This window comes from Periplaneta americana, unplaced genomic scaffold (genome assembly GCF_040183065.1).
Source record: "Periplaneta americana isolate PAMFEO1 unplaced genomic scaffold, P.americana_PAMFEO1_priV1 scaffold_21, whole genome shotgun sequence".
Taxonomy (NCBI): domain Eukaryota; kingdom Metazoa; phylum Arthropoda; class Insecta; order Blattodea; family Blattidae; genus Periplaneta; species Periplaneta americana.
In genome coordinates this window covers 3,499,423-3,753,348 of record NW_027185502.1, presented here as the reverse complement: position 1 = coordinate 3,753,348, position 253,926 = coordinate 3,499,423, and the positions used below count along the sequence as shown (strand labels likewise).

General features: G+C 36.5%; 1 protein-coding gene and 2 long non-coding RNA genes across 10 annotated transcripts; 2 read left to right on the top strand and 1 right to left on the bottom strand.

Annotated features, from left to right (window-relative positions):
• Positions 1-98,124: 98,124 nt before the first annotated feature.
• On the bottom strand, positions 98,125-240,356 carry LOC138693781 (DNA mismatch repair protein Mlh1-like). Of its 8 annotated transcripts, none has more exons than XR_011330436.1 (8): positions 227,870-227,981; positions 217,153-217,313; positions 209,651-209,856; positions 160,661-160,857; positions 156,219-156,375; positions 151,539-151,746; positions 148,833-148,988; positions 98,125-99,080 (listed from the first exon to the last, which is right to left on the bottom strand). XR_011330436.1 is itself a non-coding variant. In XM_069817584.1 (8 exons), the coding sequence occupies exons 2-4, from the start codon at positions 217,169-217,171 to the stop codon at positions 160,750-160,752; spliced, it is 333 nt and encodes a 110-aa protein (XP_069673685.1). In that variant the 5' UTR covers positions 217,172-217,313; positions 240,222-240,356; the 3' UTR covers positions 98,125-99,080; positions 148,833-148,988; positions 151,539-151,746; positions 156,219-156,375; positions 160,661-160,749. The 8 variants fall into 8 exon arrangements, 3 of the variants coding, with proteins under 3 accessions (XP_069673685.1, XP_069673686.1, XP_069673687.1); XM_069817584.1 differs by lacking the exon at positions 227,870-227,981 and adding an exon at positions 240,222-240,356; XM_069817585.1 differs by lacking the exons at positions 98,125-99,080; positions 227,870-227,981 and adding exons at positions 116,597-118,184; positions 240,222-240,356.
• Positions 195,376-210,932, top strand: LOC138693783 (uncharacterized). The gene is made up of 3 exons (XR_011330442.1): positions 195,376-195,414; positions 195,496-195,638; positions 210,611-210,932. It is a non-coding gene; the product is annotated as an uncharacterized lncRNA (long non-coding RNA).
• Positions 225,281-229,561, top strand: LOC138693782 (uncharacterized). The gene is made up of 4 exons (XR_011330441.1): positions 225,281-226,499; positions 226,624-226,718; positions 227,883-227,998; positions 228,663-229,561. It is a non-coding gene; the product is annotated as an uncharacterized lncRNA (long non-coding RNA).
• Positions 240,357-253,926: the final 13,570 nt, after the last annotated feature.

The following is a 253,926-nucleotide window of genomic DNA, read 5'->3' as shown; positions in this document are numbered from 1 at the left end:
GTCCTAGGCAGGATGCCTTAGACCACGACGCTACGGCGCGGGACAAATTCAGTTATTGGCATAATATAATTTCTGCTTTATGATGAATGAAGAATCCATCCATTTCATCCGAAGATTCGTATGACACTATTAACTCCTCCTTTCCTTCCTTCAATCGTTCATACGTGGACGTATACAAGCTAAATTTCCATCAAAGTAGACTTACCTTCTTCATATAAATATAAATGGAAAATTAATTTAATATAATATAATTGAAGAGCGTTATTAAAAACTCACTCATACCATTTGATCACCTTAAAGATTTATACATATTACACAGAGTGTAACAGAATAACTATTCCTAGATTTATTGTGTTATAGGGGGCATGAAATTAAACAGTTTTTTCTTAATAAAGTAGGCCTAATGTCCGGAAATGCTTCGTTTTCAAGTGATAGTGATATGAAGGAAAGAATGAAAGAATCTCAAATTGAAAAGTTATTTTATTTACTTTCTGTGGTTACATAGGAACATTTTTATCTAATAAGTTACAAGATATTAAGAAAATGGTATTGACAAACTGATGAACTGTTCAAAATTGCGACCGCCATTGTTGACACACAAAGTACGTACAACGCTATGTGATTAAACGACGAATTCTTCGAAATAACTGTGGTCGGTTACGAAGATCGTCAAAAGTATGAATATTTCTATCAACTAATTCTTCTGCTGTGTCGATGGCTGTTTCATGAACAATTAATTTAATATGGCCCCAAACACGAAAATCAATTGGAGCTATATCTGGGGAACGTGCCGGCCAAGATACGAACTTGCTCTCCCTGTCCAACGATTCGAAAAATGTACATTTAAATAATTTCGACAATTTAAACCGTCGTGTTGAAAGATCATGTTTTTTCGATTATTAATCGGGACATCTTCAAGTAGCTCCGGAAGCATATCCGCAAGAAAAATATTCTACCATAAACATGTCATTCATTCACGCAGGCATAAGATATGGACCACGATAAGTAGCTACCATAATAAGGATCGCGATATGGACCACGTTAAAAATTACGAAAAGTAGCTACCAAGACCACGGTAAGGACCATGACAAATATAAGGCTCATGATAAGGAACACGTCAAAAAAAAATCAAGATAAGGACCACCACAAAGAAAACAAGGACAACTATATGGATTAGCCCTATGACGTGGTCCATGACAAGCATCGAGATAATCATAGAGAGGCTATCACGATAAGATACATAACACAACTTATCGGCCTACCCCGATAAGGATCACAACCACGATAATTACTTACACGACATGGACCACGAGATACGGATCACGACATGCCCAAGATAAGGACCACTAGAAGAGCCACGATCGGGATAAGGGATAGGCCTAGCCTATGTGAAAGACGAGGACGACCAAGATAAGGACCACAAATAAATAAATAAATAAATAAATAAATAAATAAATAAATAAATAAATAAATAAATAAATAAATAAATAAATAAATAAATAAATAAATAAATAAATAAATAAATAAATAAATAAATAAATAAATAGGCCTAAATAAATAAATAAATAAATAGGCCTAAATAAGTAAATAAATAGGCCTAAATAAATAAATAACTCAAACGCTAGGCCTACTGAGAAAGTCATGTCCGTACATAATACTGACGTCGGCACATTCGGCGGAATAGAAAATTTCGTGTCTCTCCTAGCAGGAAGAAGTGTAAGTTCAAATCACAATCATTTATGCTTGATAGGCTATTAGATCTAATTATATAGGCTGTATACAATAATGTCTCAAACAAAAAGTGTGGGAATCTTGTCAAACAGTATTTTTCCAGTATTCTGGTACTTTCATCGTTCACTATTTCCACATATTTTATTAAGAAACACATATTTTATTGCACTGAACTAATAGCCTATAACTTATAGGCCCACTGTAACTATATTGGTAGGATTAGGCTAATGAATAGGCTGATTGTTATGAAAAAAATAATTAGCATTAGGAATCAATGAATTAGGGCCTACATACTCAGATCTATTCTACAAAATATTGTTATTTTACTTTTCGAAATCTTTATTTTACCTTATTAGGTCTACAATTTTGTATTTTGTATTAAGTTAGACATAAAAATTCTATATTAGGCTACTTTAAAAAAATAGCAGAAACCCCTTAAAACCAAACACGACAAAATTTGGATAAAGAATGTAAGAAAAGCTGGATTTTTTAAAATCAATCACACAATACAATAAGAACAAGCCGGCCGCCCCTTTCAACTACAGACGGCATCACGCCCAGCAGAGGCACTTCCAGCGTTCCCCGGTGTCACTCGACTGAGATAGGCCTATTCATCATCAGGGAAATCTTACGACAAAAATTATGACTAAACCGGATGCATCTGGCACATTCCACGTTTATCAGGCTACAAAGCACGGCACACAGGTAGGCCTACTATCGTTTGATGCAAAGAAACAGAAATTGACATTGTGACACTTTCATCGTTTACCATATTCAGTCCTCAATTACTCGACGATCAAGCCTGGAAATACATAGCCTATTAGTATTAGAGCCTTTAATCTCCGATCACAAACGTGTGTGTGTGTTTTTTTTAGAAACGTAATTAAAAAACATGTTCCATTACAGTTTTTTTAATAGTACTACATCTATATTGTCTGGGATGCATATTAAGTTGAATTCCAGTTGTGTTAAGTTGATGATTGATAAGCTACCATAGGCCTATACCTGATTGTTGACTAATTCCAATATAAGCTTGTATTATGGCGCTATTTGTATGGAATGCCTGAGTTTAGTAATGTTGTTTTTTGTACAATTTGGCTTTTACTTCTTAATAAATCCTATTCTGTCTTACCTAAATCTACGTTTATGTATTTACACTATGTACAGATATATGCTTATTACTACTCTGTGTTCTATTCTACTTGTAAAGTCAATTGAATTCACAAATTTGCAAAAGTCTTTTAAGAATCTTTTTGTTAGGTCTCTTCTATCTGGTGGTCATTATGTTTCTCCGCAGTGTTTGCCTTTCCATGTTGTATTTGGAGTATTCGAGCAGAAGATGGTCGACGGTTTGATCTCCACCTTTGCAGGGGCAAGTTGCATCTGGTGTTATCTGGAATCTATAGAAGTAGGCCCTTATTTTTCCGTGTCCTGTGACCATGGTTGTGAGTCCCGATGTAATTGGATTTTCGTAAGTAGTCCCTCTGCGATGCTTGGAAAGTACTTCTTTGTTTCGGCTCCGTTGCTTGCAGCTCGTTCCCAACTCCTCATGCTCTCTTCTCGTAGTGTCTTCAGCACTTCGGTCTTTGTGTGTGTGTGCGTGCGTGCATGCGCCCATGTGTGTGTGTGTGTGTAATTAGGGTTTTAACGTGGAAAAATTATCTTTCTTGATTTTTACCCTACAAAGACTTTTAGGGTGCTATTCATAGACATTTCGCTAGCCCGCGCTACGAGCGTGCTAAACTATCCCTGGCTATCGACTGGTTACTTGTACAGGATTCATATCATATCATATCGCTAACACTGGTTTATGAATACGAAAAACGTTAGTTCGCTGATCATCCACCGGAAGCCTGCTCTAAGAATGTCTATGAATACGGCCCTTAGGATTTTGTCTAAGTTTAACAAATTTAAGAGGCATGATGGGGCCGATAAGCTAATTACTATAAATGACAATTTATTACATGTGCCGTCTATGCTTATCCTTATTTAACAAATATATTGGTTATACAATATTTTGTTACATAATATATATTTATTTGAACGTTTTCGGCTCTATGGAGCCATCATCAGAAACAAGTAAGCCCATATGTATGGTGTGAGTACACTATATGTAGCCGTACAAGTAAACTCAATTAATGTTAAAATTAAAAGGCATGTTTCTATTTAAAATCAATAATTGTAAGGCAGAAATTACAATATAAATACAAGGCGGCTCTATGGGCCGTGATAAAATGTTACAATTGCTGATGATAAAATTAACTAAAATGCTTTAAAATTGTTAAGATCAGAATTAATAGTCGTCCAGTTTGATGGTTATGTAGCTTTCCATATTTGGTGGGAGCTGGGGCGACAGCTGTGGGGAAGAAAGTATCAAATGTAATATCTATACTCAAAAATTATTCAATGATGCTCGTTTCCAGAACAAAGTATATACATATCTCAATGCTATTAATGCCAAGATCTTAATAATTCACATGAATCTATTACAGAACATCTCGTGTAGAGATTATATGTACGTAAGCGCACGGAACAGTTGTTTATTAGTTAAAAGTTTGAACTATTGATTGTTAAAAGGGCAAATTTTTACAAAATTAATAAGAGAAACGTAAATGACTGTGTCTTAGATTGAGAACTGTATGAACTGTAACTTACTATGATGAGTGAGGATGTGTTCTTGAGTTCACTGAAGACGGAAAGCAACTGGTCGATGCGCTCCGTGTACAAAAATTACGTAAACTATGTCACAGCTGATGGTGGAAGGGGGGGGGGGGTATAGTGGTAGGTTGATAGCCCATCACGTGTACTGTGTGCGTTCAGATTGAATAACGGATTATATAAATTTGGAATGTGCTCATTTAAGAGAGGAATACCTAATTTTAATGCCCGGGCTATATGAAAATCTTCTGCTGCAGTGATATGCGCGCAATTATTTAAAGGGAGAATTACACGTAATGTTTCATTGATATTGGTTAATTCGTGGCCATTCTCAATAAGGTGGGTCGCGAATTTTGATTTCCTCCTGTTGTATTTGAAATCTGCGACATGTTCATTAAATCTGGTTTTAAAATTCCTACGAGTTTGTCCTATGTATTTGTGAGGGCAATTTTTGCACTGTAACATATATATCCCCCTGTTCTGATGCTTGTCGATTACGTTAATTTTATTGGGTAAAATATTATTGAGTTTATTACTTGTTCGGAACGCTAGTTCAATGCCATGTTTTTTGAAAAGGTTATTAAGTTGGTTGGAAACTTTACCAAAGTATGTCATAGGGACTCGTTTTTTAGGTGTAGGGGGTTCAATGGCTGAAAGTGTGGTGTGTTGGTTGTGTAGCAACTTATTTTTCCGTTTTTGAAACAGCTTATTTATTTCTTGTTTATTAAAGCCATTAGATCTTGCTAATTCTGTGATATAAGTGAGCTCTTTGTTGAATCGTCTTTTACTTAAAGGCACCATTAATAGTCTATCAATGAGGTATCTGAATTTGCTGAGTTTGTGTGTCTCGGGGTGATTAGATTCTTTATTTATGGTATGATTTGTGGAGGTAGGCTTTCTAAAAATATCAAAACTTATCTTGGAATTCATTACAAATATGTGCAAATGTAAAAAGTTTATAGATCGATTTATGGCTTGTTCGGAAGTGAAGTTTATGTTTGAGTGTAGGTGATTGAAAGCGTTGGTAATGCTGTCGCTAATATTTGTATCGTTCTCGTATATGAGTAACGTGTCGTCTACATATCTAACATAAGCTATAATATTAAACTTACTTGAAAGAGCAGGGACATTGTTGTTCTCCAAATTTTGCAAAAAAATTTCAGCTAATAAGCCAGAAAGTGGGTCGCCCATCGCTAGGCCTTTGTTCTGTGTATATATGGCATTGTTAAACTTAAAATAATTTTGTTTCAAAGAAGTCTTGAGAAGATGTATTACTTGGTCTATTATAACTGATTCCAATTGAACTTCGGCAAGTTTGGATTTAATGATATCTAGGGTCTCGTCAATGGGGATGTTTGTATACAGGTTAGAAACGTCTAAAGAAAGTAATTTAGTTTTATTTGTTGGTTTCAATTTAACAAGTTTTTTGATGAGGTGTTTTGTGTTTGTAATGTTATATTTATTATCTAAAATCAGATTACGTTTCAAAAAGCTATGTAAGAATTTGTTGATTTTTCTATTGGGTGCATTTTGACTGTTTACAATTGGTCTGATAGATAGCTCTGCTTTATGCGTTTTAGGTAATGCTTTCAAGAAGGGGGCCTGGGGATTAATTTGAATTAATTTATTGATAGAGTCCTTTGAAATGAGGTTTGGAGAATTCTTTAGAGCTGTTTTTAACTGTTTCTGATAAACATCAGTAGGATCAGTATTGATCTCAGATATGTGATTATTGGCAAAGAATTCTTTTGTTTTCTCAATGTATTGATCTTTAGACATGAGGACTACAGCATCATTCTTATCGGCTTTTGTATGGACTATCCCTTCTTGTTGCAGTTTTTTACGTATATCAGACATGTTTTTCATATTCTGTTTGGCTTTTTTAAATTCTATTGCGGTTTTGGGGTCGTTCATATGCTTGTTAATGATTTCGGCCGTACTGTGGTTAAGATTTAATGAACATGTCGTACTTACCTAATTGATGCGATATTGACGGAATCGTTTTCTTTACAATAAGGAATTACAATGTACAACGTAGATTGTCAAAGGAGAAACTTCAGAGTTTATCAGTTAGAATATGTTTGTACTGCGAAAAGCTTCTTTCGACATCGCATGAGATTAATGAAGCGTACGTGAAAAGGTTTACATTTTCATTTAAGTTTTTGTCCTGATTTTTCACCAAACTATTCAGCACTGCACAGCCGTTATTTTTTTATTTCACTACCTAATTTGTCATTTACCTTATCAGGATGCAGTTCTTGGTGTACCTTGTTAATTATTTCCGATACTTTCTCAGTTAATTTAATACATTTGTAGACCAGACGTTTCCAGTTGAGTTATAACTTGTGGCAAGTTTCCGTAATTGGTCTTTATGAATTGTAGATTTTGGTGCATATTTTCTGAAATCAGGGATTTTGCTGTTGTGATGGCAGCTGAATCTTTGCCATCTAAAGCATGAATAACTATTGTAATGTTCTGCGAAACATAAGGCAGCTTCAAGCGAGGTGCCCCATCCTGTAACTACGGATTAAGGTGGAAGGGAGAGATCTGGTGTAATTTCTTGAAATTTTAATATTCTTGAAGGGGCTTTGAGAATTTTTTTTCACATGCGCTATAAAACAGTCCACATCGCTATATAAAGCAGGAATAGCTCCAGCAACTCTGTGCAGTTTGTGCGCCAGACAAGTTGAATGCCCCGTGTTGGAATGCCGCTCTTTAAGTTGCTTTCTGCCTTAATAATGTATGAAGCTGCATCAATGACGAAAAGAAGTACATTATCATATTTAATCCTTTCCGTCTATAAAAGGCGCATAGTCTTATAAAAAATTGGACAATAGTTGCATGGTTTACCTTTTCCAATTTCTCTGAAGTTAGCACAAATTTTTTCCCTGCAGAGTTCTCGGAAAGTTTTCCGACCATCACAATTGCCACATATCTGACACTTACGTCTGTCAGCTGAATCCCATATATTTTCTAATCGTTCATTCTTTCTCGAATTTTGCCAATCGTATTCTGGTACGTGTCGGTAATTGGTAAATATTCTTTACGTATTTTTGCTTCTCCTGGAATATGTTGATTTGTGTATTTTTCCAGAAATGATCTAAAGTGGGATTGTCCAAAGTTCTGAATGGAATGTTTGTGTGTATCAACATGTCAAATAAACCCATATTGAATTGTGACCGATTATTTGGACTCGATTGGTCTTGTTTGAATTGCGTTCAATATTTTCCTTGTGTGCTTTACTATTACAGTGCCTTTCAAAACAGTACTTCTTAGTTCGCAATAATCTGAAAGTACACACGACACATACAACACTTTCTCCTTCTATAATAGCTTAAATATATCGCGTCCGAATTGTTCGGCTAAATTATTTAGTATTGCACTTCGTGAACGAGTTGTTTTAGGCATTGTAATATGGCATTTCATACACGCAACTCTTCAGTATGACAGCTAAACAAACTCTGAATGTTTCGAGTTCGATGTACGGAACAGTACGGCGAAAGGCGATAGAGACTTACGTCATACTCAATACCCGTCTGCATAGTCAACTGCAATCGCCCCCAATCCCGCGGTCTAATTATCACCGTATATTATGGTGCTGAATTTGTTTCAAGACTAGGAAGAGTTTTAAATTTCTTGAAGTAGTTACGTTGATGCTCTAGAATCAAGACCATCTCTTTTCAAGATTTCGTTTACCAGTATTAAGGCCTCCCCACACCGAAGCGAAATATTCGCACCGGTGGCGAATTTTTCACTTCGCAAATTTGCCACTGCCTCAGTGTACATTGCGGTATACGAGTGTGCCCACACCGACGCGAAAGTATCGCCGCACGTCTGCGAATCTGCAGCGTTGAAATTTAGATTCGCCGCCTGCGCGGTTTTTTTCGCTGGCGCCGCGAATTTTTGATAGTGTTCTGTGAGAAATTGTAAGGAAACATCCAGTTTTATACGATTTATTCTAGAGGATTACAAGTAAGTAAGGAAAAAGGGCAATATGAGATGCAATTGAATTAGAATTTAATGAAAGTGGTAAGTTGTTCACATCTTTAATATATTGTGACAGCGACGTGAGATTCGAACTCACGACCAGCGTTCCGCAAGAGAGCAGATCGCGCGGAGCACGGAGGGACGGCGCGCGGCGGAGAGAAGTGGGGAAAGGGCCTACACGCGAGGGGAGGCTGCGCGCGCAGCTACTACTTACGCAGTGAATGGGGAAGGGACCTTCCCGACTCTTCCAGAAGCCCGTCGAAGTGGAAAAATCGCGAATTCGAAGTTTCTCGGTTACGTTGCTGTGGTTATAAATTACGCGCGCAAGTGAACGCGAGGAGTTTTTCAGTTTATTCAGCCATTCAGTGAGTAAGACAGAGCAAGCAAGCAAGCCAGTCTTGTGTACCGGAGGTCGACTCGAGTGTGCGTCCGCGACTGTGTCAGCATCCAAAGGCCTGAGTTCGAGTGCAGTGTACCGCAGTTGGAGGGACCTGAGTTCGAGTGCAGTGGACCGCAGTTGGAGGGACCTGAGTTCGAATACAGTGAACTGTCTGTGAAGGTCTGTGGTTCGAGATACTGTGAACTCTAGTGACTGAGCTAGAAGAACTGTGAACTGAGAACTGACAGTTCTGATTTGTAAATAGTGCTTTGTAAATATTAGTTAAGATTAACAGTTCATTGTTGTTCGTAATAGTCCAAGTAAATTGTCATTGCCGTCAGTTGAGTGCTATAACGAATACTGTGTTGAGTGAAAATCCTATTGTTGACGAGAGCGTTTAAGGTGAATTGTAAAAAGGAATTATTGTTGGAAGAATAAAATCCTACTGTTGAGTTGAAAAAAATTCACAATATCTTAAGAGAAAAATTCTACCCTACATACGGCCTGTCTATAAGGAATGATTTCATATTCGCATCTTTGTTGACTTTAATCAGTCCCTCAGAATGTCATGGCATGCTTCGTACAGAAATATATTTCTAGAGAACCTGCCGATATGAACTTTGCGTCATTTGACATCTTACTAAGGTTTAATAGTTCAAAGTTAATTATTTTCTTAGTTTAGGGAAGGTTTCATTCTTGAAAGCAAACATATAAGCCTATATTTAATAGCAATTGTGTGACAAAGCTAATCTCATTCATATTTTATTCCTATGAAATACTCTAGGAACTTTTGTATTAGCTAGTACAGAAGAGTTGTTTCAATAAACATAAATAGGCCTATTATAACTGTTTTCATTAAACCTTACGGATTCGCGCTGTATCTCCTAACATTAGTACTCGCGTTTGGTAATGTTTTGGACTTAAGCTAATATTTTTATTTTATTATGCAATATTTGTCTACATAATGTTAAAATAACCGACTTGCAATTCATTTTTAAATATTAAATACAATATTATAGGATTGTTGTTTAGTCAATTTTCCGAAGAAAAGTCTGAACCTCACAAATTAAACCAAGAAGACACCATTTATGAGGCAACTAGGCCAGGAGATAATGAAGTAGGGTGGCTAGTTCCTTTCCCCCTCCATTACATACATCGCCGAAAAAATGAGCAAAAATCTATACCTAGCACATACTGCTTCACACTCACACTTACACATAAACAGGACAATTCTATTAATTATACGCGAGTATCACTACTTGCGGGACAAATATCGCCAGATTTTAGACTTCGCATCATCTCTTGTCTTCCTTCTCTTGAAGGACGCATTATAACAGAATCAAAGAAAAGTTAGAAAGACGAGACGAAGTAGAGTGTGTTACGCACTTAACACACGTGTATTGTAAACTATTTTTGCACGATCATATATTTAGAACTGCAAATACTGTATGAATTTTATGATACTTTCTACGTTGAGAGCGCATTTTAGTGAATGTAGCCATTATACATTCAAGAGAGTATTAGTTTGCTAAAAAGTTTAATGAAAGTCAGTATGGTTTTCTCTTTGCATCTAATGATGAAAAAAAAACATGAAAAATATGTTATTGAGGGGGTTTAGACGTATTATATTATATTATAACAGAAACGCGGACAATTAAAGTATAATAATTGTTTCCAAATGTGAACGTATTGATTTCACGGCACTAAAATGATTTATATCGTGTTAGAAGTTTGTTGAACGTACTCTCATCAATTCCTAGAAAATTGCTAAATGACCGAGAATCTTCCAATGTCATCTCTCTGAGTAGGATTAAAAATATATTACCAATAAAGGATCTTTCATTTCATTTCACTATTTTCAATTATTTATATGTGCAGGGATGGTAATTCATTTTATCAGGGATTCTCTGAATTTTGGTTTCATAGGTAATTTATGTTTTCAGATATCTTTAACATCTTGTTTCTGATGCACTTTTGTATTTTTCTACGTGGATTTCACTTTCTCACCCACACTTCTTTCTTTTTTCTATGTGTTCTCTCCTCCAGAGCTCTAAGTTCTTTGACAACGTTTGCAACCGCAAGCACAACATCTAATGCTACATTTACACTGCGACAGTTTAGAGAAGAGAGCTAGATATTATAGCTGAGTATCACCGTGTAAACGGTTGTGAGAGCAGGTATCTCGTTGACTCTAATAGCTAAATAGAGAGTCTTGAGCGGCCTTGAAAACTGCTCTCGCCGTGTAAACACCCTGAACAGAGAACTCACATATACTGTCAGCTCTCATTATAGCTACTCTAAATTAGTCAGCTAAGTTGAACTTTTTCATTAACTCTCGCGACTGTTGCGTACGAGATTATACAAGCTTGCGCATAACTCTTGAAATACAGTCTGAAGTAACAATCAGGCTACGTGTGCACGGGGACAGTTCAGAGCGAAGTTCTGAAGAATCAGGAGAGATATCTAACGGAGTGTTTACACGGTGACAGAATATAGTTTCTCTAAACCCATTAGCGAGCTCTCATGAGATTATATAATTCTAAACTCTAAGTTACTCTCCGGACCGTTTACATGGTGCAGACAGTTTAGAGTGAGAGAAAGTGTTGCGAGAGAGCATTTAGAGAAGAATAGGCTGGACAGTGCGTTTTTATGACATCATCACCCACCTAACTTCTGAGCAGTGTGTCAGCTGTTGTGTGACCTGACCGCGCATAGCACTTGCGTTACCAATATTGTTGGGTGAGTCATTATTTATATAGAATACTATAATTGCATGAAGGACGGAGTTGATAGTCTTGATGAAAAATGTGCAAATTATAGCTCAAGTCGGCACACATGTGATTTACATTCTATGAATCAGAGATGCATGAAAATAGTACCAATGGTAAGAGAAACTCAAAAAGTTTAGTTGTGTTAACATTGGTTCCCTACTTGATAACACGCCTCATAATAGTGCATATAAACAAATTTATTCATTGTTGAGGCGAAATGGCTGCTATAGACGACAGAACAGCTTAATTTTCATGTGAACCAGTCGGTTAATAATGTGCAAAAGCATTACTGAACAAAGTTTGGTGCAGATCCACCCAGTGGGCCTAAAATCCGTTAATGGTACACAGATTTAAAGGCACGATTCTTCGCAAGCGGTTGCGACTCCATCCATATCTACTACAGTTGCTGCAAGCCCTAATACCAGAGGACAAAGTGCTACGAAGAAATTTCTGCACAAGTATGTAGACTTTAATTGAAAACGACGATGAATTTATTCGTTCCGTAGTGTTTTCTGACGACGTCACTTTTCAACTTACTGGTAAGGTGAACAGACATAATCTCAGAATCCGAAGATCGGAAAATCCGCGTACCTACGTGGAACTTGACTATAGGCTTGATGTGTGCCGTGTTACTAAGGGGGGGGGGACACATTGAACATCTTTAAGTCAAGAAACTAAACGTTTGGAGTTTCTCTTTCCATTGGTACTATTTTCATCCACCTCAGATTCATAGCACGTAAATTAGGCCTACATGTGTTCGAAACCGGAAAGGTCTTTTGTAGGAACCCTGTATAAAGACAATTTTCAGGCTTCCTGATGAAAGAAAGGCAACGGATGCAGCTGAAGAAGTGGTTCTTGAGAAGAAGAAAAAGAAGAAGAAGAAGATATGCTTTGTGCACCCCAAAATTAAGGAGGAAAAAAATATTCTTGCTACAAGGGCCGAAGTTCAATTTACCTCCAATGTTAAACAAAAGTGTGCAGAATTTGCGATGAAAATGATTGATTGCGTTTAAGTTCCTTAAAAGAGACCGAGTGTTCAAAGAAAAAAAAAACTGTTTTTCACATAACATTGTTCATCTTCTTTCATTATAATATTGTGTTTATAATGGCTCTACTAATACAGTGTAATAGTTGTGGCTATTTCGTTTTGTTAAACTATAACTATATTCTTGTTAACAGATACCGGTACAGACCCCACTGTACCAGTTATGTGATTTGTTTATAATGCACTAGGTGAGCGTTATTATTATTAATATGATGCATTATCAACAATATTAAAGGAATATAGAAAATATTCCACATCAAGTGAATGGTGATAATGGCACAGCAGCAATAATAATAATAATAATAATAATAATAATAATAATAATAATAATAATAATAATAATAATAATATAATAATAATAATAATAAAACAATAGTGATAATAACATAATAGTGATGATGATAATAATAATATAATATTATTATTATCACTATTTTATTATTATTATTATTATTATTATTATTATTATTATTATTATTATTATTATTATTATTATTATTATTATTATTATTATTATTACAGTTCGCACATACTGGAGGTTATGGACCTTTCGCTGTACCTCCTCCAGCAAATAAATAAGCGAGAATAAAACCCACAAAATAATTAACAACTAAAACAATGGACCTTGCAAAAATTACGCCAAATTACAATGAATTAAAACTAAAAGCCAAATTCAGACGCCTCAACGGTCTCAGCTAATTATGACAATGCCTGATTTCTCAAGGTCCTTATTCTTGTAATTCTTGTTAAACACATTGCACAAACAACTTTCCCATTCATATGCTTCAATCAATCTTCTTGTCTTCGACACTCCTATGTTTTTGGCCTTCATTTATACTGCTTCTGTCGCTAGAGTATATGAAAAAGTTCAACTGAGTTGAATAATTTAGAATAACTATAATGAGAGTTGAGAGCATATGCGAGTTCTTTGTCCAGGGTATTTACACGGCGAGAGCAGTTTTCAAGGCCGCTCTATTTATTCTCTCTAATATCTAATTAGAGTCAACGAGATACCTACTCTCAAAACCGTTTACACGGTGATATATCTCGAAAGGAACCTGGTGAACCTTGATGGAGAAACCAGTTCTACGGGCGGTTAAGAGTGGAGGGGGTAACGCTTGTTCAGTCTCGCTTGCATCTCGTCACATAACATCGGTCGGTAGTCGAGCCCACACCACAATACTGTTCTCTCCCTCCAAGTTTCACCAGGTTCCGCACGAGCTATACTCAGTATAATCTCTAGCCCTCTCTTCTCTAAACTCTCGCCGTGTAAATGCAGAGACGCAATTCCGCCGCTCAGAGCGCCGTTCGGTTCTAGATATTTGTAGCAGAACACTTATTGACATTGACATTTGGGGCATTTAAAGGACTCATCGTTGCGTATTAAATGCTTCGTACAATATTTTATGGTCAATAGACGTAAGTTCAAAACTTCCACGTATCAATTGTATTAAAATAAATGGTTGTCATTTTTTATACGAAAAGATATTACATATTATAAACTCAGACACTGCCTTCCCGTTGTTCAATTCATACACCATGTGCTGTGTAAGTGAAACGTGTTCCTGTCAGTGAAGCTTTATAGGTTATAGTGGCAGTGCAAAGTATTTGAACAGTGAAATGTTTTTGAAGTGTTAGTGAAATCAGGATAGAATCAGTGAAATGTGTCGTAGTTCCAGTGCAGTGAGTGAGTTGACAGCGAAATGAGTGTAATGTTGAAAGGTACTTGTGCAGATATGAACATATACTCGTGGGTTTTAGTTCGATCTTAGTTTTAAGATACAAATTAGGATATTTCAAATGTTATTTTAAGTGATCGTTTCATTTAATTTAGTATATTCCCTGTTGTTGTTATTATTATTATTATTATTATTATTATTATTAATTATTAGTATTATCATTAATTGTATTTGTAATTAATAAGTTTATTATTGTCATTATTGAGTGTAATTAGTTACCACTGCCACCGGGTATATACCCATTGCAGTGTGAATAAATACATACATACATACAAGTAACATACCTTTTCGAACATAATGAAAGAAACTTAATACATTTTACATGAGCTATGTAATCTACCATTTTCATATGTTTATTTATTATTATTATTGTTATTATTATTATTATTATTATTATTCATAATTTATTCTGTTAAGAACAACAAAATAATGTGTTTAGGGTATAAACCTGTTGCTAGGAAGCGTAATGTGACCAACAGCCTTTCCTTTATACTAATGACCATCCTCATAGTTGTATCTTTTTCGCCAATTACAGGTCCGATGTGTAAGTTCCATGCGTGTTCCGACGAGATATCCAGGGTTTTTCCCACGTAGATCTATTTCTCCTTTCAATTCAGAAGAACTGCACACTACAGCGGCAGAAAAATGCTGTGTTTCTGCCATAGTTTTAAACGCACTGACCAGCCTGTTCTTTTCTATATGCTCGTAACACTTTCTCACACTCTAAACTGTCTGCACCATGTAAACGGTCCGGAGAGTAACATTAGAGTTTAGAGTTATATAAATCTCATGAGAGCTCGCTAATGGGTTTAGAGAAGCTATATTCTGTCACCGTGTAAACACTCCTTTAGAGAGCTCTCCTGATACTTTACATCTTCTCTCGCTCTGAACTGTCGCCTTGTAAACCTAGCATTATCTAGTAATTGCGTTTTCCCATGCGACGGAATAACAGTCATGCAATAATATTTTATGTGCTATTCATTGAATAGCTTCTTTTTATGTTATTTTACAACGCTTTATCGACATCTTAGGTTATTTAGCGTCTGAATGAAATGAAGGTGATAATGCTGGTGAAATGAGTCCGGGGTCCAGCAGCGAAAGTTACCCAGCATTTGCTAACATTGGGTTGAGGGAAAACTCCGGAAAAAACCTCAACTAGGTAACTTGCCTCGACCGAGAATCGAACCCGGCCCACCTGGTTTCGCGGCCAGACGCGCTAACCGTTACTCCACAGGTGTGGACTAGTTTTTTTAAGAAAGGTGTATTGAGACGACTATGAATGACGAATGCTACATGCGTCTTAAGGGTCAAATCTGCAGTAAGAATGTACAAAATATTGGTTTTGATTAAGTTATTTTATTCTCCGGGCTAGCCGTGGTGCACGCAGCAGCTAATGCTCGGTACTTCAAGCATGGAATAGAATTCGCTGACTTTCAGATCCCGCCTAGGCAAGGCTGTTTATCCCGTCCTAATGTCACGCGTTGTCTTAGATCAGCGGTGGCGAAAACGCAATCGTGCGCCGAGCCACTGCGTAACCTGCAACGTGCATAGCCACACCAGGACAGGATACAGCACTGTGACGTCACCTCTCTCCGCTCTGCCGTCTCGCATTCGACGTCTGTGCAGGGTCTGTGAAATGTGGACAGCAGTTTGCAGGGGGGTGGAGAGGGTATTTGGCGTGCAGGTAGCAGTGATTTAGGCGATAAATAAAAGTGATCTGCGTTAATATCACAGTTAAATGCCTGGATATCCCAATTGTAATGTTAACTCAATTGAACATCTTGTGTACCGATTATAAATAATTCATTTTCTGCTATATTATGCGAAAATCAATCTATAGCAAAGACAGTCTCATACGATGGACACTTTCCTGTATCTAATAGTCACGTAGTATTTCATTTCAGTTAATTTGGCGAAACAAATATATAGTAAAATAATACAGGTTTTTATTATGCACGTTCATTTTGTACGTCAAGCTAGCCTTTATTTACAATGACTGCAATCACACAACGCGTTTAAAAATAATTAGAAATAAATGAACCTTTGCTGTATTTTATGAAAAAATACATACAAACTACATTTCCTTTTCTCTGTAATTTGGAAAAAGGCACAGAACGATTAATTATGTTGACATTTTTCTGCATTTCTTGTTTCTTTTTTCTTTAACTAATTTATCAATATTGGGACATAATGACTGGGCAATATGTAATTAAGACTGCATGTTAGGGTGTGATCTGACAAGGTACTTCTTGATTTAGGTTTAGCAAGTTTCATAACAGAAAAAATTGTTCGCATACAACCATACGAACCAAACATACATAATACCTGTGCAGCAAATGCATACAATCTCGGGAATCTGGCTTGGTAGAAATTCCTGTTAAAGTCAACCAAGTCCTTGTTGTGTTTATATTTGTCCTTGAACAAATCGTCACTTTGTAAATTTAACAGTCCAATTGGTACCTGCTAGGAAGGGGTTGCAAAGAGCTGAAATATAGTAGAAACTGTTCTACATCTTGAAACTTCGACTCAACTGGCGAAGATCTTGTATAATTTGCACATATTCTTATGAGAGACATGTCCGGACCACGCACTTGCGATAACTTTGAAAAATGCACAGTTTCCAGCCAGCAGTTGATTTATCCATAGAGCCTAAGACAATTTTAACGCTTCAACTTTATAGTATATATCAGTTACGATGAGACCCTTGCCCTGAAGTGAGGTATTTAAATCGTTTAAGTGATCTGTTAAATCCGCATGGAAAGCCAAGTCACAAATTCAGGTTTTTTCTTAAAACTCGGGGACAGGCTGATTTAGACTAGTCATGAATAATGCTATTTCTTTTCTTAACTCAAAGAAACGCCGTTTATGTAGGCAACTTTGCATTACGTGCTCTCGCCTGACGTCACACGAAATGAGGGAAGTGCTCTTCCTCCACAAACGTCACACAGTCTGAAACTGTCTTCCGCTGACCTAGGCGGACACCCGAAGGGGAAGTGAAGTAACTGTTTGACTTATTAACGGATTTTCATTTTCCTTACGTCAACCACTTAAATATAATTTTATACAGTACAAGGCTACAAACTAATGTTTAGTACGTGTAACGAAGAAAGAAATGAACAATAAATGAACAATATCACAACTAAAATTAACTGTCTTTAGAATGTCTCTGCGACAAAGTTTCAAAATCAGGAATTATGTCACTTACTGCCAGTCGTAGTTGATCAAGAAGGTATTTGTCTGTCACTCGTAATCTAAATTTGGTTTTTACTATTTTCATTGTTGAAAATAATTTTTCACAAACGTAAGTTGTAGCGAACATGGCTTCAACAGAGCAAGCGAAAGAACGAAGCTTCGGATATTTATTTTTTGGCAAAGATTTGAAAGGTCAACATTTGTTAAGTCCTTACATCTAGCTTTCATTTGACATCACATTGTAAATCTGTGAGTTAAAATTGAAGAGCTAACCGCATTATTCGTACATCTGCTGAAAAAGGGTCGACGTACAGAGATGATGATGATGATGATGATTATTATTATTATTATTATTATTATTATTATTATTATTATTATATCAACAACAATAATAAGACAACCTTTTAATGTTTCATCAGTAACATGTAGTTATAATGCCGTTTTATGTTATACAACCGTTTTCCTCGTAATACTTGTGAACAAATCATACATTTAATATTCTCATCATATTGACAACAAAAAAATGCGTCCTCCCATCCTACCTGGAACTTTCGTACATGGTTTCGAGAGAGACATATGTCACTCGCAGGTCAGAGACAAATACAAATGGAAAGGAGTTTGACTCCAGTGAGTTTGAGGGTGGGGGTTGGTGGAGGTTAGAAGAAAGCGAAATGCACAAGCTATCACTGCGAGCCACAATGTCTCGCGAATCACGTTCTAGCCACGGCTGTCTTAGATGAAGGAAAAACGTAGTGTTGACGCTCGTCGCATGTGACCCATGGGTTATCCTTGCACCATAGAGTTGAGAAAATCTGCTGAGGGCTACGGTTGAGAATGCCATAAGGTTTTGAAAATTGTCTTTGCATATTGATGTTCGAGGAGGTCTATTGAACTCGAAGTAAGATAATGCAAAATCGAAGAAAAAATCGTGGCTTGGTTTTCATTGTTATTATAGGCCGTGCCACTTGCACTGTCGTTTTTCACAGGCTGAGTAGCAGAAAGCCTATGTTTTCAAGCCGCTCGTAGACGACAAGGCTGTCTGATTGGTTGAAGTGACCTGTGCTTCGTAACTCGAGAACGGCTGTATGGTATGGGAAAGTACAAGGCGGTGTTAAAACATTTATGTGAATTCTGAAGGCCAAAAACATGGAAATGCCAAAATTTAATGCAATCTTGTTAGTAATAATACTGTATAATAATAATAATAATAATAATAATAATAATAATAATAATAATAATAATAATAATAATAATAATAATAATAATTCCGATTGTGTTTGATGCCCAGAATATTAGCACAGTGTATTAAAGAACACATAAGAGCAGGATGATCTAAAATCTGATGGATGACAGAAAGTTGAAAAATGTATTGAAAGTGATTAACTATGTTGTTACTGTTGTCACACAGATTGTATTTTATCCTCGTATTATTATTATTATTTCCCTGTTGCAGAATAATGCTAGATGCTGCAGGCGAACTACGAGATTAGGAGCTTTAGTGTAAAGTCAGATTTCATCTTCAATTTTTTTAACATGAATATTATTGAAAGAAATTGCTTTCATTTGTCACTGCATATTAATTTATATGATCTCCACCCACAGAGTTCACATGGCTGCATTCCACTGTTTAGAACTGCAATGCCGCGTGTATGGCTACAGTACTACCGTGCTGGCCTTCTATCCTGTTCCGGTCTGGATGGAATTTGTGGTGGAAAAAAATACACATTCCACAGTATTTCTCGGAGTACTCCCATTTACCTCTTTCATTCCACCAACACTTTCCACTTCCTATCATTTCTTCTATCATCTTTAAGAGACTAATAGTAAAAAAAAAAGTCATTTTGGGTGGCGCAGTCGGTATATTGCTGTTCTCTTGTGCCCGAGTTTCCGGGTTGAATAATGTAACGGACGTGAGATGGAGTAACAAATCTGACAGGCATCAGACATGACGAAGCAAACATAAGCATGTCATAACCTGAAATTTTTTTGCTTAAAAATCTTCAAAATAGGAATTTTACTGCACACGTATGTTATTATGTCCTCTTGATATTGACTTTATATGTTGTTATTTGTGGAAAACACAACACAAACAGATTTGACAGAGTAAAAATGCACGCTTAGACTAAAACACAAAACAAAAGTATGGCACACAAAATCACCAAATTAAAATGGGTGAACATAGCAGTATAATCAGTCTAGAATATACAGTCACTGCGGGCTAAAGCAGAGAGATGCACTATCACCTTTACTTTTTAACTTCGCTCTAGAATATGCCATTAGGAAAGTTCAGGATAACAGGCAGGGTTTGGAATCGAACGGGTTACATCAGCTTCTTGTCTATGCGGATGACGTGAATATGTTAGGAGAAAATCCACAAACGATTAGGGAAAACACGGAAATTTTACTTGAAGCAAGTAAAGCGATCGGTTTGGAAGTAAATCCCGAAAAGACAAAGTATATGATTATGTCTCGTGACCAGAATATTGTACGAAATGGAAATATAAAAATTGGAGATTTATCCTTCGAAGGGGTGGAAAAATTCAAATATCTAGGAGCTACAGTAACAAATATAAATGACACTCGGGAGGAAATTAAACGCAGAATAAATATGGGAAATGCGTGTTATTATTCGGTTGAGAAGCTTTTATCTTCTAGTCTGCTGTCAAAAAATCTGAAAGTTAGAATTTATGTAACAGTTATATTACCGGTTCTTCTGTATGGTTGTGAAACTTGGACTCTCACTCTGAGAGAGGAACATAGGTTAAGGGTGTTTGAGAATAAGGTGCTTAGGAAAATATTTGGGGCTAAGCGGGATGAAGTTACAGGAGAATGGAGAAAGTTACACAACACAGAACTGCACGCATTGTATTCTTCACCTGACATAATTAGGAACATTAAATCCAGACGTTTGAGATGGGCAGGGCATGTAGCACGTATGGGCGAATCCAGAAATGCAGATAGAGTGTTAGTTGGGAGACCGGAGGGAAAAAGACCTTTAGGGAGGCCGAGACGTAGATGGGAGGATAATATTAAAATGGATTTGAGGGAGGTGGGATATGATGATAGAGACTGGATTAATCTTGCACAGGATAGGGACCGATGGCGGGCTTATGTGAGGGCGGCAATGAACCTTCGGGTTCCTTAAAAGCCATATGTAAGTAAGTAAGTTATGGGAAGTTGGATAGGTATGCCAATTTGACTTTTCCTAAAGCCGTCATACACCGACCATCAACTTCAAATACCTATGGATAAAGTCAATGAAAATAGAAGTAAACCATAATTTTGTTTTCAATTCTTACAATATCCTAATATATTTTATTACAGAATGAATTAGTAGAAATGATATAATAGTATATATTTTTTTAAGGTTGTCACTTTTTTATGGGAGGACACCTAGTTATACACTAAAGTAAAAGTAATACTATTGTACAAATATGCCTCTTATCAGAAAGTGGCTCTCAATCTGGACTCTGCACTCGATACACATAAAGTGATATCGCTTCCAAGTTCAGTGCGAGTTCTCGTTTTTGTTTTGATATCAATCGCAGACGAGAATTTTATTTTGCGTAAATAAAAAGTTATAAATATATATAATATTTTAGCCAATTGAACGCAATTGTCTAAAAATGGATTTACTATCCATCTGTGACTGTTGTATTTTTTAGTGTCTTCCGGAAAATATTAAAAATCTGTTTAGATTTTTGCGAATTTTATAGTTTGTTCTCAAAACAAACTCAGTATTATGCAAATCAAGCTTTCAGGTATAACTCCCTGTAAAGTTGATTTGAATAATTTCGAGGGAAAAAATTGTTCCGGGGCCGGGTATCGAACCCGGGACCTTTGGTTAAACGTACCAACGCTCTACCAACTGAGCTACCCGGGAACTCTACCAGACACCGATCCAGTTTTTCCCTCTATATCAACAGACCTCAAAGTGGGCAGACAACCGTCAAGCAACCAACATTGAGTGCACACAAACTCTGTGTGACTTAAATTGTGGTTTTCTGTTAACGAACAGTAACGTGTTTTATGCAAATCAAGCTTTCAGTTGATTTGAATAATTTCGAGGGAAAATATAATTTATATATTGCTACTGAACGCCCGGCGCTGTAGACAGTATGCGAAGCTCTTCCGTCTCGCGGAGTAGTCCAGTGTTCGGTTTAACGAATGTCCAAATGCTTCTCGGGTGGCCGGCTCTGGAACATGAAAGACAGATAATATTGAGTTCCAAGAATCGTTGGAAGGACGTGATTATCATCGTGTACCTTTCGATTGATATATCCTCCTCTCTCCCTGTCGGTTTGATTGATTGATTGGATTAATTAATTAATTCATTCATTTATTCATCATTCATTCATTTATTCAGCAGTCCAGGTATTGAACAGCACGCATCATGAAGCTGCAATCGTTAGAGCTTGAGGGTGCTTTTATTTTTCGCTAATAACTTTTTATGTCCTTAAAATTGATTTATTAGTGAAATAATAATTCATCCACTTGGATTAATTAAAAGACAGACTATATTAACAACTACTTTTTCAGAGGCAGCCAAAGCATTTTGAGTTTGAAGTATGAACGTTACAAAAGTTACAATAGTAGGCCTACTTATTTGCTCTTCTATTTCGTAAGTAATTATAATTTATTTTCTTCTTGTATTTGTTTACATGTCAGACTTCCCCTATGCATTACGCTTATTTCCTTTGTTGTTACCGGTATCCATTAGTTGAAGATAAATGTACCAAAGTGTCCAATCAAATATAATCCTATTTGAAGCTAACACATTTAAAAGTAAATTTCCTTCAATTGTTACTCCATTCTCGTAGTTACAAAATATCATCAGAGTTCCTGTATGATGAAGTGCACTTGGTGTTCTGTCCTATATATCTGTGGTTCTGTCTAGCCAGCAAGACATCAGACACAAGCGCTTGAAATCCGGATATTCGGTCGGATGCTCACCCTCGCCGGTTGTTCGAATACAAACCGATATAAGCGCTGTTCTGCAGCTCTCCAATTCAAATACAGCAGTGATGCCAACGTTCCTGCCACCCGCACGACTGTGTGGCGCAGAAGGCATGTCGGTAAACTTATATGATGTGCGCGGTTATCTATCCAACAGGGGTACTGTTGTCACTGTAGGCGAGAGCCGTGTTTTGACTGATCCTTTCTGTTCTTACACTTTTTTTTTGATTCGTTTTTATTTTACTATGCTCTTGAAGTCGGGATGAATATTATTAGCAACAGATATACACAAACTATTTCTCAGATTATTGTCACTCATTCTCCATCTTGTTGAATTTTTAGAAGTTTCGTAACAGAAAATGCCTGCTCACAGGCTTATAGTATGTACTTCCAAACATGGCTATTATTCTTGCAGCAATTTTCTTCAGCTTTGCGAATTGTGAGTCCGGAAGTGCTCTGTAACTTTCTATTAGATCAGTACTTGATGCATTGATGAACTTTTCAGGAAGCCTACAGTCGTATCTCAGGTCGGTTATTTCCATTTGCAATGTTGCGTCCTGAAAATTCATAAAATCTACTGTGAATGAGGTACCAAAAAAAGAGAACCAGATTCAACTTAGTATATATTCTTACGAAATTCAATCATTCTTCCAGCGTAATATCGAACCCTGAATCACAGACAATGATGATACTGAGTCGGTATGTTGCATCAGCTATTGATAGAACACTCTCGAAAGATCTCCACGAAACTTTTGAGATCATTTCATCAGAATTGTACTTTGATCTAATCCTTGGGTGACTTTGAGAGTTAGTCTATAAATATCCGTGTAAAGGGGAAAATAATGTCTTTCTGTATCATTGCTTGTGTGAGGTACAACTGTGATCCTGTGACAGACGTACCAGGATTATATACCAGAATAAACCATCTTACATTTATTTACTCAACTTAGAAATTCTACTCTACGTTATTTCGTCTCCTTGGGTCCAAGGACCCAACCACAATCCCGAAGATAGTAAAAGAATATCCACTACACCACAATTATTATTATTATTATTATTATTATTATTATTATTATTATTATTATTATTATTATTATTATTATTATTATTATTATTATTATTATTATTATTATTATTAGCAGTAGGAACAGCAGCAGCAGCAGCAGTAGAAGAAATGCTTCATTAATCCATTACTAACAAGAATTACTTTCAACCATTATATTAAAAAAATACCATTTTATAATTCATGCAGTTTCGGTATCTTTAAATTCGGTGAATAATTGTTCACGTATGCACTGAAACAACAGCTGTTTGAAGAAAATGAATGATATGGAGTGAATGAAGGATAATAACAGTGTGTAATAACGTAGTTTGAAAGGTAACAACTATTTTGAATGATTCATTGTAGAGTAGAAGTTCTATCTGCGGTTTGCACCTATCCACTTTCGGTTAATCTTTACTCAGAAGCAATGCACACGGATGTAAAGATAAAGAAGGAAGGACTGTTATATTTAACTGGTTAGTTAATCCATAATTTCTACGACGAATTTTTCTCCATATTATGTTACAGAAGACAAACTATTGTACTTTCCATGCGACTCTTCATGCTTCAAGTTTCCTCTGACAGAAAAATATATGGATATAATATGGAGAAAAATTCGTCGCAGAAATTATGGATTAACTAACCAGTAAAATATAACATTCCTTCCTTCTTTATCTTTACATCCGTGTGCATTGCTGTAATTAAAGTCAGCACACGAAAGAACCATACTTATTCAGCTCTACCAAACAAATGGCCACTCGTCGGCTGTTCAATTTGGGAGCATAACACTAGCGCCAGTGAGCGGGCTAGGGGTTATTTACTAAGTCTGTGTTAAAAATTTGATTGGTGGAAGATATGTTGGCTACATTGTATTCCCAGCAACAGATGTGCGGCGATTACAAATTTGCAAGGTATGTTGGCTACATTGTATTCCTAGCAACATTTGCGCGACGATTACAGATTTCCTTTCTAAATTTTCTATTAAAAAATTCTTTCACAATACCCTTTTATACTTTACAGGGCTTTAATTCCATACGTCCATAAACAGCAACACGATCGTCCTATATATTGTAACATTATTTACATCACTTTGGGAACTGCACCTGCATAAACTTGAAGATTGTCATACCTTCTTTCTTCGATATGTACACTTCTATGTTAATACAGTGTCATCAGCATATCCCACTATATCTAGGTTACATCATCCTGCTACACGTATTTTAATGGCATATTGCTCAGACTGCCTATTATACTATTTTTTAATGTTTAACGATTGTGTTTAACTGGATTATCTTAAGTGTCCATTTTATGTTAATATGTTTTTAATGTGACCTGAAGATGCCAAATTTATTGGTGAAAACGTTTGTCATAATTTGTAAATACTACTTCATGTAATAACATAAAGGTTCAATGCATGTAATATTCTTAAGTAATTGACTGTAAGAACTTACACTATTTCATTTTTTTATTTTTGCTTGAAGATTTTCTCGTGATATTATTATTATTATTTTTATTATTATTATTATTATTATTATTATTATTATTATTATTATTATTATTATTATTATTTTAAACATTACATGGTTTTTAATAGTACAATCTTTTAACATTTCATATGCATTATAAATGCATGTTCTGATATTTTGTTAGATAATGAAGTATTATTATTATTATTATTATTATTATTATTATTATTATTATTATTATTACCATTATTATTACGAAGTACCATTTATTTTAAATAGTATTGTTCTAGAGAACTGTTTATAGACCTAAGCAGAATGATAATGCATCGTATTCTCTCCAACATAATATTTATGCGAAAGTTTATTTTTTCCTCTTGGTGTCCTGTATTACGTATTGCACCAACTCCAGCTGACATGGTATGTATAGCTATTATGAGAGCAGATGACTGCCTTGCCAGTTGCTTTGCAAACACTGTTGTATCCTGTGTGCATAGGCCTATAACTTAAGAGATAATGTGTCTCAATTTGGAAGTCTACTTATTATATACTTAGCCTATATCTGTATTAAAATTAAAAAAATTGATCCTGCGCGCGACAGCCCATAAAGGACCAAGGCTGATCAGCAGATTGCTGACCTCACGTACACATATTTCAGCTTGATGAATGATCATGCAACCAGTACGGAGGTGTCGTGTGGTTACCTTAATGATCTCTCCAGCCGTTATAGCTAGTTTCCGCAACCGGATTTCGCTACCTATCATAGGTCCCCAAATTCACAGATTCCCTCAGCTGTTATAGTTGATTTCCGTAATCAGTTGGATTTCGCTACTTATCGTAGCTCCCAAAACACATCACGTTGCTGGGTAGCACCGGTCCCATACACTGGCCGAAATTTCATGACTCTACGCAGCGCTCATTCCGTAACGCGAGTTCAGGCATGATGCCTTAGAACAGCGTTGTCTGACACAGCCTAAACGGAGCGGAGCGCTCCACTATAACTCGTTGCGTGCTCCGGTGCTTCCACAGACATAAGCAAGTTCACGCTCCGACTGGACGTCTCTAGCTCCACTACCGGTTTCGGAGCTTACAACTCTGACACTACTGCCTTAGAACAAGCTTGCTTACTGGGGGCATTCAGCTCCCAGGGAATATAGAGAGATTCGTGATGTGGCGGACGTAGTACATTACGGACTTTCCCTCTTTTTGTAATATATAACTAAAAAAGTTGATTAAGTATTTTCCAACGTGTATGTTACTGTTGTTTTCTAATGCCAGCCATTTGACAATAAAGTCATTTGACCTCTTGCACTCCAATATTTTTCAAAGATATTATCATGGTCAGCCACTGAAGCACAGATTTTGAGGTGCTCCGAATCCATTTCTTGGTTTGAGTTGCACAATGGGCAGTTAGGGGACTGATATATTCCAATTCTATGCAGGTGTTTGGCCAAACAATCTTGGCCTGTTGCCAATCTAAATGCAGCTACGGACGATTTTCGTGGTAAATCGGGAATTAACTGTGGATTATGATGCAGAGAGTTCCATTTTTTCCCTTGACATTGTGTTGTCAAATTTTGTTTGTTGAAGTCTTAAGTATGTAGATTTAATAAATCTTTTCACAGAGTAATACGTAGATTTAGTAACAGGTCTGTAAGTAGCAGTGCTGCCCTTCTTTGGTAATGCATCTGCATTCTCGTTTCCCAGGATTCCACAATGGGATGGTATCCATTGGAATACAATTCTTTTATTGATTGATGTTAATTGAGAGATTTCTAACTTAAGTTATATAAAACAACAGAAGTAAACCTAATACATTCTGAGCATTGCTTCAAATATAAACGCTTTATAATGTTCATAAATATACGTGGGCCTATATGTTACTATATTTGTACTTCCGATAACCGAATGAATGAAACAGATTTACTTATGATATTTTATAACGTTAGAAAGTACGCAAATAACTTATTTAATTTATAGAAATATAGAAAAAGGCGGATGTTGGCTAAGAAAACGCCTAGAGTATATAATTACCTAATGGTGTTTTCTAAACACCGATCGCTCTAATAATATGGATTCGAACAATCCAGATTGGAGAGGAGACGCGCAAGTTCCTTTAACCAGGATATAGATTGGAAAAAAAAATCCTTTCTTAAAATAGATGAACGATCGAGATGCCTGATATGCGGTACTTCATGGCCAATATAATGTGGAGCGCCACTATAAAAATAAACATGCTAATATGTACGATTTGGTAGTAGAAGAGGGTGGTATAAAATGACTCAGGATCTGTTTATTTAATTGGTTTATTTTACAAGGCTTTATCACTGCTTTGATTATATAGGGTCTGAGTGAGATGAAGATGATAATACCAGCGAAAGGAGACCAGGGTTCAGCGCCCAAAGTTACCCAGCATTCGTTCTTAATGGGTTGAGAGAAAACTCTGGAAAAAATCTCATCCAGATACTTTTCTCAACCAGAATTTGAACTCGGGTTCGCTCGTTTCGCGGTCAGACATGCTAACAGTTACTCCACAGCAGTGGGCTTGAAGATCTTGGGACAGCCTCCTTAAACGAGGAAAGTTTAATTCTGAGTAATAATAATAATAATAATAATAATAATAATAATAATAATAATAATGATAATTTTAATAATAATTTTAATAATATGAGTAATAATAATAATAACAACAATAATACTGATATTATTTCGTTATTAATAGTTGCAATGTTAATAATGTTCAGCAAGTCAGACGACTGATGTTAGCCTTGGAGATGCCGGCGTACTGTAATCTTGTCGTGCTGCCATTGTTTACGTGCCTGCTATTTTTATTCTTTATTTTGTAAGTCTGCATGTCCAGTTACTTCGTGTCCCATAGCACAGACACACACGTAGACTAATCTCATGGAATTTTTTGTAGTCTAGAGAATTGGTCTTCATATGTTAAGTATTCGATAATCTCTGAATTGAACTAATCTTATTATTTTGTTTGTTTTGGTACAGTGAGTAACAAAAATATTCGGACATCCGTCAACTAACAATTCAATGACATATATTTACATATAAATATATAAAAATAAGCTTTTCTTATTTTTTTCCTAAAAGCATCGCATTTCATATAAACATTTTCAACACAATTCCAATTAACTAAATTTTCTTCTAATTATTAAAACATAAAGGAAAACATTTGATTTTTAATACTAACAAAAATATTCGGACACTTTTTGAAAACAAATAATATTATTCCAGCTCGTTATTATTAGTACATTGTAGGACCACCCTTCTGTTTAATAACCTCTTTCACTCGGCATGGCATGCTATGTAGTCTACTAATTTTTTTGTTATGTCTATAGGAATTTTCACCCATTCTTCTTTAGAAGAAATAGGCCTTGATCCAACCCTCCTGTCAAGTTCTTCCCATAAATGTTCAATAGAGTTCAAATCCGGCGATTGTGGAGGAGGATGAAGCACTTTAGGGCATATGTAGAGCAGAAATTCTTGTACGATATAGGAGTCATGCTTGGGATCGTTGTTCTGGTAAAATATAAATTCCTTTTCAATTTCAAGCTTTTCTGCACTTTTCACTAAATTATGTTGCAGGAGGTGTAGATAGTCTTCCTTCTTCATGATATCCTCGATGAACACCAATTCACCAACCCCAGACGCTGACATGCACCCCCATATCATCACATTTCCTCCACCGTGTTTAACAGTAGCTCGCAAATTCTTGGTTTTCATTTTCTCCTTAGGCTTTCTTCACACCATTTGTCTACCATCGCTGCCAAAAACATTGAATTTGCTCTCATCAGGAAAAAGAGCCTTTTCCCACCAATCTTCGCCTTTATTTTCATATTCCTTAGCAAACTGAAGTCGTTCACGTCTGTTCCTTTCACAAACATAAGGCTTTCTTCGTGCTATTCTTCCGTTGTAGCCCCGTTTATGTATTACCCTTCTAATTGTTTGGTCATGCACTTTTTTACCCGTAGCCGATTCAATTTCAGAAGCTAACTTCGGGGCACTTATACGAGGGTTCTTTTTAATCTGATAATAAGAGATTCTTCTCTGTCTGTGAGGACTTTTCGGCCACCTGTTTGCTTTCTCAACTCTATTCTGTTCTCGTTTTTATATCTGAGAATTATGTCAGACACTGTACTTCTCATTCATCTGAAGTAAATCTGCAATGTTTCGAATGGTTTTTCCTTTTTCGTGATGGAATATCACTAACTGCCTCTGATTAAATGTTGTTTACTTACCTTTACGCCCCATTTTGTGTTCCGTCTTGCTGAAACGACAGCACAAGTAAGACTAAGTACTCTCGCTTATTATTGAAACTCGGTACTCCACCTACTGTGTAATGTAAGTGATCAACAGGGGTGTACAGAATAGGACCAACAGGAATGTCCGAATATATTTGTTACTCAGTAAATTGTATATTTTTTTATTTTTATATAAATATATCAACATACCATTTCACTAGGAGGCTCTTTTTATGTCCATGTTATGCAAATTGGTTTATTTGACGTAACCGCAAGCGTAATTTCTGCGTTTTTGCAAATATGTTTAGTAACATACACATACAAATTTGGAATATTAAGTGTCAGAATAATTCTGTTATTCGCTGTATCTACGAAACAATTTTATTTTTAAACTTCTAAATGTAATGAATAAATGCCCAGCAAATACATTTTCATTTAAAAGTTGTGTATCTATAGGGTTAATCTGTTAATTATTTGCTAAAGCTTCACTTCTAATATTGCATTGTGTATGTTTTTACTGATTATTCGTAAGCAACGCGACGGTTTTTACTTGCAAGAAAAAGAACACAGAATGAGTATAAAGTTGCTCCTCATTGGTTGATGGAATGGAGTAGAGGGAGTGGAAAGATATGCCCAACTTAATGTATTTGAAAACAATTCAGGCACTTAGTAAATTTTCACGTTTTCTTGAATATTTAATAAGTAAAGGAATAGGAACAGACATAAATGGAATTAACTGCTCTAAATATACCAATTTGCTTCACATGGACGTACTAAGCGCATCGCAGTGCAATTTTATTGTTTTATTAGAAGCATGACACTATTGGTACTGCTGAATGATGATATACCGAACGCTCCTTATTTTAATTTCGAGTGGGGATCGCAGATGTGCAGTTCATCGTTGTTTTTAACCGGTGAACTGTTGAGTGCGTGGATTAATTTTTGTGTTGGATATTGGGAATACGGATAAATGTACAGCCTGATAATATCTTCACGAGTTGAAAGGTTAGTGACACACTTTTATTATAGCCTAGACTATATTTGACATTTTCTATAGATGATTATTTATCAAAATCTTGCGTTGGTAATTTTAAAGGTGAAACTAGGGTTGAGGTTGATCCCGTGATTTCGGAAGTGAAAATCGTTGAATTTAGAAGGGATTTTTGTGGATATTTGGTTGATGGTATATACTACATAACAAAAGCATAAACTAACCAAACGTAACTTGTCACAGATTGATATATGCAAAGTGTATAGGCCTAATCGAGAGTACGAAGAGAACTACTTCAGTGCTAGTTTAGCTATTTAAAACTATGATAAATGATAGAACAAGAATGTTAGTTCAGTATCATGTATGCATTTCTTTGCATGTAACACAACCGTTTAAAAATAGAGCTCTTTGAAGTTAAATAAAGAGGTATAATACAGTAAATTTTTTAAATTTATTTATCTTCGAATTTTTACTAGTTTCAGATTTTATGCATGGATACGTGTCTGCGTGTGCGTGCGTATGTATGGGTGTGTATGGTAAAATGCAACGTGGTATGACTGGGTTATTTCCAAAACCAAAGATAAGTAGGACTACATTGAGTGCGTACAGTTGCCTGGAAACTATATTCTGCAAAGCATAAAGTTGGGTTATAAGATCATAGCAGTCCATGTTTTCATAGTGTAGCTTTCACACCGCTTAAGTTACTGATACAAATGTGGCATTCATTCATGCATTCATATATGTATGTATGTATGTATGTAAGTATGTATGTATGTATATATATAATATTTCATAGATCTTACATTAGAAATGAACCTATAAGATGTGGAACAAGTCAAAATTTTACAAGATTACAATTATTTTTGGCGAGATGTGAGATGAGGCCGAGGATTCGCAAACAGGTTACCTGGCATTTGCCTTATGGTTGGGGAAAACCTCGGAAAAAACCAACCACGTAATCAGACCAAACGCTGATGAAGTGAGGTGAGGCTATAGATCACTCGGCATCCTCCCCACGTCTGAGGATATCTTCGGAAGAAACCAGTCAGACCAAACGTTTAAGAATTTTCGTTAACCCGTTCTGCGTTTGTGTAAGAGAGATAATATATTATGAAATACTAGTTAATTGGTCTGTTTGTTCCAGTTTGGCTTCCTCAGATAGATTGTGATGGAATCTTTTTGGATCACGAAAATAGAGGAGCCATAATAACATTAGGCCTGTATTTTGTACTCGTTTTCATCTTGTTCTATTTTTAAAAGATACCATTAATTCAAACGAGTTTATTACAATTTTTGTGGTATTGGCCTACTACTCGTGTATGAAGTTAACATTCCAGTTGTAAAATATACAATAGTTATTCGACATCCCAGGGTACCTCCAAGTTTAACGATATGTTAGTGAAGTACTTCGTTTAACCGTACTAAGCGTCATTCCTCGCAATGCAAGATCTATTTCAAATTGAACTCTTTCATTCATTCAGTGTTCTGCTCAAGGGCAGGTCTTTCACTGAAAACCCAGCTATCTCCAATCCTTCCTGTTTTCTGCCTTCCTCTTTATCTCCTCATAATATGATCTATATCTTAACATCGTCTATCATCTGATATCTTCTTCTGCTCCGAACTCTTTTCCTCTTCACCATTCCTTTCAGTGAATCATTTAGTAGGCAGTTTCTTCTCAGCCAATGACACATCCAATTCCTTTTCCTCTTCCTGATCAGTTTCAGCACATTCTTTCTTCACCCACTCTTTCCAACACAGCTTCTCTCTCGTAGTACACCCCAATTATTTGAAGTTATCCATTTGCTCTACTGCCTCATTTAGAATTCGCAGGTTTACCTTCTTTATTTTTATTCCTACGACCATGGTCTTTGTCTTATTTGCATTTGTATGCATCTCGTACTGCTCACAGCTATCTATTAGCTATTGAACTGTTTATTCATTATTTATTTACAAAAGGGGATGGCCTATTTAAATATTTAAATTTTATCTTTTGGTTAGTATTTTATACAAATTATGAAGTATAAATATTTAGATTCCATGCTCCAGTGTTTGTTACGAGATAGTTACCCTTAATAAAACTTCATGCGATCCGTAGGAAAGTAGGACAGTGTTCATAAAAACTTTCGTTGGTACAGAGAAGTGTTTCGAACCCCATTTTAAACCTCAAGTTTTTGTGAATAGAAACCAGGTTTTTGTACATACAGTATAGGACTACTGCAACAGCTTCAAGTCGTCACCATGGCAACCGCTGAAACAGCCACCCAGAGTCCATCCTGACAAGTCGCGACTTTTGCACGTTATGTGGTAGGCGGCTGTTTTGTTCGGAATCATCGTTACTGTGGTACACCAATTATTGGTGTTCTGTCATGGCTATTCTTTTCGTAGTTATTTTGTTTTGATGGAGGTAGCGTTATTTTGGGTTTAGTTTTAAATTTAATGTAGCTGTGTGAGTATTTCTAACGCGATTTAGTGTTCGTGCATTTATAAAATGTCGCAAGACTGCAAGTTCTTACTCCCTCAGTTAACGGCAGTTTCACAGGACAAACTTTACTTAATTACACCTCGGAAAATGAATATATTACCTGGTCAGAATTACTTAAACAAATTATCACGCTTTCAGACAGAACGAGCATTGCAGTGGTGTTCCCAGTTCGGTATAGAGCTCACGGCAAGCACTTACAAAATACACGGAAATACAATTTAAGAATATTATACTACCATTGAATACAACCCACACAGGACGTACAGCAAATCAGTGAGTTAGCAGACGGCAGAGTTCACGCATGCGCAGAATGAGAATATGTCCAATCGTATTCTCCGCGAACGAAACTTGAGACTACACAGGTATGGCCAGACGTCGCACTCGGTTCGAATCTTGAAAACTATCCCCTCCCTACGGGATGACTGACATGCTGTATTGATCGTATTCTCAGTATCGTTTCGTACGAGGATAGGTATCCTTTAACGCAACAAATATGTCTCTTTCTAAGGAGCATTTTTTTTTTTTTTTTTTTTTTTTTTTTTTGTGGACAGGAGGACCACATTCAATGTTTGATACGCTCTGAAGTGTTAAGGGCGGTAAAATTAAGCAATTTAATCATCGTAAACACAGTGAAATTAAAGTTACGAATAGTGTTCTACATTTTACAAGTACCGTAGTATCCTCTAACTATAGTCCACATTTTTCTTTGTATATTCATTACTATTGTTCAGGATTAAGTGAAATTTTGGCTTCGGACTCTTGTAAGTGTGTATTAAATAAGTAGACTACTGATACACGTGTTTCAAATTATTTAATTACAAGTGTTAAAGAAATAATAAGCATTGGTATATAGTTGTATTCTGAGTTGCCCAATTATGGTCCAATCATATAGTCATGATTGAAAGCACGAATGGACTATAGCTAGAGGTGTAATTATTCGTTAATCAATAGCATACATTGAGTTTCTAATTTGAGGGTAGAAACATAATCTAGCACAGAAATATTAAAAATTTAATGAAAAGAAGACTACATGGATTCTTTTTATTAGTACACACTGCATAAAAAACACAAACAAGTGAAATCTGAAAGTCATTTTCCTGCAATAATGAACAACAACACTCTCCGGGGGGGGGGGGGGGGGAGGAACGGGCCACCGAAAGTTTCTCAATTTTTTTTCTTTGTTTTATGTGATGAGAATCAGAAAACTCATTATGAAAAGAAGAAAACATTGCTTCCCAGAAAACAAACTCATTTTTATTATGACGTGTTATTTTCAACATCAAACAAGGGATATATTTGATGCTGTCCACTTGCAGTGCTGTCTCATCTAGAATTCACAAGTTTATCTTCTTTATTTTTCTTCCTATGACCATGATCTTCGTCTTATTTGCATTTATCTTCATCCCATATTGCTCACAGCTGTCACTTAGCTCCAGTCGCATATCCCTTTGTATCATCTCCTTTTCAGCTAACAACGCCAAATCAGCAGCAAGTCTTATACACTTTATTCTTCTGCCTCTTACTATCACTCCTCCCATGTTTTGAAAACCGTTCTTCACTAAATCATTCAAATAGATGTTGAACAGAGTAGTTGATAAAGTGCATCTTCGTTGTACTCCTCTCCCAATTTCACTTCCTTCTGACATTTCATAGGTGCTCCAGCAGTGCTCACATGCACATCATCATTTGCCGATTGCGGTCTTCCAGCTCCAGGTTTGTGATGAACATCTTCTCTCCCGTTGCGAAATGCGTAAGCCCACTAGAGCTGTGCATGCAGCAACATTCAGCCTGCCTGACCTGCTGGGACTGGTGAACAGGCAAGAGCGTTCAAAGGGGACAGGATGGTATTTTGTGGTGAAAAATGAGTAAATTTTCAAAAACAATTTCTTTAAATTACTCTGTGATATGTGTGGAATGCATAGGATAATATTTTGTGGGTATTTGTGCCCTTATCGGATGTTGAGTCGCCATTTTTAAACTTCCTGCGTTATGGATTTTTAAATTACTTGCCCACTTTTATTGTTGTTTCTGGTAAATTAAATAAAAAAAAATGTTTCTTTAAAATACTCTTTGATGTGTGTGAAATGCATTGCATAACATTTCGTGGGTATTTTTGCCCATATCGGATGTTGAGAAGTCATTTTTAAACTTCCTGCGCTAAGGATTTTTAAATCACACGCCTCCTTTTATCGGTTACCAGGAACTTCATTTTTTTGCTACGTTGCCAGACAAAAATGGATATAATTTCTGAACTATTAAAGATACATGCATGAAATTTAGAACACACATTCTTTAGACTATTAGGAAACTTTTCTCTGTAACAGAATTTTGTTAATTGATTTCATTTAAAAAATACGCCCGTTTCTTTGCAAGAAAGGAAATCAGAAAAGTGTTATTAAATTTTAATTGTTTATTTTACAAACGCAGGGACTAATATTAAAATTCTGTTACAGACAGATTGTAGAACATGCTTTTGCCAAATACATTGCAAAAAACTGTTTGAATATACCTTTAAAGACGGTTTAGATATATCGGTTTTAGTGCAATTCTGCATTGGGTATATTTTTTTCAAATTGAGCCACCAAATATATATATATATATATATATATATATTTTTTTTTTTTCTTCAAAATATTTATATTTGGTTGAGTTGCAACAGCTATGAGCTCTCTACATGAAAAAATTAATATTTTACACCAAATAGGAAAAACGTTTTAAAAATACCATGCTCTCCCCTTAACCCAACAGTAGAAGCAAGTTTGTGTGTTGCGTTGTATGTACTGTAAGTCGGGCTCAACGTGAGCTTGCTCCTAGGATGGCAGGCTCTTATCATGCCTCTTCTGTTTTGGTTCACGTGTAGTTAGCTTTCATAGTTAGTACTAGTAAAAGTAAAGTCAAATTAAATTCATGGTGCTACAGCCCATGAAGGGCCAAGACGGACCAGCCGGCTGCTGGCCTCACGTCCGCATGCCGAAGCAGAGGTGGACGATCATTCAACCTTACAGTCAGTATTGGATTCAATAAATATAAAAGTTAAACTTATTTTATTGTTAATTGCAAAGTTTATTTCTCTTAAAACTTCAATTATTGAAATAGGTCTAAATAAATGCTGTTTTCAAGGAGAAAAAAATATATCCAATGGGGCCTGTCCTAACGTTAAGAATCCTTCCCCTTCCACAGTAGAAAATGATCTCAAGTCTTTCACGCACATTTCCACACACCTTTCCACTAAAAAATCGTTACCAGTTTTCAAAATTTTTTTATCCATCTTGAACATTTCTTTCCACTTTACGTAATATATGACGCAACATGCCTGAGGTACCTGTTTTCACTTTTAAAATCTTTCCATACGTATTGCGTTTCGCAGACCCCTCTGGTTTTAGTGTTTTTTTTTTTTTTTTTTTTTTTTTTTTTTTTCATTTACACAAGAGAATTTTTTCCAGGTTTCAGATCCATTCCTATTTTCATTAACCAAAACATAGTCTCCGCATTTTAACTTGTCTTGCACTTGTTGAGAATCCATGGCGTACCGTTAAACTACACACAGGCGTCGTAACAACCCACTGGGCTCTCTATTACTGGAAAAAATAACGGTACTTGCTGGTCAGTGACACAGCTAATGGATTAAGCTTGACAAAAGAAAAAGGTACACAAAAGATTTAGAGAAAGAAAGCAATGGTTAAAGAATGTCAGGGGTATACAATTTGCCTGGTATCGAAAGAGACCCCACAACTCCGTTTGAGGGATGAATACAATTGCAATTATAATTACAATTTATGGAAACAAAGGAGTGGGAAGAGATGAAAAGATTTATTGAAGCTTATGAATTGGAAAGTTGGTTGTGGAATATGTTTGACAGTAATTATTACAAGAATAAGGACCTGAGAATTCGGGCATTGTCAAAACTAGCTGCGACAGTCATTTGGGGCTTCATTGCGAGAAGGATTTGGAATGTCTACCGCTTCCACATCCTCTTCGTCAAGTCCTCACTGACAATGCGATCCAAAACTGCCAGCGAGAAGGACAGGCTCTGAATGCAGTAGTATTGCAGGTACTCAAGAGTCGCATTCCATCCTATTGTATTCACTACACAAAGACTCCTACAAATTCTTGAATATGAGGGCGCTAGCGGTAATGTCGAAGTTCAAGAAAATTTTCTCAGTATCCTTCAAAGTACAATATTTTAGAATTTTCAGCAGATGAAAGAGTGTATTAAATGGATGATGAACATGTTAAGCGATGGATTTTACGTGGTTTTATATAGGGATGTGAACGGACCGCACGAAAAGAGTGTATAATGCGAGATAACTTAACAAACGGGCATGTGTCATCGTGGTTTCACTGTATATCAAAAGTTGGTGTCCTGTGTTCTTTGAATTCCCTAGAACTACTGTATGTTCTTTCATTTGCCTCTGGTAAAATTTTAATATTTTCTTCCCATCTTATTCTGTGGGATGTGCAAAATGGAACCAACACTAAACTGTCACGAGTTACGACAAATATTTGTCTATTGTTTTCACACAGATACAAATGGGGGTGGCTAGGCGTCTCACTTGAAACAACTTGATGTCAAATTAGGAAAAACCAATTTGTTGTCAAACATTTTAAAGAGGAGGTGTGTGCGACACACGGCGACTGAAGGGCCTGGAGTGATTTTCTTTTGTTACCGTAGCTATAACAATGAAATATTGTAACTGACCAGCAGCTTCAGACTTCGATTCTCTTTGTGTAATTGAATCTTATTGAATGCAACCGTCTATTTCTCTGACAAAATGGGGGACCAGGATCGATGGTTGCTTTTATTATTGCGACAATTTCGAGGTTGTAAAAATAGCTATTATTCATTCGTTTGACATCAGTGAAGGTTTGTTAGCGGACAGTAGGAAATCATTTTCATTTGAAAATTTGCACAAGGTATTCGTTGTACATTCCAAATCAGGTTTCATCACATAGATACAATGAAAATTTATAAAAATATTGAAAAAAAATTATATGCCTTGAAATTCATTAAATCTTCAATATTGTGTTCTGCTTGTTATTCTAAGTATAGTTATGCAGGGACATCATTGTATTTTTACTACCATTTCTAATATTAACCTGGCTATACCTTTGGATTAACGGTTGAGGAGAGGAAACCGTTTGCTACACCTTTCTACGACTGAAGTTCGATCGTATTGACGTAAAATACAAACAAATCACATTACTCGGTATAGGAGTGAAGAAAAATAATTCATCCATTTACGTAAAGTTGGAAATATCGCGATTTTGAGTTCGATAATTGTCATTAGGTTTTTGTTTAATCAAATGGTAGTGCTGTATTGACAATAATAACTTGTTTACTCGTAGGATCTCAAGTAGGTGTAGTGATTGCAAGATACACCCCTAGCAGAATTAGAAAGGCGCTAATGTAATTTTTTACGAAACTAACTGTACTCTCACAGTACAATCCCAACCCTTGAGTCATGACGTCATGTATACTGAGAGTTTCGAACTTCAGTCTCGTGATTTGGTAACGCTAGGCCGCAGTTTGGTTATGAGTTATGACCAGGCTTAGAGACTTTAGACCCGATAGATGAAAACAGTGCGATTTCAAGTTGGAAAGCAGGACGGTAGTGGGTGGGGGCAGTGAGGGTAGCGACCTACCTGTCGTCCCACGTGCTTTATTTACTCAGTCATACTCTTAAGGCAGGGAGAGGAGGTACTGTTCTGATAATAAAAACAGTCCCGTACACCTAGTTCACTTTATCAGAAGAGAGGACAGGAGATAGCTAGTAGTCTAGTTTTTATCTGTGCATCTATGCGATTAGTCTAAGAATATATGCGATATTCTGTGACATAACAGACATGCTAGCAGGGAAGAAGTCTACGGACACTGCTGGGTTAGCGAAAATAGATTTCAATGACTTAGGCTAGTGTTTTTTCGTTTTGCATCCATTACATCATCCACACCTGTGGAGTAACGGTTAGCGCGTCTGGCCGCGAAATCAGGTGGCCCGAGTTCGATTGCCGGTCGGGGCAAGTTACCTGGTTGAGGTTTTTTCCTGGATTTTCCCCTCAACCCAATGTGAACAAATCCTGGGTTACTTTCGGTGCTGGACCGCAGACTCATTTCACTGGCATTATCATCTTCATCTCATTCAGACGCTAAATAACCTAAGATGTTGATAAAGCGTCGTAAAATAACCTACTAAAATAAAATAAATCCGTTACATCATGTGATGTAGAGCGGAGCGTCTCCCAATATAAGCTTTGTCTTGCCGACTACCGAAGAAAATTTAGTTTTGAGACCTTCAGAATGTGTGTTGTACTAGGCTACATTGTAACAGTACCATGTATTGTACATCATAAGTTGTGTATATTGTGTAGGATTATTATGTGTGTTGAGTAAGTATTGCACTTGTGCTTATGACAGAAGCCGAAAGGAAATGCTTATTAATTTATTTTGAAAATTTCGCATTATAGGTTTGTTTATTTTAATATATGTAAACATTAATTTTTTGGTCCAATAAAATTTTTTCCTCTAACAATCGTTTTACTTTAATGTTTGATAAATTAGTTGCTGTTTTTTGGAACGTCACTGTACAGCACCAGCAGACTGGACTGAACTGGGTTTCATGTACACATGCCTCTTCTTCTGCCGACTCCCATCCCCCTCTAACACAGTGAAAAAGCTGCCTATAGTATGGACTTAGTAAACTTATTCTATCGGGTCCAAAATCTCGATGTCTGGTTATGACCCTAAAGGGAAGACTAAAGAACAAAGCATTCCTCCGAAAGTTTGAAGACGCCTGCCGCTGTACTAAAACATATCTGATGTATCAGTTAAACAGCGAAGTGTCTGGATATTTTATCCACGTGTGTGGACAACATGCTATTATCCAAGACCGGCTAATCCAAATAAAGAAGCACGTTGATAACAATAAGCGATTGTAGTTTAAGAAGTCTGATTCCTCGATCATAAAATTCAACAAGCATAACAAGATTGTTTTGCGGAAATTAAGTCAAAAAGTTGGCAATGCTAGAAATCCACGACGTTGGAAGCGAAGAGGAATGATTTTGTCGGTAACGTGGGAACGTTTATAGCATCGCACCTGATATGGGATTAGGATGTGCTTAACGCTGACCAGTCGATCTTCGAGAGGAACTCCCGTGCTGTGAAAGGGATGAAACGCATCTTTGGGCCACCAGGTGTTATTTCTGCAACAACACATTTCTACACGATAATGCCAGTGATCACAATGGCTGGAACTCTTTTATCACATATGTATAGTTTAGTGTCTGAAACAACGAGGACATCTCTTGCATAGGTACGTGACTCCTAATCTGCCGAACATCAAAGCCTATCCCGTGAAGTTAGCAAAGATGTCCAAACAAGATCTTCAGATGTTTTTGAAAGACGTCTGTCCATAGCCAGACCTCACAGGAGGGAAACACGTGCTATTAAGGTAAATGCCAGCAGTGACATTTAACCCTAAAACTCGATACATCTTCGGTGTGCTGAGGGTCCTGTGAGTAGCCATCTGGTATGGATTGAGGGTAGACTAAATGTCTTCGGTTGCTATAGTAACCATCGTGCTCTATCTTCTACTACATGCAGCCATTTTCGATGCATATGCCTCCAAATTGTGAGTTTTCTCTCTTGTCTCCACTTCACTTGCTAATTTTTCCAATTTAATGTGGGGACTGTTGATTGTTCAGGAATTATTATTTTTTTTACTTTGTTGTTTAACGGCGCTGTATCAACTACGAGATTATTAAATTTAGCATCGATGGAATTGGTGATGGCGAGATGATGCCTAGGATTAATCATATATTACCTGACATTTACTTTGCGGTTGGTGAAACAATCGGAAAAGACCCAATCAGATAATCAGCCCAAGCGGGAATCGAACCCATGCCCGAGAGCAATTTCCGATCGGCAAGCAAGCGCCTTAGCCGACTGAGCTACATCGGTGGATGAATTGTTATTCTAACCTTCTTCGTTACTATTCGTTTGACATCACTGCGAACGTCCTACTACATCGCATTCTGGAGTTACACTGCCTCGGTAGCCGTGCGTTCCGCCAATTCTTGCCTGAATTTCGTTCCTTCCGCGCATTGCTAGATGACGTCACCTTAACTCAAGGTCACGTTGGATACATTGATTCTTCGGCTATCGATCGCCGTTTACCTCATTGGAATATGTCGTGTAGTCTAGGAATTATATGCGCGACAAAGCTGACCTGAAAATGTGTTGGTCGACTTTCACAGATGACATCCTAGTACTGACCGAAATTACAGACGTATTAACGTCAAATGTTGTTAACGATGTTAAGTTAATTATAACTTCATTATTTGATTTCTATTGTGCGCAGTAAGCCGCTTAAGTCAACATTTACATGGGTGTCAGAGGCAAATAGGCGAATTACTTCTGTGACGCAACAGAATTCCGTGATAAGCAGGTACAAGTGATTGGGCTAGACAACTCATGATAAATTTTAAATTGCCGCTAAGATAATTCTGCCAGTGAGTCAGAAATTGGGTTGTTAATTGTGTGGAACATATACAAAGTAGGTAGCCGCTAGTACTTCCCTACTTCTCTATTTACTCTGATATCAGTACAGATAGTAAAACAATATTGACGTTATTGTGATCAGTGGCGATCAAATGACAGGCAATTGAAAATTTTAAATTATGGTTTATTTAACGACACTCGCAAATGCAGAGATTATATCAGGGTCGCCGGTGTGCCGGAATTTTTGTTCCTCAGGAGTTTTTTTGCATGTCAAAAATCTAGCCACATAAGCGGCGCATTTAAACACACTTAAATGCCATCGATGTGGGCTGGGATCGAACCCGCAACCTCGGGCACAGAAGGTCAACGCTATACCAACTTTGCCACCCAGGGTGCCTATGCAGTTGATATAATATAAGTTTCAGTAGTTAATATTTAGAGTTTAATGACTTTTTTCGAGTTTAACGACTTTTGAAACAGCCTGTGAATTCGAATGTATATTGGTTAACTGATGTCAACGCCATCTCTACAGAGCGACTTCCTAGCTTACAGTATTTCGCCTGTCGCACAACTCGTGAGTGGTTTCTTTGCATTCGATTGAAGAATCTGGCGTAATGTAGTTATTATTACCGCATATTATGGTACTGAATTTATATTTCCAAGACTAGGAAGAGTTGTAAATTTATTTAAGTAGTTACTGATGCGCTAAAATCAAGACCATCTATTTTCAAGATTGAGTTCACCAGTATTATTGTGTAGTGCATAATTTTCCTTCACAGTATTCCTTCGTTGGAATCTGTTTTGTGTGCACGTAACTAGTTTCTGTGGACTGAGTTTAAGTTCAGTGTAAACCTGAAGATTAGGAACAGATTGCGAAGGGAACGGTGGAACATAACGGTAAGTTACATACTGATGATTTACAGCAGAGGCAGTTTAGATACTTAAAATAGTTATGTATATAAAGAAGTTTTGTATTTTGTCACGTTTAACCTCAAAATTAAAAAATAACCTTTTTATTGTACGTTTATCAACAGTAATCTCACTAGACGTTTTGATTTATCTAGAGAAAATCAAAACTCGAGTGGGATTTAATTGACTATTACACGATTAGAAGAAAGTATATAAAGATTAGAAGTAACGAAGTACTCCAATACAATAAAATATTAATTGACTTACGAAAATACAACTGTCTTCAAATGTATTATTGTACCATCTCAACATTACAAATATTACGCTAGATGCATGCTAGATGGCAGTAGTGAGCAATGCCTTCTCGTCGAGAAGTTCTTGATCTATTATACACGATGGCAATGTTACTAGTCAGGAAGACTTTGTGGATTCAGTTTCATTTTTATTAAAATGCAACATTCCACTTCAATTATCCGAATCCCAGTAATCAACCTCACTTGACAGATGATTTTCAATAAATCTTAATATTAAACAATCTCTGATACGTAACTATCCATAATATCATATAGCATAAGCTATAATATAACCTAACTAATATACACAAGTGTTAGAAAAGTTTTAATTAACGACGATGACATAAAAAATAAACATGAATAATTTTAAAAGGAATAATTAATGAATGTACAATTTTCAAATTTGAATGTGGTTGGTGGTTCAATTGATGTTATATTGGACGTGTGCGTAATAGAAGTGGAACTCGTTGATTTAGGCCTACATGGTGTATTCAACTTATTCAGAATTTCCGAATGAATAATTTTAAAAGGAATAATTATTGAGTGTACAATTTTCAAATTTGAATGTGGTTGGTGGTTCAATTGATGTTATATTTTACGTGTGCGTAATAGAAGTGGAACTCGTTGATTTAGGCCTACATGGTGTATTCAACTTATTCAGAATTTCCGAATGAATAATTTTAAAAGGAATAATTATTGAGTGTACAATTTTCAAATTTGAATGTGGTTGGTGGTTCAATTGATGTTATATTTTACGTGTGCGTAATAGAAGTGGAACTCATTGATTTAGGCCTACATGGTGTATTCTACTTATTCAGGATTTCCGAATGGTGCTCTTCATTTATTTGTAAATCGGATTTCAGAAGATGCATAGGTATGATCAGTGATTTTTATTAATTCTTGTTCTTGAATGCCAATGCGAGTCATATTTGAAACTGCTGTGCATCGACTGGAGTGGTTTGTAATTTTCTATTTTTTATTTACTTATTTATTTATTTTTTTGACGTCCAGACCAGCGCAGTTTCAAATGTTGGCAAACAAAGAAACAAATGCTAGGGACGCGATAAAATTAAACAAATGCTAGGGACGCGATAAAATTGTGCGATAAGCAGCCATGATTGGTTGAAATACGTCCTTTCGTACCGTTTTATTGGTCAAAAGTTGTATGACGTAGTAAGAGTGTAATAGTCATTGTAATACATACTGTACGTTCAAGCTGCAAGCTGAAGCTTTCTGTGTATTAAGCTTATGCATATTTATTGTTATTTAAAAAATGTGTTATAGGCACACCTATGTCTATTTTTATTTACAACATTGCAAAAAACAACGTATTTGGGAAGAAATAGGCTAAGTAGACCTATTGTATAGGCTATACACGTTTCATGCTCTGGGACCGGGAGACATTGGCAACTGTCTGCTTCTTCACCGGCTGATTTCAGGGCTTCGTAGGAGCTGCTGTTTTCATTGCAAACATTTGTATAGCTCCGGTACATTCGACTAGTTTGTCCAGTATTTTTTCATAGGTTATCTGTATGTGAGAGTGTGATGAACTGGTCTAATGGGAAAAGCGTAGAGTTGACTGAAGAATACAGGAATTATCCTGGTCTGTGGCGAGCCTCAGAACCGAATTATAAGGACCGTCAGAAAAGGGGGAGGGATGCCCATCAATTTTTAAGCAGATATGTATGAGCTGGGATTTACAAAAGCAATCAACTATAAAATTAAAAGTTTCAAATGCCACTATCATAGGCTTCACGGAGCAGCGAAGAAAACCGAATTAATTAATTTATACAACTTCATCACACAACTTTTAACACTATATCACTTGGAATATAAAGTATACATACATATGCCTCCACGTGTTAAATAACTAAGTTACCTTGTTGACTAGTTTCAGCCTGTGAGTTATCCTCAGAACTGGGTGGTCTTTGCGCTTTCTGATTGCGTAGTCATTTATTTATTTATTTAATGATTTATTTCTTTATTTAACCACTTATTCACTCAGTTATTCACTCAATTACTTATTCACTCACTTATTCATTCACTTACATATTCACTCATTTATTCATTCATTCATTCATTCATTCATTCATTCATTCATTCATTCATTCATTCATTCATTCATTCATTCATTCATTCATTCATTCATTCATTCATTCATTCATTTTTAATTTCTCTTAAAGCAAGTACAGAGATAGGTTTGGAAGTAAATCTCGAAAAGAACATGTATAAGATTTTGTCTCGTGACCAGAACATTTTACGAAATAGAAATATAAAAATTGAAAATGTATCCTTCGAAAAGGTGAAAAAATTCGAATATCTTGGAGCAAGAGTAACAAATATAAATGACACTCGAGAGGAAATTAAACGCAGAATAAATATGGGAAATGTCAGAAATTATTCGATTGAGAAGCTTTTGTCATCCAGTCTGCTTTCAAAAAATCTGAGTTAGAATTAAAAAAAAAAAAAAAAAAAAAGTAACCGGTTGTTCTGTATGGTTGTGAAACTTGGACTCTCACTTCGAGAGAGGAAGAGAAATTAAGGGTGTTTGAGTTGAATGGTTTCTCTCATTGAATGGTTTCTTCCGAGGTTTTCCCCAGCCGTGGGACTGAAGCCGTTTGGTCTATGGCGAGTCCTCAGCATCACTTCATTTCACCCCCTTGATTTGATTACCTGGTTGGGTTTTTCCGAGGTTTTCTCCAACCAAAAGGCAAATGCCAGGTAATCTTTTGGCGAATCCTCGGACCTCACCTCATCTCACTACATCTCACCAAAATATTATAAAAAATTGCACGAAATTGTAAAAATTGTAGAAAATTACTAAATTGTGAAACTAAAAATTGTAAAATATTGTAAAAATTTGTAAAAATTGTAATTGTAATATTGTAAAATTCTGACTTGTTCCTCATCTTAAAGCTTCACTGCTCACGTAAGATCTATGGAATAAAATAAATGAATGAATGAAATGAGAAAAGGTGTCTTAAGAAAAATATTTGGGGCTAAAATGGATGAAGTTACAGGAGAATGGAGAAAGTTAAACAACGCAGAACTGCACGCATTGTATTCATCGCCAGACATAATTAAAAACATTAAATCCAGACGTTTGAGATGGATAGGGCATGTGGCACGTATGGGCGAATCTAGAAACGCATACAGAGGGGAAAAAAGACTTTTGGGGAGGCCGAGACGTAGACGAGAGGATAATATTAAAATGTATTTGAGGGAAGTGGGATATGATGATAGAGACTGGATTAATCTTGCACAGGATAGAGATCGATGGCGGGCTTATGTGAGGGCGGTAATGAAACTCCAGGTTTCTTAAAAGCCATTTGGTTTATTTGCCCTCCTGTCCCTACCGTTACGTATTATACTCTGTCCCGATAATCCAATTAATCATAAATAATTTTCACCAGATAATTATTGGGCTCTTACTGGAAAAAAAAAGGAGCTTGATTGCAGAAAATAGACTTTTATTCTATTGTCTTATTTCTTTTTGTTTATTGTAATGTTTCACAGTAAATTAATTTAGTAACATAATAATAATTAAAAAATCTCACTTTTACTTGAGTTTAGAGAGTCTTCACGATCACTGGGAAAATTTCTTTCATAGCGTGAAATAGTAATACCTGACAATTTGAAAGTGAATCTTAAATTTGGAACGCTGTCACCAGTGGCTGAAAACCTTACACACATGACCAGTGTGGTAACTGCTGAAATTGCTTCATGGAAAAAAAATTCTTCCTGGTCCAATCAATTGTAATTTAATTTCAAAATCTGATCTTGACATACACGTAATTTAAACAAAAAATGATATTTCGGCCAGCTCACTTCCTCAATCATGATTCTAGTTTCACTCCTTCCTTTGTGATATTTGCTTATCCAAAATGAATATGTGCGCAATTAGAAATGAGTTGTGTGCAAGAAAATCTGCAGTTTCAACTGGCAACTGCTGTTTCCCTCTCATTATTCCTGCGCAGTTGCAATAGTGGAAACGTGGCTTTACTGTAGAACAACATCATTGTGACCTGGAGGAGTAGTACATCCATTCCTAGAGACTACTATAACACTGCTTCAATGACACGTTACCTTCCCTACTGATGTGGAGCTGCGCTTGAGCGTGGTTTCGATTCCCGCTTCGGCTGATTAACTGACTTTGTTTTCTCAAGTTTTTCCGAACTGTAAGCAGAATGTCAGCTAATCACATGGCGAATTTTCGACCTCATATTCTTCAAAAGACATCTCATTGTGACTAATCCCATCGACGTTAACTAATCTTGTAGCTGATACAATGTCGTTAAATAACCGGCTACAAACTTCTTATATCAGCCAGGGAATACAACATGTTACAAAAACATTTCCTTAGAGACTAATCCTGTTGCTCCAAGACAAAATGTCATTTTTGCAGTCTTTCAGGAGCGAGAATTACAAGTTTGTACGACTTGTTTAAAATCATAGTATTGTGACAGCGACGTGAGATTCGAACTCACGACCAGCGTCCCGCATGAAAGCAGATCGCACAGGCTGCACGGAACATTGAGTGACGTCGCGCGGTGGAGAGAAGAGAGAGGGTGTATTACGTCACGCGACGAGTTTGCGCGCGCATCTGGTGCTGGTAGAGAGGAGAGGGCTCTGGATTTCTCTGGAATGCCATCTCTAGAGACGGGTGGAACCTTCGAGGTTACGTCACTGTGGTTATAAATTACGGTCGCGAAGGAACGACAGCAGTTTTCAGAGTTTTCAGTTATTCAGTCAGTGAGAAAGCCAGAGCAAGCAAGCCAGCCGGAGTTCGACTCGAGTGTGCGTCCCCATCTGCGTCAGCATCCGAAGGCCTGAGTTCGAGTGCAGTGGACCGCAGTTGGAGGGACCTGAGTTCGAGTGCAGTGGACCGCAGTTGGAGGGACCCGAGTTCGAGTACAGTGAACTGTCTCTGAAGGTCTGTGGTTCGAGATACCGTGAACTCGAGTGACTGAGATAGAAGAACTGTGAACTGAGAACTGGTAGTTCTGATTTGTAAATAGTGCTTTGTAAATATTAGTTAAGATTAACAGTTCATTGTTGTGCGTAATAGTCCAAGTAAATTGTCATTGTCGTCGGTGGAGTGCTATAACGAATACTGTGTGCAGCAAAAAAAAAAAATTGAGGGAAACACTGTAAATTAGAATACGTGAAGATATATACAGCAAATAAGAAAGCTTAGGAAAGTGGAAAAACCGATTTTGTATCTGGACGAGATGCGGATAGATAGGCCTACCAATTTAACGTTTCCCAAGTGCTGGCACAATAAAAATGTTACGGGAGTTTTGACTACCACAAATGTGTCCAGAACACTCATTGTTGTCCATCAGGATGGGGACGGTGGGGCTAATGGCTTTGTTGAGAGATTCGAATTAATATACACGGATGGAACATAAACAGACGATTATCATGGACAGATCATACTCCAGCAATTTTGAAAAATGTGATAATGATAGTCATAGCGACAACACCGAAGATGCGGAATCTTTTATGTCTTCCGTGTAGCCAAGTAAGTGGACGAAGTTTTCAGGTCAGAGTGTAGCGTGAAGTTCCCCCGTCCCGCCTATCTACTCCCCGCGCCAACTCGTACTAACACGTAACCGGAACCGTTTTACGGAAATAGGAATGGGAAATAATCTGTTAGGAAAGCGAGAACACTGCACCCACCCACGTGGTCTATGTTGCCATATGTACATTTGACAAGTTCAGTATCACATGCTTTTGAAAAATATCAGTTCTTGTAAAGTCATATTACCATTATTATTCAAAGCTGCCGGTGACCGATTAATTTTTATGTCAAGATAATGTAGTTTGCAGTACCTTCAATTTCAAATATATTTGTACAAAATTGACAACTTGGCTGTTGTCCGTCTAATAGACAATGAATGGAAGTGAATTTCAGAGGCCAAAAAAATATGCGATACTAACTTAGAACTACTTCCTCTTTGTTTTATATAAATCCAACTTCAACTTTCAGATATCCTCGTAAGTTTCAAATCATGAATATAGCTTATATAAAGTGCAATGAATAATATTTTTGATTTATAATTTTGAAAAAAAGTTTATATTGTGTCTTTCATAGCGTTGCGTTAAAACTGTTTTTATTGTGCCTCCTCCTAGATGTATTATAGTCCGGTTGAATGCAAGATCGTTAGATGGCAGCAGTAGCGAGCTTGCTGCACGACCAGTCGGTTTCTATTTCCCGCCCATGCGCTGATTCAGAGGAGGATCTCCTCCCTCTCCGTTCATTTACCCGCTTTAAAACTCTGCTTCTTTCTCTGGCCGCTAGTGCGCTGTTATCTATGTGTGCTAACTGCAGTAAAGGAGGAATGGATTGACTTTCCTCCACACAAACAATTCGCATCTTTCTTACAGTTTTCTAGCAGCACATGAGCGTGCATCGTTTAAAACTCGATCAACCGAGATTTTCTTACAGCTGTGAACTTAAAAATTATCGAATCTTCCTTGAATTTCAAGGCACATATTTCATTTGGTTATTTACTTTCAGAAGAAGAAAATGTGAGGATGACGTTCCTCCCTTCCCTCCCCCGAGGAACCGCCACTGCTACAAAGGCATTTCTTAAGTTACGAATAGCCGGGTTAAATGCAGTGGCGGCTACTCCCTACGTGCTAACGTGCTGTAGCACGCCATAAAATTATCGTCGAAATAATATTGTTAAAAAACGCACATAATACAAATTCTACTTATAACACTTCACTATTTTCGATAATTTGGTGCTATAGACTCAATGGAATCCATCCTTACTCTACGTGCTAATTTCCAATTTAGCTCGGCTAGCAGTGTCTGCTCATGCGTAGAACAGCACTTCACCTCGCCCCTCCTTGATATTTCGTCCTGCTTTTTCACACAGCACCGTGCTCACTACTTTAGTAAGTCTATGGCTCACTATTGTGCAGCGCGTACTTTCACTTTGTTTTGGTAAAACTTTCTCTCTTCCCTTCTATATTCTTTGGTTCGTAGCAGTCGACGGAACAGTGCTGCCTAGACACCGCTAAAGATATAACTTTGAAATAAAGAAAATACGTTTTATATATGTAGCTTATTTTTGCTTTTTGTGTTTTTCATAAATATAATCATATTGGAATACATTTGTGGACGTTTGTGTAAACAGGTTTACTTTTATATAATCTCAGCAGATAGTTTTGAGTTTATTATCTACGTGTTACGGCGGGGTCTATGTTGGCATACCTTTTCGCGGGAGTCTGTTAAAATAGGGATTATTTTCCATTTTCAAAACAGTCTGTGCAGGTTTATGGTATTCATTATCTTTTATACTGTGGTCATTTTAAATGTATATTCTGCTGTGTGTCTGTCTATATTTTGTCCCAATGTAATTCAGATATATAATATAAGTTTAAATGTGTATGTTAATCCAGAGACAGGTTTTAATATTGGGATTATAAACAGTTTCAAAAATATACTGTAGTTATATCACAGTCTAGTATATAGAGTCGCGAAGCTTGGGGTGATTTTTTGCATTTCTCGCGATAGTTGCTAGCCGCTTGGAGCGCTGTGTGTACTAGGAACAATCAACGAGTTAGAAAGTTTCTAACTCGTTGGGAACAATAGACTGTGTCACTGGCATCGTGATCTAATACAGGCCGTAAGACAGACCATGTGACTCGCTTAACCCGATCACGAAGAGGGGCGTTTCAAAATTTATTGGAATGCATAAAAAGTAACATACATTTCTCTAAAATGTAGTGTAATTGCATTAATAAAATTTAAAACAATGATTAGGAGACAATTCAGACATAATTCCTTGCGAGTTAAGGTGTAATATTATTTTTGGTGTGAAAATTGCGTTGTTCGTATGTGTAATAGACCTACCTGCCTTTATTTCGATTAAATATTGCGAAATTATTGTACATTCATTTATGCACGATTCAATAATTTTCAGTTGCACCGCACGAATATTTAGATATGTTGAAATTATAGGTTATGTTTACTGTCCCAGTTGCCCCTTTCTGTCTAATTTTAGTGGTCTCCAATACCCTGACATTCATATGGAAATATTATAGGTTATGTTTACTATATCTTGTATTCCTAAATTCGCAATTATACATTATATGTAAGCATAATGTCATGTATGATACTCCACCAGTGGCGGCTCGTAGTCAAATGTCCAGGGTAGGCAAAATTTACAGAACATTTTTATGTAATTCCCGCGATTCAATGACAGCTCGCTTTCATCATGCCCCCCCGAAAATTTAACTCTTGCTTACATAACAATACTGTTACATCAATGAGCCGTCTCATAATTTGTCGGTTTTTTCTAGTTTATTGTAATACTGTTGTCTTGCAACCCTTGTTGTTCAGACATTTCCGAAATTGGATTCAAATTCTTTTCAAGTCTCTTTAGACTTACCGAGTTACAAATATGATCTGATTCCAAGTACCTTCTTTAGATTACAATAACAAACGTGATCACCTACAGCTTAGCTTTAACTTCACTTCCTGTTAGCCATTTATGTGTTTCATACCATACTTACTTACTTACAAATGGCTTTTAAAGAATCCGCAGGTTCATTGCCGCCCTCACGTAAGCCCGCCATCGGTCCCTACATTGTGCAAGATTAATCCAGTCTCTATCATCATATCCCACCTCCCTAAAATCCATTTTAATATATCCTCCCATCTACGTCTCGACCTCCCCAAATGTCTTTTTTCCTCCGGCCTCCCAACTAACACACTATATGCATTTCTGGATTCGCCCATACGTGCTACATGCCCTGCCCATTTCAAATGTCTGAATTTAATGTTCCTAATTATGTCAGGTGAAGAATACAATGCGTGCAGTTCTGTGTTATATAACTTTCTCCATTCTCCTGTAACTTCATCCCTCTTAGCCCCAAATATTTTCTTAAGCACCTTATTCTCAAACACCCTTAACCTATGTTCCTCTCTCAAAGTGAGAGTCCAAGTTTCACTATCATACAGAACAACCGGTAATATAACTGTTTTATAAATTCTAAATTTCAGATTTTTTGACAGCCGACTGGATGACAAAAGCTTCTCAATCGAATAATAACAGGCATTTCCCATATTTATTCTGTGTTTAATTTCCTCCCGAGTATCATTTATATATGTTACTGTTGCTCCAAGATATTTGAATTTTTCCACCTTATCGAAAGATAAACCTCCAATTTTTATATTTCCATTTCATAGTGTTTCATACCATGAAGGATTAAATTTTCTTGCACCTTTAGCACTGACTTTATGAACAATAGAGCTTAATGCAAGAGTGGGTCGTCCATTGTCCAAAATACTTCTCTTTTCAATATCATTACGACGCGAAAACGGACAACGTAACAGTTTACTTATTATATCAGTCATAATATAATATTATTGTTATCACTTACATTAACTATAAATCACCAAATATACGTAACATTAATATACAGTACGTACTTGCAAAAATCACATTTTCTAAAATACACTGTTAAAAAAAACATCTTTTAAAACACACTGTTTAAAAACTGTTATACTACTCGTAACAATCTACGTTCCAACTCGTGAAACTTTCAAACAGAAATTTCGCAAATCGTAGGTGTTCGATAATGCTCGTGGGTTCTCGTTAGGGCATGCAGAATTCTAGCGCGCTGGCTTCAGCATAGAACGCATGCGCTAAGAAAGCATTTAGAATAGCGATCTCTTTTAATGCTTACTCCAGGGCCAGCTTTGAAGTTACGTGGAAGGTCGGCTAACTTCGCTTCTGCCTACCTTCTGACAGTTCTGACGCATCGTGATCTGTCCAGTGTATTCTTGTCGCATAAATCGAACTGCCAGTAGTAAGCAACGTCCAACTAACCCTAAAAAAATCCCATTCATAGTTAATTGAAGAATTTCTAAGCACCTAGACAAGAGTATATAATTATATAAGGTTTTCCAAATGTGTTGGGGTAGTTAATAAATATCCACTTTTAGGTTTTTCTAAATGTGTTGAGGTAGGCTTAGCTTACCCTGCCTGCCCTGAGGAGCCGCCTCTGTACTCCACACATTCTATTTGTCTTTATTTTAATAATACAATTGAGTATTGAATTATTGTATTTATCTACTACCTAAGAGAGGAAGTAACAATCGTACGTACACTAATTTCATAAGAGTGGTATGATAAATTTTCTATCTTTATCAAGGAAGGTAGATGTGCTATATTAAAATCACAATATAAATTATTTTTATTAAACCTCAAATTAGCTTCCATTCTAAACTTAAAATGTTGATGCGAAAAGATTATGTTAACATGTAAATTCTCTCCACATTAAAATAACACAGTTTTGTAATTATTTCTGCAACATATTATGCAACAAGAAGTAAAGGGAACTTATGGACACATTACACTAAATAAAACTTAGCTATGATACGTAATAAAGTTATAATATAATAATTCACTGAGCTCCATACACTGAAATAGAAAACCCGAACTTATATTATGGCCTGGTCTAGATCGAAAAGGCATTGACTGTGCCGTATTTCGCATTGTTGTGAAAAAGTTGTGTAAACTATGAAATGTTCGTTATCGGTTGTAAGAACTGTAAATGGCTAAAGTACAATAATTTGAGTAATACAGTAATATGGGACAAGGAGACGTTTGTTGCACTATAAATTCTAAGAAAAAGAGGTCAGAGTTATCCTTCTTCCGAAAGATCCAGGAAGGTGAGTTTATAAAATATAATATATACTTTATGAAAATAATATATAAACTTTATGTATTTCGTATTTCAATAGTGGAAGGAAGGTGTAAATGTTTGAAAAGAACACGATATCAAAAGTACAATACATTTTATCGTCTGCTAGGGAAAGAGTCTGTGATGAGGCGATAGTAGCGATCCTGGTGGCTAGCAACTATCTATGGATGCATATTTCAACTGTGTATGTTTGCATATTTAGTAAGTATTGAGCTTCGCAACTGTATATACTAAACTGTGGCTATATCATGATGAACTCCATCGATTCATTACTCAAGACTGCTTTCTCCAAGCAGCCATAGAAGATTAAATTAGAATTAAAAATCTATGGCGGCAAAAACCAATATTGTGCAGAAAGTAAAGGATGGTTAAAACTATGTGTACACTAGGAAATGTAACAGAACAGTTTATGACAACAGTGACTGGATATGTGGATGCGAAATACGAAATGCTCTGTTCTCCTTCCCTTGCCTCCTATTTAATATCGGTGATTCATGTCTACGACAGGTGTCAAAGATCTTGGTCTCTGAATGAATATATAAAGAAACATCCACACAGCAAGAAACATAAACTCGTTTGATCTTTGTACGATTGGCACCGCAAATATTGCAGCGCAGCTAATAGAACTTATCAAGAATCAGCACAGAAACATAATGAGAAAGTCGAAAAAATGGATATATTTTATCGAAAATAATTGATTGTATTAAATTTTGTGGGAAATTTGAACTAGCGCTACGTGGCCACGGTGAGACAGAAACATCAGATAATCCCGGTGTGTTCATAGGTCTTACTAATCTGATAAGCAGCGTGGACAGTGTAGTGAGAGAATACATTGAAAATAGCAAAGTGTTTAAAGGCAATTCTAAGTCGATTCAAAATGTCGACGGATGGATTTCACCTTCAAAATTTAAGAGAGTCTAAAAATATTTTTAGCACGCTATTATTTTCAGGTACGAGCCGCCGCTGGTTAAATGGAAGAAATTTGCTTTTAAAAAGGACTACATTCAGCATAACTTCTTCAGAGTCACGCTCATAGCGGTAGCAGCGCCGCGTTGCGGCGGATTCGTGTAAACTCACAGAGTGCGTACACTATTTTTTTTCTTCTATTCGTCCTGCTATGACTTTTTGGAACGATTGTTTCTAACCTCTTACAAAGCCACTAAGTTGTTCTGCATGCTCTACGTCTGAAAGAAAACATAAGCAATGTTGTTTTAGATGAGTTACTGTCATTGCTCTGGAAGTCACAGTGAAAAGATTTCAGGTTCTGCTTATCTGTTATGTTAACATGTCTCCTGTGGCATAAAGGTATGTCGTTGTATCGTGTATTTTTAATGCCTAATAAAAATATTGGAACATAATCGCCTCCTAAGCAATAAAAAATCTCCCATAATTAAATTGCGCTTTCCTGTGTTGGCACTCGGCTTTGATAAAGATATTCTGCCATGACGCTGTCTTTGAGAAACGAGCGGGGTTAGATAACTGGTTAGTAAGTAGGGGGTGCGTTGTCGTCATACTGAGCAGTCATCCATCTCAAGGACATGAGTTCAACTTTCTTATCTGAGCAGGCTATGCCCAGCTGCTCAATTCAAGATAGATTGTGATGTATTGTTAAGTAACGATAATTAATCTAACAAGAATATAACGTTAAAGGGATTCATTGTTAGTTGTTACATTAGACTTCATACGGTGAAAATAAACACAAAAAAGAAGACCTACAACGAAGTGCCCGCTTATGCGACATCTAGCGAGGAACGACTGTATTTCAGCATTTCGTGTGTGGATATTATTTGTGACCGCGGAATCTAACCAGTGCCGGTACCGTAATGTGTTTTCGCAGTGAGGATCAGGGAAGGTGCAGCTGGGATAGGAGCGCTTACAACATGAAAATGAGAGACCTTATTTGTTATTTGTCTATGGTGAGAATGAAGATAACCTACGAGCACGGAAGGAGTTGGAGAACAATGTGCAGCAAGAAGATGAGCTGTCCATTGCAGTGGAGTATTGCCAGCCTGCTATCACCTTGTCAAATGTGGGATGTACTTCCAACTGTGCTTCTAATGGTAAGTTCCTTTGTATTTAGAATGTATGTTACGAATGATGTAGATTTATCTGTTCGTCAGATTATGAAAGAAAGTAAGGTTATAGTGGTAAAAGTGTAAAATGCAAGGCGATAGAACTCTCCTTTTATTCGCTGATTTTTGTATTTACCATATTTTTTAATCTTATTTCCATACTTAGGGCCTACTTTAGGGCAAAAATGACATAAGTAGTGTATGTAATGTCTCGGATTTTGCAATTTAACCGGTATAATTCTTCTGTATCGTTGAAACTACTGTATGTACTGCCATGATTACACGCCACATTTAGGGTTGTAGGAATATAGTGGGTCTGTCTTTTGTATAACTCGGTGACCACTGTTTGTCTTTCTTCCTCTAAGATACATGATCTGTTATTCATAAACATACATTATTGTATTTCGCTCTTGTAGGCTATATCCACATACGAATAAGCGGCCTAGATTATCCAACACTTATATAAAGTTAGAGCTAGGTCAGTATTTACCGTAGTTTCTAGTATATGAGGACCACACAGCAAGGAGGTTGAATAAGCATTCGAGCGCATGATGTTCCATGTGCTTTTCTTGCGCGGAGGAAGGAACGGCAACCAAGGAGTTGTCCCCCCCCCCACTCTACCGGCAACCCGCAGCAAAGAGTTCGCAATGCATTAGTACTTTGTAGTCATAGGATCTATGTTATTTAATGCATACAATTTACGGTGGGATATTAAGTATTAGAGTAATATAATATGTAAGAGAAGAGACTGAATGATCGGGTTAAAGAAAAAAACCAAATAAATTGTTATAATATAGCTTAATAACTATTTAAATCAAGCTTTTAATGCGCATAAAATTCTTAAGGAAAAATATTAATATGATGTAAGTGCTTTGATACAATTAATAAAGAGGCACTAGGTAGCTACAGTTATAAAAAATAAATTCACACGTAAAAACAAAAGTTCATTGGCTGTTGAAGTTATAGGCTTTCTTCCTCTTATGAGGGACACGTCTGAAATATTCCTTTGCAGCAGCTACATTGCATTATAGGAAGTTTTCTTATAAGGTAAGGGTGTTAAAATCTAACGACATGGACGAAATACCAGTATGTTCGAAAGCATTCATTTTCTTGTCTGGGATCTTTTATAAGCGACTTCAGGTACTACAGAACTTTCTCAAGTCTACAGGTATGCCATCTGAAGATCAACGAGGCAAACATCATAATCATCACAACAAAACATCTGATGATGTTCAAGGGACGGAAAAGCCATTATGGTCGTCAAAAAGTGATCGAATATATCTTCCCGACAATCTCAACATAAAACATTATGGAATATATATTTCACAAGGTCGTTCTGATGTGTCTTATGAACACTACAGGAAGATTTTCGAACCAGATTTAACATATTATTTGGATATCCACGCCGTGACACTTGCAGTACATGTGACAAGTTTCAGGCTGATCTCAAAGTTTATAACATTGTGTCTTTTCTTTCTGTAAGTGAACGTATACTATACACTTGTACACTGCAGAATGACGCTGTATTCGCTTTGTTTGTGTTTACGTACCAGCCAGGCCCGGTCTGCCTATGGCATATGACGCTGAATGTTCCGGCAACTCTATTCATCCTTTTTGCCGTGTACAGTTCATATGGATAAGAAAATAACTAAGTTAGCTTCGTTAAAAAGGCACAGTTTCTTCTTAAGTTCAAATAATTGACACAGTACATAATTAAAAGTTGTTAGTTAAGCAAGTTTTAACACAGGCCCTAAGTGTTAAAAATGTTGTGCACCAAGAATGTTATCTTCATTTCAGTCACCCATTCAAGAGATACACATTAAATACCATTTCGTACAAGAAGTGAGGCGTTGAAAGCAGAAGTGGTGTAAGTAATTTCTTTAACAATCCGTGTTAACATGATAAATTAATACAGGGACATCACTTTATTTTTACCAACATTTTTAACATTAACCTGGCTATACTCTGAAACACTGTTGCCCCCTTCCATTACAGGAGTTTGATGTTACTAGTGCAATATGTAAACAAATCATTTTACTAGGTATAGGAGGAGAGAAAAGTACTGTATCCATTTATGTTGTAGGGAAATACGATATTACGATTTTCAGTTTGATCATCACTTTTACGGAATTTACCAAAATACAGTAGAGTAGTAACATTTTTTTTTTCAAAAACTCAACTTTTCAGGCGGCTATGTTCGTTATGTAATGTCTACTTTATTTAGCATATTAATTATTGATGTTATCATACAATATAGAGAGTGCATTTAAATTGAGGGCGTCATAAATAAAGGGCTGTAAGTGCACTTAAGTTACTTTTGAGAAAATGGTCGTAAAATCGGTGAAATCTTTTATTTAAATTTTAATGTGTGATGCGATTAAAATATCCCTTTGCCACTAAAATTTTACATACTTTAGCTTACACTGGATGCACTTAACTCATGTTATTACAAATTTCACTAGCATTCCTTTGCTTCTAGCCACCTAAATTCAAAAAAAGCTAATCTGAATTTTTAAACAAGTTGCTGAAAATGGTTGCCGTTCATTACAATGCAGGCTTCAATTCAGTACGCATATTATTAAAAACATTTTGAAGCATATTCTCTGAAATTGAATTTATCGTTTCTTGAATATAATTTTTTAGTACGATATTATTAATATAGGCTCTTTCTTCTATAGAAAACGCAATCATATTTATGAAACACACTATACACTGCAGTGTTTACTTCACTGCTTGAAGACTTCGAATGCAACAGCGGCCGTAAGTTTGTGTGTCTGACGGGAGCAAGGACATTAGTGAAGGGGTGAGAGTTAAGTACATTCAGAAATGCAGGTACAATAAAAATGCAAGTAAAAATAAAATGATGTCCCTGTATATATTTTTAGTAAAATGGTCAAGTTATCAGTACTGGGGGACAGCACGCGGGACAGTTGTCACTCTGCGCCGCATTTTATTTTATTCCTTGTTATCTACTTTTTATTTACACCACTTCTGCTCTCAACGGCTCAAATGTCTGATTACCTACCAACTAATAATGAAGGTAGCCTATTTAAATTGGTCACAATGATGCCAAAAAGCAAAAAAAGGGGGCATTATGTAAAATACATATCTGTTCCCGTTCAACACGGAAACTTTATGCAGTATATTTTGCTCACTTAACTTTTATTATAAATGTAATATTTAATCTACTTCTCATATTTTTCTTGGTATTTCATTTTACTGTGGCTATGACATCGATTAAAGATTGACCATAATGTACAACAGAGGCACGACTTCGAATGGCCAAGTCATTTTCTGCTTTCCCTGTTTATAAAGTCAGGGACGTTTTTCCAATGAAATCTCGAAATAATTCGAAGAGAAATTCCTCATGTTAAAAAACATTAATTTGTATGAAAGACGAACTAGGACACAGCCTATGCCAGAAATGGCTATTTTAAATCCACAGCTGCTGCAATATGCTGGTGACGCAGCTCACAATGTCCCCTCTCCGTCCCTCCTCCTGCTTTTGAGTTCGAGGAATCCCCACATATGATGCAACGATGACACCACTTCTTTGTTTGTGATCTACATTTTTTTCCAACTCATTTCAAATCTATCAACTATCGCGATCGAACAGTAACGGTCATTAGTAGGCCTGAGAAATGTATCGTCGTTGTTCCTGCAATAACTCCTATGTGCGAAATATAGGGTACAATTTTTCAGTAGGAAGAAAAAACACATTTATTCATCCTATGGCAGCCGTACATAGGAGACTGTAAATTCTCAAATTTTCGAAACGAAGAAATATAATTACATATAGGAGATTTTATTATTATTATTATTATTATTATTATTATTATTATTATTATTATTATTATTATTATTATTATTATCACTATTTAAGCTATTTAATAGAGCAAAAATCTGAAAATCTATACTAATAATAAATCTCTAGCCGAAATTTTTCTGGTAATTTTCGATTTTCCAAAAATAATTGGTCCTAACATATATAAATAACCACCCTGAAACCGAAAATCGCTTTTTTGAAATTTTTGTTTGTATGTATGTCTGTCTGTCTGTATGTATGTTTGTTTGTTACCTTTTCACGCAATAATGGATGAACGGATTTCGATGAAAATTGGAATATAAATTATGTTCGTTGTAACTTAGATTTTAGGCTATATGGCATTCAAAATACATTATTTAAAAGGGGGGTTATAAGGGGGCTTGAATTAAATAAATCGAAATATCTCGCTTATTATTGATTTTTGTGAAAAATGTTACATAACAAAAGTTTCTTTAAAAATAATTTGCGATAAGTTTTATTCCTTGAAAAATTTTGATAGGACTGATATTTAATTAGATAAATGAGTTTTAAAATTAAAATAATTGCCATCTAAGGCCGTATAATGAAATAAAAAACAAATGACTTCGTCTATAAGGGGCGTTGGACAGCAACAATCGAAAGCTATGAAAGATAGCCTACAGAGAATGTTTCTGTGTTTGTATGAAGTAATATCGGAAGCTAAATTAACCGATTTGTATAATTAATTATTATTTCACCATTGGAAAGTGTAGTTTCTCTAGATGGACGTAATGCTATAATGTTATTACAGTAACTTCTGATATAATATAATATAATATAATATATGTAATGTAATATAATATAATATAATTTAAATTATTTTTTGAAGGGTTCAGAAGCATAGTGGGCCAAACGCCATTTACTGAATACATAGAAAACAAGGGTTAAAATTAAGTTATACCATAATTTAATGGAAACCTATAACAAGTAAAATAAAGTATACACATTAAATCTAAATGAAGTCAATCTTCATTAAACTATGGTTGCATGTAATAAAAATTAGAAACATGTTAAAGGAATTGTCATTGCACCAATGAGTGGTCTCTGGACCAAAATGATCGCATTTTAATTATTTGGATGCAATTTAAATTAAGTAACATATTAAACGATTTATCCTTCTATCAAACACGAATGTTCCCTAGATCAAACGTCCTATTTTAATTATGTAATTACTTTATATTTATTTCTAACGGGTGCAGCGGAGCGCACGGGTACGGCTAGTCGATAAATATGTCAGTTCTATCTATAGGATATATCTATACCTACAGTATAGGACTTATTGCAGGAACAACGACGATATGCCGTTATACTGCCGGTGCGTCTGAGTACGTCTCAGAGTTGGGGTGAGTTACCGCAGTGTCTTTCGTTCGTTTGAACTAGATACTTACCATCACGGGAAGTTAGTCCTCAGCATTTGGGTCATTGAAAGCCACTCTTTTCACTTCGAAACACAACTATGTGCTACGGAAAAATTTAAAGACATAATTTTCTTTATTAAAGATAAATTGCACTAGGCTATTTAAAAGACATTTTATTTTCTGTCTGTAGAAAATACACCTAATATAACATTGACAAGTATCGGCCTTATTATTTCACTATGTTAATATGATGGTGTATTACGTTTTTGTTTTACATAATTTTTCATTTCATATATTGTTGGAGTGAATAACAAACCACATTTTCAAAGCAGAATGATTGCCTGTTGCTAGAAAACTCAGCCTTATATCTAAAGAAACTTCATTCCACTTCTGCAGAAACAATGGGGGCATATTTGAGATATTTTACACAAGCATTATTTTTTATAAAATCTGTATCATTATTACAAATTTCCTCATTTGAAATTAAGTCACAAATTTCGTCCTCAGCATCTTGCTATTATTCTTCTTTACAAGAAGTTGAATGTTGCCTGTTACGATTAGCAGTATTCGGTCGTAATGTAACCGATCAACTGAAGTTCCCTGCTGAACGAAACACACTGAAATCCCCCACCCAACGCAATTACGTACCGGTAACTAAAGTCAGAGGCGCATGTAATGGCATACAATTCTTAGCCCTAGTCATTAGTATTACCAACGGAAATAACAACACGGAATTAACAGTGTATTTGACTATTTTTTTCTAACATCAGTTAAAACCAATTATTATTAAGTTTCAGTATTTTTTCATTAAATTTAAAAGCGACCTTATCAACCTTCAGTTTTAGTGACGTTTTGTTCCAGTGATCGTCGTCGCGGGTGTATGCTTGTTAAGTGATCAGGATTACGATCTGATAGTGGATAATAATTCTTAATAAAGAAAACTGTTAAGAATAAATCTTCGGTGTCGAGAACAGAGTGATAAATTGGGCAGTAGCAGTGGCAATGAAACTTTCAGCTCATGTTCATTATCGTTGCAAGGATGTTCAAAGAAGTGAAGGGGAAAATGCCGTGCATACGGCTCGCAATTTTCAACCATCTTGCGTTAAACAATTTCCATGTGTACTGTATGAAAAATCAGACGATGTTATTTTCTGTAAAATGTGTAAGGATTTTTTTGGGGGGGTGGGGGGGAAGCAGTTAAAGTTTTGTTGGGCTTTTGTGCAAAGTCCTACCCCCTTCCAATATTTCAAAGAATTCGGCACCTATGATATGCAGCAATTTCGTTTAGTAGCGAGGGGCAACTTGGTGTGGTCTGAATTCTCTGCAGTGAATGTTTCCGCTCCAAGAATCCAGTCTCTCTCCCGACTTCATCTCGTTGAACCCTTCATTACAGAAAATAGCCTCACCGTGAAGAAGTACACAAATTCCACGATGCTTACGAGGCTGAAGCCCACAAACAGACCACAGATACCACCGAAGTTGCCTGAAAGAAAGAGAGCGAAGCAAATAATGTAAAGGGACATCATTTTATTTTTACTAACATTTATAATATTAACCTGGCTATACTTTGTTGACAACCGGAAACACAGTTTGCTACCCCCTTCCACGACTGGAGTTCGATGATACTGGCGTAATATATAAACAAATCACTTTACTAGGTATAGGAGGGAAGAAAAGTAGTTCATCCATTAGGAAATATCACGCTTTTGAGTTTGATAATTTCCATTAGGTTTTCGTTTAATCAAAATACAGTACAGTGTTAACAATGAGTGTTTTTACTCACGAACTGAGCTGTCCATGTGGACCTATTCATTATGCAAGTGTATAGTAATTTTCTATCATACTGGTTGAGTGGAAGAGAAGGCCGATTGGCCTTAACTCTGCCAGTTAAAATAAACCATTATTATTATTATTATTATTACTATCATTATTATACTGTCTGCAGCACATTAGCGTACACTATAGAGAATGAAGTTAAATTGAAAAATAATCAGTACAGGCTTCAGTTCTAATGTGCATATTATCGCACTATAGGCTATTGTACCTAATTCCAATTACCAGTTTCGTCCTTCGTACCAGTAAGGCCGGGTGTACACGGAATCAGACGCGACGCTACGTTTTGCTTTACAACGCCTCGCGACACTGTCTGCTCGCGACAACTGATTTGCTGGCTGTGGGATTGGAAAACTGGCCTAGGCTAGAAAATGGCGTCAATAATAGAGGACTGTCTATATGAAAAGTTCTATTGTATTTGCTTATTAATTCCTAAGGACGCAAGCTCCTAAAAATCTATACGATTGAAAGAGTCTTAAAATTAAAATGTACTGCACAAACGTCATTTTTTATGTTTATGACTACTTCACGACTCTCAATAAAGAAAAATAATATATTAAATCAATAACGAGTGATATTATAGAGCAGAGAATTAGGCTTACTACAAATTACACTGGACAACAGTCATTTTGCGCCAGATATAAGACTAACAAATTCTTACTAATTTCGATCTGAATTAAAAAAATAACAAGCAAAAATTTCCATCACTTCGGGTTTTCGAGATGCACAATATAATTAATTTTCTATGCATTTTATTTAAAAAATCACCGTATTTCGTCTGTAACTATTTTGTTTTACAAATGTGAAGACCCATTATGTGAAAACAATATTAGTATAAGTAGGGCACCATGTTAGAAGCACTTGTAGAAAGGGAAATTATTTTATTGCCCTTCTACGAGTTTATTTCGAGGAAGTGAAACAGGTTCGCGGTATAAATTCACTTGAGTTTACCCGATTTTACTTGAGATGTGCATTTCTTTCACGGTGAGCTTTAATTACATTACTGTAGTTTATATTTTGCAATATATCACCATGTCAAAACCACTTCTAGAAGCGGAAATTCTTTTATTGCCCTTTTCGTTTCCATTTGGAGGGGAAGAAACAGGTTCGCCGTATGAAAACGCTTCAGTTTACCAGGATATTTCTGTGGTGTTAGTATTCTGTGTAAGACGTGTATTTCTTTAAAGTGTGCTTTAATGATAACATTCAAAGTACGAATGGTTTATATGTGCGGATTTGAAGGTTGTAGCATTGCTTTTTGGAATGCAATTGGGCTACACAAAATTTTGCTGCTTTCTGTACGAATTGGACAGTCGCGCTCGAGATATTTTATTTTTATTTTATTTTATTTTATTGGGTTATTTTACGACGCTGTATCAACATCTAGGTTATTTAGCGTCTGAATGAAATGAAGGTGATAATGCCGGTGAAATGAGTCCGGGGTCCAGCACCGAAAGTTACCCAGCATTTACTCGTATTGGGTTGAGGGAAAACCCCGGAAAAAACCTCAACCAGGTAACTTGCCCCGACCGGGATTCGAACCCGGGCCACCTGGTTTCGCGGCCAGACGCGCTGACCGTTACTCCACAGGTGTGGACTCGCGCTCGAGATAAGCATTATAAAATAAAACGACAATCACTAGAGCCAAGGAAGAAAAATTTTATACATCAACCCCTTGTATCTCAAAGCGAAGTAGGATAATTTTACCTCTTTTACACAATAAGTTAGGGTTAATGAAGAATTTGTTAAAGGGATAAATTATAAAACTGAATCATTTAAAAATATCCAGGAAAAATTTCCTGCTATTAATAATCCGTGGCGCTACACCCCGTGAAGAGCCCAGACCGACCAGCCGGCTGCTGGCCTCACGTCCACATGCCAAAACAGAGGTGGACGATCATCCAACTAGAATGGAGGTATCGTGTGGTTAGCACGATGATCCCTCCAGTCGTTATATCTGGCTTTCGCAACCTATCGTAGCTCCCCAAGTGCATCACGATGCTGGGTGGGCACCGGTCCCAAACACTGGCCGAAATTTCATGAGAAAATTTCTTCCCCCATAAGGACTTGGACCAGCGCGCATTCGTTAACATTTCCTGCTATTAGTGATTCAAAAATAAAAGAGGGAGTTCTCAATGAACCACAAATTAGAGAAATAATGGACAATCACTTCGAATCTTTGCTGGAAGGAAAAGAGACAGCCGTCTGGATTGCATTCAAGGAGGTTGAATTAATTTTCTGGATAACTGTAGAAGTGAGAACTATGAAGAACTAGTGAAAAATTTACTGTTGGCGTATTAAACTAGGGGTTGTAAAATTTCCCTGAAAATTCACTTCCTTCACTCACATCTTGACTTTTTTTCCCGAGAATTGTGCGATTTCCGTGATTAGCATGATGAGCGCTTCTATCAAGAAATTTCAACTATAGAAAAAAGATACCAAGGACAATGGAGTACAAATATGCCAGCAGACTATTGTTGGACTTTAGCTCGTGATGTACCTGATGCCCAGTGTAAAAGAAAATGCAGAAAAAGAAAGCTGTAATCTTCTGAACAGTAAATATTTAGCCTTATTGTCATTATATAAAACAATATTTTGAATAGATATAAATTCCAAAATTTCTCAAGAACCGTAACCAACAACTGTTTTTATTGTCATATTCGTATTCAGGAGGCTCACATTATATAGAAAACATGTATCACGTGCCTAGCGCAAAAAAATGTTAACATTTGTTACGCAGTGTTATTATTATAAATTATTATTCACCTGGTGCTTTCATCTCATTTGCAATTTTTCACATATTTTCAGAAACCACATTATTCTCGTGATATTGTTTCAAAGATTCTACAGAATGTATCTTTCCTGTACTAAATCAACTAATTTATCCGCATCGAGCTCCATTATGAATAATGTGCACTACACAACAATTTTTTGTAGATAATGAAAGCGTGCAATCATAGCCACTACTAACGCATGCGCAGTACACTGCAGCTATCAGACAGTCTCCTCGCGACGAACTTCTAGCAGTCATTCATTGTTGTCTCCTTGTGTCTGCTCGCGACCGTCGAGCCGCGTCTGATTCTGTGTGCACCCGGTCTAACTCATGTTGAAATAATTCTGTACCTAGTCTATAAAAGAGTATCTTATGTACTGTAAATTCAGTCTTCACTTCTGTCCGATCCGAAAAGATAAAATTACTCAGACATGCTATCTACTGTCCGTCCAAGTGGTTATGTCCCAGGGTCGTAGAAAGGGGGGGGGGATCATTTGACAGTTAATTACTTAACGAGGCCCTTTTATTGAAGTTATTTTAAGCAGTTGTATGGGTATAATATTACGTAGACGTCCAATTCCTAACAAAAATTAATGTTCCTAGAAAAGAGCTAAGACAGCCCAGCCACTAGCCTTTACAGAGAGGCGAATAGAAGCAGGTGGGGGAAAGCGGGATGCGACGTAGGCAAATGGATGACAGTACCTGTGCGAAAATGATTCAATATTGGAAGCCCTTTCGTCACTGGGAAACGTGAACATATTTTTGGAACGTACTGTTTACTATAACCGTAAGGCTACTATGACTGTATATATGCGGTCTTGGTTCTGTGTGGAGGACGGTTGAACTTCATTAGTACAGGGACATCATTTTATTTTTACTTCAATTTTTATTGTACCGTAGTTTCTGAATGTACTTCACTCCCACCCCTTCTACTAATGAAGTTCAACCGTCCTCCACACAGATCCAAGACTGCATATACAGTCATAGTAGCCTTACGGTTATAGTAAACAGTACGTTCTAAAAATATGTTCGCGTTTTCTAGTGACGAAAGAGCTTTCAATATTGAATCATTTTCGCACAGGTACTGTCGTCCATTTGCCTACGTCGCATCGCTGTTTCCCCCATCTGCTTCTATTCGCCTTTCTGTAAAGGCTAGTGGCTGGGCTGTCTTAGCTCTTTTCTGAGAACATTAATTTCTGTTAGGAATTGGACGTCTGCGTTAATATTATACCCATACAATTGTTTAAAATAACTTAAATAAAAGAGCTTCGTTAAGTAATTAACTCTCACGTGATTTCCTCCTTTTCCACGACACTGCGATATAACCACTTGGACGGACAGTAGGATACATGTCTGAGTAATTTTATGTTTTCGGATCGGGCAGAAGTGAAGATTGAATTTACAGTACGTAAGGTACTCTTTTATAGAGTAGGTACAGAATTATTTCAACATGAGTTACTGATAGTCTACGAAGTACGAAACTGGTAATTGGAATTACGTACAATAGTCTATAGTGCGATAATATGCACAAAAGAACTGAAGCCTGTATCGAAATGAACGGCCACCATTTTCAAAAATGTGTTTAAATATCCATATTATGATTATTTTTCAATTTAACTTCCTTCTCTATAGTGTACGCTAATGTGCTGTAGACAGTATAATATACACTGCATAATGAATACGTCCGAATGGATAGCTCAGTTCGTGAGTAAAAACACTGAGTATTAATACAGTACTCTATTTTGATTAAACAAAAACCTAATGAAAATTATGAAACTCAAAAGCGTGATATTTCCTAGTTTACGTAAATGGATGAACTACTTTTCTTCCCTCCTATATCTAGTAAAGTGATATGTTTGTATTTTACGCCAGTATCATCGAACTCCAGTCGGGGAAGGGGGTAGGCAAACGGTGTTTGCGGTTCTCAATCTTGATTCAAAGGTATAGCCAGGTTAATATTAAAAATGTTAGTAAAAATAAAATGATGTCCCTGTAGAAGGGGTGGGAGTGAAGTACATTAAAAAACTCAGGTACAATAAAATTGAAGTAAAAATAAAATGATGTCGCTGTACATGCCATGTTTATTCGAAGACACGTACTTTGAAACTTAAGAGACTATGAAATGGTGGAATTATTATGATGCAATTTTGTAACGAGTTGAAATGTACACTGCTCCGCCGATATAGGAGAAAGCGATGTTACCGACTAGATACAACGCTCGGAGCAAGTCCCCTGCGTCACGTTTATATAGAGCGTGGGGAGTATTGTGGACAGTAAAACATCGAGCATGCGGGAATGGGTTTAAGAGTTGTTGATTAGTTATAACCCTCTGATTGAGGTTGTCGCTGATGTGTACAGATACGGAAATACAATTTGGAGCCCCATTACAACACGCTGCGCATGTGCAGTAAACAAGAGCCCCTGTATACAGGCCTATGCAACTTGTGGGTAGAGTGCAAAATTGTTGCCTGCATGCAGGTGGACTCCATCAAGACTCGCTACAAATTTTAATTCCATATCTACATCTATTATCAGGCAGCACATCTCACTTGACGATATGTGTCAGAGGAAGAACAATTGTTTGTATGCATCTGAAGTCTGACTAGTGTAATACGTAGTTAGCGACGTATGCAATGGAGGGGGGGAAAGGAACTGGCCACCCTACTCAATTATTTCCTGGCCTAGTTGCCTCATAAGTGGTGCCTTCTTGGTCTCACTTGTGAAGTTCTGACCTGTCTAAACAACAATTAATTATAAAAAGTGAATATGATACAACGTTAATGCAAATTAATTTTATTTTCTAAAATACATTTATGTATAAGATAGATAGATAGATAGATAGATAGATAGATAGATAGATAGATAGATAGATAGATAGATAGATAGATAGATAGATAGATAGATAGATAAATATTAGGCTATCTTAAAGTGTCTAGCGATATCCTTGACATATGTGCCGTTTTCAGACATAAGGTTGTCGGCGTGTTTGGCTTGGCCTCGTCACAGCAACGGACCACGCTGCGCTGTTTTGCTGCTTCCTTCAGATTCAGACGCATTCACTAAATCGGCGGCGCAGTGTGTCTGCAATAAACACCTTTAAGAACAGCTTAAAAGATAACTTTATTAGCATTTCACTCCAATCATACTGATTTAAACTATCACTGACTACATTGTTACTTCTTTCTTTAGACATCATCCTGATAGTGCTGTATTTTCAAAATTGTCTCATAATAATCTCTTTCTATTATCTAATATTATTTGAAATATATTAACATTCTATGTATTTTAGCTTAATTCTGCTACACAGTTTATTTCAGTGTTTAATAGTTCATAGTATTTTGTTGTTTAATTCGTAAATAACTCTTGTATACATGTAACTCTCATCTAAATCAAATTGTTGAATTCTTTTTAAGTTCATGCATATGTATATACACTTTTTGCTGGTTGAGTGGAAGAGAAGGCCTTACGGCCTTAACTCTGCCAGCTAAAATAAATTATTATTATTATTATTATTATTATTATTATTATTATTATTATTATTATTATTATTATTATTATTATTATTATTTATCTACTACGAAGAATGGCTATAAATCATGCTGACTTTGCAAGTAGGCTATGTTACACAGAATTTTACTTTGACATTGGAGTTTCGAAAACTTAGAAATAAAGCACAGCAGGTAATCAGCCCGGGCAGAGCCTGACGCAGCCTGGGATCAGGAGTTTAACTCCTTATTTTGTAGCTACTCTTGCAGACGGAGTTACATTAAACCATACAATTTAGCATGGGCGATACAGAATTAGGTATAATAAGCAGGCCTGTGACATTGGAGCATGTTTACAGTGAAAGGAAGCCAACTCAGCTCCGTCCTGTGCAGTGCAGTCTGCAAAGAGAATAATTACTTAATTACTTTCTATCTTTAACTTCATTTCAATCATTAGAAATTTCAACTGAATGTGGGCTTAGATGTATTGTCTACTGCGTATTTAGTTTTTGGTTACAGTGAACGACAAGATGCATTCTCAAAGTTTCGAAAGCGAATGAGTGTCTACTACTGTCTAGTATGGACTTGAATGCAGAAAAGCTGCGAAACGACAGATGTCTATGTGAAATATCTGACATCACTGAATTCGACATCTAAATTATCTACAGTGTGTTTGTAACCCGACAGAATATTAGCTACCTGACAGAGTGAACTGAACCCACTGTTTTTTGTAATGCAGATTTCATTTTTTCACACACTTTGTTGCCTACATCGTCTTGTATACTATTTAGTTTAGCACATTGTTTCTTCCACCAGTTTAACCCCACTCTTTTCTAAACTTCCAATTGCATGAGCAATAAATCCAAAATTTGACGCAATATAATGACACTGGTGTTCGATACTTGGGTCACAAAGCAGTAATTGAACCACACCTATAGAAGCTGCATCATTCTTATCGAACATCTCTATCACCTTCTTTACGCTGGAGAAACGTTCATGCAAGTATCTGCATGCTTGCAGCCGGGATCCCCACCGTGTTAAAACAGGCACAGGTGGGAGAGGCACTCCAGGACACTCGTTCCTCAATGTAGTAACACGAGCTGGAGCTTTTACAAATACTTTTTCACATTTGCAACTAGCCTATCGACTTCTGGAAATGGCGTCTAACATCACAGTCTAGTATATACAGTCGCGAAGCTTGGGGTGATTTTTTGCATTTCTCGTGATAGTTGCTAGCCGCTTGGAGCGCTGTGTGTACTAGGAACAGTAGACTGTGTCACTACTATAGAGAGGCTGAAGGCCTCTGATAAGCGCTCCCTGCGGAGGCCAACAGTACTATGGATCGTTCCCTACTAAACATGGCGGTCTATAATACCGCCAGCCTCCGCAAGGAGTGCTTATCAAAGGTACACTGCCTCCTTGAATAATAAGGTGTCCCGTAGTTTCCAATGAATACTTTATTTCATATTCTTGTATGATACAATTTCAATAATAATATTCCACAACATATCTAATAATAATAATAATAATAATAATAATAATAATAATAATAATAATAATAATAATAAATATTATTATTATTATTATTATTATTATTATTATTATGTATTTGTATTAATTGTAGACTTGGGTCAGTGGAAGAGCAGGCCTTAACTCTGCCAGGTAAAATAAAATAAATTCTTATATTTTTGGATACATCAATATTTAATTTAAACATTTCGCTATAGGTTTTGTAAAAAGCTGATTTATGAATGAAAAAGTTATAATTAAGGCTTTAAAATTTCCAAAAATGTCTCATTCCCTCGGATTTCAATGAAATGTACCGTAAATCATAATATTCGTTGCTGGATAATTAAACCCTCTCAATACAGGTACCATTGCCGCAGAGAATTATAAGATAAGACGGACTGAGCATAAGCGAAATATCTGTATTAATAAGTTTGTACCATCAAGAGTTTAGTATTTATTGTGTTTATAGGGCCTACTCCAATTTTATTTTTATTAATGCGTAGGGCTCTTTTTGTTAACAAAGAGGAAAGTTAGCACTTGCATCACACACAACTTGTCATTATTGTTCAAAATAATGTAAGAACAGTTTTATTCTGAAAAAGCCTCTGCCTACTTGCGAGACACGTGTGAGATTAATATTTGTTTCAAATTATATTAGACTACACGATGTCTCCATCACGCGAAAAGAAGTGTAGCTAGCTGTGGCTCCTGTTGTTTCTGATAACAATGTTAATCGTAAGTATCTTATCGTTTCAATAAATGTGGTGAGTTATGATCATGAGTAACTTTCTATTAGTGTCATTCTTTAATTATTATGTTGCATGCTAAGAGGTTTATAGGTCAGTTTCTGTCAGATGCGTTTCCAATTCACTGTGGGCTAAAGCAAGGAGATGCACTATCACCTTTACTTTTTAACTTTGCTCTAGAATAGCGGTTCCCAAACTTTTTGAGCCACGGAGCCCTTTTTGAAGCAAAAGTTTCTCGTGGAGCCCCAAGAAGTGTTTAGTTTTTAGTTTCATCTCTCTATGTTCTATGAAGTATATTACACACGACACGTTTACGAAAGTATGCCTACTAAGGTATATATATATATATATATATATATATATATATATATATATATATATAAGAAACAATAGTAAAAAGTACTATAAATAATATTATTTAACTCCACAAACTGATATAACAACTAAGTAGGATATATGACAAATTTTACAATGTTACATGTACACCCGAAGTTATGTGAGTAGTGTGCATGTTTATGTCCGATGTCACAGAAGTCAGTTGAAGACGCATATCGTCTTCTGCCTCCAAACAAGCTCGATATTTTGTTTTGGTAGCAGTGTACCTCGACAAGGCCGTTTCACAGAATTACGTATTACCAAAAGGCAGTGAGAGCAATTTAGCTTTTGAAATTAATATCAAAAGATCCTCCCCTAACTGAGCCCAAAGTCCTGGAAGTGGTTTGCTTTTAAATGATGCCTGACTAACTGTCCGAAACCATGTCTATAAGGACCTCATATTCTGCCGCAGTGAGGGCTGCTGGTTTTGACTTCACTACAGTGGATCTATGTACAATCTACTCACATTTCTTTCGAATCGATTCCTGAGTGTCCCTTGGAAAGTATGAATTCATATTTTGAAGCAAATTGTCAAGGTGTTCTTTTATTATTGTTATGGATGACTTATTCATTGTTATGTTATTTTTTTCTATTAATTTTGAGATCGATAAGAAACATGTCAGATCCTTATTCTCGACGCTAGCTTTTTCTTCAGCGCGGCATATAGTCTTCAGTTTCCCCTTGTATGTATGTGCTGAATTTGTTCATTTTTGAAAAAAAAAAATGTCTGCCAAGTAACATAATTTGCACAACCATTCTTGATCATTCAAATAATCCGCTAGCAAACTGTTTTGGTCATTCAAAGGTGAAGAAACTTCCGTTCGAAGTTCAAGTAAACGTGACAACGCTTTACTACGCTACAACCATTGCACTTCTGTGTGTAATAACAATGACTTGTGTATACTTCCCATATCTTCGCACAGGATATTGAATAGCCTACACTGCAAAGCTCGTGCCTTAACGAAGTTGATAATTTTGACGGCGTTGTTGTCTAGTACCTGCTTTAATAACGCTTGCATTTTTGCAAGGGCGTGTCGGTGTAGTATCAAATACTGTAAAATGATAATAGGTACCCGAAAGTTCACGGTAAAAGTGGCGAATGACTCACCAGTGCTATCTAGCGGCAGAGATTGTAGGCAGCGAGGATGACGTGACGAATAGCGCGATGAACTGTGATACGAGTTTTGTTCTTCAACAAACACAAGATGTCGTAAGGATTATTCTCATTATAATTGTACACACTACACACTGTCAATTAACTGTGGAAATGTTTGTTCTGTGTTTTGTGAAATCTACGCCTAGCAGAATATGCTAGATCTTTCTTCAGATTTCCAAAAGATACAGATTGAGAGTAGTCATGTAAACACCAGTAGAATATTACTTTTCTGTTACAAGATGATGATGATGATGATGATGATGATGATCATGGCGATTATGACTATTACTACTGCTTCTACTACCGGCACTACAGTTATTTGCTTTTGTCTTTCAGGTGTGCCATGCTCATACAGGTAAATAAACGCAGACAGACGTTAGTTCATGAGGTTTAATAGGGCGCGCCAGCTACTATCGCTATTTGCGTCCTTATCTAAACTTCTTAAAAAAAAAAAAAAAAAAAAAACACAAACAATATCATAAGCAAAATGCGAGCACTAACTACAAACGCTGTCAACAGTTCTAGACGAAACGTTTAAAATTAGATGGACAGAATATCTGTACAAAAATCACAGAAAATATTCAGATCACTTTTGATTATCGGACTTCAATAACTATAATTCGAAACATTAGGGGTACATAAAAATAGGGTGTAAAAATTGGAAAAGAGTACCGAAGTTTCAGATCAGTCGTAGGACTGTAAATTTTTAATACTCTGTTTTAATAACAGACTGAAGAAAACAGTTATCCCTTCACTGAATTTAACAGCTTCTTCTTCTGAAAATATGAGTCAAAATCAAAGCACAACGAAAGAACCGCGAAGATCTCAAATAAACATATTAGATCTTGCATGGAGGAAGCTGCGAGTTTTCTGATATCAGACAGAAACGGCAGATGATACTCCTCCATCATGTAATTAGATAGTGCATTAGCAATGACATATTCTCTATGTTAACTAAAACAGTTACTAAATTGCATAAGTCTACTTTACACTGTTCATATAAAACACAATTTCTTTATAGTTTCTCCGTTAAAAAAATTGAAAGTCTTTACTTTTTTTATCCAAGTAGTGTGTCTTGGGATGCGTAACATAAAAATGTGAATTATTTATTTTGTGAAGAAAGTGGACTCCTGTTTTTTTTTTCGTAATAAGCAGGGAACGGATTTATATGGACTAAAAATATATGAAATATGTAAATATATATGTAGTTATTTTTACCAAAATATGGAATTAAATATGGATTTTTACCAAAATATGGAATTAAATATGGACTTAAAATTATAAAAAAAATGACTATGTACGTTAAATATTGGTACATTTTAATCAAACTAAACAAAAAATATAATGGACGTACCTTATCTTCCAATGTAGTTTCAACAAAACACAATTTTTATTGTCTGTTACCATAACAATAGGTTACAAACATTTCTTTCAAGTGCTGAAAAGTGAATCTTCTTCTATTGTCTCTGAGGATAGATTTATACTGACTAAAAGAGCGTTCGACGTCACAAGAAGTAATTGGTACATAATTCAATTTCACAATGTCTGCTGGGGATAAGTCCAAGTTAATCTTCACTGTTGATTCACCACTCATCACAGCAACAACCTTTTGTAGTTCTTCGTATCCAGGGTTTTTTGAAAGTACAGTGTCCACCTTAGCTCTTACTGCATCTGCAACTTTACCTCTACCACGATTCAGTTGTTCCACAGTACTATTTATAATTTCAAAACTTTCAGATAGTGAAAGGTGCCTATTTTGGAGACTTTTGAGCGTTTTTATGATGCATGAAAATGTATGCTGAATGTGAGCTAAGTCATTCTTCACACTTATGTCACAGGTAACTGTTTTCGCAGTATCAATTGAGACTGCATCTTCAGAGTCCAATGCAAGGAGAACATTGTTAATAGAGTCTATATGTTCGGCATAATATTCAACTGCTTCTAGCCATGTACCCCATCTAGTTAAAATTGGCTTTGGTGGCAATGGAATTTCAGGGTACATTTCTTTCAACACGTTAACTCTACTGGGAGCTTTGAGAAATACTTTTTTCACTGATGAAATCAACAAATCTACTTTAGGGAAATTGTCTCTGACCACTTCTGCCACACGATGAAATGCATGCGCCACACAAGTAAAATGAGTCAATTTAGGATATACAACAGATAATGCTTGTCCAGCTTTGACCATATAAGGGGCAGCATCGCTAATAAAGAATAACACATTATCGTACATAATACCCTTTGGCCACAGGATACCCATAGCTTCGTTGAACAGTTTAACTATAGTTTTGTTATTGCACTTTTCTAGAACATCACAATGTAAAAGAATTCGTTCAGAATATTGTTCACTTAACAAACCGATAACTACATTACCAACAAGTCTACCTTCTTTGTCGGGAGTCTCATCAATGGAAACCCAAATTGAACTATCTTTAATTTCATCTCTTATCTTCTGTATTGTCTCATCGTAGATGGATGGAGCATACGTCTTCCTAAGTGTTGACTCATCCGGGATTGTATGTTGAGTATATTTTTCAAGGAATTCCCTGAAGACCTTATTCTTTAGTTTGTAGAGAGGAATATCAGCAGAGATGAGAGAACGGCACAGGTCGATGTTAAACTCAGATCTTACATTCGATGTTGTTGGTTGTGTTAAAAACAATTGTCTCTGCTTGGAATTTAGTTGTTTGTTGGCCTGATGTTTACTAGTTGTAATGTGTTGTTGCACCAGGAACTTTTGTGTAGATGATACTGCACACTGACACAAATTACAAAATAATATTTTATTGTCAGTTGATAAACCATCTTCTTTAAATTCTGAAATGTAACTTGTTAGTTTTGATTTTAAATTGACTGAATGACGTACTTTTGGCATATTTACCGTCTTTATAGTATGATTTACAAAACTGAACCTATGTGTACTCTGACTGGCATTTAACTGTTGAGCTGCACAACTGAAGTCTGTTAAAAATTTTAAATTAAATTAATACAGTTTTGTAACTTACTTTCCCATTGTTGATAGGACTGCTAATTTTCAAATAACTCTGATGTTAAAGGGATTACTGAACATGTGTTTAAATCTCTATTGTTGAAATGTATTTTTAAAAGTTAATGGAATTTTGTTTTGTTTTATTGTTAAACCTAATATAATATGGACTGTTTTATATGAAATATGGAAAATATATGGAAATTAACGAAAATATGTACTAAACTCTAAAATATGGAAAAATATGGAAAATAAAAGTAGGATTTTTCAACCCTACACATTGTGAAACATAAAGATAATGCAAAATATAAATTATATTAGCTTTATAAGTAAATATGTATTTACATATAAATCCTTTCCCTGGTAATAAGTGTTCCAAGTAGTTATTCGGACAAATAATTTGCCTAAATTAAGATTTTTTTACGATGCAGTAAATCCTAAAAGATAAAAACTGGCTCAAGTGGAAATGACAGCTCTAAACACAGCAAGTTCAAATGCCGATTTAGTTAAAAATGTTCAAAATGATGAATTCATTAGTCACAAGTGTGCTTAAAAAGAAGAAAATGGGGAAACGATATTCCAGTTACGATAAAAGTTTTGCCGCAACATTCCATTAATGCTCACCTCAAGATTAAAGATTTCTAAGAAGAAAATTATATTTACCAACTGTTAGATCTCTAAAAAATTGACTTCATGAATTTGGTATAGGCCCCGGTATAAATAGCACCATTCTACAATTTATCAATTATTAAAAATAAAATCCGATATTGTACCATTGAATGAAAAGGTTGTAACTAATATTGATGACGATAAAATGTCTTTGAAGGGAAACATAACATACAATGTTAAAACAGACACTTTGAGGGATCCATTGAATTAGGTATAGACAGGCCTAATCAACAAACTTCAACTGACGTAAAAGTTTCAGAAGTACCATTTGCAAATCAAGCAATGGTTTTCATTATTAGAGGAATGTGCCATATTTTAAAGCAAACTACCAAAAGATAGAGAGATTTTAAAATGACATCTGCTTGATGTAAAAGATAAAATACAAGATACAGGCTTTATTCCTAAAGCAGCGACTGTGCCAGTATCTTCACTGACAAATATTTCAATGTGCTAATGAATTGTTACATAAAAAAATAAAATGGATAACCATTAGCCAAGAATCGAAATACGCAATTTATGAAAGCTTCCAAAGTAATGCACAACTAAATCATAATTACATTTGAAAATACGAGAATTGTCTCATTTCATTTCTATTCCAATAACTTAATTTAAAATGTTGCGAACCTTGTGACTTTAAATAATTCTATTCATTTGCGTTTTCTTATCGACATCAAATGCACACCTCTCTGTTTTTAATCACGTAACCCAGCACGCCGCAAGGAGTGTATAAACAATTCAAGCCGCTAGATACCAGCACAGTCACTTTTCGCCGTCGTTTGCAATGCTACAGAGGCAAGCTTTCCAGACTTGGTAGTACACAGTGACTACTTGTGCAGTTTTTTTTTTTTTTAACTTTCTTGATTCTTGTAACAGAGCCAGCAACAGGAACTACCATTGCCTTTGCGCCATCTGTGCACCAGTGGCGTATACTGGTTAAAGGGTTTGGGCTACCGCTGACCCTATTATTACACAAAATATATCTAACAATTACTTTAATTTTAATTACTATGGTAAAACTAATAATACAAAATTATTACATTATGTTATATTATAAACTTTTTCTTTTGTAATTTCCTTCGGCTACCGCCGGTAGCCCGCAAAATACGCCCCTGCTGTGCACACGTCAATGCAATTGTCCCACAGTATCGAGTTTTCAATGAAGGAGAAAAAATTTCAGCACCGCTTGTAGAGGATGGCAATGGCTTGCAGAACAAAACATCTTCATGAAAGAACCTGACAATTCGTACCGCACAAACGTCATTAACACAGATACTCCGGCAAGGTCCGGGATTCAAGTTGTAGCGAAATTTTCGTTTGCCTAATACGGAAAATTATATTTTTAACATGGTTTGATAGATTCTGGATTCGATTACGTACAGTGTTATTTGAGGACACACTGGAGATCAAGTTTGCAGTTTTTTCGTTGGCCATGCACTTCATTATCTTCACTAATATTGTGCAATTCATTTTGCGTAATTTTCAGAAAAGTCTGTGAATATGTTAGAAATTTAATTTTTCAGTCGTTGACTTTACTACATTATATATTTTGTTAGGTGTTAACCTTTACATAATAAATTGTGTGATGTATGAACGTTTTCGTTGACCATGTCAACATCATCAGATACACTCTGTCATTTTACAATATCAATACTCTCAATGTTGTCTACACAATTCACATACAATACATGTTTACTGTCATATGAAGGTAAAACCTATTAAAAATTATATGAATTAGTTTTATAATGTTGAATTGTGGATACCCCAACTGTCAACAATTAAAATATACTTATATTATCATGGGTATATTCTTTGCAAATCATCACATGTGAACGATAATATGAACGATGTAATGATATGAGGCTAAAAGTAAGATAAAATATAAAAATGATGAGCTAACTCTATTCAATGCTTTACTATGCATGTGAGGATTTGCAGATTACAATATTTTGTTACTGTACTGTTCACATACTGTTCGGCGAAGTAAATCACGCATAAAATCGTCTATCATACCGAATTCTGTTTTAATTTGTTTATTTTGTCTTTAGTTGGTGAACCGTAATTCTTAATTTCTATGCCCCATATATATTTTTTTACCAACTCCACCGGTTGCTTCCGATGTTAAGTGATTGTACTTATCAAACTGCCTCAACTTTCGATTACTCTATGCATAGAATTTCTAACGTTAGACACAATATTTTAACACTTTGTTTTCTTAGCTACGCTACTCTGCAAATAAGATATTCTGTTTTCTTCGACGGTGTTATTTGTTCTTGTGAAGGTCCTGGATCTTCAGGTGAATCAGGAGGCCTGGCTGCGGATCATCTGCTCCAACACTCATTAATCATGGCCGGAATAAATAGACATATTGAAGCGCTTTCTGAGGCAAACATAAATGTTTCCAATTCTCCCCTGAATGCTAAGACTAACTGCAGTCTTTCTTAATACTGTATGTCCAAACAATTCACAAGTGTTTTCGTTCGTTGTTTGAAAGTCTTCTGTAATTTTATTATTATTATTATTATTATTATTATTATTATTATTATTATTATTATTATTATTTCGTGGAGTATATTCTAAATTACTTAGTTTTTTACAACTCCAAGATAGCAATGATAGATGAACAGCAATTCTAAAGACATAATTAACTTTATTAGGACAATAATATAGCCCTGCCCAACCCCATACCCATCAAGGCTATCAAATCAGCCATGCATAAGAAACATGCAGTGGAGGAGCTCGCAGCCTCATATGGACACGTTGTGTTACGCTTTCCTCCGTACCACTGTGTTCTAAATCCTTTGGGAATGTTAAATGTTATGTTTTATTTAACGACGCTCGCAACTGCCGAGGTTATATCAGCGTCGCCGGTGTGCCGGAATTTTATCCCGTAGGAGTTCTTTTACATGCCAGTAAATCTACTAACATGAGCCTGTCGCATTTAAGCACACAAACGCCATCGACCTAGCCCGGGATCGAACACGCAACCTCGGGCATAGAAGGTCAGCGCTATACCAACTGCGCCAACCAGGTCGACCTTTGGCATCAACTGAAGTCTTAGGCCTATGTTAGGAAAAACAATATTATCGCGACTTGAGTCTAGTGTGTTAACTTCTGCGTGATGGAGCTGCAACAATCGGTCCTCATAATTGGTCCTCCTGTGTTCAACATGCAATTAAAACGGAAGGGAATTATATGAAGCACGACAGGGACAGTAACCAAGGGAGATTTGTGATTCATTAAGGAGAGAGTGACGACGAATAGAGGTAAGAGAAGAAAAATGTCATATTTTATTATATAACATTTCAGATTTCGCTGCGAATTTAGACACGAAACACAAATTGACAATATTCTTTCGATGTTATTATTATTATTATTATTATTATTATTATTATTATTATTATTATTATTATTATTATCATTATTGATGTAGTCTAAGTATGAAATGTATTAGTTTGAAGAAGTTGACCGTACAATGATTCTAAAACTGATCTTTATACACACAGTAACTCAAAATTAACCATTCATTAATTCGTGATTTATTGAATGAAAGTACAATTTGTTGTATAGAAATAAATATACGATTGTTTCATACCCACCCCGTGGCGAAGTCAATGTAAAATGTGACAACTGCGCGCCTAGAAATTTCCGCACGCGTCCCTTAATGACCGGGGTGGACCGTGTGGCGAAGTTCTTCTAGCATCAAAAGAGACCGACTGGGGATCCTTTGAAAAATACTAAACTGTGCTGGAACCTCTGCTGTTCTGTGGCACGCAGGGCGAGACAAGTGATTGTGCCGTCTTTCTGTAAGTTGTTTTCAACGTAGTTACTGTCTTTAACATAGAGGATGCTGCATCGGTATAATCAGAAGTACCTTGTCATGCTCTATACCTGATGGCCATAATAATTGCATTGCATGTTGAGAAACCCCGCATATTGTAGAATTAATTGTTCACAGCATTTATCACATCACACGGCAGTAGGTTCCAGCAGGGCTTCCGGATCCAGGCCCCCAACAATCACAGTAACTACATGCCCCCCCAATAGCATCCGTCGTCTCAATCAATTGACACCAGATGTGTTGGTTTGTTACTTTACCTCCGATCTCAGTAATGCATGTGTTGTAAATTTTCTCAACATAGTACTTTCGTAACGTAGTCTGATGTGGAATTTCACTTCCGGTGTATTTCTGTAAAACCTCGCGGAACGCCGTATTTGCGAGTTTATTAAATGGTATGCCTTACACATGTCTTCATAAAATGTTGAATTTGACATAGGGTCCTTCTGCACATTTCCTTGTTCCATTGTACTTACGTGTCTTTGAATGTTATATTCCTTGTTTTTAGCAGACGTAATGCTGACATTGCAAAGTTTACAATACAGATTGTTATTTAGAATGCAGAATATATTTGCACCATACTGTGAAACAAATATTCCAGTTCCCAGGCCGTGTTTCTGAGCCATACTGTGGAGCGCACTTGCGCACTCCGTGTCTCACTGTCAGCATGCTGCAATGTCACAGGCCTGATAATCAATAAGACACAAGTGCGCACAAACGTGCAGCTAGTTTGGTGTCAGTTATTTCTCTTCACTGTATTCCACCAGTGACTTCGTTCTGTTAGTGCAGCCGTGGCGAAAATGCTACTCACGAGCACATTGTGGCTCGCAGTGCTTTTCTCTCGCTTCCTACCTACAACCCCCACCCTCTCACTCATTGGAGTCAAACTCCGTTCTATTTGTATTTGTCTCGGACCTGCGAGTGGCGTAATGTCTCTCTCGAAACCATGTACCTCTATAAAAAACGAAAGTTTCAAGTAGGATGGGAGGATATATTCTTTTGCTTGCAATATGATGAATATATTAAATGTATGATTTGTTCACAAATATTACTAGGAAAACGGTTGTATAACATAAAACGGCATTATAAGTTACTACATGTTACTGATGAAACATTAAAAGGTTAAGTGTTATTATTATTATTATTATTATTATTATTATTATTATTATTATTATTATTATTATCTCCGTACGTCGATCTTTTTTCAGCAGATGTACGAATAATGTGGTTAGGTCTTCAATTTAAACTCACAGATTTACAATGGGATGTTAAATGAAAGCTAGATGTAAGGACTTGACAAATGTTGAACTTTTCACATCTTTGCCAGAAAATAAATATCCAAAGCTTCGTTCTTTCGCTTGCTCGTTTGAAGCCATGTTCGCTACAACTTATGTTTGTGAAAAATTGTTTTCAACAATGAAAATAGTAAAAACCAAAATTAGATGACAACTGACAGACAAATACCTTCGTGATCAACTACGACTGGCAGTAAGTGACATTATTCCTGATTTTGAAACTTTGTCGCAGAGACATTCTGAAGACAGTTAATTTTAGGTTGTGATAATGTGTCCTATGTTTTCTTGTTCATTTCTTTCTTCGTTACACGTCCTAAACATTAACTTCCCCTTCGGTTGTCCGCCTCCCTCCATAGGTACTATGCACGTTGCAGCTTACACAGTGGCTCGGCGTACCATGGCCTTTTCGCCACGGCTGCACTAAAGTGATGTTTTGAACGCACTTCGTTGCACAGTTTGCACACGCATTCGGGGGAAGAGAATTAGGCATGCATTCAGCTGCAAAGTTTTTTCTTTAAACTGAACTTTAAACTGAACGAAAATTTAAGTACTCTCGTCGTTCACCCATATGAAGCCAGTTACGTAGACCAATTTACCGACAGTGCCCTTGCCCACGGTGAGCCGTGGGGGGTGGTCGACGCTACACCCGCGATGAGATGAGATGAGATGAGATGAGATGAGATGAGATGAGATGAGATGAGATGAGATGATGGGGATTTGTTGGGATGCCACAAGGAACCGGAACTTCCTGAGAAAATCAGGACGCCGGGCTTGCCCAAAACAAGTTATAACATCGAGAATAGAACTCGAGTCCACAGGTTTATAAGTCCAGAGTTCTATCTACTAGTAAACTAACTATAAATCTTTGAAATGCTCACATAAAAATAATCAGATACATTTCTAAGTTGATGGAAGTGTCATATGAAGCTAGGGTGACAAGTTTCTTTTATGGATTGATGTAATGTAACCAGTCAATTGTTGTCCTACGTAGAAGTGATGATCATGAATTTAGTACTGGAGTACCGTGTAGTCAGCGCGATGATCCCCTCCCAGCTTTTGTAGCCGGTTTTCGAAACCGGATTTCGTTAACTATCGTAGCTTCCCAAATTCACCATGATGCTGGGTGGGCACCGGTTCTATATACTTACCGAAATGTATTGCTTATAGATTATTATTTTATTACTGAAGTCAAGGAAAAGAGATAACTGAGCGAATTGTAACACTTCCTGAGCAAGTCATACCACATCTTGCTTCAAGCGCAGAGTTCTTGCTTCCGAAGAAGAGGTGCAGCACGCCGTGGTTCCTGACAGTCATATTGTGCCTACAACACAACACTAATGACTTGATATATTAACTTACAGAATGTTCGTAGTCGTTTTCGTGGCCGTCGTCCTCATCAACATTCTCAACGTCGCATCATTTGTTTTATTGTAGTGTCGGTGCAACTAGTAATAGCGAGACGAGTCCGAAAATTTGCCATGAGATTACCTGACATTCGCCTTATAGTTGGGGAAAAACTTCGTAAAAACTCCCAAGCAGGCAGTCAGCCCGATTAGGTTCAAACCCACGCCAGAGCGCAGCGTCGAATTGTACTGGGTGATGCACGAGGACTTGCCGTCACTTACGCAGCTTAATTCCGAAGATATTCTGAGCAAAAAATGTCATATAAACATTTGTTCTAATCGCAATATTTTCAAAGTTACAGTAATTTGAAGTTGTTAGTAAAATACCGTTTACCTTTAGCTTTAGGGCTAAAAAAATATTACAAATAGAGAATGAACTATTCAGAAGTATCAATTCTTTAATTGGCTAGTGTTCTGAAGCTAAAAATGTGTTGTGAATTGCTTTGTACAGATTTTATTTTTCAATTTTTAACTAAAAGTTACATCATTCTTTATTTATTTATTTATTTATTTATTTATTTAATTTACTTACTTAATTACTTATTTACTTATTTTACTTATTTATTTATTTATTTATTTATTTATTTATTTATTTATTTATTCTGGTGTAATTAAGGCCATCAGGCCTTCTCTTCCACAACACAACGCACTTATCACAAAAATTGTTACAAATCATGCGACTTTAGGAACTTGTTCCTTTACAGTTTAATTATGCATCCTAATGTACAGTCTTAAAGAGTTTAAAAGAGTGGCGTGATTTGTAATAATTGTGATAAGTGCGTAAGAAAATGTTATTTTGTGGTTAAAAATCGATAAAAAAAATCTGTACGAAGCAACTATGGAATTCACAACACACTTTTAGCTTCAGAATACTAGATAATTAAAGAAATGATACTCCTGAATACTTCATTCTTTATCTATACTAATAATAAATCTGTAGCCGAAATTTTTCTGGTAATTTTCGATTTTCCAAAAATAATTGGTCCTAACATAATATATAATTAACTACCCTGAAACCGAAAATCGCATTTTTGAAATTTTTGTTTGTATGTCTGTCTGTATGTTTGTTACCTTTTCACGCGATAATGGCTGAACCGATTTATATGAAAATTGGAATGTAAATTAAGTTCGTTGTAACTTAGATTTTAGGCTATATGGCATTCAAAATACTTTATTTAAAAGGGGGATTATAATGGGGCCTGAATGAAATAAATCGAAATATCTCGCTTATTATTGATTTTTGTGAAAAATATTACATAACAAAAGTTTCTTTAAAAATGATTTCCGATAAGTTTTATTCTTTACAAAATTTTGGTAGGACTGATATTTAATGAGATAAATGAGTTTTAAAATTAAAATAACGCCATCTAAGACGGTGCAATGAATTAAGAACAAATGACTTCGTCTATAAGGGGCCTTGGACATCAACAATCGAAAGCTATTAAACATAGCCTACAGAGAATGTTTCTGTGTTTGTATGAAGTAATATCAGAAGCTAAATTAACCGATTTGTATAATTAATTATTATTTCACCATTGGAAAGTGTAGTTTCTCTAGATGGACATAATGTTATAATGTTATTACCGTAACTTCTGAGTAAATCGAGGACAGGTAAGATTAAAATAGCTTCTTATGTACAGAAAATTTCATAGGCTATTTTGTACATTCGTTTTCTGTATTTCTTAAAATAATATTTATGTACACTCATTTTAATCTCAGAGAATTAACGAACAACGAGAGTGTATTGATTTAGTATGCAGTAATAGTACGTTAGCTTAGCAATCCATTATTTTATAATTCAAATTTTAACTATGCTCAATTGAATTGTGTTAAAATACATAAAATATATATGCAATGAATGCAATGCAAAAAAATTGGGTAATGAGCGAAGCAGATTATCTTGCGCTGTTGTAAAAGTTGTTCCCTGGATCAAACGTCCTATTTTAATTATGTAATTACTTTATATTTATTTCTAACAGGTGCAGCGAAGCGCACGGGTACCGCTAGTACTAATAATAAATCTGTAGCCGAAATTTTTCTGGTAATTTTTGATTTTCCGAAAATAATTGGTGTTAACATGTATAATTAATCACCCTGAAACCGAAAATAGCTTTTTTTTTTTAATTTTTGTTTGTATGTCTGTCTGTCTGGATGTTTGTTACCTTTTAACGCGATAATGGCTGAACCGATTTTTTTAGGCTATATGGCAGTAAAAATACGTTATTTAAAAGGGGGGTTATAAGGGGGCCTGAATTAAATAAATCGAAATATCTCGCTTATTATTGATTTTTGTGAAAAATGTTAAATAACAAAAGTATCTTTAAAAATGATTTCTGATAAGTTTTATTCTTTGAAAAATTTTGATAGGACTGATATTTAATGAGATAAATAAGTTTTGAAATTAAAATAACTGCAATCTAAGGCGGTATAATGAAATAAAAAACAACAATCGAAAGCTATGAAACATAACCTACAGATAATGTTTCTGTGTTTGTATGAAGTAATATCGGAAGCTAAGTTAACCGATTTGTATAATTAATTATTATTTCATCATTGGAAAGTGTAGTTTCTCTAGATGGACATAATGCTATAATATTATTACAGTAACTTCTGAGTGAATCGAGGACAGGTAAGATTAAAATAGCTTCTTATGCACAGAAAACTTGATAGGCTATTCTGTACATTCGTTTCCTGTATTTCCTAAAATAATTTTTATCTACACATTCATTTTTATCTCAGAGAATTAACGAACAACGAGAGTGTATTGATTTAGTATGCAGTAATAGTACGTTAGCTTAGCAATACATTATTTTATAATTCAAATTTTAACTATGCTCAATTGAATCGTGTTAAAATACATAAAATATATAGGCTATGCAATAAATGCAATGCAAAAAAATTGGGTAATGAGCCAAGTAGATTATGTTGCGCTGTTGTAAAAGCTGTTCCTCCTGAGATTCAAGAGCCCCCACAAATTAAAAACTTTCTAATTGGAGTACATCCGTTATCAACACACTTTTTTGTAATACAGTATAATATAATATAATATAATATAATATAATATAATATAATATAATATAATATAATATAATATAATATATAATATAATATAATATAATATAATATAATATAATATATAATATAGTATAATATAACATAATATAATATAATATAATATAATATAATATAATATAATATAATATAATATAATATAATATAATATAATATAATATAATATAATATAATATAATATAATATAATATAAAATATAATTTAATATATAACATAACATAATAATAAATCTGTAGCCAAAATTTTCCCGGTAATTTTCGCTTTTCCAAAAATAATTGGTAATAACAATTAAGAAACATATTAAAGGAATTGTCATTGCACCAAATGAGTGGTCTCTAGATCAAAATGATCGCATTTCAATTTTTTAAATACAATTTAAATTAAGTAACATATTAAACGATTTATCCTTCTATCAAACACGAATGTTCCCTGGATCAAACGTCCTATTTTAATTATGTAATTACTTTATATTTATTTCTAACGGGTGCAGCGGAGCGCACGGGTACGGCTAGTCTGTAATATATTTTTTACTCTTAAAACTCAAGAATAATGGTATTTTACAAACAACTTCAAATTAGTGTAATTCTGGAAATACTGAGATTAGGACAAATGCTTATATGACATTTTTTGCTCAGAACGGCTTCGGAAATAAGCTCCATAAGGAACGGTAAATCCTCGTGAATCACCCTGTATGTCTCCGCCATCGCCTGGATTTGAACTCGGTTCTGCGTCTGCCTTATGTCAATGCTTGTCAACTGAAGGCGGCTGAGAATATTATAGAATATGCCAAGTCAAAATTGAGTAAGAAAATGTTGTGAAAGGGTAGGTTGGAGCAAAACAAGGAAGGATAAGCATGAGAAAGTGATTGGATAAAAAGGAAGAGAGGATATATTAATTACGTGTGAACAAGGAGACAGCAACAAGATGCAGTGCTCACAAGAACCCTGATCGGTCGTACGGCACGAGGACGTCCGCCTGTTGCAATCTGAGCATTCCAGGCCCGAGACTCCTTCCTCCATCTCCGGACCCAGCTCGTCTATGTCCTCTAAAAAAATTATCATTTTTGTAGCATATTTTAATACCTGTATACTTATATTGTAAAACAGAATTAATTATTTAAAATTGAGTTAATTCATTTAATTTTATATTAGTATTAGTATTTTATATTTATATTATATATTTATATTAATGTTAATAGAAAAAATTCATTTTAGTTTTTTAATAAATCAAGGCTATTAGAGTTTGGATAATCTTTAACTTATTAACTAAACAAAATTAAAAAAAATGTTGGTACTCACATTAATGAGATGGATAAGCCTGCCGATTCTTGCACAGTTGTTCTATATTTGGATGTATGCTGGTAAGCTTAAGTCGGAGATCGTCACATACATCAAGTCGATTTCGTTACTTTGTTTTTATTAGAGTTAGTGATGAAACCCTTTCTCACACAGATACATGAAAGCAAACTGAAATGTAATGTGTAAAGCACCATTGTACAGTTCACTATATTCTCTTTTCACTTGTGATGAGGTCCAGAAATTAACCATACTTTCCGCTTGGAACTTCATTTTAAGTCCGGTGTCATTCGAGAGTTCAGTTAACTGTTCTCTTTCACTCAATGAAAGTTTATTTTCAATGTCGCAATGAAAGAGATCACGAACCCATGAAAATGCGTCATATTTACTTGGAAAATAAGTTTCAAATTGTGACCTCAGAGTATCGAAATGCGAACATATGTCATTTCATAATTCTTTGCAATAACGAGATCAATTTCAACCAAAAAAGACTCTGAGGTTGGAAATTGTGAAAAAAATCATCTGTTTTACGGATATGACTCACAAACCAAGTTTCCTCTCGAACACCTTTATTGTCTCATGCGCATTGAGAACATCAAAGAATTACCTTGTAGAGAGAGGTTTAGTTCGTTTAGATATGCCAACGTACTTAGCCACATGTCATCAGCTGATGTGCAGGGAAAAGATGGCGAAAAACACCGTTCATAGTACTGTGAGTCCTACTTTTGTTGCTGAGAGTAGACTGGGAAGTCGATAAACAGGTAGGGTAGTAAATTTCATAAAATGTCAGTATTGGGAGAAAAAGTGAAAGGTGATTGCCATGTGATATTTCCAAACTCTGAGATTTTCAGCTATAGTGTGATATGCAATTCGTTTGAATTTTATTTTTTCTTCTGTCCTTTTTGAAGGACCACAAGGGCAGACCTCGAGGGTCCGCGGACCATAGTTTGAGAAACGCTGCTGTAAGGGCTTCAGTATCGACTATATCTCTAGTGCAGTGAAATAAACGGATGATTAAATTATTATTAGGGATAGTTGTGATCATGAGGAACGCAGATATACAGCCACACATTTTTATCAAGATAAGTTGGCTAACATCAAAAGTGTGATTATTGTGTAAGAATTTCTACTTCATCAATGTTCTTAATCTCTGACATTCCTCGAATCGACTGTCAAATTTGAAGGTAAGATTTCTGTCCGCCCACGGAATAGGTGGCTCTTGAGATTACACTACCAGATCATGTCAACTTTAAATAATAATAATAATAATAATAATAATAATAATAATAATAATAATAATAATAATAATAATAATAATAATAATAATAATAATAATATTTTATTGCCAGAACAAAGATACATATTTCTTTTTTTATATAAAAAGAAAGAAGAAGTTACATACTCGTGCTCAGGGAGCATTCCACATAATGTTAAGACATTTTATTGAATAACGGAGTATCAAGTAAAAAAAAAAAAGAAGAAACACAGATATCACAATAATTAAACTTTAAACTTTCTCTCTAATCAGCAATTTTAATTGATTTTTTTAAATAAGGAGCATTAGAAAATTGTAGGCCTATGTTTGTGAATTTAGCTATTATCATGTTATAAAGCCTTGGACCGAAGTTGCTACTGTGATTATGTGCTACAGTTGTGATACATTTAGGCATGTGTTGTCTGATCTTTTGGTTTTATATTCATGTGAATGTAAATTAAATATGTTTCTGTGTTTATGTACGAAATTCAATAATGCTTTGTTATAAATTTGATGGAAGTTAAATATTTTAAATTCTGAATACAGCAGCTCTGAAAGCTATTAAGGCATGTCTGTAGCAGAGTGGCGGACTGCTCGGTAACCAGAAGGGCTGTTACTACAGCTGACCCGTGTTAGCCCGCTGGCCTTCCTTCCAGGCTCCATCCCCGGCCAGGTCTTTGTGGTGCACAAAACAGACGTTGTATAGGGTTTTCTCGAGGTGCTCCCTCTCTTATTCTTCTAACACTCTCCGCTCCCCTTCACTTCGTGTATCCCTGTAATAGTAGTCTAATCACAGGCTGGGGTGACAATGTGTGTTTCCGATACTGATCTAGCTCTCAGGGCTCGGGGCTCGAGTTCGCCAGTAGCCGATGGGATCTTATTTGCAGGGCTACAAGTATCCATCCCAGATCCAGCCCTCGAGAAATCAATGAATCAATTACTACACCTCAAAGTTAGATTTTCTAAAAAATCTTTTAAAATCTCAGATGAAAAACGTGCCTGATGGGGACATTTGTATTTGCGTTTCACCTTCTAATATATTGTGACAGCGACGTGAGAATCGAACTCACGACCAGCGTCCCGCAAGAAAGCAGATCGCACAGGCTCCACGGAACATTGAGTGACGTCGCGCGGTGGAGAGAAGAGAGAGGGTGTATTACGTTACGCGACGAGTCTGCGCGCAGCTGCTACTTAACGCAGTGAATGTGGAACGACCTTCTCGATTATTCCAGGAGTCTGTCGATGTAGAGATATTGAGATAATTCTCTACACACCTGTAGAAGGATCTCGCAACTATGATTTTGCTATAAAAGAGCAGGCGCCAGCGAACTAGACAGAGTTTTCAGTTACTCAGTCAGTGAGAAAGCCAGAGCAAGCAAGCCAGCCGGAGTTCGACTCGAGTGTGCGTCCGCATCTGCGTCAGCATCCGAAGGCCTGAGTTCGAGTGCAGTGGACCGCAGTTGGAGGGACCTGAGTTCGAGTACAGTGAACTGTCTCTGAAGGTCTGTGGTTCGAGATACCGTGAACTCGAGTGACTGAGATAGAAGAACTGTGAACTGAGAACTGGTAGTTCTGATTTGTAAATAGTGCTTTGTAAATATTAGTTTAGATTAACAGTTCATTGTTGTGCGTAATAGTCCAAGTAAATTGTCATTGTCGTCGGTGGAGTGCTATAACGAATACGGTGTTGAGTGGAGATCCAATTGTTGACGAGAGCGTTTAAGGTGAATTGTAGAAAGGAATTATTGTTGTGACGAATAAATTACATTGTTGTAACTAATAAAATTTACATTGGTGTCAGAATCGGGATATTATCGACAATGGAGAACCTACAGCAGATCCTGCAAGCCATCGCGGAAATGAAAGCAGAAATGAAAGACGAAATGAACAAGCACATCAGTGAGGTGAAAAGTGATATAAGTGACGTGAAAGCAGAAATGAAAGACGACATGAACAAGCACATCAGTGAGGTTAAGAACGACATAAGTGAAGTGAAAGGCGACATAAGCGGAGTGAAAAATGACGTCACTACGCAAATTGAAAGCGTTTCGGCCCACGTAGATGGAATTGTCGCCATCGTGAAAGACGAACTTAAGGCCGATTTGGACAACCTAAACAAGAATTTTACAACTATAAACGAGACAGTAGCCGAGTTGAGACAGGATGTAGACCATTTCGACGGCAAGATCCGCGATCTCGAACGTCGTCAAGAGGAAACGTGTGTGCTGATGGACCAACATGCTGTAGAAAACAAGCACATCCTCGCGTTGGTGGATCGCCAGGCTAGAGAACAGAAACAGATAATTGCCGAGGAAGTTCAACGGGCCGTGGAAAGATCGACGTCAGAATTGAGGACCTCATGTAGTGGCCATGTGGAACCATCGCCCTCAGCCAGACATCACAACGTCAAGACGCCAAAGTTCGACGGTACGACGTCTTGGGCGATATTCCGTCGCCAGTTCGAGGCCACCGCAGCACATAATGGGTGGACCCCAGCGGAGAAGACTACTCAGCTGCTGACCGCGCTTCAAGGACAGGCGTCGGAGATTCTTCACAGCGTTCCAGAAGTTGGGACAGCCGCTGAGATAATGGCGGCCTTGGAGGGACGTTATGGTGACCATCAACTTGCGGCAGCGTTCAGGACCCAACTGAAAACGAGGGTCCAACAGTCAGGCGAGTCCCTGCAAGAATTCGCGATGGCGGTGGAACAACTGGCTCATAAGGCTCTCAGGGGCCTACCTAATGACTTCATCGCTGGAGAGGCGGCCTACACCTTCGGCAGCGGAGTTCGAGACCCGGAAATAAAGCAACAGCTACTCTTGGCAGAGCATCGCACCATCAATGCAGCTCTGGCGGCGGCCCTCAGGATGGAGGCAGCCAAGTTGACGGGGAACGTCTCGGCATCGCACCGGATTAGGAGCGTCGCGGCGGCCGACGTCGAGGAACGTCAACCGAAATCACCCGAGCGACGAAGACGAGGATTGCCTACCTGCTGGTCCTGCGGCGAGCCTGGGCACCTGAGGAGGGACTGTGACCGATCTGGTCACAAACAGGAAAACTAAAAGGGGCCGATGCGATGAGGGGCACGTCGGCGCCGTCATCACCATCCCCTCGGCTGATCTTGAAGACGGTTAACAGAAGATGCGACGATGGGCTGATTGCTGACGGATGGATAAGAGGCCGCCCATGCAGAGTACTGGTAGACACCGGGGCGTCGCTCACTATCGCCAGACCGGAAGTCGTGCGTGGCCTACCTGGGAGGACGCCGCTGCGCCGGTATGAGCTACGTACTGCCTCAGGCGAGAACCTGCCCATCCAAAAGGAGGTTTTCCTGGATCTGACATTGGGAAAGAGGAGACTGGAGATGTGGGTGTTCGTCGCCAACATCACTGAAGACGTCATCCTGGGACTCGACGCCATGCGGATCTTCGATGCAACGGTGGATGTCAGGCGCCGTATCCTGCGGTTTGGTCAGGATGAAGTGTTCCTGAGGGACGTCGAAGACCAACCCATTGCAAGCAGACTCACCTTGGAGAATCATGTGACAATCCCGGCAGGCTGCGAGATGGTGGTGACGGCAAGACTGGACGGACAGCCGAAGAGAAACCTGCTCCTCGATTCGCAAACAACTCCGATAGATGGGGTTTATGTGGCCAGATCCCTACTCCCGAATCAGAAGGTGGTACCGGTGAGGGTCCTGAATGTCACCAATCGGGACAAGGAGGTGCCTAGTGGAACTGTACTAGGTAGCGTCGAGCCGGTGGTGTCTGTGACGTCGCTGGCAGAAAACGAGGAGTGTCACCGACCACATCCAGATCTAGACCCATCACTGAAAGAGCTGGCTCGAGAATTGCCGGCGAATTTAAGCAAAAGAGAAAGAAGACAAGTCCACGATCTACTGACAGAGTTTCAGGACGTGTTCAGTCTGTCTGAAAACGACTACGGGAGAACGGAGAAAGTTCAGCACCGCATTGACACCGGAAATGCTCGCCCAATCAGACAACCTCCTCGACGCGTCCCTCTAGCTAAACAGAGGGAGATTGACAGCCAACTGGAGGGCATGAAAGAAAGAGGGGTCATCGAGGAATCCGACAGCCCTTGGTCATCACCTGTAGTGCTGGTGAAGAAGAAGAATGGGGACCTGCGTTTCTGCGTGGACTACAGAAGACTGAATGACGTCACCAGGAAAGACTGCTTTCCCCTCCCACGAATTGACGACACCTTGGACACCCTGGCCGGAGCAGAGTGGTTCTCGACGTTGGATCTCAAGTCAGGATACTGGCAGGTGGCGCTACATCCTGAGGACAAGGAGAAAACGGCATTCTCTACAGGCCAGGGACTATGGCAGTTCACCGTTATGCCGTTCGGCCTCTGCAACGCCCCGGCTACATTCCAGAGACTAATGGAGTCTGTAATGAGAGGCCTGACATACGACACCTGTTTGCTGTACCTTGATGACGTCATCGTGGTGGGCAAGACTTTCGGCGAACAGCTGTTGAACCTGAGGAAAGTGTTCGAGAGACTGCGACAGGCCAGACTGAAGTTGAACCCGAAGAAATGTCATCTATTCCAGAAGAAGGTCAACTACTTGAGACACGTAGTAGGGACCAACGGAGTGGCCACGGACCCGGAGAAGCTACAAGCCGTCAGAGGATGGCCGAGACCGAGGGACAAGCAGGAGCTGCGCCGCTTTCTCGGCCTCTGCACTTATTACAGAAGGTTCGTAGCTGGGTACGCCAACATCGCTAAGCCTCTAACCCAGCTGACCGAGGAGAAACGACAATTCCAGTGGACAGACGAGGCGGAGTCATCCTTCCAGTCGCTGAAAGAGGCGCTCTGCACTGCTCCTGTACTGGGATATCCCATCCCTGGAAGGAAGTTCACGCTCGACACGGACGCTAGCAACGTAGGCATCGGCGGAGTACTCTCTCAGGAACAGGACGGGCAAGAGAGGGTGATTGCCTACTTCAGCCGAACACTATCCAAGGCTGAGAGAAACTACTGTGTGACGCGTAGAGAACTTCTTGCCATTGTGGAAGCCCTGAAGCACTTCCACAAATATTTGTATGGCCAGGAATTCCATCTGAGGACAGACCATTCTGCACTCACCTGGCTATTGGGCTTCAAGAATCTGGAGGGGCAGACCGCCCGTTGGGTTCAACGTCTGCAGGAGTACAACTTCACCTCTGAACACCGACAAGGGAAGAAACATTCCAACGCTGATGCCCTGTCACGACGTCCGTGCCCGGATGGCTGCAAACACTGCCTGAAAGTAGAAGATCGGGATGGCGCCCACGCAGTCCGAGCAATTGCCGCCCAGCCGAGCCCAGGATGGGATAACGCCGCCATAAGGAGGGAGCAGCTGGAGGACCCAAACATTGGACAGCTACTGCGTGATGTGGAGTCCGGCCAGAGACCAGTATGGGCCGATATCGCCAACCGTAGCACCACTTACAAGAGCTACTGGGCCCAGTGGGAATCCTTCACTGTCAAGGACGGTATCCTGAAGAGGATTTGGGAGTCGGCCGATGGAAGGACCCGCATAGAACAACTTGTCCTGCCCAGGAGCAAGGTGAAGGAAGTGCTGGAGGAGACTCATGCTGGAGTGACTGGAGGCCACCTGGGAGCCAACAGGACGCTGGACAAGTTAAGGCAGAGGTTCTATTGGTTGCATGAGAGAACCGACACGGAACAATGGTGCCGAAGATGCGACACCTGTGCAGCCAGTCGCGGACCAAGGACCCGCAGCAGGGGAGCCATGCAGCAGTACAACGTGGGAGCTCCTTTTGAGAGGATCGCCATCGACGTTGCTGGACCGTTCCCGGTCACGGATCGCGGGAACCGCTACCTGCTAGTGGCCATGGATTACTTCACAAAATGGCCAGAGGTGTACGCGATTCCCAACCAAGAGGCTTCGACAGTGGCCGACGCGCTGCTTGACAACTTCATCTGCCGATTCGGGGTGCCCCGGGAATTGCATAGCGATCAGGGGCGCAACTTCGAATCCAACCTGATGGGAGAATTGTTCGAGCGTCTGGGGGTGCATAAAACCAGGACCACTCCCCTCCATCCACAGTCCGATGGTATGGTGGAACGCTACATCAAAACCTTGGAAGAGCATCTGCGGAAGGTGGTGTCCAACCATCAACGAGACTGGGATGCCAGAGTCCCACTGTTCCTCTTGGCCTACAGAGCTTCGGTCCACGATACAACAGGGATGACACCGGCAAACATGGTCTTCGGGAGAGAGCTGCGCCTGCCCTGTGATCTGCTGTTTGGCACGCCACCCAGCGCCGACCAGCCAGCAACTGACTATGTGGCAGAACTCACCGAGAAGTTGAATGGAGTTCACCAACTGGCCAGAGAGCACCTCAAAATGGCCAGCGACAGGATGAAGGTGCGCTACGACAGATTGGCCAACTCTGCAGGATTCCAGGAGGGCGACCTGGTGTGGCTGTATCGACCTACCAGGACCAAAGGGAAATCACCAAAGCTGCAGCGTGCCTGGGATGGACCATACCGCGTGGTGACCCGGATCAACGACGTGGTGTACCGGATCCAGCGACAACCTCGAGGGAAGATGATGGTGGTGCATCTGGACCGATTAGCAGCCTACCAAGGGACTGCCCGGGACGAGCAGCCCTAAGGAGGGGGCAATGTGACAGCGACGTGAGAATCGAACTCACGACCAGCGTCCCGCAAGAAAGCAGATAGCACAGGCTCCACGGAACATTGAGTGACGTCGCGCGGTGGAGAGAAGAGAGAGGGTGTATTACGTTACGCGACGAGTCTGCGCGCAGCTGCTACTTAACGCAGTGAATGTGGAACGACCTTCTCGATTATTCCAGGAGTCTGTCGATGTAGAGATATTGAGATAATTCTCTACACACCTGTAGAAGGTTCTCGCAACTATGATTTTGCTATAAAAGAGCAGGCGCCAGCGAACTAGACAGAGTTTTCAGTTACTCAGTCAGTGAGAAAGCCAGAGCAAGCAAGCCAGCCGGAGTTCGACTCGAGTGTGCGTCCGCATCTGCGTCAGCATCCGAAGGCCTGAGTTCGAGTGCAGTGGACCGCAGTTGGAGGGACCTGAGTTCGAGTACAGTGAACTGTCTCTGAAGGTCTGTGGTTCGAGATACCGTGAACTCGAGTGACTGAGATAGAAGAACTGTGAACTGAGAACTGGTAGTTCTGATTTGTAAATAGTGCTTTGTAAATATTAGTTTAGATTAACAGTTCATTGTTGTGCGTAATAGTCCAAGTAAATTGTCATTGTCGTCGGTGGAGTGCTATAACGAATACGGTGTTGAGTGGAGATCCAATTGTTGACGAGAGCGTTTAAGGTGAATTGTAGAAAGGAATTATTGTTGTGACGAATAAATTACATTGTTGTAACTAATAAAATTTACAATATTGACACAATCGCTTCAGTCACTCAATCTTATGAAAATAAAGAGTGCTTTTCTGATATTTTATACAGGAACATCATTTTATTTTTACTTGCATTTTTATTGTACCTGCATTTCTGAATGTACTTCACTCTCACCCCTTCACTAATGTCCTTGCTCCCGTCAGACACACAAACTTACGGCCGCTGTTGCATTCGAAGTCTTCAAGCAGTGAAGTAAACACTGCAGTGTATAGTGTGTTTCATAAATATGATTGCGTTTTCTATAGAAGAAAGAGCCTATATTAATAATATCGTACTAAAAAATTATATTCAAGAAACGATAAATTAAATTTCAGAGAATATGCTTCAAAATGTTTTTAATAATATGCGTAAAGAATTGAAGCCTGCATTGTAATGAACGGCAACCATTTTCAGCAACTTGTTTAAAAATTCAGATTAGCTTATTTTGAATTGAGGTGGCTAGAAGCAAAGGAATGCTAGTGACATTTGTAATAACATGAGTTACGTGCATCCAGTGTAAGCAAAAGTATCTAAAATTTTAGTGGCAAAGGGATATTTTAATCGCATCACACATTAAAATTTAAATAAAAATTTCACCGGTTTTACGAAAGCTTAAATATGTAAACCCCATTTTCTCAAAAGTAACTTAAGTGCACTTACAGCCCTTTACTTATGAGCCCCTCAATTTAAATGCACTCTCTATATTGTATGTTAACACCAATAATTAATATGGTAAATAAAGTAGATATTACATAACGAACATAGCCGCCTGAAAAGTTGAGTTTTTGAAAAAAAAAAATGTTACTATTCTACTGTATTTTCATAAATTCCGTAAAAGTGATGATCAAACTGAAAATCGTAATATCGTATTTCCCTACAACATAAATGGATACACTACTTTTCTCTCCTCCTATACCTAGTAAAATGATTTGTTTACATATTACACTAGTAACATCAAACTCCTGTAATGGAATGTTTCCGAGTATAGCCAGGTTAATGTTAAAAATGTTGGTAAAAATAAAGTGATGTCCCTGTACAAATTGAATAACGCATTTGGTAGAGAGATAGGTAATTTTGGTTCAGATATGTTATGCTGGAATACCTAGAAAATATGTCCTTAATATTCCTTACCAGAAGGAAATCACTATTTCGATTTGCCGTATGATGATAAATCCATATCATGAAATCATCTGTCGAAATAAATCGTGTTAAAATTTTAAACATAATTAAAGGAAAAGTATAATTAATTACGTAATACATTGATTGCTTAGGACTACTAGTTCCCATTAATCACTATTTACGTTGTAAAATTTTACGCGAAGAGTTCATTTCTTCCTGTGCAAGGTCTTTGTACGCCATGCCTTCCCAGACTCTTTAAAATGTGTCTACATTCCGCAATTACATTTATTGCAATTTGAATTATATTTCTTCTTTATGCTACTGTCTCTGTTATGCTGGTCTTATTCCAACCAGAAAGGAAACCGTCATTTCCAGAACATGTGTTTGATATGCAGACCATCCTTAATGTGACTGACCAATCAGGACATTTTTCTATACCATAACATCAGCTTCTACGAAAGATACATTGATTGGCCTTCTTAAATAGTAGTCACATGAAAGAATCGTCAAGCTGACTGCTGAACAGTTATTTACTTTTACTTTTTTAATCGATTACTTTACGACGCTTCATCAACTGCTATAGTAATCTAGCGTCTAAGCGAGATGAAAGTGATAACTAGAGCCCGGATCTTTAGGCATTTATAACAGTCAAAATAGGCAGGCAAACAAAGGCAATGAAATCGTAAAAAAGGCACAATCAATTTTGAGAAAGGCATTATAAATGTTAAATAGCTGTAATGTATTTTAGCAATACATTTAAATTATATCAACGTAACTCAAGTTTTTACTTCATAGTTGACACATGTTGACTTATAAAATACTTTTTTCGTGATTAACTGTCTTTTCACAAACCTTATAACAAAAATGTTCCATCGGTTGAAAACACATGAGCTCCAAATTCATTAACGTAAGCATGAAGTTTACTTTTCAATGGTTTACTGAATTCAGCCATTCTAGCTAACCGATCTTGTGTTAGTATGATCCATGTACATTTAAATCAGGGCCGGGCATGAGAGCGGCTCCAGTTATCCGGCCAGAGCTGCTCTCGCTCCGCAAGGCAAGCCGGAGCAGAACGCTCACAGCTACCTTCTCTGCATTAATGTAACAAGAGCCACGGTTGTCCTAGTCATTCAGTCTGTCAGTACATAATAGTTTATAAGGATATTACATCAATCCATTGTACAGTACAGACTTTATAACACTCTTATTAATTTAATGCAATAAACTTCGATCTATGCACACACACAAATCATTAGGCTTATTACATAACCCATACGCACATACTGCAACCTCCTCACCACGGTTCTACGAGACAGGCGTATGGCTTCCACTTCCCCTACTTGCTGTGGGCAGAGTTCATCTGCCAAAATAATTAAACATCGCTTGATGAATTGACCTTCGTTGAATGTTTTCAATTCCTTTGCAATTTCGTGGCAAATTTTGTAGCTAATTCTCATGGCCGATTCACTAAGTGCATTATTATTATCCTGTTAATACATAATATAATATAATATAATATAATATAATATAATATAATATAATATAATATAATATAATATAATATAATATAATATAATATAATGTAAACTGCCAATGTCAATGTCTTTAAGTTGTTGCATTAATTTATGGCGTTCATTACAAACATATTTGTCATATTCAGTAGCATGTTGTAAAGAATAATGTCGTTGGATATTGAACTCCTTAATCAGTTGGAGTGTTTTATGCCAAATTAAACACTTTGCTAATCCACTGCTCTCTACCAAAAAGAACTCCTCCTCCCATGATACATTAAAAGCATTGGGAGTAGCGGGACGCTTTAGTGTATGAGCGGAAGCTCCGTCTTCATAGTTCGCCATCATACTGCAGAGTCACCACTGCACCGACCTGAATGACGTACAGTATGCTTACGTCACAGCGCTCGCAAGACCCGCTCTTTAAAGCACACAGCGCTTATTTCTCAGAGTCACGTATTGTGCCCAGCTCTGATTTAAATTGTACTCAAAGCAACCAAACGCAGGATTCCAGTCTTCACATAAATCTCACGAAATAAATAATTGTGTTCTGTGCTTAATGGTGGCTTGTTTAGATCTTTATTGTGGAAGAACTTCCATCTTCCTAGGATGTATTTACAGACTATTAAAAAAATAAATAGCAACAATTTTTATAAGCAGCATTTTTATTTTACGTCTTTCGAAACGCATCACTCTGTATTCCTTGTATCTTCTAATGCACGCATTGGCATGTTTTTAATTTCCAAATATCATATTAGCTGCCAGACTTCCGGCCAGGTATTTCCTGGAGTCAGTACTGAAGCGTTCTTGGCTGTTAAGAAGACGAGTGACGCACCGAGATGGAATGGCGCAGTTCACGAGGCAGAGCGGCGCTGTGACCTGGGCACGGCGTGGCCCCACTTCGGCGCGTGGAGCCACCAGTTTCTGAATGAGGCCCCACTTGGAGTATCCGGGTTGAACACCAGCACCTGGGAGCATGGAAGAGAGAAACTGTAGCCTGTAGTAAGTTTAGTTCAGGAACACTTCTCCAAAAAGCGGCATCACAAAGACGCACATATTTCTCGTTATACGATTCATAGAGTTTCGAGAATTCATTTCCTCTACGATGATGCAAATTATAATATTACTGTTTATAATAACGTGGACATTGCGTAGAACTGAAGAGGCACTAATAGAAGCATTTGAAATGTGGAGATGGAGAAGACTGGAGCGTGTGAAGTGAACAGAGAGACAAAGAAATGAAGTTGTGTTGCAATGAATGATGCTGTAACTGATCAGAAAGCGAAAAGGGAATTGGTTCGGTCATTGGCTGAGAAGAAACTGCCTACTGAAAGATGCACTGGAAGGAATGGTGAACGAGAGAAGAGTTCGGGGCAGAAGAAGAAATCAGATGATAGACGACATTAAGATATGTGAATCATAAGCGGAGACTAAGAGAAAGTCAGAAAATAGGAATGATTGGAGAATGCTGGGTTTGCAGTGAAAGACATGCCCAAGCGCAGAACACTTATGTATGTATAATTTATTTGTTTGAACTGTTCGGAAGACATACACTTTCGATTAAGAAGTTACGGACACTTCGGTTGTTATTAATTGTCCTACCCCACAAATCTACTGCTCTTAGACTTAGCTCAGCTGTACTGACAGTTTCTACAGCTCTTATACTTAGCTCAGCTGTATTGACAGTTTCTACTGCTCTTATACTTAGCTCAGCTGTATTGACAGTTTCTACTGCTCTTATACTTAGCTCAGCTGTACTGACAGTTTCTACAGCTCTTATACTTAGCTCAGCTGTATTGACAGTTTCTACTGCTCTTATACTTAGCTCAGCTGTACTGACAGTTTCTACTGCTCTTATACTTAGCTCAGCTGTACTGACAGTTTCTACTGCTCTTATACTTAGCTCAGCTGTACTGACAGTTTCTACAGCTCTTATACTTAGCTCAGCTGTATTGACAGTTTCTACTGCTCTTATACTTAGCTCAGCTGTACTGACAGTTTCTGCTGCTCTTATACTTAGCTCAGCTGTACTGACAGTTTCTACTGCTCTTATATTTAGCTCAGCTGTATTGACAGTTTCTACTGCTCTTAGAATTAGCTCAGCTGTATTGACAGTTTCTACTGCTCTTAGACTTAGCTCAGCTGTACTGACAGTTTCTACAGCTCTTATACTTAGCTCAGCTGTATTGACAGTTTCTACTGCTCTTATACTTAGCTCAGCTGTACTGACAGTTTCTACTGCTCTTATACTTAGCTCAGCTGTACTGACAGTTTCTACTGCTCATAGACTTAGCTCAGCTGTACTGACAGTTTCTGCTGCTCTTAGACTTAGCTCAGCTGTACTGACAGTTTCTACTGCTCATAGACTTAGCTCAGCTGTACTGACAGTTTCTACTGCTCTTAGACTTAGCTCAGCTGTACTGACAGTTTCTACTGCTCTTATACTTAGCTCAGCTGTACTGACAGTTTCTACTGCTCTTAGACTTAGCTCAGCTGTACTGACAGTTTCTACTGCTCTTATACTTAGCTCAGCTGTACTGACAGTTTCTACTGCTCTTAGACTTAGCTCAGCTGTATTGACAGTTTCTACTGCTCTTATACTTAGCTCAGCTGTACTGACAGTTTCTACTGCTCTTATACTTAGCTCAGCTGTACTGACAGTTTCTACTGCTCTTATACTTGGCTCAGCTGTATTGACAGTTTCTACTGCTCTTATACTTAGCTCAGCTGTATTGACAGTTTCTACTGCTCTTAGACTTAGCTCAGCTGTACTGACAGTTTCTACAGCTCTTATACTTAGCTCAGCTGTATTGACAGTTTCTACTGCTCTTATACTTAGCTCAGCTGTACTGACAGTTTCTACTGCTCTTATACTTAGCTCAGCTGTACTGACAGTTTCTACTGCTCATAGACTTAGCTCAGCTGTACTGACAGTTTCTACTGCTCTTAGACTTAGCTCAGCTGTACTGACAGTTTCTACTGCTCATAGACTTAGCTCAGCTGTACTGACAGTTTCTACTGCTCTTAGACTTAGCTCAGCTGTACTGACAGTTTCTACTGCTCTTATACTTAGCTCAGCTGTACTGACAGTTTCTACTGCTCTTAGACTTAGCTCAGCTGTACTGACAGTTTCTACTGCTCTTATACTTAGCTCAGCTGTACTGACAGTTTCTACTGCTCTTAGACTTAGCTCAGCTGTACTGACAGTTTCTACTGATCTTATACTTAGCTCAGCTGTACTGACAGTTTCTACTGCTCTTATACTTAGCTCAGCTGTATTGACAGTTTCTACTGCTCTTATACTTAGCTCAGCTGTACTGACAGTTTCTACTGCTCTTATACTTAGCTCAGCTGTACTGAGTTTCTACTGCTCATAGACTTAGCTCAGCTGTACTGACAGTTTCTACTGCTCTTAGACTTAGCTCAGCTGTACTGACAGTTTCTACTGCTCTTATACTTAGCTCAGCTGTACTGACATTTTCTACTGCTCTTATACTTAGCTCAGCTGTACTGACAGTTTCTACTGCTCTTATACTTAGCTCAGCTGTACTGACAGTTTCTACTGCTCTTATACTTAGCTCAGCTGTACTGACAGTTTCTACTGCTCTTATACTTAGCTCAGCTGTACTGACAGTTTCTACTGCTCTTATACTTAGCTCAGCTGTACTGACAGTTTCTACTGCTCTTATACTTAGCTCAGCTGTACTGACAGTTTCTACTGCTCTTATACTTAGCTCAGCTGTACTGACAGTTTCTACTGCTCTTATACTTAGCTCAGCTGTACTGACAGTTTCTACTGCTCTTAGACTTAGCTCAGCTGTACTGACAGTTTCTACTGCTCTTATACTTAGCTCAGCTGTACTGACAGTTTCTACTGCTCTTATACTTAGCTCAGCTGTACTGACAGTTTCTACTGCTCTTAGACTTAGCTCAGCTGTACTGACAGTTTCTACTGCTCTTAGACTTAGCTCAGCTGTACTGACAGTTTCTACTGCTCTTAGACTTAGCTCAGCTGTACTGACAGTTTCTACTTTCTTATACTTAGCTCAGCTGTACTGACATTTTCTACTGCTCTTATACTTAGCTCAGCTGTACTGACAGTTTCTACTGCTCTTATACTTAGCTCAGCTGTACTGACAGTTTCTGCTGCTCTTAGACTTAGCTCAGCTGTACTGACAGTTTCTACTGCTCTTAGACTTAGCTCAGCTGTACTGACAGTTTCTACTGCTCTTAGACTTAGCTCAGCTGTACTGACATTTTCTACTGCTCTTATACTTAGCTCAGCTGTACTGACAGTTTCTACTGCTCTTAGACTTATCTCAGCTGTACTGACAGTTTCTACTGCTCTTAGACTTAGCTCAGCTGTACTGACAGTTTCTACTGCTCTTATACTTAGCTCAGCTGTACTGACAGTTTCTACTGCTCTTAGACTTAGCTCAGCTGTACTGACAGTTTCTACTGCTCTTATACTTAGCTCAGCTGTACTGACAGTTTCTACTGCTCTTATACTTAGCTCAGCTGTACTGACAGTTTCTACTGCTCTTAGACTTAGCTCAGCTGTACTGACAGTTTCTACTGCTCTTAGACTTAGCTCAGCTGTACTGACAGTTTCTACTGCTCTTAGACTTAGCTCAGCTGTACTGACAGTTTCTACTGCTCTTAGACTTAGCTCAGCTGTACTGACAGTTTCTACTGCTCTTAGACTTAGCTTAACTGTACTGACAGTTTCTACTGCTCTTATACTTAGCTCAGCTGTACTGACAGTTTCTACTGCTCTTAGACTTAGCTCAGCTGTACTGACAGTTTCTACTGCTCTTATACTTAGCTCAGCTGTACTGACAGTTTCTACTGCTCTTATACTTAGCTCAGCTGTACTGACAGTTTCTACTGCTCTTAGACTTAGCTCAGCTGTATTGACAGTTTCTACTGCTCTTAGACTTAGCTCAGCTGTACTGACAGTTTCTACTGCTCTTGGACTTAGCTCAGCTGTACTGACAGTTTCTACTGCTCTTAGACTTAGCTCAGCTGTACTGACAGTTTCTACTGCTCTTATACTTAGCTTAGCTGTACTGACAGTTTCTACTGCTCTTATACTCAGCTCAGCTGTACTGACAGTTTCTACTGCTCTTATACTTAGCTCAGCTGTATTGACAGTTTCTACTGCTCTTATACTTAGCTCAGCTGTACTGACAGTTTCTACTGCTCTTAGACTTAGCTCAGCTGTACTGACAGTTTCTACTGCTCTTAGACTTAGCTCAGCTGTACTGACAGTTTCTACTGCTCTTAGACTTAGCTCAGCTGTACTGACAGTTTCTACTGCTCTTATACTTAGCTCAGCTGTACGGACAGTTTCTACTGCTCTTAGACTTAGCTCAGCTGTACTGACAGTTTCTACTGCTCTTAGACTTAGCTCAGCTGTACTGACAGTTTCTACTGCTCTTACACTTAGCTTAGCTGTACTGACAGTTTCTGACCATGCTTTGTATTAGATTGTGTTAACTACGCTCTGAAGTGCCACAACTTCGTGTCTGGTCTGGTATGCTTTTACCGTAATGTAGGCAGCTGTCCAATTGATCCGTGATGTGCACGAGAAAATAATATTTTGTTTTAGCTGCAGATGGAGGGAAATGCTGCTATTGGCTGCAGATAAGCGCAGCGTTGGCTTCTAACAACCTTTAAGGAACATTCGCTATTTGCAACGGTTTGATTTATTTCTGTAATTAAATAATGCTGTATTTTTATACTATACAGTATAACATTAGGTATGTCTAACAGGGTGGCGTGAAGCCATGAAGTTCATGGAATCAAAATGTAATACCAACAATGCAAAATATTTTTTCTCTAGCTTAATATTTAGAGGTGCCCCAAGAGCACCACATTTTGAAATTTTTACGAAATTTGGAGGTTCAGATTTTTTAGCGAGAAAACATTCTCCAGCGGTTTAATCTGAACAGGATACCAGGACTCTGCATATTTTGGTCCCCTGTTATTTCATCTTGAAATTTGAAAATTGGGCATAATGACAAAACTCTTAGGTATGATATAATTAATATAACTAATGGAAATTCATTCTTCAGAGTTGCGCGGTATTTAAATGGCTCTAATTAAAACAAGAAATGTTACCTTCTATTTTGTAATTTGGAATGCTGGAGGGGCTGAACCCATCTCAATTACCTACTATTATGGCGTAATGAAATATTATTTATGGATCAAAAATGAATTAAAACCTGACTTCAAATCAAACGAACCTACTGTTGGAGAGATTTCAGAAAGAATTGCTATCAAAAGTAAGGAAATCTGGGTGAAGGCGTCTGTTCCGACAGTCAGTCATGCAAGAATAGCACAACTGGTTCGTGCTTGCCATGATCAATGTAGCCCGAATTTAAAGTCTTCCAAATAAAGTTTAAATATGTGATTTTATAACAGTTCACTAGCTAAATAATGAGAAACAAAATAATGGAACAAATATACAAAAAGGCAAAAAAAAAAAAAAATTATAATTTAAAGAAACTTCAAAGCGCTTGGGGCATCTAAAAATGAAATATAGAAACTCCATGTTTTTCACATTTGTAAGTTAAGTGAAAAGACAGATTTGTACAACTATTATGTTTAGAAAAAGGATAAAAAGCAATTTCATGTATAGATTCACTCCATCCTAATTGTCTGATTCGAGTGTGCGAAGAGAAATTGATTTCTTCATCATTTCTGACAGAGGATTCGAAGTAATGTTTTCAGGTCGAACAGTAGCAATATCTCCCGCGATTGTGCGCCTCCATTCAAGAACAGTCTGGCCCGGATCATAGCATTGGCTCGTAACAGTAGTTGGAACTATTATTTATCATTAATGCCAGATATAATTTACCAAGCACAATAAAACACGAGTTCTGGGTTAGCATGAGTTGGACGAGATGAGCGGGTAGTAGTAGTCGTCGGGGCGCGAGCACGGTGAGGCCATCTGGTAGCCGGGCGTGTTGACGCGCTTCCCCTACACTCCCTTCGGCACGTTCTCGCTGCTAACACAACATTAAGTCTGAGCAATTCGTCTTAAATATGTGCACGAGCATAGTAGAGAGATTCATGCAGTATCACCTGTCAAAGTTGTCCGAAGGCCGAATGTAGTTGAGGTGCAGCAGCAGCCTCGCGAACCAGCAAGTCCTCAATGAGGACAGCTTAATCGGTTAGGAGAAAACACAGTGTGTAACTGAATGACTTTTTAAAAAATTGGAAGGGAAGTAGAGTGTGATATGGTGAAGATTTTTAACCAAGGAACCCATTACAAGAGGTGAGAATAATTATACTGCCGAGCAGAAAAAACGCTACACTTGAATAATATGAAATATCAAACCATAATAGAAATTATAACATTACTGTGTGTATCTATGGACCTGTTTGTAATTGGCAAGTGTTTATTCATGTTTTGAGAAGGAAAGTATATGAATTGGGTGGTTAATGACACCCTCTTTCCCAATTTCTGTCCCTCACCCTGTATTTATTACTGTGCCATTAAAATTTACAACCCTAAACACAAGGAGTCAAAGCAAAGTTACAACACTATGATTTATTTTTTGCGTATAATGGAATTCTGTGATATTGAACTCAGTGTTAAACAGTATTTAAGAGAGTTAAAATGCTGTTCAGCCCCACAACACCGCTAGAGCAGTCGCGTTGGTAGAGGATGACCGCAGCTTACGTTATGTGGCTCAGGTGTTGCATACAACTCCGTTGATGGTTTCACGCACAGTGAAAGGTACAGGAAACTTTATTCATATGGTAGGAAAAGGTCAACTTCTTGCAACAGATGACCAGTTCTTGCGCCTTCAAGTGCTGCGTAACCGCCACACCACTGCGGTCGAAGCCAGAAATCGACTAGAACAAGTGCGAGGTGTGGATGTCAGTGAGTGGACTGTGAGGAGGAGGTTACATGATGCTGGCCTGACCTCCAGAAGATCTGCTCCTGGCCCAGGACTTACAAGACAACATCGTCAGACTCGTTTACAATTTGCAAAGGATCATCAGGAATGGGCTGACGAACAGTGGGGGACAGTTTTGTTCTCAGATGAGACCCAATTCTGCCTCAGATCCCCAGGTGGAAGAGAGAGAGTGTGGAGGAGGACTGGAGAAAGGTATTCTCCATGCAACTTTTCATCAAGGACAGCATTTCAGTGCGGTTCAGTGATGGTGTGGGCAGGCATCAGTTTGATTGTACGAATGAACCTTGTCTTTGTGGAGGGTGAGTTTCTTACTGCCCATCGCTACATTGAAGAAATTCTTGGGCAACATGTTCTTCCTTTTACATCATTTATTGCCAACAATTTCGTGCTCTTGCAGGACAATACACGTCCTCGTGTGGCGCCATTTGTCCTCCAGTACGCCAATGAAGTGGGGTTTCAACTCATGCAATGGCCATCACTCAGTCCGGATCTTAACCCAATTGATCATCTGTGGGATGTTTTAGGAAGAAATGTCCGTCACCATGCTTCAGATACTCTTCAAGAGCTATGGAGCCATGTATGCGACACCTGAGCCACATAACATAAGCTGTGGTCATCCTCTACCAACGCTACTACTCTAGCGGCGTTCTCGGGGCTTAACGGCATATTAACTCTTTTAAATGTTGTTTAAAACTGCGTTCATTATCACAGAATTCCATTATAAGCAAAAAAAGAAAACAATAATGTTATAACTTTGTTTTGGCTGCTTGTGTTTAGGGTTGTAAATTTCAATTGTACAGTAATAAATAATGGGTGAGGGACAGGAAGTGGGAAAGAGGGAGTCACAACTATCCAGTGGGTATACTTCCGTTCTCAAACATGAATTAACACTTGCCTAACATAAACAGGTGCATAGAAGCACACAGTATGTTATAATTTGTGTTATGGTTTGATATTTCAAATTTATTCAAGTGTTGCGTTTCTTTTGCTCGGAAGTGTAAAAATTAAATTATGTTTTATTTAACGACGCTCGCAACTGCAGAGGTTATATCAGCGTCGCCGGATGTGCCGGAATTTTGTCCCGCAGGAGTTCTTTTACATGCCAGTAAATCTACTGACATGAGCCTGTCGCATTTAAGCACACACAAGGCAAGCGCTATACCAACTGTGCCACTCAGGGCGACGATTACAGATGTTCTATTTGTATTTTATAGTCACAATGTTTTTGTAAATCATGACTTTATTAACTTTTATGTCTAACGTAGGCCTACACACTTTACACCATAATATATTTTCGTCTTTGATTGAAAAATAGTGACCTCCGATGTCTTTTACAAGCACTGGCAAGTTGCAGATTTTATTGATGACATTTTGATACAATTCACAGTACCTTTGATAGACCACAAGTGATTTCCATATGAAAGGATTATTTTTTAAACAACAACTAGGCGTGCTGTGTCGAGACAACTGTTATAAAGCAGTAAACTGTACAAACCCGCGCCCATTGAAGTTCGAATGGTCAGAGAGCCCGTCATGCGACTCCCCCATTTTGTATTCGAACCTGAAGGTACGTCAGGAAGTAAAAAGCTAACATCATCCTATATTCTGTGTTCCTTAGACCTGTAGCCTCGTCTAGGCAATGTTTCGGTGCATCAACTTCGTTCCCTACTCTTGAGTCATGGATGACAAATTGAAATTAATAATTAATACAAATGTAACTGAAAAATCTATGACTTTATAAGAATCTTGTGTAGTAATTTACTTTATAACCTCTTTTCAACTACGGAAGCTATTCTCAAACAAAATCTGCTCACACAGCATATTTTAAACCGCAAATCTTATGGTACCTATCGGAGTACCGAATTCTGATCTCTTGCCAAAGTTCATGGAAGGGCAAGTAATGGTTTTTACTTCTTTAATTGTGAAACAAATTATATGTTGTTCCTTTTAGCAGATCTCCCGATGATCTGTTCAATTCTCGGGCTTATCTTAAAGTGGAAGTGAAGCAGATGTGGTCCGCGGAAGAGAATGTAATTTAGGCCTGTTACACTTATGATCACTTCATCGGGCTTCATTCTTTATCTGCAACAGATTGCAACTCTTCAATCTAACATTTCTTTTACCGACTGGATACCGTTACTTTCCAGTACTACGATGTCCGAGGTTGTTGCACATGAAATGTAATATATTTTTAAAATCAGAACCGGTAATGGATCTTTATTCGAAATTGAAAACAAAGGTATGCTTCATGAATGAAAAAACAAATAGATTTCGAGGCTTTCACGAAAATAGGTTATGCCTTTAAAGGATATTAATACCGTATATATATATATATATATATATAATATAGGGGAGAGTCGGGTAGTATCGGACATCGGGTAATATCGGACAGTGAGTTTCTTTCATCTACCACACGATGATAGTACCTGATTGGCATGGTTACGTTTCTGTGATGTCGCATAGAGAAACGTAACCATGTCATTCAGGTACTACCATATATATATATATATATATAAGGTGGCACAATGGTAAAAAAACTAGACTTGCATACGGGTGGTCTCGAGTTCAAATCCTGGGGCCAGCAAACATCATCAAGGTTTTATGTAGTTTCCTCTATCAAAAAATAGCTATAAATATAGTTATTTAAAAGGGTAAATTATTAGTATTAATAACAAATGGTGTATTTTACGATGCCTTAACAACGGCGGTCGTTATCTAGCGTCTGAGTGAAATTAAGGTGCTGTCAGTGAAAAGTGTCCAGCGACTACAGTTTTTTAAATTGGTTTATTTTACGACGCTTTATGAATCCAGGGCCCAGCGCCGAAAGTTGCCCAACATTTGCTCTTAATGGGTTGATGGAAACCCCGGAAAAATCTCCTCCAGCTAACTTGTCCAACTAGGATTTGAACCCGGGCCCGCTGCTACTCCTTAGCGGTGGACTTAAGGTAAAAGCCGGATTGGTTCTCATTTCCACAACAAACTTACAGATAATGCTTCACTAACATTAATCCCACTGACTCTACAATTACTTCCGCTAGATTGAATAATGGTTCGCAAACGTGCCAAAAAATTGGCAGCAATAAAATGTATCGGCAATATCGACCGGCGCGCAATATCAATAACACAGAAAAATACCGAAAATGTGTTTTCAACACGTCGTCTGTCTTTGTACATCGAATTCTCATTGAGTATTGGAAATAATTTATTCATAGGTCTACCCATACCTAAGAGTCGATTTGATCGGTTAGGTTAGGTTAGGTTAGGTCACGGTGGCTAAGGGCGGGTTAGTACGACCCTTTCCACGTCGGTCATACTGAGGCCTATTTGCACCCCGAACTGTATGGGATGAATGAGCATTAGGGTGTACTAGTCCACCGGCCGCATGTGACCCCACACCCACTCAACCAATGGGGGCCTCCTACCCTCCCCCGCTCTAAGTTCATACCGCCAAGGTAACCAAGCAGCACAGGATCCATTCCAATGGCCCTTCCAAGCTGTCGAAGCGCCCTCGAAGTGCTCTTAAGGAATGAATCCTGGCAGAGATACTGCGGAGAGGAAGTCCCCCTCGTAGTAGACGAAGACGTGCGTCTAGACCTGGACGTGAGGAAGATAATAATATGATATGAAATCTACATTCTTCTTCTACACGGGAGGGAAAGGGAAAATGGACCGTGGCAATGGAAATTCCAACCCGGAATTTGCCTAAGTGACTGTGGAAAACCGCGGAAACACCAGTCAGGTCGGTCCAGGTATCGAACCACACTTTCGTTGTTATTTCCACCTTTCTACTGCCTTCAGAGCACAGACGAATTATCACACGCTCAGGTACATTTCTAGTTGATTATTTAACGATGCTCTATCAAATACTAGGTTATTTAGCATCGATGAAATTAGTGGTGGCGAGATGACATTTTGGCGAAATAATACCGAAAATTCGCTATAGATTACCTGGTATTCGCCTTACGGTTGGGGACACTTAGAAAAAAACAATTAGGTAACCAGACCACGACTGGGCGCAGCACACGCGCCTCGCCGGTGAAGTCTACAACAATAGTTGCAGTATCTCTATGTTAAAGGGTTAGCGGTCACTACTTCCAAACACCGATGTAATACATGGACGAATATTAACAAATAATTATAGCAAATTATCCCTCACCAGCTTGTTTTCACACTATTGCTTTGTTATTTTACAGAAAAGGAACAGGCTATAAACATATTCTGTACTTAAAAGACAAATACACAGTTTTACGTTCCGATTTTCGTAAAAAAAAATACGTCTATTATAAATACTCACAATGCACAATATTTTATATGCAAAATTAATTACACGAAGTCATTTAAAGAGTGCAATTTGTAAATGAAGTCAGATTTCATACTTCTCTGGATTAAAAGCAATGTTATTTGTGTGCAATCCAGAAATAAATGCTATCTTTTTATTTGGGTACATAGTAAATGATTTCATTCATGCGCATCTTTTAACAATAATTCAAGAAAATAAGTCACAAACGTGAATAACATTTTCAATGTAATAAAATAACTGATCTTCTGCGAGACACTTAAAATGTATAAGAAAATACGTCATCACCCTTGCACAATTTTTTAACTTGATATAGCCTACTGCACGTAGCTCTAATCTTCAATACTGTCACCTCTGATATTGTATTATAATGTTTAAAAAACGTTTCAAATTAGTCTTGGATTTGTTGCATGCGGCAATCGAGCTACATTTATGTGAAGGGAGTCGCGCGTGTCTGCTGTGTAGGGTTTGGAATGCGTGGAGTACAGCTGCAAAGCGGACAAACAGCCTAATAAGTGACTGAAGAAGATTACACTCAAATTACAATGAAAATATGGAAGAAAAATGTCATATTTAGGAAATCAATTGCAAAGTAATATTTTACAAGAAACTGAGTTCAGTTATCCCGGCAATCCGTCTTACGGATAGCTGAGCACTCAACAACCTTACAGTAACCTCTAGCAGACGGACGGAGATCGATTCGGGTGCAACTGAGCCAATCTGCTCAATGGTTCACCAGTTCGCTGCTCCAGGGACTATCAACACGTCTTGCATTTGATATTCCAAAACATTTCGAATGCATCTGGGTGCTTCGTTAATCCCTTAATATGTAGCTTTCCGTACTAATGTACGTCCTGTGAGAACTGGCTTGCCCCTCCCGATGTAACAAGATGACAGCAAAGAGTTGGTGGCGTGAAGCAGCCTGCAAACACAATGACACTGCGACTGAACACCTCTGCATTCTTCCTTCATTTCATTACAGCTTTCCTGGCTGAATGATTTGAAGTGCAGACCTGCCCCCTCGCGCGGGGACTGCAGTGTATTTTCCTTGTTGGTCGTCCTCCATCGTCTTAAACGGCGGTCTTGTGTCATGCTGACCACATAAATGGAGGAGCAGGTAGATTTGCCGCATTATACGAAAGTCACATTCCATGTCGAAGAAAGTTGTTCAATTTGTGTGGGTTATATCATGATTACGGAATAGTCCATGGAAAGACGGGGATATTTACGCACTTTCATTATTCGTTGTTCGCGACAACGCAACACAGGTGAAAAGTAAAAACACTCTCGCTCCTTCTTGAGCAGCTTCATTGTCAACAGTACGAATATTCGTGATAACACATCGTACAACTGCAATTAAAAGGTTTTAGCGACTATCTTATATCTATCACGATGATGATGATGATGATTATTATTATTATTATTATTATTATTATTATTACCATTATTATTAGTTTTTACGGAGTTCCACAGGGTTCCCCAAAGTAAAAGAATAAGTTGTAACTGCCTTTTATTTGCCGATGACTGAAAATATTTAGCAAAATTAATAGTCTGGCAGACTGTCTAACTTTGCAAAATGATATAAACGCTATTGAGCTATGGTCTGCTGATAATGGAATGAAAATTAATGAATAAAAAACTTTTGTCATTTCTTTCTTTAGAAAAACCATTTCTCTTAAATTTAATTATACTCTTAATAATATCAACATAATGAGGAAAGACTGTATTAGAGACCTGGGAGTTCTACTCGATACCAAATTACATCTTCATAATCATGTCCAATATATTTATAATCATTCCATTAGAATGCTCGGACTTATAAGGTCTATAACTTATTATTTTTCTACTCCAGCTACTCTTGTAATTCTATACTATACATTAATCAGATCTAAACTTGAATATGCATCCGTTGCCTGGACTTCTATTACTTCTGCTGATTCGGTTAAGTTGGAAATCATTCAAAGAAAATTTATGTCCCTATGTGCTTTTAGGTTTTTACCGAATTCATCTGTTTTCAACTATGAGCATACTTGTAAATATTTTAACTTTTCTAGCCTTTATGCTAGACGTCTTGACCACTTATTCTTTTGTAAGGCCTTAAAGGGTGATATTGATTGTGAATCCTTCATAAGCAATATCTACCTTCGGGCCCCTTCGAATGGTTTAAGATTTCAAAAAATTTGTTACACCTATAAACCGAAATCTCTCTCTCCAGTTGTCAGATGCATGAAAGCTGCCAATTTACATTGTATTATTCAGATCGTTTAATGTATAGTTTGTTGTTTGGCTGTTCTTATATTAAGCATACTCATCTAAATCGCATTCATTTCAATTTCATTCGCATGTGTTGTTTTTGAGCTTTTCTGTATCATGTATTTTGCAGTTATCTATTCATTTGTCATTATTGTTTATTTTTACTTGTTTCTAATTTTAATAATTATTTGTATGCACTGTTTTTGTAATTCCTTGTGCATTGTAAATCTTGTGCTAACTTTTATCTTGTGCTGAACTGTTATTGGCCCCAGCACAATAAATGTTAGTAAAAAAAAATAAATAAAATTATTATTATTATTATTATTATTATTATTATTATTATTATTATGATTATTAAATTGAAGTTCAAAATCTAGAACATATGAAGGTATATCACAAATCACGTACAGAGGTTCAGATCAACCCCTTTGCGGAAGAAAACTTGCCAGTACCAACCTAAACTGCACCGAGATAGAAGAAGACGTATAACAACGATGATAATATCAGGAGCAACTTGAGACGAAGAAATACATAGGTTGAAATGCAGCTAATCTTCTTATGATGATAACAATGACGATGAATACTACTGCCACTACCATTAAAATGATCTGAATAGAATGGCATGGACATTAATTTTTCCAAGACTAGCAGTATACTGTAGACTAACTGTAGTAACTTTCGAGGAATATCACTTTTGTTGACGTCGTACAAAATTTTGTCCAATATTCTTTTGAGAAGATTAACTCCATATGTAGATGAAATTATTGGGGATCATCAATGTGGTTTTAGGCATAATAGATCAACTATTGACCAGATATTTTGTATTCGACAGATAATGGAGAAAAAATGGGAGTATAAGGGTACAGTGCATCAGTTATTCATAGATTTCAAAAAGGCATATGACTCGGTTAAGAGAGAAGTTTTATACGATATTCTTATTGAATTTGGTATTCCCAAGAAACTAGTTCGATTAATTAAAATGTGTCTCAGTGAAACTTACAGCAGAGTTCGTATAGGTCAGTTTCTGTCAGATGCGTTTCCAATTCACTGTGGGCTAAAGCAAGGAGATGCACTATCACCTTTACTTTTTAACTTTGCTCTAGAGTATGACATTAGGAAAGTCCAGGATAACAGAGAGGGTTTGGAATTGAACGGGTTACATCAGCTGCTTGTCTATGCGGATGACGTGAATATGTTAGGAGAAAATCCTCAAACGATTAGGGAAAACACGGGAATTTTACTGGAAGCAAGTAAAGCGATAGGTTTGGAAGTAAATCCCGAAAAGACAAAGTATATGATTATGTCTCGTGACGAGAATATTGTACGAAATGGAAATATAAAAATTGGAGATTTATCTTTTGAAGAGGTGGAGAAGTTCAAATATCTGGGAGCAACAGTAACAAATATAAATGATATTCGGGAGGAAATTAAACACACAATAAATATGGGAAATGCCTGTTATTATTCGGTTGAGAAACTTTTATCATCCAGTCTGCTGTCGAAAAATCTGAAAGTTAGAATTTATAAAACAGTTATATTACCGGTTGTTCTGTATGGTTGTGAAACTTGGACTCTCACTTTGAGAGAGGAACATAGGTTAAGGGTGTTAGAGAATAAGGTTCTTAGGAAAATATTTGGGGCTAAGAGGGATGAAGTTACAGGAGAATGGAGAAAGTTACACAACACAGAACTGCACGCATTGTATTCTTCACCTGACATAATTAGGAACATTAAATCCAGACATTTGAGATGGGCAGGGCATGTAGCACGTATGGACGAAACCACAAATGCATATAGAGTGTTAGTTGGGAGGTCGGAGGGAAAGAGACCTTTAGGGAGGCCGAGACGTAGATGGGAAGATAATATTAAAATGGATTTAAGGGAGGTGGGATATGATGATAGAGAATGGATTAATTTTGCTCAGGATAGGGACCAATGGCGGGCTTATGTGAGGGCGGCAATGAACCTCCGGGTTCCTTAAAAGCCAGTAAATAAGTAAGTATGCTAAGGGGTTATTTGTAGTTTTAATAATTGCAATAATCAAATTAACAGAACAGACTGTGTTAAAGATCTTGCAGTAATCTTCGACAGTAAACCTTATTGTCACAAGCCTCTAGATTACACATACGGAGGGAGCCGTAAGTAATGTCAGTGATTGCAGGAGGTTATTCTTTGAGATATTTCAAACAATTTTGCTCGCTTTTGCTTCCTTTTTTATATTAAAATGGTTTTATAAGAAACATTTCATAGCGTGCTTTGAGAAATCCATTGATTTAATTCACTATATACTCAGTCAGTTTAAGAGAGCATTGTATTATGATAAAAAATGATAGAAAGAATTTTAGTTTGTCCTTTAAATGTGCAGAAATTTGACCCGAACAAGTGTAACGTTTCGTTCTGAAAAGGAATTTCATAAAATTACATATTGTATGTTCGGATCAAATTTCTGGGTATTTATTTAAAGGACAAAGCTAAAATTCTTTTTTTTTCTTTGGGTTATTTTACGATGCTATATCGACATCTCAGGTTATTTACCGTCTGAATGAAATGAAGGCGATAATGCCGGTGAAATGAGTCCGGGGTCCAGCACCGATGTTACCCAGCATTTGCTCGTATTGGCTTGAGGGACAACTCCGGAAAAAAAAAATACTTCAACCAGGTAACTTCCCCCGACCGGGATTCGAACCCGGGGCACCTAGTTTCGCGGTCAGACGCGCTGACCATTACTCCACAGGTGTGGACGCTAAAGTTCTTTGAATCATTTACTATCATAATACGCTGCTCTTTTAAACTGACTGAGCATATTGGGAATTAAATCAATGGTTTTCCCAAAACACGCTGTGAAATGTTTCATATAAAATAATTTTTATCTCGAAAAGAAAGGAAAAACGAGAAAAATTATATTAAACTTTTTTGTTTGAAATATCTCAAGAAATAACCCCCTGAAAGTAATAACATTACTTACGGTTCACCCTGTATAATTATGTAGCTAGAATGTTAGGTCGAGTACAGTCAGCAATCTGTTCTTTCTCAGCGCCTGATTCACTTTTAATATTCTGGACATCCACATATAGTCTAGAATTCTGTTCCAACAACTCACTCGGCTAAGTTATAAAGTATTCTATAACGTTACATTCGTATAGATTTCTGCCTAGTAACTTCAAGATTAGTTAAACGCCATAGTTTGTATTCCAGGGGACTCGACCTTCACTCCCTGTTTTTATCCAAGGTTCTTAAAGATGATATAATCTCCTATCTTTCATAAAACAACATTAAGTTTCGTATTCCTGCAAAAGGCATGACAAGTACGTACAAACTTTTGTACAACCATTGTTTTCAGGATTTTACGAAAGAAAATCCCTCAGATGGGTTGAAAAATCCCTCAAACTTAGAAAAAATCCCTATTCGAGTGGTATGGTCTAAACTTCAAAATACACAGTTTAAAAACGAATTAAAATAATAAATTAGAAGAAGACAATGTTCCTAATAAATATCACAGTGCAACAGAGCACTCACCCTCAGATCGGCATAATTGATGATCCCGTTCACATTCTTCTTCCCCCTCTTTCTTCCGCAACCGGCAGCCCAGCTATTCTGTTGTCTCTTGAATCCTTGTTGCAGGCTACATATTTTCATTGAGCAGTTTCAACATTTCGTCGGTGATTGGATAGTTGTAACACTTTCTGTTCATGTTGCTCACGTCAAGTTTCACCCGCACTAGAGACGACACTGTTTTTGCTGATAGTTTATTTCTTTTCTTCGTTTTTATACCCGGCAATGGTAAACTTTAGCGGTCTCTGCTTACAAGGGAAGTATCACACCCTGCATTCCGAAACTTGCCTGACATAACCGATGTGCTACGAGAAGACCACGTGCGAAATATTAGCTGCCAGAACCAGTAGCAACTGGTACGCAACTTAATTGTTCATAGACACTTTTTTTTTGTTCTTGTCAGAACTAAACATTTCCTTTCAAATTGTTATAATTGTGAGGTATCATAAATGTATACAAAATAAACTAATAACATTTATTTTCTTTTCAGTTAAATTGTTATAATTGTGAGGTAACATAAATGTACAAAATACATTAATAAGATCGCTATCAACCAATGTACAAGAAATCAGAAACAACTTAATACAGAGGAACATTACATTAAAATAATGGACACACATCCTAAAACATATTTTACCATTAATGATTATCGTCATGTCCAATGTAAAATCGCATTACAATGGCCCATAAACTAAGGTAAGTTCAAATCCCGCTTCTGAACAACTTGGAAATTCGTCTTAATTGTTCCACGAGTAGCTGTATTATCAATCCGTACTGAAATCGGTAATTACATTACCATTTGTATTCATATCAGCTGTCGTCTTTGATTTTCAACATGGCAGCAACGAAATATGAGAAAAAAGTTGTAGAAATCGTTAAATAAGAACATAACAAAGTACAAGAAAAATTTGTAGGCCTATTCAAAATCTCAATTAAAAACTAAAAACACCTCCAAATATTTAATTTATAGTAATAGTTTTCTTCAAGACTCTGTCCATTATACATTATACAGTTCCTAGTTCCTGGTAATGCCACAGTCTAGTATTTACAGTCAAGATACTTGAGTTGTGAGTGTGCTAGGTTCTAGGAACAATAGACTATGCAGGTACTAATTCGCATTATCTGTAATGAGGCGATATTAGCGATCCTAGTGGTTAGCAACTGAGCTTCGTGACTGTGGTAATGCCTCTCCTATTCTGTTTCCCGCGTTGTCCCCGAAAGGTCTTCGAGGTCTGCGAGAAACTATTGCAGTCTGAATCGAAAAATCGACCTGCGAAAACATCTGCCTACAAAATAGAAAACAATAGACGAGAAACTGGCCCATAATGTTGCGTAGAACCCAATCTACCAAAAGCAGAGTGTCTTGTGTCTTAGAATGGAACCATCGACTTTACTTTCTTTGCGATATAAACGATGCAAAAGAACCATTACACCCTGACTGAATAATTTGATGAGTGATACATACTTGTGTGCCCTATGCAAAATACAGTCTATTACATATTTCAGACTTTTAAACAAGTACTACGTTTTATTTGTGCATCCCTGTTTTTATTTGCGACACAGGTGGCAAAATAAGGATCAATCCGAAATTGCTTACTTGTAAAGCAGCAACCGAGGAGATTTACAAGAATTTCCTTAACACAAACGCACCGCCCACAATTCACTTCGTTTGAAAGAAGAATCTTTCGATGGAATTCACATTACATTCGAAATTTTACATAACTGACGTGCTATAAACAAGAACCAGACGCATAGAGGAAAATATAATTTTATTGTTAATAAACACTAATATATACTGTACATCATTGTCCAAACTACCGTTGTCTTTGTATTGTAAGAAAATGTAACTTAGAACCGAGTTTAATCCTTGAGAGTGAAGCGGATTTCCTCGTCGAAACTTCCAGAAGGCTCCAGGATCCTCTCGAATTGAGTATTGTGTCTTTCCCGGCGATAAAAGGGGGTCGAAGAGTGCCGAACATACTACCTCATTGCAGTGCCCAGGCCTGCGGCTAGATGTCTTCCGTGCGCCTTCCTGGTGTCTGAAGGGAATAGTTTTACGAATTATTACCATTATTATTATTATTATTATTATTATTATTATTATTATTATTAATAATATATAGTATGACCTTGCAGAATACATGAGGAAAATGTCATGTGGCTGACTGCACAACACAGAATTGCGAGCAAGATCAATTAATTATTTGGATGTGCAGTTACTTACAAAAGTAGGTTTGAATATTTTGAATGTAAGTAATGAATATTCTTACAATTATTAAGTATTAAAATTGCCAGATAACATACATTAAACTAGAAATCTTCAAAAAGTGCAATGTTTGATGTAGATGCATAAAATAACTTCGGCTTAGCTCGGTGGTTGGAGCGCTTCGTGCGTGGAGCCAGGAACCCGGGTTCGAGCCCCGGCGCCGAAGCGAATTTTTCTCCTATAATAACCATTGTTACCATGACAGATATGCTCGTATTCTGTAAGATCAAAAATTAATCTTTACGTAAATTACACTAATGTTTACACTATAATAAAGAATACAGGTCCACATTGATCAAACACTATCAAGGTTATGCGCAGTGTTGTGCGAAGGTATTTTATTCCACAACAGCCCAGCCTACTTTTCTTCTAAATTGTCCACTATAGTGTTAATAATGTTTCATCAATGTGAGCCTTCATTCTCCACGATAGTGTAACCGCGCCGTGGCGTCGTGGTCTAAGGCACCCGCCTAGGACTCGCGTTAGGAATGCGCGTTGGTTGGAATCCTCCTGGGGAAAGAAATTTTCTCGCGAAATTTCGGCCAGTGTATGGGACCGGTGTCCTCCCAGCATTGTGATGCACTTGGAGAGCTACGATAGGTAGCGAAATCCGGTTACGAAAGCCAGCTATAACGGCTGGGAGCATCATCGTGCTAACCACACGATACCTCTATTCTGTTGGATGATCGTCGATCTCTGCTTCGGCATGTGGACGTGAGGCTAGCAGCCGGGTGCTCGGTCATGGTCCTTCATGGGCTGTTGTGCCTCGGATTATTATTATTATCATTATTAATACAAATGACACTCGAGAGGAAATTAAACCCAGAATAAATATGGGAAATGCATGTTATTATTCGGTTGAGAAGCTTTCGTCATCTAGTCTGCTGTCAAAAAATATGAAAGTTAGAATTTATAAAACAGTTGAATCGGTGAGTTGGAAAAGGGGTCAAGTCCATCATTTTTCATACTGGCATTTATTGGTGATACCTGACTGCTATGTCTGTACGCATCGTTTGGTATAACTAGGAGTCATGTCCCGTCCACAGAAGTGTGCATTAGATTAGTATTGAGTTGGAGAAGGGGTCATGTCCAGAGTTTTTTGTCTTTCCTGAACAATTTACTTTTCAGGACATGGCCCCTTTTCCAACTCAACGATTCAGTTATATTACCGGTTGTTCTTTATGGTTGTTAAACTTGCAGTCTCACTTTGAGAGAGGAACAGAGGTTAAGGGTGTTTGAGAATAAGGTTTTTAGGAAAATATTTGGAGCTAAGAGGGATGAAGTTACAGGAGAATGGAGAAAGTTACACAACGCAGAATTGCACGCATTGTATTTTTCACCTGACATAATTAGGAACATTAAATTCAGACGTTTGAGATGGGCAGGGCATGTAGCACCTATGGGCGAATCCAGAAATGCATATAGAGTGCTAATTGGAAGGACGGAGGGAAAAAGACCTTTAGGGAGGCCGAGACGTAGATGGGAAGATAATATTAAAATGGATTTGAGGGAGGTGGGATATGATGATAGAGAATGGATTAATCTTGCTCAGGATAGGGACCGATGCACAGTGGTCCGGATCGCTTAAAAGCTGGTCAAAAATCATTTTTTCAACTTCGATACAGAATCTTTAAATCATATTCCAATAATTCTACAATACTTGACCTTCAGAAATCACAGGCCATTTATTAATAATAACATAAAGGTTTCACGATATATTTGTTCAAAAGTGACATAAATCTAACTTGTGCAATTTTACCTTAGTGATGTGTTTTTAAAAGAGCCCTGATCAAGTTTTAAAATGCATAAAAATAATAGTAAATATTTTTATTATATAATGTTATATGTCTTTACATTATACACACTAACACCTACATTAATATTATGTTTTAGTATTAATTAGAATTTTTTAAATTCAAGTATTATTTTTAAAAATGTACTTAAATATGTAGAGAGTTTTAAAAAAATGTATAAATATGTATACTGTGAAACTTACACAGCTGTTAAGGGAAGCCTTCTTTTAGGAAATGTTGAAGTTTCATCTCCAAGGTTACCCTACCCCTGCGCGCTGTATCTTCAATCCTCATGTGCCAAAACTGTGATAGCTCATAGTCATAGCTCGCGTTCTGTTTACTGTAGAAGAGGTTCCTTCCAAGCTGACTGAAACACTAACTGCATTCAGTCATCTTGATACATTCAGTGGTTCAGGGTGAGTTATTGTGCAAGTGCAAAATGAGTTTTTCTGTGAGTCGCCATGAACTTAAATTAGACAACGGAGAAACGAATCTCGTAAGCAACAATAAAATTATGTCACGTCATATTTAATTAATAAATTTGAATTTAATACTGATTCTAGTGCTACAAAAAATGTTATACAATGTCATTTACACTACATTTTTTTCTTCCGTATTATCGGCGATGGGTGAAGTGTGGTTATAGTGAAACAAATTTTTCAATCAGATATTCTCGTTGGTTAGATCATGACATAACATTGCCTACTGAAAATATTTCATATTTAAACTTTGTAACCCTTCGTGCATATATGCCGATCTATGTTCTCCGTGTTGTTTATCTAGCCTTGTTTCAATCAGTCATTCAGTACGGAATAATAGGATGGGGTGGAATGACGAAGACTATCTTAACTCCATTAATATTACTACAAAAACGTATCATCAAAATTTGTCTGCATAAACCACTTGATTATCCGACACAATTTATTTATTCTGAATTCCAAGTACTAAAAATTGAGCAAATATATAAACATACATTACTAACTTATTTTCACAAAAATCGAATGAATTTTATAACTGAAAAACATATACACGACACCAGAAGAAATGTCCCAACTCTTTTGGCAGAACCTAAATGCCACACTACAGCTGGATTAAGACACAGTAGGAATTATGGACCAAGACTATACAATTCAGTATTGAAAAATAATCCAGACCTAAGCAATTTACACATTCTTAAGTTTAAAAATAAAGTGAAAATGTTTGTATGATATTTGATAAATTTTATTATAATTTTTTTTAAGTGTTACTAGCATTATATGGTACTAATTTTTATTGTATTTATCTGATGCATGTACCCTATAAGATAAAACATTGTAATAAATATAAATAGATCATTTTCTTAATTAATAACAGTGTATATCTCCAATAAATGATTCCTTAGCATCGCCACAGATACACTTGATTGTACTTGTCACTAGAAAGTTATTGAAATTTATATTTTCCCCGCCATTCATAAAATATTTTGATATGATACCTCTTGCACAAAAGGAGAGATCAATAACTGAAACTCGATTAATATATTTCAGTATTATTTGTATTTATCCTGGTAATAATGAACAGTTTGACTCGTAGACATTTTGTTTTTTCAGCATTAACTTCCCATGATTGTACGAGAAGATTCGAAGAGAACGGCAGTAACGTAGACATTCAACTCCCCCCTACTACCAATAATGCACAACACAATGTCAATACGGCGGCTGCTGTCGTCTGCGATACAACGAACTTTTCTGTTGATTTTCGAGTTTGGCATTTTTTCCGGTTATTAGGCTATATGCTTATTTAAGTTGTGTTAACTCTCGCTAGTGGTTTTATATTTTATTTTATCCGTCTTAGTATTTATTTTATTATTGTAAATATTTTTGTTTTATCACTATTATTATTATCACTATTATTATTATTATTATTATTATTATTATTAATGAATTATTTTGTATTACAATCTTTGTATCATTTCTGTCACGATTATTCTATTATTATTATTATTATTATTATTATTATTATTATTATTATTATTATTATTATTATTAATGAATTATTTTGTATTACAATCTTTGTATCATCTCTGTCACGACTATTCTATTATTATTATTATTATTGTTATTATTATTATTATTATTATTATTATTATTATTATTATTATTATTATTATTATTATTATTGTTACTATTATTTTATGTCATCAGCATTATTATTTGAACCCTGTAAAATTTATGTAGACTACTGGACTGTACCCGAGCACGAGCATATGCTCATTTCGGGTATCTATCCAAATGTAAATTCAAATGTAAATTGTAAATAAATTTGAATTTGAAAAATTTGAATTTGTATCAACGCCGAAAAAACATACCGATATTCCAAGCACATCGGGAAAGCTGGATGGCGGTCGTCCTACAAAAGTATTTGGGGAATTAAGTGAAAGAAGTAAACGAAGAAAAGCAAAAGAAACGAGAGAAAATGTGTCTTCTGAAGAGCTCTCTTATGCTGCAACAATGAGTTTAAGGTCAGAAGTTGATGAAGCAGCAGCCAAATTGTTAAATAAGTAACAATCACAACACCAAGCAGAGGCAAAAGAATTCGTGATTATTGGAGGAAGGAAAAAGAGGAAATTACTAGACTAAAAAATGAAGAAGCTTTTTCATTAATAATAGATTCAAATCTATCCAGGCATCAATATAAAACAATCAGAAAAATGGCACACATAACCATAATCTCTACACCAGTTATCAATCCGTTTTAGAAGATAAAAAAGAAACTTACCCAAAGGCATACAAGTGACCGAAAATGAATGTGAGGTCAAATTACAGTCTCTGTTACATCACACAGCCTACAGAATCTTGAATATTTCACCTCTAAGTAACACGGAGAAAAAGTACATGTGTCATTGTAAATGGGGTTTTGATGGCAGTTCTGGTCCTTCGCAGTATAAACAGATATGGCATGAAAAAGAGAAAAGTGACGAAAGTTTATTACTTACGTCATTGGTTCCCCTGCACTTGGTTGATACTGAAAGTGGAGATGTTGCATGGAAGAATCCCCGTCCTTCATCAACTCGATTCTGCAGACCTATTCGTCTTCAGTGGGTACACGAGACAACAGAAATAGCCCAAGCAGAGAGAGTATATGTAGAAAATCAGATACAGGAATTGCAACCATTTACATAAGGTAACATCACAGTTCAGTTTTCACTACTTTTTATGTATGATAGACGGGAAATTATGCAATGCATTAGCCAAGTCATCCAGTATAAAGTGCTACATCTGTGGTGCAAAAATTTCACAAATGAATAATCTTGAATTTTTACAACAGTCAGAAGATGCCTCCAATTTTGTCTTTGGATTATCAATTCCACATGCATATATAAGGTTTTTTGAATGCATACTACATATATCTTACCAGCTTGAATTAAAAAAATTGAAGGCAAATGTACGAGTTGGAAGTCGAGAAATTATGAAGAAAAGAAAGAAAACTATTCAAGATGCATTTCGAAATAGATTAGGGCTTATTATAGATACACCGAAGCCTGGATATGGGACTACAAATGATGGGAACACGGCAAGAAGATTCTTCGAAAATACTAAAGAAGCATCTGAAATAACTGGAGTTGATTATGATTTAGTTTCGCGATTCAGTATTTCCACTGTCTTCTGTAATTTGAGAATCTAGTACCACAATTTCATGTTTTCAAAATATAAGTGAATCGCGATTCAATATATACTGCAGAAAGACCGCAGAGCTGTTTGTCAAATTATACCCATGGTATTATATGCCACCAACAATGCACACAATTCTTATTCATGGGCATCTATTGTAAAATCAGCTTTATTACCAATAGGGGAACTATCCGAGGAAGCAATGGAATCATTAAACAAAACTGTTCCAAGATTTCGACAAGATCACACCAGAAAGACGTCAAGAATTACTACCAACTCTGACTTATTCCATAGACTGTTTCTTGCATCAGACCCTTTAATTTCCAACCTAAGAGAACTCCCCAAGAAGGCGAGAACACAGTTACCGCTGCAAGTGCTCCAGCTGCTCTCTAAACTTGAAGGGCCAACAGCGAGGACTCGGGAGATTCTGGTTCTGAAGACGAGTGATGGAGGAGGAGCTCGATATAGATGTAAGTCGTTGAAATTCATTATATTTCTCATTTTAAACCATTATTTGTTGATTGAGCATGACATAATGTACATTGCAAGTAGGGAGATATTTTTGACCATGTTTTCTAATATTCGGACCACTGTGCGATGGCGGGCTTATGTGAGGGTGGCAATGAACTTGTAGGTTCCTTAAAAGTCATAAGTAAGTAAGTATATTAGTATTATTATTAATCATGGAGTGACAGTGAGGTGAGAATGTCAGGTAACAACGAAGTGCTCTAAAGAACATTACCCTACGGTGCTTTGTCCATCATAAAATCTGAGATGTGTCCGAAATAGACGTCATTCTTTCTCGTGAAAAATTATCACGTAATAGAGTTACGCCTGCTAAGGACGTACATGAGAATAATTATGTCCGTCACTATAAACGTCTGTCCTAAACTCGGTTCACGGAGCGGTGACAGAAGTGCAAAATAAGACGAGCCACCGTCTGCGGCCTGCCTGCCTGACGAATCCTCGGCCTCATCTCGCCAAATAACATCTCGCTATCACCAATCGAATCGACGTTAAATAACCTAGTAGTTGATAAAGGTTCGTTAAACAACCAACTAAAAAGCCCTTATCTGTGAATAGAAGTGAAATGGATTGAAAGAGGCTCTATGAGTTTAAAGTATGGCGATTAGGTCCTCGAGTGGTTATCGCAGAGATTAATAAGTGCAGTGACATGTGACAATTATAGCGTTGTCTATTTTAAACACCACAGTTTACCACTGTAGATGATCCCAAAGTCTAAGCAATTCTATACGACCAGCTGTTCAATAAGAAGGTTAAAGTCTGCTGTGTTCGTGACTTTTTCTGATCTGAATCCGCAGTCTGAATGGCACAGGTTAGTAGAAAAAAATCTGTTTATTACAAATACATGAGATGATGATGATGATGATGATTATGGTGATGATCATGATGATGATGATGATGAGATCCCTGATCACGTATATCAGATTGCCCATTTCCATGTCATGAAATGACAACATAGAAAAAAGAACAAGCATCAGGATCTCCTATGTCGAAAATGAATTTTTTGACGACCGCTAGATGGAAGTACTGCTGTAAGCTATTACTCCATGCAAATTCCATCAGGTTAAAACGTTACTTCTTTTACATTGGCTAGATGGCAGCATAATGAAACTGAAAATTCTGTCTTGAAAGTCCATTAGGCTAATCGATTCGTTATATGCGATCAGAGATGATAAGCAGACACCAAATTATACCTAATGAGAAATGTAGATGATGATAGTCCTCCAAAAAATATATATTACAGATGTACGAGCACGTGCGTCGCAAGGATTGAACCGGGCATAACTACACTGAAGAAATCTTACGTCAAAAAGTACAGTAGCTCAAAATACAATTTAATTCTGCTTACACTAACATATTGCTAATTCACCTAAGATCAGAGTAAAACACAGTTTGAGTAGCCTACAATTACTTGACCGAGTATTATTATCGAAGACCGAATTGGTTCGGTTGACATGACAATACCCGGTTAAACATAAAGCTATAGAAAATTATGCTGAAAACAACAATAAATAAGATTTGGTGAAGTTGAAAGATGTCAAAATTAAAGCAAATAAAAAGCTACCCAATTAAAATATCAGCATCACGTACCATACCAAATACCACAGTGGAACTTTTCAAGAGGTTAAAATTTGACATTGTACTAGCATTACAATAATTACCTGAAACTACTTTGACACTTAGTAGGATTTTATATAGTTTTCAAATTTTTTAGATAATAAAATTTAGGTATTCAATAAATTTTCAGGTATCTCATAAACTGTTAGGTCTCCTAAATTCGTATGCATCTTGTGAATGTTAGGTATCCTAAAATTTTCATCTTAGATCCTTAGAAATTGCCAGGTGTCTCATAAATTGTTGGATATCTGGAAAATTTAATGTACCCTACAAATTTTCACATAGCTTGTAAATTTCAGATATCCTGAAAGCTTTCAGATACATTGTACCAGTAGATATGTTCCTAAAGTATTTGGTATTTTATAATGTGCCTAGGTCTATAATAACGAAAACAGTTTTTCAATTTTCAGCTCAATAACAAATGTAATAAATGTATCTTGTACATACAGAGACAAAAATGAACACTTCTAATTCCAAACGTATATTTAGTGTGCTTGAGTAGGAAGTTATGATGATGATAATGATGATGATGATGATGATGATAATAATATTATCTAACGACAACTGATTAATTAAAACGAAATGAACATAGAATTCATATTATTCACAATTATCATTTTCATCTTTATTTATTTATTATTTATTTAGTCATAGTTCTCTACCCTTAGTACTGATATCGTTGTGCTAACCACCAACCCAATAGCCAATTATAGATTACCAAAAGGATGTACAAGATTGACATTTATTTATTTATTATTAATATTAATATGGCAGCCAATAGCGGTTAGCCAAATATGCTAGCATAATAAATGCAATCATAAAATAAAATGAAAACAATAAAAATTGCAATGATGATGACAAATTTAATACACGTAGGCCTATACAAAACTATATATATATATATATATATATATATATATATATATATATATATATATATATTACAGTCACAACGCGAAATCCTTCAAAACTCGAAGTTTCTAGGAAATTCTAGTTCTGGCAAAGCTCTTTAGGAAATTCTAGTTTTCACTTACATGATTCAGTTACATCTAGAAGTAACTATCGCTTTTTCGGAAATTATAGTTTTGACTAATATAATTCAGTAAGATCCAGAAGTAACTGATTGTTATTAGTTAAAACCCGTTTTAACTGAAATTGGTGGAGTGAATAACTTGATTTCAACGGGTGAAATTTGACATTATTTATCTGCCCAGGAAATATTCAATGTTATTGAAAGCGCACATGTAGCTACAGGACATGGAATCACAGACAGGCTGAAAATGGAAACATCAAGGAAATATGCGAATATAAGTCTTCAAATGATAAACCTTTTCTTTATCGACACGCGAAACTTGCCAACAAAAAAGTAAGAAGTAGAAAGGCATTGTTTGTAAGCCCATTCAGCACTCTGAAATGAATAGCCGCTGCCAGGTAGACCTGATTGACATGCAGTCTAAGGGTGTAAGTTCATTACAGTTTACCAGGATCATCTTACCAAATTTGTGTTCAGCGATGTCATGAATTTTTTTTTTTTGGGGCTTTTAATAAAATAATTTTTATGAAAATAAATTAAACTACCAACTATGCCCGCCATATCATTAATATTTTAGTCATACGGATGACTGAAAAATGGGTGGCAGTTACATGTTATCCATTATTTAAAATATTCTAGACACCCTGTATGAAGTGTCATCGAAACTAAACAGACGCCATTGTAAACATGAATAACCATATTTTAATACTTTAAAGACTAATCCGAATAATATTAAGGCGTGCTCATAAAAACACCTCATTGAAAAAAAGAAATAGTTTTATATTCCAATGCAACAAATTGAATTCATGTGAATTTCATTCGTATTAAAGAAAATCTCATTCCTAATTCATCTCCTAAGTTTTATGACTGTATCTAAAAAAACCTGTGAATAATCAAATTAATAAAATTATTAATTTTTGTTCCGACGATTGAAAATCGCTTTCTATGTGTAGCGGTCGTAGCGTTCGCGAGACTTCATAACGATTAGTAATCTCAAACGTCCTTCTCCCTGACCTTGATCGCGCAACATTCTGTGCGACGGGAGAGTCTACCTGCTGAGCTCCTTTGTTCCGGTGAGTTATTTTTGTTAAAAACTGACACGATATTTAAGTCAACTTTCTGAAATTTTCACAGTGGAATCAATATACCCTAAATAATTAAACACATGTTTTTTCGTCTGTAAAAATGAATTGCGTTTTGTGTTCTATATGTTTTTTAAATATTTTACGGTGGGTAACTATTTAATAAATTATATATATATTTTTTTCATTTGAAGGGCATTTATAAACAAGGTTCTCCTTCTTCGAACTGCATTAAAATCACTTTTCCATCTTCCTTCGATGAATGAAACCGTGTTCTTTGTTAAACCAAAATTTTAAATTCTGATTGCTCCAAAACTATGAAAGGCATAAATATAGTATTGCTTGAAATTCATATTTAGAACATACAAAATAACTTACTACAATATTTTTAACTTTTGAGACATCATGGCTCAAAAACATATCTTTTTGCATGGAAGGACCCAGTTGGTATAGAAGGTTTCATCATAATACGTATTCCGGATGTCGATAGTCCGACTTGCAAATCATAGGAGTAGTGCTTCAGAGAAATGACGAAGACTCGTACAGAATTGGAACTAAAGATGGAATTTTGAATAAACTATATTGCAGGTAGGTTCACTTAACTTTAAAAAATGATAGTGCAGTTAATTTCATCAACACCTGGTACACAACACTTTCTTTCTTTCAGATCAGAATTTGATGTATGCCCTCAAATTTTCTTGTGATGGGAACAGGAGCCAGATGCAGAAATTTCGCCGAGGACTGCAGCGAAGAAAGAAGCCGTCGGAAGCAGAAAGGGTTCGTCTGTTGTGCTTGAAAAAAAAAATGGGTTCCAAAGTGGTGCTTGTGTGTGAAAAAGAAACTCTCTGCAACTCTATGTCACAGTAGCATACAGTACCTTCCCGCAACAGGTGACTTGGGAGACAAAAATAATAATATTGAGTTCTGTAACATAATTATTCGTAATTCAACAACAAAAATAGTAATGTTTAAGCATCCCATAATATAATTATTTCTGTAATAAAACTAAACTGACACGATATTTAAGTCAACTTTCTGAAATTTTCACAGTGGAATCAATATACCCTAAATAATTAAACACATGTTTTTTCGTCTGTAAAAATGAATTGCATTTTGTGCCTTTTCTTTGTTTTTAATGTTTATAAGATCACAAATCCATGTCTTACTAGTAAGTGTTCATAATAGGAAACATACAGCATTGTTCCGCTGAGTAACAGACATCGTTGCTCCACTGATATTCCTTATAAAACTACTTCAATTTTAAAACATTCAGTAGTAGACACCTGCTTAAGAGTTCATATGTATTGTGATGTTGTAATGTGCCTGTTTCCTTGATATACGGATTTAATTATTGTTTATTTTTATGATAATATTGTTTTATGTCTCTACTGTAAAAAAAGGAAAATGTTCTACACAACGTTGTTCGGGGGCGTACTTCAATTATTAAAGTAGTCACAGTTTTTCTCACAGCTGTACTCGGAGTTACTGGCCATGTATGAACACATGGATATTAATTCTCTTTGGATATTTTCTAATTTAGCCGAATCAGTTGTTGTAACAGAATCACAGGTTACGAATGATGCACATTCGAGTTTTTATCTAACTAATGAATAGTCGAATATTTGAAGAGAGAAAGAATAAGTTACTGATCTATTATTTCCAATATTCTGATTGCATGATTGAATCTACATGCTTGTGAAATTGTAATATAGTTTACTGTCCATGAATACTCCAGACCACTTTGCAATTGCATCAAAGTCACGTTGGAGAGAGAATGATAATGATGATATAATAATAATAATAATAATAATAATAATAATAATAATAATAATAATAATGTAGTCGTTTACACTATACTAGGGGCAGAAGAAATCGGCGGCTCTGGCGCACCTCTACTTCTCTACCCCGACTCCTACCCCCTCAGAACCTGCTTGGTGTATGGTGCTGTCCCAAATAACTCCATTCATACTTTTTCACTGCAGGAAAACTAAGAAAATAAATAAAATGATAACGTGATTTGTAGTACTTACAAATAGGGCCTACGTTCTTTACTCAGTATTATCATTATAATATTTTGCAAGTCAAGTCATTTCACAAAAGTAATAAAGTGTAATGTAAACCTAATATGAATCAAATATTTAGCATTACACAAATACTTTGTATTTTTGTGTTTTCAGAATGTTGTGTTGAAATAGTAAATACTAAATAATGTTTATGCAGTATACTTACCAACTTTATAAATCACGATAACATTAAACATTGAAGTACAAAATATGAATGTATGTTTACTGATTGTGGAATATGTATATTATTATAACCTGAACGAGTTCCGTAATTAAAGCACACTTACGAATGCTTAGCTTAATAAAATAACATAATAAGTATGACACAAAAAAATCGTTTTATAAATTTGGCACTCAGCTTTATCAACAGCTTAGGTTATTTAGTGTCTGAAAGAGATGAAGGTGATAATGCCGGTGAAATGAGTCCGGGGTCCAGCACCGAAAGTTACCCAGCATTTGCTCATATCGGGTTGAGGGAAAACCCCGGAAAAACCTCAACCCGGGCCACCTGGTTTCGCGGCCAGACGCGCTGACCGTTACTCCACAGGTGTGGACAAGTTAATGTATCATTGACAAGTTATTAAATAATATTTCATTTTATCATCCTAATAATATTTTATTCCCAAACGTAATGTATTTTATCTAATTATAACTAACACTGGAGCTCTTAAAAATTTAGCAGTCAAGAACATGTACTAGACTACAATATATTACTCCATTTGACACAGATGTAATTAGCATATCAATTAAGAAATTTACCTTATTTCGTGAACAATTTCTAAAAAAATTAAATTAACTTAATAATGGTCTTCATCAATCTAAATAATGAAACAATTTTCCATTGTTAATGTCTTAAATAAGCAACTTAATATAGCATAAAATAGAATGTTACAATATCTAAAAAAAAATTATCAATTTAAATGTAAAATTCCATATTATCTACATCTGCCCGTGTATTCTTTAAATAAATATATTATGTAAAATTAGGCTCCATAGGATCATTGCTGTACTGCTATTCGTCTTCCTTTTGCATAAAGTCTCTGGACTGATCGTAAAGAAGCGCCACTGGTCTTTGACAGTGACTGTCTGCATTGATGATAGGACCGTTTTAATGACCACACAGTTCTTGCAAGTAACAGTGAAGTTGATAAACACACCTTAGCTGCGTGAAGCAATGTAACAGTCGTGGTTGCTCCACACCGGCATGGATATATTTATCCATGACACTGGTTTCTGCTTGCTCGAAAGCGTGGTTCGTTCACACGGATGGAACGAAATAGTCAGTCGAAAAGTGGCCATGGACGGGTTAGTTTCTGAAGGATGTGTGGTTATGTATTCAATTTTAGTTAATGCAATCGTTCGTATCTTGCAACAAAGAAAACGCAGGAGAACGAGATGGTAGATGTTACAACGAAAAGCTTTGGGGCTTCCACATTTATTGAAGGAGAACTTAAAAATCATCCTGAGGATTTAAAAAATTTGTTAAGAATCACAGAGGTACAGTTTGAAGATTTGTTAGAGCGAGTTCGAACTGTAATAACAAAATGTGACACAAATATGAGACAAGCAATAACTGTCAGAAGAAAATGAGAGGATTTACAACTAGATTGTCGAGAGCCCGAAGAGTTGTCGAAAAAGCATTTGGGATACTCGTTAGTAAATTGAGTGTTTGAAAAACCAATTTCCTTGAAAATAGAAACAGTGGACAAAGTGGTCTGTGCATGTTGTGCTCTACGCAACTGGCTGAGAAGAGCCAATCAGTGCTACACTTATTTACTTACAAATGGCTTTTCAGGAACCCGCAGGTTCATTCCCGCCCTCACATAAGCGCGCCATCGGTTCCTATTCTGTGCAAGATTAATTCAGTCTCTATCATCATATCCCACCTCCCTCAAATCCATTTTAACAGGGAACGGATTTATATGGACTAAAAATATATGAAATATGTAAATATATATGTAGTTATTTTTACCAAAATATGGAATTAAATATGGATTTTTACCAAAATATGGAATTAAATATGGACTTAAAATTATAAAAAAATGACTATGTACGTTAAATATTGGTACATTTTAATCAAACTAAACAAAAAATATAATGGACGTACCTTATCTTCCAATGTAGTTTCAACAAAACACAATTTTTATTGTCTGTTACCATAACAATAGGTTACAAACATTTCTTTCAAGTGCTGAAAAGTGAATCTTCTTCTATTGTCTCTGAGGATAGATTTATACTGACTAAAAGAGCGTTCGACGTCACAAGAAGTAACTGGTACATAATTCAATTTCACAATGTCTGCTGGGGATAAGTCCAAGTTAATCTTCACTGTTGATTCACCACTCATCACAGCAACAACCTTTTGTAGTTCTTCATATCCAGGGTTTTTTGAAAGTACAGTGTCCACCTTAGCTCTTACTGCATCTGCAACTTTACCTCTACCACGATTCAGTTGTTCCACAGTACTATTTATAATTTCAAAACTTTCAGATAGTGAAAGGTGCCTATTTTGGAGACTTTTGAGCGTTTTTATGATGCATGAAAATGTATGCTGAATGTGAGCTAAGTCATTCTTCACACTTATGTCACAGGTAACTGTTTTCGCAGTATCAATTGAGACTGCATCTTCAGAGTCCAATGCAAGGAGAACATTGTTAATAGAGTCTATATGTTCGGCATAATATTCAACTGCTTCTAGCCATGTACCCCATCTAGTTAAAATTGGCTTTGGTGGCAATGGAATTTCAGGGTACATTTCTTTCAACACGTTAACTCTACTGGGAGCTTTGAGAAATACTTTTTTCACTGATGAAATCAACAAATCTACTTTAGGGAAATTGTCTCTGACCACTTCTGCCACACGATGAAATGCATGCGCCACACAAGTAAAATGAGTCAATTTAGGATATACAACAGATAATGCTTGTCCAGCTTTGACCATATAAGGGGCAGCATCGCTAATAAAGAATAACACATTATCGTACATAATACCCTTTGGCCACAGGATACCCATAGCTTCGTTGAACAGTTTAACTATAGTTTTGTTATTGCACTTTTCTAGAACATCACAATGTAAAAGAATTCGTTCAGAATATTGTTCACTTAACAAACCGATAACTACATTACCAACAAGTCTACCTTCTTTGTCGGGAGTCTCATCAATGGAAACCCAAATTGAACTATCTTTAATTTCATCTCTTATCTTCTGTATTGTCTCATCGTAGATGGATGGAGCATACGTCTTCCTAAGTGTTGACTCATCCGGGATTGTATGTTGAGTATATTTTTCAAGGAATTCCCTGAAGACCTTATTCTTTAGTTTGTAGAGAGGAATATCAGCAGAGATGAGAGAACGGCACAGGTCGATGTTAAACTCAGATCTTACATTCGATGTTGTTGGTTGTGTTAAAAACAATTGTCTCTGCTTGGAATTTAGTTGTTTGTTGGCCTGATGTTTACTAGTTGTAATGTGTTGTTGCACCAGGAACTTTTGTGTAGATGATACTGCACACTGACACAAATTACAAAATAATATTTTATTGTCAGTTGATAAACCATCTTCTTTAAATTCTGAAATGTAACTTGTTAGTTTTGATTTTAAATTGACTGAATGACGTACTTTTGGCATATTTACCGTCTTTATAGTATGATTTACAAAACTGAACCTATGTGTACTCTGACTGGCATTTAACTGTTGAGCTGCACAACTGAAGTCTGTTAAAAATTTTAAATTAAATTAATACAGTTTTGTAACTTACTTTCCCATTGTTGATAGGACTGCTAATTTTCAAATAACTCTGATGTTAAAGGGATTACTGAACATGTGTTTAAATCTCTATTGTTGAAATGTATTTTTAAAAGTTAATGGAATTTTGTTTTGTTTTATTGTTAAACCTAATATAATATGGACTGTTTTATATGAAATATGGAAAATATATGGAAATTAACGAAAATATGTACTAAACTCTAAAATATGGAAAAATATGGAAAATAAAAGTAGGATTTTTCAACCCTACACATTGTGAAACATAAAGATAATGCAAAATATAAATTATATTAGCTTTATAAGTAAATATGTATTTACATATAAATCCTTTCCCTGCATTTTAATATTATCCTCCCATCTACGTCTCGGCCTCCCCAAAAGTCTTTTTCCCTCCGACCTCCCAACTAACACTCTATATACATTTCTGGATTCGCCCATCTCAAACGTCTGGATTTAATGTTCCTCATTATGTCAGGTGAACCTTATTGTAACAAGCTGTTTTTACGGTGATGGGTTGTTAGCCCTTCGCCCAACCCGCAACTACCCTCCATATCTGGAGGCCGTCTCCTCTATCCGCAACCTGAGGACGCGCCATGCCGTGGTGATAGGGACTCACAATACATGGAATCCGTGCTACATACCTACAGAAATGACTGATCATGAAGATGACAGCCACTGTATTATTTCCGGTTCATGGCGACAATATGCAATCAATGCATTACAACATTTACCAAGACGTAACAGGCATGGAAATTGTGAACCAGAAAGAAAACGGGACAATTACTGCAATGAAGAAGGAGCATACCATGGCAATGTGAAGTATTACTTCAGCAGTAAAACACTTTGATAACATGAACTAAACACAGTTTGGAGACCTCTCTTAAACAATAGCGAAACAAAGTTATTAATGGAAAAGTGTTTCAGTTCATTACTTACATTCTTGAACATCTAGAATAAGAATTGACAATTTTGGTGGCTGTATATTATGGCAGAAAGGTTGGATGTTTATCTTTAAAATGCTTCTTGTTACAGCTTGAGGGATATTATCAGTTAATATTATGTTCTAATAGCCATTAATTAATCTTAATTTATAAGTATTCGATTAATTTGAGATTATAGTACTTGATTTTCCTTGTTTGTGGTATTAATGTGTTTTTGTTGATTTGATAATAATAATAATAATAATAATAATAATAATAATAATAATAATAATAAATGTCCACTAAAAAAGAATTGGCCTTAGCCTATACCTACCAAATTTGATTGAGTATCTCTGTTGTAAATAAGGTCGAATGAAAGAGTTAATTTTCATGAACCAAGGAACTTTAGGTTTGTAGAACTCATCGGTAGACTTTCCTGATCTGTCACTCTCAGAAATTTTCTTCAACTCCTGACGAAAAGAATTTCTCAAATTTTAAATTCCATTATCATTTCCTTGGGGCCAAGTCCTGGTATATTTAGGGTATCAGATATTCGTTCAGCCGCTGCTACCTGCTTATCCCGATCCCGGTACTCGTCCAGTGTTGGATTGTAAAGAACAGGTTCCATTTGATATAGTTCCAAAAATCGTATTGTGTCAATCTAAAAACAAACTTACAAGACAGCTTGCTTCACCATAGCCAGGCGGCTCAAACATGTTTAATTCCGTCACGATCGAATCGTGAGCTGCTTGACGTCAGAAGCAAGCTTGCTACACCGCGTTCACACTGGTAGTGGCTTACGAAAGCCTAATCGACACGAGCGTTTCACGCCCCGTGGGAACGCAGCACGTGACGCTGCTTGCCGTGTCCGTACCCGTCCTTTCCGACGTGATTTTTTCACTTCTGTTCTCACATTTCCGCTCCGTGCAGTTGTAACTCGGTAGGATTTTTCAAGAATCCCCAGTCGGTCTCTTTTGTCGGTAGAAGAACTACGGTCCACCCCGGTCATTAAGGGACGCGTGCGGAAATTTCTAGGCGCGCAGTTGTCACATTTTACATTGACTTCGCCCCACGTGGCGTGGGTATGAAACAAAGAGTTTGTAATATATAACTAGAGACACCAATGGCGCTAGTGCAGTGTACAAAATTGAAACGCTGTTTGGCCGCCATTAAAGGGATTTGATGCTTCGCTGGGAGTGCGAGCAGTTCATGCTTATTGAGGAGTACGAATAAATGTAAGTACACTTGAAGGGAAATAATAAGAAAATGGTGAAATACTGCGCCGCAAATAATTGTTCTAATATAGCCTACTATTGTAGGATGCTCAGGAAAGCATGCATATCCTAATATTTGGCAGAATGTTCCAAATGCAGTTCCTCCTTTCAATGTGTTTACAGAATATCGGAATATTTCTTGGATAAAGTTTTTCCAGAAACACATAAATCAGGTGTATAAGGTTTATTTCAAGAACTATCTAAGGGTTAGGTGCCATCACATTACAGTGGATTATAATAGCAGAGTGCATAAGAAAATCCTCACAAAATATCTGTATAAAACTGTGTTGTTTCACAATGAATGAATTAATCATGTAATTTCCGTTTTGTACAGTATGTACTTCTAGTTTGTGGTTGTATCAAATGCAAAGAAATTAGTGAAAATATAGCTGATGGCCTAGCTAAGCCTATTATTACCACTACTACTAGGTCTACTATTACCACTGCTACTAGGCCTACTATTACCACTACTACTAGTGGGTCCCTATCACCACGGCATGGCGCGTCCTCAAGTTGCGGATAGAGGAGACGGCCTCCAGATATGGAGGGTAGCTGCGAATATATTGAATAAGCAGTCGTGGACAGCCGATAAGGGGTGGTCCTCCAGCTTGGGGGTTGGGCGAAGGGCTAACAACCCATCACCGTAAAAACAGCTTGTTACGTATCCCTATAATAAGCCTCGGAATAGGACTGATTCTCTGGCACGACCACAGCAAAGGAATAAGGTTTTGAGATTTGGCACTTGGAACGTAACTAGTCTTTATAGAACAGGAGGGGTAACATTAGTAGCAAAATAACTAGCTAGATATAGAATAGACTTCGTAGGAGTACAAGAGGTTAGGTTAGATGGGAATGGCATATCACAAATAGGAGATTACTTGTTGTATTATGGGGAAGGAAACAATAATCACCAATTAGGAACAGGATTCTTTGTTCATAAAAGAATAAAATCAGCAGTAAAAAAGGTCGAATTTATCAGTGACAGGTTATCATATTTAGTACTTAAGGGTAGATGGTGCGACATCATAGTTATAAATGCTCACGCCCCTACAGAAGAGAAAGACTGCCATATAAAGAATAGTTTATATGAGGAATTGGAACATACTTTTGATCAGTTCCCTAGATATCACATGAAAATTTTATTGGGGGATTTCAATGCTAAAGTAGGACGGGAGGATATTTTTAGACCAACTATTGGAAAAGAGAGCCTACACGCAATTAGTAGTGACAATGGAGTTAGATTAGTCAACTTTGCCACATCGAAAAATTTAATTGTCAAAAGTACAACATTCCCCCATAAGGATGTACATAAATATACTTGGACTTTCCAGATGGATTGACACACAACCAAATAGATCACATCTTGATAGATAAACGGAGACATACTAGTTTAGTAGATATTCGAACTTTCAGGGGTGCAGACTGTAATTCTGACCATTATTTGGTGATTGGAGAATTAAGAGAAAGATTATCAGTAGCCAAGCGAGTAGAGCAACAAGTTAATATTACTAAATTCAATATTTTGAAATTAAAGGACGAGGAAGCTAAGCAAAATTATCAGGTCAAAATTTCGAATAGGTTTGCCACTTTAGAAAGTTCCGACGAAGTTGAGAAAGAATTAGATGTTAATAGCGTGTGGGAAAATATCAGAGATAGTATCAAAATTGCAGCTGAGCAGAGCATAGGTTATTATGAAACTAAGAAAAAGAAACCGTGGTTTGATGAAGATTGTTGCATGGTAGTAGAAAGAAGGAAACAGGCAAAATTGAAATTCTTACGGGATCCAGTTGAGGAGAAGAGAGATAATTATTTCAATGAAAGACGGGAAGCAAGTCGTACACTTAGGAATAAAAAGAAAGGTTACTTGAAGGAAAAACTGAATGAGGTAGAAACAAATAGTAAAAATAAAAACATTCGAGATTTATATAAGGGTATAAAGGAATTTAAAAACGGATATCAGGCAAGGGTAAACGTGATCAAGGATGAGAATGGTGACTTGCTTGCAGACTCTCATTCAATCCTGAACAGATGGAAAAACTATTTTGGGCAACTACTAAATATACATTGGACAAATAGAAATTATCGGGACGAAATTGAAATACAAACTGCTGAGCCATTTATACTCGAACCCACACTTTCTGAAGTCGAAATTGCGATAGAAAATCTGAAAAATTATAAGTCTCCAGGTATCGATCAAATTCCAGCAGAATTAATACAAGAGGGTGGAAGCGCATTATCTAACGAAATTTATACGTTTGTACTTGCTATTTGGGAAAAGGAAACTGTACCAGAACAATGGAAGGAGTCCACAATCGTACCTATCTTTAAGAAGGGGGACAACACTAACTGTAGTAACTTTCGAGGAATATCACTTTGTTGATGTTGTACAAAATTTTGTCCAATATTCTTTTGAGAAGATTAACTCTGTATGTAGATGAAATTATTGGGGATCATCAGTGTGGTTTTAGGCGTAATAGATCAACTATTGATCAGATACTTTGTATTCGACAGATAGTGGAGAAAAAATGGGAGTATAAGGGTACAGTGCATCACTTATTCATAGATTTCAAAAAGGCATATGACTCGGTTAAGAGAGAAGTTTTATATGATAATCTTATTGAATTTGATATTCCCAAGAAACTAGTTCGATTAATTAAAATGTGTCTCAGAGAAACATACAGCAGAGTCCGTATAGGTCAGTTTCTGTCAGATGCGTTTCCAATTCACTGCGAGCTAAAGCAAGGAGATGTACTATCACCTTTACTTTATAACTTTGCTCTAGAATATGCAATTAGAAAAGTTCAGGATAACACAGAGGGTTTGAAATTGAACGGGTTACATCAGCTTCTTGTCTATGCGGATGACGTGAATATGTTAGGAGAAAAACCACAAACGATTAGGGAAAACGCGGAAATTCTAGTTGAAGCAAGTAAAGCTATAGGGATGGAAGTAGATCCCGAAAAGACTAAGTATATGATTATGTCTCGTGACCAGAATATTGTACGAAATGGAAATATAAAAATTGGAGATTTATCCTTTGAAGAGGTGGAAAAATTCAAATATCTTGGAGCAACAGTAACAAATATAAATGACACTCGGGAGGAAATTAAACGCAGAATAAATATGGGAAATCCCTGTTATTATTCGGTTGAGAAGCTTTTGTCATCTAGTCTGCTGTCAAAAAATCTGAAAGTTAGAATTTATAAAACACTTATATTACCGGTTGTTCTGTATGGTTGTGAAACTTGGACTCTCACTTTGAGAGAGGAACAGAGATTAAGGGTATTTGAGAATAAGGTTCTTAGGAAAATATTTGGGGCTAAGAGGGATGAAGTTACAGGAGACTGGAGAACGTTACACAACGCAGAACTGCACGCATTGTATTCTTCACCTCACATAATTAGGAACATAAAATCCAGACGTTTGAGATGGGCAGGACATGTAGCACATATGGGCGATTCCAGAAATGCATATAGAGTGTTAGTTGGGAGGCCGGAGGGAAAAAGACCTTTGGGGAGGCCGAGACGTAGGTGGGAAGATAATATTAAAATGAATTTGAGAGAGGTGGGATATTATGGTAGAGACTGGATTAATCTTGCACAGGATAGGGACCGTTGGCGGGCTTATGAGAGGGCGGCAATGAACCTCCAGGTTCCTTAAAAGCCAGTAAGTAAGTAAGTACATAAGATAAGATATTAGTAAAAGTGCATTTGTAATTTCTCTCTAAATCTTTTCATTTCTGCATAATCGTACATTAATTTTGGTTGATAGGTATTCTCTGGAACACCATATGTGTGGCTGGCTTCAGATGATGAAATGTCTATTGTGTGTTCAAAACATTCTTGTGGATAACAATAGTTTGTTATTATTTGTAATCAAATATATAGCTACACTGGACATAGAAGAGCTACAAACAATTAAACAAAATGATAAGATCATAAACATATGTCCTACAGTTAGCTCTCCAATCACCACGAGGCTATCCAGGCCTGAGAAGACCAGAATAGTATTGAAAAGGTCAATAGCATTTTGTAAGATATGGAACAGACCTTCAAGATCTCTGAATCGGTTGAGGACAGAAAATTAGGCACTGTTAAACTATATATCAAATCTGAAAAATACTCATTTATTTTTATTTTATTTTATTGGGTTATTTTACGACGCTGTATCAACATCTCAGGTTATTTAGCGTCTGAATGATATGAAGGTGATAATGCCGGTGAAATGAGTCCGGGGTCCAGCACCGAAAGTTACCCAGCAACTAATTTATTCATACATATAAATTTAATAAAATAATAGTAATACAAAGTTATATGCTTCGGTAATGAATTGTGTTAATGTGTTCCCGCATCTCAACGACACACTTGATTTCCCTCTGAAAATCGAATACAGAAAACTAGTTACGTTTGCCAGATTGTACGTTTTTCCAGTTTTCTTACTTTTTTTACCTTAAAATAAATCTTCCATAATTTGAAAGCCATCTATGTTTTTCCTCCGCAATATAATTATTTTCAACATGGAATCTATTCGCCTATATACACACATTTATTTTGTGTTTGTGTTTAAAAAGAAGTAGACCTGATGGCTTGTTAGGAATGGTAATGACCTTACACCTTAAACAATAAACAATCAATTATATGCTACTAAATCTCTCGGAACTTCATATACATCTTCCTTATTTTTATATTCAAACCTTTCTTTCTTTCTTTTTTTTTTTTAATTAAAACAAATCTAGCAATCCTAAAACTGGTTTTTATGTATTTTATTTCTCTAGTGCAGCATGATGTCCAAACAACTTTCAGTTAAAACAGCGCCGGGCATGAGAGCGGCTCTGTTTAGCCGGCCAGAGCTGCTCTCGCTCTTCAATTGCAAGCCGGAGCAGAACGCTCACGCAGTGGCGGACTCGCATTACAGCTACCTTCCCTGCATTAATATAACAAGAGCCATTGTTGTTCTAGTCATTCAGTCTGTCAGTACATAATAGTTTATAAGAATATCACATCAATCCATTGTAAGTATAGACTTTATAACACTCTTATTAATTTAAGGCACGGGCCTCCAAAAGGATCGTCTGCGCCGAATCACTTGCAAGATGCTACTTGCATAAGCTCATGACCTGGGGTGGGAGAGTTGAAGATGTGGACAGCGACAGGTGTGTTAACTAGAACAGTGGCGGTTTATTGTACGCTAGACATCACTGGGGAAGTTCGTGTACTTTTACTCAATGAAAATCACAATTTGTTAATAACACAAATAAAAATACAAATAAATATATAAACAAACTATAGACATTGGAACAATATGACAACTACTCGTGGTATAAACAATTAAATTCAAAACACTTTGAAAATAAACAATTATTAGGAACTACAAGTCCCATGGAAATTGAAATTAAATACATAATCATCATTAGTCTGATGTAAAAATAAACCAATATATTTGTCTACGTATAATAATGAATGAAATGCTTTCTACTGAAATTAGCCTCTTCAGTTCCATATATTTGTTTCAGCAATATTGCATTGAAATCCGGAGTTACATCACACACTGGCAACCATAATTGGTCGTCCATCATGCGGGTCCTACATTTTGACTTTGCGCTGTTTCGAATTTTGTTTATATTACGTATCAACACATCCATGACGTGCTGAAAATTCAAAGTTTTCTCACAAAGCGCTTCTTGATGAAGAATGCAATGTACTATGTAGAAATCTGATACACCTCTTTCGTTAAGAAACACTTTTAGTCTGCCAATTAAACTCTTTATTTAACAAAGATAAATTCCCCCAAAAAAGAATTAATGTGTTACAAAATTAGATTAATCAATGACGACAGTGTACGCTGGCTTTATCAAAAAAGACTTGAACAAAAAATGTTAGAAACACCTGAAGATGAAGACATTCACAAAGAATGGGAAAATATTAAAACTCAAATATCACAGGCAGCCATGGAGAGCATCGGAAAATATAAGGCTTTCACACGAAAGAAAAAATTAAGATCATGGGATGATGAAATTAAGATCATAAAAAATAAAAACATAGCTTATAGAAAATACCTTCAAACAAAATCCGTCAATGATGAAATAGATTATAAACATAAAAGGGCGATAGCTAACAGAGAAATTAGAAAACGACACAGGCAATCATGGAAAGAGTTTATATCTTTTTTAGAAACTGACATTTATAAAATGAAACCCAATACATATAAAATTTTAAAATACATGAACAGAGACATAAAGGAATCCGCCAAGATAAACCCTTGCCCCAAAATAGAAACATTCCTAGACTTTTACAAAAACTTATGGAACAATCCTACTTTTGATTCAAAATTCTGGGACACAAAAAACCCAGATGAACAATGCATTACAAAAGAAGAACTACAAGAAGCATTAAAGAAGACGAAAAATAGTAAATCACCTGGAGAAGATAACCTAAATTCAGAATTGTATAAATATGCAGGAGATCTATTTCAGGAAAGATTACTAAGATTTCTAAACAGAATATATCTGACTGCCACTTTACCGGAAGAATGGAAAAATAGTGTAATTATTCCCATATATAAAACAGGAGATAAACAAAATGTTGAAAACTATAGAGGGATTAGTATCCTCAACACATGTTATAAGATATTTAGTAGGATTTTAAATGAAAAATTAAAAAAACATGCAGAAACTTTCCTTCTGGAGTGTCAAAATGGCTTTAGAAAAGGAAGATCATGTGTAGATCCATTATTTAGTATCAAACTATTGTTAGAAAAAAGAAGAGAATTTAATTTAGAAACCCATATAGCTTTTATTGATTTTGTGAAAGCTTTTGATGAAGTCCGGAGAGACCTTTTATTCGACATATTACAAGATAAAAATATTCCAAATTTGCTATTACAAAATATAATAGAAATCTACACAGACAGCAAAATAAGTGTCAAAATAAATAACTGTATATCCGAAAGAAAATTAGTTAATAATGGAGTTCGACAAGGTTGTCCACTATCACCAACTTTATTTAATATTTATATAAATGAAATTATTTTAAAATGGAACCAAATCTACACATCAGGAATCAAAATAACCAGTGCTCTAACATTAAATACCTTACTCTATGCCGATGATCAAGTCATAATTTCCAATTCAGAGGATAATTTACAAAGAGGATTGTATACATTAAATAAAAATATTAAAAGATTTTGGGATGGAAATTTCAGCACAAAAATCAAAAGTAATGGCATTTTTAGGACAAGACCCAGTCAGAAGATAATACACAATAACCAATGCCTCGAACAAGTGCAAAATTTCAATTATCTGGGTTGTGAAATATCTTATCAAAATGAAAAAGATATGAACAAGAAAATTACCAAATTTACACAAATTCTAGGAATAACATTCAATACATTAAAAGCTAAATTAGTACAAAAATCTACAAGAATAAAAATATATAATACACTAGCATTGCCCTCCCTTTTATACGGAAGCAAGATTTGGACATTAAAGAAAAAAGACATGAACAGAATCAAAGCAACGGAAATGAAATTTTTCAGGAGGACAGCAGGATATACTCTTTTAGACCGAAAAAGGAATGAAGAAATTTTAGAACAATTAGACAGTAGAAGAAAAAATCAGCAGATACAAATTCAATTGGCTAGATCATGTAAGAAGATTGGAAAATTCAAGAATCCCAAAAATTATGATGCAGTATAAACCTAGAGGACATCGTCGACCAGGAAGACCTTTAAGAAGACTGCTAGATTGGGCCGAAACAGGTCTACAGAGGCCTAATTCGTGAAGGATGATGATGATGATGATGATTAAACTCTTTTTCTCGGGAACAACGCAACAGGCTCCATTAGTTGCCATGGACACTAGCTTTGACTACTGTAAATAATAATTATGTTTATGTAGGCATGAGCAAAGGCCATTGAATATTTCTTCTCCAGTGGTGGTCTAATAAATATTCCTCACATCAATCTGTTTGTCAACACCGCCAGATAACTGAGCTGTGCGTATTGAATCATTGCTTTCATCACAAGAGAGAGAAAAATGTTGTTGTTGTTTTCTAATGCCAGGCATTTGACAATAAAGTCATTTGACCTCTTGCACTCCAATATTTTTCAAAGATATTGTCATGGTTAGCCACTGACGCACAGATTTTGAGGTGTTCCGAATCCATTTCTTGGTTTGAGTTGCACAATGGGCAGTTAGGGGACTGATATATTCCAATTCTATGCAGGTGTTTGGCCAAACAATCATGGCCTGTTGCCAATCTAAATGCAGCTACAGATGATTTGCGTGGTAAATCGGGAATCAACTGTGGATTATGATGCAGAGAGTTCCATTTTTTCCCTTGAGATTGTGTTATCAAATTTTGTTTGTTGAAGTCTAAGTATGTAGATTTAATAAATCTTTTCACAGAGTAATACGTAGATTTAGTAACAGGTCTGTAAGTAGCAGTATTGCCCTTCTTTGCTAAAGCATCCGCATTCTCGTTTCCCAGGATTCCGCAATGGGATGGTATCCATTGGAATACAATTCTTTTATTGAGTGTTATTAGTTGAGAGAGCATTTTATTTATTTCTGCTGTTTGAGATGAAGGTGTATGTCTATAGACTATTGATAGAATAGCTGCTTTGGAGTCTGACAATATAACTGCATTCTTAAATTTATTGATGTGGCATAGAAGATTCCTGAGACTTTCACTTATTGCAGTGATTTCTCCATCAAAACTTGTTGTTCCATAACCAAGAGATCTATAAAGTGAGAAGAGACAGCACGTAACACCTGCACCGGCACCTTGTTCCCTGGAGATCAAGATCCGTCAGTGCATAAATGAAGCCAGTTTTGTGGAGGGTACCTAATATTAATTGTCTCTGAAGACAATTGTTTCATTATTTGAGTGTTCACTTCTGATTTCAGTATTTCTTGTGTTAAATTTAGATTATACTCTATATTTAAGAGTGTTAAAGGGTTTGGTTTAATTTGTAAGTTTTCTTTTAAATTCGGGACGTTGATTTTCTGTTTTAATTCTTGAACCATGGATATGAAACTTTTTTGAGTTTTTAATCTACATAGAGGACAGTTAAAGTTAAGTGTTGGTTATTTTAAACAAAATTATGTTGGAAAAATGAAAAAAATCTTAACAAAACGTTAAAAATAAACCAGCTGTTAATTTCACATTTGTTAAGCCAAATTAAACATTACTTGGAAAAATTGGCCATAAGTATATGATTATGTCTCGTGACCAGAATATAGTACGAAATAGAACTATAAAAATTGGAGATTTATCCTTCGAAGAGGTCGAAAAATTCAAATATCTTGGAGCAACAGTAACAAACATAAATGACACTCGGGAGGAAATTAAACGCAGAATAAATATGGGAAATGCGTATTATTATTCGGTTGAGAAGCTTTTGTCATCTAGTCTTCTGTCAAAAAATCTGAAAGTTAGAATTTATAAAACAGTTATATTACCGGTTGTTCTGAAGGTTGTGAACTTGGACTCTCACTTTGAGAGAGGAACAGAGATTAAGGGTGTTTGAGAATAAGTTTCTTAGGAAAATATTTGGGGCTAAGAGGGATGAAGTTACAGGAGAATGGAGAAAGTTACACAACACAGAACTGCAAGCATTGTATACTTCACCTGACATAATTAAGACCAAAAATCCAGACATTTGAGATGGGCAGGACATGTAGCATGTATGGGCGAATCCAGAAATGCATATAGAGTGTTAGTTGGGAGGCCGGAGGGCAAAAGACCTTTGGGGAGGCCGAGACGTAGATGGGAAGATAATATTAAAATGGATATGAGGGAGGTGGGATATGATGATAGAGATTGGATTAATCTTGCTCAGGATAGGGATCAATGGCGGGCTTATGTGAGGGTGCCAATGAACCTCCAGGTTCCTTAAAAGCCAGTAAGTAAGTAAGTAAGTAAGTAAGTAAGTATTCTTATGGTAATTTGGCTGGGCCTTAATAGATTATTCCTTAAAAACGGAATTTCTTAAAAGTGGCAATGTTAAAAAGGGGTTTTACCAGTCTAATATCATACAGTCACGAAGTTTGAGATGATATTTGGCATTTCTCGTGATACAGCGCTGCAAGCAGTTTGCAACTCGGAGTACTAGGAACAATAGACTGTGCCGTACTATTCCACATTGTTCCCTGTGAAGAAAAGTTGTGTAAACTGTGAAATGTTCATTATCGGTTGTAATAAATGTTAATGGCTAAAATACAATAATTGGAATAATAATATGGGACAAGAAAGAGACGTTTGTAGTGCTATAAACTGTAAGAAAAACAGGCCAGAATTATCCTTCTTCCAAAAGAGCCAGTAAGGTGAGTTCATTAAACATACTATGTACCGTACTTCATGAAAATAATAAATGAACCTTATGTATTTAATATTTCAATAAAGGAAGGAAAGTGTCAAAAACACAATAACGAAAGTATAATACATTTTGTCGTCTGCTAGGGAAGGGGTATGTGATGAGTAGAGCTCTATATAGAGAGAGTACTGCAAAGGTCGGTGGCTGTTCCCAAGCGCTCGCTCTGTTAACATTGCTGGAATAGCGAAATTGACGCTCTCTGCTGCAAATTCCATTCTAGGGCACTGAAATAATTGTAAATACACTGACATGTAGCTAAATGTCTCACGCATGACCTATGAACTTTTAAATGTAACATCTCAATTAGAAGCATTGCAAATACATGTTACTCGTGTATAAGCTCTGGCAAAGAGAGAGAGTAAATGTACAATGTAGACCTACTGCAAGTATTACGGTACCTCTTTTTAGCAAATATATTTTGTCATCATTTAGAGACTTATCTAACCTCTCTGTCCGTGATTCATTTTCTTTCAAGGCTTTGTTTAACTTATTTTTGACACATCAAGCACACCAATTCCAGGCCACAGCTGCATTCTCCTGGTGGAATGGGTGAATCTGCAGTGCTGCTAGCCTGTGTCATATTTAAAATGAAAAATAAGAAAGCTGCAGGCCTAATACAAATTTTATTATTTAATTATATATTGTTATAATATAATTAAGATATATAATATATTATATCTTATATTGTATTATATTATGTTAAATTTTATTGATTTATTTTATATATTATTATATTATATCTGCAGTACTTGGGAAAAGTGACATAAGTCAGTTTCCACAAACCTTTTTTGATAATTTATTGACAACTTACACTGGTTTATGTCGATTTGATTTTTTTCTCTATGAATTATTGTAATGGGAGAAATACTTATGTCTCTTTTTCCAAATGAGCAGATGTTCCGTAAGTTGTCAATAAATTATCAAGAAAGGTTTGTGGAAACTGACTTATGTCACTTTTCCCAGGCACTGCAGATACTATATTATATTATGTATAGGAAATAATCACTATTTGTGAGGAAATAAACCAGCATTAATACCATACTCACTTCGCATAATCGGAAGTGTTCATTTGCACCAGTTCATCCTTGCCCTTGTACACCTTCCTCTTGCCTTGTGTTACATTCCGTGCACAACACTGAGGCATTTTACTGTCTTTGAACTAAGAAGAAAACTGCTATTTAATTCAGTTTAATGGTTTTCTTATGCTAGTACTAGTAGGCGAGGTCACGTGAAGAACCAATCAGAGTGCCGTATTGTTGGCAAGCGGCAAGGAAAACAGTTGCTATACTCTGTCTATAGTGATGAGGTGATCCTAATGGTTAGCAGCTAAAGTTCAACTGTCACTGGATGCATATAGCTTTGTGACTGTATGCACTAGACTGTGATGTCTCTTGCTACCCTAAATTGAAATTTCTCTAGTGTTGTCTGTGATTTTTGTTCATGGTTTTATTATTCTTGCAGATGGGAGATAAAATAGTCCACTTCCACGTGGTATTCCTTAGACTAGCTCAGTAACTCTTCCAAAAGTTAACAACAGAAAACCACAATTTTACGGAAGGTAAATCAATACAAAATGAATTGCTACACTGACATGAACACATTCGCAGTAACAATTAAAAAATACTCTGCATGCTTATTTTCCTATTTCTACAAGGTGTTAATCCTTTTCAAAAACCCTGTTTATTAAACAAACAGCATTCTGTTTTACTGTACCAGATACTAGAAATACAATAACAATGTCAACGCATAATGCTGCTCTTCAGTTTAATTAGTGTGCGAGTCCCAGCAGTGTGACACAGGAAGAACTGCAACCTAACAAATATATATATTCTGTAGTGACAGACGCTTCACCAACAAGACTCTCAGAATAATTCTCGTTACATATTGCAATGGCAGAAAATAAGGTAAAGTCAGAGTCTTTATGTCTATTCTATTAAAATGCTTCTTAAACATTTTACTTTATGGCTGATAATTTGAGCACTAGCACAAAATAAATACGATAAAATATACAGGTAGCTGAAATGAAAGTTTCGAAAGAAAATGTAAGAGATGAGTTTCAAATAAATTCGGTAACGAAGTTGTAGGATCCAGCGCGAAATCGGCAGAACATTATTTACTCAGAATGAAAAAAACTACAGACTACTTAAAACAGCTTCCTATTACAATCCAAAGACTAAACAAGATCAATAAGAGTACAGATCCAGTGAACACTGAAAGAGCTGTAAAGCTAAAAATTTCACAATGTCTAGACTCTGAAGTGTAGAAAAAGAAAGTGACACCACAAGTCCATATTTACACGAAAGGTAGGTGCTAACTCTACTTACCTTATAATTTCCTAACTATGAAGTAGACATACTGGATGTCTGTAAACCCTCTTCTAGCTGCAGCCTTCATGAAGCTCCTGCATGCGGTGGCAGAGCTCACTTCCCGCAGCATGGCTTCCAGAGCACTTCGATTAGCACACCAATTTCCAAGTCATTCTTGAACAAAGTAGAACGAGTAAGGTAACACAAACAAGCAAATGTAGTCAAACTACTATCAACAACAAGCACAAAAAACATCATTATGAGCTCTTGTTCCATCAAGGGTGTGGGAGATGTCAGTGAAAGCTTCACAGCATCCTTACATTTCATTGAAGTTATTAAACCACATTTATCTATAACAAATTACAAATATTCTTAAAATATAACTGCAATATAATAAATAATTAATACAGTTCTATGAACACAATATTTTCATCAAGGCTTCTTTAATCAGACATGTTTTGGGTTACTGCTGTCCCATCATCAGTAATTAACAGTGGTCCTCACATAAGTCCACCATCGGTCCCTATCCTGTGCAACATTAATCCAGTCTCTATCATCATAACCCACCTCCCTCAAATCCATTTTAATATTATCCTCCTCCCATCTATATTTCGGCCTTCCCAAAGGTCTTTTTCCCTCCAGCCTCCCAACTAACACTCTATATGCATTTCTGGATTTGCCCATACATGCTACATGCCCTGCCCATCTCAAACGTCTGGATTTAATGTTCCTAATGATGTCAGGTGAAGGATACAATGCATGTAGTTCTGTGTTGTGTAACTTTCTCCATTCTCCTGTAACTTCATCTCTCTTAGCCCCAAATATTTTCCTAAGCACCTTATGCTCAAACACCCTTAATCTCTGTTCCTCTGTCAAAGTCAGAGTCCAAGTTTCACAACCATACAGAACAACCGGTAATATAACTGTTTTATAAATTCTAACTTTCAGATTTTTTGACAGCAGACTGGATGACAAAAGCTTCTCAACCGAATAATAACAGGCATTTCCCATATTTATTCTGCATTTAATTTCCTCCCAAGTGTCATTTATATTTGTTACTGTTGCTACAAGATATTTGAATTTTCCCACCTCTAGGAATGATAAATTTCCAATTTTTATATCTTCATTTCGTACATGAGACATAATCATATACTTTGTCTTTTCGGGATTTACTTCCAAACCTATTGTTTTACTTGCTTCAAGTAAAATTCCCGTATTTTCCTTAATCATTTACTTTCTGATAGCCAGGCGGCACTAAAGGTGATTGAATCGCCTTTGGTCAAGTCGAAACTGGTACTGGAGTGCCGGAATACCCTCATGACACTGGCAAACACTAACTCGGTTCATCTGAGGTGGGTACCAGGACATGCAGGGATTCACGGAAACGAGAAGGCGGATGAGGATGCTAAAGATGGAGCTGAGACCCCATTTATAGGACCAGAACCTGTGTTGGGACTATCTTCAAGACCAATTAAGCAGGTCATCAGGGATTGGGCTCACAGACGACATATTAGCTACTGGAACTCAATTAAGGGCTGTAATCACAGCAAGGCCCTTATCAAAGGTCTTGCAAGGACAAAATCGAATGAGCTGCTGAGACTTAGCAAAAAGCAGCTCTCTTGGGCAACAGGATTTCTTACAGGACACTGTGCCCTGAAGAAAAACTTATACAGGATGGGACTTATTACTGACCCACTGTGTATAAGATGTTCACAAGGAGATGAGTCAGTAACTCATCTGCTATGCGTTTGTAATGCCCTTGCACAACAAAGATCTCTCTTTTTTGGGAGTCACTTTCCAAAACTTGAAGAGATCTCGAAGGTCCCAGTCCAAAGTTTGATACAGTTCATCAAGAACTTGAAACTTTTGGACTGAAAGGGATGAAAGACGGGGATGCGCAATAGATCTTATAGGTCGCTGTGCTTGGGCCGGAAGGAACACCGCTGTTAAATCTAATCTAATCTAATCTTCCTTAATCATTTGTGGATTTTCCCCTAACATATTCATGTCATCCGCATAGACAAGCAGCTGATGTAACCCATTCAATTCCAAACCCTCTCTGTGATCCTGAACTTTCCTAATGGCATATTCTAGAGCAAAGTTAAAAAGTAAAGGTGATAGTGCATCTCCTTGATTTAGCCCGCAGTGAATTGGAAAAACATCTGACAGAAACTGGCATATATGGACTCTGCTGCACATTTCACTGAGACACATTTTAATTAATAGAACTAGTTTCTTTGGAATACCAACTTCTGTAAGACTATTATATAAAACTTCCCTCTTAACAGAGTCATATGCCTTTTTCAAATCTATGAATAACTGATGTACTGTACACTTATACTCCTATTTTTTCTCCAATATCTGTCGAATACAAAAAATCTTATCAATAGTTGATCTTTTACGCCTAAAACCACATTGATGGTTCCCAATAATTTCATCTACATGGAGTTAACCTTAACAAAAGAATATTGGACAAAATTTTGTACGACGTCAACAAAAGTGATATTCCTCGAAAGTTAATATCATTAGTCTTGTCTCCCTTCTTAAAAATAGGTACAATTATGGAATCCTTCCATTGTTCTGATACACTTTCCTTTTCCCAAATAGCAAGCACAATGTATTAAAAAGTAAAAATGTCTGACTTCTTAGTAAGGACGGCTGCCTCTTCCGCTCTCCAAAGCTGTCCCTGATAGTCAGTATAGCAGGGGAATTATTGTGACTTACCATAATTCTCCTTCTAATGAAACGAACACAGAGTTCAGCACGTGAGTGCATGATAGTTAGTTCTCCAACTCCTTGGGCTCTAGCTGGTCTGGATATTACTGCTGCGTTCATTGTTGCGCTATCTTTTCCAAACACGATGTTTGCTAAACTCAGACACGACTCGTTTGCTCTGACGATCACATTCCCTTTGAAGATGTCAGCAATCTTCCTGTATAAGAAAGAATACATATTATCTCACGTCCTATAATGAGACAACTCAACTTCATAATAATATCGTCACTACAAAAGTTCCTTTTTAATCAGAGAATATGAAAACATTAATATTAATTGTGGGTTTTAGGCTTTATAATTTATTTCCCAAGTTTCACATCCCAGTACCATTCAGCAATGAACACTTCACGATTAACATTAAACTGTCGATACAATGTGAAAGAACAGTTAAGTGAAACATAATGAAATTAATATTTTGTTCTTTTCTAATTTTCTATGCTTATCTCTTGTCCAAATGTCATGGGTTCTAATCTTGCCGAAAGCAATGAAATTTTAGGGGGAATATAATATCTAAGTGTGGACTATATCAAATTAGGAAACTGTAAAAGATTTCTCTGTTAATGAATAAAAACGAATAAAAGCAAAATTCTATGTTCAACCCCATCCATTAGATGTACTCAAGTTTCAACTTTTCTTAGCATTGAGGAGACCTCTAGTAGGAAAGGAATGGACACATTTTTACTCAAAATCTTATTATCCACAGTATTCTGTGGTGCACAAACTGAAAATGGATATCAGTGGAGCCCAGATTTCCATGTTTTTATATAAACTTGTTACACTTCTCAAATATTTGTTTTATACCTTACCGATTCCAAATAACCATACTTTTCCGTGCCTGTGTGCATGTTTTGGCCTTTTTGGGAGTAAATTCATGCAAAATGCATGTTTTGAAGATATTAGATTTAATAGCACATATTTATAAATTTATTTTGTATGTTATGTTCTTTTTTCTGGATCTAGTGGATATTTTATGTTAACTTGCATAATAGTGCCTTTTATGAATGTTGCTTCGTAAAATCTGCTATTTCCACGTTATTTGTTTATTGAGGAAAAAAAAAAATAAAAGAAAGCTCCCCGTAATATGGTTTTGTAGCATCAAAAGGCTTTGCACTAATCCCTCCCTTTGTTACACTGAAATTTCCAACCCCAACTCTCTCTCATTACAAGCCAGGGATCAAAATATTGAAAGAAAGGAAGCCAGAAGCAGCATGCTTGCAAACTGCAATTTAGTATACTTTTGTGTCAAATTGTGAAGTGTTGCTGTAGCTCCTGTTAGAACTGCAAGAATAAATCTTCTGTTAAAATGCATTGAGGAAAAGGAATTTCTAAAGATGGATAGTGATGCAGTTTATTGTGATTGTTGTAATAAAGACGTAAGCACTTGTGTATTTTGGGGCGCATTGCAGTTAAGATGTAATGCTGCAAAGCCGGAAGGTCGCGGGTTCGATTCTCCATGGGGTCATGACCATGCGGAAATGCAAAAGACTTACAATTCGATCTCACTTTGTCCCAAATTTCATCTCTTAAGTATGCATCTGTCACTTCTCGTGATGTAGAAAGATCATTTTCTGTGTCCAAGAATGTGCTTCAGATAAACATATGAGCTTAAGTGAAGAAAATTTTGAGAAATCAGTTGTAGTAAGCTTATGTTGTTTCAAAATAAAATATAAATGTAACATCATGTAGAACTCAATTTTGATAGTGCATATTTTTAATGTTTCTTTCACTTCATTGTGCATGTCTTGTCATATGACAGTGCACGAATGCATGCAAGTTTTAAAATTTGACAGTGCATGGAAATCCGGCTCTAGATATCAGTTAAGCCGAGACAAGAGAACAAGAGCCAAAGATATTAGAGAATTTTCACACTCCGCCTGTCTGTAATTCTTTAATGTTATCATGACGCCATTAATTGCAGAGCCTATCAGAATCAAGATATATATGCTAGTGTAATAAGTAAAGTGCAGATTTCTAAGCACAATCAAACAGTAAAATAAGCACGAAAAATGGTGAAAAGAAGCACCAAAATAAGCAAAAACGAATACACGGAAACAGCAAAATAAGCACGAAAAATGGTGAAAATAGACACCAAAATAAGCAAAAACGAATACACGGAAATACGATGATAAATTATTTGTTTCGTAGAACTCTTTCCTTATTGAAGGCTGTCACCTGGAAACAAGAAGATCCACGTCTTTGTACTGACTTCCAACAGTCTCAGTGACACGGTGCAAGGCACGTCAAGTGAACTAATTTAGGGTAAAGAACTTTTAAACCAGCTCCTGCTTTAACAATATATGCAGCAGCATCACTGAGAAATAACAATAAATTGTCATACCGAATCCCTTCTAGCCACAAGAAAAGTAACGAGTCGTTGAAAAATTTTGCAACAGTGGAACGATTTACTCAGTCAAGCAGCTATTTGTATATTAAGAAGAAATGATCTGCTGCCTGCTTCCCACTACAGCACTACACACGCACTGTCCCGATGCATCTGTGGTTTCATCAATAGAAATTCGTATGTTTTCATGCTTCAGTTTATCCCGAATATTACAAATTACTTCTTGAAAACACTGTGGCACATAGTTATTGAGCAATGTAGATTCGTCCGGCACCCTTTTGTTTGTGAATTCTTCTAAAAATACCCAAAGCTGCACATTATTCAATTTCCACAACGAATGTCGGAACCCGCTAATGCTAAACACGAGTCTCTGAAAAATGTATCACTAGAACTCGACTGTACATTGCTTTCAATCAGTTGCTGGTTTAACTTAGATTTATTCTTAAACCTGTCCTCATGCCGCGTTGTATTAATATGCTGCACAGTGTTATACTTTTTCTTCGCAGAAACACTTTCTTCACACACCAAACAAAATAAGACACTGCTGCCTCACTGGAAATATTACTCCCAAACTCATTTACGCCTTTGCGTAAGAATGCTGATTGAGAGGTTTTGTGGGTGGCATTCCTTAGCTACAACAGCAGCAATCACACACACCTCATTGAACCAAAGCGTATTGCACAACTTGCACACTGCAGCTTGGAACTCGGGGATTCACCATCCATGCACATGACATTCCTTAACTACAACAGCAGCAATCACACAGCTTATTGAACCAACGCGTATTGCACAACTTGCACACTGCAGCTTGGAACTCGGGGATTCACCATCCAGGCACATGACATCATTCTGATAACGCGATAAGTGCGATAACCGATTGATCTGCCTAGTCGCAGAAGCTTGGCGGGGAATCCCAAGGTTCTCTAATTAGAACTACGCAGTATTATTTCGCATCATCCTGGGTCATATCCTAGCATTGCTTTCTTACGCATTCGACTGAAGTTAATTTTTATTAGCCAATAAAAAAAATGGAATCAGTGATAAATGGCAGCTAGGTGTGAAATAACACACTTTTAAAATTACAGCTTTGGGTAAAATATGCAGTTTGAATTAAAAATCGTAAAATAAGGAAGCAAAACGTTTTCCTGCGAAATAAGCATTTATAAGCACTAATAAAACATAGCTAAAACTTCTTATCTAGGTGTGTCTTACGAGGTATAATCTTTCTGCTTACCTTTAACAGTGTGGAAAAGAATGTGCATTTTGCTTAGAAATCCGGGCTTTAGTAATAAGCAGATAACGTGAACCTTAATGCTGTGATGAAACAACGGCTGGGCTGCTCCTTTGAGATTGAATATTACCAACAATATCAGGGTGCTGCCAGTGCTGTCACGGTAATTTTTTTCTTGGTCATACGCCCCACCCTTGGTTTCTCCCTTGAACTATATTCTACTCTCCTCTCTCTATCTCTCAGACTGTCATTTAATGATTGTTTAATATTAAAGAAGAAGTAAAGAAATTGTTTTGCTTTACATTTTAATTGTACAAGATTTAAAGAATACACCATGTAGCCCCACCATAGATGCACACTTGTCTCATGAATCTTGGAGTGTGTATTTGCAGCACTTCTTGTTTTTCAACCATAATTTTATATAATTGTGGATTCCAGTGCTGCAGAGGTGGACGATTTTTGTTTATGAACATCAAACAAAATACATTAGGAACAGCAAGAGATGATCTAAGATCTGTACAGATCTCCGTGTACAAAACTTAGGCACCCATATGCTGTATGGCTCCATACAGATAAATTTTTTTTTTTCCCCATACGATTAAATAAAAAAATTGTGGGTTTCCATATGATGTATCGCCTCCATGATGCTGGATGCTGCTCTTTCTTCTGAAAACATTTGCATCAACAAAATGTCTTCTACACCTAAATCTTCATATAATGCCACAATATGTAGCCTTTCTTCCATTTCCTTATGAAGGAGAAACATAAACAATTAAGATGACTTAACAATAACAATAAACAAATGAGCGCGAATGTTATTGATGACTCAGCGGATTTGGAGGTATTTTCTATTCATGACGAAGCTGCTGTCATTACAAAAAAAATGTATTTTGATTGTTTTCAATTTCTATTTTATACAGATGTAATAGTAAATAATTGTATATTATTATTAACCTGGTATATTTGACATAAAAATCTTCATGGCAATACTAATTACGTTTCAGACGAAAGCATAACATGTTCAAAAAATATTTGGAATACAAAAATATTCACAAACCATAATAAGTCTCCACAAGAGGTTGATGAATTTCACTGATCCGAGCAATTCCTTCAAACAGTAGAGTCAACGTATCAGCATAGATAACACTAGCTCGCTTATTAGAAGGGTTCGTCTCCAAGGCAACTAGCAGATTCTGATGAGCTGTTTCTTGAAGCTACAAATAAAAAAGGTAAGTGCTACAATTGTACAAAATGTATAAGCATAACATATTTCTTAGTTCGCTTTCCACCTCAGAAAATATGTTACTTCAAAAGAGATGCAATTCCACCGAAAAAGTACAGAAAACACCTTTAATACACAGTATATACACACCTAAGAACAGGCCAAACATTCTATGTCTATGTCGATAAGTGTGAGCTAGTAAATGTTCTTAACCCATTTATGCCCAGGTGGGTCGTTTTCGACCCATTGATTAAAATTATTTTCCACGCGAATTATTCTAGGCAACACTACGTATCTACTTTTCTTAGATGCACAAAGGTACCATGCACTTGTGAAACACGCGGGAAACCAACAGACCACGTCATTATTGCGCGGGAACTTGCCGAATAAATATGACGCAACTACCGTCTGCCTTGGAGAAGAAAAAGTGAGTAAAAACTCTGTTCAATCCGTGAATTTTATTAACAATCAGTGTTTCCTGCCAAGAAGATACAGGAGAATATGTATCTTGTATGTTTTTGTCAATATTTACGCTATTTGCTGTACAGTAGGGCTTAGAATTTAGTGTGGGTCGACAACGACCCACTAAGCACTTATTCAAGAATTACCTTTCACATAGCTTTTCATTATGAAATCATTTTGTTTTCGTATTATTTTCCTTTGAGCGATGTTTTTACGAACAACTACCTCAATAGAAGTTTGTGTAAGGATTAGGAGTGCTTTTGGGAATGATAATTCTTATGGCACTTCTCAGAATATCTCAGGCTTATTACCGCTTTCGTTTACAACATTGTTTTATTTGTGTAATGTTATATCTCACTGCTTGGGATGCACTCTGGATAGTCTTTGACGAACTAAGTAGTTCATAATTCTCGGCACTAGCGGCACCTATGAGAGAGAGAGCCGAGTGTGAATAACAATCAGAATGACCCCGTTTTGTCTTTTTATTCTCTTCATGAGAGTCCCCTACTGGCCCCATCTGAAAACTGAGATCCTTCATTACAGTTTCCATAATCATAATTATTCCCTGTTTTCAGACTCACTGGTCTGACAGTAATCTAAATTCTAGGATAGTTGGAGAGATCTGATTCTTCCGAAATTCCAAAATACGGGGCAGATGTATTGATTGATCTACCTGAGGATAATGGATGCAAATTCTGGAGATGAAGATTGCAAGGACTCCGACTGAGCTCAACTACAAGCCACAGCAGAGTTAGTGACAGAGCTACCAGTCATTGTTCAGCCTTATAATGAGGAAAGGGGCACCAATATTAGAAAAGATTCAGATCTTATCAGCAATGAAATTGAGAATTCCCCACCGACACGTAGAATAAAGTGAGAAAGAAATAAAGGCGAGCATCATGTCTAACGAACATGAAGCAGCCCCTTTACAAGAAGAGGAAATCAAAGTTCGTCTGCCTTGTTTTTCGTAAATATAACTGCAATATGAGTGGAGTACATACTTCTGATATACGTGGAAAAAATGGCACATACCATTACTTTCGTGGTTATTAGATGTGTGCATGAACAATGCTTGGCTTCTCAGTCAGTCGATCATATGGAAAGTCTTTGGATGCATTCGCCTTCGGCCACGAAATAACGCAAGCCTAAAATATGACACTTCTCCAAAGAGTGGAAGACGAGTTCGTTTCTTCGATACCATCAAAGAACACGGGAGAAAGGATCACTGTTGGCACTATAGCCCAACAACAAAAACGGCGATACAAGATTTGTGGCAATGTAAAAGCATGTCAGAGGTGCACCATATCATGAGTAGGTCTAAGGACTTATGTCATGTATTTTTAGTAGGTAATTTTACGACGCTGTACCAACATCTCATGTTATTTAGTGTCTGAATGAGATGAAGGTGATAATACCGGTGAAAAGTGTCCAGGGTCCAGCACCGATAGTTACCCAGCATTTGCTCATATTGGGTTGAGGGAAAAACCCGGAAAAAACCTCAACCAGGTAACTTGCCCCGACCGGGATTCGAACCCGGGCAACCTGGTTTCGCGGCCAGACGCGCCAACCGTTACTCCACAGGTGTGGGCCTTATGTCATGTACCATAATTTATTGTGTGTTTCAAATTATTTATTTCTTCAAGTACAAGGTTTCCTTTCAGAGTTGTGAATGTAAAATACATGTGAATGTAGCTCTCAGGGAAATTATAATTATTATTCAATAAATATTTAAAAAAATAGTATGCGGTTTTAATATGGTAATGATTTGTTTATAGATTACTTTTAAATTTAACAAGTTGCATACTACGCAAAAGCATAAATAAAACAAGAAATCATCAAAACATTATAATGAACAAATTCTCGAGGAAGTGCCTAGTGGGTCATTATCGACCCATCCCATAAATTTTTACCGAAGTAACAAAATCAATATTTTCATAGTTCCTCATGCTTACAACGTCCCCTGACTCACTTAATATGATATGTGAAACAAAAATTAAAAAAAAAATAATCTGGGCATAAATGGGTTAATATGCAGAATCAAAATATAGTAGCATCTTGCAGAATTGCGCTCAGTTAATGTTTTCTCAATAGAACACTTTTTAATATACAAATACACAAAATATCTTATCTCTCAACACGACATTTTTTGGTTGAAGTTTATATACAGTCAACTCCGGACCAGCATATTTCGTTCACTATATCCGAGGTTCACTAAAACCGAAGTCTGTTTTTATACTACAGACATTGCTATACACACAGGATAGATTACGTTCAATGTAATTAATAATGTTCACTTTTTTATAGTCATTAGGCAGTAGGTACTGACTGACTTCGCACCCCCTTCCATTAATCAGGAAGGTCTGTTCACTGAGTACGCGGCCTTGGTAATTCCTTCAGTTCATTTTTACAAAGATACGGGAGGAAGGGTTGACAACAGCTGTAATCCTGCTTGTACTTACCCTTTGGTCATCACTCTACTCCCTTTTACGAAAGAAAACAGTTTCTCTTCCTACTCATTAATAACCTCTTTTAAAGGAGTCAAAACTGAACTGAACATTAGTTCTAGTGTAAAAAAATTCACCTCAAAACAGGCTTATTAACCTACCAAATTATTCAGTTTTAACAAATTTATTGTACGTACAAAAACACTCGTTGCGAACTTTTCATTTGTAATTTCTTGTCCATTTATTTAATAAGAATAATATTTTTATCTGCTAAAATGACAATAATATTTTTCTTTTACTGTGAAATTTTATGAACACAACTCTCAACAACTGCGCATCAAACCAAAAAAATTTACCAGTAATTACTGATGAAAGGGTAGCATCAGTGTGATATTGAAGAAGTTTAACAACCAGTTCTCTCATGTGTACCTATGCTAAAACAATACGGTATATGTCCATGGTAATTGCAAATAATATCTAAAAATAATTTAACAACCGGTTTATCTGAACTGGTGCGAACCGGCTGAATATCACCACTGGGTAGCATGACGTTAGTCATTGTCATGTTCTGACACCAACCCAGACCTGTTCACCAGATGTTCCAGTTCTGATACTCAAATGAGCATGAATATGATGTATAGGTAAGAGGTAAGAGAGTCCCTTTATAACCTGTCTTGATAACATAATTTTAAACTTGAGTGGTTTTTAGCACAAATGCGTAGGCCTATTATATTCGCCAATTTTTTTTTCTGGATTTTTGGATAAAAAAATTGGTGTGCGCATTATATTCGATGGCGTAAATACGGTATTTTCGCGTTCTTACATTTCATGGCAAACCTAATTTCGAGCAAAATTGAATTAGGACGTATAAATGAAGTTTTGCACCTCTCAGGGCTCAAAATACGATAAGTGCGAAAAACGTGTAACTGAAATGAATTAACATGGAAAGTAGAAGAATTTTGCCGGAACTTAAGAAAAAAAGGATATGTTAGAAAATGTATAAGTGAGAAATGCACAAATGAAGTTTTACTGTATTTGTACCTCGCCTTGCATATTTTTTTTAAATTCTGAATCTAATTTTATTTACTCATACTCTCAAAATATATAAAACATCTCAATATAATTCTAACTGCAGCTTCTTTGGTGCTTTGCAAATGTACATCCCAATTTCGTATTTGACTCAAATATAATTAAATTCATAAGACTTAGCCAGATCTCTTTATGTGAGAGATGTCCGAGCTAAAGCTCAGAAATACTAAAGCATAAATAAAATTATCCTACCAAAACATTATTTTTTGAAGATAAACATATTAGAATAGAAAACAAAGACAGAAAAATTGAAGTAAGAACTGCATGATTTTGTAATATTACCTTTGAACATAGGTACAATCAGAACTTAATCAGACCTTCATCTTGCATTCCAAGAAGAGGAAAGATCTTAAAAAATCTCTCTACTGATGCTAAATCTTCAGCACGCACTGCTTCGTCAAATTTCTGTGTAACGACAGCCCCAAGCTGGGTTGCAGCTTCATGCAGTAGTGAAAATGAGTTCGTAACACTTGTGCAATCTAGAACAGAAAATCAATTCAATTACCAACTGCACAAATATTTCCCTCAAATGCCACCACATTGTCTTTGGACATTTCTTGGCAGTGGATTATGTGACACTGCCCAATGATATTGTGTGGTTGTGCAGTGCAGGAGAGAGACTTAACCTAGATCATGGACGAACACAAGAAGGAAAAGTTCCTGTGCTCTAACCAGAATCGAACTTGGAACCTCATGAACTGTGGCAAGAAACTCTGAGGCTGATCACAGCACAAATATAAGATAAGTTATATAATTTTACATTTATGTAGGTTCTAAATGATTTATTTGATTATAAATAATTAATGTAATGATTAACATATAAACGAAAAGAGATAATGCAATTGCATCATCCTGTCTACATATGTATAATCCTGATTAATGTTCCTGTAGTCAATGAATTCGCGGATTTTATGGCTTGTTTTCTTTTAACCTAGAGAATATACCACACACATAAGTCCAGAACCCAATTTATGCAAACTCGGTTGTATAACATACCCACATTTAAGAAATGAATCCTTGGAGAATTTTAGGCTGCACAACTAGAATTATTTTTAAAAATGTAGAATTTCCCCAATACTCTCCCCTCTTTTATGATTATCTCTTATATTTAGTGGAAGCCCCACTTAAGGAAATAAAGAAAACAAGGTCCCCAATGATTCATTAAATAGAGGTTGTACTTTATTTAAAGGTATGTGCTACTGATTTTTACGACTTCCACAATTTGTATATGATTTCAATTAAGTTTTAATCACCAATTTCTTTCCTTTAAGATTAGATGATGTTGTTGAAATTTTAAGAATTTTTGGTTTCTAAATTTGATCCATAAAAAATTAAATAGACAAATTCATATCTTACCAATAAATTAGATTACATATGAAAGAATAAAGATTTGTTTCTAGTTTCATGGCTTGACATCTAGCTGAAGAGTAATCAGACTGTGTATTCGAGTTTTGTATTTATTTGTGGTTCCGAATAAACAAATTATCTTGAATTTTTTTAAATTTTTTTCTTAAGGTCATGCATTGGCTGTATTTTTCAAGCAACATAAAAATAAAATAAAAATGTCCCTGGAATACAGTGTTTAAAATATGTACTAAAAATGCCACTGCATTATCTTACTTAGTTTTTGATAAGTCTGAATTCCTAGATTGAAAAATGCAAAAAAAATATTGTATCCCAGAAACTGCGTTTAAAGGTTAGATGGCCTGGTTAGCTTACGGCCCTTTAAAAGAATTAATATTTAGGTCACCTACAATTCGAATAATGAAACGAAACTTTGCACAAATATTTATCATAGACCATATGAGTTTTTGGCGGGAAAATTTAAAAAATGGTAAAAATTGAAATATTTCATCAGAACTCAGTAGGGCATACCCTTAATTGAGAAATATTCTTCCTTTTGCAATATTTACAGTAGATGGGCTATATACTGGATGTATTAATTATAGCTGAAAGTCCATTTATGTGCAAAAACAGAGCAACATTTTTTCAATGTCATGTTCAATAGTCCAATAGTTGGTTACCTGCTTATTCAGGTGTCTACCGAAGATGTGAAACAAAAATTAGTTACATTTTAGTTACGTACTACAACTTATCAATTATTCATAAGCACAATGAAAAAACATTAAACACGTTTTATTTAACTAATGATTTATCATCAGACTTTTTTTTTATTTTTGTTAAGTTTATTTATACACGCTTTAACATTCGTGGTCATCTCGCGTGTTTTAGTATCTGTGGGTATATAAGTAAGCCCCTTTTACTATTCCTGTTTCTATTGTTGTGTTGTAGATAGTTTGTGTGTAGGTAACCGACTCAAATTTTCGATTAATGTTTATGATATTGGTGACTGAGCTGGTGATGAATCATGGTATGCAAGTTTTCAATCCGGCCTTTGTGACTAAGTGAAACCGTGAAAAACACCAGTCAGATTGGTCGGCCATGGGGTTTGAACCTGGGATCTCCTGAATGCGAGTCTCAAATGCTACTACCTGAGCCAACTCGTTCGGTAACATCAGACTTGTTCCACAAGTCATCTGATCTTCAGTTCAATGGACGAGCAGCCAACTTTTCTCCCAGCCTTCTAGACTAAATCAGACTTACATATATAATCACTAACTATCGACCACTGTAACAGAGGCAGTTGTGACAACATTAAATAAGTGAAGCAGAATAATAATATGCGTAATTTCGTTATTGACGACTATTCAAGTCTTTTAAATTCGTTACTTTCGTTACCAATTGCTTAAATAGTTATTTTTAGTTACTCTTGTTAGCAGTAGATGGCCTGTTATTTTTGGACCTATCTGAACACAATGGTATTTTTAAGAATGATGAAAACTCTTATCAAAACTTTCTTTGAAAGAAAAGTAAAGTCAGGTCATATGTCAGAGTTTAACAAGTGAAAGAAGCCTGTCCCTGACTGAATGAGATATCTCCAGATATGGAGGGTAGCTGTGAATATATTGAATAAGCAGTCGCGGACAGCCGATGAGGGGTGGTCCTCCAGCTTGAGGGTTGGGCGAAGGGCTAACAACCCATCACCGTAAAAAACAGCTTGTTACGAATCCTTCAAATAAGCCTCAGAATGGGACTGATTCTCTGACACGACCACAGCAAAGGAATAAGGTTTTGAGATTTGGTACTTGGAATGTTACAAGTCTATATAGAACAGGAGGGGTAACATTAGTACAAAAGAACTAGCTAGATATAGAATAGACTTTGTGGGAGCACAGGAGGTTAGGTTCGATGGGAATGGCATAACAGAAATAGGAGATTACTTGTTGTATTATGGGGAAGGAAACGATAATCACCAATTAGGAACAGGATTCTTTACTCATAAAAGAATAAAATCAGCAGTAAAAAAGGTCGAATTTATCAGTGATAGATTATCGTATTTAGTACTTAAGGGTAGATGGTGCGATATCGTAGTTATAAACGCTCATGCCCCTACAGAAGAGAAATACGACCATATAAAGGATAACTTCTATGAGGAATAAGATGCTTAGGAAAATATTTGGGGCTAAGAGGGATGAAGTTACAGGAGAATGGAGAAAGTTACACAACGCAGAACTGCACGCATTGTATTCTTCACCTGACATAATTAGGAACATTAAATCCAGACGTTTGAGATGGGCAGGGCATGTAGCACGTATGGGCGAATCCAGAAATGCATATAGAGTGTTAGTTGGGAGGCCAGAGGGGAAAAGACCTTTAGGGAGACCGAGACGTAGGTGGGAGGATAATATTAAAATGGATTTGAGGGAGGTGGGATATGATGATAGAGACTGGATTAATCTTACTCAGGATAGGGACCAATGGCGGGCTTATGTGAGGGCGGCAATGAATCTTCGGGTTCCTTAAAAGCCAGTAAATAAGTAAGTAAGTTCATTTAAGAGTTCCAGAAATTTACATTTCAAATTTTCATACTAGGACCCTATTGTATTACGTACAAAAGCAAATAAAGTGTGAATTACGAAACAGAAAAAAAATTCTATCATTTTAATTACGTGGCAATGAAACAACATGCGAATCTGCAATACATATTCAGGAGGTACACACATAATTTAGACAAAATATAATTTGAGTGAGCATTAATTTATTGTCCAAAATTAAACTTGATCCTTACATTTAAAGCTGTGCACATAATGCTAGGCCCTAATAGACAACAGGAACAAAACAATTACTCTGATCCTCCAGGTTTCAAGCAGAGAAGTGTGTTAGCTCAAAATAAACTTCATGGAAAGCGGCGGCGGCAGTGGAAAGAAAGAATGATGCTGAAACGGATCAGGAAGAGGAAAAGGTTGAAAAGAAACTGCCTTCTGAAGGAATGGTGAATGGGAGAAGAGTTCGGGTCAGAAGAAGACATTAAGATATATGAATCATATGCGGAGACAGAAAGGAAGACAAAAAATAGAAAAGATTGGAGAATGTTGGGTTTGCAGTGAAAGATCTGCCCTTGGGCAGAACGCTATGAATGAATTGTTTGTTATGCAAGTCCAGTTTTCAGGTAAAGCTCCTATGAAGCAGACTTCAATAATTTCAAGGAAAAAATTGTTCCGGGGTCGGGTATCAATCCTGGGACCTCTGGTGGAACATACCAGCGCTCCAGCAACTGAGCTACCCAGAAACTCCATCCGACACCGTTTCAATTTTTCCCCTTATATCCACACAACTCGAGTCTGAAAAGATGCCAGAGACCCACATCGAGTGTACACAAACTCTGTGCAATTCAGAATTGTGGTTTTCTGTTAAGGTACCTACAGAAACGTATATAGGCCTATTATGCAAGTCTAGTTTTTCAGGTAAAGTTCCCTGTGAAACAGACTGAATAATTTCAAGGGAAAAATTGTTCCGGGGCTGAGTATCGAATTGTTATTGCATAGGAGTGCATCTGTTAGACGAATTCTTTCCATAGCCTAATATAAGAAAAAACTGTATTTGAGGTGGATGAAATGGAAACATACTTCTGCCAGTGCTCATCGTGATTTGTCATAATTATTTGCCGCTTTGGCGAAGATTTCCCAAAGCTCGATTTGGCGAGACGAGCGTTGAGGGACTTCCGCCGATTTTAGCAAGACTTCTGACTTCTGTTGCATTCAAATAATTATAAAATACGATAATTTGGTCCAGGGAGGATCTGTTTTTGGTGCAAAGATAATTCGTTTGGCATGTTTCTTAATTGAAATTAACCTAAGTGGGTCAGTGTCTATTTCAAAACCAGCGGAAGTCCCTCAGCGATCGTTTAACCCTCGACTTATGTATGTGAATGCTGAACTTGTAAAATCATTTGTTAACCTATTCACGTAGACGCAATAAATGAAAATAATCATAACCTTAAAACTTACAGACATGTGTATTCTAGTTTCTATTATAGGTGGAATAGCTTTTTTAATAGACAAATCAATACAGATATTACAGACATCTACAATTACAATTACCAATTACACAAAAACTTTTCAGGCTATCCAAATTGAACTAGACATCATTCTGGTAATAGGCATATATAATGCACCGTATAACTATGTGTCTTGGATCTTTTGGGAACACCATTTTGATCTAACAACATCCAAATCTATAATAATCCTGGGAGATTTCAATCTTAAACAATCTCTGCAGATACTCGGGCCTTTCGAAAATACAAATTTTTACAATACTTTGAACTCATAACCTCAACTTAGTAAATGAAGATACTCCTAGTAGATTAGGACTTCCACATCAAGAGAACAGTTCCCCAGATTTGACTTTTACTACTACCCCTAACGACTTGGAGCATTTCACCTGATACGATGGGTAGTGATCATTTTATAGTACAGATTCAGATTGCTCAAATGCCATGGACTAAATACCAACAATGACATGGATATAGGAAAATTCAAATTAATCCGCAAATGCTTCAAGAGAAACTAGATTTACCCAGACATCACCTGATAGCCCAAGAGAAGGATATGACGAAATTCCTTGCTATATTCAAACAGATATTGGATAAACATACTAGTGCTCCATCTTCCCCAACCAAGGAAAACTTCAGAGCTCGAATGAAACCACCCTGGTGGAACAAAGAGATTATGATGCATACAAATAACAGAAAGATAGTATGTAAACAATTTATGAAGCATAAAATACTTTCTAATTTTATTAAATATAAGCAAAGCAACGCCAGGGTTAAACAAAGCATCAAACAAACCAAAACCAGATCATGGAAAACGTACGCTTCCACCGTATAGAGTCCATACTACAGAACATCCATATGATAAAACGTCCGTAAGGTCAAAATGTGCATGCACTGAATGTCCATCCGACAGAAAGCCCATATGATAAAACGTTCATAAGGTCAAAATGTCCATATGGTGAAAATGTCCATGTACTGAATGTCCATCCGACAGAAAGCCCATATGATAAAACGTCCGTAAGATCAAAATGTCCATACGGTGAAAATGTCCATGTACTGAATGTCCATCCGACAGAAAGCCCATATGATAAAACGTTCATAAGGTCAAAATGTCCATATGGTGAAAATGTCCATGTACTGAATGTCCATATGACAGAAAGCCCATATGATAAAACGTCCGTACGGTCAAAATGTCCATAGTGTTAAACGTCCATAATGTATGAATTGAATAGAACACAATCAATTTTATTCTGTAACTCGCACAAATAAGTTATTAATCATCGGAAACCAGAGCCCCACTTTTAAGATGGTAACCAATACTTTTAAGGTATATGAGAATTTTCTCCATTTTCTTTGTACCTGTTGTAGTTTCTCACAATTTGGAGAATTTGTCTTTGATTCGTCAAATACGTTTCATTCACCGGCTCTTTAATTTGTGTATGCCCCTCCTCTTGCTTGCAATATTTGTGCCCAAATTTAATTTTCTTCGCTCTTTAGGCACGTATAAATTGCCAAATGGATGAATAATGTACAGCCATGACTGCGCCAGCCTTCTATCGCATTGTTTGTGTGCTGCATGATTCGAGATATCTCCCTTGCACTGTGAACATTTGTGCAAACCATTGGGGCGCACACTTAAAAGTCCCATCACAAATTAACATATTACACTGAGACAGAACCCTTAGGGAATCATTATAAGAAAATATTAAAACTCTATTTTCGTCATCCTGGCCTGATCTAAACAACAGAGACTGTTGACCCCTTGCCGTACGGTCATAAGGAGCTGTTATGACTAAATCATTCAGCGCTGTTGGATTGGGAGGCCGCTCATGGATTTGTGTACGGTTTATCATTCTTTTCAAACTTCTGCGCTCAAGCATCTTTTATGCTACCTCCTCCACAAGAGAACCGAGAGTTGCTACCAAAACAGTTGATGGAGTTTCATTTGGCATCACTCTTGCTCTTGCCTTAACACTGTTCAAGATGCACTTTACTTCTATACCTGCTTCATCAGCACTATGTAAATGCTTATCTGTGCCATCCTGCAAAACCCAAATGTTATCTAGCTTGCTGTTAGTTGTTATTGCAGCATTACAAATTTTCCTTTATCTGCATCACCAATATAGTTTTGTCCTATCTCTATTAAAGTCATGATGTTGGTACAGGTACCCACGAAAAGAAAGAAGTGGCTTACCCTTCTGTGATGGAGATAGTGTACATTATAGAACTATGGACATTATGACTCTGGACATCAGAGTGAAGTGGACATTATAAAACTATAGACATTTTGACTCTGGATGATTTAACACGGACATTATTCCATGGACATTTTGAGGTATGGACATTATGTCTGGTAACCAAACGTACTGTTCCCAACTAACACAGCACACTCCGATATCACATATATGGCAGAGAATTCACTGGTTCACCAACAGATTTAACAGCTCCTTCAATATAATTCATCGTAATACCGACATGCAAGAGGAATTCCTAAAACTAGTTACACCAGATGACGTTCCACCGCTTGTCTCCCTCCAGGAAGAGAGATTGAATCTTAACGTTTCAAATGAATTGATAGAACCAATATCGTACAACGAAGTAGTCACTGTGATTCAAAAGAAAAAAAAAACACCTCTCAAGGACCAGATATAACATATACCATCTTAAACTATCTATCACATCACTTCCTGCAAGGCTTGACTAATTGTTACAATACTATCATCAATACAGGCAATATTCCGATCCCATAGCAGCAGTTCTTTGTAATACCAATTCAGAAACCAAAAACAACAGGAGTAGACAGTAACCACTATAGACCCATCATGCTAAGTAATACCACCAGAAAATACATTAAATACTCGTCTATACATTACATTGAACGAATTAGGAAAAGGCCCCAATGCAGTTTGATTTACATACTACTCTACATACTCTACTCATAATCTTTACAGAAATTAGAATGTAGAAATCTTCTCACTATTCGTGAGCTGCCACAAGGGACAAAGAGTACTTAACCATATAAATGTTTACAAGTTCAGTGAACCATTAATTTTGTTTTGACAATGAAACTCCTACAAGTACATAGCTACAAATACAGTTGTAGCATGGATCAGGAAGCAAAATCTCCACTTAATCGCAATTGATGTATACAAAGCATATGATGTTAACTTACAACTTCTAGTTCCCGCATTAGAATACTTCAACATTACGCAAAAGTTAAATCAATTAATCATTAACCTTATGTGTAACAGGAAAATCAGTTTCCATCCAAGATACCAAAATACTAGTAACCGAATTTCTAACTCTGGTTTATTACAAGGATCATCTCTTAGCCCCATTTTATTTACAATATATACTCATACTCTGTTTCAGTTAAACCTTCAGATAGCCAGACTTACAATGTTTGCTGATGACATTTTTATAACAGCCCGGATACCATTAAGAAATAATACAATAGCTTTGCACTTACTACAAGATGACATAACCACTATCTGCACCGCAATCCAAGATATTGGCCTACAAATTAATCACAGAAAATCTCAACATATAATAATTTCTAAAAATCATAAGAGACACCCTAATGTAAGCAGCTTTAAAATATCCAACCAAGTCATCCTCATACAACTTACTTACTTACTGGCTTTTAAGGAACCCGGAGGTTCATTGCCGCCCTCACATAAGCCCGCCATTGGTCCCTATCCTGAGCAAAATTAATCCATTCTCTATCATCATATCCCACCTCCCTCAAATCCATTTTAATATTATCTTCCCATCTACATCTCGGCCTCCCTAAAGGTCTTTTTCCCTCCGGCCTTCCAACTAACACTCTATATGCATTTCTGGATTCGCCCATACGTGCTACATGCCCTGCCCATCTCAAACGTCTGGATTTAATGTTCGTAATTATGTCAGGTGAAGAATACAATGCATTCAGTTCTGCGTTGTGTAACTTTCTCCATTCTCCTGTAACTTCATCCCTCTTAGCCCCAAATATTTTCCTAAGCACCTTATTCTCAAACATCCTTAATCTCTGTTCCTCTCTCAAAGTGAGAGCCCAAGTTTCACAACCATAGAGAACAACCGGTAATATAACTGTTTTATAAATTCTAACTTTCAGATTTTTCGACAGCAGACTGGATGATAAAAGTTTCTCAACCGAATAATAACAGGCATTTCCCATATTTATTCTGTGTTTAATTTCCTCCCGAGTATCATTTATGTTTGTTACTCTTGCTCCCAGATATTTGAACTTCTCCACCTCTTCAAAAGATCAATTTCCAATTTTTATACTGTATTTCCATTTCGTACAATATTCTGGTCACGAGACATAATCATATACTTTGTCTTTTCGGGATTTACTTCCAAACCTATCTCTTTACTTGCTTCCAGTAAAACTCCCGTGTTTTCCCTAATCGTTTGTGGATTTTCTCCTAACATATTCACGTCATCCGCATAGACAAGAAGCTGATGTAACCCGTTCAATTCAAAACCCTCTCTGTTATCCTGGACTTTCCTAATGGCATACTCTAGAGCAAAGTTAAAAAGTAAAGGTGATAGTGCATCTCCTTGCTTTAGCCCACAGTGAATTGGAAACGCATCTGACAGAAACTGACCTATACGAACTCTGCTGTATGTTTCACTGAGACACATTTTAATTAATCGAACTAGTTTCTTTGGAATACCAAATTCAATAAGAATATCATATAAAACTTCCCTCTTAACCGAGTCATATGCCTTTTTGAAATCTATGAATAACTGACGCACTGTACCCTTTTTTTTTTTTTTTCGTTGTTGGTAACTCTATAGCATCTATTAGATGCTTTATGGTTGTGCTAACAGATGGAGTTACTTGTCAACAATGTGAAGCTGAAACGTGTGTTCAGGTTACTGCCCAGCGACAGTCCTGACGTATTTTTTTTTTATTGTAATGATTGGTTGATTTATATTAACCTGGCACACTCACTATCACACTCACATTCATACAAATTTCCAGACTCTAGACACCCAGGGAATTCATCTTCTTCAAGAAAAATTCACCGAGAGCCTAGCCCGGGGAATCGAAACCAGGACCTCCTGATCTGGAAGCCAGCATGCTGACCAACAGACCACGGAGGCAGTCACTGTACCCTTATACTCCCATTTTTTCTCCATTATCTGTCGAATACAAAATATCTGGTCAATAGTTGATCTATTACGCCTAAAACCATATTGATGATCCCCAATAATTTCATCTACGTATGGAGTTACTCTTCTCAAAAGAATATTGAACAAAATTTTTTTACGACGCCAACAAAAGTGATATTCCTCGAAAGTTACTACAGTTAGTCTTGTCCCCCTTCTTAAAGATAGGTATGATAATGGACTCCTTCCATTGTTCTGGTACAATTTCCTTTTCCCAAATAGCAAGTACAAGCTTATAAATTTCGTTAGATAATGCGCTTCCACTCTCTTATATTAATTCTGCTGGAATTTGATTGATACCTGGAGACTTATAATTTTTCAGTGTGGGTTCGGGTATAAATGGCTCAGCAGTTTGTATTTCAATTTCGTCCCGATAATTTCTATTTGTCCAATGTATATTTAGTAGTTGTCCAAAATAGTTTTTCCATCTGTTCAGTATTGAATGAGCATCTGCAAGCAAGTCACCAATCTCATCCTTGATCACGTTTACCCTTGCCTGATATCCATTCTTGAATTCCTTTATGCCCTTATATAAATCTCTAATGTTTTTATTCTTACTATTTGTTTCTACCTCATTCAGTTTTTCCTTCAAATATTCTCTTTTTTTATTCCTAAGCATACGATTTGCTTCCCGTCTTGTATTGAAATAATTATCTGTATTCACCTCAACTGGATCCTGTAAGAATTTCAATTTTGCCTGTTTCCTTCTTTCTACTACCATGAAACCACGGTTTCTTTTTCTTAGTTTCATAATAACCTATGCTCTGTTCAGCTGCAATTTTAATATTATCTCGGATATTTTCCCACATGCTATTCACATCTAACTCTTCCTCAACATCATCAGAACTTGCTAATATGGCAAACCTATTTGAAATTTCGACCTGATAATGTTGCTTAGTTTCCTCGTCCTTTAATTTCGGAATATTGAATCTTCTAATATTAACTTGTTGCTCTACTCGCTTGGCTACTGATAGTCTTTCTCTTAGTTCTCCACTTACCAAATAATGATCAGAATTACAGTCTGCCCCCCTGAAGGTTCAAATGTCTACTATACTAGTATGTCTTCTTTTATCTATCAAGATGTGATCTATCTGGTTATGTGTCAATCCATCTGGAGAAGTCCAAGTATATTTATGTATATCCTTATGGGGGAATGTTGTACTTTTAACAATTAAATTTTTTGATGTGGCAAAGTTGACTAACCTAACTCCATTGTCATTACTAGATATGTGTAGGCTCTTTTTTCCAATAGTCGGTTTAAAAATATCCTCCCATACTACTTTAGCATTGAAATCCCCCAATAAAATTTTCATGTGATATCTAGGTAACTGATCGAAAGTGTGTTCCAATTCCTCATAGAAGCTACCCTTTATATGGTCGTCTTTCTCTTCTGTAGGGGCGTGAGCATTTATAACTACAATATCGCACCATCTACCCTTAAGTACTAAATACGATAACTTATCACTGATAAATTCGACCTTTTTTACTGCTGATTTTATTCTTTTATGAATAAAGAATCCTGTTCCTAATTGGTGATTATCCTCATACAACAAAGTATAACAATGTTGGGGATTATCATGGAATCTAACCTCAAGATGAATGAACATTTCTCTACTATTAACCTCAAATTTCAGCAGAAAGTGAAATTATTCAAATGCATTGTGCATAGGAAGTGGGGGTGTCACTCAAACCAATTGCAATGTTTATATAACATCATCTTCCGCAGTGTAACAGAGTACGCATTACCAATATCAATAAACAAACAAATCACAAACAGGATGGAGACCTTACACTACCAAGTGGCGAAGAAAATAATTGGTGTGAGTGGAAAACTAAACAAAAAAACATACACTTCAAGAAATAGCACATGTCCTGCTTTACATCCAACAACAAATTATGGCACATAAATTTTTTAATTCGATTTTAAACAATTGTTCGGCACTGTTAGACAATAAAATGAAAAATTGATGACCCTGCACACTCATAACCCTCACAATATCGACCTGACTCTCCCTACAGTGTATAACCTCTTTCAAGAATATACTCAAAGTCTCTCATACCAAATATTTCCGAGGTATCTTATATATTGTGTCCCTTACAAAATATTGATGGCCCCAATTCAGCACGACCTAGTGTCCTTCCAGAAGGGAGAGGTTCAGTCACCACAGCTATTTCAAGAATGGATTGCAATGAGAAGCAACAGAACCTCAATGTAGTTATTATATTCACTGATGGTTCAAAAACAAAAACAGGCGTTGGAGTTGCATAGCTCAGTTCGACTGATAACACTCATGCCAAATTGAAACTCCTCCAACAGTTCTAGTTATACAGCCGAACTCTCAGCCATCCGTCAAGCTCTTATTCCTTTAATAAACAATAAAAATAATCACATAATAATGGCCTCGAATTCTAAAAGCGTACTAAGCAGAATTACCGATAGTGATATGCACATGGCTAGAAATTAACATCAAGCAAACCATATTTAAAGTGAATCAAGGGAACTCGCTCAAATTAATCTGGATACCAGGACATGCTGAATAAAGAGAAACGAGATGGTGGATGGTCTTGCAAAGGACGCAATAAACATGTCGAATAACAACGTATTAAATACCACCTTACAGGATCTTACACAGAACAAAATCCGACAAACTCTGGTACACCATAACATACAAAGTCGCCCATGGTATTGTGATTATAAAGGACACCGCTCCTTCATCACCTTTATCAGTGCTGTAAAACTAAGATGCAGCCATATGCCTTACTACTTACACAAGATAGGGCTTTGTGTACATGTCAACAAGAACAAGGGACATTAATCACATATTCTTTCAGTGTGGACGATTTAAACAAGCCATCGACAAATTAACAATACAACTTGGAAAGATTTTAGGATATGGTCCATGGAAACCACCAGGAATGCTATTTGAAACAATAGGAAGACTATTATATCAACACATGAAAACATGTAAAATGAAAATTTAATCACACATTCCAGTATTGATGGCATAACCATACATTGCAATAACTGAATAAATGTCAAGACCAAAGGACGCCAAAATCTTCAAACAAAGAGGATATGACGTCCAAAAAGAAGACGAAGAAAATTTTCCACTTTCAAAACAGTGTTTGCAGGTTTATGGTATTCATCATCTTGTACTGTGGTCATTTTAAAAGTATATTCTGCTGTGTGTCAGTGGTGGACGGTAGGTTTGAAAGTTGAGGAGGCCAAGACGTGACTGATGAGAGTTTGCATTACATGTATTAAAATATAAGGCCTGTGACATACCTCATTACTAAGCGCAGAATTTATAGGTTTTAAGAAACTAAAATTAGGTTTTCCAATCGATTTTTTATGATTTTTTTAGGATTTTAGATCTCATGTTTAGGAATTTATATGATTTTATGGGGGAAAAAATAAACAACATACTGCTAATATAGAGGGTGAATCAAAAGTCTGGAACCATATAAATGTCTTCCATACGCTTGATTTGCGATTACTATTGGTGTTACCATTATTTGTAAGAAAAATGCTCTACTAGTGACACATTTGAGTCTAGCCCTCACCTATCTCAAAAGCCACCATTCTAAATGCAACTTTGAAATTTTAAATCGAAAGAAGGTCATGTAGGTACTCAAAATCATGTGATATTCTGAGAAAAACAATGGTGCAATTATTTTGAGATATCTCTAATCATTTTCAAGTTATTTAAAGATAACTGTAATACTGACACAAACATTAGTTACTGCATCTAATCTACAGATATTTTGTAACATGGTACAGTACTGAGGAGGCTTTGGAAAAGGTATTTTTATGCAATTCTGGTAATTAACTTTTCCTGCTTTACTGTTTGGTTAACCTGTGACAGTTTCAATGCACTGCTGTGATTATTTGAAAGTTTTCCTATAACAAATTTCTTGATTTTCGTGATGACATTATCGAAAGAGGAAAGAATTGATATCATTCTTCATTCTGGTAGGTTAAGTCACACAAATGTTTTAGCAGACAGGACGAACAGTTCCCTGGACATTGGATTGGTCGGTGTGGACCAGTAGAATGGCTGACCAGGTCTCCAGATTTAACACCGCTTGATTTTTTTCTTTTGGAGTTACATAAAGAGCTTGATATATGTAGAGAAAATTGAGAATGTGGAACATTTAAAGAATGGTATTGTTATGCCCCAGGGCTAAAGAACGCCCTGTAGCATGATTTCCTGTGGAGTATTAAATTTGAAACAGGAACAGTGTCAGCGGAATACACGGTCTTGAGATGCTTAGCCAGCGGTATAGAGTCTTGTCGGGTGTGTGGTAAAATCACTGCCTACAACGAAAGTATTCTTACGCTTCAGATCGTTGCTGGCCCAATCCCATTGGTCCAGTAGGATAAAGCATGCATTTTAATTGGTCAAATTATATCACGCATTATTCGGACTCTTTTCTTGCTCGTAATTTTATTATAGTGACTTGTCACTATAATGCACTAAATCAAAATTAAATGTAAGAAATGATTGATTAAGACGATATTTGTAAGTACGTGAAATCAAAAGTGTTTTAAGACCATCTCACAGGGGTGGATGGTGTGGTCGGTACCCCTGGCGGGAAACGGGTACCGAATCATAAAAAGTGTTGGAGAGGAGACGCGGCAGTTGATTAGTTGGTGGAGATTGTCAACCTAGCTACGTCGAATCTATCCTGACAGAAGATGGCGTCGGTAGAGGAGAATGATATATCCTTTAAGTAGTTTTGCTGTACATATGTAAATATATAATAAATTAGTTAGAGATAACAACATTGCAATCATTTCGGACTTAGTTTAGTAGTCATGTAGTTCCCTATAGTATCCTGAGAGCTCCAGTTTTTCCAGCGAAGTAGTTTTCCATTGTTGTGTACAATGGTGGTGTGAGAAATCCTGACGAGAAGGAGCAGAAGTCGAACGCAGTAGCCATCCGGCCAGCAATCAGTGCGACCTGAGTGACGGTCGCACAACAGTATCATTGAAGCCTGTGCTAAAGTCACCCCAGAAATGCTACAAAATGTTGATACATAGACAATAGATTTGGGTCGATTCATTCACGAATCGTTCATTTGAACAACTAATAATAAAGAATTGTTCCCATTCAATCTGAACTCCGTCTTCTCATCTTATAGTGGGGCATCTTTTGTTTTCGTTTTTGTAAGTTTAATGCTGTAATTGAGGGAGTACCGTTCAAAATTTGCTAAATGCATAATTTTAGATCGAGAAAAATAAGAAAATAATATACCACAGTAAACATGATTAATAGCATTACCTTTTAATATAAGTTTGCAAATATATATTATTTTCTGTTACAACACAAATTGTTAATAGATGTGTTCAATTAGTTTAGCAGATAATGATCTTTTAATTGTACAATAAACTGGGTTTGCAGCAGAGTTTCTATAAAGCAAAAATAAAATAAATTTTACAACAGTAGGCTATGTTTTACTGAAATATACTGTAGTTAATTGTTATACTTTTTTCATAAAACAATAGCTACCGGTACTATTTTTAACACAAGAAAGATCGTTCCGATCATTCTGACCAGTAAGTGTTCTTTAAGGCTTTACAAATGAAGGGTACACGGGAATAACTATCAAGGTCCATTTTAGAAAGTTTCGAGAAAAACGAATTTTAAAGTTTAAGCACTTAATACTTTGTTATGTGTGTATTTAATAGAAATTGACATAGTGGAATGTCAAGAACGATGATTTCTTATTACTAGCTAAACCACATGATAGTACTTCCTTTCCACTATAAGATAGCATTATTAACTCAATTTCGATTTTTGATGGACCTTGATCGTTTTTCCCGTGTACCCTTGAAATCGCACGGGATTTTATTTATGGATTTGATTACTTTTATACAATTTTCGTTTTTAAACTTAAAATGAAATCTCTAACACGAATTTTGAAGGGATTTATCAATGTTTTTAAATGTAATTGACGCGACAGTTCATTTTGATCGGTAAGAGCTACTGTTGTTGTTTTTTTTTTCTGTGTTGGTAATTCTACAGCATCTATTAATGCTTCATGGTTGTGCTGGCTGATGGAGTTACTTGTCAAAAATGTGATGCTGAAACGTGTGTTCAGGTTACTGCCCAGTGACAGTCCTGATGTATTTTATGTTTTTGATAATTGGCTAATTAATATTAACCTGGCACACACACAATCACACTCACATTCATACAAATTTCTTCTTCAAGGAAAATTCACTGAGAGCCAAGCCCGGGAATCGAACCAGGACCTCCAGATCTGGAAGCCAGCATGGTGATCAACAGACCACGGAGGCAGTCACTGTTGTTGTAATGTCTAAATATGTAATAATGAGATTATTCAATTTTTCCTAGTTTTATTTTGTATAAATAAACAAATAAGTAAATAAATGGAAGATATGAAAGAAACAAAAAAAAAAAAAAAACAAACAAATGCATAAATAAACAAAAATAAATAATTAAATAAGTGAGTGAGTGAGTGAACAAACCCAATGTTGGAATAAGTGCATGTAAAACATGTTTATTTCAGTTACAGAAAAATATGTTTTCTTCATCGATTAATAACACTGCAGAAAGACTTTCTTAAAACATGCATTCTTATTTGTCATTGCATTGGATACATTCTGATACAGGGTATTGCTACTATCTTCATATATTACGCAGCGGAGCCTAACACTTATACAGCTTTTTATGTGGGAGTATGATAGAATTTGATATCCATAGTTAGTACATTTAGTAAAGTATGTCCCAGAAAGCAGATAAGCCTCAGGCTGCAGTTCAAACCTTCGGGTCCCTCCTGCGCACAAGAGAAAAAAGTCCCAGAATACCTGATATGGTACATAACTCAATTTCATCAGAAAGTACATTAAGCAGATTTTGAACTAGACGCTCTCAATTTTTCTTGTCCGTTCTGGATAATTTTTTCATTTTCCCACTCCTACTCTAGTAAATATATTGTTATTGACACTGATTCTAAGGAAGGAAGTCTATTATTTACCGTCACTTCCTTGGTGTCTATAAGCAACAGGAAGTAAGTAGGTCTAATTTACTTATCTCTGGAGGCGATACTTTCATTCATTCTTCTGCCGACAACTGAAATTTACAGAAAAAATTGCAATTATCACATTTATTAATATTGGTCGAAACATTTACATGAATATTATTATTAACAGCTAACAGACCAAGTTATGTCATTCATTCATTCATTCATTCATTCATTCTTGTGCTGACGACTGAAATTAATGTAAACATTACAATTATAGCAGTTATTAATATTAGGGCAAAATTTCGATGAATATAATCAGGATTTATTTCTTTGCTTATTTCAAAGTCCTTTTTCACAGCTAACTGGATCCTTCATAATAACTGACCTGTTTCTCCACAAGGAACTCTCTTTCTTGTTACTCAAACTATCAGCTACATAACTTTCCGCAATTCTAGATGTCTCCATCCTCCATATCTCTTAAGTGCTAAAATATCCACACCTCTGTTTGCCAAGAACGTAGCTGAGTTCTTATAAATGAATGGCCTGTATACAGTTTAGGATTTTCCAAATTTAAAAAAGTTCCTACCTTGTAGGAATTGTAGAAAGAGTACTCCTCTCAACTTGATGTTTGTAACATTGTCCTTTGTTACATCGCATAAACAACCACGAATTGTTATTCCCAATCTTTGACCTAATCATAATGTACTGTACTTGGTAACGATTTGTAAATCACAAACACCATTTTTACTAGAAGTAATTGTGAATCTACGGGACATATCATTTTTAGAATCCTCAATACTCACGATAATAACATCAGCATTCACCTCAACATCTTTCAGTGTCAATCATAACAATTTTTCACAGCCACATGCTCCACCAATTTCCACAACTGCCATTCCTTTCACTAATAAGTATCTGTCATCAGGAGCATCTGTAAGGAATTCAAGCACTAGATTTGTTCAGTTTGTACACGTTATTCTTTCGTCTCAACAAAGCTTTCAGTTTAGAGTAGCTATTTTGACATGTCAATATTATCTCCAATAAAAAGATTTGCCTTTAACATGGAATATCCACACCAAGAACTAGCCGCTGAGTTTCCTATTTCTGACTTTTCAAAGAAATATGCTAACAAAGAAGTTTCACAAATAATCGTCTTCTTAACACTGCGCCATTCCTTAAACATCTTGTATGAATGTTCATATTGTTTTTTTTATTTCTGCGGCAATAAAAATTCACAAGCAGTTCTTTAAGCTTCTCCAACATCACCTAAAATCATTTTTAAAGACTACAATACATTTTTCAAAATGCCTGCCACACTTCTTTATGTATACACTGTTTTGAAACTTCAACAACTAACGGACTAGAAGGCCGGGGTTCGGACGGTGACAGAATTTTCTCATTATCAAACTTCCAGAACAGCCCCGAGGTTCAACCAGCTTCCTATCAAATTGAGTACCGGGTCTTTCCCGGGGGTAAAAGACAATCGGAGCATGGTGCCGATCACAACACATAATTCTAGTGCCGAGGTCAAGAAAGCATGGGCTCCACCTCCATGCCCCCAAAGTGTCTTCATGGCATGTGAAGTGGATACCATTTTTAAAACAACAATGTAATAAAACAAAAAAATAATATTCATTTTGTTAAATCTTTACCAGATTTTGAAAAACCTCAGATGTCAAACATTTTCAAACATGAATATTGAGTCATATTCTATTTAAAAAATATTTTTGGATACAGAAATATTCGTTGTGTTTTTACTAACATTTTCCATTCATATAGTCCAATAATTCTTAACTCATGCATTTCTTTTAAACAGTTTTTTGTGTTTCCCCAAATATATATATATACGCAATAAGGGGAAAACAAAGAATTGTACGCACATCAAAAAGCAATTCTATGATACTTTTCTCATGTTTCTAAATATGTGAATACACATAAATCAACTGAAAAATTGTATTAATTCTAAAATACACATCTCCCAAAATGCTGTTGTTCATGTCCAAATATGTGTTATTGCGAAATTCTGTGTAATCATGTAGTCAATATTGTATGTTAGACGTTATGGAAAGAAAAATATCTTAATTTCTAAAATATATGTCTCTCAGAATAGTATTCTTTATGTTACACAATGACTTCTCGCGAAATTATACTGTATCTTTCTCTATTCTGTATATAAAATAAAAAATTATATAAGTAATATGACCTGAATTTGTGAGATAATAATAATAATTTCTCAAGTCATGTTTTGAAAAAACCGGATATGATGTAAACAGGCATACAGGGGTAAAAAATCTTACAATATAAATTTAATTATATACGTATAAGGAAGATTTTAACAGAAAAATTAGCATCTTCTGGAGAAGAATGAAATGTATGAAATGGACAGACAGAATAAGAAATTAAGCTGTACGGAAAAGAATGATGCTGAAACTGATCAGAAAGAATGAAAGGAATTGGTTGGGTCACTGGCTGAGAAGAAACTGCCTACTGAAAGATGCACTGGAAGGAATGGTGAACGGGAGAAGAGTTCGGGGCAGAAGAAGATATAATATGATAGACGACATTAAGATATATGGATCATATGCGGAGACTAAGAGGAAGACTGAAAGTAGGAAAGATTGAAGAGAGCTGAGTTTGCAGTGAAAGACCTGCCCTTGAGCAGAATACTAAATGAATAAATGAATACTGATTCTTTGTACGACTGATAGTGAGATAAATTTTTGTTCGAGATGACACCCCAACAGGTTCAGACTGAAAACAAGGTAATCCTTATTTATCGTCAGCTGTCTCTGAAGTTCAAGTAAAAGCACATATAGACATAAAATTGATGTCAGCACAGCTTCAGATCAATGTACAGATCTTATAATTATTTTATATCTGTCTCTGTACAACATCACATTTACAGTGGGAAGGAAAGGACACTGCAGAAAGGTTGTAATGTTTTTTAATAGGCTGACGCCCAAGAATAAGACAAGCCACTTGAAATTTAATGGTCACTGACAGGCAGAGATAAAATATAAGATCTGCAGAACATTGAGTCAACACTTAGTGGGCTTGTAGGTACCGAGGATGTGTTTTTGTTTTGCTGAACTTCAAGACAATGCTAACTCATTTAAAGCTTGTGTGACTATACCCTGCATATATTTTCGTTTAGTTTTACTTTGTGTATAGTTTGATTTCTTCCATTATTTTATTTGTACTCCTGGTGGTGGGTGTGGAAGAGAAGTTCTGTTGGCCTTATGGGGACACAACTATATTTTGGAACTTTTTTCTTATTTGACCAATCTTTTTCAAATTTGGAGAAAACGTTTAATATACACATGGAAAGTAACATGCAAAATCTCAGCTCATTAGATCCAATACTTTTCAAAATAAAAAAATATTTCAATTTTTAAACAATCATTAATATGAAATATCACTTTTAATTATCATTTTTTATTTTTTGGCTTTGTGCATTTGATTGTGACTTTTCAATGAATAGGGGAAGAATTCTGCGTATTGATTTAGTTCTGTCACGTAAATTAGTGTAGAAATTTAATTTTTCTTTTCTATGACACTTTTTCTCTAATTTTTAAGTTGAGTGTCCCCCCTTAAATACACCATAAAATTAAATTAAAAAAACAGTTGGATGTAAGGCCCTGATGAAATGTTTTCTTTTAGGCGTCTGATGTACAACTGTTTTCATTTGAGTTGACCCTGACAGGCATTTGGCTAAGAAGTTTATTAATTCATGTAAGGAACGCTATGTAAAGATTCATCTTTATTGACAAGAAAAGATTGGTAAAGGGCAATTTATTCGTTTTGTTTGTCTATAGTTGTCTGAAAAGTCTAAACAGTTTACTTAAAAATGGAAGCTGTTTGGGACTTCAAAGGTTGGCACTTCGCCAAGTTTGGTACTTCAGGGTTGGTAATCCTCCATTAGGAGGGCGTCTACAAACATGATGATGGTGAGCTGTTGCGGCTAGAACATCAAGGACAATAAAGCACATTATTCTACAGTCCACGTGTGCTTTATTCATCAATACGACCTTCGCAGGACTTTACATTTGATCCCCGCGAACCGGATAAGTATTAGTGACATTGGAAACACAGGTAACAGTGCAAAAATCAGTGAAACATAAAAGTGATTTTGTGGTCAAAATCCAAGATGGCTAAGAATGAATGCTGAGAATTGTACAAGAAAGGCAAGTTCTGTGAGAGTCATCTAGCGGCCTGACAGTCAACTCCTTGCACCAAGCTACAGAAGCTACAATCCAGTATTTCCACCTAGCGGCCTTGCACTGAACTCCAAGGGCTGCAATCCAGTTCCATCAAGACGTCCAGGTCAACAGAAGGTCGTTGACCAAGGAAACAACTGAGGCCAGTAATTCTAACAATCAGGTTGGCAGTGAGATTCAAACTATGTCATCAACAAGGTAGGACAACATGAGTGATTCAAAGATACTTATAATACATCAGAGAGGTTTAGCTAAGACTAGTTTAGCTAGACTTGAAACATTTCTTGGAAGGGTTCATGAAGTAACAGAACCGGGTTTGATCAAGGTAAAATATGAGAGACTAGAAAGAATACAAATGAAATATGAAGAAAGTCAAGTTCAATTAGAAATGATAGCAGACAAAGATCATTCAGAGGGCAGGATAGAATTTGAAGAGCAGTATGATAGAGTAAAATCAAGATTTTTAACAATAATGGAAAGCAGTAATAATGTTGCACAAGAGAGTAATCTACCCATTGTTGAAGGGAAAATAAAGTTGCCGATTATTAGTCTGCCTAGTTTCAATGGAGACTATAGCACTTGGCTCAACTTTAGGGACACGTTTAGCAGTCTAATAGTAAAAAATAGTGATTTAGCAGAAGCTCAAAAAATGCATTATTTATTATCTGCACTAAAGGGAGAACCACACAAACTAGTAGAAAATCGAACAATATGTAATGTAAATTTTAGAATTGCTTGGGACATGGTTTATCAGAGATACAACAATGAAAAATTTATTGCATCGAAACATGCGACAGCAATCTTGTCACTTCCAACAATGAGCAAGGAATCACACGGAGATTTACGGTCATTAGTGAGCCAAGTAAAGAGCAATATGAATGCGTTAGAAGCGCTATCTTTAGAGGTTCCATTACATGAAGTACTATTATCATAATTGATACTGGAGAAAATAGACACTCAGAGTAGGCGCAAATGGGAATTAAGCTGCGCAGATCGAAACATGTCAACACTCAAGGAGTTATTGGATTTTCTTGAACATAAATCTCAGGCATTAGAAACAATAAAGGGTACGACTTCGATACCTGAAAACATAGTAAAGTTAGATAGAGGAAAGCAAGCGAGTAAGGCATTGATAATGACACAACCTAGATGTTATTATTGTAACCAGTCACATTCTCTGTACAATTGTCAAGCTTTTTCATGTAGCAGTATGCAGGGGAAGAAGACCTGCATTCTCAAGCACAGACTCTGTTGGAACTGTTTGCGAAGCCAACATTTAGTGAAGATTGTCGAGCTGGGACCTGCAAACGGTGTGGAGCGAAGCACCATACACTCCTACATCCAAACCAGACAGCAGAGACACAACAAAGGGATTCCGTGACTACACAACAGACATGTCACAGCATCAACAATGAAGTAAGGTCACATGTATTGTTGTCGACAGCCATTGTAATGGTGGAGAACGCGCAAGGAGACTTACAACAATGTAGATGTGTTCTTGATAGTGGTTCACAATGCAATTTTATGACTGAAGAATTAGCACAGAGATTGAGATTACGAAAGTCAGTGGAAAGAATTCCTATACAAGGAATAAATGGAACACCATTGAAAACTACGCATTCGGTGTATACTCAGTTATCATCAACAGATGGAAAGTTCACAGCTGATACAAAGTTCTCAGTGATTTCTAAGATCACGGGGAAGATGCCTGCAGTCTACGTAAAATACAAGAAGGAAGATATCCCATCTGGAATGAAACTAGCGGATCCTACTTTCAACAAACCAGGGAAGATTGATCTACTGATAGGATCTGAACTATTCTTCCGAATATTGCGACAAGAAGCAAGAGTGGACGTAAACGACTCGCTATCCATGCACAACACAAAACTAGGGTGGATATTATCTGGTAGGATTCAAGCAACGACAGCAGAGGTTATTTCGACTATAGCAGTAACATTACTTCTTACTTGTAACAGGGACAACTTAGAACAACAACTACAGTGTTTCTGGGAATTAGAAGATATTCCAGAGAGAACAAGAACAGTAGAAGAAGAAGAAGAATGTGAAAAACATTTTGTAGCAACTACAACAAGAGATCAAACTGGAAGATTTGTGGTTCGACTTCCTCGACGTCCAGACCATGAGCAGTTAGGACACATGGGAGAAATAGATACAAGGAAAGAGGAAGAACACAAGGCAAGTTGTTACCTTCCACATCATGCAGTTTTCAAGAACTCGGGAGAAGAACGAGAAACAAGGGTGTTTGACGCATCAAGTAAGACAACGGAGGTCACATCATCAGCACCATTTCAAGCTACACAATGCTTAGAAATGCCGGCTGAAGAAGTATCACGAAGATATCCATTAGCTTCAAGAGCTCTGCAACGAGATTTCTACATGGATGATCTTCTCAGTGGTTGCAGTGAGCTGCAAACAGCCCTCACAACAATGCCAGAACAACGAACTCTACTAAGCAGGGCAAGAGACAACACAGAGCAAGAGGATATGACACTCAGATTCTCTTCACTACACAGACTACAATGGGTACTCTCGTATTGTCTCAGATTTGTTCACAATATTAGAAGAGGAGCAAAGAAGAGAACTGGTACATTGACAAAGAAGAATTGCGGTACGCACTGGTGTCATGTATCAAACAAGCACAGCTTCAAGAATACTCGACGGAAATCAAGGATTTAAATACTCTTTCCACAGTATCAACGAAGAGTAAACTGAAGGATCTGAATCCATTCTTAGATTCTGAAAACATTCTCAGGGTGGGTGGAAGACTGAATAACTCTTCTAAGTCTTATGAACATAAGCATCAAGTTATTCTTCCACCAAAGAAAAACATAACAAAGCTGATAGCAGAAGCAGAACATTTAAGACTACTACATGCGAGTTCACAGCTTTTAACAGCATCTTTAAGGCAAAGATATTGGATTGTAAACATTCGACGTGTGGTAAGACCCATTATTCATAAATGTCTACCATGCTTCAAACAAAGGGCCAGCACATCCAAACAACTTATGGGACAGCTACCTATTCCACGGGCGACAGCTTCTCGACCGTTCATAAATTCTGGAGTGGATTATGCCGGACCTTATTTTATAAAACATGGTTCAACAAGCAAGGTCAAGGTTAAATGCTATATCGCATTGTTCGTATGCCTTAGTACGAAGGCAATACATTTGGAGTTCGTCAGAGACTTGACGACAGCATTTCTCGCCGCCTTACGATGATTCACAGCTAGACGAGGGAAATGTGCAAATATATACAGTGACAACGGTACCAACTTCATAGGAGCCAAGAACGAATTACGAGAGTTGCATCAATTATTGAAGACTAGAGAAGGGAGCAAGGCGTTGGAAGAGTTTGCTGCTAAGGAAGAAGTCAATTGGCACTTCATTCCACCCAACTCTCCACATTTCGGGGGGACTCTGGGAGGCCGGAGTCAAATCCATGAAACATCATCTAAGACGTGTCATCGGAGCCAACTGCTTGACATACGACGAGTTGCACACTTTAATATGTCAAGTTGAAGCAGTTCTCAATTCCAGACCCATCACGTCCATATCAAACGATCCTGATGATCCCTCTTATCTTAGTCCAGTCATTTTCTTATAGGTACTCCTTTAATGTCCTATCCTGAATCAGACTTATCCTCGTCACCAATCAATTACCTGTCTCGTTGGGAACACATCCAGAGGATGCATCAAGACTTCTGGAGGAGATGGTCATGTGACTATCTAAATGGCTTGCAGCAGCGATCCAAGTGGTGTACGAAGGAAGGCAACATCCAGCCAGGTGCAGTAGGTTGCTGAAAGAAGACAACCTTCCACCTATGCAGTGGAAGCTAGCAGTGATCCCAGGAAGGGATGGACTGATTAGGGTAGCAGTCATTCGAACTAAAGATGGAACATTCAAACAGCCTATTAGTAAATTGTGTTTGTTGCCAAATGTTAATTCATGTTAATTTTGCATGTTTTCAAGGGCCATCAGACTTTCAGTGATTTTCAGTAACAATTTCTGTAACTATTTTGTGTTAAATGTTATACATTTAAGGTGGGCAGTATGTTTGGGACTTCAAAGGTTGGCACTTCGCCAAGTTTGGTACCTCAGGTTGGTAATCCTCCATTAGGAGGGCGTCTACAAACATGATGATGGTGAGCTGTTGCGGCTAGAACATCAAGGACAATAAAGCACATTATTCTACAGTCCACGTGTGCTTTATTCAACAAGAAGAGCTACCAGGACTTTACAGAAGCAAAAAGGTGTTTTCAGCTAGTAGAGATCTACCTTCGTGGACAAGAAAACTTAGTAAAAGCAATTCGTTCTGGTTGTCTATAATTGAGTTAACGAGATTTCTGCGAAGTTTAACAACCAGTTTAATGCAAAATAGAAGCAAAAAAGGAAAACTCAGACAACATAAGGTGCTTTCAGGTAGTACAAATTAAAAGTTACATTATTTTGTTCTGTTATAAAATAAAATGAATTACTGTACTAAAGGACACTAAAGGATTCCAGAATGGACATATTTTCGTTGAAATTATTGAATTTTCCAAAAATGTAAGCTTCGAAAATAGAAATGGAACATACATCTTGATTACACAACTTTTAACACTATATCACTTTGGAATATGTATTATATGTCTTTCTCATGTTAAATTTTATGGATGTGTAGAACTTCCATGTCCGTTTTGATGTCTCTGATATGCAGATCAACACACAACTCAATTTCAGAACACACACACTCTTTGACTCCACATTACACTACACAAACACACCCCCACAGGAAACAAAATAAAAGGCGCCAAGACCAGCAACAACCAGTTCTGAAGATGGTCAATAGCAGGCCGAAACATGTTAACCAGGTACGGTAAATTTAACATGAAGACATATAATACATATTCCGAAGAAATGCAATGTTAATTATCAATTAGTTGTGTCATGAGTAAGGGGCGTCTCTCTAATCATTCTTCACTTAATGATACCATTAGAAGAGCATTAACATCATCAGGGGTTCCATCCATCTTAGAACCTTCCAGGATCAGCTGTTCAGATGGCAAAAGACCCGATGGTCTGATTCTAGTCTCATGGCATGTAGGCAAATCCTTAATTTGGGATTCATATGTGTGGATACACTGGCCCCTTCTCATCTGTCTTCAACCTCTAAGACACCAGGATCTGCAGCAGGAAGTACTGCTATCAGTAAACATCATAAATATAAACATTTTACAGATAATTATATTTTTATCCCTTTTGTGGTTGAAACATTTGGATCATTCTGTAGTGAAGCCAAAGTTCTTATCTCCACCACAGACAGAAGTTTAGTCCTAGTCCAGCTTTTTGGGGCTCATCGAAGCAGTCAATATCTGTATCAGCGCATTGGTATCGCCATTCAGTGTGGTAATGCAACAAGTATTCTTGCATCCTTCCCTAAGTCCTCTTATTTAGATGAAATTTTATTTTTTAATTAATCAATTTATATCAATACACCACATTTTATTTTATTATACTTTCATTCTGTATACAGAAAATTTATGTAATCAGTTAATTAATATGATTTATACTAGTATGAGGCAATATGTTGATTGTATATACCTCAAACTTAAGTTTCAAAAGTAGCAATATTATTTTTTGTGTAACTACAATTGAAATTTATTTTCATTTAAATAAAATTATGTATTATCAACATTAGTTTTAGAAGTAATTACTAGGGAAATAGACATTTATTGGAATTATCCAATGTCGAATTAACCTATTTGTATTATATTATAATTTGAAAAAGTTTCCAATCCACAGAATCTATATTTTCTATCAGTACTGGTACGTTAATTAGCACATGACTGACATAATGTATTGTGATTAAAAAAAAAACGGTGAAATTTCAACTGTCTACTTTCACTTGTTCCAGAGAAAATGGGGACACATGCAAAGAAATGTAACTTTTTTAAAACCAAATACACAAATGAACACGTGGGAAGAACTATATTTCCTTAACTGCACATTAAGGTTCATCTCCTAGACCTAATTTAATATAATATTTAATCCTCCTCAATTTGGTGAGGTTGCCAAAGACAAAGAATGTTAAACAGTAACATTTAAGATGGCATTAAAAATGTCTTACAAGAAATTTGTTTACAACAAATTAAAATTTACAGTAGATAATATTTCACATAATGAAAATTTCCAGTAAAATAAAAAATACAGATAAAATAGAATGAGAAAATTCAATTTGAATTGAAATACAAGTGTTGCCGTAAAATCTGCAGAGAACCCTTCAAAACTATCATAGAAATGATATGAAAATGCTGCCTACATAGTACAGAATGAAGTTTCTGGTAGAAAATTAATAAAAGAAGAGAAAGAAGATCTCTAAGCCAAAGAGTTTTGAAGTTCATACTCTCGGAAAAAGTAAAGATTTGTGACTTTTATACTGATAAAAATCATCTAACATGAATGTAATTCATAACTGCATCATAAAATGTATGTTATATCAATTTCTTCAGAAAAGTTAAAGATATGCTTTAAATACAAAATACGGAAACAACAATATTTAAATTCCCTTGCAGCCAGTTGACTACATTTAAAATCAGGTCGAAAGTTCTCAACCCAAGTACTATCAATTTTCTTATCTACAGTTTCTACCCACTGACGCTAGTTCCATTCTTTCATTCTCTATGGAATTCGCATTCATCACTAGATGCATAACAATGCCATCTTCAATAATGCAAATGACGTATTGGACCGCCATTATGGGTTTTGATTTCATTTAAAGCAAGCAAAGATAGCACCTTACGGAGAGTACGTGTATTGAGGAGCTCGGTTCGATTCCCATGGGACAACTAAGATAAACTTCTTCCCACTGAGGTAAGCTTTCTAAGTTATTGTATGATTCCTGCTTGAAAACTGCAACAATAAGTACGGAATGAAAACATTTACGTTTTGTAGCGTCAATGACGATTCTAGGATTAAATGTATATATTGGGGACTGATAATTAAACCTCGATTGTCTAAAAACACTGCCGAACGTGAAATGCAATTTCAAAATTACTGAGGACAATGAGGTTTTATGGTTTTCATACACTACATTGTTTTATGACCATCTTCCTTATTAATAAATACAAACAATATAAATCGTACAATGCTACACTTCTGAATGTTTGGAATTCTGTGAATCGTAAATTGTATTTAAATAGTATTTTAAATCTGGATTATACTGCAAAATGCAGGCCTACACAAAGTCACGGAAATAGGGATCAATAAGAACATGGAACATCAATAATAATAATAATAATAATTATTATTATATAATCGTAATATTACAAAATAAATATTAATAATTATTCATATAATTAATACTATTAATATCTAAAAATAAATATAATATTTATCAGTTCCATATTTGAATTCTCTGCGTATTTATCCATGAAAACAAATTACCGAAATAGGTTAAATGCAGAAATTTGTAGCCTCTTTAAAGAACATATTCAACCCACCCAACAGAACAATTACGTTCTAGATTTTATATAATTTACTTACTTACTTATGGCTTTTAACGAACCTGACATTCACTGTCGCCCTCACATAAGCCCTTCATCGGTCCCTTTCCTGAGCAAGATTAATCTAGTGTCTACAAACATATCCCACCTCCTTCAAATCCATTTTAATATCATCCTCCCATCTACGTCTCGGCCTCCCCAAAGGTCTTTTTCTCTTCGGTCTCTATGCATTGTGGATTTGCCCATAAGTGCTACATGCCCTGCCCATCTCAAATGTCTTGATTTAATGTTCCTAATTATGTCAGGTGAAAAATACAATGCCTGTAGTTCTACGTCGTGTAACTTTCTCCATTCTCCTGTAACTTCATCCTTCTTAGGTCCAAATATTTTATTTTATATAATTACGTGCGTTAATTATTATTAAAATTAAAATATATTAACATTTGTATTGTATTGTATTTGTAAGGATTATTTGTTTTTTTTTATTTTTTTTTTATTCTTTTAAAGATCTTAGGAAAGTTCATAGTAGGCCTATGTACTGATTATAGTGAATGTGCACTTTAAACTAAATTGAAAATGTATTATTAACAGTTGAAGTTCATGTGTGACATTGGAAAAACTTAATAGACTTTGTTTGCAAAAAATATGCTAGGATATGTATTTTATGATTCAAAATCTTGTAGAAATGCAATTATACATATATCAAGAGTTGTAGATATAATAATAATAATAATAATAATAATAATAATAATAATAATAATAATCTGTGGTGCTACAGCCCATGAAGGGTCTAGACCAACCAGCCGGCTGCTGGCCTCACACCCATATGCCAAAGCACAGGTGGACGATCAGAATGGAGGTATCATGTGGTTAGCACGATGATCCTCCCAGCCGTTATAGCTGGCTTTCGCAACCGGATTTCACTACCTCCATAGCTCTCCAAGTGCATCACGATGCTGGGTGGGCACCAGTCCCATACACTGGCCGAAATTTCATCAGAAAATTTCTTCCCCCATGAGGACTCGAACCAGCGTGCATTCAGTAACGCGAGTCCTAGGCAGGATGCCTTAGATCACGACGCCATGCTGCGGGGCTGTACATATTATATTTTGAAAAATTTACATCACACATGAGGTAAGGTAATTATAATATTTTTCATAGTGTGATTTACACGACAATGAAAGACAAGGAGAATGCATTCCCTACTATAATTTCACAATTTCTGCTCTTTTATTTGCATGAAAATTATGAGAGGTGGATAGGATTTTCAGCAATGATGAACTGAATTGCAACGGCAAGGAAATTAAATTTTGAATATTATTTTACCGCCTATTCCTCAAAATATATTGTGACTTACATGACTTGCCAAGGTACTTACAAACATAATATTCTCAACCTTCTGTATGTTTCTGTGTCCATATACAAAGAATAAAAGAAATGGAGAGAATACAAGCACATCTCCAACTCTGTTGTCGCTAAATACAGCTATGAGGCTTTTCGAAGCGAAAGTGTGTGCTACGCTCACGTATGGGCTAGAGCTTATATGGGAGCATCTAACTTCAAGTCACATGAGGGCAGTGGAGGGTCTCAGGCCAGCTTCCTCAAGAGGCAATGGGGGTTTCAAAATTTGCACCATCGAGATTGACCTTCATACTAGCCCGAGAGACATATCGTCCCTCCTCTGGCAAACTAGCGATAGTGCAATATAGACCTTAAGTGCAGGGCGCTTATTTTTCACTTTCGCTAGTTTGCCAGAGGAGGGACGATATCTAGTGGAGGATCTGAGGATCAACCTGCAGCTGCCATCTACAGAGTGGTACAAGAAGCTGCCTGAAGAGTTGCGGAGGAAGAAGGATGAAGTATGGGAGGAGTTTTACACTACTGAGGCAATGACGTGACGCGAGTGGACTGAGACAAACTTTCAGATGAGACACTTAGGAACAGGACTAGCTGTGCATGGTTTGCATTTCAAAATGTGCGTGACAACAAGTTTTCATGACCCAAGGAATACATGCGTGTGAGATGTCCAGCAAGAATATGCTCCATCAGTGAACTTGTAAAGGACATATAGATCAATGCACATTGTGCGCAATTTATTTCTATAATTGTTCAGTTTCTGAAGCAAAATATATAACAGCTGTATACAAAGTACAACTATGTGACACCCAACGAGCAGACTGTATCACATCTTGGTATTGAAAGCAATAACTTTCAATGAAGTCATTTGAATAATTATTGTATTGGGCACAATATTTTTCTTCAGGGTTTGAAAATAAGAAGATTGTTTTGAGTTAATAAATTTGCATGTTTAAGGAACTGTGGCAGCTTACCTCTCACTGCGTCCAGTATCTCTGTAACAGACTCACATATTCTTTTTCTGGATGTGTCCTCCTCCGTCTTTCACCCATTATTTGTAGATTCTTTCATCATCTCTGATATCTTGTGAAAATACATTAAGAATGTATCTAGCAGTGCCACAGACATCATCCACTTCACTTTGTTCTCATCGCATACCAACGTTTCGTATAAAATCTGATATGCTCTTAGACATTTCTGATAATGATGCAAGTAGCAGTGTCATGTTCTCATGATAAATACAGAGGCATAAATGTTCAGGAGTGTGTTGTGGACGAAGTTCACCAAATCTTGCCAATTCAATTTTAAATTCTGGGTAAGTGTTTTGAGACTGTTTGTAGGTTTCACTCACACCAAGGGACAGGAACCACTTTTGTACCTTCTCTTTTTCACCTTCTGAACAAATGATGACATAATCCTTGGTCCCAGGCATTTGATAGGACATGCTGTTACTGTTATAGAAAGCTCACAGGTCCCTCGAATAACAGCTAAATTGACAAGAACTCATATCTCTTCTTTGGTGCTCCTGTTATTGAAGTGGTCTTAAAGTCGACAGAAATTGAAATATATTGAATCCCGTAATTGCTTGTATCCCACTTGGTCTGATCACTTGGTTGGATTCATTTTAAATAGACTTACTAGTTGCCAGAAAGAAAAAAAAGTGCTTACCGGTATGTTTTATCTTTCACATTCGAATGTGGAAGGCTGCACAGTGTATAATGCATTTTCGGCACTGCCTCCGAGATTGTGGAAAGAAAAAATATATAATCATCATAATCTATCAGCCGGAGTGTAATCAAACTCACATCCCCAGCACACGAGTCCCTTTCCCTGCTCCATCTACGCTGGTTATCACTAGCTGTGTTAAATTAAATTCCAAGCATTCCAAAAATTTTAGGCGACCATTACAAGTCTTTCAGAACTTTCGAAACAATTCCAGGAATCTACATGTATTTCACTGACTCAATTACCTATCGAAGTTTCTTGCAGTATTACAGGTTTACAGAGACATCTATCTGCACCAGAGAGTGAACTCTGTATGTTTCACAGAATCCACTCATTCAGCAATAAGACTAGTTTAATTGCGTCAATCTACATCATGGGACACCCAACTTTAGTTTTGTTCTAAAGTGAGCCAAATTACGGCATTTATAGCCCTTTAAACTTCACCATCGTCGAATAAAATTTTACTATCTACTATTCCACATCTCTGAAATGTTTCAGGAACAACAGGAGTCCATGGAGTGAGAAGACATCAACAAGCAGCCCATGGAGTGGGACCCAGCCGAACATCTGGCTGCACCAGGATACCAGACAATGGAATGGGATACCTAACAGAATTAATGATGGTGGACAAACCGTTTCGCCAACAAGGTAAGACCTTGCGGCTTGCATCTTCTTTATTAGATCAAATAATTGAATTATCATGAACTATTACTCCAGCAGTATTCCTCGTCTGCAATTCAGTAGCAGGAAGCTGGGGATTTAAGATCATTTACCTCTAGAAATATAAGGCTTTTGCTTTGAGAACTATTATTATAGCATTTTTATAATGTCTGGAATGGAGAATTCTCCTTAATTCTTGAAATTAGTTTTTACAGATTTTTTGATAGCTTGCATGTTCGAATGTGTGGAAATATTTAGATTTTAACGACGATAAAACAGTATGTTCTTCCATATAGGGTTTTGTGTCTTTTGGAATTTAGGCAACACCAGTTGTTACAAACCGCATACAAAAACATCAACCACAGATGTACGAATATGTACAGATACGGAAACAAACATTGGAGTTTCCTTACTGTCTAAATTTCGCTTACAACACAGCGAGCATGTGCAGTTAACAAGAGCCCCTGTATATATGCTACTTGTGAACAGTCGTGCGAAACTGTTGCCTACATACAGGTGGACGCCCATCAAGACTCGCTCCATGAAAGAATTTCGAGAAGACTAAGCACTTAGTGCGTATGAGAATGTGTAGCGTTTCTTTTTTATTACGATTTTGTTGAGACGGACTGTTCCCTCTTTGTAGCACTTGTTCAGTCTGCTTATGATTTTCGTGTAGCTTTAATGCAACAGTCCCGGAAATCAAAAGTGCTGTAATGCTTTTCTGGTGTGCACAACAAATACAGAAAGGTGGGAGTAAGATTATTGCAGTATTCATATTAAATAGTGTAACGTACAGAAATTTACAATATGAGTAATAATTAATACTAACACTGAGCAATTCTGCGAAGCATGGCCTACGGAAAGTGTTGTCTGAGCGGTAGTTGTGTGTCGTGCTGACCACCATGGAGACTTGCAATAACCTTCACAAGCAATTTCTGCTACACGTCAAATGTGAGCTCTGCTAGACATATTTTCATTCACGGACACCAAGAGCCAAGGGGCTTTCGTAGCACAATCAAAATTACCCCACGCCTACCTATACTATTTTTAGACCTAAATATTACTGTAAAACCTCCAAAAATAGACTTCAATATACACAGAAAACAAACAGCTACTACACATGCCATCGACAATAATTCCACCCATCCCACAACACACAAAATCAGCAAATTTAGGTACCTTATTGACCGTTTACTCACGATACCCATGAACAAGAGTAACTACAAAAAAGAATTCAATTATATTCAAAACCTTGCAAAAGAAAATGGCTATGGAAAACATTTAATTCAGAAACTACTTAAAAACAGAAAAGCCATATTACTTAAGAAAAAACACACTACATTACAACGAGAAAATGCAAAACCGAACAAAAAATGGCAAACCATGACTTATTTCGGGAAAATTTCTAATCAAATCAATAATTTTTTCAAAAAATAAAATATCAACATAGCATTCAAAACCAACAACAAGCTTCATAACGTAATCCCCAATAGAACCAATAATAATGAACCCCTCTTAAATAGTGGTATATATCAATTGCAATGTAAAAACTGCACCAAACTATATATCGGTCAAACCCGCCGTAATTTCAAAATAAGATATAAAGAACACGTTACAGATTTTAAATACAATAGAAACAAGTCGAAATATGCCCATCACCTCATAGAAGAAGGACATGAATTACGTAATATAAAAGATACACTGAAAGTTATAAAAGCCATTAACAGCCCCTTAATAGACATTGCAGAGCAATTTTATATTGCAAAGAATTTCAACGAGGGAAAACACCTTTTAAACGAACAAATAGTTAATCCCAATAACCCACTATTCAATTTATTTAAATTAATCTCGAAAAATCGGACATCATCCTATAATATTACATCACATCCTCCTACCCCCACATCACTTCCGGTTCCGCCAGACGTTCATTAAAATAAGAACTATTGTGAGCACCGAACGATTCTCAGTAGCAGCCTGACTAACGTCGAGCACACAACACGTCCAACCAATGTAAGTAAGTTAATATTTTCAATCAATGCATTTAAACTCCAGTATATTCACATACGTAACAACAACATTTTATGTTCGCAGTGTAAAAGGCTTAACTGAAAATCGTATGGTGACAATGATGAATTTGTAACATCCAACCTTGGCAAACCGAAGGAATACAATAACAAGCATCAATGTAACTGATATTACGCAACATTTCATCATGGTACAGTGCTTCGACTTGCGTAAGTGAAACAACATGAATCCTTGGTGTGTTAATATATAACAAACAGAATTTTAACATTTTAATACGTGCAACACAGTATAGCTCAAAAACATTTTAATAAATATAGGAACTGCATGTGATAACAACTTCAAGATAACCATATTGTTACATAAAACAATGGGACTTTTATTGTAGATGTAAATTAGTATAGATTTTAATTATTAGTAAGTGTTTTTAATTTAATTTATATATTATCTTGTAAACGATGGTAGATCATCAAGGTTACATACCATATATTTCACACACATAAGGTGTATCTATTTGATCATGTAATAAGGCAATTCCATACATTTGAAAATGGCACATAAGTGCCGAAAACGTTAATGTTTAATCCAAAATAAACTAGATAAGTATAGACGGTTAGCCCAATTTAATATTATTGTATCACAACTTGCTTATCGGAGAATCATACAAAATGAAAATAATAAAAATAAGGTTTAAGCTGCTTGTGTACGACCAAATTTTTCTTCCAATTCAATACAATACAAGAAAACTTCTTAAAGTTTGATCAATATTGAACAAAATATTTTTCAAAACTATTTCAAATTGCTAACGATTTGACAAGATTTTAAAACATGCGCTTCAAGTTCATTGTAACCTAGGCAAAGCCAACCTACCAAATATTACAATACTAATATATGAATTATTTGGCAAATACATGCCCATACAAAATATCTGTATTACTTAATAACTGCACAGCACCCCAAAACTAAGAATATTACGATTGCACATTGTTTCAAAACAAAACATTTTCAATTAGTATTCGCCTATGTTGTAGATTTAGAATTATCTTCATTCAAAAAATACATAACTGGTACTTAATATGAGATAGCCTATTACATGCCTTGCAATTTGTACATAAGCATTATGTTTCTTCCAGTTATTGTAGTATGCCACAGAAGTCAATGGTGTTTCAGTTTCAGAAGCGTGGCCATTCGTCTCAATACCTCAGATGCTGTCTGTCATATGGATGAGAGCAAGTTCGAGCCTCATGCGAGTAATTTTTTTCTTGAACAACGTGGAATAATAAAATTTTATTACTGCCCAGTTTGTTTGGGTTACTATTAAGGCTCAGTCACAATGAAAATTAAACATAACGTAAGCGTTAACTTTAGAATATAAACGTTACGGTAAAATCAAGAAGTCATACCATCATTCACGATGGGAACATAAACATAACCGCAAACATACTTGGTAACCATGGAAACATAACAACGACGCCATTTCCTCATATTCTGTCGTATACTTCAGCGCTCCACGATTGTGTTCTGTTTGCAAATCACGTAAGCATAAGCATGAAAGTTTGGAGTTTGCAAACTTTCATGTTAACGTCTTACGGTAATGTTTATGTCAATGCTTATGTGAATCATTGTGAATGATCCCATTTGGTAGCCTGGGCGCAAACTTCTTTGTTTATGTTACAGTTATGTTTAATTTTCATTGTGAATGGGCCTTTACGCTTGACCTTACATAAAGTTAGTGGTAGAAAATTCAGTTCTAGCTTTTCGCCCCTGTCGAATATATTATATATATATATACTTTTTTTCCGGTAAAAGGCCACGGATTACATAGAAGGAGCTATTACATATCTGACGAGAACAAAGTGATTTTTGTGAAAGATAGAGCAAGTTCTTGGCCACGTATGAGGAAAAGAGGTAGTGATGACATTGTGCAATTGTAAGCAATAGTAATGACACTTTATACAGAGTGTTTGAAATAAATGGAATGAAAGTAATCTCAGTGTTAGGGAAATTTTAGCTATAAACAGTTAATGGTTGAATTGTACTGTAGCTTTCCTGAAAAATATGTTAAATGCAATCAGACCTTGTGAATCACCAGTATCTTGTCCTGAAAACTGACACCTGGTCCAACAGAGGAGCGTCCTAGGGAATAGTTTCAGGAGAGCAACAAGAAACCTGAGAGACGAAGTGGAAACATTACACTAGTCGACAAAAATGAACTTTTTTTTTCTTTCACAAGAAGTAAAATAACATTTTCTAGAAGAATATTTCGTGCTGAATTCAAATATAATTTCAGTTTTTCCCCCGTCGGGCAGGAGTTTTTTGTGATATTCATTTGAATTTTTATGATATTCTAAAAAAATCTGTAACTAGCTATCTAACTCAACATTATAACTACTCATTCTGACTTAGCTAGCAAGTGGTAGATAGTGATTTTCGGGCATATTTTGCATCTGGAACGTCTCTCTTCTTGGTCCAACAGTAGTCAGCCAGCATATTGGAACTCCACTTGCCTTGGTACCTCTTTTCCATAGTAGAAATTTGCTGATGAAAACGCTCACCTTGCTCATCGCTGACAGCTCCAAGATTTTCGGGGAAGAAGTCCAAGTGAGAGTCCAAGAAGTGAATTTTTAAAGACATGTTGCATCCTATAGCTTTATAAGAATGCAGAAGATCAGTCACTATGTCATGATAGTTTTCTGCTTTATGGTTTCCAAGAAAATTGAAACATAAACTTTTGAAAGACTGCCACGCTGCTTTCTCCAGCGGATTTAACAGTCCTTCGAAATGATCATCACCCATTAATGACCGGAGAATTTCGATTTCAAGTACAAGAATCCATCAGACTGTTTATCCATAGCTTTGACAAACTTTTTCATTACTCCTAACTTAATATGCAATGGAGGTAACAATATTTTTTCAGGATTCACTAAAGGGACATGTGACACATTTTTGTGGCCAGGGATATGAGATTCACGTTTAGGCCATGATTTTGTAACATAGTGAGACTTCCTATCTCTGCTGTCCCAGAGGCACAAAAAACAGCAAAATTTGGTGAACCCAAGTTGCAAACCAAGCAATAAAGCAATGACCTTTAATTCACCACAGATATACCATTCATATTTTGCATATTGTAGGCTATTTTCTCTAGAATTACTTTATGTAGCAGCACAGCCTTCAAACTAACTTTAGACGAATCTATGAATAGTCGCCACTCATCTGGCCGGTGTTGAAGCCCAAGAATTTCCATAACTGAACAAATATCATTACAGAACACAATACCATTTTCTTCAGAGAAGCAGTCCTTGAAATCACTATGGCGGCCACGATAACTACATATTCTTACGTCTTTTTGGAGTAGATTCCACCCTTTGAGTCTGGAAGCTAAACCTTCAGCTTGCTGTTTAGACAGATTTAAATCCCGAATCAGGTCATTAAGGTCTTTCTGATTGGGAAAGTATGGTTCTGATGAACAGGTATTGGCTTCAAATGTAGGATCATTTTGATTTTCATCTGAAGCATTTTCAGTTTCAGTTAGGTCAGAATCAGAGTTATTACCTAAGGTCATATCGGCATATACTGGTACAGGGAACTGTTCATTGTGTAAGACAGGCCTTATTGCAGATTTCAAATTAGGATACTTAACTGTATGTTTTGTTTTAGATGTGATTCATGTAATATTTGTCAAACAGAAATAACAATCACTTAAATGATCCTTCGGTTCCCTCCAAATCATAGGAATTGCAAATGGCATACGATGTGTACCCAGTCAGCAATCTAACACACGAAACACAGCATGTATTTGGGGCCCAGCTCTTATCAAAATCACCAGCCTGACAGCCAAAGTAAAGTTGATAACACTTCTTTACAAGTGGGGTAAAATGTCTCCTCTGAGACTTGAAGGTCAGCTCACCACAAATATAGCAGAAACTGTCTACATGATTTACACACTTTCTTGGCATGATGAACAACACTAAGCACTACATACACAATACACTTCCGAAAGGAAGGAACTATTTCACTACTGAACAAACTCATGGCCAGCTCAATACTGACACATCACAATGCCAGATGAACAGGTCTGAGCATGTCGAAACATGAATGAACCTGCACAGGATTGTTTTATGGTGCTTCAGCATAATATTACAAATCATTTCCTTAAATACAGCTTGGATAAAATCGCTACATATGAGGTAACGGTTCCTATGACAGGTCAAAGAAAACGCTAAAATCCGATTTTAAAAAGTAGCTGTCACAAAAAAAACTGTGCCTGATGGAAAAGTTCTGACTACATATCTGAATTCAGTATGAAAAACTGCACTAGAATCACTAATCAGATTTCTTGTGAAGAAAACCTTGTTGACCAGTGTTATTAGCAAGTACAAATAGACGCAAACTAACTTCTGCTGGTCAGATTAGTTTACAATAGGAATAACGTTAAAATTATGTTTAAAGAACAATTTTTCATAACTGTCTTTTTTTTTTTTTTTTTTTTTTTAAAGAAGACAAACTATCTTCTAAGTAATGGTTCGATTTTTTTTCCTATGGAAAGCCTAATAATAACTAATAGGATTTGGGCAGTAATTATTTCACTTTCTCTAAAACAAACTGAAACATCGGTCCCATGACCCAGTAAAACTCCACTTTCGAGTTATTCAGGAAATAATAATCACTCCGATCAGGCTCGAATCCACTCTTCTCCGCATTACTCGCAGATGTCTGAGCTACTGAGAAGAGACGGAACACTTCACATAACTTTACCTAATTAGCATGTAGTGTTTCGGTTTTGCATAACTTCCGATGTTTGGTTATTATAGTGGGACTGTAGCCTAAGAGGCAGGAAAATCTGTCAACAATACATCAATTGCCTCTTGTAACTTGCAAATCAAGATTTCAGGTATAACTCCCTGTAAAGTTGATTTCAATAATTTCGAGGGAAAAATTGTTCTGGAGCCGGGTATCGAACCCGGGACCTTTGGTTTAACGTACCAACGCTCTACCACTGAGCTACTCGGGAACTCTAACCGACATCGATCCAATTTTTCCCTCTATATCCACAGACCTCAAAGTGGGCTGACAGCCGTCAAGCAACCAACTTCGAGTGCACACTAACTCCGTGTGACTTAAATTGTGGCTTTCTGTTAACGAACAGTGACGTATATTATGCAAATCAAGATTTCAGGTATAACTCCCTGTAAAGTGGATTTGAATAATTTCGAGGGAAAAATTGTTCCGGAGCCGGGTATCGAACCCGGGACCTTTGGTTTAACGTACCAACGCTCTACCACTGAGCTACTCGGGAACTCTAACCGACACCGATCCAATTTTTCCCTCTATATCCACAGACCTCAAAGTGGGCTGACAACCGTCAAGCAACCAACTTCGAGTGCACACTAACTCCGTGTGACTTAAATTGTGGCTTTCTGTTAACGAACAGTGACGTATATTATGCAAATCAAGATTTCAGGTATAACTCCCTGTAAAGTTGATTTGAAATATTTCGAGGGAAAAATTGTTCCGGAGCCGGGTATCGAACCCGCGACCTTTGGTTTAACGTACCAACGCTCTACCACTGAGCTACTCGGGAACTCTAACCGACACCGATCCAATTTTTCCCTCTATATCCACTGACCTCAAAGTGGGCTGACAACCGTCAAGCAACCAACTTCGAGTGCACACTAACTCCGTGTGACTTAAATTGTGGTTTTCTGTTAACGAACAGTGACGTATATTATGCAAATCAAGATTTCAGGTATAACTCCCTGTAAAGTTGATTTGAATAATTTCGAGGGAAAAATTGTTCCGGAGCTGGGTATCGAACCCGGGACCTTTGGTTTAACGTACCAACGCTCTACCACTGAGCTACTCGGGAACTCTAACCGACACCGATCCAATTTTTCCCTCTATATCCACTGACCTCAAAGTGGGCTGACAACTGTCAAGCAACCAACTTCGAGTGCACACTAACTCTGAGTGACTTAAATTGTGGCTTTCTGTTAACGAACAGTGACGTATATTATGCAAATCAAGATTTCAGGTATAACTCCCTGTAAAGTTGATTTGAATAATTTCGAGGGAAAAATTGTTCCGGAGCCGGGTATCGAACCCGGGACCTTTGGTTTAATGTACCAACGCTCTACCACTGAGCAGTGACCGTTCGTTAACAGGAAGCCACAATTTAAGTCACACGGAGTTAGTGTGCACTCGAAGTTGGTTGCTTGACGGTTGTCAGCCCACTTTGAGGTCTGTGGATATAGAGGGAAAAATTGGATCGGTGTCGGTTAGAGTTCCCGAGTAGCTCAGTGGTAGAGCGTTGGTACGTTAAACCAAAGGTCCCGGGTTCGATACCCGGCTCCGGAACAATTTTTCCCTCGAAATTATTCGTGTACTTTCCAATACACACTGTGTCCTTAAAGTCATGGTGGGGTTACCAAGTTTCCTAGGTGTACTAAAAACAGAAGACGGGAGTAACTCCAGGATACTAGTAAGTAGCTTAAAATCATGCCATAATGTTGCAGGAAGTCATGACCAACTGAAAAAAAAAATCCTCTTAGTCATCCTTTTGTACTTCAGTACAATACATCGTTACGATGAAATTATACTGAAATAGACAACATTTCCGTACGAAACTACTGCAGTTAATTTACCATGCGTTTTTGGTGTAAGAATACTTTCTCTGCTGATATCAAATTACACTGGTCAACAGCCATTTTGCACCAGACATAAAACTAACAAACTCGTACTAATTTCGACCTCCCGAATTAAAAAAATAACACACAAAATGTTCCATCCGTTCAGGTTTTCGAGATGACAATATAATTCATTATATATGCATTCTATTTAAAAAATCACCGTATTTCGTCTGAAACTACTTTGTTCTACAAATGTGATGACCCATTATGTGAAAACATGTTAGAAGCACTTGAAGAAATGAAAATTATTTTATTGCCCTTTTACGAGTCTATTTGGAGGGAGTGAAACAGGTTCACAGTATGAATTCGCTTGTGTTTACCTGATTTTACTTGAGATGTGCATTTCTTTCACTGTGAGCTGTAATGACATTACTGTAATTTATATTTTGCAATAGACCACCTTGTCAAAATGACTTCTAAAAGTGGAAATTGTTTTATTGCCCTTTTTGGTTCCATTTGGAGGAGGAGAAACAGACTTGCTATATGAAATAGCTTCAGTTTACCAGGAGATTTCCGTGGTGTTAGTATTCTGTGCAAGACGTGTATTTCTTTAAAGTGTGCTTTAATGATAATATTCAAATTACGAATGGTTTATATGTGCGGGTTTGAAGATTGTAATATTGCTTCTTGGAATTCAATTAGGCTACACAAAAATGTTACTGCTTTCTGTGCGAATGGGACAGTTGCGCTCAAGATAAACATTATAAAATAAAACGACGATAACTAGAGCCAGGGAAGAAAAATATTACACATGAATCCCTTCTACCTGAAAGTAAAATACCGTAATTTTAACCTCTTCACACATTAAGTTAGGGTTAATAAAGAATGTTGTTAAAGGGATGAATCATAAAATGAAGCATTTAAACATATCCAGGAAAAATTTCCTGCTATTAGTGACTCGAAAGTAAAAGAGGGAGTTTTCAATGGACCACAAATTAGAGAAATAATGAGGGACAATCACACTGAATCTTTGTTGGAAGGAAAAGAGAGAGCTGTCTGGACTGCATTCAAGGAGGTTGTATGAAATTTTCTCGGTAACCGTAGAAGTGAGAACTATAAAGAACTAGTGCAAAATTTACTGTTGGCGTATGAAATTATGGGTTGGAACATGTGCCTGAAAATTTACTTCCTTCACTTCCATCTTGACTTTTCCCCCCAAGAATTGTGACGATTTCAGTGATGAGCATGGTGAGCGCTTTCATCAAGAAATTTCTACTATGGAAAAAAAGATACCCAGGACAGTGGAGTACCAATATGCTAGCAGACTATTGTTGAACTTTATCTCGTGATTTACCTGATGCCCAGTATGAAAGAAAATGCAGAAAAAGAAAGCTGTAATCTTCTGAACAGCGAATATTTGACCTTAGTGTCATTATATAAAGCAGTACTTTGAATAGATATAATTCGAAAATTTCTCGAAAACCGTAACCTACAACTGTTTTTATTGTCATATTCTTATTCAGGTTATCATCCAGTCTGCTGTCCAAAAATCTGATAGTTAGAATTTATAAAACAGTTATATTACCGGTTCTTCTATATGGTTGTGAAACTTGGACTCTCACTCTGAGAGAGGAACATAGGTTAAGGGTGTTTGAGAATAAGGTGCTTAGGAAAATATTTGGGGCTAAGAGGGATGAAGTTACAGTAGAATGGAGAAAGTTACACAACACAGAACTGCACGCATTGTATTCTTCACCTGACATAATTAGGAACTTAAAATCCAGACGTTTGAGATGGGCAGGGCATGTAGCACGTATGGGCGAATCCAGAAATGCATATAGAGTGTTAATTGGGAGACCGGAGGGAGAAAGACCTTTAGGGAGGCCGAGACGTAGATGGGAGGATAATATTAAAATGGATTTGAGGGAGGTGGGGTATGATAATAGAGACTGGATTAATCTTGCACAGGATAGGGACCGCTGGCGGGCTTATGTGAGGGCGGCAATGAATCTTCAGGTTCCTTAAAAGCCATTTGTAAGTAAGTAAGTAAGTATTCTTATTCAGGAGCCTCAAATTATAGAGAAAACATGTATCACATGCCCAGCACAAAAAAAAAGTTAAAATTTGTTACGTAGTGTTATATTAAGGTGTAAGGAAAGGAATGTAATGACATTAAAACAAATTAACAATCAAATCACATGCCACTCCTTTTTCCCCCCTCTACTGATCAGTGCTTGTTTTTTCTCCAGCTCAACTCGGAATGGTCACTAATGCTAGAACAGTTTGGTTATTTGTATTCTAGAGTCTAGCCATGACATGCAGCAATAATACCCATTCCATCTTAATGACTGTATAGAAAATGGATGTTCAAACAAGCGTGCAATGTGCGTTGTGGATGGCAACCCATGTGTGTTGTGAGCACTGTATGTGTTTAACAAATAACCACTGCACAAAACTAGCATTCGTTGCTGGGATAGACAGCTGAAAGAGACGTAAATTTTACTAGACAAAAGCATTTACATTTTAATTTTTTGCATTTTATTCTAAATTACACATGGTCCAATACTGGACACTACCAGTGTTTCCAGTACCAAACAGAAAATAATTATTGTGGCACATAAAATAATGCCATCATTTGCTTTCAAGATGACAGCATCTAAAAAGGGAAAATGACTGTCAGTAGAGTACTGGTGGGGAGAGAAGCAGCAGAGCAAGACCGTGTTTGGGGTTTGTGCCCTTAAGAGGGGAGAATGACTTAAAATAAAACCTTTAAAGAACATTCGACAATGAATTGGAAAATATCTTAAACAACTGGACAATTGTTTCCTATCCTGAACATAATCGGACTTCTTACTCCAGTCTACGATCTTGCTGAGCACTTAAAAAATTGCCACACCAATTCAACAGAACAAAGCAGATAGTGGGAAACAAGTTTTATGGTGGATTTATCAAGCAGTATTCCGAATTTTCTTTGTGTTGTGCTCAATTCACAAGCCTGCAGAGAGCTCCAGGCTTTAACAGGGAACAAGTGAATGCTTTTTTTGCCGAACTAGAGGAACTAATGGGAAAATATTCGTTCCCTCCAAGCGGAATTTTCAACTGCGACGAAACTGGTGTAAGTTCAGTGTATTCAAGTAACTTGAAAGTCTTGGCTCTTAAAGGCAAGAAGCAAGTTTGGTAAATGTGGCAGAAACATCACAACGATGCTTTGCATCAATGCTAGGGAAACGAATGGCTTCACAATTGACAAAGACACACCAGAAGGAAGCGTATTTGACACTCAATACAGCAGTTGGATCACAGTACCAGGCTTTCTGAAATGGTTGAAAGCATTTGTCGAGCCGAGCATGGATTTGAATATCAAGAGCATGCATCAGGCATTTAAAGAAAAGTATCCAGGAAGTGTGGTTAGTTACATAAGTTCTATGATAAAGTTTTCAATAAGGAGTTTCCAAATGCTTCATTTCATCGGCTAAGAAATGATATGTGCAAAACATGTGATGGATTTCCTTGTGAAATTTCTTCAGTCAAAACAGACTCAGTCCCGTGATGTGAAAAGGTATCGAGACTTACGCCATACAAAATGTTGTTGTTTGTTGTTTTCTAATGCCAGGCGCTTGACAATAAAGTCATTTGACCTCTTGCACTCCAATATTTTTCAAAGATATTATCATGACCAGCCAATGAAGCACAGATTTTGAGGTTCCGAATCCATTTCTTGGTTTGAGTTGCACAATGGGCAACTGATATATTCCAATTCTATGCAGGTGTTTGGCCAAACAATCATGGCCTGTTGCCAATCTAAATGCAGCTAAAGACGATTTGCGTGGTAAATCGTGGATTTTGATGCAGAGAGTTCCATTTTTTCCCTTGGGATTGAGTTATCAAATTTTGTTTGTTGGAGTCTAAGTATGTAGATTTAATAAATCTCTTCACAGAGTAATACATAGATTTAGTAACAGGTCTGTAAGTAACAGTGCTGCCCTTCTTTGCTAAAGCATCCGCATTCTCGTTTCCCAGGATTCCACAATGGGATGGTATCCATTGGAATACAATTCTTTTATTGAGTGATATCAATTGAGAGAGCATTTTAGTTATTTCTGCTGTTTGAGATGAAGGTGTGTGTTTAGAGACGATTGATAGAATAGCTGCTTTGGAGTCTGACAATATAACTACATTCCTAAATTTATTGATGTGGCATAGAAGATTCCTGAGACATTCACTTATTGCAATGATTTCACCATCAAAACTTGTTGTTCCATATCCAAGAGATCTATAAAGTGAGAAGAGACAGCACGTAACACCTGCACCGGCACCTTGTTCTCTGGAGATCAAGGATCCGTCGGTGTATAAATGAAGCCAGTTTTGTGGAGGGTACCTAATATTAATTGTCTCTAAAGACAATTGTTTCAGTATTTCAGTGTTTCCTTCTGATTTCAGTATTTCTTCTGTTAAATTTAGATTATATTCTATATTTAATAGTGTTAAAGAGTTTGGTTTAATTTGTAAGTTTTCTTTTAAATTCGGGATATTGATTTTCTGTTTTAATTCTTGAACAATGGATATGAAACTTTTTTGAGTTTTCAATCTACAGAGAGGATTGTTTGAATGCCAATTGTTTCTTGGTAATAAGTTTTTCATATTGAATCAGTGCCATACAAAATGTAAGGAAGTACTTGAGACTGTTATGATGCACGTTTACCACAGTAATGTCAGCTGATCGTCAGCAAGTGTTACTAGTTCCAAGCCTTACCCACAGCAACATGTTTTATAGCAGAAGCTCAACTGTTATGATTTAGGCTTACATGTTGCAGAGTCTCATGATCGTGTTATGTGTATGTGGGATGAGAGCATTGGCTCTCGTGAAGTTGCATCGTGCTTATTGAAATTAATAAATGAAGGAGGGTATTTGAACAAGAGGAAATTAGCCATTTAGTCTGATAATTGCGCAGATCAAAACAAAAATCGCGTAATGACTTTCCTTATTATGTTTTTGGTACATCATGACAGAAACATGGACATTACAATGAAGCGAATAGAAGCATTTGAAATGTGGATATGGAGAAGGATGGAACGTGTGAAATGGACAGAGTAAGAAACGAAGCTGTGTTGGAAAGACTGCAAGAAGAAAGAATGATGCTGAAACTGATCAGAAAGAGGAAAAGGAATTGGCTGGGTCACTGGTTAAGAAGAAACTGCCTATTGAAGGATGCACTGGAAGGGATGGTGAATGGAAGAAGAGTTCAGGACAGAAGAAGATATCAGATGATAGACAACATTAAGATATATGGATCATATGTGGAGACAAAGAGGAAGGCAGAAAATAGGAAAGACTGGAGAATGCTGGGCTTGCAGTGAAAGACCTGCCCTTGACCTGTGATCGTGATTTTGGTCTTATTGAGTCTGCAAGGCATGCATTCCAAGAGATGTGCATCATGTTGTGGAAACTGCTCGACATCTTCAATGTCATGGAGATTGAATCTGACCTAAAATATCCTGCAGATTCTGTCATTACGACCTCAAAATGTGAGATCTCAAAATTAAATATGATTCATGTAACCAAATAGTTACCAAGAAAACTCACAGAAACCTAAAGTGGAAGGTGATGAACATTATGAGGACAGGAAAACATCCTACTAAGATAAGAGACACTTTCCTGCATGCACTCCCACAACCTATGTTACCAGCTGCTAAAATAGCAGATCTGAAAAACATGATATCGTTTCCACCAGACTATGCAAAAATTCTTTATTATGAAGAACTTTGCAGAAACTGAGTATTGGAACAGTAATCCTGGAACTATAATAAGACTTTTTTTTTAGTCTACATGACCTTACATTATCACCCCTTTGTGATGTACATGTTGCAATACCTATCTACAAAACATGGCATTTGGAACACTATGAATGTCCACACCTGTGAAGTAACGGTTAGCACGTCTGGCCACGAAACCAGGTGGCCCGGGTTCGATTCCCGGTCGGGACAAGTTACCTGGTTGAGGTTTTTTCCCGGGGTTTTCCCTCAACCCAACATGAGCAAATGCTGGGTAACTTTCGGTGCTGGACCCCGGACTCATTTCACCGGCATTATTACCTTCATCTCATTCAGACGCTAAATAACCTAAGCTGTTGATAAAGCATCGTAAAATAACCTACTAAAAAATAAAATAAACACTATGAATATCAGAATATTCTATAAGTTTCATTTTTTTATATTTTATACTACATTCCAATTATCAAGGAAGTGTATTTAAGTCTTATACTAACATGTATCCTGTACAAACATGTGTCTATTTTGAACACAAAACATTAAGTTCAGAAATTGAGAAGTTTTTATTGTCTCCTGTGAAATTTTCTGAATGGCACTTAGAACTTTGCCATTTCCACTCTTCAAATAATAAAGAAGGCTTTTCTGCATACCTCAATTTTTGTACTTCCAACCTGATGTAATACTTGAAAGATTTCACTCTGTTAGGTTTCTTCTCATTGCTCGTCCCGTGTCGTTTTATATCACTGGCACATATACCTTGTAAGAACCAGTCTTGCTGATCCTTGCTAGCAATATTAGGCATTCAATTGTCATATTGACCAATTTTTTAATCCCTCAGACCTATTTGCCATGCGCATATACGCAGCTCTCTAGGTGAGTTCTGAAGTGATTTTATATATGAGTACACGTGTACATATCCTGCATGGCTACACAAAACCAGCCATAGTTCATAACCAATTTCAGATATGAATATGTGGTTTTTTCAATTGTATTGCAGAGAGTATGTTTTTTACTGTCATATGGTTATATTATGTTTAACCATTTCGAAAACTGAAATAAAGGAGTGAAGTAATATAAATTCCATTCTACTAGAGCATTTAAATACCACTTTAGCGCTTAGTGCAGGGACTTTTTAAATACCATGTTGTCGGGTTAAAACACTCTTTCTGGCATTTGCAGTCTTCACTAGTCACTTTTTAGGGACATTCTTACTGCTGTCGTTAATATGTTCTCCACCATGAATTCTGGCCTTTTCAACATTTCTTCTACATTGCAAAGAATGTTTTGTTCTTTTCTGGCTATAAACACCAGTGAACACACATGCAGCTGGACGTGTATAGTACTGTACCCGGCATAAAGAGCAGTAATGCCAACTGTTTCCTGTTTATTGCAAAAACAACTGGAATCCTGCACTTCAGATGAATAGTGATGCCTTTTGATTCACAGTATTAACTGTCACTTCGGTTGTTTTTCTGCTCAGACTGATGTATCTATGTGTGAGGTAGTCATTACAATGCTCCACTTATTTTCAACCAAAATGTGACTTAGAGTGTTCTTACAATCAGGAATTCAAGTATTTATTTGATTGCACCACAGTTCACTGTTCCTGATCACTTAGCCATGTGCGGAACTTTCTCAATATATTACAGTCAACTATTCCTGACTACTTATCTCTGTGGAAAGCTTTGATGTACTGTACTGCAATGAACGGCGCCTGATAACTGAACTTTGTATAGCATTCATTTGTATTGCAATCCACTGTTCTAGGTCACTTATCCGTGCACGTAATTTTCTCTTTGTGCTACAGTTTACTGCTTTCCATGCCTTACCTGTGCATAGAACTTCCTTGCTGCGTTACAGCCCAACAGCTTGGACTCCACTGCACTTCTCACTTTATCAATAACGGAATCTTCGTGTAGAAAGTGCACTTCATGTTTGGCTGGATGGACATTCCTAGGGTCCAACTCCAGACTCGTGTATATGAATGGCTGACGTTCTTGTGGGACGTACATCTGCTCAAAGGACTTCTTCAATGCTGCCAACATGTTATAAACATCAATTTGTTACAATTTGTGCATTCATTACTGATGTTGCAGCAATAGAGAAAATAAATAGGAATTCCATCTCAGCTAAAGGCAACAGACTTTTAGGTGGCAAAAATTTTGAATGTGACTATCATGTGATGAAGAAATAAAGCAGTTGACTCACGCAATATATTTACTTTATGTACCAAAAAAAGCTATTTAGTGTATGTACAAAAAAAAAAGTTTTTCGTTCATAAATGAATCTCTATTACTCTGTTCTCAACTTGAAAACAAAATGTCTTTACATACTGCATGATAACAATTCTGGAGAAAGAGACCACAAATTACAAATTCACTGTTTAGTACTCAGCACAAAAAATAAGCCACCAACCAGTTTCGCTTGGACTTGGTAAAATTTAAATCTGAAAATTCCTGAATGGAAAATTAATGCTGTAGCTATTTAGAATGCTGTACTTTACATAAATACTACAATTTAAGTGTAAATCCAAATTTAATTCACTTACAATGGGAGAGGAGCTCAGAATTAGGCACTTGGGTATTCACCGTGTCCTGGAACTTGACATTTCCATTTCAGAACTACATAAGGTTCCATCTTCAGAGCAGACAGGTAGTCAACTACTCATTATGTCTGACGAATCTGGATGACTGAGCCAAAGTCTAAAGACGAATGTGGGAGAGGAGATTGCTTTTAACTTCTTTAAACACTGCAGTCCTTTAGAAGTTTATTTCTGTTCTGTTTTGCAGCCCCATGAGACAGCTGCAGTCTCAATCAAGATGCAAACCACAGGGACAACTTTAGTGCAGCAAGGAACTTGCTTGGCGAGGAGTAGAGAGCTGCACAAACTATCAGCAACGTCGGCTTGGCTTGATGACATTTATCACAGCGCATGTAACGTAACGTGAACCTTGTTGCAGAGTAACTAATAACACAACATGGTTGAAAAAAAAAATCTACCCCCCTCTGTCTCTCTCTCGCCATGCAATATTGATGTAAACCAGAACGTGTAGTATTACAAACTGTAATGGAACATGTTTAATAAAGTTCCTTATAAAAAAATTCTCTCTCTCTCTCCTGCTGTTCTGTGGTTTCTAGTTAGAAATTACATTAATTATCTGTCACAATAGAGGCTCCTTTAGTGCTAAACTGGCGTTAATTACATAAAATTAGAGCCTACATGTTGAAGTACAAAATCTATACCAAAGAACAGGAATGAAATCATACAACAGAATTCCAGAACAGCCACAAGGTTGACTTAGTCATCTATCAAATAGAGTACCGGGTCTTTCCTGGAGATAAAACGCGACCATAACTATATAAAACACAGAATATTTAACGCTCACGTTGGCTTCTACCCGCTCTGCACAATACGGACAGCTCAAGACCATGCTTTTGAATCGCCCTGTAATCGGCATTAGGTGGTTCATAGCAGCAAGTTCTTCTTGCATCTACTCATTTTCTTGGATTAGGGTACTTTTGCAAGCCCTGACACTTCCTTCCTCATTGAGCACAGTATTCCTATCAACACTGCTCTCAATCAGAGTTGAATCCATGAACCTGAGATAACCTAAACACTAAACTAGAAAAACCAGTTATTTACCAGACTATTTCTTGCAACAACAAAGAAACTGTACTAAACTGAAAAGTAATGAAATCACTATTATCATAATTTGTTAGCCAAAAAAAGAGAGTAGCAATATGACAATGAGACGACTTCATCGTGTCTTAGTAATCGAATACTTAATGTTTAAAATGAAATCTGAATTAACAAAACTGATTACATGAACATGTGTTATCAATTACTATGTGCCATACCACCTGAGCTGCTAAGACACGAGTAAGAAGTCTCTACTTCGGAACACTTACGAGGCGCATCCAGAAAGTAAGTTTCCCGATTTTTTCCCTTGAAAATAAACGTAATTAGCCGTGTCAATTGCGCATGTGTAACAGATCTATGACGTATCAATCATATGCCAGCCGGACAGGTCCTGCCTGGTGCCAGTAGCGTGGCAGCAGTGGTCCGAAATGGAAGCTCTTATTCCTTCTCCCACCGCCTGCGAGGTTTGGACGGCGATAAAGTTCTTTAATGCACAAAGCATTGCGCCAATTGAAATTCATTGGCAGGTCTATGGGCCGAACATCATGAGTAAGCAGATGGTGCGTCACTGGTGTAGGCAGTTTTCCGAAGGTCGTCAAAGTGTCCAAGATGAAGAGCGCAGTGGGCGACCGTCCCTCATCAATGATGATCGTGTTGAGCTGGTGCAGCAGTGCATCATGGAGAACCGTCGCTTCACGATTACGGAGCTGAGCAGCCATTTTCCGCATATATCGCGATCCTTGTTGCATGAGATTGTCACTAAGCACCTGCTGTTCAAAAAAGTGTGTGCCAGGTGGGTGCCGAAAAACCTGACACCCGAACACAAAATGCAACGTTTAGGAGCAGCACTGACATTTCTGCAATGGTATCACGATGACGGCAACGAGTTCCTCGACAGGATTGTCACGGGCGATGAGACTTGGATTTCGCACTTCACCCCGGAAACCAAGCAGCAGTCAATGCATTGGCGGCATAGTGGATCTCCGGTCAGGACGAAATTCAAACAGACACTGTCGGTACGAAAAGTGATGTGCACGGTGTTCTGGGACAGGAAGGGCATTCTGCTCATTGACTTCCTTCCAGTGAACGCTGACCGTTACTGTGAAACACTGCGAAAATTGCGACGTGCCATTCAAAATAAGAGGCGTGGAATGCTTACTGCAGGTGTTGTGCTCCTCCATGACAATGATCATCCACATACGGCTCGGCGCACAGCAGCTGTTTTGACGGAATTTGGCTGGGAGTTGTTTGATCATCCACCCTACAGTCCTGATCTTGCTCCCAGCGATTTTCACGTTTTCTTGCACCTCAAGAAATTCCTGTCCTCCAGTGAGCATTTTGGCAACGAAAGAGCTGAAGATGTCTGTCACACGCTGGTTCTATTCACAGGCGGCAGAGTTCTATGAAAGAGGGATACAAAAGTTGTTGTTGTTTTCTAATGCCAGGCATTTGACAATGAAGTCATTTGACCTCTTGCACTCCAAAATTTTTCAAAGATATTATCATAGCCAGCCACTGAAGCACAGATTTTGAGGTGTTCCGAATCCATTTCTTGGTTTGAGTTGCACAATGGGCAGTTAGGGGACTGATATATTCAAATTCTATGCAGGTGTTTGGCCAAACAATCATGGCCTGTTGCCAATCTAAATGCAGCTACAGACGATTTTCGTGGTAAATCGGGAATTAAGTGTGGATTTTGATGCAGAGAGTTCCATTTTTCCCCTTGGGATTGTGTTATTAAATTTTGTTTGTTCAAGTCTAAGTATGTAGATTTAATAAATCTTTTCACAGAGTAATACGACAAGTGTCTCAATTCTGATGGTGGCTATGTTGAAAAATAGCTGAAACATTGCTGTACCTGTTGCCAATAAATGTTTTCCTGAAAGTGTGTGTTTTTTTTTTTAAATAGGGAAACTTACTTTATGGATGCGCCTCGTATTTCAAATACATTATTTGGTTCTAGTTATATTTATGCAGTTAAATTCAGCTATAATGGCTGGGGGATCATCATTCTGCCGTCACACCCATACTGGTTGGATGACTATTCACCTTTACTGTGGCATGTGGGCATGAGGCCAGCAGTCCAGCTGATTGACCATAAGCCTTGGCCCTCCATGGGTTGTTGCATCACAGATTTATTTTATTTATAGTTATATTTACAATAAAAATAATGCAACCAGAGGAGATGTATTAGTTGGCATAAACTAATTTTCTGAGTTTGTATTTGGAGGAAGCTGGACATATGAGACTTGAATTAACTTATAATAATTAACAGGAAAACTCTGTTGACAGCTGTACTACTTGATGAGCTGCAAACCTATAGGGGGGTGGGAGTGTACACAAGACATTTGAATGGCCTGAACTCAATTAGGTATCCCAAGTGTACAGTATAATTATATTACCGCCAACACTGTCTCTCTACTCAGAGTGTTCTTGTAAAATTATCTCAAAGAGCAATCGTGAACACTGATAACAGAAATCGAATATATAAAACAAAACAGAGATTGAAAACAAGTGAACTCCTATAAAAATTTGAGAATATTTCACTTCCGGTTGTTTCAATGCACACAAACAATAAAGTTAATGTTATCACAACACAAGAGATATATTCGACAATTAAAATCAAGTATACTTCAAGTCATTATGTTTCATGGCAGTAAAAAGACATAATTTATTATTGCTATGCTGTTTGAATGATTTTAATACACCCAACATTTGTATCATGTCACAGAATGTGAGTGCAGTCTATGTGAGGGGTATAAAAAACTGTGACTTAGGAAGGTTCAGTTATGTAAATCAAGAGTGTAGGCTATATTCAGGGAGGTCGTGCATAGTGAGTGTTAATACGCGACAGTTTGTGCTAAATAGGACTAAGAAACCAAAACAAGAACACCAAGGCAATGCCATACTAACTGTGCGCGGCCAAAGGGCTGTACGAAAGGAAGAGCTTACAAGTGGTAGTGGATTTAACACTCTGCAGGCGAAGAGCATATTGATCAACTATGTCAGACATAAGCGCCCAGCAGTCCCCACCATCTGAGGAGAAGATACAAAAGCAAGACGTCTGCCCTGTATGTAAACTAAACATTGATGTTACCAGAAACAGCAGCAGAATGCAACAGATTAGCCTGCGTAATGAGCCAAGCAGAGTAGGCGACCCCTCTGGTCTTACTTATTTGCTCTGACCTGTATGTAGTTCCAAAATGTGAATTTTCAGGATACGGTGGAATATATCCAAAAGCTTAATTTTGAGGCACAAAATTGTTTCGAAGCAGGTGTGTAGGGAAGTGAGTGATGTACAAATGTACACATTACAATCTTACAGTGGAGTGTTTAATAAGTGAGTGCCAGAAACATTTATGCAGAAAGTGACCTCATCAAGATGACTCACCAATGGAGTAAGTAATAGAAAGCTGATTTAATGTGAGTGTTAAACAGAATCCCTGTATTGTGGGTCTCTATCACCACTGCATGGCGTGTCCTCAGGTTGCGGATAGAGGAGATGGCCTCCAGATATGGTTTGGTCCTTCAGGTTGGGGGTTGGCTAACAAACCATCACCATAAAAAACAGCTTGTTACGAAACCCCAAAATAAGCTTGGACTCTCACTTTGAGAGAGGAAAAGAGGTTAAGGGTGCTTGAGAATAAGGTGCTTAGGGAAATATTTAGAGCAAAGAGGGATGAAGTTACAGAAGAATGGAGAAAGTTACACAACGCACAACTGCACGCATTTTATTCTTCATCTGACATAATTAGGAACATTAAATCCAGACGTTTGAGATTGGCAGGGCATGTAGCACGTATGGGCGAATCCAGAAATGCATATAGAGTGTTAGTTGGGAGGCAGGAGAGAAAAAGACCTTTGGAGAGGCCGAGACATTGATGAGAGAATAATATTAAAATGAATTTGAGGGAGGTGGGATATGATTGTGGAGACTGAATTAATCTTGCTCAGGATAGGGACCGATAGTGGGCTTATGTGAGGGCGGCAATGAACCTCCGGGTTCCTTAACTTTTAAGAGCCGAGCTACCATTATAGTGGTATAGCTAGTATTATGATCATGACATGATATTATATAAAATACATTAAAGGTGATATCTTTCAGTTGTATGAACACTAATAAGTACAATAAAGATGTTAGTTATAGTCTCCATCTTCAGTGACTAATTACCACGACTGCAGAACGAAAGCAAATCTCTTGTTTAGTTATATTTCAAAGATTAAAAAGTGACAAATGGAAAAATAGAAGATATCATAAGTTGTGATACTTTGTAAAAGTCTTTCACTGATTAGAAAAGTTAAAAATATAAAGTATAATTGATTTCTAAATAAGCAATACTGTTATGTCTTCTATATATGCATATAACATTTGAAAATGATATAAGAAATTATAATAATGTATGAGATTGAATAAAAATGTGATAATAGAACTGACATGTTAAAAAGTTAAAATCTTATAATATATGTACATTCTTCTGATAAAAAGTTTACACAGATCATATTTAAAAAATAAAAATAAAAGGAGAATGGACAAAACTGCGACTTGGATGAATGACTCACCAGTGTGGTTCAGGTGATCGAACCGTGTTGTTGCTTGGCTTGAGGGAAGGACAGACTAATACTACGTTAGTCTTTTACTATTCAAATCGGAAGTAATATAAAGGTCAAAGAGAATGTTTTTTTTCATAAATTGCTTTTTCATTCAAATTATGAGAATTAATGAATTTGTCCTTATATTTCAATAGACTCCAGAATATTTAATAATTTACCTTTCCTATTCATATGTAAAATTTCCATGTCTGAGTTAATGTCTGTAAAGTAATGTTGATTATTGGATATGTGTTCACTGAAAGCACAATGAGAAATTTCATGGGAGATATTTCTATGTTCTTTATATCTTATAAATTATGTTATAAATTGTATATGATATATAAAATACGTTGATATTCTTTAATTTTATACAACATTAAGGACACTGCATTTGATTACAATAATTAAAAAATCCCCCCCCCCCCCCAAAGGAGCAAAATCATTTCAGCTGCAGTCAACTGAAACTCCGTATGCGTACCATTACACTGACTGTTTTACATGGGTCCTCCCCATCCTTTACCACAGACTCAATTGACTGGAGTGACTAGGACGCGAACCTGTGATCTTAGGCACGATATGCTGGCCGGACATAGCTTGTGCACCTTAAACCGCTCGGCTAACGAACCCAACACGAATTTGCCTGATTATGCAGGTATACTAACTCCTGCTTAAGAGTTAGAAATTTGCGTGCAATAGTGGTACAGGTCTTCTAAATGTTAAAAGCCATTTGTAAGTAAGTTGTTAAACAGAATATGTTGTACTTATTGCAGTTTGTGGCATGTCATTTTGTTTTTCAATTATGTGACAAAATATTTCATTTTAACTTCATATCTGAATAATACGAAAACATGTTCACAAAAATGAGGACCATGGCACTTCCGCCTTGTAGTGGTTTCACTGTACTAAAACTTCCAGACTGTCTAATTCCTTTCTCTTTTATATAAATCAGGTAACAATAATGCGGTAACTATGCACTTGTGAATAATATGATCTATCCTCTTCTATATCGAAAACTATGAGAAAAAAATTATACAAGTATGTCAATCATTCATGCCATTAACAAATAATAACATGTGACATTATCATGATTCATAAAGTTACCTGTACGCACACTGACCATCTGCTGTCTTGGTGGTTATGGCAATATGGCTAATGCTCTCCTCTGAAACTGCATGTTGCTATTGTACACAAATCTTCAAACTTCTGAAGTTTGCTTGCCCGACTTCACTATGATTTTTATTGCAGTGGCACAGGCATTCAAACTGGAATGACAAGTTCACATTATGCATAATATAAGCCTATCAGTGAATGCTGCTAATTATGAAAAATTATGTAACTCCAGAAAGTTTTATTCAGTACCAGTATGTATAGCTAAGAATTATAATGCTTGTATAGGGATGGTCCAAATTGAACAGCATTTTAGTTTAGACTTAAAATTAAGGATGCAAAGAAAAAAAAAGTTAAATTAAGGATGCAAGGAAAAAAAATGTTAATCTTGTGAACCAGTAATCATAAAGTTTAAAGATTCTAATTGAATCAAAATGCTACAAAAATTATGTATTCCAATTATGTCTTATAAGAATTGTGACTTGGTATCCAAATATCCAACATGTAACTGCACCTGAGGACATTTTTTTTTTCCAATACAAAGAAATGACACTGTTCAAACACAAATACATAACAAATAGGTCTAATGCAGGTGAAAAGATAAAAAAAAGTAATGATTAATTGAAGAGTTTTTTTCAAAAAACAACCATAGTCCTGGTTGAGGTTCTGGCTGATATGTACATCTATTGTCAGACAGTACATCTCACTTGATATGCGTCAGAGGAAGAACAATTGTTTGTATGCATCTGAAGTCTGACTAGTGTAATATGTAGCTAGTCAGTGATGTATGCAATGGAGGGGAAAGGAACTGGTTACCCTACCCCATTATCTCCTGGCTTACTTGCCTTCTTGGTATCACTAGTGAGGTTCAGACCTGTCTTTGGACAGTTGACTAAACAACAAGAGTCCAAAAACATACATTTTCAGGAGAAACAAGAAACTATCTGGCAGGAGTATTGCTGACACTTCAAGGTCTTGTTAAAATTCATCATGCCACTTCTTAAGGTGTTATAAAAACTTGGGAAAACTGAAGTACATATTTTATAATGTAAATTGTCTCATAGAAATACATGAGTAAATATAGGTAACTGTGGACAATGGTTGTTTTAGGAAAAAATACTCTGTTGTGGCTGAAGTGTGCCTCCCCTTTAATCTTCTATTTCTCTATTCCTGTTTCTTTACTTGCTTACATTTCTTCCATGGCATTACTTCTGCACCTAAAGATGACTTTCATACTCCATCGGCAAGTCCATTGTGCTTTCAAAAAGGAGTTTGTTATATGGCAGTAAAAATTTTTAAAATAATCAAGATGTATAAACATTTTTAATAGCCTCCCTATCGATATAAAAATGAAACTCAAAACATAAGATTATTTAGGGCCAAATTAAAGAACTACCTAATTTCTCACGCCTTCTATTCTGTAGGTGAATTCATGACATTCAACAACGCTTCATGAAATTGATACTAAAACTTTGTGTTGTACTAGTACACTATATTGTAAACCTCTTCTGTATATATTTCCACTAGACTGTAACTATGAATTAAGACTTTATAGTAGTGTTAAGCTTTTTGACTTGTTCCATATTCTAGCTGCGAAGCAATGTACGAATACATGGAATGTTAATAAATACAATACAATACAGTACTCCATAACGACCATAACTAATACAATTCACATGCCAAAGTATTTTTCTCTGAGGTGGTTTTTGCAGCGAATCTACTACAGTTTAAAATTGAATGCATATTTCAAGGTGATTCATTCATTCATAGTGTTCTGCCCAGGGGCAGGTCTTTCACTGCAAACCCAGCTTTTCTAGTCTTTTCTATTTTCTGCCTTCCTCTTAGTCTCCGCATATGATCCATATATCTTAATGTCTATCATGTAATATCTTCTTCTGCCCAGAACTTTTCTCCCGTTCACAATTCCTTTCAGTGCATCCTTCAGAAGGCAGTTTCTTCTCAATCAGTGACCACAAGGGATGTTTGTAAATGCTACAATCGTCCTGGCTGGACAATGACTGTTTTCACAAAAAAAAAAAAAATTCTTTGGACTATGGTTGTTTTATGAAAACCAGTGAAAATTTCCACTCTTACAACATAGGCTTACGGTGTTTTTTTTCCCCTAACTAGGCTAATTCTGTAGATGGCGCTACAATACACTCGCCATATGCTTAATATCTGAAATTTGTATTTTTTTGGACTATGATTTTTTTTTTCAAAAAACCCTTCAATTGTAATAGCTTTTGTAGCAGTAATGGTACTGATTTTGAATTCCTCTCCACTACTTTAATGAATTTTCCGCAGAAATGTGTTGTTGTTAATTTTAGCAGTGAAGCCATTGATTAACTCTCTTCTTCTCCAATATTTTCCACACAAAGTGGGTTTAGAGGAAAGGACTGAGCATCTTTGAAAAATTGAAAATGATTCTGACCCATTTCTTCCTGAAGACTGCACAATGGACAAAGTGATGAAGAAATAACTCCAATTTTGTTCAAGTACTTTGAAAAAGTGGCGTGAAATCTTGAGGAGAGTCCATTGCGTAAAATCCCCTATAGCACACACAAAACTTACCTCTGCAAAGCATTTCAGATGCCTGATGGCTTTTTAATGAGTAATTTCCTGACCTCTTTGATTCTGTCATGAAACAACTAGTTCAAAAAGAAAAACATCCTGAATCAACATCTTAGCTTTCACCAAGGGTTCAGAATGAATTCATCCACCTAATGGCAATCAACGTTCGGCAGAGGTTACTAACAAGCATACAAGAAGTCAAGTCAATGTTTTACTCCAGTCCTGATCAAGCATATCGAGAGCAATTGCCTGAGATAGGCTACATGGAAATTGATTTTGAGAAAAAAAAAACAGTAGTCTATTTGTTGGAGAGTCTTTCCTTGGCTTCATTGAAATAAATCAGAAGGATGAGGAGAGCTTGGTTGAAGCAAGCTATAAGTGGATGAAATGGATATAATTATGAGATTATTGATCCCACTGCTACAATAATGCTGGACATAGAAGTGGTGTTTGTCAAAGAATTAAGGAGGTAACTCAGCAATGTTTGTAAATTGTAGCAATCACTGGTGGGTATACATGTAGCAAAACAGATCTACTGATGACGACATTTTTCAGAATAATCGAAATCTTCTACATCTACTTGCTCGAAACACAGCACTGAGAAAAACTGTAATTTGTTATTCCTGTGGTTTGAAAGTTGGAGTCAAAAATTATGTTGTTGATGTTTTCTAATGCCAGGCATTTGACAATAAAGTCATTTGACCTCTTGCACTCCAATATTTTTCAAAGATGTTATCATGGCCAGCCACTGAAGCACAGATTTTGAGGTGTTCCGAATCCATTTCTTGGTTTGAGTTGCACAATGGGCAGTTAGGGGACTGATATATTCAAATTCTATGCAGATGTTTGGCCAAACAATCATGGCCTGTTGCCAATCTAAATGCAGCTACAGACGATTTGCGTGGTAAATCAGGAATTAACTGTGGATTTTGATGCAGAGAGTTCCATTTTTTCCCTTGAGATTGTGTTATCAAATTTTGTTTGTTAAAGTTTAAGTATGTAGATTTAATAAATCTTTTCACAGAGGAAAACGCAGATTTAGTAACAGGTCTGTAAGTAGCAGTGCTGCCCTTCTTTGCTAAAGCATCCACATTCTCGTTCCCCAGGATTCCACAATGGGATGGTATCCATTGGAATACAATTCTTTTATTGAGTGATATTAATTGAGAAAGCATTTTAATTATTTCTGCTGTTTGAGATGAAGGTGTGTGTTTAGAGACTAAATTATGTGTATGTGGCGTGCAACAGAAGAAGCTGTAAGACCCATCAGCAAGTACATCGAAGAGATACTTCAGGTGATGAGAACAAGAAGTGATGTATGACAGCTACCTATACTGTACACAAGCTTCTTGTAGGATGACCAGGTTTTTAGGCACAAAAAGCAGGACCATTCCTAAAAGTGGTTTTGTAAAGCACTGTCTTAGGCTTTTGCTATTTATCTTACACATCATGTGTCTGAACTTCATAGCAAGCAGTAATCAGTTTTAATATTCATATACATATTCATTTACTGCAGCCAACTGATCACATACATGATATGGGACATGTCAAAAGTGACACATAATTACTATGCTACAACAGACTTAAAATACAACATACGAAATTTCAACATTAATTATAAATAATTTCAACATTAATTATAAACAATTTCAACATTAACAAATAACAACCACAAGAACAGGTATAACACTTTACAAGACAAATCACATTTCATTTAGCAGTCTAGAGTCAATTTCGACCTATGCGTCCTTCATGAGAAGACATCCTTCTCGAAGTCAGGATCTGGAAAAGAGGAAGTAAAATTTTTTAAGTAAGGCATTCTTTTCTATTCAGTTATGTCAATTTTCAATAAATTCGTTCATACTGTAAAAGCAGTTTTTGATTAAAATTTTGTAAAGCGCTTTCTTAAATTTTTTATGTGCAGATATTTCTTTAAGATAATTTTGTACGTCATTATACATACGAAGACCAGCATGAATGAAACTTTTTGTATAGAGTTGTGTTAAAACTTTCAGTAAAAATATTATCTTTATTTCTTGTATTGTGCTGGTGTGTGTCTGAATTTTTGAGAAAGCTATACAAATTACATTTGATAAAATTTAAAGTTTGATAAATATAAATACAGGGTAATGGCAAGATATGTAATTTTTTTAAGAATGGCCTGCAGCTGGTAGTTTGAGACACTTGAACTATGGCTTTAATAGCTCTCTTTTGTAGTTTAAATATTTGGATTGCAGTAGGTGAATTACCCCAAAAGATTATACCATACGTTAGGATAGAGTGAAAGCATGCGAAGTGCAATGTGCGAGCAGATTCAATAGATGATGCTCTTATTAGTAATCGCAAGGCAAAGCAAATTTTACTTAATTTCTTCCTTAGTTCCTGAAGGTGTACAGACCATTTTAAATGTTCATCTAGCTATATACCAAGAAATTTTGTACTGTAAGAATATTGAATTGTTTCATTTTGATGTTCTATGACTGGCCACTCAGAATGATTGTTTTGTGAATGATGAAAAGAAATGGCTATGGTTTTCGACTTATTGATTACCAGTGTGTTTCTCTCAAACCATTCCACTAGTCTTTTCTGTAAGAAAACGCATGGTACTGTACAGGACTGGTAACTGTGTCCGCGGTCTTGTTGGTGAGGAAAAGGTTTTCTGAGGGAAGCGAAGAGGGAGGGGGGAGTTGAGCTTATTGGTAAACGTACTATTATGCATGCAAGAAACATTTCCTCTTACCTTGTCTTCGCCTAGGCTTGCACTGGGATGCAGACGGAGTCGCGTTTCACTCGGATTCTTCAGAAGATGAACTGCCATTTTCACTATCGCTGCCCCCGGCTTCACTATCACTATCAGTGTTCAAGTTGATTGATATTTGGTCAATTACATCTGGAACTACTCCGTCCTTTTCCCAGTATTCTGCTTCTAAATTGGCGACGTGGTGGCAGAAACCTGCCCAATCTTGTCGTGTTACCTCCTGTATTGCGTTCTTCGTAGTTTCGCGCAGCTTTGTTAAAGACAAATCTCCTGTAACATTCGTGTCCCTTACAATTCTCTTGATTTTCGACCATGCGAGTTCGATGGCATTTAGATCACACATATATGGAGGAAGATGTATCACAACATGTCCACTACCTGACAACATGTTATCTATTCTGTACGTCTTCTCCTTTGGTTTCAGTGGAAGAATCAGTTTATAAAGGTCGTTCTTACGCATTGTCTCATTGCACTCGACTCCTTTCTTTCTCAGCCACTCTATCATGTCCCCTTTGAGGGCATAGGGTGATGGCGCTTTATCAACCTGAATACAATGGTATGGTGCATTGTCTAAAACGACAACAGAATTTGGCTGAAGATTTGGCATAAGTTGATTAACTACCCACTTTTGAAAATTGCCGCTATTCATTTGCCCATGGTAGTCTCCTGTTGTAGAGCCAGCTTTGTATATTAGTTCTGCACCGGCAAGAAAACCACTTGCGCCCCCGGCATGTAGTATTATCAGTCTGTTCCCCGAATTCATATTGTCCTGAACTCCCATTACGTCATCACTTTGCCAACATCTTCGGTGAGTTAGATTGCTATCGACCCACGTCTCGTCTACGTACACAATTTCACGTCCTTCTTCTCGATACTTCTTCATTTTACGCAGATAGTTTGCCCTCCAATCTATAATATCCGGTCTTTCTACCAAGATTTTTCGTTTTGACTGGCATTTCCTCCATCTAAACCCCATGCTTTTCACGACTCTGTTTAGTGATTTTCTGCCCCAAGGAAAATTGATTTTTTCTTTAATTACCGTCAAAAGTTTAGGTATTGTCGGCACTCTCTTTTCTTGAATATAAAAGTCTTGTATTGTATTTCTTATAACACACTTGTCGAAGTCGTCTACATGCAGTATATTACGAGATATTATTCGTCTCTTCTTTCCTGGCAATTTCAGGAGTCTATCCGGACTGTTTTCTTTTCTTATCTTATGTTCCTTCCTAATCTTCTTTATTGTACTATACCCTACTCCAGTGTATTCGGCCGCTCTTTCAGTTGATTTATTTAAAGGAATCCTCAAATGTTTTTGCACTCTTTCCTCATCGCACTTCTCTATGATGTTAGCTATTATTTCTCTTGCTTCACTATGAATAGTTGTGTTTGCCTTTCTATTAGCCATACTAAACGAAAGTGTTTAAGACTATCGTTCTTGCTAATATCACTGCTCTATAATCTCGCACTATTATTCCTATACTATAGCTATACACATCCTATACTATTTTATCACTACACTACACTATACTAATCCTATACTAGATATATGCACTACACTGAATTACACAGATTTACTGTAATTACTGTATAAGGAAGTTCTGAATTGAACAATGTAAAGAATACTGTAAACTCAAGTTGACTGCACTCTCGCAATATATATTCAGAACTGGTAGTTGTCTGTCAATGTCATAGAAAGGCCACCCCCATCCCGAACCTTTAGTACCTACCCTCTTCCCCGCGGTTGCGGCAGACCCCTCTCACACGGACACAGTTACTAGTCCTCCACAGTATTGACATCTTTTCCTGATAAAAAGATACTGGTATCATCTGCAAAGAAAGTTGGTTCTCCATGGCTGATGTATGACTCTAAATCGTTTATATATATCAAAAATAGAAATGGTCCGAGAATTGAGCCCTGTGAAACACCATACCTATACATTTTTTCTTAGACAGATAATTTATTATTTTACCATTTTCTTTACAAGTGATCTCTGTCCTTTGTTCACGGTTTTCCAGGTAAGAAGTAAACCAACTGTGTGCCAAGCCAATAGCTTTTAATTTTTCCAACAAAATAGTGTGATCCACTACGTCAAATGCTTTTGAGAGGTCTAAAAATAATCCTATTCCTATTTCTTTCTTTTCAATAGATTCATATACTCTTTTTAAAAAGTTTATAGTTGCCGTATTAGTTGATTTACCCTTACAAAATCCAAGTTGGTTTTCAACAATTATATTATGTTGGGTTAAAAATGATACAAGCCTCTTGTGCATAACCTTTTCAATTATCTTAGAAAAAACAGAGAGTAAGGAGATTGGTCTATAATTTCGAACTTCCATCTGTGGTCCTTTTTTATATAAGAGTTTCACTTTTGCCATCTTTAAACTAAGCTTATCTGCGAACTGGCTTATTGACAGTGAAAGATTTACAATGGCAGTTATAGGAGTAACTATATTTAGGAAACATCTTTTGATAAGAAAATCTGGAATCCCATCGATGCCAGCTGATCTTTTACTCCCAAGTCGTTTAATAATTTCCATAATTTCTGTTTCATTAGTAGAATTTAGACATATGCTATTACAATTATCCTTGTGTTTTGTTATATTATTGTTTTTAATCTGTGTGCTGTTATCCAGAACAGTTTCTGCAATACCTACATAATCGATAAATATGTTTGCTCTTTTATTGGTGTCACATAGTTCTCCACATCACATTTTAGTTTGATATTTTTTATATCATTACTATTTTGTCCGAGTTCATCTTCAATAACTTTGCACATAGCTTTTGACTTGTTCCCAGCTGAATTTATAAATTTATCACTGTGCAGTTTTTTGGCTTGACTTATTACTTTATTATAAATTTTCTTGTAATGATAATAATAATCTTTAAACGTTTTTGAGACATTCCCCCCTTTTAATATTTTGTTAAGAAATCTTAGTCTCTTTCCGGATTCCCTTATCCCTGTAGTGACCCAGTTTTTTGTATTGTCTGTAAATTTGATATTAATTTCAAGCAAAGCTGTCTCATAATAATAATTGAATGTTTTAAAGAATTCGTCATAAGCAAGGTTTACTGAAGTTTGTTCGAATATGGAGTTACAAGATTCTTTCTCAAGTAGATGATTTAGATGTATGTATGTATTTATTTACACTGCAAGTGGGCAAGCACCCAGTGGCAGTGGTATATACAATATTAACAATACACAATAAAATGATAACCAATACACAATAAAATTTACAATACACAATACAATTTTACAACACATATACAATTTTACACACAATACAATAATAATACACAATACAATTTAACAAAATAATAATAAAACATAAAATAAAATACCTAATTTTACAATACAACCTACATAATTATCTATACGTCCTACATAAGTTTCAATAGTCTTTCACTTTACTCTCATCTCATTCCCTGTAGTGGCACTATGACGCATTTCACTGACACTTTAGCACACATTTCACTGACACTATAGAACACATTTCATTGACGCTATAAATTATCACTGATCGGAACTGTTCACTGCACTGTAAAACCATAACTTCACTGACTCACCTCGCTTCACTGATACAACAGTTCAAATAAGTCAAATAATTACATCCTTATGCATACTTATAAACAGAACTACATTTAAACTAAACATTTCGGGCCCTATTCATAGACATCGCGCTAGCCCATGCTACGAGCGTTCTAAACTAGCCCCGGTTATAGCCAGGTTACTTTTACAGGATTCAGAGACGCCGATTAATCAGTGGCTACATTAGTCGGCGTATTAGCTTTGGAAACTGTTACACGATGCTGAAAATGCTACTGCGCATGTGCAGACTGGCAATTGTCATGCTCAGACGCAAGCGATTCCGAATCGTTTCTATTTATTTGTGAGGTTATTGGCGATATTAAACTACAATAAACTATTTGTTTTTTCTTCTGTGGTAAAAAAACAGCAAGAATATACATGGCAGCGTGCGGGAATTCGACTACACAAGAAGAAATGTCGAAAATGTAAGTAGAAATGTTATAATATTATACGTAATATTTTTAGGTTAGGCCTTGACGTAACTATTATGAAATATTGGACTTCAAAGAGTGAATTATTCTAATTCAGTATATATTTATTTACTTTTAGTTGAAGAAATAACTAAAAACAACTGGTGGAGGATGTCCTGCTCCCGAAATTGATGACGTAGGCCTACTAAACGATATGGAATGTTAACATATGAGGTATGTGTTTTTGGTTCTTAGGACATGTTTTTGTAAGTAAGATAGGCCTATTACTTCATGGTAAATGTTTAATGTGGCTCTGGTATGATTATGTCACCTAAGGCTACTCTGAATAGGTACTTGGTAGCCTAATTAATATAACGTAAATAATATATCTTGTAGGAATATAGCTGATAATGCTAGTAAAATGTAATTCACAACAATCGTGAAAATGCAAGCTACGCCTATACTCAACTACCATAAATGCAGTTTGAATAATATGGCTTTGTAAATACCTATAGGGGATTGGGCCACAAACATCTGATGTCAACCCACACAATTATCAATCATACCTTAACGTAGGCCTAATATCTTGTGTACAAGAATTATCAAAACTGAGACCTTATTTTAAAGGGCAGTAGGAACGCCTAGAGATTTCTGAGATATCCTTTTCTCTACTTTGTCAAAAGAAATAGCATTATTTGAGGTTAGAATTACCTACATAAGCATAAGAAATTTGTAGAATCCATATTGATGGTCAGCTATAAAATTTCATTATCTTGTGTGTTTATAGAACGCTAGTAAGTGATTTATAAAATATATATCAAACTCATATTTATTACAGCACTGAAAAGACAAAACCTCATACGCCTATGTAATCTGTAGTTGTGGTGATGTAAACATAGATTACCTCTTATTGTGTTACAATAGAAAGCCCTAAGAATAATGACAGGAGTGCAAGAAATATCTTCCACCTTAGGCTTTCTTTGAGTAGCCTACATGATGTTTCATGTCAGAAATCAAAACATCCATAATATAATATTATGATTTATTAAACACACTGTGTATATAATACAAGACAAATTAGATTTCCATTTAACCTCTATTATTCTCAGCTGTTGTAAAACGTTCACTGTTTATGTATTATCTTAAAGCTTTGATGGGTCAAGAGGAAAAATTTAGAAAAGAATTAACAAAATTGCTTTATATTCATTTTTGCAAAATGATGCATAGTTTAATTATGTTTTAAATACTTACTATGTATTAATGAACATATTTTGGCTATTTGCTTAATTTACTTGTTCCACATCTCATAGCTGTAATGCTGATGTAAGATCTATATAATACAATAAGTATTATGTTTACGTTTTCATTTAATATTAATAACTTACATGCTTATTTCAGGATGTCATTATTGCACCATCATCATCATCATCAATCCCACGTATGTCTGCAATAAATCCTGTCTCCACAATCCCAGGTGAATGGACGTTAACAGTCTCTACAGTAATCAACAACAGGTAAGTTTAAGATCTCATTCATACCTAAGAATATTGCTAGGCCTATTTATGATTACAATATTATCAATCAATCAATCTTCTTAATGTATCCAGCAGAGCTGTGTCTTCTGCAACCGGTACTGATGATTTTAATTTACTTTTTTTGTGGTTTATAATAATCATACAGTGTACTGTATATTATTTCAAGGCAGTCCATTGGGTCAGAATGGGACTTTACAACTGTGTACATGATGAAAAATTATGGCTATTTTTCTTTAATGAAGGACAGTTTAGTTAGTATTAAGACATAAATATTAAATGCAACAATAATATTACAATGTATCACTAATATGAAACGGTTAAACAAGGGAACATTAATTTGAATACTAGAAATTGAGTGATACATTGTATGACAGTTATTCCAACCCAACCAACAAATTAATGTATAAGTGCTTCATAACAATTAAAATTTATGATCTGCAATATGAAGTGGGATGCATTTGAATCATAGTACATTTTGCAGAAAATTAAATTTTCTTGCATGTTTGGATCAAATGGATAATTTCAAACAATTGATAAATTTTCAAACTTAGACAATTAAACAAATTCACAGTTTTGATAAGAAGTAGTGTCTTTTGTGTACAGTAGTATGCAAATGATTAACATTTTTTTCGTCTTTCCATAGGACTCTGCTGCAAGATCATCGAGAATGACAGAGTATGAAGAAGTGTTCCTCCTAAGCATGAAGCCCAAAAATTAAACGTGATGAGAAGTTCTATGAATTGCAGAAAACAAAATTGTTATTAGAAATAAAATATTATTAAAGGCAAAGTTAAAAATTATCTGGGACAAATCAAAGAACTAGAGATGTAACTTAGTAGTAGTGGTAATGGTGGTGGTGATGGTAATAGTAACACTAGTAGTGAAATTTTCTTGAGTTCTTGTCTACTTCATTTCCTTGCGAGCTTCCCAGCAGTTTATAGGAACTTGAAATTCTTCTGTCCCAATCATTTTCTGGAGTTTGGTGTAGAGTAGTAAGTATTCCTTGTTCATTATTATATTTGTGTTGTTGCATGCTACACAGTGTTATGAGTGTAACAAATTTATTTGATGGAGATATGCTGCTGGACAGTTGTGGCCAGTTTCTAAGCTGAATGGGGCAACTGCATCAGATTGAGGACTATTAGTATTACTGTATATTGGGCTCTAGTAGTGTTTTCAACTTTTTATTTTCACATTGTTGTTTAGTGAATTCTATACATATGTATGTGTTCCTTTTTCTTATTTTAATGTCGGTTAAAAGTTTTGCTGATTTATAAGACAGATTACCGGTACTTATTTATTTTTTTTGTTTTTGCTGGATTCATCATTCATCGAACCTGTAGTTCCTGAGTTAGAACATATTCCCTGATGGAGGTTTAAGTACCTACCTAAAGCAATTTAGTTACACTTATGTCTATAACTATGCAATTAAGGTGTTATTAGTAGAGAAATTTAATTCAGAGTCTTTAATTTAGGCTTGGAAGTCTCTAATGAATTGATCCATGAATTGAAAAAAGCAAAATTATTATTAGAAATGGAAATGTTAAGAAAACACAATTAGAAAGAAAAGAATAGGGGGAGGGCCTAATGAAAAGCTGGAAATGTTGTTTTCTAATGCCAGGCATTTGACAATAAAGTCATTTGACCTCTTGCACTCCAATATTTTTCAAAGTTATTGTCATGGTCAGCTACTGAGGCACAGATTTGAGGTGTTCCGAATCCATTTCTTGGTTTGAGTTGCACAATGGACAAAAACTGGAAATGTAGTACTTTAGTGTAATGTTCTCTCTTTTATTACATTGCTGAAACTCATGTTTACAATATCATGCTCTTTCAACTACATTCCTTAATAAATAATATTTTATTTTGTGTTAGAAAAAAATACTTATATTCACCACTTCTTTAAATGAATTTATTTTTTATCAGACAGTCTATCAAAGGTAGAGATGTGATTTTGCATCATATTGTAGGTATGACATGCATACATACACAACAAATTTCATCACAAAATGTTGGATAGTTTTTTAGTTATGAGAGAAATGCTTCATCACTGCACAGTGAACTGTCAACATTTTGAATTTAGAAAAAAATATATATACATAAATATTTTTTTCATATAGTAGAAGGACAGTGTTTTACACGTACTAATTTTCATAATTGTACAAGATACAGTAATGGTGGAAAAAATGTTGAATATTTGCAAAATTTTACTGCTGTAAGCTGTACCTAACCCCTTCAGGTAAATTGAATAAATGTAGCCTGTATGTTAGAGTAAATATCTGGTCGCGGGATTCTTTCCAATGCAGGGCTAAATCTGCAATGCTTCACTCATTTCTTGTAATCATTTTACTGGTGACTCGTCTGTATTTTTGCATGAAACTCATTCAGAAGTTACTAATTTGCATCACTTACAACCTGAAATGAATATGGAACTTAGGAATGAGGAGAAAAATTAATGTCTATATTTATTTTCTTAATACTCTCACTCTATGCTAAGCGATTTTTTTTTTTTTTGTAATGGCGTTTGCTTATTCTTGTATTATGTTGATATGCTTTGTTTGGCTTTTCTCCCTTTGTCCTTAGAATGTACAATAGTTTGTATCTTAGAAATAAGTGAATATGCAAAATATGAATAAAATTATTGTATGAAGCGAAGTTTAAACCTACATACGAGTTTTAATTTAATTTACAGAACCCCTGAGTTTCCATTATACTACCCCTTTCTTTGATATTATAAACTTATTAATTTGTCCTACAGAATAATATCTGTAATAGTGACAATTAATAAGTCTATAATATTCTCATAGCTGCAGTTCATATTTCTGTACAGCTTACTGTGCACTAAACTGCGGATTCCCGGCCAACAAATCACTCAACTGAGTGCGCTCCTAGTATAATGGCAGTTGACATTGGACATAAACGTCAACATATATGCCTAACTTGGAGTCAGGCCACAAAGGGAAACATTGAAGGAGGAGGTTTCCATCTGGTGCTGTGGATTGAATTCAGCGTAGCTCAGTAGTCAGAGCGCTTGGTATGTAGAATCAAGGACCCGGGTTCGATCCCCGGTGCCGGAGCGAATTTTTCTCCTCAAATATTAACCTTTCTTTGATATTTATTTGTGAAAGTTCTCCAAGACTTAAGAATGTGCTATCTATGGTGCCAGTACCTAAAATCAAATATTTTTATATTGAACTTGTTCTACGTCATGGAAAGGTATATTATCATAAAATCCTATTAAAAATAATCGCATTCTGCCATCTGTTTGAGTGACGTGAGCATTAGCACTATTTATACTTGGAGTAATTTATGTGAGAGTTTTTTTTATTAGACTGTAACTGTAATTAAATCAGTCATTTCTAAAAGGACTTTATCCGATCTTTTTGCTAAAATCAATTTAGAACGCTATCATATTCTCACTTGAATACGCCTTTCTGATAATGGGGATTATTCCATGTATTTTATTCAGATCTATGCAGGCTTCACAATATTCACAGCACTTCTCAGAGGGCCCTAATCCTGCAGTAAGGCGATTTTTATGGAGATGAGATTTTGAAATAAAGCCCTTTCAGAAATTACTGATTCAAATATAAGTTTATTAGCAACATTCCACGTTACACATACTTCAACTTTTTGTTTTACTTCGAATTGACGAAGATGTTAATATATGGACTATAATGATTTTCAGTGACTTCTATAAATAAGGAAGCATAGAAAGTAATTTGTCACACAGTACAGTATGTATATTAACCTTCTGTATACCAACCTCTAAATGTAGGCCTACACCAATCTGGTTACATGTATACTCCAGAATATGCTTGCAAATGAGTACAGGTTTACAAAATGCCCTATGAAAAATTGGTACTCTTGCTCTTTTATCGAGGAAACGTTTATATTATAAAGAAATGTTCTCTTTTTTCTTTCTAAATAATTTCTTTACAATTTATGCACACCTTTACTGTGTAGTGTCTGAATGGTCATTGCACTCACATGGCATTCTGTACTACACTTCCCATCCCTATTTCTCGGACATATCTTGCATCTCCCAACTTGTGCAGATGGCTAAGGCTGAAGAGAACTATCTTTGTAAATTGTAATTCTCTGGAGTCCATTTTTTTAACATTTCAGAAATGAACTGCACAAACTAAGCTGGGGATACTCGCTCAGTGATACAAACAGGTACTGGACTGCTGCAATAATAATAATAATAATAATAATAATAATAATAATAATAATAATAATAATAATAATAATAATTAGAATATTAAAAATTGAGGTGTATATTGCAGGTATAGCAACCCAAGAAACGAATGTATAAGTGATTCATAAGAAATAAAATTGACATAAAATACAAAGTGCACACCAGTGATTTGTGCAGTCAGTTCACATAATTTAGAGTATCTTATATTTTCTTAGATGTTAGAATGAAATAATTTCCAACAAAATGATAATCTTTCAAACTTAAACAATAAAAAAAAAAACATATAATATAAGAAAGTAATAGTGTGATTGGTGTACACAGTTACATTACGTGGTATACAAAAGTTTAACATTCTCCCTTACTTTTCATTGGATTCTGTCCATGATCATTTAGAATAATAACACAATATTTCATTTTTTTTATTTAATTTATTGTGTTCCATGGAAGCTTTAAGATATGGAACAAGTCAAGAGTTACACAAATTCTTGGCAAGATGAGGTGAGGCCGAGGATTCGCCACATATTACCTAACATTTGCCTTAATGTTGGGGAAAACCTCTGAAAAATCCATCCAGGTAATCAGTCCAAGCAGGAATCTAATCCAAGCCCGAGAGCAGCTGCAAATAGGTATAAAAACAATTAAAATGGTATAAAAAGATAGCAAGCAGATCAATTAAATTTTCATGCATAGGCAATTGAATTAAGACAATACCTAGCAAGCAGATTAATTCAATTTAAAGGCATAAACAATTAGTTGAACTACACAATAATTTAGGTATATAGCAAGCAGATTAATTCAATTTACAAGTTTAGACATTTTATCAAACAAATGTAGAATTCATCAGTTAAGCTTATACAAAAGTACACAATACATTGCAAGTAGAATAATTCACTTTACAAGCATTAACAAATATTTGTGTACACCATAACCACTATCCCCCAACAAAATGAAGCGTCCAAATTCATTCTGTTCAAATCGCTTCTTAATTCTAATCTCATTGACAATGCGAGAGTCATGGGCACTTCCTCTTCAACGTGCCACTATATCCAGAATTTGGAAACTTGCATCACTTATAACCTTAAATGAATAAGGTAATATATGTGTTAACTAGCAATTTCATAAAGGACATTTCTATAAAAAATTAAAACTGTTAAAAAAACTGTCATGTGGGTACACAAATGAAAGCTACGAATGTGATTTGTCACTCATATAAGTGAAATGTATCCCTTTTTTGTGCAATTTTGTAAAAAATTTCAAGTTTTTTAACTAAGCAACAGTTTTTATTCTTTGAGTTTTTTTCATTCTGATATTTAGAGCTGCTAACAGCTGACCTTCTAGTAATTCTCCAGAAAAGCTACATTGAAGGAGGAACAATAGATATTTGCTTCACTGACTTGCGTGACATATATACAGTAGGCCAAATAAACATGTGGTTTTAGTCAGCAGCCACAAATACTTTCAACATAAAAATCGTTTAATAGTTACTTGGGTACTGTTACTTACATACTGTAATGCACTGTTGTAGCTCCCACACTCCCATTTATTACCAATATAACACCATTTCTCTAATAATTCTCCCTCGACTTCTCGCATGTTATATTAGTAATTAGTTAGAAGGAGGGGGGGGGGCAACAACATTGAGGCGATTTTTTATTGTGTCTCTTCAGTGTAGCTTTTCTGGAGAATTACAAATTACAAATCCTTTTTCTTGTACCATTTAACTGAAATAATGTAATATAATGCATTACTATCTAAAATGTAAATAAAGTTATTAAAAGCTAAACTAGCACTGAGGTGGTTCTCTTCGTACTCTGCTTATACACCTTGCATATACGAATCTGTGATAGATTAGGTTAGATTATTTTTGGCTTTTATAATGGCTTGCATATATGACCAACTGCATCTCTACAAAAAATATCTCACAAATTCAACGATTTTCACTATCGAAATCATCGGAACTACCTCAGCGCTAGTTTCACCAAAATTTCAGCCTTGGTCTACATAACCTCTTATGGGTTGTAATTTCATTTACAGTACGTACCTGAACGTTTAATAGAGAATACCATCCTTTTCGGTCGATATATATTTGTGACAGTTCTCCTCCTACATTTGTTATGGGTATGTGCGTGTCATCTATGGCGCCAATAACCTAAAAATGATGAAATATCACAATAGACCTACTGTACCAATATGGTACCGGTACAGTACAAATTTCTCTAAGAAAGCATTCACATACAATATTCAAATCATGAAATATAATTACCTGAAGGGAATCTTGCGATGTCGTCAAACTTTCTCGCAGTGTTATTCGTTTTTCTTCCCTAGGAAAACGTACGTAACGAAGCGCAAGTCCAGTGATTGCTACTGACACATTCGTTATTATACATCTTACAGAAGCCTGACTAATGTTGTGTACTTCATATTTTCTAAATATGTCCAATCTCGGTAGGTACGTCTTCCTCCTACATATCACATCACGAATTCGACGTACATAACCCACATTCACTGCATCATAACAGCCATCTTGCTAAGCTAGTCGGCCTCTAAACTACCCTACCGGCGGGGACTAAAATTTAGCCAGCCAAACCCCTCTTAGTACACGTATTATCGCTAACACTAGTTTATGAATACGAAAAACGTTAGTTCGCTGATCATCCACCGGAAGTAGCTATTTAACCCGCTCTAAGAATGTCTATGAATAGGGCTCTTCTAGTCTAAGGCCCTCTTACACGCTAGTTTTAAATAATTTACAATTCAAACCAAGGAAGTAAACTCGTCAGCCTAGATAAATACATGTCATCTTAAAAAAATTAAATGTTGAATGTCACCTTAATTTTAATTTTCACTTTATATACAACTTTTTAAATTATTCTTGAATCTCCTTAAGGAAGGACAGCCCTCGAAGACCGCTACAGGTAGGTCATTCCAATCATTTATAGTTCTATTTAAAAATGAGAATTTACCTACATCCGTTTTCTGTTTCCTACATTTGATTTTAAAATCATGATCGTTCCTACCATAGTATGTTGGCTTTCCTAACCGAGCCGTTATGTCTACCCATGCTTTCTGACCTAGATGTGCTCTATACAATGATGTTATTCTAGTTTTCCTATGTCTGTTTTCCAAAGTTTCCCATTTAAGTTCTTCTATCGTATCATTTCCATCTTCTCTTTTACCTTTAACAAATTTCGCTGCCCTATACTGGATTCTTTCTAAGGAATTTATCTGGTATATTCTATAGGGATCCCAACATGTAGTTCCGTATTCCATTAACGGTCGCACTAACGTTAGATATGCTATTTCCCTCGATTTGGGGCTAGCCTTTCTCAAGATTCTCATAATAAAGTGAAGTGCCCTCCATGCTTTACCCATAACATTATCAACATGCTCTCCCCAAGAAAGTTTGGAGTTTAAATACACTCCTAGGTATTTATAATATTGTACTTGCGGAATTACAACACCATTGAATTCATAATTAAGACTAGTTTCCTCTCGGGTTTTACAAAATGTTGTAGATTTACTTTTAGAACCATTTATTTTCATCCTATGCTTTAACGCCCAGTTATAAATTTTATTCAAGTCTGTTTGAATAGCATCTACATCTGAATTATTTCTAATCTTTCTATAGATAATGCAGTCGTCTGCAAATAGCCTCATATTTGATGTAATATTCTGGCATAGGTCATTTACGTATATTATAAAGAGTAATGGACCCAGAACGCTGCCCTGTGGCACCCCTGAACTTATATTTCCAATTTCCGATATTTCATGACCTACTCTAACTCTCTGGGTTCTACCGTTTAAGAATTCTTGAATCCATAGCGCCACTCTTTTATCTATTCCTAGCCTACTTAACTTATCTATTAATATGTCATGTGGCACCAAATCAAATGCTTTCGAAAAATCAATCACAACTGCATCAATTCTTCCGCCTCTATCTACCTCTTCAGCTAGATCCTGAACCAGGGACGTAATTTGACTATCACATGAGAAGCCTTCCCTAAAACCATGCTGGTGGTTGTAAAACCAGTCTTTCGCATTTAGAACGTGACGAATATAATTCGATATCAAATGCTCCATGACTTTACATACAACAGATGTAAGGCTAATCGGTCTGTAGTTTCCGACATCTAATTTATTTCCACCTTTATGTATGGGTACCACTATAGCTGATTTCCAGTCACATGGAATAGCTGCATTGTTTATGGAAACATGAAATATACGCATTAAGTATGGAATTATGGCCTCGGAACCTAATTTAAGAATCTCTGTAGCAATACTATCTGGTCCTCGAGACTTCCGATTTTTTAATTTCGTTATTCTCTCTCTAACCCCTTTGGAAGTTATTTTGAAAGTCGAATTTGGTTCACATTCATGGTCTGTGACACAACCACACCTATCAGAGGGATTATTATTATTATTATTATTATTATTATTATTATTATTATTATTATTATTGAAAACCGAAATGAAATAGGAATTTAATAAGTCGGCCTTTTCTTTGTCATCAGTTATACTTTCTCCGTTCTGATTTCGTAAAAGCACTACTCCTTCGTTTTTTCCTTTTCTCCTGCGTACATAATTATAAAACTGTCTCCAATTGTTACTTTCATCTTCTTTTAAAATAGTTTTTAGAAAATTTTCCTGAGCTAACCTTTTTTCACACTCAAGTTTCTTAATTAATTCGACATATTTTTCCCAATGCTCATGGCTTCGTTTACGTTTGCTAAATGCGCGCCTTGTCTTTTTCTTTAAGTAGCGAATATAATTAGTGTAATATTCTGGGTCCGGATTTTTCTTAATTATTTTAGAAGGTACACATTTTACTAATGCCTCGAAAATTATACTCTTAAATTTATGCCACACATTTTCCATATTTCCTTCAGTCCTTAGAAAGTCATCATGCTTTTGTCGTAGAAATGTTTGTAATTCATGGACATCGGTTTTGTTAAAATTCCAGACAGACAGTGGACTTGACCTCGGATTTACCGTGTTTTCCCAGAAGATTTCTAATAAGACGCTATTGTGATCACTTATTTTATGAAGACTTTCAGAGTTGACAACGAGAGAGACAGGTCTTAGTAGGTAAACATCTAAGAGGGCATTGTCACGCGTCGGACCATTTACTACCTGCGTGAAATCTTTAAGCCAGATCAATTCATTAACAAGGGTCTGTGCATCTGAATTTGTACCTGAAATCCCGTTCCAGTTAATTTTCGGGAGGTTTAGATCCCCAGCAATTACTACGTTTCGGTCTTCTGATACTGTATTAAGATATTCATTTAGTTTGTGCAAAGTTAAATTGTTTAATTCACTGGGTGGTCTGTAACATGCTATTACATCTAAGGTTTCCCGCCCATTTCTTATCTGAACATTCAATATTTCAACTTCCTCATGTATCCACAGAAGATTGCTACTTATTTCTATCTTAGTACAAACGAACACTCCCCCTCCCTTTTCACTTCTATCCTTTCTGAAGACTCTATAATCCGACCTAAAAATTTCCGAGTCATTTATGTCTTCCCTAAGCCATGATTCCGTCCCAATTATTATATCTGGATTATAAACATCGACCAAGTTCCAAAACGGAATAAGTTTATTTCTAATACTTCGGCAATTAACCTGCAGTAGTCTTAGTAGGCCTGTCCTTACTTGTACATTCTGAATCCCCGTGGCACCTCGCCGTCACTGCAGGTCTACGCTGCCTGCGGATAGGTCTTCGACCGCACCGCCCGCTGGTAGTCCCTCGACCCCTCCTCCCGCAGGTAGACTCTCACCCCCGCTGACCGCTGGTAGTCCCACGCCCCCGCCGTCCACTGATGGTCCTTCGGTGCCGCTGCCCGCTGTTGGATCCTCGATCCCGCCCCGCCATGTTGTAGTAACTACCTGCGCGAAGAGGGATCCCATGTCTGCAGCTCCCCTCCGATTTAGGTGGATTCTGTCTCTTCCGAAGCATCTGTCGTCTATCCAGGAATTTGGATCGACGAAACGCGCACCAAGACACTCCGCTACCCACTCGAAAGCTTTAGTCACACGACCCACTTTTCTCCAGTTCACATCCCTCCGTCTGACGATTCCACTGATGACAATCTCAGCTGCCGGATATTTCTTCTTCGTTTCCATCACCAAGTCATATACATCTGCCATGATATAATCAACACCTCTTCGCAAATCGTTTGTTCCTACGTGAAGGACGATGTTTTTCGGGTCCCCTCGTTCCTGATTCTCGATCACGCTTTTCATTTCTTTCACTCTAATCCCAGGGTAACACTCCGTCGCCAGCTCCGGTTGTAGATTCCCTACGTGTCGAATGATGGAGTCTCCGATGATAACACTTGCCGCACCATGCTTCTTCTTCTCCTCCCTCTCTTCGCCATTTTCCTTTTCCCGTCGCAACAACATATTTTCGTCCTCCAGAAACTTGATCCGTTGCTCCACCGTCTCTAGCTTCTCCCGTAGCTTCTTCACTGAATATTTTCTTCCTTAAAGGATCTTACTTTCTTGTATACAGCAGAACTATTATAGTTATTTTTATTCCTATCTTCTAGATGTAACTGCAAGATTTGAGCTTCATGATCATAGAACCCAGTTGTTATTACATTAGAACTGTAGTTCCACAAATCCTTGTTTAGTATTATTTGACCAACTGCTGATTGACTGCTGCTTCCTATTCTTGTTGGGACATTTACTATTGCCTCTAAGCCATGTGTGTTTAATACTAGTTGTAATTTCCAAGTAATATTATTATTATTATAATTTTTAAAAATCTACATTTATATCACCCACGATTATAATATTTTTGTTTCTATTTCGCCAAGTATGAATTATTAAATCCACTTTATCAATAAGGATCTGATATTACTGCTGGGAGTCCTATATATACAGAGTCCTATATATACAGAGTCCTATATACAGAGAGAATTCCACCATGCTAGTTTCAAAATGTTCTTCAACATTATCAAATAATGTAGGCTAAATGGTATTGCTTCTATACTTGTTTTACAAATACACATGAGCCTCCATGTTTTTTTGTTTTTCCTACAGAATTTTGTTGGAACGAAGTACTTATTTCAATTGATCGAGCTCAAAAGAGGCTGCAGGAAATTGCACGATGCCACCCTGGATACGAAAGGTCTCAGAAATAACTTTGATGTCGAAAGAGGAACTTAGTCAACTGCTCCCTGTAAAAAGTGATATGGGTATGTTGAGGTTGAGAGATGTCAAAGACGAAAGAAAATTATGCCTGGCGAGAGCTGGAAATACATCACATTAACCGCTAGACAAAACATGGAGAAAGTCATGAAGGAATCACTCAACTGCCTTCACATGAAAATGGACAAAAGGTTCTCTGTGCTGCAAGAAGCCAAATCAAATCGGGTTCCTTCTAGATATCAGTCAATAGACTATGTTATGGTGTTGACAATACCAGTAGCACCTTAAAAAACAAGTGCAGAAATTCGGACGAAAACTACAGCTGTGATACTGATGCGTAACAGAACGCAGAATGGATTGCAGAAAGCTGCTTTCGACTCACACTGCGAAAATTTCAGGTCTGAAGGATTCTCGATTTCATGAACATGATGTTTCCCCACTTTATGCATTGCAACACAATATTTCAGTTTCCACTGTCAGCTGTGAGAGATTGTTCAGCAAACTGAAACTACTACTTGAGAGCATTTATAGGCCAGCACTGACTCTGTAATCTTGCCAGGCACGCAGAACAATACAGTAGCAACACAATTTCACAATATCCCATTCCAAAAAAGAATCCATCTGCTCTTGTTTAAAGCAGGATATTACCAACACAATACATCTCTACCAAAAACCTGACCAAACCAAACCTAACCTCCAACTGTTCTCAGACCTTGCGAAGACTATCTAGGCCTATATATCAATACCAAAAACCAAACACACAATTCATACCAAAAATCTAACCAAATCAAACCTAACCTTTCACTTATCTCAGACTGTCTTTCTACCTATATATCAAAAACTGCATACCAAATTTGGCACACTACATGTCTTCAAAACAGTGTCCCTGCGTTCTTGAGTTGGTAGATCTTTCAGCATCGGCATCATCTCTTTCAATAGGCAATATTCTTGGTACAATGCAGCGCCATTTTCAAAGTCCAGTTCTGTATTAACATGCAACATATTCAGTAAGGACACTGAATGTGAATATATATATATATATATATATATATATATATATATATATATATCTCAATATGAAAATTCAGAATATAATACTGCAATGAACAAAATTCCAGACATTAAGAGTCCTGAAAACAATTTAATTTTTTCCGACAATCTGGAAAAATTCTGGATGGTTGGCAATCCTATACACAAGATGGTATGACAACTCGATTTTTGTATCCAATAACTGTTCATGAATTTACACAACTTGTAACTTACATAATACCAAGTTTTATTTATAGGGTTACTTGGTGAAAGTAAACGCCTTTTACTATTGTTTTTGTCTTTTGCGCTCAAATTATGGCAGGTCAAATTTAGAACATCATTATCCAAAATACTAAGCTTTTTAAAGGAAGAGTTTTCAGTAACACACCCTTAGGTATCAGTTTTTACAGTTCTCACATTTTACATTTCTACACAACACACTCATTATCTGTTTAGGGTTCCCAGACATATTGGAAAAAAAATGCAGGACACTTATCAATTATCACTAAGTAAGTTTAATATGCACATCCACCAAATATACCAATCTTTCAAACTGTGTATGTAGCAAAGTTTACTACACAAACACTTTACCAACTAACTAAGAGTAAGTAAACAAATAGTAAACAAAATTGTTAGGGAGCTTCAATGTTGCCATTGACTTCATGATGAAGGAATTAAGCGAAAGTAATATCTCTGGAGAATATGGATACAATATATCACCTCAATTAAATAATCATTCCATTCTTGCATTTGCGGATGATCTAGTATTATTGTGTAAAAATAAATCTGCCGCTCAATATTCAACATCACTGACTATGAATTCCTTAGCTAGAATTGGTCTTGAAGTAAACCCGCATAAAAGTAATGTTATACACCTACGTAAAGGATGTCTCTGCTCTGATTCCCTCACCTTGATCGATGGACAAGAAATATCTTGCATCAAATCGGATGAAGTTATAAGATATCTTAGCATTACTTTTAATGATGAAATAAAATTTAATGCGGTGCAACTAATTGAAAAACTGACAAAAAATCTTAATCAGCTGGTCACTTCACCCTTACTCATGCCTGACCCAAAGATAAATATATTAAATCAATATATCTGGCCTCAGTTGGTTTACCCCTTCCAATGTGCTCTTTTAAAAGATCTTAAAGTGAAATTTCTATCTGATATTGACAAATAAATTCGCAGCGCTGTTAAGGAAATAATTAACATTTCTACTGACACCCCGGATGCTATGTTGTATGCACCAAGAAGATTGCGAGGTTTAGGAGTATTTAAAGCCCAGTGGGAAGCTTACCTTCAGCACTTAAATATTTGTCAAAGACTTTTACACGTTGACAACCCTCATGTAGCAGCCACTCGAAATCTTCCAAACGAAATTGAACATTGCATCAAACAATTACCAATTACCTTCGATTGTTCTCAACGTATTTCTTATCAAAAACTAAGAAAAGCATTGCGTGAAGATTCTTTTCATCAATGGAGCAAACTGAAAGTAAAGGTTTGGGAGTTGTTTTCTATTCTCACTGGAAGAAAGGCAATTCGTGGATCTCAACCAAAAAGGGACTTTCGAGCAGTCAGTGGACGCAAGCCATTAAGATGAACTGTAATACAATACCTGTACGTACTCTCCCTGGTAGAACTCTTGACTCAACCCGTTGCAGAAGATGCGACGAGCAAGAAACACTTCCTCACGTCTTGGGTTTCTGCCATCATGGAGAATTGCTCCGAATCAACAGACATAATACGATTCGTTCTCTCATCACAGCTTCAATCTGTCAGAATGCTTCCTATGAGGTTTATGAGGAGGTTGGTTGCGTCTCTTCTGATGGCTCTACTAGACGGGCTGATATCATCATAATTGATCGGCAGAAGGATAAGGGTGTCATTCTTGATCCCACAATCCATTTTGAGATGCATGAGCAACAGCCACAAGAGGTGTGTCGTGAAAAACAAGTCATATATGAGCCTTGTTGTCAGCATCTTGGAGCACAATACCACATTACACATTGGACAGTTTTTGGGCTCATGTTCGGTGCCCGTGGCACGATCCCACGTGAAACTTTAAATCAACTTAAACAATATAAAATTTCTGATGCAACGATTGATGCCATAGGATCTCACGTGTTAAAATCATCCTTAGCTATAATTAGTAATCATTTGTACCCAACAAAATTTTTATTGTAAATGATTTCCTACGTTTTCTTATCTTAATGTTTTTTCTTTTTCTTTCCAAGTGTCACAAAATTGTTTTGTTTACTTATTATTCTTTATGAATTGATTAGTAGGCTGCTCTATCGAACCCTTATTTAGGGCAGCTTTTGTTTCTACAAATTATCTCTTCCTTATGTAAGTTGCTTTCAAATTGGTTTTACTAAGTTATTACAGAAATAGTTACAAAATACACTAAGTTACTCATGTGACAATATTCTTATAAATCAATCAGCCTTGGCCTTGTAATACTTCTCTAAAGAATGAATTTCACTTAACAATTATTTATTTTGAAGAATCATGTCATGAAAAGCAACACAGTCCTCACTGAAGAATGATTTTACAACAAGCATTAATTTTACTTTTTTTACAAACAATTTATTTTTCTCATCAGTGCATAGAGCATTCATGCAAGAAAATAATCTTTGGGCACACGCATTCATTCCAGGGATACACATAATGAACTCCACCACTCTCTTCAAATTTGAGAGTTCTCCTTCAGTACTTTTAAAAACATCCACCCAGACTTCATCTAAACGTTTGGTGTTGCCATCACTCGCCTTGAGAAATTAATAACTCACAATAATATTGTTTCATAACAGACCATCTACAGTCATCTGCAATGATGAAGTGCGACATTGTAACTTTTCCGTTTTTTCTCAGTTTGGAACTCTAAAATACGGAGCAGAAAGCTGTCCCACTTTTCTCGGGAAACAGGACGCAATAGCAAACAATGGGATGATCCCATATTTTACGGGATGTCTGGGAACCCTATATCTGTTGGCATTTCAATGCAATGGACATATTTACATCAATCCTTTCCACGTGCCCTCCCAACAGTTATTAACGTTTCCACTTCATTATCACTATAATTACATTATCAAAATCACCTGCATAGAATTGGAATATATCAGTCCCCTAACTGCCCATTGTGCAACTCAAACCAAGAAATGGATTCGCAACACCTCAAAATCTATGCTTCAGTGGCTGGCCATGATAATATCTTTGAAAAATATTGGAGTGCAAGAGGTCAAATGACTTTATTGTCAAACTCCTGGCATTAGAAAAATTATCAAAATCGCTTTTCTCCTGTTTGAACTGGTACCGTTGGATACTTCTTTTAGTGGGTTATTTTACGACGCTTTTTCAACTGCTGAGGTTACCTAGCATCTGAATGATGTCAGCAAAATGAGTCCAGGGTCCAGCACCGAAAGTTATCCAGCATTTGCACTTAATGGGTTGAGGGAAAAAGCCTCAATCAGGTAACTTGTCCCAAACAGGATTTGAACCAAGGCCCGATCGTTTCAGGGTCAGGCATGCTAACTGTTACTCCACAGCGGTGGATGGTTGGATCCCTGAAGCCATAGCACACTATAATTTATCTCAAAATGAATGCGATTTATATATCTGCATAGAAACAGGTGTATGTATGCAATGTTGTCACCGGCAGCTGAGCCCAATGATGTCATCAGGTACTCGCTTTTCTCCCTCTTTCCTCGGGTGTCTTTGAAGGTACAGATGCCACGTTTGAATTAAACTGATTGTAATTCCTTCCTATGTTAAACTATATGGTGAAACTAGTGCTGACGCTGAGGTAGTTTCGGTGATTTCGGAAGTGAAATTCGTCTAATTTATAAGGGATTTGATAATTCGGTATAAAACGTTGGTCAATATGGCGGACATCATGTAGAATCTGGGACAGGTTAGGTTTGGTTTGTTCAAGTTTTTTATATCCCTATCAAAAAACGTATAAGTATGCAAGGCGTACCAAAAACCTCAACAAACCATACCCAACCTGTCACTGATGTCCCTCAGATTGACCAACTTTTTCTACCAAATTACCAGGATTTTTGAAGTGAAACTAGCACTGAGGTAGTTCAAGTGATTTCAGAAGTGAAAATCGTTTAATTTAAAAAGGATTTCTTATGATGATGCAGTTGATTGTATATGCAAGGCATAACAAAAGCTTAAACTAACCAAGCCTAACCTTCATAGATTCGTATATACAAGGTGTATAAGCGCAGTATGAAGGAAACTACCTCAGAGGTAGCCTAGTTTGGCCATTTTTTTGTGGAAATGCAATTGATCATATATGCAGAGCATAACAAAAGCCTAAATTAATCAAACCTAACCTGTCACAGATTCATATATGCAAGGTGTGTAAGCACACACGAATTAGCTCAGCGCTATGTAAAGATTAACTTTTGGTCCTACAGAATTGATCTGTTATGGTTACAATGGTTATTAAAGGAGAAAAATTCACTCCGGCGCACAGTGGTTCAGAATGCAAATTTAGCTGACATATTAATAACTTCTCAGCTACCGAACAGATTTTTATGAAATTTTACACAGTAGTTACAGGTAGAATATATGTTTTGTATGCAAGCTCTCGTTACGTTGGTATAAGGGGAACTACCCCTTATAGGGGGCGCAATTAGACAAAATTAGTAACTTTTCTCCTATTTAACAGATTTTTATGAAATGTTACACAGTAGTTACAGGTAGCATATATGTTTTGTATGCAAGCTCTCGTGACGTTGGTATAAGGGGAACTACCCCTTATAGGGGACGCAATTAGACAAAATTAGTAATTTTTCTCCTATTTAACAGGATTTTATGAAATTTTACACAGTAGTTACAGGTAGCATATATGTTTTGTATGCAAGCTCTCGTTACGTTGGTATAAAGGGAACTACCCCTTATAGGGGGCGCAATTAGACAAAATTAGTAACTTTTCTCGTATTTAACAGATTTTTATGAAATGTTACACAGTAGTTACAGGTAGCATATAAGTTTTGTATGCAAGCTCTCGTTACGTTGGTATAAGGGGAACTACCTCTTATAGGGGGGGCAATTAGACAAAATTAGTAACTTTTCTCCTATTTAACAGGATTTTATGAAATTTTACACAGTAGTTACAGGTAGCATATATGTTTTGTATGCAAGCTCTCGTTACGTTGGTATAAGGGGAACTACCCCTTATAGGGGGCGCAATTAGACAAAATTAGTAACTTTTCTCCTATTTAACAGATTTTTATGAAATGTTACACAGTAGTTACAGGTAGCATATATGTTTTGTATGCAAGCTCTCGTGACGTTGGTATAAGGGGAACTACCCCTTATAGGGGACGCAATTAGACAAAATTAGTAATTTTTCTCCTATTTAACAGGATTTTATGAAATTTTACACAGTAGTTACAGGTAGCATATATGTTTTGTATGCAAGCTCTCGTTACGTTGGTATAAGGGGAACTACCCCTTATAGGGGGCGCAATTAGACAAAATTAGTAACTTTTCTCCTATTTAACAGATTTTTATGAAATGTTACACAGTAGTTACAGGTAGCATATATGTTTTGTATGCAAGCTCTCGTGACGTTGGTATAAGGGGAACTACCCCTTATAGGGGGCGCAATTAGACAAAATTAGTAACTTATCTCCTACTTAACAGAATTTTATGAAATTTTATACAGCAGTTACATGTAGTATATATGTTTTGTGTACAAGCTCTCGTTACGTTGGTATAAGGGGAACCACCCCTTATAGGGGGGCGCAATTAGACAAAATTAGTAACTTTTCTCCTACTTAACAGATTTTTATGAAATTTTACACAGTAGTTACAGGTAGCATGTATGTTTTGTGTACAAGCTCTCGTTACGTTGGTATAAGGGGAACTACCCCTTATAGGGGGCGCAATTAGACAAAATTAGTAACTTTTCTCCTATTTAACAGAATTTTATGAAATTTTACACAGTAGTTACAGGTAGCATCTATGTTTCGTGTACAAGCTCTCGTTACGTTGGTATAAGGGGAACCACCCTTATAGGGGAGGCGCAATTAGACAAAATTAGTAACTTTTCTCCTACTTAACAGATTTTTATGAAATTTACACAGTAGTTACAGGTAGCATATATGTTTTGTGTACAAGCTCTCGTTACGTTGGTATAAGGGGAATCACCCCTTATAGGGGGGGGGGGCGCAATTAGACAAAATTAGTACCGGTAACTTTTCTCCTACTTAACAGATTTTTATGAAATTTTACACAGTAGTTACAGGTAGCATGTATGTTTTGTGTACAAGCTCTCGTTACGTTGGTATAAGGGGAACTACTCCTTATTAGACAAAATTAGTAACTTTTCTCTTATTTAACAGATTTTTATGAAATTTTACACAGTAATTAGAGGTAGTAAACTTGTTTTGTATACAAGCTCTAATTCTCTGGATTGTCTTTGTTTCGACCTCATACTTGCTGTAATGGAAAAGCTTTTTTGGGCAGACACGACTTTTTCCAGGGGTAAGTTTTCTATAAATGTTTATTATTATCACCAGGAGAACCTAATTTAATAAGTAGCTCACTAAGCCAATGTCCATTTCGTTTAAAAAACGCATATCCCTTATCCTCTTGCTCTCCAACGATAAATTATCTTATGGGGGGAAAATGTAACATTTCAGATACTATTGCACCTTTTGGGCACTCGGGAAGCTTATTTGGTATATAATTAACAAGCTGTCATCTTGAATTCCCTGTATTATACTGCGAAAGCAGATTCGATTCACAGATATTGAAATAGGCCTAACTGCAAACGAGAAAAATTGCACTACTGCACCTCGAAAGAATAGTGCTCATAAATTATTACTTCCGCAAATCTGCGCAGCTTAAGACTAGATTTAAAATAGAGGTAACTTAAATAGTGGAGGAAGTGAAAAAAAAAAAATCATTTTTGGACGAACCACAGGGGTTTTTTTTCTTCTCTACCTTAGCAAAATCTGCACTCAATGGTTATATTTATATTTTGTCCCGTGTCCATTCATGCTAATTTTACATACTATAATAACATTAAATGTAACACAAACAAACAGTGTTACATACCTAAAGAACTACTTGACATGTCAGTACCAAATCTGAATGGAATCGACCACTTACAACAGAGTTACAGCACAAGGAAAACGGCAGACTCGCGGCGCGTGCTGAGTAAGAATGCTGGGTGGCGAAATGTGGCATGTTACCGGCTTCTTATCTCGCTATGCAGCCACCTCCGCTGATTAAGGTAATCAATTGAGTGTTACTCACTTGTATAGGAAAAATAATTTAAGGATTTAATTTCATTTTTTTTACATGTCATTTTTCTGCATTGTCCTCCTAAATATGGATTTTAGACCACTGTGCGGCGCCGAGAATCGGACCAGGGTCCTTGGTTCTACGTACCAAGTGCTGTAACTACTAAGCTACGCAAGTTCAATCACAGCACCGGAAAAAACACTAGAGAAGGGCGATTCGATCCGGTGCTGTGGATTGAACTTCGGCGTAGCTTAGTGGTCAGAGCGTTTGGTACGTAGAACCAAGGACCCGAGTTCGATCCCTGGCGCCTGAGCGAATTTTTCTCCTTTAATAACCACTGATACCTCAGCACTAGTTTACCTAACTATATGACAAACTAAATATAGGCCTAATATGTTTTTGTGTTGTGATTCCCTTTAACAAGTGGAAAACAATGGAATTGAAATGATATAGCTACATGTAGGGGGAGAGATGTAACTTCTGCGCCTCATGTGGCACTGTTTACGCTAGATAGTAGGCCTCTTGGCCGGTGTGGATAACGATTAGCGCATCTGACCGCGAAATCAGGTGGCCCGGTTCGAATCCCGGTCGGGGCAAGTTATCTGGTCGAGGTTTTTTCTCCTCAACCCAATAGGAGCAAATCGCATCCCTAGAATAATACTGCCGTTATCTCTCAAAAATTGAATTTTCAGTTACAGGTAGTTCTGTAATCTTTATTTAATCCTCTATCAAACAATAGAACTGTGGTATCTCTAAGTTCAAGCGCAAAGTCTGCAGGGCTCATAGGCAGGCTAATGATACTTGGTAATTCGGAGTTTTCATACGACTTTGATACGTTTATCTTGCATTTACTCAAAACTAACGGGCGCGCTTCCAAACAGGGCAGCGGCATTTCCACTAAGGTTAGACCTCAGTTTAGGTGTTTGTATATTAATAAAAAATTAGGGGCTAGAAAATATTGAAAATAGGACGCATGTTTATGTGACATCTTTTTTCAATTAATACACACACACCTAAATGGACTCTAACCTTAGGGGAAATGCCACTGCCCCTGTTTGGAAGCGCGCCCCTCATTTCATCGTCATTATCACCTTCATTTCATTCAGACGCTAAATAATCTGAGATGTTGATACAGCGTCATAAAGTAACCCACTAGTAGGCTTCTTACTGAAATTTAAAAATATAATGTGGTAGCAAGGATATACTTTAGTGCACCTTTGGTAAACTATATACATTGTAATTATAATATCCTTAAAACAACATAACCTGTGAAGTTAAAAGAAAAAAAAACTTGCCTGTTTTCCATTTCCTTCAATGCATTAGCGAGGCGCTGTATAATTTCTCCTACTGCTATCCGATTAACAACAGTGTCGTCTAATTTCCGAATTACTGCCGGTCGATTCATTGTATAAAATTAAATTAATTTATTTCTGTTTATTTGATTCATATTCATATTATATTTCGCACTACCGCTGCTGCCAACACGATAATGCTGAAAGTCTCCAAATGCTACGCAAAAAGTCCCCATTTTCAAGTAAAATACCTACAGAAAATTTCAAATTAATAAATGTTCTATATTATTTTGCTTAAAGTATCACATACTGAATTCCAGATAACAAATATTGAGATAAACAAAAAATTGATGCGAAATGTATTGCCCTTCCCTGTCATATACAATGACGTTGTTGTAGTCATATATAGCTTCGAGCATTATGTTCGAAGATATATAGAGCATCGATCGACAAAGTGCAACCGGCTGCCATGTAGAGGTATCGACTGAATTTGTTTTCCATGTCACACTGAATATCGATCGACAGAGAATAGAGATCGTTCAAACCGTTGCTAAGCAACGGTTCAAACGTAAACACTTGAACAGTAGAAAATGAATAGCGACAGCTCAGGTGAAGATACTGTTTTCATTCATGAATATTTGAATTGAAGAGAAAATGAAGAAGTAGGCGATCGCAGTGGACAAGAGAAATATTTCTTAAACGTGAGAGCTTGGGAGAGTTCCACCAGCTTGTACCTTCGTTGTGGGATGACGAAGAAAAGTTTAAATATTATTATCGTTTGTCCATTAATACATACAAGGAAATAATAGAGAAAGTGAGGCCACTAATAGATGTTGGGCACACAAATTTTAGGAGAAGCATAAGTTTTGAAGAAAGGCTGACTGACTGTAACTTTGAGGTAAGCATTTAATTGGAGGTTTGAAAGTGACATTCAGTATTGACATAACGAAAAGTATTCATGCCCTTTTGTGGAAAGTAATAAGTTAGTAATAAATTTCGTAGCATTAGGCTGTATGACGTATGTTGTAAATAAATTCGGACAAATTAAGACTAAATTAAACTAACCTAAACTACACTCTAACCTATCAAAGACCTAAATAACCTTATATACATTGAGTGCAGTTTGATATATGGAATAGCAATTTCAAATAATACAGCAACGAAATATATAACAGTTCATTAGTATCAATAACTACCGCAACTGTTAATGCACAATAATTAACAATGGACATATTTATTTACACTAATATTGATAAATTGATATGAGATGTGTCCATGTACTCTTGACGGTTTTGCTTTAAGTAATAGAAATACTCATGGTTGCTGTTATTTGTTCCACAGAAAATTTAAGAAATAACTTAAGTCTATTCTTAATGCATTAAAATAAATTGCCCAGGACGAATTACTTTATAAGCACCTTCGGTTTTCTATATTTTAATACACTGTGCATTTATTCTTTGTTATAAATTGAATCGTGAACTGCAGAAAGCCAACAAGTCATAGTTTTCCTCAAATTCAGTTATTCATATAGTTGTAATATTCATACATAGGCCTTTGAGGGGTGAAGGAACACCACCAGAGCCTTCTTTAGTTACAAGCCGGGGCCATACGTCGGCAACACTATAATTAACTGTCACCCGGAGGCCGACCGTACAGTACACGTGTTTGTGCTAATGCCGATTTTCAATGTAAATTAATGTTACAATATAAGTGTGTGTCGATGGAATTAGGTTTACGGTCGTACCAAACGTTAATTGTTGATGTATTATAAACTAAATGCGTGTTGGTGATAAAAAACAAGACAATAAATGAAAATAAAATGGTTGCAGTCTTTGGGAATTTTTACGGTTATGGATGACAAAGTAATTGACTATTCTATTAAATAACCACATTTTTATATTCTTATTTGTGGTTTGTGTGTATCAGAATTCTAGTCAAATTGTTGGGTCTCGTCTGCTATATCAATAAAGTTACGCCGTTGGTTTTCGAAGTCATTGTAAACAGCTGTTTTGTGATCCCATAAATGTTGCAGTTTTGTTGAAGATTCGGAATGCCTGCTATACGTCAGAACTATCTATAATTTGTAGATGCATATAATCACTTTGTCGGTTTGGTCAATGTTACTTATGTCCCACCCACTATAAAGACATAGGCCAATTTTACACATATTTAGTATAACTTGTTGCTTTGACAGGTTAGGTTTAGTTAGTTTAGGTTTTTGTTATAGCCTATCTTGCATATACAATTATAGCGCAACATTGGCAGTGATAAAAGTGAAATATTCGTTCAGTGGGCGTTGGATACTCTACATTCATCTAACAAATAATTTAGGATAACAGTATTGTTATGGTGATTGGCCAGGTTCAAACTAAAACTGGCTTCCTGGACATCTGAAATATTTATAGAAAAGCACGACATAATCACATGAAATTAAAATGCATATGATATCCTACACCTTTCATGTCAGAGGTGAAACAACATTAAGCGGCAAAACATTGTCAATTTACTAGGCACATAATGGTTAATTGATTGGAATAGGGTATTGCGAAAGTACGTCATTATTTTATTTATTTTTGGTACAAGTAACATTTCTTTAAGTATTTATTTATTTTCCCTTGTACCATCAATAAAAAAACAAGTATGTTTTTATTTTATTTTTTTTTTTTATTTTAAGTGGCTGGCGATAAAAACAAGACAGTAAATGAAAATAATATGGCTGCAGTCTTTGACAATTTTTACTGTTATTAATAATGACAGAAAGTGATTGACTATTCTTGTAGACATTAAATATTTTATAAACTGCATTTTTATAGTCTTACTTGTGGTTTGTAGTCCGGCAGAAATGTTGTTCAAGGGAGAGTTGTAGGATCTCGCCTGCTGTGTATCAATAAAGTCGCTCAGCTGAGTTTCTTTGCAAATACCTATTTTCTGTTAGGAGGTACAAAAAGAACATTTCCTTTGGAATCACACAATGTATCACCTTTAGAAAAACTGTCATTTGAAAAATGTTTTATGCATACTACAGAATCTTTCTGGGGTTCCCAATTGCCTCTTTTTATATTTCTAACCCACTTCTGCCTTTGTTCAGGATCAACAGGAAATCTAAATGTAGTGACATAACCATCTGTTTTGGTATTGTAGTTGCTACGACAAATAGGCACACAGCACTTTCTAGGCATCTGAAATATTTGTAGAAAAACACGATAGATAATCGCATAAGATAATATTAAAATATATCCTAAACCTTTCACAGATGAAACACTATTAAGTCGCAAAACATTGTCAATTTGCTAGCCACAAATTTGTTAACTGAAAGGAACTTAAGAATACTGCGTAGGAACTTACGTCTTTATTGCATTATTGATTTATTATTTTCGGTGCAAGGAATATCTTTTTTATTTATTTATTTACCTTCGTACTATCAAAAACATGTTTTTTTTTGTAATTATTTTAAGTGGCAGCCTTTGTATGTAAGTAGCCTACTCACGCCGTATTCTGAAGTATAGCTAATTGATTGCAATAAAACACTATTTTCGAACCCGTAATAATTTACATCACTATTCTGAATCTTGATCTTACCTTTGTGCGTGAAGTAATATTGAAAAAATACGCGTTATGTATAACAAAAGCAATGAGCAAACACAATATCACTCTAAAATCCACTCCACTCCACTCTGCGTTGCCAAACCTAGCCATGCCCCAGCTGGTAACTAAAGAAGGCTCTGACCCCACACGTCCAGTGCTCAGTGTGCATTTCACAGTGGCAATAAGTCACAGTGCATTGCAGTAAGGCCGCCAGTTTAGGACATGTTGAATTTTTTTTGTACCGGTAATTAATAAAAAGTCAGTTTGCTTTTCTTTCTTTTTTATAGGTTTACAGGAATTTGAAGAATTACATGTGCTATTCACACAATTTGTTAGTGTTAGTTGGGAGGCCTGAGGGAATAAGACCTTTGGGGAGGCCGAGATGTAGATGGGAGGATAATATTAAAATGGATTTGAGGGAGGTGGGATATGATGGTAGGGACTGGATTAATCTTGTTCAGGATAGGGACCGATGGTGGGCTTATGTGACGGGTGGCAATGAACCTCTGGGTTCCTTAAAAGCCATAAGTAAGTATGTATCGACACAATTTAGTATGTTTGTGTACTTTTTTCAATGTCTTGGCTTATATATATATATATATATATATATATATATATATATATATTTTATAATAAAAAAATGGCCTTCTCTGTCTTCTTCACCTAAAAATTGTTTTCAAGAAATAAAATGATTGTTATTGGTAGTGAATTGCTGAAACCCCATATGTTCAGGCAATTCACATTTTTTACCAGAAAATAGTAAAGAAAAAAATTGAAGTTCATGTATGTCATACACTAGAATTTATTATTATGCTTTAATAAAAAATAATCACTTCAAAATACTAAACGCTTTTGAAGATAATCAGTTTTTTTGTATCTCCTAAAAAATTTATTCTGCAATTCATGATTCAATTAGTAAACAGTTAGCAGTACAAATTCAAGAGAAGACTTACCTTCATTCTGTTCAAGCTAAAATTCGACTTAATACATGTATTCGGTATTCAAATACATTCACCTGGACCAGAGAACAGAATCAAGAGAATATTCTGCAGTGCTTAAAACTTAACTGACCCAATTAAGTACATGTACACATCTCTTATCAATCTATCTTAATGTTAATTCCTCACTTTTAATGCGCCACAATTAACATTGAACGTATTTATTTTAAAGGTTCCTGGCTACTGGTGACTTACATGTCTGCATCGTACAGATTTAGGATGGCACATAATACTATCAGTGGATTTATCCCTGAAATATGTGATGCCATCTATTCATCACTGTAGCCGAAATTCTTGGCATTCCCAAATAAAGAAGACTGGGCTACCATTGCACACAAATTTGAAACAAAGAAACAGTTTCGTAATTGTGTGGGTGC

Coding starts and splice junctions, on each gene's coding strand:
- LOC138693781 (XM_069817584.1), bottom strand. Junction 160,858..209,650: donor CAAGGAAGTTCTATGCACAG/GTAAGGCATGGA, acceptor TTTCTGTTCTAG/ATTGCACAAGTGTTACGAAC.